A 288,358-nucleotide genomic window follows, 5' to 3' on the forward strand; every position below is an offset into this window, starting at 1 on the left:
CCCCAGGGCCAGATTTAAATGTGTGTGGGTCTTCAAGGATTTCTCTGCAGAAAAGCCGTTTGGATTGCAGCCTCTTCGCCATACAAGTGCGACCGAATTGTGTCATTTCAGGTTTTTGAGCCATCGTTGGAACCAAAGGAAAGTCCAAAAGAGAAGCAAAAAACACAAGACAAAAGCTGATGAAAATGGACCAGATTGGATTATGTCAGACTTGGCATGTGCCTCGTTATGAGGGAAGTCTTCGTTCTGTCTTATCACACTCTGCCTTACAGCTAAATGAATTAAAAAAAAAAAAAAAAAAAAAAGGCATAGCACAGCTCGGCTCCTTGGAAAACAACAGCCAGATCGTAACTGTAAATACTGGCTTAAAGTGGTGTGGGCTCTGCACAATTTTCAGTCACAAAACAGGAAGTGAGAGGAGGAAAAAAAAAACATACTCGTATGACTCCACTAACTTTAGGGACATGTTTTTTGTATTTATAAACCTACACTCATGATATTTCATCTTGATCCAGATAAAAATATTTGACCAATACAAGCCAGAGATATTTCATCAGAAGCATGCTACTACCTAAACATCTGGGTTGTAAGTGCTCTATTTTCATGGACAAATTATTCTTATTGCTTCTGCCATGAGAGAAATCCTTAAAGAAAGACTTTAAACTCAACCATGTACTAAATAAACAAAATATATCCAATCATGTCCCTGTATGTCTAAGAGAAATTCAACAATTTCTGCAATTTCATAACCATGTATTTTGTGTAGCTTTTTTGTCTCTCATTTATACATCACTTTTAATTAGAGCATCTCAACCTTCATCTCTCTGAGTGCTGAGAGGCTGCCTATTCGCGATGTTCAACAGGTAATCAAGACTGATTAAGCACCAAACATAGCCTAATTGCATTAGTTCTCAGAAGCACACTGTTACTATCACAAGTGCTAACATAAATCTTAAAAAAAGGGAAGTATTTACCTCCATACCTGCAAGAAAACGCAACATTTAATATAAAAAATCCAAATCTAGTGCAGTCACATCTCCACAGAGAGTGTGTAAGCATGTATTATAATTATTGATATTATTCTAAATGATTTTTTTTGCAAGTTGCATTAATGATTTTCCATTTAAGACACTCCAGGTTATAATTGTGCATGATGTTTTAGCACATTTTAGCAAAAGTCAAAACAAAAAGACATTGTATGCAGTATGCCGTTGGTCCATGTTGTTCTGACTGACTGGGCTTTGTTTACTCTGCCTTGTCTGAACTCCTCCTGTATCACACTGAAGCCCTTTAAGTGTGCTGTGACATGTCCCGAAGTCCTTGTTTAGCACCTCTCTCTGTGTGTTCATGGTGTGAACTGATACCTAGTGTCACTTAGCGTCAGGGACAGGATGGCGAGAGAGAGATAGTTGAGGTCTACATAAACCAAAAAAGGCTGCACGAATTAGCCCTGAGAGAGCAGGAGGCATGCAGGGGAGACAGAAATGGGAAGAAATAAAGAAAGCAGAACGAGGGGAGTGGAAAAGAGAGAGGGCTTTAATGGGAGGTTGTCAATTTTCTCCAGTTTAGCTCAGGAGGAAGCTATTTTCTTGGAATTAAATGGTAAGATCAATACAGCTTTCCAGCCATTTATTAGCGCATAGTGACAACTGTTGCAGCGTTCATCACTAGGCAGAAAACCTAAAACCATGAGTATTTACACAAATTTCAACCTTATCATCACTTCTCAGATAATTATGCATTTAAAGCGGAGGGCAAAAGTTCAGTAATGAAACGCTTTGATTGAGCCCCTTGAACTCAAGCAGGAAAGAAATCAGTTCTCTTAATCCTGGCTCCGATGTGATCATCATAGCCAGAGGATACACTGAGCTGCCCGTCCGTCATCTACAGGTCAGCCAACTGCAGCGTCGTAGCTAATGCAATCACCCCCGCGATCTGAACTTCCGAACCTTGAACCAAAATAAATAGATAAGCATGTGAATAATATAGCACAAAAGAAGAAGAAAAAAAATGTGTGAATGAGTCACCCGAGTACGGTTCATCCCCAGTGGACCTATGGAGCTCCTCCAGCTGGTCTGGATGGCCTAAGGTGATATGAGCTGTGTGATACAAGATCGTTTTGATCATACAACTTGTTATGCTCCCCTCATTAGCTCAGGTCATGCCTTTGGCTTCGAGTTTTCATCATCTTACCCAAAGTAACTAGCATAAAAGAAGCTGACCCGGATTTACATTTTCAAGCATGCTCAGAAGAATTATTTATATCTCGATAGGTATTATGGAGTGTATTCCAAGTACATTATAGTGGGTGTATATGTGAATCTCAGGAGCTAAAATGCATCTTCTGTTCAGTACACAAAATCAACATCTGGAATGTAGCAGGTTGTGCAGAGATCCATGTTAGTATTCCCCAAACTCATAAACACTCCAGATCAAGGGCCAAACACACCTCTGTTTCTATCCCAGAAAATCTATTGCCACAATTTATCAAGTCTGATTGGTTAACACTTGGACACTCAAAATGGAACCCTTCATAATTTAGAAGCTCTTCTAAATGCAGTTGGCTGGGCTACATCTAAATGTTTAAAAGTCAAGTGAAGGAAGGAGGCGGTTGGACCTGAAGTTATGTCCTCCAAGGGAACTTTACAAAGATCCTCTCACAGATTTATAGCCACTTACCTAGGAGCCTGAGTCGATATTCATAAACATGGCTTCAAACAAAGCCCCCCATCCACTATCCCTGCTTGTAAATAAATACAGATATGCCTCTTTTACAGACAGCAGCAATCTAAAATATTACCACCAGCATAATTTTACCACACACATTAATATTTTACGGCACATTGTATTTTACCGCATTGAATCTTAAACTTTCATGGCCGGCCCCAAGGATTTTATTCCTTAGGACTCTGTATCATTATGTGTGGTAGGTGTAGCAGCCCAATGCTTTGCCCTCCCTTTTTCATATTTTCATAGATAATAATTTACCAAACAGTCAACAGAGTCAACAGCATTATCCTGTTTGCCTCACTTAGGTTATGACCTAAGGAGTTTTCATCCTGGAATATTTGCAAGACTGAAATCTTTATGAAATTGTAATTTTTTTTTTTTGCCTTGGACAGTAAATATAAAAACTAATGTATTGTAAATCTAAGGTTAGTCTAAGAAAAACAATTTTTTTTTGTGTGAACAAGTAAAAGCCAACCTGTACAGTATCTGCCTCATTATAGTGGCAATAAACGCTAACATCTGCATGTGTGTGTTTGCATCTGTGCCTGTGTAGTTCTGTGTGACTGTGATTTAAGTGGTTACAGTGTCAAAACAAGTCTAATGAGCTGGTGCAATAATTATCAGTCATTTTGCTCTCACTTAAGCTAATTGAGGCTTTATATTAGAGTTAATACCACTGCCTCTGTTCACTGTTTTACTATTACTAAAATGTTTGGCCAGAAATAATACTGCCAATAATTTAGATTTTTAATTTGTGCTTGTCAGTGTTTTAATATCTCCCTATCAACCATACTTATGAGGTTTATTAAGCCTCCACAGATGGAGGTCACCGATCAACTCCTGCTTTGTGTATTTTTCCTAATGCTACGATTTTATGAAAGTCAAAAAGGACAAGACGTTGCCTCAGAATGTACCCTGATAACATTTGCTAACGCATGCAAGTTCTGATCTGTATTTTTTTCTTTTATTTAGCTTTGATATTACTCCAGTTTACTATGTGTTACACAAAGACACGTCATATAAAGTAGAAGTAATATTAAAGAGTTTCCCTCCTTTGAGATTCTTCCTACACTTTTTTCCTTACTTGTCTATCATGTTTCCTCCTGTCTTCCTCCTTTCTCACTTTACTCCATGTATTTGAAGCGCTTTGTCAAAATTCCTGTCTTATCCAGGTGAGTAGGAGCTGATCCCCAGGCCCTTTGCTCTTGTCAGGAATCTCCCAGGCTATCGGGATCTCTCGGGGCCCTGTTTCACACACCAAATTGATGTCTCCGGCTGGAAATGACACTTTCAGCAGGATTTGGCATTCTAAACCACCTCAAACCCATGTGATCTCACCCATTCACTCTCAGAGGGATTGCCTTGAAATGTACCGTAGCTTCAAAAGACAGTGAGCATAGCAATGAAAAGCTGATACATACACTATCAGGAAAAAAAGGAAATGATATTCTAAAATGCTGGCAATGTAGAACAGTGTTTTTTCATTGAACAAAGACCAACAGTTCCATGAATAAGTAGATAGGTATTGTCAAGGGGGATGTATTGGAGGGTGAAAGGAAGAGAAAAAAAATCAATAATCACATGAATTTTCATGTGTAGGTGCTTGTCCACCATTTGCTTTATCTTGTTATTATGTGTCTCAGTACATCACTCTGTGAAAACACGCACGGCTCACACAATTAATACCATACATATCATGTCTTTGCATCGTTTTGCAACGCTTCATTTAAAGGAGGGCACAGTGACCATGTAGCTGTACTTAAGGACTAGTTATGATATAATTTAACACTGGAGTAGAGGGAAAAGGAAAAAAGGTGTGACCAAGAATCCCTCCCTTGACTTATTTTCATCCCCAAGTCTTTTTAGGGCTGCACGTTTCTCCTGGGGGGCTCTACACACTGGCATAATGGATAAGGGCAAGGGTGTGAAAGGAGCACCTTAAGGCTCCTCATTCAACTCTCCCAATCTCTCCTGTGCACACTCTTGAGCTGTGAAGGCCCTTTTTCTTTGCCCTGCTAGCATGGGAGCCCTGTAATAGGCTCTAATTGATAGGGAGGTGTTGGGGTCTTTCTGTATGGGCTGAAGCGATGAGAGAAAGAGGGAGAGAGAGAGAGGATTACATGTGGGCATGTGGGGTGGAGTGGGGGAGGAGAAGAGGCTGTGGAGCGGCCTAGGCCCCGTTCGTAATGAGTCATTAATTTCCTAGTGGTTTTGTGGCGGTTTGCTCATTACTGGTCTGCAGAGGAGAAGGAACAAAGCTCTGGGTAGGTAGGAGGTGAGCTTAAATAGTTGGGGCTCAACACTTCCCAGCAAAAGGAGGAAGAGAACATTGAATGGCACTTGGAACAGATGCAGTAAAAAGTGGCAGATGCAAATTGCCGGAGAGCAAGTCTTCCTTCAAGCACTTTTCTCTTTTTATTTTGTCAGACTGCAGCCTGAGAGTCTAATTAGTTAGTGAGGTGTTTCACTTCTGATAGGGCTGTGTCTCGTTATTGTCACAAAGAGGATTTGTAGAAATGGGTGGAAACGCATATGTTCCACAGTCCCCCAGTGGAACCTTGCTCACTGCAATAAATTAATTGATTTTATTATTTATTTTACCCTATAGAAACTGAAAGATGTGCAGTATTTTTCAGCCTTTGAAATGCAGTTGCATATAGTTTCAATTTGATGAAGCAGTATAAAGATGATGCCCATAGGTAATTAATTACATTTTTAATCATGTGTTTATTCTCTTTCCCCCACAGGCACAATGACTATGGACAAATTGGCAGTGGTTCTAATGAAAATGTGGCTGTTCCTCGCTTTGTAGAGCGTGTGGACCATGTGTCGAAGGTCACCTGTGGGGCAAACCACAATCTTGTGCTGACAGGTACAGTAGTGCCTTGTTGAGGCCCACTTTGCTACTCAAAATTCAGCCAACATATGTTCCTACATGCACTGAATAAGTCCCATTATGCCTTATGCTGTATATTTTTTTCAATAAAATTCACAATCCTATATTAGCAGGCCTGTTTTGTTAAGAGAGTTGACGTCACTACTCATGAGCTGTCACCGTGCTCTTCAAAGTTCACCTATTTTGCTCAGTTTTATGTGAATCTCAGAGCCCTGAAGCCCTCAATCGGCACATCACCTGAGAGGTAGACGGGGAGAAGGAGAGTGAGAGAGAATACGGCCCTGGCTCCTGATCCATAGCAGTCATTGCCTGTTACATACATTTCAGAATTCATTCAGGCTATGAAGATAATCGAGGTAGTCGACAGTTTCCCCTGCAGCCCAATGGATTTATGATAGCACTGTCAAGAAAATGAGGCGAAATGACACAGTAGCTGACTTTAGCTGCAAATAATGTGATAGGCCGTACAGTGGTGCAGCAGCAGCTGCTGTCATTGCAGGTAATAGGCTATAAAGAAGCCTGATAGCAATACCTGTCATTTCTTAATGGCTGACTTCACTGAAGAGCTTTTGTGGCCTTTAACATGAAGATAATAGAAGATACAACAAATTTTACAGCTTTTGCGTTGCATCCATAATTTATCACCAGAGGCCTCATGCAGCAGAAGCAGCACAACAAGGACAACATGCTCCTAGAGGTGTGCTGGAGAGAGATGCGAGATGATCTGCAGGGGGTTAGAGGCCTCCACTATACATTGGAAAGAATGGAGGAAAAGCTTTAGGTGTAGAAGATCTAATACAGGTTGACAGTGTGACATTCCAGTCTTCAGAAATGAGGGCTGAAAATGTTTCCACTTCAAATTAGAGCATTCCATCCTTTCAGCGTCTTCATCATGATCTGCACAGTATGCAGATGGCAAGATATTCAATGTCAAGTAAGACAGAGTAACACAAACATATCGTACACCATTTTTTGCTGCTTGACACAAAACAAACTCTTGTGGTTCTCACTTTCCACCTAATCCATAGGAGAAGTATGTTTGATAGAACACGATCTACTCTGATTTAAGGTTTTTTGGATACACAGTTTGTTGATAGTGAATGACATGCAAACTCTGTATGCACAGCGAGCCACATCTTGATCAGTTTATCAGATAATCAAAGCAAGCCCTGCCCCCGCTAGCGGTCTTTAGGAACGGGAGAGAAATACCAAAAAGTAAGGTTTAGTTTCAAAATGAAAAGCAGCATCAGGAATGATTTTGGCTTTGGAAAGGAAGATGTTGATGATAAACAGATACTTTGTTCACAGTGGCTTCACGATAAGACAACCGGTGTATTAAACAACCAAATTTCCCTTGAAATAACGGTAGAAAAGTAGTGACAGGCCTCACTGCGTTTGTTTGGTGCCTTAAAACCAATTATGTCGCATTGCTGTTCAAGAAAATGCCTTCAGAGTAAAGTGTAATTTGTATGAACATTTTTATTTTCTGTGCAGATACACTTCCCTGCAAAATAACAGTAATCATTCTGCAGTCATTATTACCAAATAGTGCAGTGCTAGTTATCTGGTGAAGATACCTCTATTTTTTCACTTTGCGTTGTAATTCACAGAGAGAGTAATTATGTGAGTTTTCCAAATATCATACAACAAAATGAATGCTTTTCAGAGCGCAAATACTGATTGCATATAAAATTATTTGCTTAAATTTACAGATGATGGGAGGTTGTTTCAATGGGGCTGTGGAAGGGCATGTGGAAAAAGAAAGGGGAACATCCTGCGCCCAGAGGAAATGATGCTCCCGAATTCTCCAGTGAAAGACATTGCCGGAGGATCTTGGCATAGCCTACTTCTCACTGGTAAGTCACTGGGTTTTTCTGATACCTGTTGGTAGAAAACTGGCTAATGAAGCTGGTTTTATAGTTACCCGTAGTATGGCCTCCATGCTGTTTTTTTCTTCATGCTATGCGTAGACATAAAGTACACGCTTGTATGCATACCCCGACATGTCCATGACCTCGACATTAAGTACGTGTAAATCCTTAGTGTGTCTTGGCCCTCACACAGATGTGAGAGTGTGTGCTTTTAGCTGTAGTGTCCATCTATCCACATCATTCATTAAGAGCTCTCTCAGGGCTAGTGCGGCTACATAAACACAGAGGTTGAGGCTACGGCTGCTCTTTCACCTCACTGTGGAGAACTTCAAAGTCACTTCTCCTCACACGGCAGATGAATGATCCTAGTCTGCCTGGCTGATGTATGGGCCCCAGTTGCTGCCTTCTTACTGTAGTATGGCTGCGACTGAGGCCCCATCATGGAGCCAGAGCTAGGCCATTTGTTAGTTTTAGCTGTATCTCTGCGACTTGGCTTTAATTCTGAAAGGAGGACATTAATCCTTTTAATACAACACTTTGTAGAGTCGTTTCCCTGTGTTGCTAATGCCGTCTATTATTAACCCCATTAAAAGTGTAATACAATTTAAGTAGAGTGCTAAAAGTGGATCATTTGTTGCTCCGTTCTGTTAGAATTAATTCTCAATTTATGATCTAAATGATTAAACTATAGGAGTCACGGCACCAAATGAGATTCTTAAACAGCCGGGCATACATTTACACACATTAATACAAACATTTATGGGTGCACATTTGCTCAGACATGTCCGAGTGTACAGACACACTTACAAAGCTGCTGTGTGTTGCGCTTGCTCTTGTAAATCCTGTAATGTCCCCGGTTTGATCCCTAGCTCCATTCTGTCATGAGGGAACAGAAATATCCATCTCCAATCAGGCCTTAATGAATAGTCTGATGAGTGTTGGGCAGAACTGAATTACCAGATAGATTTGAAGAGCTTGAGTGTGTATGTGTGTTTTGTATAACTGTGTGTGTGTGTGTGTGTGTGTGTGTGTGTGTGTTTGTGGGATCAGTGGGGGATAGTTATAGGGTCAGTAGAATAGGACACATATAGAAATTAATTCTCTTCAACTAAAAAGAAGGCTTTTTCAGTCATGTATGCCTCCTGAAATCACCTTATCTATTGGTATGAAGTTTCAGTTATTAGAGTTATTAGGGTCAAACTGCACAGAGATACACATGGGATAGAAAAGAGAGGAGGAGATAGGGAAAGTTGGATTGTTGGAATGTTAAAGAAATGGAGAGAAAAAGTAAGAGAGATGGGAAAGATAGAGTAAAAAGAGAGAGCATGAGAGTTGGTGGTATGAGAGACAGCTTGCCTGGGCCGGAGCATATTGAGGGCAGCAGGTGGAAGAGTGGCACAGTTAATTAAAACGCCTGTCTTAATGTCTCAGCCCGTCACTCCAGGGAGAGAGAGAGACACAGAGAGAAAGAGAAAGAGAGAGAGTTGCCAGGCTCGAGCTGGGCTGCACCCAACCAGCCATCTAGACAGCAAACCAAGCATCCAGCCAACCCACCAGGCCACATGTCAGACAAGCCCTGACACTATGCCCTTCACCCCCCTGCCCCGCCTTTTGAAACACACTCACACACAGACACACACTCCCACTCTACATGGACAGAACACACTATTTCCTACTTCTAACCCCTGAATGCCTATCCATGGCCACCTTCTGTAATCTGATTCAGACCTCCTCCTCCTCCTCTAAAAAAGAACAAAACACACTTCTGATGTTGCTGTTTTGCTCAGCAGCATCTGTAGCATGCCTCTAGACTTCCAGCCTTCCAGCGTAATCTGTCTGCTTTTAATAATTCATAGAAAGCACAGCCTGTGCACTATGTACTGAATGCTGAGGGTAATGGGGATGTTGTGATATTTCTATCATGGCCTGTCTGGAGCAGCGAGTGAATCAAACCAGCAAAGATCTGATAAGCAGTCTGTTTTGTGTCGTAACAGCATCGACTGTCATCACTGCCTTAGGTGGACATTGACAAATTCATTCTGCTCTGTCTGCTACAATCTAGTAAATGGTGTTGCAGAGTGGAGATTCTCTGTATTGTCACAAAGTTTTAAAGTCACACCAAATCATTCAATCGTGACGTTGTGCAAAAGCTGCAAGCACACACTTCACGGCACACAGTGTAATGATTGACAATCCGAAAATAAAACACACAGCACTGAACTTAGTTCAGAGTGTATTTAATGTGGTATTAGGGCAAAATGTATTTAAGGAGACAAAGTGCAAAAAAGGACACACTCATCCATGTGCGAGGCGGGTCTTGACTTGTACGTTGTGTTGTTTCACTAATGTTTTATCAGGCTGTGCTGTATCACTGCGGATTGCTTTGTCAATAACCAGCCTTGTGCCTGACTGAGTAAGAATCTGAGATTGTCAGGTTGAGTGACAGGCTGGAGATGGCAGATAATTCAAAGAAATTGGAAGTGTGAAATCTTTAAGGGCCACTTCTTAACACAGCAAATGCCAGGGTATCTTTCCATCAGCTGCTGCTCTCACAAGCCACCGCATTGTTAATGGTGGCTTGTCTGTCCATCAAGACCGCTTCAGGAGGGATTTAGACCTGTTTGGCGCCTTATCTCTCTGACTGCCTCCCACTAACCTGACCACTGCCTCGGCCTTGAGTAGTGTGTGGTGTGTTCCATGTGGTTCATGATGATCATGAATTGGTACTTCTCCAAAACATTACATGTATTTTTGTCTTTTTCTTTATTCATACAGATATTGATTTTTTTTTTTTTTTTTTTGTCTGACAGTGCATTGTTATCGTTACCCATTCAGTAGCCACATATATTGGAGTATGTAGTACTTGTTAATTTAGCTGTCAACACTACTCCTTAACCTTACATTGAAGCAGTGAAAGCATTACTTGTCCTTGAAAATGTGTCTGTTGTAGTCTGAATTAATGCAGGGAAGCCAGCATCTGCTCTCAGATTTATGTAAAATCATTGTCCTTAAGAGGAAGGCAAAATAAAAATAATAAAATGACTGTTTCCATATGAGTCGCATCTTTAGGTTTCCAGCTGTGAGCCTTGGTGATAAAAGATTAAAAATATATATGTTTAATGTGATTTTTTCCTTACTACTTATACCATTATATTAGTAGCATTTATTGTTTTATTCCAGGAAGAGGAATAAGAATGTCAACATGAATACAATTGAATTATATTTATGTATCAAGTGCAAAATATGCTGTGGTCCACTCAAATGCTATTATAAAAGTAAAGATTTTCCCAAAAGTGTGAGAGTAGGCGATGAATCATTGTCTTCTATGAATATACATTTCATTAATAAGTTGAGATCTGGGACATTTGAATACCCAAAATTAACCTAAAAGTAATTTGAAATCTAAGTTAATTATTAGTTTGATAATGAGGTTTATGATTAAGAAGTTAATAAAAGAAACAAAAAAATCTTTTTTGTGCTGGAAAATAAAACCAAGAATTCACAGAGGAGTAAAAAAGTGGTGTGTGTGTCTGTGTGTGTGTGTGCGACTACGTTCACTTATCTCACCAGAGCTGCCTCAGTCAAAATTAAGTATTACAGTTTCATCCTGACCTAACTTGCTCTCTCTCTTTCTGTTACTAAGTCCTTATACACTCTAAATAGTTAAGAAGTACAGAGAAAATGAAGAAGGAGAAACAAGGTAAAACTGGATCCTCACATCTGCTAATCTGAAAAAAAAAAAACCCTTTGAATCTGTCTTCTGTTTGTATGTACAGGGCAATAATGAGAGAAAATAGACAGAGAATGGAGGGGAGGGGGACTAGTGAAGGACCCAGAGAGAGGGGAAAAGAAATAAACAAAGAGGAAAAGAAAGAAATATGTCCCCTATTTTCCCCTTCTAATGGTTTCAATTCCCTACCATAGCTCCCTGTCACAGAGAGGTAGTTCCCAGGCTGACACATCTCAAGCTGTTCAAACATCCATTAGGATGTTTTGTTTCATACACACTACAAATACAGCAAGACGGGAGAGAAACGGGCAGATGACGAGGGGGAAATTGAGGAAAAAAGAAAAGAGATAGAAATTCGTGGAAGAAAAGAAAAGAAGAAGAGGGGAATGAGATGATGTGAACAGCAGAGAGGAGAAGAGGAAATTTATCAAGAAACTCGTGTGATATTTAATGATCCTTGTATGTGGAAAGGGAAGACCACACCAGCTCGTTCTCCTCCGCCAAATACCGATCCCCTAACTTAATTTCCTGCTCAATTGCTGTTCTATAGTGCATAGTACAGTGATACAGGCTGGTAATATAGAAAACAGATTGCCTGTGCGGCGAAGTGGATAAGGCTGAGGCTTGTGCTGCTGGAGACCTGCTGTCTCCAGGGGGGTCTTGTCGGTGGGCTTCACAAAACCAACAAAGCCCATCTTTCTCTGCGACTGGCAGCAGCTGGCAGGTAGATCTTCAAGCGCTGGAGGTGGGGAAGTGGATCTGTGGGTATGGTGTGTGTGCATGTAAGTGTGTCTTTTTCCTGCAGTGTGTGTATGTAGCGCAGAGTCTTGGTGTTCTTTGTAGTGAAGACTTCCACAGTTTTCCATCTTGTTTGCTCACGTGCTAGTACTCCAGTCTACTCAGAAATGTAGGCCTGCACGGACAGCAACCATCAATCAGTGAATGGATGTGTGTGCAGCTACTGCTACTATGTTTTCCCAGAGACACACTTGCAGATACACACTTTCTGTCAGGAATATACATATGTATAGAGTACACCTGTTTGTTAGTGTGCAAGAGTATTCGAGTGATTATATTTTGTGGATTCTTTCTTAATATTATTCTGTTTATTGCACTTGTTCTTGTCCTCATATTTTATGGGGTTGTGTGTTCAAACACATTTTGTATGTCTGGGTCAAACCAAATAGTAAATTATTAGTCACTTGTGCATTGTGAATACCTAGTTGTGTGCACATGAAGTCTCATTTCTCAAGTAGGCCAGTATATTCTTATCGCGCCTGCCTGTAAATCTGATTTTGGTTGTATCCCAGTTCTTTTAAAGTTATTTAATTCAGGAAGTGTCACTAACCTAGTTGCCACTGGGTTTGCTCTAATGTTAGCAGTGTGAACCTCCTCTGACCTCTCAAAGTGACATGGTTTTGTTGCGTAACAACCTTGTGTAATGAACTTCCTCCCAGGAGATGTCATTAAGGACGGGAATGTTTGTCTTCCGCTCGCATTAAAATGAATATTCAGCTATTATCGCTGTGCAGTATTCAGATCTGATAGGAGTATTGGGTTTCAGCTTGTACAGAAGAGAGACAGAATCCCTCTCCAGATGGGTTTTATTTACGGTGTGTGTCTGCCAGATCAACCACTGGTTCTCTCTGAATTAATCTCATCTTACCTGGTTTTGCAGTGTTAAGCTAGTTCAGGTCAGCCTTCAGTCTTTATAGATGTAGTTTTATCTGGCGTACATGATAAAGTCTCTTTTAATTTCTATGTTATCCAGATTTGCATATTTGTTTTCACTAATGTCCTGTTGTAGGCCACTAAAGATCTGTAATAACATGGCTAAGGTTTCTACAAGGTGACCACACCAAGAACCGCAGAGATGTGGATGGAATATAGTTGTCAGAAGGCTTTCCATCATACACAGGGATCACATTTGAGCAAAGGTTTTCCTTGATAAATGAGCCCAGTTGGTCAACTTATCGACTGGATCAAGCCTGTGTGCCCTCATTGCTCGTCTCCTTTTCCCATGTAGGAGGCGGTGTAGGGGGCGAAAGCTCTGTTTGTGTGTTTATGTATATATGAAAGACAAACACATGAAGAAAGTGAAATGATCATTATTAAAATTCCAAGGTTAATCTATTTTCCAAAAAGACTCAAAAAAAGAAAGAAAAACAAACGTTCTGCTCTGCCCATTCTCCCTGAGTATCATCACTGTAATAGTAAATATAACTACAGGAAGCAATGATTTCTGTGCCAAGTTATGTGGATGTTTATACTGCTGCTCGACAATATTTCTGATTAAAGATAAACTACAAAAATAAAATAGAAGCTGCATTAGTACAACAGTGGGAAAGAGGAAATGGCGGGGTGGGTCCCGGCAGACTGATGTACCTTGTAAAGCAACCCCCCCGCTCCTTGCTGCACCGGAGGAGTCAGTGCCAACATGGCTGCTCGAGCTCCAGGCCTGCAGGGCTTGACCCCGCTCATGCTGCCAGATACCATTTCTCTAAATCCAACCTCAAAATGAATCTTCAGACCCTGGCATAATTCCTCATCCTCTCCTCTGTCCTCCTCACAACATCGCTCTCTCTGTTTCACCGGGTCATAGGGAAGGAGCAGGGCCTCATCTTTTAAATTCCTTTGAGTCTAAAATATTAAGAGTTGTTTTTGAGGATGAGTATTTTTATGGAGCAGCCTGTCGGGGGTTCCTCCCTAAAGGTTTATCATCCTGGCAGCCATGGATGGGTTCTTTTTAGGGGTGTTTTGGGTTGTCCTCCCTTGAGTCTGGACCTCTGAAACATAGTGGCATGAATCCTTGGCAAACGCTGTGCAAATAGAGTCATTAACGCTGAACGTCAAGTTTAATTGAAGGCCTTATTGTGAGTGTTTTAATGTTCTGTTGAACTCATTCTAAACTGCACTGTATGAAATCACCTCATCTTTTATTTAATGGAAAGCTGTGATGAAATTTGGGCTCTCAGAAAACCCCCCAAACATGGTGTACGCTGCACTGTACAGAAAGAAAAATAATAGATTATGTTTTCAAGTGGATTGGCACATGTATCAAAAATGTAAAGCCATGTTTTATTCAGCTGAAGGAGTTTATTGTTTGCATATCTTAAAGCCAAATGTGGGATCACTTGTATCCAACTTTAATTGCTTGTGTTGAATATATGGCTTATGAGTTTAGAAAGTCATTTTAGCTGACAAGTCTCGATAATAACCACTGATTTATTGTCATGGAGAAGTGAAATAATAGGTTTTCTGTCTAAGGCCAATCACTGAGTGGTTTTATTGGATTTTCCACTCTTCTAATAACTTTGCATTATTTTGGTTTCACAGCACAGTATATACTAATAAGTCACCCTTATGCTTTCCATTCTCCAACGTTTAACAGCACAAACAAAAAAAAAAAGTATTTTCCATTCCTGCTAGTGACAGATCCTGGGACTAGGGCAGGCCAGTGTTAACTACAGCAGCGTGGACTTGGACAAAGTCAGAGAGGTATTGAGTTTTTCCTTTTCCTCTCAGCCTGCGTTAGGAATTGTGTTTTCTTTTTGTGTTTTCTTTAAAAACGTAGCTTTGCTTTGCTATTTTTTCTCTTCAGCGCAGTCAGAGGAAGAGGTTTAAAATTTAAGGCTCCACTAGAGGTTATGCTTCGAGCCCTCCCACCTCCGCCACCACCACCACCACTGAGTCAAACCACCCACTATGTCTAAGGTCACTAGCTAGCCAAGGCGAAGGCTGTTCAGCAGGGCTGCAGCAAACTTGGCAAAGGCTGTGGTTAGACTCCCTGCTGCTCCATGGGACATACCAGCTCCTTTGCCAAGTCAAATAACACATTTAGTGAATTGAAAGTAAGATTTAAGTGGGGCAGTACAATGCGGCCAACGCTCTCATCTCTGAGCCGGTCCTTCGCTTTGTGTGTTAGAGTGTGAAAACTGCTCTTGTTCTCAGGGACTTAATCTTCGTTCTTGCTGATTATTGAAAACAGGTCAGTTGGGTGTGGAGGCTCCACCCACCATTTCTTTCCCCTAAGTTTAGTCACTGCTTTTATTTCTCCTCACCTCTCTCTCTCTCTCCCTCTTGCTTTGTGTCTTTATCTCCATCCATTAGCAGCCCTCCTTTCTCCTCCCTGTGTGCAGAAGAACATTTTGTAAAAGAATTTAAAAGCTAGTTCAGTTCAGCCTCTTTTTATGAGATACTTTTTGTAGTCTAATACTGCTTAGAATGCTTATTCTTATTCAGTTCGGTCATTCTAACCACTGTTACAAACGCATCTTATCTTACTATTGGCATTCTGTAGTAAACTTCTGCAGCTTATGAGTCGGCGTGCAGCACATCACAGATGACCAGGCAATAGTGAACAGAATGTATTAATTTGTCATTAAGTTGCTAACAAGGTTGTTAAATGCTCTGATGTAAAATGTTGTTACATGTTACAACAGACACCTGTGGCTAGCTTTATAGCCCCAGTAGTAGTCGGTGTAAGTGTAATTTCTTATTTATTCTGTTGCTCAGCAGATGGTTGTGTGACTCTGTATCTGGCAATGTTGGTCTTTTCTAGTGTGATGTTTTTACCTGGTTAGTATTACCTAGTTGGTACTGATAAATGTTACAAGAATACTTGGGCTTTTCCATAACGTCATACAAGCCATTAACTCAGTGGTTCCCAACCTTTTTTTGGCTCGTGACCCCATTTTAACATCACAGATTTCTGGCAACCCCAGACATTCAAAATAGAGACACTTTTTTTTTTTGTTGCTAAAATTAATTTGTTTTTGATCATGTAATAGTTTGCTATACTATGTTGCAAATAATAAATAACATTTAGGCTATATAATGTATATTATTATGGACGGAGGCAGAAAAGCCAGGTTGAGATTACTGCACAAAGTGAGAATTTTATTTTCCTTAGTCAGGATATGTACAGTCACTCCAGCTTGGATTTACAAGGCTGCAAATTAATACTGAACAAACAAGAACTCAAACTATGAATTATGAAAGAGCTGCAGCGTCTGAAACCAACCACAATGAACATTTGAAAGATAAACAGTACCACAGTGCTTCAGTTTCAGCTTCACAGTTTGTCATGTCTTTTATGGATTGGTATTGTCTCTGTCAACTCACCATATATTTTTTATTTTTAAGTTTTTATTTTTTAATCAATTACTAGAAATTTCAGGCGACCCCATTTGAATTCCAGGTGACCCCACGTGGGGTCCCAACCCCAAGGTTGAAAAATACTGCATTAACTGCTTTTACTCAAGTATCTCAGTCAGAGAGTGATTACTGAAACGGCAAACAACAAGCATTTATTGGAATGGTGTTATATGTGACATAATGAAAGCCTGATGCAGGGATTGTGGAACTGTATAGGTAGTTTTCTGTATATTAAAATATCTAAATATTTGTTATATATATATATATATATATATATATATATATATTTCTTTACTTATCTAGTTCCAGCAATCAAATCCAGAGAAATCTATAATTGTTTATGTTTATGCATTTGGCAGACGCTTTTTTCCAAAGCGACTTACAGGGGATTGTATACTATGTGTATACTATTGTATACTATGTGACCACTGTCATTTTCTTTAGTTGCCTGTCAGTGGTAAATTTTTCATTTTTCTTGTGGTTATTACATTGGAATGAAATGATGTGAATACATGACATAAAACATAATGCAAATAAAACTTAAATACATGGCCTCTTCTGTAAACATGACTTCTGCTTTAGTCACATCAGATACATTTTCCCAAACAATGGCAGTGAAAACGACGCCCACACTACTTCTTGAAATCATCTACTAGTACATCACTTGTTTGGATTGAGACACTACAAGCAGCAGAAATTATACACAGTGAATTTAAAACTGTTACCTTGAAAGATTTGTTCAATAAATTTTTATAAGAGTGAAAGTGGTGGAAGATGAGACTGACTTCCTATTGAGTGTTATTTTTTATTTTTTCCATTCACTCTTTTCTCCCTTTCTCTATGTATTTTTCAGTAGCAGTAGGCTATTTAAGTAAAGATAGATTGATGGATAGAAACCACAACGGCAGAAATTGTACTCTACATGGCCTGTGAGGCATGCTTCTCAAAACAGTTATGATTTGATTACACCCAGCTTACTGTGGGTGGACAAGACTAGTTTGTAAACATGCCATTTATCTGTCATCATTCATTATGCAATTACATTGATCACTTCTGTTGTATCTATCAAAATCATTTAGCCATAGAGGATCCCTGTCTTTGTGACTGAGTCCTGTCATGCCCACAGCTAAGCAAAATCTTACTGTGTATCATGTTTGTGGTGGTGTCAGCTCAAATGATGAGCCTTAACGAGGACTGAGAGTGTGTTATTTTTCTTTGCTGTTGTGTAGCGCTGTGTGCACAAACTCTATGCTGTATGGGAAAAGTACAGCAGTTATGAGCCAGTGTGGTCAGGCATAACAAATTGGGGCCAGAGGACTGTTGTAACACATTAGCTGCTGCCACAAAGAGGTCAAACTCAGCTCTGTTAGTTAGAAGTGTTAGCAGGATTTAGGCAGAGACGGAGCCTTGCTGTTTGTGTCTGTGGAGAATAAACAGTGGGACAGAGACTAGTGACAGTTCTTGACCTTCCCACAGCCACGGATCAGCATTCACCTGGTCATCTGCGCCAAATCTAAAGAAACCAGGATTTTACGTAATACATTATGCCTTTTTTTTTATATATAGGTTGCAATAGTGTCCCTAGCCTTTTCACTCATGTGCAGCAGCACATATTTTGAGAATATCCCAGTTTTTTACTGCACCCATTGGTGTATGTTAGTGTTTTATTAATATGATATATAGTAAGGCTGGGAATCTCAGAGTACCTCATGATACGATACGATGCAATACGATACGTGATACATGGCCCACGATAACGATAATATCCCGATATGGTGATACTGTTATCGATATATTGCTCCTAATAACCTAATATAATAATAAAACGTAATAATAATCCATGTGTTTTATAGGGGTGAAACAAAAAGAAACAAACCCAAACCAAAGGTCATAGTTTATATTTTGCAGCATAATTTAACCAGAGTACAAACAGCAATAGTGCAAAAACAATGACACTGTTGTAGCGCAACATAACTGTAAACAGTGACACTATTTTTAGACAGCATCGTTGTTAGCCCCCTGTATAACCAGAATCAATGCGTTAAATACTGAGTTCTGAGGGTTAGGGTTACGGTTAGGGGTTATGGTTATGTGAACCGGAGATCTTGGTATACATTGACACGGCATCGAACGGCATTGAGTAACATGCGAAAGGTTGAGAATGCGTACGTATAGCACGCCACATGCCATAAGAACTGGTGTGACAGAAAACATGACTGATGTCTCTCAAGTGTGCATGTTTGTCGTGCTGCCTGTGTATCATATTTTTGTGAGATAGTTCTTACTTCTTACACACTGCAAAGTCCTTATCCAGCTTTGTCCCATCCACACTATAAAAGCCAACGTGAGTCTACACTTTGGATTTAAACGATGCCGGTGCATCTTTCAGTTTAACTTCACTGCTAGAGCTTGCCACATTAGTGCTGTTGTTTTTTTTTTTCTTCTTCTGTGACTTCAACCCAATTTTTAGCCATTCGCACAAGGAGCGCCCCCTGGATGACATGTAAAACAGTGACTTGACTCACTATGGAGGAAGTGAAGTGAAAGTGAAATAAGTTTATAGCGACTATATTTTAATAACAATTTTAAAAAAACAGTACGTGGTGAGAGCACATCGGTAATCCATTGTAAGATTAAATATTCTGATAGTTCGCACATATCGATATTTTGTCACACTCCTGTTATATTGGGCACATGCTTATGTTTTATGATTATTATGAAAATCCATCCAATCCTTTGAGGTTCATGGGGATGCTCTGGAGCTTATCCTGGCCACCTAGAGGCAAAGGTGAGGCACACCCTGGACTTGTCTCCAGTTCCTCACAGGGCTGACATACTCAGACGAACAACCATCCACACTCACACTGAGACCTACGGGCAGTTTAGATTGAGCACTTGATCAGTCTTTGAATGGTTGGCACCCAGAGAGCATCCACACAGACATGAGGAGAACATGACTCTGGAATCATACCCAGGACCTTTTTGCTGTGAGGTGATAATACTAACCATTACACCAATATGCTATTCTTATGAATTAATCAATATAGATAACTAGAAGCACTCGGAGAGCGCAGACCTCCGCCAAGGCTGATCAGTGGCCCCCCCCACCCCCGATCACCACCAAAATTTAATCATTTCTTCCTTATCCCATTTCCAACAAACCCTGAACATTTCATCCAGATCTATCCATAACTTTTTGAGTTATGTTGCACACTAACGGACAGACAAACAAACAAACAAACAGACAAACAAACCCTGGCAAAAACATAACCTCCTTGGCGGAGGTAATTATAGTTAGCAATTATACGTTTTTGTTTTGCGTTTTTTTTTTTTTGTTTGTTTGTTTTTTTTTACCAAGAAAAAGGTAGATACAGTGTGGCCTTGGCTTGTCAGGGCTAGATCTATCAGGAATTGTAACATTTTTCTTGACAAAAAAACCAAACAATAGTTTTAATTTTTACTTACTGGTATGCTTTCTAATTGTGATGTGTCTACTGGAGAGGTACACAACATGGTTTGACAAATACCTTAATTTTTTTCTCTAAATACATTCAGCGAAAAAGAGCATTGGTGTCCAAGCTACTCTCAGACGGTATGGGTGGGTCTAAGCAGAATGCAAGTAGGGAAAAAAATAATTCTACACATATGCACATACAGAAGCATTCCTGCTAAATGTCAGGTGCACTGGTGCGACCAGTCAAAATGGTCAGTTGCACTTGACAGATTTAGGTTGCATGTTCAACCAAAATGGTTGCACTTGAGAGCTCTGCAAAGTCCAGCTGGTCCCTGGCTCCCGGGGTCTACTTCAAGGACCCCACTCTCTCTCTGTTCAACACACACACTCACACATACACTCACACAGCTACTATACCCACCCACAAAGTAACACTCTCCACCATTGCTCATTGTCTGGCTCCAATCTTTCTGTATCCTCTCTCCCCACATCTCCACCCACCTTCCCCTTCTTTACTTTTGCTGTATCTGTCATTTTCATCCCCTCTCCATTTTTGATCCAGTGGCTGATAATGATGAATTTCCCTCAGCTGTACAGGAGTTGGCAGAAAAAGTTTGCTCAGCAAAGTTTTGAAAGTAAAGCGAAAAGAGTGCTGCTTATTATATTAATGCAAGTTCAACATGATACTCCGTAAGACAAAGCCATTTTTCCTCATTTAGCATCTCTTGTGTGTCTTTTGCAAAATAAGCTTTTTAAGACAAGTTACTTTTTTCACTTTAGTAATTTTTTCATCATGCTGCTACTTTAGATAATCCATACGCCACTGCACGTTGTCTGCCTTTGTGATGGTGATTTTAGCCAAGGTCTTTTAAATGGAAAGATCACCTGCTGATGGCATAAAGTCAGCAAAAGCTAAAAATAAAAGCAGCTTGGAGTCCAGTGCATTGGCTAAAGTAATGTGACATTCTCATAAAAGAGAGTCATGTTGTTTAATAGGTTTGATTTTACCATTCATTAAAAACACATAGGAAATTCACTGTTTGATGTGAAATTTAAATGCCACATTTTTAAAAAAACATTTTAACAAAAGTCCTATGGCCTGAATGACAGAATAGGTAGTTTGTCCCTGTTATTAACACTGTTATTGAGGTTGTGATACTGTTATGGTTGAGGTTTAATTAAGTTTAGGCACAAAAACAACTTAGGTTAGAGTTAGGGAAGCATAATTTAATGCAATCCCTCAAAAAGAGGACCAAAAAAAAAAATCTACCATAATGTAATTCCAATGCAAAGCTACGTGTTGGTAGCTCTGTCAGCTAACTTATTTGAAAAGGCTTTGTAATGTGGATATGGTTAATAATTAACATTTACTGGATGCTTTCACTTCATCTGTTACTGGAAGAATAAACTGATCTCAGAACAGATCGGGTTGAGGAACAACAAGATTCAGTGCTGAAAATGCAATCCAGGCCTTGTATTAGCTGTTATGTGAAACCTACTGTCATGTGCTAACTGGGAATGATCTACATTAAGGTCATTTCACCATAAGACGACTTGAGTACAATGTCTCAACCATAATGGGTACCTGTAAATCACAGTCTCTACCAAATGTTGCTCAGACTTTCCTCAGCACTGCTCAAATATTTTCCCAGTCAACTGTCATATGCGCTGTGCTTCATTAAACTGCCTACATCACTGAGCCTTATACCGAGGATGCAAAACACCATCACCCTTTCATGTAGCTACATTGGGTAGAGATTTGCAATACCTGGTTAATTGGCCTAAAGCTTGTATATACAGTAATTCAATTCCAAGGTCTCTGTTGGTCTTCCTCTTCCTTTTTTTTTTTCCCCTTCTCTCTTCCTCTCAAGCCTTCTCTCTCTCTCTCTCTCTCTAGGATTATGTGCAGGTTACAGAGCGAGCATAGTGTGGATTAGTAGGGTCGTTCCTCCATGCTTGGTGCCTTTCTTAATGTGATTATGCATCATCAGGCTTGTTTACTGTTAGCTACTTCATTGTTGAGACCTGACAAAAGTTCAGCCCCCTTCAACCCACTTTCTGGTGCACACGCCCACACACTCATAGAGTACTTAAGCTGTCAAAACGCCCTGCTCATCTTCTGACAAATAAACAAATTACACATACTCATTTTCATTTCGTAGGAGTTTTTTCCTCTTTCAGTGTTACACGTATTGGAAAATGATATGATATTAGTGATGGAAAATCTTGGGGGGAAAAGGACCTGATTTTCCTCTGGGGGATTAGACAGTGCACCGGAGATCAGGTGTCTATATGTTCCCTTTAGCTAGAGTCCACTATTACCATCTTTAACCGTCACATTCCGCCTTTCATTAGCCTAATGAAGCCATCAAGACAGCCTGTTTGTACAGAGCATTGGCCTAGCTCTGTCAGACTTCCCAGCTACGCACTCCATCAGTGGTGAATGAGCCTCTGTGTGGCCTGAGGGGGGTGTGACTTAGACTTGGTGTGTCATTAGCCATTGATGTTATTGGCTCATTATCTCCCAATTAGGCTGCTATCAGAGCTAGCTGGCGTTTTCATTACAACGTAGACCTCCATGATCTAACAAAGACCAATGCTGCTGATTAAAGATGGTTTCAGCAATAACATGTAGTGTGAGGTCTTTGAACTCTCTGTGATATAGTTAGAGCGGAGGTGATATAACACAATGAAGCTGATTAGAGAGGGCATGTCTCTTATTGTGCCACTTACTGAGGTTAAGGTAGAGTAATACTGATTAATGTGCTCTTGGTAGCACGTTTTGTTAATAATGTACAGTCAATTATGAAACAGAATAATTGAGGATGGTAACAGTTAGGCTTTCAAAAATACAATGGACATCAATTTTGATTTCCTATTAAGACTCTTCATCTTTAAGTGTAAGCACCCACTGGTCCTCTATTCATATTCAGGATATGAACATGTATGTCTGCACACACTGTACCGATGGAGTGTATGACCGCTGAAGGACAAATAAAAGTCTAAGTGTGTGTGTGTTGAAAGACTAATCAGGTCTGTTAATCACCCAGGGTTGGTCAGCCTGTAAGGCAGGGACAAAATTCGTCTCTCCTCAGGTAAATCAGAATTAGGAAATAAAGTCCTGCAAATGAGAGGCCTAGAAAAAGATTATAGTCACCATGTTTGTCCTTCACTTTGACCATGGAATCAGTGCCAGCTGGGCAATAGTTCTCCCTCATGTTGTATTACTTTTTTTTATTTAATCTCCTACTGACTCCTCAGAGGGATGAGATACATTAGAGTTGTCTGTTCAATGCAATCAATTTTTTTTAGATGTGTCGCTACAGAATATGGGGGATAATTGACATGTCTTTCTCATAACTGCAAGTGCATTTTGATTTAGATTTTTTTTTTTAATCCAATAAAACCTTCTTCAATAGACTGTGATTTAATGGAGGAAAGAGGAAGCGGAACTGCTTCCAGTAACTGCTAGCATGAGTGTTGGTATGTAAGCATTTGAGCTTGTGGCTTTACCGGAGTGCTGCATTTCTGCCTGTTTACCCATTAGAGGGGTTAGATCCCTGATCCGTGTGAACTCAGTAAGTGTCTGCCTGGTGATTAACTCCACATCGCAGCACAACGTCTTCCCCCTCACTGCATAAATGGGCTTTAATTGAGGGAGCTGGCTCCTTAGCAGGGAACCTCTTTTCACTCTGTGTCGATTAAAACGTCATTTTACAGCCAAAAAAGAAACACGTTCCCAATCACTGCCCTTGAATTATTGTTCTGTAGCTCGAGGCTTGTATTTTAAAGTCACTGAATAATTGCAATCAGATTATTCTAATCAAGTGCTGGAACAGTAATTACAGGTTGCAGTCATTTAAGCTGCCCTGGTAGTCCCATACACACTGCTGGTGTGCATATTAAAAGTTTATGTCGCAGGAGATAAATTTAATGAAGAGGATTGTAATCTTTCAGAGCTACTTTTAGATAGGTTTCACACGTGTATGAGGAGAGTACAAGCTCAATCTCAGCAACCAGACTAGCTACGCTAAAGGCATTTAGGCTGGATATTTTTTCCATCCCCTACACCATTCTCCTCCTGCCCCCTCAGTTCTCTCTGTAAACCAAGCCCAAGCATTAGCACCGAACAGTTCTCCCAACAGGACTAGACGCGTTTCCTCCCACTCATCTCCCCCCACTGATAACCTCATCTGTGCCCAGGTCTGCATTTCATGTCAAGGCAAACGTTAGGTGACTTAGTGCTGTGCCAAGCTGTCAGAGAGGCATGAGAATTACAATCTGGAGGTCTGTGTGACAGTGGAACCGTCTCCCCTAATCCTGTTTACGCACATCCGCATCACCCCGTTTCCAAACAGAAACCTAAATGTGTGTGTGTGTGTGTGTGTGAGAGAGAGAGAGAGAGAGAGAGAGAGCTTTTTTTGGTGTGTATGCGTGTGTGCATGCTTATATGTGTGCCTGTTTTCATCACTGTTTGAGTTTGTGTATGTCTTTGTGACTATAGTTATGTCTGTGCCTCTCTATGCGTGTGAGACTGTCTCTGTATTGTGTTGATGTGGAAGGTGTCTTACATGCTCTGAATGTATAATTCAATATGACTAATCATGGTGGTGGCTGCCAACCCAGCAGCACTGGCTGACAGACTGGGCCCAAAGCTAATTTGATAAGGTTACAATGCTCTTGAGCTGAGATTCAGATTCAGCAGCAGTAGCAGTAGCAGCACAGCAACGATAGTACAGCATCTTGCGCAGCTACCTGAGATACAGTCCCAATTGACTATTTGGGGTTCTGTCCACACCTAGCTTTTCTACACCTAATCCCTATTCATTTAATTTGGTTGCTCAGAAAACATCTCCCTCTGTTTTATACCCTCATCACTAAAAATGTAGCAGAGAAGTGTGAAGAGGGGTATAAATTGAGTTTAACATGATAGTAATCATCAATAAAAGAAAGTATCTGTCATTTGAAAGACACAATGGCTCTTGGAAATTGACAAGAAAAGAATTGATCACCACAGCACATTACTTCCACATATTTTGATAAAACTAGTCAGATTTTAATCTCAGTATCTGTAATATATTAATTTGTCCAATTACAGTTAAAAAGCTAGTTATTGTTTAGTTCATTCATACTATGGATGTTGTGAAGGGATTTCATAATAATTGACAATGTAGTAATGCAAAAACTTGCCTGAAGCACAGTGAATATGAATGTATTATTATTATTTACCGGTGCCATGCAGTCATACTCAACATGTAAACATCTGACCAACCAGATGGAGCCTTGGTTGCGTAGGGTATGCATTGAAACCATTTGACCAATCATATAAAGCCCTTGCCAAGTCATAGAGTCATCGCCATAATGAATAATGTCATAATACAGTGCATTGTCCTCATGTCATCCGCTATGTAAGATGACAAGTTTGAAACCATTATTAACTGTGATGTGTGTATTAGCAAATAACTCAATGCAATATAACCATAACCACTATTTACTTTACACAGTAGTTTTCTGTACTTCCTCTTGAGCTGCAAAGGATGTACGCACACAGTATTTTAATTCATTGGCATCTGTAAAATCAGAATCAGAGAGACGAGCAGGAAATGGAGAAGGTTTGTGGAGAGAATGTAAGGGATTGAGGGATCAGGAGGGCATGCAGAATCAGCAGGCAGTACTCAAAGTCCAGCTGGTCCCCGGCTCCCAGGGTCTACTTCAAGGACCTCTTTCTCAACGTTACACACACATACACCTATTACACATAGCTACGCTCTCCTCCATTGCTCATTGTCTTACTTCAACTTTTCTCTACCCTCTCTACTTCTACTTTCGCCAAGTACCAAGCAATTCAGAAGTGAAGTTTTATGAAGTCGGGAACTAAGATTCAACCTGCTACTATTCCTTCTCCCTCATCAATTTTTTTCTGATTATGCTGTAATGATGTGTGTCGTAGTTTTCAGTGATTGACGACAGTGTGTTGTCCCACCAGGGTGGGTAACGTTGGCCACATGGGCAGATCAAACCACTTCAGTCATATTGGATATGAGGACTGGCATGGTGTCCTCGAGGGGCAGCTATTCTTGTTAAAATGTTAATCAAATTGACTGACAGATATTTAGGAGCTGAGCAATGCATTAGTTAACTGGAAATTGGAGTAATTGTAATTAGTATTGAAGATGATCAACTTTTTCCCATTTGATTTATTTCAGCACTGTTATATTTTGTGCTTAAGGTCCACAAACTCCTACTCTTATGTTTAAAGGAGCCGTCATATTTTGTTAAACCCACTTCTATTAGTCTTTGATACATTTATTTGTGTATTATTGGACCCTAATAGTTGAAAAAGTTTGAATTTGAATCCTCCAGGTGCTGCAGAGCTATCTTTATATTCCTTTTGGCAAAAATCAAGTGGATTTCTACAACACATTTTAATTCCTGCTTAATTTGTTATGTCTATAACTAGTTATGTCACGAGATTTGCACATATAAGGTCAAGACTTTCAACAAACATTTCTCAGAGTACGCCATAATTGTTTGTCAGCAGCAGTGGTTGTAGTCCATACTGAAAATATGTCCAAACTTTGAGTCAATCACCTAAAATGTTCAGTTGTTGGTTGAATGGGACAGAGCAGCACAGCCAACATCCTGGAGGGAGTGGGGCGTGAAGTGGCTCATGTGCATTTGAAGGGCCAGTGCTTAAAGTGGCCTTTCTGGTGTCATTACTCAGAAATAGGGTTGAAGATGGACCTGTGGAGTTGAATTAATGAAGAATTCAGACCCAAGCAGAGCATTTACAGTTTATGTAAACCACAGGGAAATGTTTTAAAATGCTTAACTCCATTTAAAAAAAAAAGCAAAATATCACTCCTTTAAGCTGCTGGTTCCCTCCACCTTCCTTGCTACTCCCTCCTCCCTGTTGTTTTAATGCTGGTAGTAGTCAGCCCTATTTGTTTCACTCACCCACTTTCCGTCAGTCATCAGCCCAGCACTTCTGCTTCCAACACTCTCCTGTTGCCCACTTGTTTTGTACCCTCCAGCCTTTTTATCTTCCACCAGATCCTTTACTTGAACCCATCCTGTCTCAGGATGTGCATCTCCAATGCTGCTCCTGTGGTGGTCTGTCTGTCCATTTATTTACATGGCTGTGGTGTCTGAGTGTCATGTGCCTCACCTATCTTCTGCCTCCTCCTGGTCTAATCACCTCACTATATGTTCCTCCTAGTTGGCATCTCCCTGTCTGCTCTATTTACTCCCAGCTTTGTTCATATCTGACTTGGCCTCCACTTTCTTGTTCCCAATCCAGGCTCCACCTGATCAGCCCCCTGCCAACTCCCTAGCTAGTTTGTCTGCTTCGATCTCCAGCCTTACGTGCCCTAGATCTGCTATCCAAGCCACCAGCCCATTCCCTACCTGCAGTCCTCCGTGGCTACCGACTTGGATATTTTTCTCTACGTTTGGGCCACTTGCCCATACATACACAGTGTTTTAGCTCACAAAAATGGAAAGTCTTAGAAATGTTCTCCATAGTGAAGAAATTTCAGTTTGTGTTTATCCATGTGGACATGACAGTGATCCCATTTTGCTTATGTCTGTTATTGTGCTGAACATACACATAAAACATGAAGTACAGATGTATAAATCAGAGAACGACCTGCAGTAGATCATGGTCAACACAGATACCTTTTGGAAATAGACCGGACAGGTGTTATGGCCAAATTCACATAATGTAAAGAATATACAATTTGAGCCAACACTTAAGATAACTTAAGTTTATAAATTCACTTGTCATTGCCTCTTGTCTTCATGACAAATTAAAGCCTCTGCATCTGTTACATCCAGCATTATCCACAATAGTCCTTTTTACAATATATAAAATAAAATTGAAGTCCAAATGTTCTAATTCAAATTTACCACCAAAACATTTTCTTTTTTGGGTGATAAACATAATCATGACTCATTTGTGATGAAAGCAACACTGTTGGTAATAATGAGTTTTTGAGCCTTCACACCTCCATGATAATGTGGAGTCTGTACCTCCGCCAGGAGGTATTGTGATCGCTTTTGGGGGGGGCAGGTCTGTCTTTGCGGAGGTCTGCACTCTCTGAGTGCTTTTCTTGTTTTAGTATTGTTGTTATACGACTCTGCATCATGAAATTTGTATACAATAAAACTGAATGTTATTCCTTCTAATCAAAAGTGGGAATTTTTTGGAGGCTCACATGTTTCTGCATAAGTGTTTTGTGATTCTCTGTCATATGGATGTCCCTGAACTACTCACACTCAGACACTCCTCACCTCCATCTCAGACTGTTTCTGATTTTGCATCTGTTTTTAGAATCCTCAAAACGGAGGTTAAGTCACACTTAAGCAGTAAATGTTAAAGCTGCGTATGACTTTTGTCACCAATTTTTCATCAAATCTTTAAAACCTGACTGATAGCCTAAGTATCGCGAATTTGTTAGTCTTTCTGTGATTATGCACCTGTATCACTTGGCTCACGGTGAACAATTTCGAAGATGACTCCATCACAAGCCATCTGTTTGTTTACATACCAAACCGAAACCAAACTGTCACTCTAGCCTTTTCGGATTTCCACACAGCAGCAAGAAACAATTAAGCCATTTCTGTGTTTGTTGCTGCTGCGGCCATACTGCGGCTACAATGCACTTTGCAAACAAAATTTCCCAAAAGGCCAGAATGACGCATCAGTTTGGTATATAAACAAACAGACTGCTTGTGATGGAGTCAACTTCGAAGTTGTTCACCATGAGGAATGTGATTCAGGTGCGTAATCATGGAAAGACTAATGGATTTGTGATACTTAGGTGATCACTCGGGTTTTACAGATTTGATGAAAAATTGGTGACGAAAGTCATGCGCAGCTTTAAGCATGGTTTCCTTATATATTGTATGAACTTGTACGTGTTGAACAGTCACTGGGCAGCTATGTATTTTTAGTTGCGAGTTTTCAGTACTGGTGTATGATAAAGGAAATCTCTACCTGTCCAGCAGATTCAACTGTAATCTCAACTTTTGTCAGACATCATTGTCTTTGCACAAGGGATTTGATCATTTCTTAGAGATATTGGTGCAGGAAACCCTCTGTCAGAGCATTTGAACATACAAATCAGTCAGCTGCTAACATCAAATAAAAGGTAGAAGAAATGGCGAGAGAGCAAGAGGCAAAGGGTGTCAGCAAATGGTTAAGATAAAACTGGCAGGTTATTACACTTTTTTCCATTTCGAAGTCCAATATAAAATTTCTATTATAAGGCCAATTAATTACCCCTGCAAAATGGCAAATGTGCATCCTTGTCAGGTGGAGTGTACTCTGATGGCCTTTCCTCAAACAGAGAATGTGAAGATTTGATCTCTTCTAATGGTTCTGCAGGAAAGGGTAATTACGGCATGGTCAAAGCTAATTTGCTTTCTGCCAGATGAACTGTTGTATTTTATTGCAGGCTGACATTTTAAAGTAATTATGGCACTGTTGACCCCAGACAATTTCAGTTGTAGCGTGGTCTTGGGTGATCCTCGCTCTCTCTTTCGCTCCCTTTCTATTCCTCTCTCCCTCTTCCTCTCTCTCTCTCTCTCTCTGAATGGAAGTTAGAGGCGTAACAAGGTAATGACACGGACGGAGAGAGCCATATGGGGCTCCTTCATCCAGCTCACAGCCTCAAACCTTCACATCATCATTACCCGCCATGCATTTCACATTGACTTTGCATCCAGATAGGAATCTATGCCACTTCCACGATGATGTGTGTGTGGGCATGTGTTTTCTTGCAAGTGTGTGCATGTAGGTCAGAGTCCATTCTTGTGTGTGTGGGTAATGTGTATTGTCCTTTCATCCCTGGGTTGCATTCATTGCCCATCCCATAGATCCATGTATCGATGAGGGTGTAATTATGTGCCTCAGTGATCATCTCTCTGTTTCTTTACTGCACAGGAATTAAGTAGGCAAAGGTCAGTGTGTGCTCCCTGAAAATTGCCTGCAGAAAATCATATGGCGATGAGAGCAATTATGGATTTTTCTCCCCCTCTCAGGATCCCTCTCTCTCCCTCGTACTCTTTTTCTCAGTATTTCTCCTTTTGTCGATGAACATTTGAGCAGATGTCAATCGATGTGTGCTTCTAGCAACCTCCATATTTGTACTGCAGCTGCCCCCTAAATTATCTCTTCTGTATTCTCTAGTTATTTTTGGAAATGCATGCAGACAAGGGCATGCACGTACAGACACATGCAGTGAGTGTTGCAAATCAGTAAGAGGGTATGCTAATGAAAACAATGGTAAAGAAATGCTTCATTACCTCAGAAGATTATGCGATGAATTGTACTGGCAGCAGCATACAATAAATATACCACTGTACCCTTTCACCTGTTTTAATATTCACTGATGTTGATTTAGGGGAAAATACTGCCTCAATCTGAATAATTGCTGCAACATGTTGCTAATACTAGGAGCGAACAAATCTGCAAGACTTTTACCTACATTATTATTATTACCCCCTCAGTGGTACTGCAGGAATGTCTCTCTGCACCTGTAGCTCAAAATCTACAACTTACTTCAAAATTTCTACCCAAGACTGGGCTGTACCATATTTCGATCTTAAAGGTGGGGAGAGATCCTGAAAAAGCGGTTTGAGCATGCTACCTTTTGAAAATACACACCCCCCCCCCCCCCCCCCCGCAGATTTGTGCTTACCTCTGAATTCAGGTCTGTATATCAGTATATTAGATTAGAAGTTGGACTTTTCACTTGTTTTGATACGTGTCCTAAGTAATCTCAGGCTAGTAAGAACAGCTGATTGCAGTAAGACTGATGTCAGGCTAGCAGCCCACTAAAGTTTACTTGAATGCTGTAATCTGTGCATTTCACCATTATGTTTGTCGGCAGAACAGCCCCAATTCATACCTATCTGGCTAACATTACATTCCTTACTGATTTATGTTAGTGATAAAACAGCTTGCCGGTGAACTTTACATCCTAATATAGCTAATATAGCTAGCCAAGCTCTGGGTCTGGTTTTGTTTCCTGTACAAGTGCTCCAAGCTTCTGAGAAAGCGTGATTTGTGCACAAAGAGGGGTTTGCGCAGAGGAGGAGGAAGGTGGGGTGTGTGTGTGGGGGGGGCAAATGGCAGTTGAGTTTGATAGACATATCACCATTCAATCGTTTTGATGGGTCAGTTAAAATGATTGGATGGTGTTTGTTCAGTCCTGTCCTTTCCACAGGTGACTACAAATTTTTATTTTTGTGTTAGAGCATTTAATTAATTGGCTGGAATTGGGGTGTGAAGGGGATTTTAAGCAATACAGGCAAAAACGCTCCAGGAAAACACCTACTACCCCACCTTTAATGACGGTCTGGATCAGGATGCACATGTAGACTTTTTACAGTATCTGATAGTGTATTTCCACTGAATGGTACAGTTTGGGTCAGTGCAGTTCATTATTTTGTGTGTTTCTTTTGTAAAAGGGGCCCAAACAACTCATCTATAGCGTACCATTTCTTGGTATGGATAGGGCGGCACTAGACCAGCATCACCCACTCTGTTGAATGGGTGACAGACAAACATCACTTCTTGTTGCTGGATGTCCTCCATTGTTGTTGTTATTTGTGTTGCGTTCGTTTTTGTTTTCTTCCTGGAGCTGTTTTCCATCTATGAAGTCTGTGATGTCTTTTTTTTCATGCATGAGACAAAGGAATAATTTAGTCTCCTCATTGGTCCACGCAGCCTTTTGTACCAGACATGTTTTCAGACTTGGGCAAGCTGATCAGTCACTTATATTAAATGTTCACTAAGATGTTTTTATTTCTTGTGGATTTACAAAAAAAGCAAAAATCACCTTCAAGTGAGTCACTGAGTGCAAAAAAAAAGAACTTTTTTGCTCAAGTTTTTTTTTTTTTTTTTTAAATTCAGCACTTAAAATTGATGTATAAATGTACCTAGAGCATTGTTTCCAAAGAAATAACTCTATAATTGCCTGCATCTCTGACTTTTCTTGTTGCTGGATGTAATATGTAACATCTTAAAATATGAATGATAATAATGTGATAGAGTTTCTTACTACAGCTGAATTTTCCCATTATCTAATAGCACATTCCCACTGGGTGGTATGGTTCGGGTCGGAACAGTACAATATTTTATATGTTTCAATTGAAAAGGGGCCCATACAGCCAACCTGTACCGTACCATTTCTTGGTATCCATCCATTGAAGTCCACCCATCCATCATCTGAACCCGCTTTATCCTCACTAGGGTCGTGGGTGTCGGTGGAGCCTATCCCAGCTACTTATGGGTGAAGGTGGGGTACACCCTGGACAAGTTACCAGTTCATTGCAGGGCTGACACAGAGACAAACAACCTGTCATTCTCACATTCTCACCTATGGGTAATTTAGACCATCCATTGAAGTCTATAGGAAAATAATTTGGTTCACATAGGGTGGAACTAGACCAGCATCATCCATTCCACTGATTTGGTCTTCCATTGTTGGTGTTAATTGTGTTGCGTTTGTTCTTGCTGCATCGGTGTGATGTCATGCCAGGCATTTCACCTAAATCCGGCCTATCTAGTGAGGGTATGGCTGACAGTGGAAACCCTCATCTTGCCGGGCCTTACCATTCCAAACTGTATTGTACTGTACCGATCTGAACTGTACCACTCAGTGGAAATGCACTATTATTTTCCTCACTTGCTTGCTCAATTCAGCCCCCCCCATGGAAATTCAGCAAAGTGGAATTATTCCAGGGATTAAAGTTCTCTGTCACCACGACGGATTTCCGTCAAATGGAAAAACTGAGGGGGGAAAAAAGTCATATTGAAGTAACTTCCCCACGTGTTTCGCGGAGTCCAGTCGGCACCGCGATCCTGTCCTGGGGCTGCTGTCCTGGGTCTGCAGGTGTTTAACACAGGCACACCACGCACAGGGGGCTGATAGGTTTAACAGTGATGATAATAAGATGACTTCTTTATTTTTATGTCGGGAGGAGAGATTGATGACTATTTATCTTTGGAAGGAAACGCTGCTCATTCTGTGCCTCAGAAACACATGGACAAGTTCAGCTTTACCGAAGTTCAGCCTCCAGCCTAACTTTAGTTTAGTGCTAACAAGTAGCTTTCATTATGAAAGAACCACAGCGAAAAGGTAAGAAGACAACTGATCTACATGGACCTTCATGTCTGGGTTCATATCTTATCTCCTCTTGCCGGTATATGACAAGTGTTTGTGTTTGTGTGTATGTGCCCTTCCCGTGCGTGCGGCTGTGCGCGCCGCGGCCTTACGCGGTTACGCGCCCGACTGCATAAGTGCTTTATTTGGACCCGTTTAGCATCTTATTTCTATCTGTGTGGTACAGTACGAAGATAAAATTGAATGAATGAGTAACACCCTTGGTATTTGCAAAGCCACTGTATTTTAAATATACCCTCAGAGAGTATCTGTAACGGAGTATAATTTCTGTTTCAGTTGACGTAATTTCTTCCAATCAAAAGAGAACATGATATTGGTGGGAGGGGGTTGTGGACGCAGGTTTGACGACGTACAGATTATTTTGGCTAGCATATACGACATCATGGACACGTTTGTAGTGGAAGGTGCTGAAGTGGGAACTATTGAGAGATGCGTGAAAAATAGATGGAGGTGGGCGTGGCTTCATGTGAAGGGAGACGATGGAACTCCATTTAGTAATTATTATTTTCACTTGCTTCAAAGGTTATCATACCCTTTAAAATTAACCAGAGAGCAGTAAAATTGACCTGATGCTTTAAAAATTTTCTGGGGGAGGACCCCCAGACCCCCCACCAATACCACTCATGACATTTTTTCTATCCATGTTACTAATCTTCTACACCTGTACACTCTCCCATTCAGTGTGTTTTACAGTATTGCCAAATTTGACTATATAAACTTGTACGCTATAGTAGTATTGTATTGCATCATTTTTAATAGTGGCCAATGATTTTGACCAGAAGAAAATTTTCAGTCAGATGAAAAATTTTTGCTTTAATCCCTGAATTATTCAGTACAGTATGGATGAAGGTCTGTAATCTGTGGTCATCTAATTATTTCTGTTTTGAGTAGACTGCAGAAAAATCAACAATGAAGAGAGGTGATCCAGAGAATGAAAGGTCTGCAGGATCCCAAAAAATTAGTTGAAAAAATAAAATAAGGTCCGTACAACCTGTGAGCTCCCAAAAAATGTATTTACCACAGAGAGTAGAAGTAGTGGAGAGTAGAATCTCAGGTAGCCTCACCAAGTTTTTCATCCTTTTCCTCATTACTCCATTTTTCGGCTAAAACTGCATTTGATGGATTTTTTTTTCTGTTTCTCAATCTGTCTTCCCTTTCCTTGATTAACTGTACTCCTCCGTCGGCTAATATCTTTTTGAATCTAATAAAGACTGACACTTGTGACACTTCAAACACGTCGCCACCAACAGCTCCTGCCTAACAAAAGAGCCCCCAGCGCTACATGTTTTAATGGCAGTGCAGAGCAGGCCGGTGCAGTCCAACCCAGCAGGTGTCTCCCACACATCCTGGTACTGAGAAACACTCCCTCTCATTCAGACTGTCACCGAACACAATGGCACAAAAAGCCTTCGCCTGACGTGCACACAATGGTCACTGTGCACAGACGGAGCCAATAGCTTTGTGATGCCCAGTATCTTAGAGAAAATGGATGTGTAAACATGGAACAGAGGTACTTTACAATTTGCTATATTGACAATACTGAGAGAAGATGATAAAAAATAAAGAGTCATTCCTTATCAGGGCTTCTTCATCTTGTGTGGTTTGTAAGATTTATTTTTATGATTATATGCTTTTCTAATTCTAATTCCAATATACACTAATTTAATACAATCAATTATTCAGTTTGCTTTTTATTGTTGCATTTTTGCTGTTTAATATACTAAATATTGGACTAACATTAATCAGGTATAATCAACCATTATGACCCTATTAAATACAGTGTTTGCAAACTAATTAAATACATATTGCTGCTGCAAAACATAAGTAAGTTAATCAAGATTTAGCCCTACATTACAGTGATTGCAGTACAGGAATACTACTGTATATACTGTATGTTGGAATATATTCTAATTCCCTGTGACAGGTAAAGTAGGTGTTGAAATGTCATGACATGTCCCAAACACTTAGTGTACAGCTCATAATTTTCACAAAAATATGTTTTTCAGAGACTCACGGATGCTGCATATTAGTCTGTCGCATTCTCTCTCTAACATTTCAGCTTTGCAATTGCAGTTATGCGTAATACAAAAGGGTTGGGAGACCTCTACAACCTCTACAAACAATTGGGGCGAAGGATCAAAGCAGTCAGGCTGTTCTCTGTTGCCTGTAGGGGTTGTAAGTGAATATATAGCCTGCTGTGCATTGTGTGGCTGAGATTTCTTCTTCGTTGCTCAAAGAACAGCATGCCTAATTATAAAAGCCTTGTCAATTGCCTGATACAACTTTGATAATGTGAGCCTCCAGCTTAATGCGTAGTACAATTATGTTTTCAAGAAGCAAAGCTATAGTTCTTGCTAATCACATTCACCTTAGTAATCTAATAATAATTCCTTCCCTCTCATTAGTATGTATTGAAGTCTATGCCAGGTGATGGCCTTGTTACAATGTAAGAAAAGTACTGTAACTGTAAAATTGTCACATAGTCGGGGATATACTCAGAAGATTTAATTTCTGTTGAGCTCAGCAATGTTTTAATCACATTAAGAATGGCCTTTTCATCCTGAAACTTTAATATTCTGGATTACCAGACCAATTGATGGTCCTTGCTCATGTGTATGTTTGAGTATTTGGAGCGTATAGTTTTCATCTCTTTATCTTTCTCTTATCCTAATGGTGTTATCTGGCAGAATCCTTTGCATTCATACATAGAGTAAATACTTTTAAGTATTGTTTGAGACACCCAGGTTAAGTGAGGTTGATATGAATCATTTTATTGTGTGGATTAATGCCTTGGCTCACTGTAGAACAGTACTTCAGGCTAAGTGTAGTTGGCTACTATAAGACTCAAATGGGTTACTTCGTGTTGCTTTTTGTGTGTTACTAAATAAGGGAAGTGGATGGGGGTAGCCTAAGTGCACTGGAAACGTATATTTATGAAAAGCTTGTGATGGAAATCATCGGGAATTTTTTAGACATTTTTATAATCTCTGCGTAACTCATAGATCCATGAAGGTATGCAAGAAAGAAAAGAAATGCAGATATAGGGCTGTGGTCACATTAAGGTTGATATTCCTGTAGTTATTCTTAAATAAAAGAAAGATGCATGCAGTGTATCTCAGCACCAAGGCACAAGTTTGATTGTTCATGTGACCAGAGTTGTCATACATGGTTTTATATTTCAACCACTGACAGACTCTTTTCTCTGTACAGAATTGGATTGTTTTTGCTCTTAAAAGTGTTTTTTAATTATTCATTCATGTAATACCAATCCTGATCAGGTGTACTTATAACCCCTCATTGGTAAATACACAAAATGTTCCCTGATGACTAATTCCTAAAACACTGCAGAACGTTTCATGGTGTCAGAGAATTATTTTTATTGTTATTCACGTGAAATTGTGAAATGAAGTCAGTATTATATCTTCTTTGTTTTTAGTGCTCAGTCCATTGTCAGATTTTCAAGTTTTGACACATGCAATAATGACTAGGAATCTGCCGTCACAGTATATTAGTGTGATAACATCACATCAGCCAAACTGCAGTGATAGGCCAGTAGGAAGATTTTGGGGAATGGTCCACAGATCAGTCACAGTCTGCATTTGCTTGTAATTACTTGTTTTATGGCTCCAAATAAAGTGTGGAAATAGTGAAAATCAAAATGTAAAATATAGTAACTATAGGATAATGAAGACGCATAAAATTTGATTTATAGATGATTACTAAATTGAAGGAAAATCCATGAGTGGAGAAATATAACAAATGCCACACAGGTGCACTGTGTTGTAGAGTTGATCAGTTAACATCCGGTCATGCCCTGTGGCATGTATAGAAAGCCTCAGGCCCAACTATTTCTTATTTTGGATCAAGATTGTAAGAGGAAAAAATCTAATTGGTTTGGAAAGATGGTTGTTGGAGCATGGATGACAGTGGGTTCTGTCACAAAGACTGTCATCCCTCATATTCTCGACCAGTGGGAAGGAGGATATGTGAAGCCAAACAAAAGAAGTGAACAGGCCTGAATGTGAGACCCCTACAGTGAGGGGATCTAGTGGATCTGTTATACTGTGGTGGGCATTTTCATGGGATGGATTTGGATGGTTGAAGGGTCACTGCTGATCATTACAAAGTCGTTCTGAGTGATCGCCTTTATCCTATGATGAAACACTTCTAACTTGATGGGGGTGGTCTCATCCAGAAGGACAGTGCCCCCATCCATAGGGTCCAAGTGGTCACTAATGGTTCAGTGAGTACAAAAGTAATGTGAATCATATGCTGTGGTCTCAATATTACAATCTAGTTGAACATAATGGGGGATTTTGGACTGTCGTGTTAGACTGAATAAGGGGATGTTTTTGGAATAATAGTGTTCATCCCTCCAGAATGGAATGAAGGCCATGGAGCTCTAAAACTGTTGGCCCAACACCTGTCTATGAACTCAGTTTGCTTCTGACCAGGATAAATAGCCATGGTAAGCTGCCTTGCAACCCTATCTATAGCATATTATGTACAGCATTTATGCTAATGGTTCATAATGTGTAAAAGCAGTGCCCACCGACTGGTACATTTTCCGAAAATATCTTGAAGATTTCAGTAGGTGGATTAAAAGCATCTGTTTTTAAAACACAACCCATGATTTTTCCTTTGTGTAGTGATATAAATAATAAAACAAGTTTTTTGAAACACTAAAGCCTGGAGTCTTACTTGATAAAGAGTGACAGTAAACCTATGCCATGATTCCACTAGGTGGTAGTGGCTCCACTGGACTCGACTCAGGTACCAGGTACTATTCCTGGAGACCGTTTCCATTACAAGATACTACCGACTTTAGAGTACTTGGTTCGTCATAGTGACGCTGTGCATAACTTTTGTCCGTTGCATATTGCCTTGTCAATCTTTTCATTGGCCACCAAGGACAGAAATGTCTGAACCTCCGCCATCCATGGTGTCGTTTTGCGGGCTGTCATCATGGATTAGCCTACCGGTATATTTACTGCAAACTTCTGAATTTTTGTTTTGTTTTGTTTTGTTTTAATGGCAGGTCGCGCGTTGATGACGCAGTGTCCCAGTGACAAATCTCTGACAAATCAGTGGTCTGCAGTGTTTACATGTCATATTTTAGTATCTCTTCACCCGTTTTAAAACCTCGGCTGAGTAAGTACTAAAACAATAGTACTGGGTACCAGATTCCAAGTTCTTTTATGTAATGGAAATACAAAAAGGCCGAGTTGAGCTGGTACCACATAGTGGAAATGCAGCAGTAGTCATCAGTTTGAACTCTGTTATAGACCTCTGTGATAGGGTTGAACTGAAAGAATAAAACTTTCCGTATATAAGAATATATCTAAGCAACCCATTGGTTTAGATTTAATGTCAGCTCCACTTGTACCACTTTCTGATATTGATTGATTATTTACTATATATTTATGTATTTATTTAATTATTTTTGGGGCTTTTTTATGACAGTATGGCATATGGTTTGTTATTCTGAGAAATATGCAGCTCCAGACTTGACCATGTTGACTGGCCACCTGGTACTAACTTCACCCCTCGTATATGAACACACTCTTAACCACAGACAGAAACCTTGGGTTGACCATGGAATAACCACCTTCAAGATAACACTTAGGTTAGGGCTGAAAGTCAATATTCGGATTATGATGCTTGTTTTTATAATTTAATTTTGTTTATGTAGCACAATTCACAAATCAGAGATTCATCTCAAAGGGCTTTACAGTCTATACAGCACCCTCTGTCCTCAGGCCCTGGGTTTGAGTGAGGAAAAAACTATTAAAAAAAAAACAAAAAAAACAAGAAAATGGTAGAAACATCAGGAAGAGCCACATTGCAGCATCCGTATGGGCAGAAGGATAGGTTTTACATGCACAAACATTTAGACTCTAGATTAAATGAATGCAGTTGATTTCCAAATATCACAGATTGCAGAATTAGTGCCCTTAAATATTTTTATAGTTGGTTTGTTATGAAGGAAAATGCACAGATTAGTCATTTAGAAGTATCAAACCAAGCACACAAACTTAAACAAACATAAACAAATACAAACAATTACAAAATCTTACAAAAATACAAGAACTGGAAATTTTACATAGTTTATACACTACCTTTCCCCATACAACAGAGGTTGTGGTGAGTTTATTTTCCATTTTTGTAATTAGATCACCCTAAATCCCCTGAGTCTCACATTTTCAATTGCAGCCTTTTTTGTGATTGTATAATTGGAAGAGGCTGATAAATTGGGCATTTATACCTTAGCGTGTGACTGCAATTGTTAGGTTTTGTTAAGCTGGGTAAAGGAAAAATCTGGAGTATGGTGAATTGGCTTCATGATACAGGTCCCCTGTCTTTGCTTTCTTTATTTTTTGTAAATTCATGAGCTCAAACTGTCATTTTTCCACTGACTTAATTAAAACAACTTAGACATTTCCAGAAAATCAAGTATAAGATCAAGTGCTAAGGTCTTGTTGCTTTATTATGATATTAGCATGATGATATCTTACTTAAGGATTTGTGGATCAGACTGAGCCTACAGGTTGGAGGAAGTCCCTGGAGGTGCTGATAATACTAATAGGACGACTATATTAGGTTACACTTTCTCCAGCCTGTCTGGTCATGACTGTGCCTTAGACCCCCATCCTGATCACTGTTGGATGAGATTTCCAGTAAAAAAAATTGCTCTTTAATTCATCATGCAATCAACCAACCATATAATTTAAATACTTCTATGGGAATTAGTGTAATGTTATGATAATTGCTATGCAATTCAGTGTAATAATTTTTCCCCTGGTTGAAATTACTCAATTTCTCCACAGTAAAGGTGAAAATCTGGGGATTTTAATTGGTTTATAAATTATTTGAAAATACTATTAGTCAAAGTGAGATTGTTGTTGTATTATGTTGGAAATGCTACAAATCTATCTGTTCCACATTAACTCAATAAACCTCATATGAAGAAAAACATGTTTTTCTTCTTTTAAATGGGTGATGTGCAAAAATCGGCAAATATGTATATTTAATAATCTGCAATACAGTAGATGATTCAACAGTGCAGACAAACACATGTTGGGGCCAGAGTTCGTATTTAAGACTTCCATTTCTTCCCTCCTTTTCTGTGTGTGTTTTACATCCAGGTCATCACCCTTTTTACAACACACCCTATTGCATTGTCTCGGGGCAGGGCACAGCCGCTAAAAGTATGAAATTGCGTACACACACGTATCCATGTATTTGTGTGTCTTGGTGCCTTCGTGTGTACGTCCACACTGTGTATAGTGGGGGCAGGGGCATTACTTTCACAGCCCATCACCTTCACTTCCACACCCAATTTGTCATGAGTGTCACGCGTCAGGGTGAAAGCTGAGGAAGTCGCCACAAGAAAATGGCTGCTTCCACATCACAAATGGGGGAGAAAAGGGGCAATGGTTCGGGAAAAGGTGGCAGCGGTGTTGCAATGTGTCCACAGTGAGACAGTGACACTAAAAACCAATAAATACATAAACACACAGCTGCCCCCTTCTCTGATTGTGTAGAAGCATATGGCCACCATTTAACATCCTCCATCACTTACCTGAAAGGAACTGCTGCTCCTGAGTTTTTCCCAGTGCTGTGTGGTGGCAATGCTAAGTGAGTGGGTGTGGTAGGTGACATGACTGCCAAGGCTTTGCCTTTGACTGATGAGCTGTGCGGTTGGTAGTGGGCATCTGTAAACATCTGCACTGCACTTGAGTGACAGGTCATTAGCAGTTTAATCAGAATCTAGCGTCAGTGCTGGTTGTGATTATTGGTTCATACCAGCCCCTCCCTGACTCTGCATGTAATTATTGCTTTTGATGGCCTCTCCTGTGTTTAAGCATTTTCTTTGAGTTCAGCCAGGCAGCATATTCCGTTAACATAAATGCAAGCTGTGAAACATACATTTTGAGCATGATTGCTATTTCTAGCAGACACAAATATGAAAATAAAACACAGCAAATAAACACAAACTAATGGGTTTTTCTACGTGTTTTACAGGTTGGTACACATTTCCATAACTTTTGGTAGTCTAACCCAGTGATCAGATAAACTATTACAAGGGTAAGGCTTGTAGGCAGGGGATTACTGACTATTGAAGTGTGTGTTCATCTCATACTGGTCTGGAAACTAGTGACATCATCACCCGGCCAAATTCCATAGTATTTGTCCCTCAGCAGACCAATCTACCTGGATAATAAGGACACCAAATGAGACACAGAGCAATAAAGCTAGAGATTACAACAGTATAATTATTAGAATTATGTGTGTGCTGTTGTTGTTGTTTGGTTCACAAGGAATGTGTGGACCACATAGGCTTCCATTGGACTAGAACAATCCACGTCCTCCATTATTTGTCTTTCATGTTCTTGACTGACATGTTTTATTTTGGTTGAAAGTTCTCTGTGAAGCAGGGCAAGAAGGTTGGACAGCAGGGGGTCCAGCCTGATTAAATGGACCCTCTCTGAGAAGTGACTTCACAAAGGCAAGTACAGACAAACCCCAACAGCTACTAAAACTATTCATACAGTAGGTAAATACTGCTTTTGGGGCATACAACATCATATAGGAATACATACTTCAAAAAGCGATGGATTGAACTTCTTCAATCAGACTAATCTATACAAATGCCCGGTATGTCGAAATCAAATGGTTGAATAACACTTGACTGTGATGGAATGAAAGCCACAAGTGTTTTTTACCTACTTTTTTAGCAGATGACTTAATTTGCTGAGGAAAAGCTGGGCTCCCTCTGAAGAACTACCACCCTCTTTCTCCTGCCTGTTCTCTTATCTTCCTCCCTCCCTCCTTTGCTCTCTGGCTCTTCTCCTCTCTGGACTGTACCGTGACCTTCATTGGCGTTCCACCTGCAGGAAGCCATGTTTGATTCTCTCCGCCGAGATGCCTGCTTGACAGCAGAATGGTGTCATAGAACCGAGTGGAGGAATTTCTCTTTCTCTGTCATCATTAAGGGGCTTCCCCCTATGGTGAGGGGGATGAAAAGTACGATTTAATGTTCTCTGGAGAGTGGCAGCAGAAGAAAAGCTCAAAGCCCTGCATGCTGGTTTCTGAGTGGGTCACTCTAGCCCTTGCAGCGAATGGGATGTCCCTGAGGAATTTGCCATAGACCAGCCTGAAAGGGTGGGGATTAAGACCCTTTTAAGGATGGAAATGTAACAAAAGGAGCACTTTTATGATGTAGCAGCATAAAATGAGGGGGTCCATTGTGTAACCGATTGCAAAAGATCTTTGAAACAGGCGGCCTTGCACTGCATGCTCGCCTAGCCCAGTGGGCTTTAACGGCTTGTACAAAATGACTTGTCTACATTAGGGACAGAGTGGCTCTCGTTTAGGAGGTAGTGGAGAAGATTATCGGTTTGTTTCTATTTTCACTCTTTGCTCCTCCCTCCTTTTCCTCCGTATCTCTCACTCACTCCCTCCTCTCCGTCTGCTATCAACGTTGAATTGAAAGTGGTGACAGAGTCCCACTGAAAGTTGGTTAATTTAGAGCAAGAGAGAAGGTAATTAGCATGCCCTCAGGCGTGGCTAAGCTAGAATAGGAGGCACCGAGTATAGCTTAGATGTGAATGTGAAACACTGCGCTGGTCTTGAGGCTATAGTGACCAGATGCTATGACTGTGTTCACTGCATAAGCCAATCCTGTGTGGTGTAGTTCCTGCCAAGGCAGCGTCACCACACGGTACATATATATTAATGTAACTGTATTTCGATTCTAATTATTTGGAAGTGTTATCATTGTCAGAAATTAAGTTATCAGTTACAACTTTTAGACGTTACATAATTGTACCTTATCACTAAATACACATAAATAATATTGCCTGTTGTTGTGGAAAAGTATCACTTGTACATCACTAGAGGTAAGGATTTATAAGATAGTGTCAAGCAATGTAATTTTATTTTGAATGGTATTGTTTTATTAGGAATACGTATTTGCTATTAATTTTATACAGGCTGTGTCATGCTCAAGATTTTATTTTAAAAGAGTTCATGGCCCAAACACCAATTTAACTGATGCATTGCTTTTAAACAGAACCCAACTGAACTGTGTACATCATAAAATGCTTTGAGCTTATGTTTTGAAGTCGGACCTAGTAATATTTTACGGTCTACTCGGAGTGTACAGGAGCAGACCTTGAAGTCTCTTGCAGCACACGACAGTCATATAAAAGCAGAGTAGCAGGTATCTGTATGTAGTAACTATGATGTAGTATGAGATAACTGTATTTACATTTACAGTGCACAGGGGCAGTAAATGATAGTTTGTCTTTCAGTGGGAATAGAAAAAAAAGAAATCATACATACACGAGAAAGACCAGTGAACACTAGAGGGGGAGCTTACCCATGATGCAGCCTGAGCTGGTCTGACAGAGGGAGCTGTTCTCAGGGCCCCACCACATCCACGCCTTTTAGCACCCCTCCATCCCTCTGTCTGTCCCTCCTCCACCTCCAGTACAGGCAGTGGGAGACCTCCAGGGATCAAAGGTCAAGGGTCGAGAAGAGCGGCAGGCCTTTTTATTGTCATTCTCCCAGAAACGAAAAGGGAAGTGTTTGCGTGTGTTTGCGCATGTGCGTGGATTAGAGAAAGAAAAAGACACATCAATACCACTGTGTCCATAGACTATTGGATCTCTTTAAACATGAGCTTAAAAGTAGAGTAATATTTCTAACGTATATGCATGCACTATGTTATGTTTTAATTACCATGCATGAGGGTGCAGCTAAAGATGTTTGTACAGTAAATGTAAGGCGAATCGGTTGTGAACAGAAGTGTTTGGAGAGGGGGGGGTTGACTGGCTGCTGAGTTGGTAAGTGGGGGAGAGAAGTTTAGGAGGCCTCACACTGTGATATGGAGCCCTTAAAAGGCCTCTGGAGGGAGTGTAATATCAAGAGCAGGATTATTCCCCAATCCCTCTTCTCCTCCCCCTCCTTCACTCCCCCTCTTCTTCTTCTCTTCTCTCTTCAGCTGACCCTCATCACCTCCTCCCTCACTCCCCACATCATTTAAATGTCTAAAGAGTAATTGAATGAATTATCATAAATTTTTGACAAATTCATTGACTTGAAAGTAGGAGTGAGCCAAACGTTTCCTTCCATTTGCGTCTAATATGACATGACATTTGAGATTAGTTTATGTGCTAGTTAGACCTTTTGCCTTTTCCCTTGGTTCCAGAAACAAAAGGCCAATAAGTGTATGAAGAAAAAGCCTTAAATGCAATACAGACTGTAGACTTTTAAGGGGAATGCGGTGACTACAGCCTGAGACATGGCACTTATCCATCCTACACTCCTACATATTCAAACTGTGCTGAAATCTTTTTTTCTTACTTGTTTTGAAGATAGGCTTCACAAACTGAAGCCAGTAGCAAAGTGAAAAAGGAACTGTTATGGGGGATGGAATTTAGCGCTGCACAGACTGTTCTCTCTGACCTCGGTGTTCCCACATCAAAGGGCCTCCCCAGCCCACTTCCCTCGACGCAAGCTGAAAAGAAGTCTTTAGTGTGGAGGTTTGTGCTTGTGTGTGTACGTGTGCATCAGTATGTTGCGCTGAACCCTTCAGGCTTCCTTATACGCTGCCAATATGCAGTGCTAGATGGCAATACCAGGTTCTTGGACTTGAACTGAAGCCCTCTTTTGAAAATAAAAAAAGAGGGTGCATAGGGTAATAATATTTTGTGCAATTTCCCTTAGATTTTTTTTTATTATACTTTAAGATTCATTTATTTGCTTTTTTTTTAGGTTGTACTGCTAATTAAAATACAAGATATTTGCATGTAAACGATTTTTAAAAGCTTCACCACCTCACTGAAGTTCATTAAACACATCAGAGGTTAATTGAAGTGAGAGGTTGGGGGTTAGAAAGCAATATGGCATATCTGGAAAGGTTCCATGTTTTTTTTCCTCTCGCTGGTCACAGCTGTGCATCCTCTGTCTTTTGATGAGCGAGAACCAAGTTAAATCTGCTGAGTGTGTGGGTCACATGCACAGAGCCTGAACCCCGGAACTTAAGAAATTCAGGATTCACTTTGAAGCTCACATAAGTGTATCCATCAGCGTATGATAACTGTACGGAGTCAAGCAGAGTGTAATGATTCTTGTTAGAAGCTCTTGTTTCTCATGTGGAATTGTTTGTTAGAGACAGAAGCTTGGGTTCTTGCCGTGACAAGATGAAATGAACTGTTTCCTTGCCTCTATGTGCTGCAACAGCTGTGGCTGCAACGGGCCGCTTAGACACCGTAGAATGCCAACTACACACACACACATACACACACTATGAATAGTGGAATATAGCTAAGTACATTTACTCAAGTACAGTTTTGAGGTACTTAACACTTGAGTATTTACATTTTCTGGTACTTCTACTCCACTTCATTGGTCCTTCAGCTTTAATTGCTAGTTACTTTTCAAGCTCGTGCAATATTTAATTTATTTAATATTAAATAAAAATCACTTAATGAATAATTATGATCATTATACTGAAGTTTATGGATGATAGATCATTAATCCACATTAAAGATGAATAATATATACAGGTACTTTAAATGCCAAGATGTTAATACTTATACTACCCTGTTATCTCAAAAAATATTAGATCACCCCTTGTTTTCTTCAGTTTCTTGGTCATTTTAATACCTGGTACAACTAAAGGTACATTTGTTTGGACAAATATAGTGATAACAACAAAAATAGTTCATAAGAGTGTAATTTCAGAGCTGATATCTAGCCATTTTTCATGTTTTCTTGATAATAACCAAAATCACTTCAGTTCTTACATCAGTAGCTATGGCATTGTACTGGCAAAAACAGTGCTTTCAGGCGTTCCATGTTTTCTTCTCTGTTTTAGTCACATGATACACACAGGAGTTAGTACTTGATTGCATAACCATTGTTTTTGATGACTTTTGATGGTCTAATAATTTTTTCCGTGATTCATTCTTCATAAATAAAGTGGAACTGGGACTCTGTAATCATTGCATCTGGTCAAAGGTATTTTCAAATGTGTATGAATAGGAAAAAAAAGAGGACTGTGTCTGATTACAAAATTATCCCAACTTTATGTGCAACAGTGTATTATTAGTACTTTTACATAACCACCGTTTTGAATACAAGACTTTTGCTTATAATTTGACACTATGTTATTGCTACTGTGAAAATAAAACCCTGAGAAGTTCCTCCACCACTTCATACTATATGCCTTAACATTTATAAAATGCAGTCAAACCAAGTGCAAGGAATCATCACTAATACGTCTTACAGTAAAGTGCTTCTCTTCTCTTTGAAAACCATGTGCACTTCCCCTCCTCACACACAGACATACACAGGAATCCCACTGCTCTTGCTGTGTGAAAAACGTGTATTTGCTGACAGGCAGAGAGAGGGCCGCCACTGTGTGCCCCATCCGGCTGGCAAACGCCTCGATACATCATGGTGCTCTGCTGTCCTCCTGCCCCGTCTCCTCTCTCTGGCCAAATCGAGCATGTTATTCTCTGCTCACATCTGATTTCCCCCAGCCACACAGTGACGGAGGATTCTCTCCTACAATAGGAAAGAGAGAAAAAGGGAGGGAGGGAGAGCAAATCTGGACACAGGTTTCTACACACATGCACATCCAGACAGCGAAACTGACAAAGAAAAACCATGCACACTTCATGCAGGCATGGACACACACACACGCATACACTCGCTGACCTCTGTGCTTGCCACCACAAGGCTGCCACTGATCTTCAAATACAGCAGAGCATCAATCAGTTCGTGGCTGCCTTTTAGTGTCATTTTTCTTCCTTCCCCTGGCTTTTTGTCCTCATCCTCTCAACCTTTCCTCTGCTCCTTGAGTATTCTTACAGGCGTCTGCTCTTTCTGGCTGAGCCTGCAGAGCATAGGTCATATTCAGTTTATCTCTCAGCTCTGCTCGCATATCAGGACTGTAAAATATCCAGAGATAGAGCTGGATAATATATGTAAATCCAAATTGTTGTATCTCAGGCACTTATTTATTCCACTTTTTTATGGAAATCTTCTTGATTTGCTCTTTCTCATCCTAAACCTCCCTCGTCCTGCCTCAAAGTCTGTCTACATCATGAACTTGAATCACGCACAAATGTTTCATCCCAGGACTGTAACAGTGATTGACTACTTTCAAGACAGAGTGTGTGCATCAGAGAGTGACGTTTGTATTAGCTTAACTAAAACTGCATTTTAGGTTTTTCTCATTGTGAAAACCCAGTATATTACTACATTTAACTGCATGTCTCCATGAAAATAAAAAATCAAGTTAATGTACTAAAGTTCCTCTCTATGATAAGCTGTTAACTTATATATTTTTTAATCATTAATATATTACAAATTAATTAGAGTGCTTAAATGTTGCAATATTATTTATGTGCAATATTTTTGGCTCCATGTCCTGTTTTTTAATAAATAGTAATACACTTCCAAAAATTGAAATCCATGTGCTTAACACAGTGTTTTGCCTGTTAAATGTGGAGTCCTTGCTTATAATTTGTGGTCTTGCTTTTTTTCAACAACTCAATAATGCTCACATTCAGAGCCCAATTAAGTGTGACTGTGTTTATTTTTAGCTTTATGGCAAATGAATTAAACTTCTCAGTGGAAGACTATTAGACATTCCCTGGCAGCAGCAGCCTGCCAGCCAGCCAGCTCGCTGCTTTGGGAACGTCAGCGCACTGAACATTCACCCCGCAGAGCACATAATCGTGTTTACTTGGTTGAGGTCCCAAAATAAGTGTTATCTTAATTAATAAACAAATTACAAAATAATATAAAAAAAATCGTCAGCATAGAAGTTCATCAATTACCAGGATTAGCCGGGCAAGAAGCATGTAATCTACACAGAGACATTTATAGGGCAACGATTATGCCACCTTCCCCATAAGCCTTTATTGTGATGAAATTTGGAGCAATAAAGCACCTTCCCATTTCCCCTGACAAATCCTGTACTCCTCCTCAAAATCAAAAGGTGAAGCATTTAGCAGTCCGCCTCTAATGGGTAAAGCCGTGTGACGAATGAATTGCCCTACACAGATCCAGTGGTGTGCTAAAGAGGCTGGAAAGTCAAGAAAACAGAGTGGTAAAGTAAGTGAAATGAAGCTATTAAACGTGATTGTGTAGTTTCAATTAAAATTCATGGAGTTATTGCATAATTGCGCGTTTAAGTCTCTTAGTCTTTATGTTGCATTCTGGGTACAAGAGACGTTTATGACATATTGTAACACAAGTGATATGTCACTATATCCCACTGGGAAGATTTAAACTGCTCCCCTCCACATATTTTGTCTTCGCTTTAGCCGAACACAAGCTGTTAATTATGTACAGTGGAGTGAAGCGCAGACTGAAACCAGCATTGTCTCATCTGGCATACTGAGTCCTGCTTTACGTCTTTCCCAACACTTTATTTCTAGTAATCTGCTGATAGAACCTATGGATTATGAACAGCAGAGTCTCATAAGTAGGTTTCTGGCTCTCTTACCTGAGAATTTGCAACAGACCCCTCTCCGCTCACTCAGGGAGTGTGTGTGTGTGTGTGTGGGGGGGATACATGGATAGGATGCACAGGCAAAGGAAATCTCCATGTCTTTCCTTTGATATGTATATTTCCAACCACTTTCTAAATCGGATATTTTTCCCCTCCCCTCACCAAATGCCACTCTCTTTTACCCGCTACAGTACTCCTTTTTATTGAGGATCAGTTTGTGTTTTCACATCTTCCGTCTACACAAGTGTAGACACTTCTAATACAGCTTTGATATGCTGTAGACTGGCATTTTCATCTCTACTGGTGGCTGTGTAAGTCTTTCAAGTCTTTCATATTATAAATATATAGTGTACTAAGAACACGCACTACCTTATGTTTTTAAAGCAAGGATGATGGTTGTATCCATGGCTGCATCCATCAGAAAGCATTTATTTATTTATTTATTTATTTATTTATTTATTTATTTATCTATCTATCACCAATGACTGAATGTACAGGCCTGCTGTACTTAATACAATGTTCACTGTACTTGTCTTCATGTCAATGTCCAGATGTCAGCAGGTCTGAATGTATCTTCTTTATATCACTTGCTTGCTATTGTGTTCTCAATTACCTGGCATTAATATTTCCATCCCTGCTGGGGTTGATTAACTGTGTAGTCTGCCTACCATCCATCACTGCCTCCCGGGCAGCTCAGAGTCACCGCAGAGTGATGGGCAAACCTTTTGAGGGACTCCTTGTAAATGTCAGCAAAACATCTCCATGGGTGTCCAGGTTTGTCTTTGTTTTGACTTCAGTTTTCTTTATGAAGAGATTTATGTTTTAGCTCTTCACATATAAAATGATTTACATGAGCTGATGGCGGCAGAGGTTGTTGTTTTTAGTTGACTAAGGGTTGTTATTTGATCTGATACGCATTAGACGTATTTACGCCAGCGGATAACCATGTGACCTGTCACATGCCTACATAGTGTGTACACAGTTGACGGTTTTGCACTATTAAATATTCACTCACTCACTTACATATTGAGCAACTAATACAAGCAACACTCCCCATCCATTCAAAGAAATTAATATTCAAAGGTTAAGATATCTCTTCACAAGGTGTAATGAGCACCTCTGCTCAATTGTTACCATAGGTGTTCCAATCCTGCGACTGCATTTGGGACTACACTGAGATAATTTATGAATCCCATAGTCCCCCTCAGCGGGGATTAATTTTGAATTATTTATGCTCTTATACGCACATAGAGCTGAAACATTTTAGTAGGTGTCAGACGCTCACTCACAGACGAGGCTAATGTGCGGACTAGCAGGGGAACTGATGGCAGTCTCTTGTTATTTAAAGTCTAGCTTTTTATATTCCACTCATTCCCCAAGGGAGCAGGGGGGCAAAAGATGAAAACAATATGTCTCTTTAAATAGAAATATACAATTCAGATGGTGGTTGGGGTGATTCAGAACGAAGCACTGTAAGGGAAACAGAACAAGAAGAAAGTTTGGAGTTGGGTGGGTGGGGGGTGAGTGGGTGGGGTGGGGGTATATGTGGAGGCTTTAGGTTGATTGTTTGTTGGGGTAAACTTCTTTCTGGATCACATGGAAGTGACTGTTCTGTAGGGCGACTTTGACTTATTGCTGACAACATCGGGTGTATGACCCTCTTTTATTAAGCAAAGCAGGAGTGGAGTGTTTTATTTGTGGAATCCATGTCAGGAGTCAAATCTTTAATCATGTTTTTGTTTTTGCACAAATGAAAATGGATGGACGTTTTGAACCCCTGAAATGAAAGGTGCTCCAGGTTAATAGTAGCTTATATTTTGCACAATTTGTACAGTTAGTCATTTCTAATATCATTAGGGAAATTAGGTGTGAGGTGATTTATTTGTTTATTCATTTAATAAATCATTTAAACCCATTCTGAATCTTAAGCATGCTAGGCGGAAGACGAATAGCCAGCTCACTGTGCCCTTATAAACAGGAAGCCACATAAATCAGGTAATAAACTTACAACATGTTTTGCATAGTGCTAATTACTAGTGTTTTTAATTTGTCCAGTTCAGGCAGGGTTCTGTTGCCATGTGTCACATCTCATTGCTCTCTGGTGAGTAATGAATGATGTGATTCAGCCTAATTCGTGTTATGGATATTCCCCTGCTTTGTTCTCTTCATGTGTACTAATTAAATTCCCAGCACCGGAATAAGGTTGCTTTAAAAATGCACATTTATGTAAATTTTTTTTGTATTAATTTTAGCATGCATTTCAAGAAACTGGTAAACATAAATGTAGTGTTACTGCATGACGAGTGCACAGGTTGTTTTTATTATCATACTGTATTTGAACATAAGAAGACACACACACACACACACACACACACACACACACTTCTATGTCAGTCCTACAACCCTTATAACTCAAGCCCAGGCTCTGTAATTGTGTTGGCAGCAGTATTGTCCTTGCCATAGGATCACTGCTACTATTGTACAGAAAAGGTCCCCTTTCTCGCTGCTCAACAATGTCTAATAAATCCTGGGGTGGGGAACATTGATGCTGGGCACTGACTGTGACACAAAAGAGGGGAATTTGGGAAGAGGCTGCAGAGGATAATGAACAGTATTTTAACTCGGCAGTTTAACCTCCGAGCCTGTCAGGACTGACCTTTCGCCAACCCCGGCGAGAGTCTGATTTCTCCTGTTTCTGTTTTTTTTTCCCTCCTCCCTCCTTCTTCACTCCCTTCTCACTCTCTCTCCTCCTGCCCCTTCCCTCGCCTTTCCCTCTCTTTTATTCTTCTGCTGACAGAGAGTATGCTGGAGTAAAAGAGAAGGAGAGAAGGGAGTGTGTGTGTGTCTGTGTGTGTGTGTGTGTGTGTGTGTTAGGGGGTGGGGGGGGACTAGGGGCTGGGATGTGTAAGAAGTGTCAGTCCAAGACATTTACATGAAAAGCAGTTAGTAGTTGAAAGGCGAGCTGTTTCACAATCTGCCTGTACATTTTCTTTTTTCTCACCCTTTCTCTCTGGCTAAGTCTCTCTCCATCTCTTTTATTGCAGTGGTCCATGCCTAGCGAATTGATGTGAGAGCAGGGGCGACCCCCACACGTCTACAGCAGACTGGGAGGTGTTATTGACTCTCATTGAGGCCTACATGACCCTCATCCAGTATGACCTTTATACAACCTTTTGCTTCACCTGAGGTTGACCTTGAAGGAATGTGGCGTTCCGCATTTATATGTCTGATGTTATTAGCGTCCTGTTTTCTTTTTTCATTCAATTCCTCTCTTTCGCCACTTGTCCTTTTTAGTTCCTTTTTCCATGCATATTCTGCTTCTTTATTTTTTTTGTCTCTTTCGGTCTTTCTTTCTGTTACACAGCAGAGGGTAGCAAGTGTAAATCAAGCCCGGCCATTTTCTTTCGCAGGACCCTGATTAGTGCCGATGATGTTTCCAAAGAGGTGAAGGGGACAACTCAGAGGCCACCGCAGCTGCTCTCCCCTATTCACAGCCTCTAGATTTATGTCTCCCTCTCTCTTTTTCTCTCTTTGTGCCCCACTCTCGCTCTCTTTCCTACCACATTTTCAACATTATCAATATCGATCGGGCCATGCACTTAGAACCTCTCTTTAACAATTGGCTCCTGCGGTTGATATAGGCATTAATGGTGAGTGCTTGCGGATAGAAAAGGAGGGAGGGTGAGAGTGATTTAAAACAGTGTGAAAGATTTATGCAATTCCACATGAATAACCCACTCGTGTCACAGATGAGGATTCTCTCTTAGCTTCATCAATGTAATATTTAACCACATATGTCCGTGTTCACGTCATCATATTATCTTATCTTTGGCTAAATGTTTGCTTTTTATGGATATTTCATAGGGAGTTGAGATGAGGTCATAGTTGCGATGCTCTAGCTTTTGCTGCTGGACCCGTTGTGATGTCCTGACCCTCCCTGTTTGATTAATGATCATAGGAGTCCGCCAAGGGTCGATGGGCTTCAATCCATTCAGCTCAATCACTTAATGAACTTGACAGTGGTCAGAACAAGTTGTGACATACAGCCTTTTCCTGTGAATACGCAGTCGACTTAATTAATCTTTATTTCTGATTAAAATCATTTACAACAGCATCTAAAGGGCTATTACATGGTTAACAAAATATAAAGAGGCCAATTTCCTGTATGGTCATGTATTTCTAATGATAAGTGCATGGCCAATCTCATTACCAGTTAATGTTAATCCAGTTGGAATACTGATTCTGTGTCACCCTATAGCCCTTTTTTGCCCTGAGAAAACAGTCAGAGAGCACTTTTTTTGCCATAGCGATGCATTATTCCAAACAAATAAAGCAAGGTGTGAAAACAAGAGGCTGATCTGATTGGAATATAATAGATTTTAATTTTCACAGGGTGCAAGTAGATTTAGTTGTTCCACTGCACCCCCCCTGCACAGCATAAATAATTATGCATGAATGACTAATTTGAAGACACTGCATGCTAAGTATACAAATCCCCCTTTCTTCCCCTGCTTCAGGGTTCAGGAGGAAAAACACATGGCCGCGAAACAAAGGCAACATCAAGCTCATAAAATTAACATAGCAAATGACCTGAAGAAGAGGCTCGATAAATATTCTGATCTTATCACCTCTAAGTACTGCAAGACGACTAGAGAGCAGCCAATGAAAACACCCTCGTTAATCTTCCATACCCTCGGATAAACTTTTTACAGGAAACCATCTTTCCAGCAACTCTGCAGGGGTCGGGACAAGGGCGCCTTCTTCTGAGGTTGATAGATATTTTTTGGGAGATCTCCGACTTTTGTTCAGACAGCTACACACTGACCTTGGACTCAAACTCAATTTAGCTTTTCCTTTCTTTTTTGTGGTGCCTCCCTGTTTCTGATGTAGAAAGTACTGTCTGAGAGACACCATTTTTAAGAACTGTCTTGTTTTGATTCTGTATTCAATCAGATCTACAAAGGCGAGTGCGGGGGTACGGGCTTTGTTTTTTTTTCCCAGTCTGTGTGCATGTGCGCTCGCATACATCGCTTGTGTCACATTTCTAACACCTTTTCTAGTCCCTTCTTTGCTCCTAAAGCTGTTTATGCAAGGTGAGGAGATGGAGCTTTGTACAGAGTTTGAATGTTGTCTCCTCCGAATGTTGTCAGAGGTAAACAGTCGTTTTAGAGATGAAGAGGGAATCAATCAGCCTTACCCTCCTCACCTGCCACATGTGTCACGTGTCTTTTGGCCTGTCATTCTTACAGTATATGCTGCAAGTAGATAAAGTGCATAATCCTCCTCATTTGATTCAAATGCATGTTTTGTCATGCTAGCATGTGGATAAAAGTCATGGTTCTCAGCATCTTAGAGTTTTTCTAGCATATACATCGATCTGAATGAAATCTGGACATGTTCTCTGTAGTAACGCTTAAATATAGAAGGTTTAGCACTTTCTGAATGTATGTGTTTTTCACAGTATTTCTACAAGTGTCTTGCTGAACAGATTATCTGATATTAGATATTGTACAGCCCCCATATGAACGTAATGCATATTATTGCATTATTGCTCTATGGCTGTTTTTTTGTTTTTTTTTTTTCTTTCAATTTCACTTCACTATTACATCTCAGGTTTTCGTCCCGCAGTAGTGGAAGGAAGCATGTTTTTGTAGTAACCACAGTCTATAATCTGCAAAGACGAATACCCTCACTGATGACACCATAGCAAGGTTTTTATTATAATGCTGCTAGATGACAAGAATTAAGGAGGCTTTATAAAAAATATTTTGCTTAGAAAAGTTACTGTGTACAGATTTGGGGATTTGATAGTAATTGGTTGAGAAGTCATGAATAAATAAGGGGATATATTATACAAACACTAATATTCTCCTAACTGTTTAGGACTTCATTTGAAGTTTGTTCCAATATACCAAATTGCTTTTAGATTAAATGATTTAAAAATGATTTTATTGCTCTCCATTAAGGAACTGTTTTGATATAAACCACACAAATTAGATTTATTGTAACCTAATTTACCATTGGGCTCGTTCTCAGTAAAGTCACAGTCGCATATTGTTGCCCTTCCTTGAAATTTTAAGCATCGTATCCACACTAAACAAATCACATGGGTTTTGAAAATGGCATTTATATTCGACTATTTGTCCAGGTCGCTCCCCTATTTTCCTCCTCCTGGTCATTAAACTCATTGTTCCACTTGAGGCCCAAAGGTTTAGTCTAGCTAAAATTGTCATCCTCTGAGAATACAGCACTCGTATCCCAAGCATCCTGCAGCAAGGACAAAATCAACACACAGAAAAAAAGTTAGTGTCACCACTGCCTGTGCCAAAGAACAGGGGCATCGGATGCCCTAGTTTCTCCGCTGTGGTGTACTTTTTTTTTTTTTTTTTTTTGTTAATATGATCTTCTGTGTGTTTGATATCTTACTTTGCCTTTGTTGAGTTTCTATATGTGTGAGACAGCTGCAGATGAATGGAGAGGGAGCAGGGTGTCAGTGTGGCACGGACAGGTCATTTCAGTCAAAGCACACAAAATACATGTCACTCATTGATGTGGTTCAAGGACTCAGCAACACACACACTACCGAAGGCTGGGATATAAATCACAATTAATAAAGACACTGACTGGTCTGACCGCACAGCCCAACACAGCACAGGCAACTCTCCGAATAAGCGCCTCTCCCCTTTCTACCCTTGCTGAATGACACTCCCAGAATAGAGATTTGTGTGGGTCCCCAGTAGCCAAACAAGACAGGACAGGAACACAGTGTTAGTGTATTTTCAGGGCACAACTAGGAGCCTCAGTGTCAGTGCAGAGAAGAGGAAAAGGCAGGCTGGTGTTCGTTCTAGCACTGAGCCAGTGACCTGGGTAATTAGGAGAATGTGTGTGTGGGGGCGTACATGTGTGTGCAACCATGTGTTAGACTAGCGGCTCCAGCAACCTGTCTACCTTTTCCACCCCCTCCCTGTTGTGTGACAGGGACAGGTATTTGCCATTACTATTAATGAGCGATTAGGATGCCATTTCCTCCGGTGTTTTTTTCACACCCTGAGCTGCCGGATTAAAGAATTAACATGTGGCCGTCAAAGTAGAGTGATGGCCAAATACAGACAGACAAGTACAAGTACAATATTAGAACTAAAAGAGTTACAGTGCAAGCAGCTACTCAAAAATACCTACTGTACAAACAATTACACACAGGGCTGTGGGCACACAAGTACACACACAGTTTCTTTCCTGTCTGTGTCTAGAAGATATGATTCGGGCTGACATTGGCTCCAGACTTCCTTACAAAACTCTGATGAGTAGGCTGACCTTGTCTTAGTCTGACCTCATGTGACCTCTCGTCCTCCAAGCCCCCGCAAAGACAAAGCCTCATTAAGGAGGAAAATGGCCAGAGAGAGGTGGCTGTGTGCACATGTACACATTTGTGTATCACCGCTGTCTGCTTGTGTTTAACTGTTGACTATTTTTTTTAGCTGAAAAACACTCCTAGTGGTGTAAGTATGGTGGTGTTTTCCATTCAAATGCAATGCAGTGCAATTAAATGAACCTTCTTGAGACGAAGGTGTAGCTCATTAGATCAGAATTTCATGTCTGTATTAATTTTCTGTATAAATACGGACTTAAATATTCCATGTAGAATGACTCCTGTGAAAGCATACAGTTGATACTGAAATCATATCCTGAAAGTATTCGATGAGTAGGAATGCTAATAATTTAACTTCTTTCATTGTGCCTCCCACGCTGAACTTGGAACTCATCCCAGAAATCAAAAGAAAATCAGACGTTACGAGATTTGAGGTTCATATTTTATTTTACTTTGTTCATATATTCCCAGATACTCACTTTGAAGCAGCTTCAGTATTCAAAGAGCTACATATGCATTGTAAAATGCAAGGATTGTCAACTGGCACTATTGTCCCCTAAAGCTTTGGCTAATAGGCTGTAAAATGTTGATTTAAGGACAAGAAGGGAATATTAGCAGTGTAATAATGTTAGTGCCCCACTTGGAATGTGGAATAAAAGAAGACATGTTACCTGGATTTGCATTTCTTATGTTGATAACTGAGCTTAGCAGAAATCGGTGGTACTTCTTAAGGGGCTGTGGGGTTGCAGAACATGCACACATTGCATTTATTATTATAGTCTCCTATGAATTATTCTGCACTGTATGAGTACACAGTTCTTACCTTTACCCTTCCACCTTTCACTTTTCAGGACTGTGCAGGTGCAATAGTTTTGTCCTCAAGTGAATTTTTTATTTACATGGCAACACTATAGACAATGCTAGAACATGAGTCCTGTACACATACAAACCTGAATACATACAAACACTGTAACTGCTTTAAAAATAAAATAATATGAAATTTCACATTTAGGTTAGCCATTCTTTCTGGTTATTATCTAGAAGCACTTCAGTTTCTAGTATTTTAGAAGCACTTAAACTGCTAGTCTGTGCTGGACGAATCTTCAACTGTGTTTTTTTTATCAACAGGTTTCACAACAGCAGAAATCTAAAGTTGGAATTTGATGGAAAAAATTGTCTTCTTTAAAGAGAGAGGAGTTTCATTGACTAAGTGCTCATTTCTGATAGAGAAACAGTGGGTGAAATCCAAATTCTATTGTATTTTATTATTTTTCAGAAAGTGTTTCAGAACCCCACAGATATAATAATCTACTCACTTTTGTGCAAATATCTCACATGTAATTTTGCAGTGTTGAAAATTAAATTCAGTCCACACCAAATGTCAAACCAGTATTCCACATTCACGTGTTGCTTCAGCAGTTTTATAACAATAATGATTTCTTGCCTTCTTTTCTTATATTGACACCTGCCTCAGAGATCAATGCCAGACAGTCCAACAGGTAGACAGAATGCAGGAAACATTGTGCTGTTAGTTCTCTCGACATAATAAGTTCCCCCGGGTGCATCCCAAGACTTTATTACTGCTGCTTCCCTCCCAGTAAGAAACTTTGAGGAGATAAGGGAAGGAAAGAACAGAGAAGGCAAAAAGAGAAGATGATGAGAGGAGAGGAAAATTGTGACACGCTGCACATCAGCATTAATGATGAGAACTCAAAAGATGGGGAATTTAAAGTTAATGAAGTAAAAGGGGCTTTTGTACAGTAAGCTGTCATTAAATGTAAGGTGTTTGGCTTATCTCTCTAGGGCAGTTGTTGGAGCCTTGCAAAGCAGATTCCAAACAATAACATAATCCAATCTGTGGTGAAAATATTGTTCAACATCAGATTCATACACTGTCTGTCATCTCATCTGCTCTCAAACAATAGAATAAAACCCAACAGGAACTTAAATGTCAGTTTCATGAACTTCTGGTATGATATGAAGAAGACAGCATGGATATTTCTGATTCTAAGCACCTGTTTGTGCAATTTTTAATCTTATAGTTATTCTTTTTGATTACTGACGAAGGGTGGATGTACATTTTCCAGAAAAACAAACAGTAAAATAGGTCATAATCTGTACAGTATATTGGCTTTTTTGTGCATGGCCTTTAATTTAAAAAAAGAAAAAAATATTTACACATCTATATTTCTCATTAATAATACAGTTTCACAGTTATAGTGACCTACTTATGTTAATATCCATGCAGGGGTTGTAGTTACTAAACATTTTATGCGACTGTATTCACTAGTCACTCATTTTTCAAAAATCTAATGCAAAAAAATCTATTAATAGTAGCTTTTATATAACTGTTGAATCCATGCATTACTGTACTCACACCTAACATGTCCATTATGATCAGCTATGGTGAGATTTTCATCATGTGCATTACTGCCGTGAGTCATGAAAGAAAGGAGGATCTACTTGACAAAAGGAGGAATGATATTTGGAGTAATGGGACGCACCGCAGGTGTAGCCTACCTTCTGTTTGTAATAAATGACGTCCGGCCCCTTAAAGACAATTCTATTACCTCCCCAGTCATGTGCAATCAGTCTCTGTCAGGGAAATGGATATGCACACGTGTTACCAAATCGTAGCCAAGGCCCTATCAATACAGGCTGATCTCAAGATTTATGCCATTGCTTTGGTAGCTAGTGGTTTGTACACATTTCTAACTGAATCACAGCCAAGTCTTTTACTCTGATCTCAGTATAACCAGCCAAGTGTAATGCATATGAATGATTTCCGAGGGGTATAATATTGGTGTGTAATTTTCATTGTAAATACCCCTTTATGCAGCACTGTTTCCTTCATGACTTTTTAAAGTGTCTCTTTATCAAAAAACAAGAAGAAAGTTTGCCACAATATTTTTAGCACTGAGGACCTGTGATGGGCCATTGGGACTCATTATTTTCTCTTGGAGTCAGCATAACTTCCCCTTAAATGCTCTAGTCTCCAGCTCCTCACAGAGGTAGCAACATTTACAGACACACATCACTTGCAGGATTAAATCCATGGGATGCCTCTTTTTTCCATCCAGGGCCGCTCGTTGTTTACTGGCAAGAGAACCACATGGCTTGAATATTCTGTATTATCCTCTGTTTTATGTTTATTTTCTTTTTCTCTGTTTTCCCCCCTTTTCTTCTTTTTTTTTCTATTGCCATTTTGTGTTTGCCCCGCGAGCATGAAACCAAAGTCAATGAGAACCAGGGTTATATGGGTCCCAGCAGGGGTGAGGGGATCAGACCCTGTGAGTGCTGAGTGTCACATGTGGGGCTGGTTAAATCAGGGGCAGACCTAAACGTGCACAGATACATGAATCCATGCACATAAAGAGGCGTTCTGACTAGTGGTGTCATTTTGTAACCTCATATCAACCATTCAGTATTTTCATTATTGAGACATTACGGTCAAAATGAGAGATATACTTTGGAAGCACTCGACAATATAACAATGATGTCATGATGCTATTAGTTTACAGCAGAGATGAGGGAATCAGTTGTTGTCGGTCTAATATATGTTGTATGATTGTCTGTGTATGTGTGTGGATTTACTAAAACACAAGCATGTCTTAAAGTTTCCTAAAATCTGGCAAGCCTGTCCACAACCAGCATTTTTTTTCTTAAGTTGCACCTGATACATTTCTCTCCTCTTGTGACTGTCCAAATATTTGAGTGGGAGAGACATTTAAGAGAGACCTTGAGAGGAGCACAATAACCCTCCACTCATGTCTCTGTTGGAGGGGAAGAAATAAAAGTAAAAAAAGACTTTCTCAAGCAGGACCCAGAACATCTGGAGCACAGGCAAACACCTAAAGCTACCCTGATTAAAATCACACTCTCCCTCCCGAGCCGTGACAAAATGACACTTAAAAACAGCCAACCTTAGAATAACACACTTATGTAGAAGAATAATACAACTTAAGTCTCTTTTTTATTAGATAAGGCTAAGCACAGATATGACACGGCTCATGTTCACCTTAGGCTGTGATGTCTGTTTAGCCTTCGAGTTACACGCCGCCTCAGTATCTACGCGAGAGTTGTTTTCTTCTCCCCTCTTTAGCTAATTTGTTTGTGGACTTTTTCAATTCTCATAATTTCATCTTAAACTTTCCTCTTAAACCTTGACCTCCAGAGTTATTGTCAAATCCTGTGTGTTGGGATTGCTGGCTGGGTGGCCAGGCCAGAGAAGCAGGAAAGAGGAAAGGCTACGCAGACTCTTTGGGATCTGTTTACACAAACGGGAAGCTTTTTGGTGGGAGATAAAAGTTCGTAACAGCATTGAAGTGCTTTTCCCATCGTCTCTGGAAACCTCCTCACATCAGCCCTTCTCCTGTCACTTTAACAGATGTTTAGTTTAGGAAACTAAACAATGTCTGCATTTCCATTTCTGTTATCTTCTTATTACTATAACTCTCCAAGTGTCATATTAAAGACTTGGCATGGACTCTATCTACTGACAAAAACAAAAACTTTGTAGTATGTGTGACAAGCAATGCAGAACACACTGACCTCAGAGGCCACATTATGATGTAGGAGGGTTTTTTCCCCCCCAAAGCATGTTAAATAAGACAGACGGCTGCTGAATATTGACAGATATGGTTAACACAAACTATGTGGTTGTCAACCTGATTTCAAAAAGGCATGTAAAAATCAAGCCCTCTATCTATGACCCGCTGTCTGTTCGCTTAAACCTCTACTCTGTAATCCCTTTAGTGTTCAATTAATCCACTCACTGCTGTTCCAACTTTGTATTACACAGTGATTTGTATAACCCCTCTCCCATAAGCTGTCTGTATCTGTGTTAGCTCAGCCATTGCTTTTTGCAGCCTTTACCATCACCTCCAACACCAAGCAGCAGACAGGCAGAGGGAGAGAGGAAAGCAGAGAGGGTGGGTGGGAGGGAGGGTCAACATCAAATGTGATGAATGCCTTTCTACGGAAAAGCTGTATGGAATGTCCTTGACTTTAATCAAAACTATTTGTTTTTGGGGCGGCTCGTCTGTTGTCTCATGCGCTCATGTCCACTGATAGCCTGACATTAATGACACCATAAATCAGGGCAAGTGACGCTGGGGTTTTTGCTAATGTTTCAGGGCCGCAACAGAGATGGCGGTCATTGAGGAGGATGAGGAGGAAAGTGAAGAGTCTGTTGGAATGCCAGATTATGTGGGGGTTAACTAGCCCCTTGAGAAAAAAATGAGTCTGAGCTGTGCCAGAGCCAAGAGAATCAAAGCAAGGCGATTTTTAATATGCATAAAATGACATGTTAACGATGAGAGCCACATGGTTGTATTTTATGCAGAATGTTTTATACATTGTGTATAAAAATATTTGCTGTACATGATTCTTTTACTTCTGTAAACTCCACAGCCACATGCTAACATTTGTACTTCACAAGCATCAAATGCTCGAGCCAAACATGGCTGATAAGCTGCTCTCTGTGGATATGTGAATGCCATGATTCTTTGCTACACATCCCTCATCCCTCCCTATGATAGTTCTCTCACATAAACACACAAGCCTTCTCTGGGCCAGGATCTAAACAAATCTGACATGATTGATTTGAAAGAGGCTATGAGATAACTGTTCATCAGCCAATACACTAGGAATAAAAAGACCCTGAAACCTTCAGACAGACGGGATGGTCTAGGAAAACACTCTTTGTAAGGAGAAAGGGCTGAACAGATGTATTTCTAAGGGCCAGTTCATGTAATTTTATCTCAATTAGCTTGAATTTCAGGCATCATGCTGTTCTGTTTAGCCTCAGTGTGGCTTTCACACACAGAAACTGTGGAGATGACATTACACAACATTACTTTAGAACTGAAACAGGCTGCAGGGAGGTTGTAGGAACTACTTTTATAGCTGTGGTGAATTATCTATATTATTTATATTGTCACAGGGAAAATACTTAAATGTACAGAGATCGGTATAGTTGTCATATAATGTAGTAATTCATGTAAGTGAAATTTTAATTATTGCTCATTAAAAACAAAATGAGGAAAAATAAAACATATATCTTTCTAATTTGAAATCTGTGCAGCTTTGAAGAGCAGCATTTTATGTGGTGTGTGGCTTTTTTCCTGTCACAGTCAATGCAAAACTAAGGAGCAGTACATAGATCACAATCACAAGAGCTGTTTGGTTGAATCTCACATTGCCAAGAGAAAGCTATCTAGACAGTGCCTGCCAAAAGGAGTGTGCATTTCTAATCCCTAGATGGCTCATAGGCGCAACAAATCTTATCTATCTACATGCTGTCAAAAAATGTCACTGCCATATCAAATAGGGAAGACGATACCTGAAGGAGAGGTGCTGTAGGGAGGAAAAAGAAGAGGAAATATACAACAATGTGCATTTTCACCAGTGCACACCAGCACACACATAAACCTGCACAAATATACCAGAGAGACATGGAGCTGTCGTCAGTTGACAAACAAATGACAGACAAATGACATGTTGGAACACCTCCACCAGGCCTGATAGTAATCGCCCTGTGAGATTGTGCCAATAGCATCTCTTATGGAGAGATGGGGGTGCGGGTGGGGTGGGAGGAGTAGAGAGAGCAAGGCCTGTGTGTCATTTTACACAAACAAAACCTCTGCCAAACACCGGATCTGATTGCTTCCACCACCGTCAACTGTGTCCAATCTAATCTGTCTGTCAATCTGGGTTGCAGGGAGTGAGGACATGGTTAAAGGAAGAATGATGGAGAGGTGAAATGGAAAAGAGGTACAAAAAGATGGATTTGGAAACTAAAGCTGTAACACTATGAACACATGCATGCTCCTGATTTAACTGATTTTTTTCCCCCTTTTTTTTGTTGAGTAGCATTAACCTACTGGATAGCACAAATATAAGTTTTAAGTGACTCATCAATTTATCCTCGTATTAGATATGTACCCTTTGTTTAGGATGTTAAAGATGTTCTGTGTTTTTTTCTGCCCCCAGTGTCACTTTGTTACATGCACATTTGTATATATTCGCATGTGTTTGTGGAGTGCCTGCATGTGTGTGCACACATTTGTGTAGAAGCCTTATTGCACTGTGCAGGGTAGGTGTCATGTATCCAGCAGTGAAACTGGTAGATAATTGGCATCATGGTCAGACTCTCAGCAGTCTGAGCTGACCTGAGAGCTGTACCAAAGTGAGAGAGAGAGAGAGAGACAGAGGGACTGAGTATAATATAATGACAGAAAGACTGAGTACATATATAATACAAAAACATGGAGGTTATTTATTTATGATTCTATGAGTGGGTGTATGAATATGGTGATGTGTGTGTAGGTGTGTGTGGGCATGTGTGTTATTGTGTGTGTCTGTGAGCGAATGTGCCTATGTGTTTGTATTGGGGTACATGTTGCTCTTCATTTATGCCTATCATTCATAGTACCACTTATTTGAACTGTGATTACATTACATTTTTCTGACCACAAAACCCTATGGAAAATGAAAAGGATAGACTGATAATTAATTCTCTATGGTTCACTTTGATTCCATAAAATATCCCCTGTGCTCAGAATCACCAAACCTAATGAAATCAGATGATAACGCTCATGTATGGCACTTATGACTCATCAAAGTGTCGCAGTAGGCCATGCTCTGCGACCTCTGTGTTGGTGGTAACATACACACTCTCAGGACCCTGCTGGCAGATACAGTATAATGTGTGCTTTTTACCCAGCCTTAATTCAATCAAGACCCTCCCATTGCTGTGGCCTCTTTATTCCAATTCGATTAGTGGGCTAAAGCCATCAAGATTTCCTGGACAAAATGAATGCTTGTATTAATCCCCGCAATTTCCATTTAAAACATAAGGGCATCGACTTGATTAATAAGGGCTGATGCTGAATAATTACACAGCAAACACAGAGAGGGTTATAGGAAAAGCACAGCTGGGCCTGCCCCCAAACGCCCTCTGGGAAACCAAAGAAGTGGGGGGGTCAAAGTAAAGCATTGGCAATGACTGAGGTGATGAATCTCTTAGCTGGCCCCTTATGCAATTAACAAGCAACGCTTCTATTAATTTTGTTCCCCCAGAGTGGTGACTGGTCAGATGTCTCAGGGTCAAGGGTCAGGGGTCGAGAGCAGAGGTCAAGCCAACAACAGCGCAGAATAAGAGCAAAAGACAGAAGTGAGGGGAACAGAATGGAGAGAGAAGAGGTAGAATTTACACTTTAATCATATCCAAAATTAAGCTGGAACGCTGGGTTTGCTTTCTATCACAGGCGCATTTTTGTGCAGGGATCTATTCATTATTCTGTCAAAAAAACATCCACACACATAATGTATGCAAGGAAGCATCTAGTGCACATTTAATTGGAAGGGATCAATCGTTGCATGCAGTGTTTGAGCATTGAATAAAGACCAAATCAATTGCAGGGTTGAGCTGGAGGGAGAGAAGACAAACAATGGCAGTCTTCTTTAAAGAACAGATTACAGGTTAACATTTATTCGTTGGGGATATCGTGAGGTCAGCGCTGCCATCGGTGTAATTTTAAACTAGTGATTCATTGTCATTACAAATGTTGCATTGATCTCACCCACATTGACTTTTTCCTCTGGTTCTGGGCGGTGGAAAAGGTTTATCTTTCTGTATGTACTGGTGGCATGTCCCAACTTCTGCTCAAATAGCATGTAAAGGTGTGGTATTTACAATGTATATTTTCAGTTATTTTACATTTGATATCAAAAGCCTCAGTAACAGTTTTTTCACAGATATGTTTCTTGTAAAACGTTTCTGCAGTTCCCATTGAAAGTGAAGTATTGTGCAGCGTTGGCTGCCTCACAGACTGACTTAAAGCCAGGCAAAAATTAGATGTTGGTCATTTTTTTCCTGCACTGCAACAGTCTGTCTTTGCTTGTATTTTAATGTCCTTAAATTTCAATTGCTTTTCACTCCGTTCCAGTTTTTTTTTTATTGGTTCTCAGTCATGGTTGCCATTATATACATAATATGAAGTGAACTGAACTGCAAAAAACAACCCATAGAGGTCATAACTCAAAGGCAGAGCCCACTATTCATTAATAACTCTTAATAACGGACTTACTAACCTCAATCTGGATACTTTCATACCAGGCAGTGAGCACTTCAAAAGAGGTCCAGCGGCCTCAAGGTTAATGCCGTACCAAATAAAGGACGAAGTTGTTAAAATTAACACTGTGCCGAGGCAGCTCTGTTTCCCTTTAGAATATAGTCTTGATCCTTTTATGTTTGAGAGAAAGCATTCCCACATGTTTTCAAATACGGAGAAAATGCTCCAGGGATGGACTGTCATGGCTGCCTCCTGTACAGCTTCAAAATAGCCCTTTGTTAAGTGGCAGTGCAGGAGGAAATGAAGCCTGACACTATTTTGATTTGGAAAACACCGTCCGGACTCGGCGTGCCCTAACTATTATCATAATTCTTAAAAGTGTTACATCCATATGCGGAAATTCTGAATTGTGACAGATGATAGTTGATACTCAAGGTTCATTCTTACCACCACCCTTCATTTTTTCCCCTAACATCTTCTGTTTCTGCATGTACTTCATGTCTTTCTCTCTTACTTGCTGGCTCTCATTTAATTTTTGTGTTGAGATTCAAGCCAAAATGATTGGTTAATAACCTAGACTAAGCAGTGTAAAAAAAAAAAAAAATATTGCTTTCGAGTGTTTGTGATTTCTCTGCTTAATGCCTCAAGTAGATAATTGCATGAGCAGATTTGTGTCTCTTAACATGCTGTTTTACTCGTATGGTGTTTAATTTGTAGATACTGTATTTCATTTTACACGTCTTTATATTTACTTGCAGATAAGAACCACAAAGTGATGTGCCCTTAGCTAATTTATCCATCTGTTGACAGAAAAGCTCCCCCTCAGAGTCTCACAGCAGTTGAAGTAGAGCAACACAGCGAAAGAAGACTAACCCTAATCAAAGAGACAAAACAACATATGCTTATACTCTTACAATTTGAGCAGAAGTTCCACTCTAATATGTGGTGCCACAGTTGACTGACATTGTTTTGTTTCAGCTGCACTTTCACCATCTGCCAGAAAATAGATGGGATTCATTACATTAGGACAAGAGGATCCAGTCAGTGTGTGTCTGATTGAATGTGTGAGTGTTTATGTTTGCATGGGTGTTGAACATGTGGGTGTGTTTGTCGTGCTTTTGGGATATGGTTACAGTATCGATCTCTTCAGAGTTGACTCCGCTCTTAGGATGCAGAAGGAAGTCGACGAACAACAATGAAGGCCCTCATCTTGCCCTCCCTACTTCCACATGCATCTCTTAGTATTGTTCAGAGACACAGATCAAGTGGAAGTGCTGAGCCAGGGGACTTGGATGGGAGGGAACCTTTAAAGAGAAAAGAGGTTCCTTGCGTGTATGTGTGTGAAAGAGAGAGAGTGAGAGAAAAATGGAAGGAAAGAGGGTTAGACAAGCTAGCCTCTCTATCTGCCTCCATCCTCTTGAAGGCCGACAGGGTCCTAAGCCTGGCTCAAGGGGCTTATGCAGATTCAATGACCTTTTTCCCAGGGACCAGATTTTACACTTAAATTACCATTAGAGCGATAGTCTCCCTTTGGGGGTGTGTGGGGAGGGGGTGGAGGGCTCCTGTAGACCAACCCAGCCCCCTAGCAGGGGTTAAAAGCCATGGTGGCACTGCGCCTGGGCTGCATGCTAAACGATGTGGAACACATGTAAACTACAGAGAGGCCTTGCCTTGAGCAGGGAGTCACAAACTGAAGGTGAGGTCACAGGGATGGATGGGCCATGTATTACACTTGGAGTGGAAATACCAGAGGAATGGGGTGATTTTAAGTTTGGCATGATGAAGAAACAGGTCTTGAATTGTTACAGTCTAATTGTGGCTGTATTGTACTAAATTGAAGAAACCATTTATTAGTTGACCATGAACTGAGGTGGTTTATTTATTCAGAGATTTATTCAGTCTACTTGTATTTAGATAAATAGTGCTTCATTATCTCAATAAAACCTATTAGACTGGTGCAGACATTTTGTTCCACTGTTAAACTGCACTTTTTTTTACGTGCCCATCCAATTTCTTTTAAATCATACATAGACAAAAGGCACTTGAGACTTCATGGGAGTAGCTTTACAGCATCATGCTAGCAGGGAAGGACATGAGAAGAGATGGAAAAACAGCTGAATTGTACCCTTATTACTCCCTTCAAACATAACAGAATGATGACACTCCTCCCAGCCCACCTCCCACCCAACACTTCAGCTCCACTACAGGGACACAAGGACATACACAGTGAATACACACATGGGTACACATACACACACAATTTCACCTCCTCTTCCAATGGCCGCAGGTTTGTTTGTCTTTAATTCCCTGCTGCGTGGGTGTAATAGGGACTCTGTGACAGCTGTCATTCTGCCGTGACCTCAACGGACTGCAGATCAGTAGTGGCACAATGATTGTCAGGATCAGGTGTGTGCACAAGTCGATGTGTGTGAAGGTGTGCACATCTGTGTATGCATTTACACATGATGGGGTGTGTGCGTCAAAGAGACAGGGGACGGGGGTGCATTTGATGTGAAAATAGTGGTTAAATACTGAAAGGGACTTCCTCCACTCCAAGACCCCCCAGGCTCAACAATATGCCACTACGAATATGTCTATTCAGCGGGAGACTCGTTCTGACAGCAGGCCAAAACAAGACTCACACACTCATAGGCTAATGTGACACAGGGTATTAGGAACTGGAAAAGCAAAATCTAAGGAGAGAGGGGAAGGAGTTTGAAACATTTCCTCCATGTATTACAAGCTTTGAAGTGTTGAAATATTTAATTAGAGATGAAGTATTACATTTCAGGTCACAACAGTTTAAGACCGTCCACTGTACGTTCCTTTTATTTATTTTTTTTTCTTTTCACATACATTGTTACTCTGTATGCCAGATTCAACTGTTCCCCTGTCTTTCCCCTTTCCTCTGCACATTCTCTTCAGTTTATGTTACCTACTGTAGAGGAGCTGTCAGAGAATGTGGAAATGGAAGGAAAAGATACACATGATAGTGGGAGCAGAGCACGGTCGACTGCTGCTCTAGGGGTGTTTGGGGTGCTGAGACAAGGTGGGCGGGAGGCTGCGGGGGGGCAAAGAGACACAGAGCGAAAAGGTTCATAGTTAGTGGTGATTCTGCTTACTGACACATCAGACCAGGCTGTGAGGTTGGTGCTCAGTTCAGCAGTCCCACTGGGAGTGGGTGTCTGCGGTCGAAGCCTTGTGTTAGACCACAGAAACAGCCACGTGCTAAAATAAAGGTGATGGGGAAAAAAAGCAGAGGGTGGGGGGAGTATGTGGAGCATCTCCCATCATTCTCCAACTAACCCTCTCTCTCCCCTCAAACACCCTCCTCTTATCATCACACTCCGAGCTGCCCGGGCTATGCTCACCTCTGATAGGACAGGCTGTCTCCCAGAGTGAGGGCCACAGTGTGTATGTGTGTGTATAGGACCCTACCATTGTGCATGACTCATCCTAATTGGGAAGGTCTCTGCTCGGCAGCAGATCCTTCTCCTGCTGTTTCAGCCTGTTTAAAGTGATGAACCCGGGATGAGATCAACAGTCGGACACCACAGCTTTTATTGCCTCTGTGTTTGACCTCGTTCTGTCTTCCTCACCTCTGTGTATGTGTGAGTGTATGTGTTGAAAAAGTAGTCATGAGTGCTATGAGTCATTATGAGTGCCTACGTGTATGCAATACATGTTTTGTGTGTGTGGGAATTCGAAGGGAAGCACAATCTGTATTGAGGCTGTCTCCCCTCTCTCTTAACACACATACATGCACACACTCACACCCCTCTAAAACGATTATATGTCAGCAATCCCCACAATTTGGTTCCTGCTAAAGCTGCTGTGAACTCATCGCACCCATCTGGGGAATTATGCAAGCTGTAATGCAGGTCTCACCTGCCAACACACAGCGCAAGGCCAGTCGGGGGACTGGCCGTCATGTGATAAGTCTACCCTGACCAGTTCAAAGCTGATTTGGCCAGGGGCTGATTGCTGGCAGCTAATCATTTTAGCAGTACCTAGCAGCACGGAAGTTCAGGGGAGGTGGAAAAAGAGAATGAGAGGAGGGGAGAACTAGTGTAGAAAGAGAGGAGAAAGAAGTGGATCTTTATTTTTATCCCCCATCTTTCTCCACCTATTTGTCCATCGAACTTAGGGTGAACTCTAAGTTCTTTATTATTTATTTACTCCAAGAGAGTTTTCACTCAATATATGGTGCAATTTGTTATTCGGAAAATGACACAATTTTTGTTATTTTGGCTCAGTAATTCAGCATACTGGATTTAATACAAAACAATGATGACAATTCCAACCTATCATTAAATAATAGGTGTTTACATCCACATCTGATGTACAGTGTTGGAAAGATGATGTCTATGGGTCATAGGCTTCAGACAGTCATTGATTCCCACATAGCTCATCTGATGTTGATGTAAACGCCCTCAAATTAAAGCTGAAAGGCAGCACTTTAACCTCAGAGTCATTGTTTTATGCAAGAGCACAGAGCTTAAACAACAACAAAAATGTGTCACTCTCCGGTGCAGTGCACTTAAAATCTGTACTGTATTTTCATGCTCTGTATTTTATTGTTCTCATCTGTTTTGTTCTGTTATGCTATTCTCTCCAGCAGAGGCTATGTCTGCCAAACTTTTAAAACAACCTTGGAGAATATGGTTTGACCAATTTTATGACCAACTGAATTTGATGCTTCACAAAAGATATTCATGGAAAAAGATTATAATATACTTTTGTTTCCTTAAAAAAAAAAAATCAGAAGGCCATACTGCCAGAAGGGACAGGGTTTGGCAAAGAAAGTTGTTAAAAATACATTAACTCAACATTTTTACCTGAAAAATACCCCAAGTCGTGAATAAATTGTTATGTTCATTTTGACCAAGTTGGGCCATATGAGCCACATATCTTGCTTTGACAAAGCATGTATTTGTATGTGTGTGGAGGCCTGTGTGCTAGCTTCTCTCTGATTGAGACATCTATGTGTGCACAGGCTTTCTGGGTCGATGTAAGCAGTGGTCTTGGCAGAAGCCCTCCATCTTCTTATCCCAGTGGGGAGCGGTCTGCAGCCAAACCCAACCTGGGCTTCACAGCCTTCGATAAGCCCTCAAATGGCACAGGCCAAAGGGCCAGAGAGAGAGAAACACAGATACACAGAGGGAGTAAAGAGAGAAAGAGAGAAACAGTAAAGATAAAAATATCACATTGGTATGGCATAACAGGGTGGTCTGCTTGTGCCTGTGTGTTTTGTTGTTGCCTCAGGATTCAAGAGTGGGATTTAGATCATTCAGGGGTTCTTTTGTGCTAATGTATATGTGCTAAAGAGCTCCTCTTTTTCCTGTCAATACTTTATTTCAGGCTCCCTCATATATCATACACAAGGCCTTGTCTTCCCATGTTGATTTTTTTTCTTTGTCCCCCATCATCAGTCGACATAAATACTCGGTATGTCACAGCAGGCTATGCTCCTAACGCCCCCTCAGTGCTTATCTCTACAAAATGTGAATCTGTTATTCCACTGTAATGGAAACCATGTTGGTAACATCTTAACATATTACATTCACTCAAACACACTGTGAAACTCTATCTTACCGCTGTGTCAAAGCTCTTTTTATACTGCGGGAATGTGGGGGGGATGTGGTGAAACACAACGTTTTGCCCAAAGCGCAAACTCTACGTGAATACACACACAGACTACAAGGTTTCTTTTTTATTCTTTATTTATTTCTTTTTTTAAGCGGACAATTCAAAAAAAGCTGAAAACACAGGAGTATTGTGTGCTTTAATGTTTTGAAGCTCTTGTATGTCTCTCTCTTTACGTTTGCAGACTAGCAGCGGTTCAGATTTCTTGAGGCAATTTGTTTCAGGTAACTGGAGCTTTCAACTGCAGTTGAGTGTATCCTGGGAACTATTAGGGAAAAAAGAGAGTGTTCAAGCTTTTCAAAATGTTGATGGATCCAACATAATGAGCATGTAACTGATCACAAAGATAGACAGATAAGATTTTTTTTTCTTCTTATGAACAGTTTTTTGCAGCACAGGAGAGCAGACAACCAAACGCAATGCTAGCCAACAGTATAGATATGATGCTAAAGAGGCTCTCAGTAGCACATTGTTATTCACTTACTGCTCCTGTTGGGATAGCTACAGGCTGTATAAGTCTTTTTTTTCTGCCAGAAATCTTTGAATTGAATCAGTGCACAGTCAGCATACTGTAAGCTCCGAGCAAGAACAGCTAAACATTCAGTTTTGTAAGGACCGTCTGTAAACTGTGTCGACAAGTTTCTGTCTGTGCATACATGTATGCTCATTGTCTGCCTTCTGAATCTGTTGAGTTTCGCTGTTGTAAATTGGACTTGTTTTTGTCATCGGTAAAGTAATCACCCCCTCACCTAGGTATTTTAAACACTTTCTGTTTCCTATTGGGATAGCGGTACAGTGTTAGGAAAGGGAGGAGGAGGAGGAGGAGGAGGAGGAGGAGGAGGAGGCCCCAGGTAAAACATCACTATTTAGGGCATGGATTCCACGGAGGGCATCAGAGAGACAAGGGGTTGAAACAGGTTTTACTAATGCAGACAGCTTTCATTTAGCCTCCAGTCTTCTGGTCGATTGAGACAGTCATCACACACCGATGTCTCAGGTTTAGAGGACATATGATAATGAGTTTAGACTGACTGACATGTGACTAAAACCATTGGGGGACCTACAGCCTGGACAAGAGAGCAGGTTTAAAACAGACTTTGCCAGCAGTCATGGTAGGAATAGATCAGGATAGTGGTCCCAAGAGCAAATCTGAGGCTAGGTCTGTCATTGAGGTAATTACGGCCACGGTTATGGTATCTGTAGGAAAGGCTGATCTCAGACCTGTGGCTCTGTCAGCAGCCTCATGTCACTAGTACGTCCTTGAAATTATACACTGGAAATAATAATAAAGTTATAAAGGAGTTCATCATGAACAGTTGAGACAAATTATTCACAATTTGTGCATAGTAATTTGACACAAAAAAGATGAATGTGTGTTCGTGCAATAAAGGAAATGCATTTGCTAATGTCACTTCAATAACAACCAGCTTATCTGTGATATATTTGACTCAGAATACTATTTGGACAGTATTTTTGAATATATGACTTATTTCAGTTTCTTTATATGATTATTGGCATCTTCTTGGAATAACAAGTCATTTTTGACAATATATTGTTTTCTACTTTGTTCCAAAATCGATGACCAAACCCAGGATTGATGCCTTATTATCAGCCTTCATCATGTCCATAGTGCTAATTGGATAAATACCTTCCTTTAAACCCTGAGACCACACAGAACTTTCTCTGACCCCTCAGTTTTAGATGTGTATGTCATTTGCACTTTGCCACACACAGGTTTCCCTGAGTGTGCTCTCAAAACAGACAGATCTCCCTCAATCTATACTGTTCTTTTTCCCCTCTGATGTCAAGGGCATGCTTTGAACTCAAACACATTCACTTTTTTCTGCTTGTCCTTTTTTTTTTTCTCATTCATTTTTTTACTCCTCACTGGCCTCTCTACATCATTTATAGCCTCATCTCTGTATCCTGCTAATGACACAGATTTCACAGGATGTCAAAGGCATGTCAGAATTAGGCATCCTCACTAATAGTATGACCACTGTCTTGCTTACTTTCCTCTGCACTTGGGCAGGTAGATACAGCCGTTGTATCCACCATTATAGAACGAGACAGGGAGATGTCCAGACATGGGTGAGATGAAACTGACACAGCTGACACGCCAAATCTCCACATTGAGGACTAAAATTGAAATGGTGTGACTGAGTGGCGCTTGTTGTAGACAGCCTCACCCCCCCGACACCCCCACACATACACACACACAGACACCCCCCCCCCCCCACCATACACTATGTGCCAAATCACCCCACCTCACTCTGTTATGATTTATTCTCCATCCAAGGGCTGTAATCCCTGAACCCTACTCCTCTCTTGGACCCTGCCCCCCCCCCCCCCCCCCCCCACACCCACACACACACACACACACACACACACACACACCTCTTCCTCTCCCTCTTCTCCAAACCTTCCCCCAGCAGCTGCCAGTTTTCCCACTTTCTGGATGGCATCATCAGCTATGACAAGAGAATAAATCTGTGAGCACCAGGCCATCGCCTACTGTCTGAGGGACGCCCATGACAGCTCTCAATAAACTCCTGTAGATTGTTTTTTTTTTTCCCCCCTCCTTCCTTTTTTTTTTTTAATCTCTAACGGCAGACGTTGGAATCCTGCTGTCAGCATATCAGGAGCATATTAGCAGGGCTGGCCCCACCTGGCCCCACCGCTCCCCGACCTGTCCCCTCCCTATAATTATCCCCTAGCCCCTTTCCCATTAACCTACTCCCTTTGATCCCCATACATGCTGATATTATGCAAAACTGCTGAATAGAGAGACTATAGTGCAAAACAGCATGCAGTTACCCATAATTCTCATTTTCTCACTTATTCACCTCTTCTTTTACTCTCTATCTCTCCCTATTTATCTGCCTCTTTATCATGGATTAAATTAATTTCAGAGGAGTCTGTATGGATAGAAAAGGAGGAGAACGAGTGGAAGGATAGAGTTGTCGGGTAAGAGAAAATACTAGTATTAGACATTTTTACAAGCCATCTAGGATGAATAGGGGAACTTGGGTGAAAAAAAAGATGCCACAAAAGAACTATTTCTTTTAGTCCCCCTTGCATGTATCAAGTAAAATGTCTTCATTAGGTCTGGGGCCTAAAAGCAAATATCAGGGTCTGCACAATGCTGAAGGTCTGTGACTGACCTTTCTTTGGTTTTAATCATTGCAACTCTTGACAGCTTAATAAGTTGAAGGTGCTGGGTTGCAGCCTAACTTAATAAGGCCCACACCAGAGCCTTGGCCACCTATGATTGCTCCCATAAGTCTTAGCACATCTGGCGCTGTGTCCTTGGGTGAGAGATATTTTCCATAACTTTCCTTATACTCAGAAGGCGCTATCGCCTTTTATTAAGAACGGGGATGATACAGTGCGCAGTGTCTTCTCATGGCAGAGTGTGTTCACGAGACATCACACAGTAATAATGCTGTACTGTTGTCACTATTACCCTTTCAAGTGACAACCACAATGCACTACAGCTTTAGTGCATCACGCCATGCAATGTTTAACTTATTAAACACTCCAATAATTTATGGGTGTACTTTGTAAATCACACTACCATATTTACTTCCTTCCAGCTGAAGTATATTGTTAGGTAGAATATATGCCATCCATATTCCATGGTTTATTACTTCTATGGATGAATTACCCACCATTTATGATGCACATAAGGTGTATAATTCTATATGCAGTAAAGCTGGATTTTTATGGAGCTGTAGCTTTTCACCCTCCACTATTTGTCTCCTTCCCTGGTCCACAGAGGAAGAAATTAATCTGTGGCTTTATGACAACTATTGTTTTAAAGGGAGCTTCTGATCCTTCATCATTTTGGTTTTCTTCTTCCTCAGTATTTACATTAACAAAAACACATTGTGGCAGGATATGATGATAGTTAAAAATGACTACATTGTTTATTTTACATGTACAGTGGGTTAATGTGTCTGACAGGGCACTAAACCATGTAATAAAACAACATTTAAATAAAAATATGTCTATTATTTGACCTTTGGATGAACTCATTAATAAAAATCCAGTATTAGATGAGCTAGTTAGCCACTCTGTCATCTGCCGCAACTATTTTTGATGCTTTGACATCTCATCATGCTATATCCCTATGATGACAGATTTTTCATACAGCTGACAGCCTTACCTTTTTGTGCACTGGCCTTTCAACATGGTACTGAGCTTTACCGCCGTGTTCATTTGAAAGGATACAGACTGAGATGTGCGGCTTTCATTAGCAGTCATATTAATACAGGAGCCTGGGAATTGTTTGATTAGACTGTAACACAGACAAACATCAAAGTCTGAAGCTCACCACCCACTCATTTTTCAGAACAGGTGCTCATCCATCCACTTAACCTAACATCTTCATTAGTGTTCTGACCCAAAAGACCAGTCGGTCTGGCTTCTGAACACACAGGCCCTGCATGTCTTGACAGTTTCCTTGCTGGATTCCTCGGGTTTGTAGGATAAGGCACCTGCTTCTCTCTGTTGTGTACCTGTGGTTTGATCTCTGCCATGTGTTAGCAGAGAGGCTAATGTAGTCGTTTGAACCCTTGAGCTTTCTGCTGGAGATATTTTAATGAAAGGCCTTTGTTTAGGGTTCAAGTTGCAACTGTGAAGTCACCATAGAGGCTATTCCGAGTCAATGGCTGATTGGGTCCCTTAAAGGTGAGGATGAAAGCCATCGTTGGAGACACAGGGGGTTGAAACGGGGTGATCTAGAATAGGAGCAGATGAAGAGATGGTGTGGAGACAGCATGAAGGCATTAAAAGCAAGCCTTTGCTCTTTTTAAATCCAGCAGAAGAGACAGTAGAAATTTAAATGTAAATTGCCTATTAGATTTTTCACGTAAAGCATTTCTATCCTTCTTGGTAACTATGAAAGGCAGAGGTCTAGTCCCTTTAGGAGAATCTAATGAAAATCTAAAGTAAATACAGAAAATTGACATATGTATATATATATTTCATATTGTACCATAGATTGATCTCAGAAAATATTTCTAAGTAAAATCACAAATTCCCTCTACAGAGTTACATATATTTGCAGAAATATTTATTTCAATCCATTTCTTTATTAGGCTACATATTTTTCATGTGGTTAAATTAACATGAAATAGCAGCTGTACTTTTACTCACATTTTTAAAAATTATTTTAAAAGTTTTTTTTTTTTTCAGTGCAGAACATTATTTTGAAGCTATTATATGTATTGCATAGCTATTTCTATAAAGTGTAGGTTTATAAATTATGTAGCTATTGTGCAGCAGAAGCATTCATAGTTAACACTGAATTAACATAGCACACATAAATTATATGAAATGGGATTTTCATAATGTATCTTTTAAACAAAGTTTTTGCTCATTTCACCCTTTGATCCTCATTTATCTTGACAACTCAACTTAGGGATACATTTTTGTATTTATTCTATAGTCCCTCTTGTTCTTTGTATCTTACTTTTTTTCCCCTCTTTGTGGCGAGGACAAAATTGAAAGAGTGAGGCGCCAGTTTAAAGGGCAGACCCAGGTCCCTGCCTCCAGGGCTTTTACATCAGCGCTGACAGAAAGCCGTGTGAACCATTGGGAAATGTTTCATTGGTCACGTCACATTATGCAGCCAAGTGAGAGCCACATTAAACTTTTCACTTACTCCATCATTGCTTCACTTTTATTGTCCAGCACGCCTGCTGACAAATCTGCAACCCAGGGTCCACTGGAGAGTTTAACAACTCAGAGTGTTTCCTTCAATTAATGTAATTCCTTGAGTCTTTGAAATATAAAAATAAACGTTGCTGTGTTCCTGTAATTCAGACACGAACATGGATAGTTGATGCGCCCGCTGGGACTGTTACCACTCATTGCATTTGATGAGAAAAAAACAAACACTTGATTGATTTTGATACGTTTTCTTACAAACTAAACATTGTGTCAGTAGTTATACAATGTACACATTCACTAACCTGTTATACTGATTTAGTGACTGTTATGTTTTCAGCTGTAGTTTGCACATTTTAATGCAATGTGCACAGAAGGGCACCTATTTAAAAATGACTTAGGGACACAAAGTTTACACAGAATCCAAAGTTTTACTGTATGTGATTCTTTGTGGTTATTTTTACATCCCTTCTCATGTTGTTTATTTTTGTACTGGATGCTTGTTAAAGAGGTGTCCAAGGAGTGGTGAGGTCTCTGTCTGGGTGTTCTGTATTCACGATTCTGTATATCTGATGTTTTTGTTTGGTCACATTTGTTTTCATGTGCCATAAACTTTTAGAAGGATTTCAATCTTATTTCTTCCAGACTAGCTTTGGAAGAATTTGAAGCATTTCAGAAGTAATTGTACTTAACCTCATTAGCTCTGGCAAGATATGGCACTTTGTCAGCATGCAGTACAGTAGAAGGACACTTCATTTACCAGTAAAGATGGCTGAGTTGGTCAGTCAGCCTCAACCACCTCTTGATCATACCATCAACTACCTTGTTATGTGTGAAACTCACAACGGGCATTATATTTGGTATCAATCTGAATTTCTCTCAGCCTTCCAAGGGGAAAATGTTCACAGGGGTCAGCCAAGGGACATAGAGAGAGATCCTGAGAGTGAGAAAGAGAGAGAGCAGAGGAAAATGGAAGAGAAGGAGATTAGGGGGAAAATAAATGTAACACGGACAAGAGAGCTTTATTAATAGGATTATGGGCTCATAGATTTCGATATATTATCGGTTCGAGAAAGGGAGTGAAAATGTCAGGAAATACAAAAAAGAAGGGGAGATGAGAACAAGAATTTGCTAACGATAATTTATTGAAAGTGTATCGCTAGGAGGTGAGAATGTGACTTGGCCAAAAAGATAAAATTTTGTGTGGACAGAATTGGGTTGTGTTAAGGCACTAAAGTTTTCTGAAAAGGCAGTAGGAAAGGATGGTAACCACAACACACCATTAAACTTGGCATTTCACCCTTGTAAATACAACCCAAGGCAGTTTTTTTTTTTTTTTTTTTCAATTTATTACTTATTTTATCATAGGTCTAAAAACAAATTCACTTTAATCGCTTATCCTGCAATCACTTATATGCTACTTCATAAAATTATGTTTATTGATGCTATATAGCCAGTGCCAAGCTGTGACGATTCACTAAACCTAGACAATAAAAGAGGCCGCCACCTTTAATGGGAGGAGCAGCGTTTGCTTGTTACTAAACACCACTGTTAACCTCTTTTGCACACATTAGCAGGACCTAGTGTTAAATCTTATTTCTATTACTTTCCAACTCACTTTATGGTCATTATATCGCTTTCAAAAAAAAAAAAATGTTCTTAGCTCCTATGTAATAACCCTCTTCTTGGTTCATTAAGCACAAACATAGCCTCTGTGCTGACAATCTCAGCCGATACTCCATGACAGACTAGTTTCTATAAAATAATGCAAAGGCAGCAAATATCTTTGTCTTGTTTGTTATATTTAAACCCTTTCCCACCACTGACATGTTTACAGTAGAATCTTGATAGATAAAGACGTCGAAAGTCTTCTACGATAAAATAATGATAAAGTCTACACAAAACAGACAAAATGAGATTTTCAAATACTACATATGGCATATATTATGATTGTAAACACATTTCTTATCATTTCCACATGTATTAGATGAAACAGAAAATCAGAAGTATTGAAGAAAAAAAAATATGGTCCAAACAAACCAGGGTGATGTGTCTTCTGCTGGAGGTTGACTGGAACATAAATGGATGCCTGTTTCAGTTTTACTTGCTGAATTCTGTCATGTCTAACTTTAATATTAGTAATCCCACTGTGTTTATCACCACTACATGTTGTAATTTTTATTCTCCTGCTCACATGGCAAAGCCTTTATATTCTTCCACATAAGAATTTATAGTTGTCTGCTGTCACTTATTATCCCAGTGTCATATTATATTCCTCACAGTAGAGACCAGTGGTGATGTGTTCAACAGTTTTTTCTGCCATTTCTTGTGTCATCTGGAAGAGTTCCAAAGACTCTGAACATAGCAAAGCACAACTTTCTAAGACTGCTCTTAAGACGGATTGCTTTCTAAATCATTTCAAACATGAGAAATCACTCCGAAATGTTTTACTGTATCCGACTTGTGTTCAAATAGCAGAGCAAAATCTATTTTAAGCACAAAGACGGGAAATCGGCTATCGTTTAGTGCACATCTTTTCCAGCGGGTGAGGGGGTGGAGAAAGGTTGAGATTTTAAATGCTTCATTTTGATGAGCTTTGACAGTAATGCAGCCACATTGGCATATGTAGCAGATTTCTATGACACCCATGTCATGTGGCTGTGGTTATGCTTCTGCTCGATCATTAGAGGAGACTTTTAAGACAGACAAGTGAGAATGAGTAATAGTGCTGAAGCTAGCTTGTATAAACATGTCAAGGAACAGAAAAGTTCTCATGTCATGTAGGTATTTTACTCTCGAAGAGTGACAAACTAAATAGCTAAAATCCCCTGGGCTAAAATCTCCATGCGCTACTACATTACAGTATTGGCTTATAATGCCTTAAGAATGTGACAATCGCATTCATAAGCATTTTACATATCCTTTTTCAAACAGCCACCTTGTTAGTGAACTATGTTTGTTTTTCCTTCTTCTTCCCCCTCTGTATTTCTCTGCAGGCATGGCTTTGGAAGTGGTGATGAATGAGTGGAAGTTGACTCATTATTAAAGGTGGGAGATGATTAATAAGGACCATGTGTGTTTTCCTCTATAGTGTAAATAAAATATATCATTCACGTAATGCAGGGCTGGTCCGGGAGAGTGATTTATGGTGTGTTAAAATGCACAGAGAGCCAAAGGCTGAAGCCCTCTCAGACACACAGCCATGACAGTGCCCTACCCCGCCGCTTTAACATGGCTTAAAGATCTCACACTCCTGCTCTTACTATCGCTCTCTGTTTCCTTATCTTGATTCCCGCCATGCTAGATTTATTTGTCTCAGACTTTCAGGAGAGTTCCCAAGATTGGTCTGAGGTCATTCAGAACTAATATAAACATACAAAACCTTATATTTCAATTTTGGCCAACTAAAATTTTCATCATGGATAAAAAAGTCAGATTGTTATTTAATCTGTAAGCGAATAGATACTGGTTTTCATTTCTATATAGCAGACTAAAGGACAAAGCATTACTGTGTAGAACAGGGCATGCACTGTGAGGATTCTCTGCTTTAAAGGACACTCCACTCTTTCTTGATGTCCAGAGGAAGACACATTGGAAATGCCAGTCTCTTTGGCAGGTAGCCACAACTCTACAGCCCAGGATATTGATTCACTTTTTACTTCACCTTATTTCTCAACTTCAAATCCTGATGGAGTGTCTCTGTTTAAGTGTTCGAGGGTAGACTTCCAACAAGACACATCTTACATGGATTATCGCCTCATCAATCTTAGTGTCCGGTTGTGAAGTGCTCAATTAGGAAGAATAGGTTTGGACTCCTTTCTGTTTGGCTGTTAGAGTATATACTGTAATATTCATGCATAGAGTTGAACCCGTGAGACTCCTCTGGTCAGCATGCTGCAATTTCACAGCCTTTGTGTGACCAATATATCACTATGATGTACAAAGACATATGAACAAAGCGGTCACGGTTTTTCCCCTTTTTCAGACAAAACTCATAAAAATTACTGTGTACTCTTTTTCACTCATTCTGATAATTCTGGTTTCACTTCACAGAATTTTTGGTATTTCTGGTTTATAATGTTTCCCCAGCTTTCAGGCAGAAACACTGTCCTCTTCCTCAACCGTGATACAGAGCAGCACTCATCGTTTTGCCTGTAACAACACAGAAAAGCAGATGGCTATATGCTAGTTTTACAGCTGTGAATAATCCACCCACAGAGCATTGGAGAGAAAAGGAACTTGTAGAGATGCGTTGGTTTTCACATGGGCATTTTATTGAAACCTTCTGAACTTTGTTTCCCCTAGTGGAGATTACCTCATGTCTATTTCCTCAGTATATTCCATCTATATTTCTTCAGAGGATATGTTTTGTTTTTTTTTTTATCTTTCACGTTTTGATTTTAACTGTATATGTTGACAGTGCAAAGCAAATGTGCATATTTGATTAAAAATTGGATACTTCTGATTTGAAGCAGTAAGCTTTACCCAGCTTAATGTCAGTTTACTGCAATGCAAGTTATCTGGAAATTCTATTTTCTAAATGTGTGTGTGTGTGTGTGTCTGTGTCTGAGGGAACAAAAACACAGAACATGTGTATGAAAATGTGTGTTTTTGACATCAAAAAAGACTGACAATGGAACCTTGAATCGCCCCATGGTTCAGTATCCTGCCCGTTCCCCATGTTCCTGACCTGGGGGGAGGATCTGTCTGTCTTTTGGCAGGCTCTGTAACCACTGCCCTCCCTCACTGCAGTTATCATCACTTCATCTCAAATAGGAAAATAGGGGCACCAATGGAGGCTTGCAGCTCACTGAGGCTGTTTTTGGGTTACAGCTATTTCTCCAAATTTCTTTTTAAGTCAGGGCCTTCCAGGCCCACTGGTGGCAGCTGCCTATTCCGCTGTTCACTGGGGGCATGCCCTGGTTTCATGTGTGCTGTTGGGGTGGGAGTGATGGAGAGAGGGAGAGTGAAAGAGAGAGAGAGGAAGAGGGAGAGGGAGATGGAGGAGGGGGAAAGCAACACTCCCGTTGTGTCGCTGTGCCCCAACCTCAGCCAGGGTGACACACTTACCAGCCAACATTCTGCCACCTTGCCCTGACGCCGCAGGAAAGTCGCGCTCTGCCTCTGAATGGGGTCACTGGGTGCAGAGGGAACCTGTTGGAGAAGACTCCTAAATCAAGCTGCTGGGGAGACAAATGTTAATGTGCTGTCTCAAGGTCTTAAAGTACAGAGTTGGAGCTGTAGAATCTTGCTGAGTGAGGCTACAAGGCAGTGGCTCCCTCATATCCTTTGTTTATGCAGCCAGTGGAGGGTGACTACTTTACCTGGACCCACTGAGTTTGCTCGCACAAATCCTCCAATATGTACAAGTGAACATAAGGAGCTTAGCCCAGAGAAGGCAATTCAGTCTGCTCTCCCAGCCGTTCCTTGGAAATGACAAATTAGAGATGTTAAACAGCCGGGTGTGGGTATTACAACTAAAGAAGCATTTTGGGCAGAGTTATGTACAAAGACTTATTACCTCAAGCAGCCATGCTAGAAGCTCAGGCTTAAGCTTAAGTTCAAGCAGTAACTACTTCTAATATACTCAACTTGAATTGATAACCAAAAAACATGCATTGGTTACTAGTCTTTGAAATACATTATATATAACATATAGCTTCTAAACCTGATTTTGTCATGTATGAGATAAGCAAAAGTCTTACGTTCGGGCTTTGCGTGCCTGCCATAAATACAGTTTAGGTGAAACAGCCTGATATTTGCCCATTCAAGGTGAGCCCCGCAAACATCCCATACCACAAAGCTACTCCCTTCTTCCTAAAACTGGTACCCAAACCATGTAGAGGCTTATGAGAGCCATGGTTGAGCTAATGGGAGCCATTTCCATAGAGTGGGTGTAACTGACACCAATCCCGGTGGGGCAATTACAGGAAATTAATTACCAGCCATTCCTGTATTAATGGTTTATTCCAAAATAAAGCAAGCTAATTTATTCATTTTGACACAGAAAATTGATTCAATGAGGATTATAAAAAGCTATTTGCTAAACAAAATGGAATGGAGGAAAGGGAAATGAAGTAGGGGTTAAAAAAAGAAAACATGACAAATCCTTCAAAATGCTGTAATTAGTGGATTATAATGTCAGCATAGGCAATGTGCCTCCCCAACTCTCACTGCAGGTATTTGACTGGGATTTTACAGCCATTTCTCATCATCTGCTCAGGTTCCCTTTCCTGTTTACCCTATACTGGGATCTCATACCACCAGAAAAGGAGTGGAATCTCTTCTGAGGGAGAGAGACGGTGATGAGGAGGGGTAAGGCCTTGTGGGCCTGGTCCTAAGGGTGAGAGAATGGGTGGAGAGGGAAAGTAAAAGAAAGGGGGAGTGAGTTGAGTTAGAGTGTAAAGTAGGATGGTGGGAAGTGGAAGGAGAGAGGGAAAGTGCACTCAAACAGCCTGAGAAACCTTGAGGTGCCATCTGGCGTGAGGGGGCCAAAGGACAGGGCTCAGTGACCTTTGACCCAGATCCCTCTTTTAGTAAACATCTCAGTGCTGCAGATTTATAGGTTGCTGAGGAACAATAACTGTCAGAGACCAGAAGTGAAGCCAGGCGGTGTTCCACTAACTCCAGGTGACTAGAGACCGGAAATGAGTCCAAACACGGATGTCCAGGATGTGGTGTCTCACTTGTGAGTTTAACCTCACAGCAGCTCAGAAAGCACAGAGTGTGAGAGGAGGAAATAATTTTTCAATCCACCTACCTACTCATATGGCTTGTTGGTGTTTGTTCTGGCTTGCATTGTTGTTAAGTGAGGGTCCGTTTAGTTTAACTCAAGTGATGGATTCTGAAAATCAGTAGTTTGCTGTTTGGCTCTTCTCTCATTGAGTCAGATCCATTACTAGGAGACAGGGTGAGGGTTATGTCAAAGGCCATTAGTTAGGGGGCACAGTTGAGCCTAGTTTGTTTGTAGAGAGAGGATAAGAAGATGTGATGTGGAGAGTGAGCAGCTGTGATTGACAGGGTTTGCTCCTGAGAAAAAAAGTGTGTTTGTTATTAGTGAAACCAGTCTGTTTTCAAGTGATTACTTTGTCTGTTTGAACATTCAAAGCTGTTTTCAATCTTTGAAACTTTTCTGCTTTCACTCATCTCATTAACACCAAAATTATCACAACGAAAATGGCAACTTCTCAGTGATTACTGTGACTGGGATCAATACTGCCAGAAGAACCTATCAGGACACTCTGTATCAAAGCAACCCCAAACTAATGCCTCAACCCTGTAATCACACATCCATCACAAACAAACATGTGTCTTTACTCAGTTAGAGGAGAAAAACTACTTGAGAACAAAAGCTGAAGATGAAGAACACATGACAGCCAGCTGTCACTCACTGTCCTATTAGATGAATGCAATGGAAACCAATAAATCCTTGCTCTCTTTTCTTCCATTCATTTCATTACTCCCTCAATTTCATTCCCTTTCTTTTTCCCTTTTTTTTTTTTTTTTTTTGCATCTTCAGTGGGGGATGGGCAAGTCTATGCATGGGCCCAGGCCTGAATAGACTTTTGTCTTGCTCATTTTTTCTGGTTCTGACTGTGTCAGTTGCAGGGTGCCCCCGGTAACGGCCCTCTCAGCTTCAGATGCAAGCAGGCTGTCTAGCAGCTAGTTAGCATTCTGAGGAGCCATGCAAGAACCCAGCAGACAAGTCTGCCATGGGGGCCGATACACCACAGGCTTTCTTAAACAAGCTCTCTTACTGTAGCCTAACAAGCTAAAGCTAATCTATGCAATAACAGTAGAAGTAAAGAATAAGAATTCATTAATACATCAGTCTAAGGGTGTGAAGTGTAGAATGATTTTCCATACTTTATTTTTGGGATAATTTATTATTTGATAATCTAACTTTGTGGCATATGTGACTTTTGGCACACTGTAAGATGTGCAGGATTTTTATGGATCACCCAAATAATTCTGTCTTTTTCACCCTTTTTCTGCCTCTCTTTGGTAATGTAATGACATCACAGATGCTAATGTATGCTGGCTAGCGTGGCATCTCTTTGTAGGCGGCCTGGAATTTCAGACATTTACTCCTATCGGGAAGCGGCAAGATCAGTAATGCTAACTATGTGGATCATTCTGAGAAGATTGGACCACAGCCGGCATGCCCCCTCATAATAATGCTGTGCATTTCAGCAGTACGTCTCAATTGAGGGCTGCAACAACCCAATGCCCCCATTGTTCCTTCCTTCCTTTGTGATGAAGTCAGGAAAAAAGTAGCTAGCTGGCCTTCAGATTTATTTATTTTTTTCTAATGGCATGAGAAGATCTCATTGAAGTGCAGAATGAGTGTGTGCCACTGCGGGTTTATGGAGGGAAGCCAAAAACAGAGTGTCCACTAAAATGCCCTGACTTACTAGCATCAATTCCTGATCTTCCTCATGAGGCTGATATGCCAAAAACGTGGCAGTAGAGACATTGCTTTGATATGCTCTTCCACAACAAGACACACAATGAGCTGGTTTCAACCTCTTTGTGGTCAAATGACGCTGCTCTATCCAAATGATGGACTATGCTATGCTTTTTGTCAGAACACTGTAATTAGATATCATGTGTCAGAAGACAGGATCGCATTTATGTGAATTATAACATACATTCTGATTCTCCTCCTGTATTCATAAATGCATGCATTGTGGAGCAGTGGTGCTGTGGGTTCACTTAATTGCTCTCTACTCTGTACATACAAACATGCAAGAAGAAGAGATCTGTAGCTCTGTAGCGGTAATTGTTGTAGGGAAGCATATGCTTATGTGAAGAACAGACAATTCCCTGCCGGTCTGTCATTTCATACAATATGTCTATTTGACCGCAAGACACTTTTTGCTATGAATTTTATGCAGAGAGAGACAGACTTCTATTCAACCTTCCTACCCTGTTAAGCATTTCTCTCCAGTTCTTCCAGCTGAGTCATATCTTTTCACATGGTTTCATCTTTGCATGTGAACTCCAAAGCAATGGAGTTAGACAGTGGATAGACTGGTTTTCTTTTCAAGTAAAATTTTGTATTGTGATTAAAACCAAATGCATATTTCTTTGGAGTTTCTGCTTCTTCTCTGCTTTGTCTCTCCTCTTCCTTCCATTGGACTTTAACCTCTACCATGTAGAAAAAGTCAGACATGAATGTTGTGAAATAAATGTAGACAAAAAGGGGTACAGATGTGTGTGAAGGTTTTTTTTTAACAGGAAAATGTGTTTACAGTATGTAAGTGTGTATCAGTGTGAGACGACAATCCGGCAAGAATTGGATCTGTGAAAGAAAAAGCAATATTGTCCTGTAGGGCTCAGACACTCATGAAATTAATCTATTATCTTCCTGTGCAGCTGCCATGTACGATACAAGGTGCTTGACAATTCCCTGCGCCGCTGTGACTCCGTGACATTTGCCCATTCACCAAGCTCGCTGACACCAACAGGATCTGGCCTTGCCGCCAAATTAAGGCAATGAGTGGGGAAATGAGAGCAGTAGCATCAGCCAAGTAGAGCCCAAGAGGAGGGATGGATTTCCCCTTGTGTTTAAAGACCTGACCTAAGCACCTTGCCCAGGGGCTTTTTATCAGCTGGAGCTGAAAAACACCTTCAGGAGAGAGACAGCGATATAGCCACAGCCAGTTGTAATGGTGTGACAAGGCTGAGTTGTCCTTGCACACCTCTTGACTGCCCTCCCTCCCCTTTTTCTACTATCCCTACTCTTCCTGGCCTTTCTCTCTCTCTCTCGCTCTACCAGACTGGGTGCTCTATCTAAAGCTTCGTCCAGTTGGGAACGGGCAGCCTTTAAATGCCTGTCGCCCGGTGTCATAGAAGCGGCTACACATGGGGTGTCTAGTGTCACAACACAGGCTGGGCCCTGTCAAGGGCAAAATGAATTTGTTGGGGAGAGAATGGTAGAGGGGGAGAGGGAGAGGTAGGGAGTAGAGAAGGGATATATTACAGCGAATGATGAATAACCTGAAGGTGCACAGATACTCTACACAAACGATGAAGAGAGAAGAAAGGTGTGGTGATGGGAGGAAGCGAAAGAAGAGGAGTAGAGGGGGGTCTGGCCTGGCTGTTGCTGGCTCGGGCTTACGGATAGCGGCTGTCAAAGGAGCAAGGTTTTATTTATTTATTGTTGCTCTGCTTAAGAGATGGTGAAGGTCAGGCTGTGTGTCTGCTCCACAGCTTTGTTATGTGAGCTGGATCAATTTATGAAATATGTCTGTTAACAATGCTGCAGATATAATCTTTCTCTCTCTCCCTCTTTCTCACTCTATTCTCTTTTTTTTTTACTCTATGTATTTCTCCTGTTGCCACTATTCCTGCTGTGACCATGGTAACCTCATTTCTACAGTTGCTGCTGTTGCAACAGTGTTGTAGGATGAAGAGGTCACTATATTATTTCCTTGAAGAAGTAAACGTAACAAATGTAATTCTCCTCAAGTGAAGCTCTGTCAGTTGTGATTTCAGTATCACGGTGTTTAAGGGTTTATGTCTTTACAGCTGAATGTAATTTATTGTTTAACAGCACAAAGAGGGGTGAGAGCTTTTGTAACTCAGTCGAAAGTGGTGTATTATATGTCAATTCAACATCACAGGCTTATCCATTATATTCAGTCTATATCGCTGTTCTGCAGCATGTACTGTGATTGACTACCACCTTTTAAACTAATGCGTCACTGCACATACGCTCCTGCACATTGTGTTTATGCAATATGCATATTGTGTAATTTATATAATGTATGTGCCACCTGTTATGTGTTTGCTTTTCATACGACAGGTCATTGTTTAAATTTCAATTCCACGTAACATGATGAACCAAATGTCAGTTTGTGCAGGCTACAGGGTCTAATGATTTGACAGATCAGTTAGCCAGTCTGCAGTCTGATACAGTGTGTATATTTACACTGCCTGTAATGCAAATTGTCAGCATTTTCTTTTATTTTTAAAGCTTCAACTGTCTTGACATTTCCTTCCTCGATTGTCTCTGGCAGGTCCTCAGGCAACCCTGCACCATAACCACACCATCCTGTCACACTGTCAATTTGAGTGTGTTAAATCTGGCCAGAGCCGGAGACTAAGTCATGCTTAAATATGCTCTTAAGTTTATAAATATACTCTATAATGTTTGATCTCTAGTGTATATTACATGCTTCCCATACACAGTGCTTGTGGCATTATGTTTCTTGCGTAGTCTCATCTCATTTTGACTGTCTGGCAGTCCAGACAGACTGTGGCCTGGATCATTGCTGCGCCACCAGGCCCTGCAGCCCTTTCCTTGGTCAGCAAACCAGAGCAGGATCAATGGGCCATCTATCTGTCTATCCATCTCTCCATCCTTATGTTGGAAAGCTCAGTATTCGCACAGCTCAGGTCAAACCCCAAAGCATGTCTGATCAGTCTGAAGATACCATAGTGTTTGAGTGGATCTTTTTTTTTTTCACCCAGTGGTTCAACCAAAGCAAAAGAGGATAAGAGCATGTTGTTTGGAAAGTGGTTGCACATCTGAGTTTAATAAGGCGTTTTGGTGGAGATGGGTCACATTGTGTGTCTTCCCTTAAATGAACTGAAGGTAATCTGGGACAACCAGGGCTCAGGGGCAGCTGCTTTGTGTACGTGTTTGTGTGAGTGTGTATTTTGTGCTTCAAATGTGGTGTTGTGATGGGGTTTTAGGGGGAGTGGGAGGTTGACAGGGGGTGAGTAAACATTTTGCGAAAGAGCAACCAGGGGAAATGCAGGGCGGCCGGTTTGTTTTGGATTGCTTGGGGCCCAACAATTTATAGACATAAATATAAACAGAGAGCGGGAACAACTAATCCCCCCAAATGCAAGATTAAGAAATGAAATGATTCCAAGATGACCCTTGATTACAGAGTGAGGGTGAGTTTGATGGAAAGGGCATATGACATGGGTACTTAGCAGTGGGCAAGAGAAACCAAAGTAGGAAAGGAAAAACTGGGCCAACGAAGGCCCAACTGTTAATTTGCATTTTGAGTGACGTAAATAAGGGCTTTGGAGATTTCTAGCTTGAGAGCTCTGACCATGTAATTATCACAACTTACGGATCAATATCCACTCATTTACAGAACAAAGCTACAATCTAACCATCAGTCCTTCTCGTTTCCGTTACTGAGTGACTTTGACAACTAAACTGTATGTGTGCCCAGTTTTTAAAATAGCATGTCTTTCTTTTTCATAGTAGTACCATATTAAGCTCTCCCACACAGACATTATTTTTATGAAATACTTAAGCGTCGCACAAGTGCTCCTTAGCCCTGAATATCAAGAAACTGACACTGATAGAGAATTTATTTGATCCATACAGTCATATCCCTTCACCCTTATTCAAACTGTGGATTCATCTAAATTCTATGGAATCTACAGCAACACATTTCTCGTTTTCTCTTTCTCTCTTTTTTCGCCCTCAGAGTTCAGAAGCTTGTAGGTCTTTAATTATGTATAATATTCTTTTGCCCTGTTTTATGGAAACTCCAGACTGGATTCGCTCAAGTCATCGACTTGAAAGTTTGAAAACCTCCAGTGACAAGAATATTAATGTGCCAGCAGTGTCATATCTGTTTCAGCTCATGCATATTCAATGTCCCCCCAGCTCTCCAAGATTTATGTCAGACTTTGCCGGAGTGTAGTTTTCCACCATTGGAGATAATAGCATGCTAAATTGATGTTATCGGGGGCAGGTTTTTTCCTCTCTACTCCTCTCCAGGTCGGGGGGTTGGGAAAGTGGAGAGAGGAGCAACCCATTCGCCTGGCTGCTATTCAGGCTGTTGGCGGCTTTAGTGCTCACCTCCACCCACCGGCCTGTTCTGTAGTAGCAGCGGACTGAAAACCACCGTCATGGGGGGAGAAGAGAGCATATTTTGGAAGGAGATTAGGGGGCGATTCCTGTGGATTATCTTTTAATTAAGGATGGTTGAGTTGTGCCCACTCTGGTGGAGCAAACGCCCAGCTGCTAATGAAGTTTAAACAGACATACTTTATTTAATTACCGCTAATCGCTGGGGCCCAAAGTCCGGCCCTCTTTGATCTGCCTGTCGCACTGTAATCTTCCTGGCAGATACCATCTCCCGTTCTACCCGGATCCCTTTTAGAAGTTGCTACGGGAGGTCCAAGATTAACCATGGGTTAATTGAGACAGCCGGGGTGGAAGTGTGTGTGTGTGTGTGTGTGTGTGTGTGTGTGTGTGTGTTTGTGTCTGTCTGTGTGTGTGAATGTGTGTATGTGTGACAAAGAGATAGAGGGCCAGAGAGGGAGAGAAGGCGGGAGGATGGGCAGTAGGTTGATTGATGTGTTTGTGGCCTTAGAAGTCATTCTGTTTTCTCTGCTCTCTCTCTCTCCCTCTCCCTCTCCCTCTCTCTCCCTCTTTCCCAAAATGTATTGGTCACGCATTGCCTGGCTGTTTGACTTCAGAAACACTAGGGGGCTGTAATTATACCTGACCTATGTTTACAACAATATTTAAGGGCTCTTTTTCCTCTCAAGCTCATGGTGAGACTATTTGGACTCTAGCCACAAAAGCCCCTCTAAGTACAATATAACAGATTTTTACATTATACGCTCAAATATGAGGATTTTTTTTTTGCTTTCACTCAAACAATCCTGGTTTTTAAATCAACACTTATGCTGCGAGATGCATTTAAGCAGGTCATAATATGTACCTGCGCATACCTTTATCACCTCTGCTATCATATATTATTGTCTGAGTGAAACCACTGTCGTCATTGTTCATATCAATGTAAGTAGATGGTAAGCAACTGTTATCTTTGTAAGGTTGGGAGAGGTCAGAAGGGGCAGCAGAGAGCACTGTGAGGCAGTTTCTGGGTCTGTGTTTGTGTGCGTTGTGTGTGAAGGGGAGGGGAGCTGTCTTTATCTGACCTAGGGGAGCCATGGGCATCCTGTTAATTGGGTTAGTGCAGGGACCAGGGGCAAACCGTGTGACTGGAGAAAAATACTGTGAGAAAAACCCTAAGAGGCACTTTTGTCTCAGCTGAGACATATGGCAGAGGAGCTGTGAGCACACGGAGTGTTCATCTGGAGGGAGCGAATGAAGAGGGTGTGAGAAAGAGAGAGAGAGAGAGATGCATGTTTCCCCAAATTAATGCGGTATCCCCAAATCGAGTGAAAAAGAGCCAGAGGACACACTTGCTGTGGTAAACTGATCTCCCTATCCATATCTCTATCTAACATGCGTGCAAACACACACACACACACACACACACACTTACACACCCAACATCCTTTGTCTTTCCAACTCTCTCACACCCACCCACTCCAGAATCTCTCCACAACGCTCACCCTTTCAATATGTTTCTATTTCTTTTGCTTCTCCCCCGTATCCTCACCCGCCCATTCCCATCCTCTGCGGCTGAAGCATTGTCAATAAATTAGTGATTTTTATTCTGATAAAAGATGTTAACTAAACCACTGCATGCATATTCATACCTGGAGCTGTTGATTAATACTGGCTTCACCATAACAGAAAATGTGTATTGTTTTCTTTTTAATTGTAACATGAACCATAGACTCTGTAACGTGCCTCACACAGAGATTTACTGCTTTAATTATCGAAAGTAAAATGGCAAAAATTATTCATAGCCCTGCTTAAAACATGGTTGATGGAATTATGCATTGCAATTTGTGAATAATTGAATCTTTCCTTCAGATTGTGACAGAATAGTTAATTTATTAATAGACATACACAAAGTCGAGCCTCGGTCGGTCCTGCGGGTAGAACTGCTTTCAAGAGAATGAACCCTTGTTAAATAAGTTACAGAACACAGTCCTGCGCAGACGTCTGAGTTGCAAACACACCCAAAAGACATAACGGAGAGAAGAGGGGGAGACAGAAGGAGGCAGAGTATGAGCCTCACAGAACCGGATGTTAAACACAGTGACGTCTCTGAGGTCCCTTGGTAGGGAGGATGAAATATTAAATGCTTTAGTGTTTATTAACGGGATGAAACAAAGGGTTGCTTCCCCTTGACTTGTGCACATTGACACTTGGCACAGAACAAACAAAATCAAATATGGTATTGATCCATAATGGATGAAAAGGCCAAGTTTGAATAAGAAGCATTATTAAAGAATTAGGAAAGGGAGAAAACTGAGAACAGGGAGGTACTGTTAGTAAACACCAACATTTTGTCAGCTGCCTCACAGATACTGAAGTCAAGTTTCATCACCATATGTATGTCATATACAATATCTCTTAAATAGAAATACAGGGTGGGGAAGCAAAATTTACAATATTTTGAGGCAGGGATTGAAAGACAGTGTATGACCAATTAGTTTATTGAAAGTCATGAGAATTTATTTGCCACAAGAAAATTTATATAATAGAAAATGTTTTTATTCTATGTGTCCTCCTCCTTTCTCAATAACTGCCTTCACACGCTTCCTGAAACTTGCGCAAGTGTTCCTCAAATATTCGGGTGACAACTTCTCCCATTCTTCTTTAATAGTATCTTCCAGACTTTCTCGTAATAGTTTTGTTCGTAGTCATTCTCTTCTTTACATTATAAACAGTCTTTATGGACACTCCAACTATTTTTGAAATCTCCTTTGGTGTGACGAGTGCATTCAGCAAATCTCACACTCTTTGACGTTTGCTTTCCTGATTACTCATATGGGCAAAAGTTTCTGAAAAGGTATGGATAATAGTGTTAGGTATGATTATGACATCAATATATGTTTGGTTTCAAAACAATTGACGTAGTGCCTGCTGAGAAAAAACAACTAAATGTTCATTGTAAATTTTGCTTCCCCATCCTGTATACATATTCACATTTTTAGTTATGTGTCAGTCCTGAAGTTTGAAAACATCTTTTTACATAAGGCAAATTATTTATTTATTTAGTTATTCATTCATTCATCCTACTGTATATATGGAAACAACCCATCAGTCCCATTTCAACAGCAAACTGCCTTAGTTGAGTACAAACACACAGGTCATACAATAAAAGCCAGTAATAATGAATAAATGAATGAATGTATCCTGTAGTTTCTGTGGATTTGTGTAATATATCATGTATTCTTACTGACAGTGCTTGATGTAAGCCACTTTGCATGTCTTTCATAGTGAAGCAAGGTCGGGGTGACATTTAATGTTGTTAGCAGTTTAACCCTTCGCCCCTGTCCTTGAGGCCCTGTCATGTCCGAGTGGCACCCCAAATAAGCACTTTTGACACGGGGGCTCCAGGCTTGCGGCCCCTGCCTTCGTTGACAGTTTCTAACAAAGGGCCCCTCTTCCATTGATTGCCCTTTGCTGTTATGCAAATTTGCTGCTCCATGACCCATAGAGGAAGGTATGGGGGTCACAGAGTATAGCTAAGTTTGTTTATTTTGTCAGAGGTCTCTGTTATGTGTCACCGAACTTCAGATTCCCATCCCTGCACTTTAAAATTCCCTTTCTTGATTTTGTCTGCTTTTTTTCTTCTTTTCCTTCTGTCTTTTCCCAGAGCTGTATTTCCCCTCCTGCTAATGCTTCCCATGGCAGAATAAAGCAAGCCAACAAACGATACATAAATTTAACAAATGAGTACATTAAGAAGCACAAACTAGTGCACACACATATCCATAAATACGCATACACAACTGGTGAAAACTTCACTATTTATGTTCTCTCCATCACCCACATATTTAGTCTCACCCGCACACACTTGACACTCAGGGAGAAAATCCCCTGTAGCCTTTTCCTTCTGGTTGTGGTTCATATTCTGTGTCCTAATGCCTTCCCCAGCTGCGTGTTTGTGTGTCCCTAGAGAGTCCAGGCATAGCTGCTGTAGTGACCTGATAACATCTGGGAGTAACTGATGGTTTTGCCCACATGCTCCAGAGCCTCAGGACCCCACGGGCGTCCTTGCAAAGGCCACTCTCCCTTGTACCCTTTCAACACCTCCTCGACACCCGCTTAATACAAATTCCACCGGTGAAAATCCAAACATACTCTGTGTTTTATTAAAAACTGTGCCTCCAGGACTATTTTTCATGATCTTTGAAGTGGAAGTTCTTGTCACTGTGTACTACAGGCAGAGAGGCCAGTGTAAAAAAAAAAAAAAAAAAAAATAGACAATTCAATGAATTTTAACAGCAGACTCATTTAGGTCAAAACTTGCTTCGATCAAGTCATTAAATGTGACTTACTTGATGAGCTCTTGCTGTCATTCTGTTGTCTAAATTGTATAAAAGTTACAATCTTGAACATGAGAGAAGGGGGTGACATTGTGTTAAAACACAACAAGAACACTGTCGCTCTTGAGATATTGTTTGACTGCCTTGATCTTCAGATGAGTCAAGGTTATCAAGACATCAGAGCAGCCTGTCCTGGGATTCCAAAAGATGGCACATTAAATGTGAGACTGTGTTCATTCAAGCCTGAAGTGGTGATGAAGTTTTCTCTTTCTCCCAAGTTCACAGGATCTTACTTTGCTGAACATTTGCATATTGTTGAATAAACTGCTGGGAGAGTTGCAGTGAGTACAAACAGAACAAGAGAGCACATTTAAAGTTTTATTCCATGCAGCTGTGGCGGTAGCTTGCAGATCACACCATTCCAATTGAAGATGAATACATGTAGCTGTTTCAATAGCATGATTATATGTTCTATACGTCTTTGTATTATCTGCCTTGAATTCACATGGATTGTATGCAAGTGTGTGATCGCATATGTTTGTCTTCATGTCAACATCTAAAGGACAACAGAGGCATAAAAGGGAGTGAAAAGACCTCGATGGCCGATGAGGGGATGTATATGACCCAATTCGTAGGAGGAAAAATAAACAAAAACGGAATGGAGAGGAGGAGGAAGGACAGACGAGGCGGAGGAATAATAAAAACAGAAAGGAAGTGTTTCCATGCTTTCTCCAGCTGTTTTCCCATGGAAAGGCACCAGTTATCCTACAGCTTGTTACAAAAGACTGAACGAGCCTGGTGGGATCTGGAATTGACAACTTGTGCCTGCTTAGTTACACTAGTTAATGACCCTAATTATCTTTCTTCTTGCTGTGAACAGTCAATAAACAATTAGTGTGGCATATGGACCCCCTAAACTCTGTTTTCTATCTCCAAGACAATGGGGTGTCCTCTGGCAGTGGTTGAGTGTCAGTACAGGCTGATTAAAGTACGTGGGAAACAGTAATCAATGGCTTATCCTTAGACCCTTGAACACTATCCTTTCCTTGTACCTTTTGCCTCATGGCCTCATAAGCACTGACAAATGTTAAGACTGCATACATAAAGTCCATCCATGTTACTTTTATCTCCTGTCCTCTTAGATCAGTAGTTAAGAACACGAGGAGACAAGGTGCTGATTAATTTGATTTCACCATGGCAGCAGAGCCTTTGGGTCTTTGGCCGGCTTGTCCAGTTTAAGCTCCCTTTACTACCCATCTTCCAGGCAGTCAGGACCTTGAACAGCTCTGTCATGTGTTTATGACTTCTACCTTTGAATACAGCTTTCCATCCTTAGTACCAACAGCTAGACAGGAAAAACTTGCTGGAGGGAGAAAGAGGAGAAGCAAAATCCTTTGAATATGGATGGAGTTCAGGTGAACTACACCTGAACCCTGCCTGTGATGTCTTTATAGAGAGGTGTTTCTGACTTTCTCTTGCTTTTCAGCCACCATCAAAAGTTCAAGAGGCAGTAGTGTTTTGTATTCAGTGAGAAGAGAACCTTTGAAACCTTTGGGATAAAAGAGCTGCACAGTGTCAGTCGGGAAGGTAAAGGAGATGGAGGGAGGAGGGCTAAGAGGGTGCAGGAGAGGGGAAGAAAAGGGTGCACTTTGTTGTGCAGTTTTACAAAGGTAATCTGAAGTAAGCACTAACCTCCATGGGGAGGAATTATTGATAAATGTTAACAAGGATAGGCAAAGGTTTACAGCTGCTGATGACCTTTTCAGAAATCACTTGAAAATGAAGATGTATCCAGATCCGTTTGAGCTGTGGTTTAGATTTCAAAGCTATAAATGTTTTTATGCTAATAGTTTATGTTAATGTGTCATTTCTCAAGAAGACAACTTACAGTACATTTTTTATCTACCTTCCAACATTTGGTGCATCTTTGTGTTTTTAGCAGGAAACTAAAGAGTGAAAGAAGCTAGCAGTCACACAACTAAGACTCCTGTGTTTTTTCTTAATTTCTTCCTTTTCCCATTTTGGCATTATTTGGTTTGCAGTTTGAAGTGGGAACTGACAGGAATGTGGAAATAAAAAAATAAAAAAAACACTTAAGAAATGTGACAGGAGGATGTGCAAGAATAGCAAGTTACATTTTTTTTTTTTTTCATTGTGATCATTTCCTTGCAGAATAAGTTCAGACCACACTTGTGTTTTTAGGACATTTCTGCAGTAATTTTAGGCTTCTTTAAAATTGAAAAAAAGCCCAGTAGCACTGTTTTGAATATTTCCCTTTGGCGAGAGAAGAAGAGTTCTGATCTCCTGGTACGAACTATATCCCTGCTGGCAGAGGTTCTGACGCCTCATAATGGCCCTCGATGGATTTGATAAGATTATTGCTTTTCTAGCTGTAATGTTTTTCTCCTTACTTTTCTCTTTCTATGGATAGTGTCTCTATATTCATGATAAGGCTCTGTGGTTTCTAAAGGAAAATATTGTAACTTTTAAGGTCTTTGTGTCTCCCGTTATTTCTTAACCTATAAGCAGAAAAAGTACCAAACTGAAATATGACCTATTTAGTCTTCAAAAAATATGAATATTAGTAAGTTACATGTAGGAAAAATGGTTGAGACAGGATTACATGATTATATTTTCATTACTCTCTGTTTTTCAATTTAATGTTGCTGATCATTGTTGTTAAAATCAGTGTTTACTAAGAAGTCTCGTAGTTGTAGACCTTCACCTCTTGGAGTCAATTTATTCGGATGGGTTTTCTTAAAGACCTGTAGTTTTATTTGATAGTAAAGAATAGGTCTCATTTGAAAGTGGTTTGCATGTTGTTCCCATGAGGACATGGGCAACTTTGTGATTACAAATCACTGCAGTAACAACATTGTACTTAAGCATCGCTCCAGTACTGGTTGGCTGCTACTTGAAACATGCCTTTTTCTTTGTACCTAATTAGGATAACTCAGTGCTTCAGAACTAATAGTAAGACTGTCGGCTCAGGGGATTAACTTAGTCGTGTTGGAGGGTTAGTGGAGCGATCTGCTCGTGAGAGGGCCCATTGTCCCACCAGGTCACTGATCTAGGGGTTCATGCCCACTCAAGGCCAGGACTTTACCCTCCTTCTCTCTCCACTTCAGCAAGCAACAGAATTGGCTGCATTGTGTGATATGAGCTGGAAAAGAGTCCACTGCCCCACCCATCCACTTGGGTCTTGGAGTGTGTTTTGAACAGTGCTCATCACAACACTGGTTGTGCACATGTACACACACACGCACCCTCGCACACACAACTTGCAGTAGCTCCCTGACCACACTCAATAACCAAAGGAAACTCCAGCTGGGAAAGCCATTGATGCCTTCGTAACAGGCTGATTGTTTCCTTTAACAGAGGGAGGAGCAGGGAGGAGAGAGTAGGCAGGTCACAAACTCCACCCCCAGGCTTTGAGTGGGGCCTAGCAGGTGTAAACATCCAGTCTTTCTCTCTTTATGAGTGGGCCAGGGGGAGAAGGACCCCCAGGTAGTCACAGAGCACTGCCCTGGAGGAATTGAGAAATTAAAAGAGAAAAGGGACGGAGATGCAAGAACAGTCACAGCCGGGGCGGGATACAAGACTCAGGCCAGGTGTACTGCTGTTATGATATGAGTTACTTTAACCCTGCTGTGAGAGCCTGATAACCTCTGTGTTGACCACTGAGTCTGAGATCACTTTCTTATGCTTGGATAGATGTAACACAACACAACTTAAAGCAGCAGCTGAAATGGGGATAAATAATGGCATTTTCTGGCACTGGTAACTCTTGCCAGGATACGAAAGCTCCTGTGGTGATACCAAGGCCCATTCAGATGATGGAAATTCAGCCCTCAATGATTCATCTCCATTTTCTTAGCTATGAGTATCCTATCCCTGCCAGTTTGGAAAGCGATACAGTACAGAAGCTTAGCTTTTCCCTGAATGGGGCTCTGTGTGAGAAGTTAGTATATATGTTTGAGACGCTTCTGATGTTTATAATGCATACTCTTTTGGTAACGCTGTTAGGATTATAGAGTAGAAGGAGGCAAATATATCGACCAGCATGCTGTTTATCCGCTGGCTCCACACCCTCCAAACAGAACCCCATTACACAGGCCAGTTTGGAGAGGCTTAACACCTGTTTTTTTTCCTAGCCCATATAAACTCAATCTCTCCCTCCTTCTTGCTTACTTTTTGTCTTCCAATGCAAAGAGGATGAAGTCAGGGGAATGAGAAGAGCTCCATTATTGCTGTATTTTCTTTCCAGAGAAACGTTATTTACTAGAAAGATATCATCCTAGCTTTTAATCCTCTTAGCGGTGGATTGCGGTTGTACTTACAGCGCCATGCACCTGCTAAACTGCCTTCTCTTAAAGCTGTATAAACACAGCCGCAGGAGCCATTGCCTTCCCAAGCTGAACCCATCAGCTTTTTTTTTTTTTTTTTTTTTTTTTTATGAGAGTGAGGGAGACAGAGAGAGCTCAGAAGAAGTTTAGAGGACACCACACTGATGGGATGATGCTCCAGGGCCCATGTTGGATGTGGTCAGGCCCTACCTGGCGTCTGTGGTTCTTGGGAGGCTGCATGGAGAAGCGCCTTAAGTCCACCAGACAGAGGAAGGTCTGTGTGTAGGAGGTTTACATAAGAGTAGTGATGTCCACACATCCCTCACAGCGCAAGTTCACATCTTTCTTTTTCCCTACACAATTATCTAGATATCTTACACTAAGAACTCCAGTTGCAGCCTCTTATCCATACTGTTTTTAAAAAAATAAAATAACTTACTATGTACTTCTGTGTGAATGTACACACAACTTGTCCAAAACAATAAGCCCCCAAATTTTTGCCTTTAGCTTTGATTACACCTCACATTTGCCATGGCATCTTTTCAATGACCTTATGCAATGTTGCAATAGTGATTACCATCATTTTCTTTTCATTTTCTTTTTTAGCATTTCTGAACCGAGACTTGACAAGCTGTGGCACCCCCAGATTGTATAACACTGCCCCCACAGGCCTCTACTGTAGGCACTAGGCATGATGGGTAATCACTTCAACTGCATCTCTTCTCACCCTGCTGCACCCATCAATCCTGACTCTTCAGACAGCATGATCTTTTTTAATTTAAACTGTCCAATTTTTTGTTCCCTCTAACAAACTGTTGGTTGTTTTTTATATTAAAAGGTACTCACTGCAGGGTTAAAGAATTTGTTACAGTGGAAACATATTACTCACTACAGTAATTATCCAATGGAAAGCTCTAATCCATATGCTCTGTTAAATCCAGGTTAGAACTTTTGTTGGGCAGGTTGTGCATGTGTTAAAGTTGCACTTGAACTCAGCTATTTTTTTCTGTATTGTATAATCTATCTTCTTCCTCTTTAGTGATTATGTATAGCTGGCATGACAGCGGCACTGCACCATGTTAACATTACCTCCTCCATTCTAACCGAGTTACAGATACCACTCATCCTCACACTCCCTGGTGGGAGAGCGAGAACGAGACACAGACAGAGAAAAAGTGTCTTGTGTGTGTATGTATGTGTGTGTATGTGTGTGAGTAAGTGTGCATAGGCTGAAAGGAGGGAACTTCGACCGCAGGCAAACAATATGGAATTTGAAATATTAGCTGGCGTGGTGATTGAACATGGCTCCCTTATCACTGGGTTGCCAGGTTGGCCAGCTATAACGATGACTTATCACAGGGCTGAGGAACATGGAGTATATAACAAGATTCTCTGACATGACAAACACTGCCCTGAGGAGACACACACCACACTCTGTATACTGCCCCAAACCAGGCCATCTAGGACTGGAAGAGGAGGATTCTCAGAGGACTGTAGCACAGGTGGAAAAGCATTGGAGAAGGAAGACACTGCATGTTTTGTACTTGTTAACTAAGATGCCAGGTAGTGCACCTGCTTTTAAATGTATATTTAATTATATTTATCAGCATGGTACAGTAAGTTGTCCATAATATATCATAAAACTTCAAAGGCTGTGAGTGTCACCTCACAGTAACAATTACTCTTCCAGATACTGGTAGTTTTGGCTTTCAGAGTGTTTTTGTGACCTATACTCTCATTTTTGGTGCAACCCCCAAGTGGCTTTGTAGCTTGTTGTAACACAAACTAGAGTCTAATGTTGATTTTGTGGATTCCTTTACATGTCAGAGACACACTAAAGATGTCAATTGTTCTTCTTGTGTTATTTTGTTATATTTGACCTCAACTTTCTAATGTAGTGGCGTGTGTTTGAGTTCTCGGTTAGAGACTGAAAAAGGCAAGGTCAGTAACATCGGTACACAAGTTTAACTCTGGTGCAGACTAAAAGAATGAGAAAGTCATTTTCAAAACATTACGTCTTTGTCAGTGTATTCTTCGTTGACTTCGCTTGGCTTGAATCTGATAATTGGTAGTTTTTTCCTTACTTGCAACATTGTTCAGCAGGTCAGAGATGAGCTGTGGGCAGCATTCTGTGCCTTATGACCCTTCTGTTAGATGCTGACTCTCCTTTCTGCAGGCCTCAAAAGGGGATCAAGGAGAAGCGTCAGGGTCAAGCCCAAAGAAATGACTGTAGACTTGATGGCACAGAAGGGCACTGCTCAGTAACTGTTAATTTTTTATCTTCTTGATAAAATGAGTTCTAATAAATATTGACATTCATTGTGTCTGTGTAATTGTGCTTTAACTAATACATAGGGGTTCAATAAAGTGTTCTAAATTGAGGCCACGTAAGGTTTTAGCAATGACTCACAATGATACCCAAAGTTGTACCGTATGAGCTTAAGCTGATTTGATTCCTCGCTGTGCTGGGTGAAAATGTGGCTCTTCACAACCTTAGAGCCATGAACTCTGGCCTTTGGACTTAAACAAAAACAGATGCCAGGTGAAGTGACTCACATCCGGCTTTAAATACACTGGTGAGGAATTTTTCACCCTGTTCCCAGTATTATTGCTTCATCTCATCCTCCTCCTCCTCCTGTGCTATAGCCATACTCCTTAGCCACGAGGAGACTTATCTCTTTATTTTTCCACTGTCTCTAGCTCTCACTTATTTTCTTTCACATTTTTCATTAATTATGTTTCTTTGCCAGAAACTTGTTTGCTTTCTCTCTGTGTCTATGTATTGCTGGCATTGGAATGAATTTGTTTATAGTTGTGACCCTTGCTGCTTGAAGTCTTAAAGCAGCTCTGCTGTCATGAGCCAAAACTCTGGCAAGGTCAGCTCATTTCTGTTTACTTTTCGAGCACTATTTACCCTCTGGGGCTTTTAAAAGCACTTCTGCAAAACATCACATCCAGAAGAGAGCAAGGGAGCGAGAGGAAGGAGAAGGAGGATACAGAGGGAAAGAAAGAAAAGAAAAAACTTAGAGGATAGTGATAGGATTCTAGTGTACCTATAGTGGCAGTTTCACATTATTCTGAACCAGAAAATGTGTTAATCCCTCTCATATTGTGTTGAAAATTGCAGATTCGCAGATTGCTACAGGTAACTGCACTAATATATTAATATGAATACGGTGCATTAACCATAATGGGCCTAATTTTCCCACAGCAGCATTACTACTCTGCATATTACCAACATATCCTAATACCTTAATACGAAAGCGATTAAAAAAATTTAGCATGATAGACCCTGAGGCTGTTGCCTGAATGCAAAGCCATGGAGTTGGGATTAACCCATCAATAATCACTATCTGCCGTGCCATGCATTTGCCCCTGCAGAGCTAATGATTAATCTCCCCTATATGGGACTGATCACTATCAGATTGATGAATGCACCGACCAATCATGTTCCGGCAAACCCCCGGCATGTACATACACCAATAAGTGATGATGAACAGCCTGTGTTGTTGGTTTTTTATGCTTGGGTCTGCGGGGGAGTCCCTGTGCTTTCTTATAACTATGTAGTGGTGTGGATGGTTCATGTCTATGTTTGTGAATGTGTAGATTGTTTGTATTTTTAGTTTTTGACTGTATGGGTTTTGTTGAGTGCATGAAATGTACTGCCCTGTCCCCTATACACCAGCGAGAAGTAATGTCTGGTTAACCTCTTATTATACCTCAGATTGCAGGAACATGCAGTAGGATCCGGATAAATCATGCTTTAAAATCCCAGTGCAAACCTCTTTTTTTCCCATGTGTGAAGCTGAGTAAGGGAAAGTTATTAGTGCTACAGTGTATATGTGTGTGCCTGAAATGTGTGTGAATGTAAACCTATACGGACAAATTGTGTTCCTCTGTGTAAGACGTACAGTATCTGCCCTTGAATGATGGATGTAGATTTTGTCCTTGTTGCTTGTTGTTGTTACTCTGACTGGGCCTCCGTGTGTTCCATGCTGATGTCCTTGTATAGTCAGGCTTGGGTTTATTTTCTCTGGATCGACAGAGACACCTCCTCTTGAACTTTTATAGCTCCTCTTAGTGATGTGTATCTGAGAGAGTTGACCCCGGTCACCAGGCTTTACGGGCTTCCGCCTGCTTCTCATCCCCACTGTTTGTTTTTCCTTGGCTTTGCTTTTTCATATCATTGCTTTTCACACGTTTACACATGAGCAGAATTACAATGACAGAACAAGAATCTAAATCTGGCAACAGAAACAAGTCCAAAAAAAATTTACATAGAAATTCAATGTACAGCATGTACTACACGTTGTGTCCCTGCAGATAATGATATTATCTCCATGTAGTGAGTAGTCCAAAATGTAAATATTTATTTCACAATTCAGACTTTTAATTGTGCTAATGTATTATTATGCTCTATATGCATGTATTCATTTTACAAAATAAACCGTAGAAAAATTGTTGGCAGTGGTAAAAGTGCAAGAGAAAGCACTTGTTTTCCCAAAGCTAATATTCAGTGTGGGTCAGTTCATAGTGTAAATCCCAGTAAAGATTAAGTGCACAGCAGAAAGCCTAATAAATGCCAAAACCAGTAAAGAGAGCTGGAAAGAGCAGAGGGACATGAAACCCCACAAACCTAACCCACCCCTTAACCTGGCTGAGCAGCTCTTAAGACACCTCATACTCCTAACCTCCTACACTGCTTACCTCTCCCTCACACTCTCACAGGTGCCTCTCAGAGACCCAAGGCAGTGATCTAAAGTGACCCGTTCACACTCCAGAGTCCTGGATCAAGTCTGGGAAGATTATATTCATATTACAAAATGGCGTTTTAATGCAGCAGTATCCCTCTGACCAGACACTGGGAGCCAAGAGCATGAGGGCCTAAACTGAAGTGACAGTTATTGGCCCCTGTAGCCCAGAAGTAAAATCTGTTAAGCTATTTCCTGTTGTGTCACATTTCTTGGTGGGGAATGTATTCCCATGCATTTGATATGGCCACATTTAACCATGCACTCATGAGTCAAGTCCATAACTTTTCTCTGGTAGGAATTTATAGCATAGTGCTGCATTATGAGATACTGGTGTATACAAACCACAGAATACTCCCATCCCTGTTTTTGACACACCATAAACTGTGTCACCATCCCCAAAGGAGTTTTTCCTTGTTTATGTCATTGCCTTCTTTTCACCTTGAGAAGAATAAAAGAGACAAATGACTTCTTTTTCTTTTTGTGACCAATGTAGTATGGAAGCCCTTCAATGTTAAAATTATCATGACAAATCACATGTGATCCAAACAGCAGGATTTGAAAGATTGTAGATCTCAGCAGAGTCTGTGCAGTATTTGTGTGTGCTGTTTTTGTTTTTTGTTTTTTTTTTTCCTGTGTGCTTTTTCATTTCTAGTGCCTCTTGAGTCTCAGGAGGGACATGCAACATCTTGGCCTTTGCTCTGTCTAGTCACAGCCTGCAACTTTTCTTGTTGGCGCTCAGTCTTTTGTTACAGCACCTTCAACGTCACATGTTCAGTCAGACAGCTTCACATCAGTATTCGCCATACATGTATAGATCCCAGTACTCAATATGACAAATTATTTCTTATCTTATCTTTCATGTCAAATCCTGGGTTCATAGTCTGTTCAGGCACCGTCTATTTTAGTCCAAATTAGATCTCATTAAAAGAAGGGACAGAGAGTCTGAAAACTTAATGAGCAAGTTGTTTGTTGAGGTAATACTTTACTTGTGTTCTTGTCTTCAATTTTCCTTTTTCCTTTTGAGCATTTTTGTGATTTTCAAACAAAATCTTGATGAGAAACATTTTCATTCAGTGTGCAAACATATGATACTCAAACACAGACACAGCACATTGATGCTAAAGCAGGCATGCTTTTACCAAACAAATACAGAAAGACCCTGCAGTAGCACGTCAAATCTGTAATGTAAAACACATGATTTAAAAATATTCCATAACTTCCACCAAACACTCTCAAGTATTGTTTACCCTGTTTAATATTTAGTCTGTTTGGTCCATTTTGTCATAGTTTACTGTTTACCTTACAAGGGATTTATTTGTCCCTTTGGTTTAGTGTTTAGGCTTTAATGCATTGCAGCTTCACTGGCACCACGATGTGTAAACTTATTATAGATCCAACTAATCTCATGCAGCAGTTCCAACAAAAACAGCTAATTGTGTTTAGATTCTCTTTGAGTGAGCGTTATTTGTCTTATTAATTATGCTTGTGTGGAAAAGGGGAGACATGTTTGGGTCACTTTAGAAGAGGGGGAGTTGTAATGATGGTGGGAAGTTAGATAGTGCGAGAACTGTGAGAGAAACATTAACAGGAAAAGAAGAAAACAACACAATACAAACAAGCTTATGCAAGCCATGCCAGTTATTTTCTTTTATGGAGTGAGCTGGTGAAGTTGTGGTATGTGTAACCACTGAGACACAGAGGGCTGCATGTTGTTACATTATCACAGTGAAGTGGTGACCTTATGGATTGTTAAGAGCTGATAATGCTCACTTTGTATTACTGTATGAGATATAAGTTTTTTTTGTAAGGTAACAACATATTTTTTCTATTATTTTTTTATTTTTAAAACTCAGAAAATAAGTCTTTGGACTTGGCTTTCACCAGTTGCTCTGACTCTCCTGGTGTGTTTGTGAGCACAGGAGTGGGTGTACTTCATGCCATACAGCTTTTCATTAGATTTATGCAAGAATTTTATGCTTAATGAGAGTATGTTTGCACAAACCACAGCTTATCTAATGGCCAGTTAGAGAAAATTATTATTGTGATTAAACTTTTTTGCAACATTCCATACAATTGGGGCATTTAGAGCATTTTTGTAATGTAATTACCCTCTTTCTCCTTATTGTCTCTGTTCTGATTCCACCAAAGTCATTAAAATGTCCCAAATAATGATTAAAATAAAACTAAATGTACATGAGATCATTAGAATGTTTAAAACTGGAATTTTTTTTTTTTTTTCCCATTTCCTATTGACACTGTGTATGCATTGCAGTGTGTGACCTTCTTCACCTCTGCGCTGGTTTGTACACATTAGCACCTGTCGGTGCACAACCCACAATTTGCCAAACAAGGAACACACACACACACACACACACACACACGCACACACACACACACACGCACACACACACACATACATACATACATAACCACACAGACTGCAATTAGACCACATCTGAGGCGCATTACCCATTGCTCCAGTGTTTACACAAGGTCATTCCTGACGAGGGAAAGTGGGAGGTACAGATATTATTCTGACACTCACTGTAATGCCTTTCTCTACTCATTGGCCAACCATGTGTTTTCCCTGGGGTTAAGTGTGGTATTACTTTATGTTTAGTGCTGACAGCTCATGCAAATCATGTATGGATGGTACTCTAAGTTCGAACTGGTTTACACTTCAACATAATTTATTTAGTTATACTAATTTAATCCAACCTTAGTAAAAGTTTGTGAAATTATAAGGGACAAATATTTGGTATATGGTATTTTAAAAAGTGCTTGTCAGTGGAAGTGTGGTGTGATTTCATGTGTCCCTATGCTCATTAACACACTACCACTCTTGACATATGGAATTCCTGCCAATGTCGATTGTAGCTACTTTAAGCATGCCGTTTATTGGCTAAATGCTATGAGTGTATCCATAGACACAGGTGTTGTCATTGCTGTCACCCGTCTGTCTCTGGTCTCATTATATCACACAACTGGTAGATGACTGTTTTTCAAAGACAAGTTCAATGTCTATAGATAAAAATAATGCTTGGAATACATGGCCTGTTGTAGTAATAATAAGGTGGGGAGGAACGTGGAGAGGGAAGAAAACATAAAAGTAAATCGACTCCAGTGATTGAAAGGCTGTAAAAGGAGACACAAAAGTTTTTTACCCTTTAAGAAACATTATTTTGCACGATTTGGATTCAATGTGTGAAGATATCAATATTGTGACTGATTGTTTTGCTTCCCCCTTATGTGTCTACATGTTGTCTCTTTCCTCTGTTTGGTTCATTATTATTTTAGAAATCATGTGTTAAACATATTTGAGTGTTGGTATGATCTATGATTATGCTAATTGCAAGGCAGAAAGCCATATAGTGTGAGACCTGTATTATACTTGGAGATTAGCGAACTGTAATTGTTGTGTAGGGGCTTCCCACTCAGGCTGTATGACTTTACATCCCCCATCCATTTTCCCTTTTCTCTGTCGCCAACTCCACATCTTTCTCTCTCCTTATGTCTCCACCCCTCCACCTATCCACGACCTGGTTCTTGATCCTTACACTCAGAGCAGATACTTCTGTAGGATTAATATTTCTGCCACTTTGATGTCAGAACTGTGTTTCACAAAGACAGAGTTAGGATGAGGGGGCGATGGGCAGAGAAAGAATAAGACAGAGGGAATGAAAGAAAGAAAGGGATAAGAGCATAGAGAAAAGGAAACTGAAAAGGTGGCAGAGATGTGACGGATCCGCACTTGGCAGCCAGATGTATAATCTCATAGTGTGTCTGTGTGTGAGTATGTGAGCAATTGTGTGTGATTTTGCATGTGACTGGTTGTACATCAGTGTGTGTGGGGAGGTGGGGATGGAGGTGGAGATGGGGGGGTGTTGGCAGCTACCTGGTGCTTTACTCTGGGCTGTGTTTGCAGAGGCGTGTCGCTGTTGCTGTGGGCTAGTTGAGGTCAACAAGGGGGTACAGGCCAAGCTGCTGTTCCTCATTGGCTGCCAGGCAGAGGCTCTGGCCTTGCCCATTAAGCCAATCACTCACAGCCAGCTGACCCCAGACAGCCTATCAGCTTACTTGGCCTGAAGGCTGAGAGCAAATAGACAAAGGCAGAGGCGTTGGGGAGGGTTATGTTATTGGAAGAGAGCTTGGAAAGAGATGGAGTGCGAGAGAGAGGGAGAATGAGTAAGACTGTTTAGCATGGTTTCAGCTGAAAAGCCAAAGGTGAGAGCAAGTGGTGGGCGAGAGCACCCTTAATCTGTGGCTGACGAGGGCACCAGGAGCCTCCGTACAATAATTACATTAGAGTCAAATGGATCCCTGTATCTGAAAGCAACACATTTATGCCCTGCAGGAGAATCCCTGGCTAATTGTAATCCACCAAGACGGAGCAAGCACAAGAAGTGCCTACCTTTAAAGTGGAAAATGCTATTGTGTGAATTATTGTGTGTATTAAGTACATGTGTGGGGATCTAGGGATCTTATTTTATTGCTTCTATATGTCTAAAGGCTGCACAAATAAAAAGCTGCATCCCAAAGGTAAATAAAAGAATTGTCTCCATGTGAATAAAGTCGTCTTGTGTGTGGATATCTGCTCACAACATTACTCTTTTTATTCTTGTTGTGTGTATTTACATGTGTTATGGCTCTTGGCTGCAGAGTATGTTGGCAGCATTGCTTTTAGCAGTGCTTGAGGGAAAGGTGGATGGTGGAATGGTAGGATGGAAAGATATGCTACAGGAGGAATAGATGGGCAGAATGAGAGGGGGGGGGGTTAGTATATCTAGTGAGCAGAGCCAGGCATAGCCGAAGGGGAGGAGAGGTTGATCTGTTTAGTGTCCGTCTCCTGCCAGCTTTCACTGGTCATTAAAAGTAGGCTGTTATCAGACAGTGCAGGGAGGACTACCCAACCAGCCAGCACACTGCTGCATTTTCAGGTAACAGCTCCTTATCTGTTCACTGATTGCCTTCACGCTCCCAATCCGTCTGACGTTGGCGTCTCAATCAGTCTTTAAATAATCTGCCTCCTCATGGAGCAGCAGCGCAAGGAGGTCCGCCTCCATACCTCCATCTCTCTCTCTCTCTTTTTCTTTCTCTCTATCTTTTCCTCTCCTTGTTGTGTATGAGTTGATGCTGAATATTAATGCAGGAAAGCATTCTGTCTCACACACTTAGAGGAAATAAACAAACAAGTCTCTAAATCTGCCTGGGTGTGCTGTGCTCCCTCAGAGCATGTGTACTGTGCACAGCCCAATCCCACAGATCTGAACACTTGGCTTTGAGTTAAAGAACCAGCAGCTCACACAGCAATGCTGACATTACATTCTGGGCCTTGCCTTCTGAGAGGTTACTAACAAATACAGAATAACAATTTGAATAAAAAGAATTATTTGGAACTATTTGTTTAACAAGGCATCTTACTTGTTCTTACTTTTTTTTTTTTTAAATATTGTGTTATTCTTTGTTTCCAATTCACTTTAAATTAATCATTTACATTACTTTCCTTCCACTATTCTGAATATTATGGATATTCAAAAAAATCAATGAGCCAGAAAAGAAGTAAATTGCATCTCGCCGTTCTTGGCTGGAAGCCATTATATGACTGAGAATCAACTTTTACCTCGAAGTTGTTGGAGTTGTTTAGCGCAACTCTAGGGCCGTGCTAAGTTGAGCTGGCAAGTCCCGCTGCCAACAGCTGGCTGACATGTTACACCAAACCTCCCACTCACCTCCCACCCCAGGCCCACAGTACAGGACCACTACCGCTGTCAACTCCACAGTAGTTATCTCTCCTACACTCATAGAGGGAGGAGAAGTAAGAGAGGTAGAGATACAGCGAGGGATAAGTTATTCTCTCAGTAAACCAACAAGAAAGAGGGAATGAAGGAAAGAGAGAGATAATGAGGGGAGCGAGTGAATGTGTGGGTGAGTGAGAAACGAGCAAGAAATCACATTTGACTCTTCTTTATTTTGACTTTATGAATGGAAATTGCTCTCCTGACTTAATACAGCGTTTTTTACATTATCCTTTTTTGACACCAGCCGCCGTAACTCACATTACTTCTTTTATTCTTAGTGTGTTTATTATAGAAACTGGTCTGCTACAGGCTGTGGAGTAAAAGTAACATGAAAGCTGACTGGGTGAGAGTGACTGTAAGGAAGTGCTCCTTTGTTTTTGTTTTGTTTTTGTTTGTTTTTTTACCAGTACAGAGAAGTCCTTCTCTTCCTATGTAATTCTCCCATCATTATAAGCAGCATCTGTGAAATAAGGCTTAGTTTTGCCTTCAAAATATGGTATTATCATTTAATAATTTTCAAATCGCATCATTTATGAACGTAGAAGAATGTGATTTCCTATTACTTTTATTACCCTGCTTTTAAAAAATAATTAAAGCCTAAACCATGTTTTATTAGTAATCCTTCATTCTCTCTCTGTAAAATGAAACCATAATCCATGCCATTAGTTCCATATGTTTGAGCCATTATTAAGCAGAACATAATCAGAAAGATCTTTACCATGCTCCCATCTAGTACTTCTATTTTTTTATGCTTGGTATTTTAAGACTACATCACCTCTTTAGTGCAGTGTTACTCCTGCAAGAAGCAAAAGTGAGCTGAATTGCCCAGTAGTTTGTCCCTTGAGATGTACCAGAAGGACAAAGGTGTAAAATGTGGTATACTAGCATGTCACATGGGAGCAATCTCAGCTATTTCTGGGTTCCTGCACTGGCTGTGTAGTTAAATGGAAAAAACTAAAGGCTAAAAAAACACTGTGATTTGTTGTTTGGCGTGTGGAGTTTAAGCTCCCTTTTTTTGTGATTTTCATATTCATTCCGTTTTTCTGCCCATCACATCTCCTCTTGATCAATGGACACTGACGAAAGCTTTTTCGTTCAGCTCCTGGTAGCAGCTCCAGTAGATGGTGTAATAGCGACTGTACTTGTTGACTGTACTCATACTTCAGAGTGAGTCAGATAAATGAACATCCCACCTCCGTCACCACTTCACTGCTGATGTCATATGGGATTTTAGACTGTAGGTGACAACCAAGTAATAACTTCTCTATCTCTCCACCTCAGTCGCTCTTTTTTCTTTAGCTCGAATGCTCCCTCCCCTCCACCTCTACCTAGAAAGCATACTTTCATTCCTCAGTTATCTGTCTCTCTCTGTCTGCCTCTCCAGTCCCTCTCTGTCTCTCCTTCCTCGGCCCTGCTCTCATCCATGTGATGTGTGATATGTATCATTGGTTAAGACTACTCCAGGCCGGCATGTTGACATTCCCCCGTGCCTCTTCATCTCTCCCCGCAGAGCTGAGTGCTGTTGAGTTGTGTTGATTAATGATATTGATCGCTCCACACACTGCTTGACTTTCTGTGAACGAAGGAAGGAGAGAGAGAGAGAGAGAGAGAGAGAGAGAATACAAGAGCAAAAGAGAGGGAAGGAGAAAGAAATTGGAGAAAAAAAATAACTCACTCACTTTCGATATTGTGTATTTTTTTTTTTTTTTTTTTTACACATCTACAAGCTCTGTTTCCATGGAAACCATACTATAGGGAAAAATGGACAGTATAGATGCATAGAAAAGAAAAATAGAAAAATAACAGGCCTAACTTACAGGTGATGAGGGAGCATGTAAGTTCACGTATCTATGTCTGTTTTCTGCCAAGTTGAATATACGTTTCTGGTGAACAAGAGGGAAAATGTGTCTTGCTGTCAGCAGAAGTGACAAAGCATCAATGAGACTAAAAGAAGGATATCAATATCCTCTCAGGAAGTCTCCTTGACTGCTGATAAGTTGTGTCAATAGCAGTGAGGAAGTGTCAATACCTTTTTGAAAGTGGAGTATCTTGCTCTGATCGTGCTCTTGAGTTATTCACATAGATAGTTGATATAGATGCAAATGATTAGGTATCCTTCTGGGAGAAAAGTCCAGAGTCTGGCTCAATAGAAAGCAGCAACTGATCACTTTGTGGTATTGATATGAATATCTTTCAGTGTTTTTTAATCATCATTAGTGAGATCATTAATGCGGTCAGTTAATGGTTATTTGGGAATTATCTAAATGGCATGTAATGTTTGCGAGGGGAATTTCCCCTGTAATGTTAACTGGATGGAGCTTCCTCTCTCCCAGGCCTGACAGGACACATGGGGAGAGTCATACCACAACTATGGTGGGGGTTTGCAAGCTCCCATGAAAGCTTAAATCCCAAGGAAATGTATTAAATGCTGGTATGAAGTCTGTGTGTATGTGTGTGTGCGCAGTAGTGTGTTACTGCAGGACAGGATGCAGAGTGTGTGAACCAGGGTCTATCCCACTGAATCAGCTGGGGTACAGGAAAGAGGGGAAACATAATAAGTATGAGATGATATATGAGTATCTTAACATTTTGTCACTGTTCTGTGAGACTCACATGCGCCATTTGCATGAAAACCAAAGTAGGTAATCACTGCCATTCTTCAGAGTTCAGTGTAATGGAGCAGGGCATAACCTTCCTAAGGTGTGTCACTGAACCCACGATGCCTTCAACACCATTCAAAAACAGAAACAGGAAAAGGTGTCAGTTTTACACAAACTGCACCTTCACGTTCCTGTTAAAATGTGATTGGTCATTTATTTGAGCATGTGCTTCAAAATTTGTGTAAAAGGTTACATTTGCCACCACATGTTTAAGGTTCTGCAGGGGGTTTTTTTTTCCTTTTTTTTTTCCTGTGCAATTACATGTTTCGCATCTGTGGGTTTTTCTTTGTGGATGTGCAGCCCAGCCTATATGCTCTCATGCTCTCCACTGTCTGGCCTTCTCTTGTTCACCCAGCTGTCCTAACACTGGTCTGTGTTGACAGTAAACACAGCTGCAGGTCACAGAGGCCCCGCTCTGGTCAGACACGGGCTCTGAAGGCCAACGCAAGAGCGGATAGACAACATACAGTGGAAAAGAGTGTCAGAAATAGATGGAAATACTCCTCTATGGTCAGACACAAAGCACTGAGGAGAAATATGTAGTTAGGAATGAAAGCAGGGCGTTCTTTAGTTCAGCATGTGTCCTTCTGCTCTTGCTGGGGATCACAGTATGAGGTAACCTGAAGATAAACACGGAAGCAATGGAGGGGAGGGGAGCTGAAGTAATGGGAAATCTACTGTGGCCAAGCATGTTACTTCAAAAGCCACAAAAAAGATGAATAACAATAACAGACATATAGTGACCTGTACTCATGTGTCTCTTTTAATGCCACTGCCATCAGACATCTGTATTTCAGATACATTTTCCATAATTGTGGAATGGGTGGATTTTTGCCAATCAATATTTTGTGATAAATCATCTATGACGTTATGTTTTTAACAGATGACATTAGCATTGCTTACAGACACACAGCCATTAAGGGTCTATGACCTTTGTATGCATGATTGATAGAGTCTGACCCTGTCTCCATGTCATGGCCCTTGCTGTAAGAGACACGTTGTTTGGGTAACCCACCTATCTCTATGTATACACTCCCCTGTGAGGGTCCTTGCAGAGGGAAGAGACAAAGATATGGGAGAATATACACCAACATAGACACACACATATCACACACCCGTTGCACACATCAGTATACACAAGAACATGCATACACACACACGCACACCTACACACACTAACACCAAAAAACCCCATTTGACGTGTTCTTTTCCGGCCCCTAAGGACAGATCAGGCACAGCTGTGACTTGGGAGGTCATGAGGCTCTGAGGGGTCAGACTGAGCAGACTCTGAGAGAGCCCGATGCAGGGTCACAGGTCACTCCCAGCAGCCCTAGTGGTGTGAAAGGTCATGGGTCAGAGTCTCACCATGATGCGTTGGCTGGGTAGGGTTTCAAAAGGCGGCTGGGGCCAGTGAGAGGCACAGATTTATAGATACTGAGCCAAGCCCCGGTCCTCAGCCCGAGGTAATTACACAGAATATGAGCATGCCCGTTGAGGCTTGGCCGCCATATTTCATTTCCACCCTTAGCCCCTGTAGACTGAAATAATACATGAGATAGCCAGGGAGAGACGAGAGGCGAGACCAGGGGGCAGAAAGGCAGAGAAAGGAAGATCCATTGATGCAAGGGAAGAAGAGATAGAAAGTGACAAATAGAGAAAGAGAGAGAGAAAAGGGATAGGGGGATAAAATACGAGGGAAAGAGTAAGAGAGGGAATAAGCAAGTTATAAAGTCACAGCAAGTGAAAGAGTGAACGCAAGACTGAGTACAGGCAAAGGCAAAGGGTCATATTTGTTACTAAACAAAACTCCATTCTTAGCAACAAGACCTTTGACGTCAAATTCCAGTAAGACAGGGAGAAGGTCACGGGGATCATCCCCGGGGAACGCCAGGAGCCGGAATGACACGAAGCATGGACAGCAGGGAGTGACAGCCTCGCGAGAGGAGAGGAGCACAAGAACAGATGGAGCGAGGGAGGGGAGTGAAAGAAAAGAAGAGCCCAGAAATTAGATTAGTTTAGAAAGTGAAGTTGTGATGCAGCAGACTTGATATCCTGCTTGGAGCAGTTTCCCGTGAGAACCTGATCGGGCCACCGTGGGCTCAGTGAGACAGTTCAAACATATTTACCCCTCGTTGGAAGGTACAAATTAAATTAGGCTCGTCCACAAAGAGGAGATGTTTTCCCCTTCTGTTCTGATGTCATGGTAGTGGGGCGGTATAGAGTGGGGGTCGGACCGCTCTGGCCTATGTGCATTTATCTTAGAGACCATTCATCTTCCAATAACCCCCCACCCCTTTCTCCTTTTCTAGATCCTTCTGTCCTATTTTGCTCAACACTGTATCCAAGTCCCACACACAAACAGGCTACAACAGATGAATTCAAGAGCGGGTCATGACTATGTCCTCTTCTTGCTCACAGCCCCCCCCCCCCCCCCCCCCCCCGCCCTTTTTTAATCCGGTGTTGTTTGTAAAGTGTACATTCTTTCAAACAATTGGAAGTGCCCATCCTTTTGTTCCTGCCCTGACAATGCCATAGCAGGTTTCATTGGAGATCATTACAGTAATTGCTTCATAATTGCATTGACTTTATCCTTGGCTGCAACCCATTCTCTGAGTACATCCATGCCCCGTCTGTCACACACTCTGTGCTGCACAGCAGTGTGTGACCTTAGACCAGGAACCGGGAGGGTCGCTGTCACTTAGCCTTTGGCCAGCCTGGCAGCATTACAGCATTCCTGTACTGGAATGTTCCCCCTTTTTCTTTGCCTCTGTTTCTGTACGTACAGCTTGATATACTCTTCTGTGTTAACTCACTTGAGTTTCCTGTCCATTACTTTTTTTCAGTTTTTATTTTCATGTCTTCCTCACTTGCACTTTTTTTTTACCTTGTGTTGGCGGTCCATAAATGTTTCCAGATAGTACTATGAAGGACAGTGCAAGGGGGCCTTCACCCTCCACCCCTTTTCATCCTGTGTCTATATAAAGCAGCATCTGCTTCCAGTGATGCTGGGTTTTTTTTGTTTGTTTTTTTTTTTTTTGAGAAAGTGAGAGTTTGATGACTCAACCAAGCATTACAGTGAAGGTTCATACAGAATGCTTCAGGAGTTAGAAAAACTTGTTGAATTCATCAAACAACTCTCACTTTTTGTGGTGTGCTCTCTGTACACAAGTCTGCACACAGTCTTTCACAGACATCTTTCTTTCAAGTCCTTTTTCTGTGCTCTAATCTAGCCCTACCTTAACGCTCCCTCTGAGACAAACTAAAGCACCACTGTGACACTCCAACAGGAAAAAAAAATCCTTGAGAGTCATACAAACACACAATAAATCAATCCATTATTTACGAGTGAACTCATTCAGAAAGGAAGCATATGTAATCTACTCATCCATGCTGAGAGGATGCTGAGAGGGAGAGGAGGAGAGGAAGAGAAGGAGAAGTGGGGTGTGTTCAGGGACAAGGCAGGCGGCCAGCTGAGAACGAATTCTGTTTCTGTTCCTAACTCCCCAAAGAGAGGTGGGAACCAGTAAACAAACAAACTGAGTGAGAAAGTGTTTCCTTCTTTAATGACAAAAGGAGAGGGAAGGAGGGAAGCATGAGCTGGCTCAGTGTGTCAGCTGTCAACCTTTCTGTGTGTGTGTGTGTGTGTGTGTGTGTGTGTGTGTGTGCGCGTGTGCGCGTGTGTGTGTGTGGCCTCTGCCCTGTTCGTATGCAGGCCAGCAGACTACACAAAGGCACAGAGGGGTATACACACAGATGGGTAAACAAAGCCATTGTTTACTATTTTGTTTTTTATTATGTTCAGAGAGATTAGTCGTTATTGATTTCTCTCAGCCAGGGCCAGGAAGAGTGGTCGCAAGTGGTAAATGTTCCCGTCACTCGCCATATCTACTCCCACATACACATGGAGAAACCCCTCCACCGAACCCCTTTACTATTGAGTCTGTCACACCCCTGTCAGTTTCTATCACAGTGTGTTTACCTGAAGTATGCAGATGAGGCCTTTGTGGTCCTCTGTCCTGGGCTAGATGCCCATTCTTTTGGGCTCAGGTCTATTATGGCCTGAGCCCGGGGCGGGTCTCCTGCAGTCCACGCATACACATACACAAACACACACACAGCACTCCTGGGGTCATAGCCTTTCAACCTCAGGGCTCGACTTCTGCCACCACAGCTTGACAAATCACCCCGCAACACACAAAAAAAGCGCCAGGGCCCCAGCGTGAGAGGGGCCCGATTCCAAGCAGCTCCTCCAATCTCCGTTCTGTTACAAGCAACGCCAGCGAGCTGCTATTACCCTACTCCCACTGGATTTGGACAAAGGAGAGGAAAGAAGATGAGGGGAAGGGGAGTGGAAAAAAAAAAGAATACGGAAAGGGAGAGATGGGGAAAGAGATGGGAGGAAGAAAGAGACATTTGGTTTCTTTCATTTGGTGGACTATGATAAATGGCCTGGCCTTTAGCTGGTCTGTGCTCCCCTAGAGCTCTCTCTGGGCCTCCCCTGACAAGAGGGTCTTTGAGGGAGAACGGACCCCACAAATATTGCTCTTTGTCCCAGACAGAGCATAGCCAAGACCCCAATGCTCCGACTTTAATCAAGTAAAACCAGCAAAGCAAGGGTTGGCTTTTATGTGCAAGAGTCAATCACTTTGTGTGTGTGCGTATGTAGGAGGTAATGTGTGTGTGAAAAGACCGACATAGAGAGAAGAAAGACACAGGGGGAAGAAGTCTAGGAGGACTGAAGACAAGTGAGCGCACTACATTACACTGGCACGTCTCCCCATTACTTCTTTAAAGACATTCAGCACTTTGCCTTAGGGGTACGTGGGTAGATTCGGGGGAAGGCTGAATTCATACACACCCTAAAGGCACATTACAAACTGACTCAGCGATCAAAACAACTTGTGAAGTTCACCTCTAACAAGGGGAGGTCTTAGTGAGACAAAAGTGACTAAAAAAAAACATTTTCCATGCTTAATGTTAAAAATATTAAGTGTGCATTTGTCTTAGCTGCATTCTTGTTAATTCAATTTTTTGGAGCTTACAAAATTAAATTCATTATACATAACAGTGGTGTTAAAAATCTGTTTAGATGTATTTCCATGCTTATATTTACTGTGACTATATGGCCAACTAATAATTACAGTGTATCAGGTGCATCGCTCGAAGCACACAAAAGAATTATTCAATGCAAAGCGTTACAATTGAGTTAATGGATTGCAAAAGCTGATTAGCAAGGTTGACAAAAAGTGTCTCAAAAAGGGGAGAGAGAATACCCTTAGTGTCATAGATGGAAATTTACGGTAGATTAATTGTTTATGAGGAAAGTCTACTGGCAGAGAGTGTGTAAAGGGTAGGATTACACAGTGGGTAAAATTAATGCTCAGGACTGTTAGTAGAGGAATGAACAACTGAGTAACACTGTTCTGAAGATTCACTGTTTTCTTATCTATACTCTCACAGCAGAAGCGATGGCTGAATGGCTGATTCTGTAATGATGTGTATGGATGAAAAACTTTGTGTGGTAAATGAGGTGTTTTTGGGGCTGTATTGAGTGGTGCAGACTCGTGGGTAGAGAGGGGAGGTTATGGAGCTTTTTGCCTTTTGTCAGTCCTTCACATTCATTTCTAAGCCCTCCTTCGCCTTTTACTCTTCCTTCAATGTCGCCTAGTGTATTCATTTTGCCTGTGGCTATTCTCAAGAACAGATTGGGGTTTAAACATAGATCACCTTCTTGGGTTTTAAATTGGTGTAGCATATACAATATCTCCATATCCCTCTGTGTATGCGTTCTAGTGTCTAGTACACACCTGCATATTGACTTTCACGTAAAAAGGCAAATTTTCATGCACATATTCACGTGTATATGGTGAGGGCAAGCCTCAGTGCCACACAGTGCCACAGTGCCATAATCCCCGCCCTTGCCCAGTGGCCCAGATTAAATCCATGCTTTGATCCACCCCCTAATCTGAGTTTACAGGCTCTGGGTTGAGGGTGGGTGCTGTACTCTGCCTGCCAGCTAGATTCTGCTTGCTTCTTTCCTTCCTCCCTTGTCTGTCTGCTTCCTTGCTGCCCCCCCACTGAGGAGCTGGCAATTGAAATCAGCTTTAGAGTTGCTTAATACAGAAGCGGGCAGAATTAGGCCCTTTAATGCCTGTCATGGTCGAAGATTATATCAATGGCTCTTTTTGTCACCGCTACATTGGTGTCAATGGAAAAGCAGCGAGACTGCCAGAACGAGACAAAAGATACATTTTTAGATTCAGCTGTAGTTTATCCTGTCTCTCACTACACTCAAACATGCACGCACATACACACACATCCATCTAGCAGGGCACACACATAGACATACAACACACAAACATTTACACAAATAAAAAATCCAAAACATATGCTGTTTATTTGCATTGAACTGAAGTTTTGCCAGGGTACTGGGTGATGTGCATTTTGTGATTGTAAAATCAACTTCAGTGGCAGCCTCTTTTGAAGTGGAGTGCGGTTCATTCGTTCAGGGTCAAGCGTAGACATAGTCTCAATTGGAAACAAAAGCTGGAGTCTTGGCTGTGCTTTAATGCTACAGTGAGTTTGATTTACTGCCCATCTGCAACTCTGCAAACACTATGACTAGGCCTGAATAAGAGAGCAGGAGACTTACTGTCATTAACCAATTTACAAGTTTATATAAACAAGCCCATGGGTGATTAGAATGGGGTCTTCCTAAAGTAATGGTTTACAACACAGCACATTAAAAATAATTAGGCCTAACACAATAAAGTAGGAGGGATTTCGGAGCCACAAGACTGGGCTGAGTTAGTGTGTTAGGCCTCATGCTTGATATGCTGCTTTGTGTTAGCTGCTAACACTTGAGGTTAACCGAGCTCAGAAAATGTCCACACTTACAGAGATAATTGACAGTATGACAGCATCTCATGCATAGGAACACAGTGCGGTGCAGTTAGCTGTTGTTGTGGCATCTGAAGGAGCGAATAAAAATGTGGGAATATGCTATATATTTACTGATGATGTATTTTAAATTTGCCATGGTATACTTACACACACACAAACGTGTCAGCTCATGCACTGCAGTTCATTTCTGCAGTGTGAAGAAGGTCACATCCTCTCACCTGGTGTGAAATTAGTTCGTCTTGTTTTTGTTGAATGTAATCAAATTTATACAGCAGAAAGAAATGGAAAACAACAAGCAGGAACAGGGTTTATTACAGAAAATCTCCTTTGCACTTGTGTAAACCAAAATAAGTCAACTGCTTGCTGTAGAGTACACTGTGGTGTCACTCTGACACATTCATTCTGTCACAGCTGAGCTTTAAACACCGTTCCTGTGTTTCTTTCTGTCACTGAGAATACAATCACATCCCACACATGTACACGCCAGCAACACAGACAGGTACAGGAACAAGCAGACTGACCAGCACACACACTCTCAGAGGCTGCTCTACTCTTGTACATGTCTAAATCAGGCTCAGGGAACAGGAGTGTAATACCTATAATATTCTGCTTCTTTTTTTGTTCTTTGTAGTGTACATATCCCACACCTGCCAGTGCAAGAGCATTCACTCGCAAGCATTCAACGTATCATCTACAGTACCTCTGGACGGCCCCGGCAGTCATAAGTTATTCGTCTTGATTATTGGCAGAGGTTGACCAATTAACACCCCAGTGTTAGGTCTAGATCACTGGCTCTCTGCATGGCAGTGAGGTGTGAAATGTGCCATAAATCCAGGGCATGGTCCACAGCCCATAAGGGTGGCAGAAAGGCCTGGCAGAGGGTTGTTCTCACTTGGGTGAATGGCAAAGCAGAGACCACAGGGCCTGGAGGGTTGATCTACTCAAGTCCTGTCTCCCTGCATTCATTGGTTTGTGATTTACTCTTTATATTAGTATTACTTAAACTTACTCTGTGTTATATGACAGAAGTCATTTCAAGCTGAATCAACATTTTGAAGAAGTGTAACCCGCAAAACCTTGAGATTTTGAGATCAGAGGAGTCTTGAGAGCAGCTTTGTGTCACTTATAACCTTCTGTCACGTCTTGTGAATGACAAGCCTTAGATCTTTCAATGTATTCTCAGACAACAGTCCTCAAACAATCACTTACTAGGTATCTGAAATAGGTCAGAGGTCACTGCCCCCTCTTGTTGCTTCTTGATAAGGAAATCATTAGTTAAGGATTATCTACAGGTAGGTGTAGAATGGAGAGTTCAAAAGGTTAAAGAGGAGTGAAAGGTCACAAAGAAAATCCAGAGTGAATTTTTTTTCTCAATATCTGTCTTGTGTCACCTCTTTAATGCCTCATTTGTTGGATTTTTAGATTTTGGTACGCATTATAAGAATCTTGCTCTTGAAAGAAAGTGACTTTTATGTCTTCACTATTTATGATATACCATATCACTGTGGTCACCGATTGACATGTCAGCTGCTCACCCCTGACCTAGATCACAAAACATCTATGACCTCCAAGCCGATTTAAGAGCAGATAGATCGTTGTCTAATAAGCGGGGCATCTCCCAACTTACATGGTAGTAAAAATAGGGGGCCTAGACGCTGCTCACTAACACCTCTAAGCATCCCATCTTTGACACTTAGTAATATGACTCTGAATGTGAATGTGTCAGTCTGCCCAAAAGGACTTTGAAGGGTGTGAAGGTTGTCTATAATGCCAACAGCACCTCATTTAAAGCCACGCCCAAAAGCTTTTCTGACTGGTGGAGGTCTTTTAGGAAGCACTGACCTCAGGTTCCCTTCGCTTCCTCCTTCTTTTCACTGGAATGAGAATTGTGTCTAAATAACTTGGCATGGAAAGGATGTAAATGAACGCTGGGGGTTGTTGTGTTCACATCCAGCCAAGGTCAGGCATCCAGCTGTCAGCTCATGTTTGGGACTAATCGTTTATATGCCTTCACCACTCTGCACCCGTTCCCTCATTCTCTCAGTGTCTGTCACACACCTCTCCCCCTCTCTTTAACTCAATGTCCTGCCTTTTATCACTCCACTCTTTTTTGCATCTGTCCTTTGCATCCTTCATCTATTTCATCTTTCACATTTCATGTCCATTGACTCGGTCCTTTCACCGCAGACAAAGACCTAGTGTCACTACTCTGTTATCTTATGGCTAATGACTTGTGCTGCTATCAGGAGGTGTTTCAAAGTATTATATTGTGGTCACCTTGAAATAACTCAGACATGTTAACATGCTACAGGCAAAAGATTCTAACTCTGGCTTTTGTTAGTTTTAAAATCAGCAAAGAAATGCGTTTATGCTTCATCATTGCCACTGTTCTGTGTTAAGTCTGGAATTTTGACGTAGGTGTATGTAGTGCATCATTTTATAAAGAATGTAACCCCACAAAATAAAAAAAAGAGTGCATATTTGTGTTTGTGTGTAGGAAATGTTAAATGATATTAAATGAAACCATCTGACTCAATTTGATGGATGCGCAGCTTGTTCGTTCCCTCTTACATGTTCATGGCCTTAATCTACACTTCCACGGCCATGGCCACCACACTTCTCCCTGGTGTGTCCGAGCCCAGTCAGCCACGTAAAAATGTGGCAGGTTGCGGAGTTCAAGTCCTTCGAAATGTGAATCGAAACAGCTGCCCTTAATCACTAGCACAAGCTGGGCTTAAGGGCCTCTCAGTTTCACCCCTCATCTGCCTGGAATTTTGAATTTCCTGAGCGGAGATCAAATGGCAACCCGAGTCAGTGAGACCTTTGATATATGGACACCCATCTCGCTAGGGCCTTCTGCATCGGGATTTACGCTTGACAACACACTTGGTGTCACCTCCGCTCCCGGCGGACGCACTACGACCCCTGGAAACATAGGGCCTCTTTGACAGGACGGCAGTGCCCCCCCTTCCTAAACCCCCCTGGAGTGCCCAGCAGTTATTTATTAAATTTGTTGTGCCCACCGTGGTATGGTTTCAGAAGGCCACTTAGGTTTGGATTGCACTCTGGATTTTTCAATTATGTGGTTCATTTCACCTGCTTGTGTTCCTTTACCCCCCAGGATCAAGGGCACAAGAGATCACATTTAATTATTTCAAAACAAGAAGTCTTAACCAGACTCCAAAGATCTATAACATCGTGCTCCCCTATCTAATGCTCCATCACCACTACTTCAAATAAGCAATATTTGGTCTGTGAGAAAAAGGAACTCAGAATCTCCTTCCTGCTGCCGATCACCACATTACTCATGTCAATAAGGAAATTTGTCTAACTATCAGGAGGGTAAATAAAAGGGCAGAATATGGGATTTCCAGAATTCCCTGCTTGTTGGGTCTCATATGGAGCGCATTAGTGGCCACTTTGATTGACAGGTGCTCCTGTGTGTAGCCAGGGGGAGAGGCAAAGAGAGATGGGAGATGATTATATCCCAGGTAATAAGTGTGGGCTGTCCACAGCAGGCATGAAGATGCTATCTAGAGTGGATGTGGCCTATGGATTAGAGAGTGTTAGTGGGTCAGCCACTCCACTTCACAATGCACACATTCACACTATTTGTGAGGGGATGAATGCCTGCTTGTTTGATCATCTTCCTATATATAATTTGACATGAAATAGCACCATATATTCCACCCCCTTTCCAACATCCAGTTTGTAGCCATTGCAATTGGAAATAATGTGTAAACTATGTTACATGACACCTGTTACATGACAATATCTTGTATTAACGACTGTCTTGCTGTTTTTTTTAAATCTTCTTTCAGTGGTAAAACAAACCAATCCAACTACCTGCATGACTGATGGCTGGGAATTATTTATCATCTTACCTACAAAGAAATATCAGGTCCCATCTTTGTAGAGGCTCTAATGCTTCTTTTTTGTTGAGTGTGTCAAAGTGTTGATACTCCTCGGCTGGTTTTGGCATGTACTTTGTGGAGGTGGACTACATTTAATGGAAATAGGGTGTTTTTTCACCCTGTTTAGAGTGAATTTCAGTCTTTTTTAAATCAGAGGATTGCAGACTTTTTTCACTTATGTGCAAATAATATTATATTGTGTAAATATATTGTTGAATACTCAATATGGCAAGTGTTTTGCCAGAAAAATGATCTAGAATGCAGTTTTATATATTCAATGAGTTACAAAACAATCTCCATGCATTTCTGTATTTTAATAGTGGTTATATATTGTTTTGTTGCTGTAACAAAAGCTTTTGCTTTTATGTTGCGTCTGTCTTTGGTTCATGGTTTGGTTCATGGGAGCCAAATGGTGCATTGGACAGGATGAAAATGGCCCTTCACAATTTCTTGAGTAGCTTTGTGATTTAAGAGCTTTGTTTTTTAGGAGTCTCCCGTCATTAAAATAATTCATTACCAATGAACGTTACAGGCTCCACAATGAATCAGCTGGCTTTTTTGCATTCTTCTAAAGACCAAAAGACTTGTGGGGTTCAGTGTGAAAATGAGTGCATGTGTGGGAGAGAGGCAGAGCACTAAAAGCTAAATGACTCTAGGGCTGAAACTGCAGGGGAGGCAGGACCCCCTTGGACAATCAGAATTTATTCTCCGCAGCATACTGGGATTATGTTTGTCATCATGGGGCGTGGCAGAAGTGATAGAGATGCCATATAGAAAGCACTTAGGAGAGAGACAGGCTGTGTTTTGCTGTCAGAGGTCCTTTTTAAACTCAAGTTTCCTTCAACCTGCTAATTACATAAATCAGGATAATAAAGAGACAAAACTGTTCGGTGGGTGAACAGTGACCACTCCCTGACCCTGGAGTGTGGGACCCCACCTGACCTTAAGACTTGAGTTCAAACGGTCAATTGCAGGTCACTGGCAGAGTGGGAGTGGGGCGGGGGGGGGGGGGACTTTGGATGAAGGGTGGGAGTGCAAGAGGGTGTAGACAGTGAAGCTTATGTGTGTGCATGTGTGATGGCTGGAGGGAATATAGTTTTTGATCCATAATTGTTGCTCAAATTGGATGTCCTGTGGGTTACTCACGGCAGGTTACCCACTGGCACTCTCTCACGCAGGTGCACAGAAACACACCATAAAGTTTCCCCTTTTGTACATGATAATCAACTGTAGGTTTACTCCATTCATTGCCTGCCTCTTCTACTGTATGCTTATATGTTTGTCTCTCCTCTTCCCTCTTTCATCTTTCTTATCATCCTATCTTTCTTGCCATTCATCCGTCTCTCCTGTCCTAGCCAGCAGGCTGGTTATCTATCCTTCTAATGAGCTCCACACACTCCTCTAAACAGTTGTCAAACAATCCTCACACAGCCATCACTTTTACTGGGCTAAAGCTAAGATATAAACAACATCCCCCTTGCTACAGGGCTAACAGAAACACTGAACACTAAAATGCATCTTGGGTCACCAAAGTGAGATAGAATTAAGACTGAATGCACTGTCTCTCTCTCTCTCCCCCCCTCTATCCCTAACTGCCTTAATAGACACATGTTTTGGGTCTATATGAAGTTTTTGTAAGAGTGGAGCTGACCATTTGGTGACCTTTGCCCAATCTGTCTCTAAGCTAACAATAGCCTATGTTGTCCTCTACTTAGATATTGGTGCATTGGCCATTAATATGGATGAATAGAATAGATGAATTGAATTGAATTGAATTGAATTGAATTGATGAATAGGCAGCCAAGATGGATACTGGCTTTGAAATGGGGTTTGGTAATGACACATATTACATGCAAATATTACATGTTGAACTCTAACTTCAATCAAGGGTATTTACTGCAATGAACTGAAACATAAATAGACATATATTTAATGGCTGCAGTAGTGTTTATGTGCTTGTCTGAAATGAGTAAAATTCCCAGAAACAAAATTAAGTGTGAACATGAAAAGTAAATTAAATCAAATCAAATCATGCATGTCCATCCAGATCCTTTTGAGATGCTGATTCCAGATATGAATTTGTATCTGTAAATTTGCAGGTGTAAAAAATGAAGGTAGGAATGACAGATGTAAAGAATCACCAGTCAACGAGACAAAAGAGGGGCTAACAGATTTTAACTCCAAGCAGCGGGTGAGAGACTAGCCAGCGCTTTTCCCTGTGCTATCACCCCCAACTAATCCTCCCAACCCCGTCCTTCTTGGAGCCAACATATGAACACCACTCAGAGTGTCTGTACAAGCCAAGCACCTAGTTCATCAGAAACACCTTCTCTGGCCTCAAACCTGACCCATTCTCTCCTGGGGTCAGGATAACAGGCTGCAGGTCTAACGCAGTGGATGAGAAATGGGCCGGAGACAGTGGCATATGTGTGTATGTGTGGAGGGGTGCCTGCTCAGCTGCATTTGGAATATATGTTTCAGTCTGTATAATGTGTATGACTAGCCTGTCAGAGGGGGCATGTGGAGGTTACACAAACACAGAGGGGGTTATTTATACTTGGAGGAAATGATGGTGGTTTCTGTCAGATCTGGCCCACTCTAGCTTGATCTGGCTAGGTCTAGGTCTCATCCTAACCTGTTCCCAGCCCACACAGAGCCAGTGATACACCACAAAGCAGAATTGTGCTAATATGGCTGTCAGTGTCAGCCCAAGTGGCCAAACTCTGTCAATCTACAGCTCTGAGCCCACCTCCACAGATGGTCCAGCAGTACTTAAGAATTCACCCCCAGGGTTTTACTGCTCTGTTATATGGAGGACTGTCACTGCACAGGGAGCATGTGGTTTAGATATGGGAACAGCATCCTCCAAGAGCTCTCATGGCCTGGCACAATAAGATGTCTCCACCCCCAGAGAAAGACAAGACAACTGGGCATGCCCTCTTTTATGACAGTACACAACCCTTCAACTGAGGTGTCCGATGCTGATAAGTTAAACATTATTTTTGCGTAATACTATTAAATATTGCCCATCGACACTTTTAATTTTTTTTAAAGTCAGAACTTTAATTCAGTTTGTCTGGCTGCTTCAGTGGTTGTATAACATGCTAATGAGACTTCAGTTTTCATGTATTTAGTCAGTCAGCTAGTCAACCTGTCAGGCAACCAGCCAGACACAGGATGGAGATTTACTGTCCTTCATCCAGAGAAAGGAAACCTGCTGTTACCTCTCATTCAAACTGCCACACAACCACCCCTCTACTCTAAATGAGGCAAAAAAGGGCACAAATCAACATTTACTAATTTGTTTATTACCCTCGTTCTGGCTGCTGCTCCTCCTCTCTCACCCACCCCTCCATACGGTCTCTCTCCCTCTCTTACTCTTATTGATCTTCCTGCTAAAAAGTAAAAGTGTTACAGGGTGTGTTAGGTCTTTAGAACAGGGCTGTCATGTGCATTAATGCATATATAAGGAGTGGGTGTAATAATTCCCTGAGGCATGGCGTCCTTTCTGAGAAAATTAAACACAAGCAGTGACAGTCTCGTTTTACCATGGTGACTCAGAGGCAACAACGCTTGAGTTGTCTTAGTCCCTGAGGTCAAAGCACATGCATGTAGAGTATCATGCCTCGCACTAGCCATGTGTGTGTGTGTGTACTTTGCATGTGTAACAATGTATAATGGTTAGGTAAGTAATGAACTGAGTAAGGGATGAGGCTGATGGCATCTGGATAAGTGCCACTGTGAGTCATAAACAAGCAGGGGGTTGCGTTTAGGGGTGAGGGGGCGAGTGGAGGGAAAGGAGGGGTGCACCACTGACTGTGTCTGTCCTGGCAGGTCCCCTGCTCAAATTCCACTGATACGACTTTAATCAGGCCTAATCTGCTTATCGGCCTCCTGGGGCAATGATCAGCCTAAAGTACTTAACGGAATGGAGGGACCCATAAGATGCTGCCACTTGAAAGCACAAGGTGGGCTGTTACTGAGGTTTTTTTTTTTTTTTTTTTTTTTTTTTAAATCTACTTAATTAAAACAAACTAAACTAAAATGAGTTCCTTTACATCTGTACCTTTTTTTTACTGGTCCTCCTGCAGTTCTCTTTCCTGTCATGTTTGCTTGTGACCGGTACCTAACTAGCCACAGAAACCCTTGTCCATACTTGTTAATACAAGTTTGCAGTCTGTAGTTATGCATTTTAGTTTGACTGAGCACTTACTGGAACCTGTAAATCCCATCTGAAATAGAGTTTGCAACCTAAAATTATCCTTTTGACCTTTTCTATGTTTATATTATTGTTCATTTGTCTGCATCATTCTGGTTTCCCGGAATGTATCGCACTGAAAATTATTACAGCTGCATAAAATAATAGTCATAAAAAAGATCAAAAGAGAAGGGTAGACAAATACAAGAATGGCCCATTGCGCCACGCTGTAGTTCACTCAGCAGAACATTTGAGAGACAAGCCAGGCCAATCGAGTTGTTTGCGGTGATTGTGAGGACTAATAGAATAATTGACTTGATCTTGTAATGGGGGTTAAGAGACATAACCCCACTTAATGAGAGACAGAGACAAATTTGTTCACGATAATGAATTTCATTCAAACAATGCATGTACAGGAGCATTGTCTGTGTCGTGAAAGAAAGGCGAGAGCTGTTTAAAGAAACTGTGTGTTCTTTCTGTTCTGTCTGTTATATTCCTTAATGCACCTGACACTTTGTGATGAGGTGAATGTGATTCTAGATGAGTTCACAGGCTGTGTCAGGGCACTTGTCACCTGTGCCACCTTGTGATCATAGATTATCAGATTAATGCTGATGCTTCACGTGGGCTATCCTCAATTTTATTTGATTCAAAAGATCAGTGAGGTCGCCGCTGAGGTGGAAGTGCTCTGACCTCTACAATGTTTGATTCATTTACACACAATAAAACTGAATTGGCCCTGCTGGCTGCCATTTCTCTTAGTTCATATTTTCCTGTACCTCTGCAGCCCTCTCAGTTTTTGTTGTCTCGCCTTGTCCCAATGTGTCCTCTGCCAATCTTTTCCTGCTCCCATTGACCTTTTATTCTCCTCATACATGTTTTCTCTCAGAGGACAGACCCTTGTATGGAAGTCCTCCTCATGTTCAATGTGATCAATACAAAGGGCAGGGACCTTGCACACAAACTCCCCCGCTGACTAAACGAGAAGGATTAAAGGCTGGAGAGACTGTGTGTTGGGTGCAAGTACGTGTTTGTGCATGTTTCTGAGTGTGTGTGCATGACCCTGTCCTTGTCTGCGTACAGTGTATGTGTGTTTCTGCATGCAAGTGCCTGAAAATGAGCATCCCATTTTCAGACTTGTAAAATAAATTCTGTACTGATCTGTGTCGGGTGGACAGAGTAAGAGAATCCGTGACCCCAGACTGTGTCACGGCTTAAGGTCCCTGCAGGTCACACAAACCCAGACGCACACACACAGGCAAAACACTCACTGCCATTTAACCTAAGGAGAGCAGAGGGAGTAACTGAGTGGAAATGGAGAAAGAGGGATTAACAAAGATAGGCAGCTCTAGCAGCTGGTTGGCCTTTTAGAGATTCCTATTATCCGCGTGGTGTGGTATTAATAGAAATTTGTACTCAACAAGCACTCTTGTTCAAAATAGTAGCCTATTTCCCTGACCCTGAATGACTCTGATGGCAAGGTCAGGGTGCTACAAGAGAGGGCAATGTGGGCGTCAAAGGTTAATAGGTGAGAATCAATGTTAAATGTGTGTTTCTTGTGTTGGTGAAGGGGAGATGACCAATGACACTTCAGAAATACAAGAACATGGATCTGCTCTTAGTTTACTTTAAGTGTGCTCAATTTTGCTCAAGGGTCCTATTAAGACAACATGGAAGCATATCTCATAATACACTCTGATTTCATTTGTCACAAACACATGAAACCTCATTAAAATAAGCAGTAATAGTCACTCAACCTATCCTTATTTTGAATTTCTACTGGTTCTTCCATTTGAATTGTTTGTGATTATCTTAGATAAGACTATTCAGAGTTAGGGAAAGTATGAATGGATTACTATTATGCAACCTTTGGTGTATTTAGTTGCATTTTTCATATTAGCAGATAAAATTACAGACTGGAAAAAAGGTTACATCCTTTGCTACAGTATGTAAAGTAGATATGGTACCTGCATGTCTAAGTTTTAATTTCCCTATTGTGTGAGTTTTGCAGATTCTCTACAGTTAAAAGTTTGTCATTATTTATACACAGGATGAATCTGCTAAGCATCTAAAAAGTATAAGCTGCTACAAATGGAATATAGTAAATTTATAGTGGACTGAGTGAATAAAATGTATACTTGGGTTATAATACTTGATAATAGGGAAGAAGAAGCAGGTGACAATGAGGGTTACCTTTGTATAATTCTGTTGTCAAATACCTACCATTCACATACTGTTTGTTCCTGACACACACAGACCAAAAAACACTGTAATACTTTAAACAATTCTCCTCCTCCTCCATCATCTCAAGCTCTCATCTAAAGGCCCATTAATGAGCAGTGAATGAGCCCCCTCTGCCCTCTTTGGTTGTCACCGTGTGGGGGTCCGGCCCTCTCCACTGGGCTTATCACAGGTCAGCATGCTGCAAGGGCACACACAACTGCAAGCCGGACACTTCTTAGCATAACTCTTCAGTGCTGTAGCGCAGCCCTTACCACAGGGGGTCTCGTGTGTCACCATGTGCATTTACAAACAGATAAAGCCCAAACACACTGAAACACATACACTGACAAACATTCTTTTCCTATCTCTCCACAACACAAATGCGTACGCTCGCTGCACATTTCCCCTTTCCCTTGCCCTCCGTAACCCAACATATACACTCCCAACTCCCACCTCTGTTGTCACCTCCCATCTCCCAGACCAAGGTCAGCTGTCCAGGCCTGCGGCTCTTGATGTAGAGGCTTTGACCCAACATGGCCACCTCTGTCTCTCCAGAGAGATTAACACAAGGCAGGGACAGAGAAACTGAGCTCTGCATGGCTCCATGTTATCCCAGCCGCCCTCTGTCTCTACTCTCACTTCTCATTCTGTCTCAGATAACTCCTCACGTCTGCAGACTGGGGACCAGGAAGAGCTGCAAATTGAATATGTCTGGCAGTCAGATCTGTGAAGACTCATGGGGGATGTTAGCGAGAGAAAGCAGACTGTAAGTGTCCACGTTATGTCACTCAGGCAACATACATGCAGGAATGTGTAGAGGAAGATAAGAGGGGTTTATTACCCTGCTTGTGGCTTGTGTTCCCATCACACCTTTTTTTAAATTTAATTTTTCTACATTTGTTGTGAGATAGTACAGTACAGGAAATCCGCTGCATTTTTCAACAAAGCAAATATTCCATCCAGTGACATCACTCGGAAGGTGTTGGTTTCAGACTGAGCTTCTTAAACACTTCCATGTTGTCTTTGTTTTCCCGTTACCCATCCCATGCCTTCTCTCCATTCGCCTTCATTATTTCTCCCATTGGACGGGGCTGAGGGGTGGCTGCCCTGGCTGGCGAAAGGTTAAACAAAGTGCTGCAACTGTCAGGCTGAGTGAAACCAACTGGCGCTCGACTATCAGAAGATAATCAAGGCTAATAGGTACATAATGGCTAACAGTGGGGCCGCACTCGCTGGCAGATGCATCATGGGGGACGGAACGCAGACAGCGTGACCTCGCATTCCCACTGCAGCTCTCACCGCTTCAGAGTCATCAGGCGGAAAGAGCCAGACACCAGGAATTTTACCCCTCCTTCGCCGCAGTATTACTCACAGAAGAGTCGCCTTGATTGTACAGTAATATGCCTGTATTACGGTGTTTGGCCAGATTTTCTTCATTCTATTAATCGTTATTCATTTGTTCATTTGAAGTTTTAATTCAACAGTCTATTAATTAATGGACTGTGAAGTGAACTGCCATTGGGAATGATGTCACCACAAAGGCTTGAAATAGTGAAAGCATTATTCAGCATTACTTAATTCAGATGGGATTTGTGTGGATGTTGGTGAGTTATAGTTTCTATAACATATGCTTTCACTTTTGTCTAAACCAACAAACAGAATGTTTGTGTAACTGATGGTCAGAGTGCCCAAGGTCCTGAAGGACACATTGTTCTGAACATTGAAGATTTATGAGCCTGTGAAGCAAAGAGGATGAGAGCAATATTGTGAGCCAGTATACTGTGGTAATGTCAAAAGGAGAAAAAAGTTATCCACTGTCTTCAGCTACAAATTAAAAACCACATCTAGAGACAGCATTTTAGAATCAGCTTGGATTTAGCAAATATAAATAACAATTCATCCCTCCAAACCTCAGCATGTTGACCGCACATTCTCCATGAATACATTACATAAAAAACATTCAGCACAGCTTTGACACTTTGACCTACCCAGCTAAGAGTTAACATGCTCTAAATTGATGCAATTGAGCAGGAAGGGTCACAGGATCATGTGTTAACGAATGTACACATGCTTGGTTCTCAGCGCTCTGCGAAGCATCCAGCCAACACTTCCACTCTGACAGCACTCAGTTGCCCTGGACTCCTCTCCAAAGACTCTCTCTGTAAACAAAGCCTGCTTTTGTTGAGGCCCAGTGCGTCAGAACCATCATTTCCAGAGGGCAAGAGGAATATGGAGGAGAGATGTAGGGGTGGGAGAGAAAGAGAGAGTTAGACACAGGGAAAGAGAAGGAAAGCGTTTAGGTGGGGGTGAAGGGCAGGGGAACTGAGACAGAGGTCTGGGTAATTGCAGCACAATGGAGATTGTGTTTGATCTCTGAGGTGTCCAGGCCTATTTAGTGGGGGTGAATGTGCCAGGCTGAGGAATGTTGTAGCTCTGAAAGGCTGAGTTTATCAGGAGTTCAGCAAGTGAGAACAAGAGGGGAGGGGGTTAGTTTGAGAGAGATACAGACAGAACAGAAAGAGAGAGAGAGAGGGACAGAGTTTAGCCAGGCTGCCTTTTCATTATTGGCTAATTATGCTTTTAAAACCTCTGAGAAACTCACTGTACGCACTGTCCACATGTGTTGTATGTATTCTATCATGTGTCTCTCTCTCTGTATTTGAACTGAAGTGAGAAAGGCCAGTCTGGTCTGTGGTGCAGTGCAGCAGCAGCCTCCTGATAGCAGGGCTAAACTGCTGGAGAGCAAAGAGTGCCCGCACAGAGCAGAAGGCTCTTTGAACTCTGTCTGTACTCTCTGCTGCAGAGCTTGAACTGGGTTAATCGCTATTAATATTTAACATGCTGCCAAAGTTCCAGCCCAGAAACTATATCAAAGCCAAGAGCTCAATCCAGCAGAGCCCTTTCAGTACTCCTCTGTAGCAAGCTGGCTGGCATAAACACACTGAGGCTGCCGACATGAGGCTTGATAAAGTTATTTAATTCTTTTTTTAAATAAAGGAGGGAATTCTTTACAAAAGCAATCCATTTGCCATTGAGCTTCATACTGTGTTTTTAAAACTGTTTTCTCAAGGTATGCAGTAAAAAATCAGAATCATGGCACAACATGATTCAATTCATGTTTCTCAGAATTTAATGATGTTGTTTTGTGGGGCTTCAAATAATCATGAAAACGCTTTCAGCTACAGGAACGTAAGATTATGAAGTACAATATGTTGATACATAAAATGTAGTATTATTGACAAAGATGAAAAATGAGCAGCTAGAGAGGTTTACTTTGTAATCAAATGTGTTGGGTGGATAGGGTCGGTTATGAAACAACTTCAGGTCGCCAGGGGGCTGCTGTTATGTTGCTGCTGCTCATCTCTCTGTCTGTCTGTTCTGTCAGCTCACAAACTGGATTATTTCATCAGAGTTCAAGCCTCTATTGCCTCTGCCACTGCAGTCTTTTTCACTCTCTGCCCTCCTCTTTACATCTATCTCTCTTTCTCTCTCTCTCTCACTCCTCTTCTCTTACCCATCCTTTCTCTCTTTCTGCTCCCAGCGCCAGGACCTCAAACAGCATGGTTAAATACCTAGGCCAATGTGTCGCTCTTCAAAGAGACTCAGGTAGTAGATATGCTGGCAATGGGCCAGGATCAAAATGAAGAGTTATTGTAGAGCATTGTGGCTGCACTTCATGTGGACCTCAGTCGAACTATATTAAGGGGCCCCACCTGGGCCAAAATCTTCCCACAAGGCAGCTGAAATATGGGCCCTAAGTCCCACTTCACCCCCTCTGAAAAACCCACTAATACCACGCAGGGACCCATTTTTATTTCACTTCATAAATCAGGCCAGCAGGACGAGGAAGTTCATTTGGCGTAGAGGAGCTTATATTAGCTTTAGCCCCCGTCGTAAAGTTTCTTCTCTGAATCTGCCTAGCTTGTTCACCTACAGGAAAAAATAACAGAATCAAGTGCACAGTTAAATGGCAAACATTAGATGTGATTACTCAAGATTTGCAAAATGAGTGGCTATTTGTTGCTGTAAGGTCTGCATGATAAAATATTAAAACAAAGAGCTGAAGAGGGAGCCTTGTAGAAGACAAAAGCTGGAAGCAATTTGTGTAGCTACCAAATTAAAGTTATTCAGCACCAAGGGTAATTTAATTACCATTCTTTAAATGTTTGAATGACTTTGACCTTTGGAGTACTCCAGGGTCATGCAGGTGTATTTACTTAAGCTAATTCAGAATCAGTAACATGAAACAAGTCCCCAAATCAAACAGGCCTCCTCCCAGAATATCTAGTTACCAAGTACAAGTTCTTTGTGTTTGGAAATTAAATTAATATCTATCCACCATGTCATTAGTCTTGTTTTCTCAAAACCTTGAAATCTCTCTTAGGCCTTACTTATCCCCCAGAGCAAACATCTCAGCAACGAGCTTGACAAGAGAAATATAAAAAAAAAAGGAAAAGGAGAAATCTAGACAATGAAAAGCAGTGAGAGAGACATAAACAACAGATGAAAAAAGCTGACAGCCCTTCCCAGGATGCACCTCTCCCAGCATGGCTCATGAATGGAAACAGGTGTGTGTGATTGTGCGGTGGGTCTTGAAGAATCGGGCCTATGTGGCATGTCTACTGCCTAGGTGATTTGGGTCAATGGAGCACATCTGGTACTAGTCACAACAGAGTGCACACGTCCACGGCCCTCAGACACCCCACCAGGCGAGTAGAGAGAGAGAGAGAGAGAGGCAAGGGCAAGGAAACATCTGGGTTCTCTCTCTCGCGCACACACACGCATTTGGGATTTTGTGCTTTTTGGGGTTGCTTGGATTACTTCAGGTGCATCTGGACTTGGAAAGAGAAGAACAGGAGTGTGTGAGACTTAGAGGGGGGTGGGGGGATTTGATTGACAGCCTTGAACCAGAATGTTCCCTGTGCCGGGTGACTAACTCTCCCATCATGCCCACTCTTTCTCTTCCCTCTTTTGTTTTTTGCAAAGGTTCTTCCCCCACTTTGTCTCTGCTCCAAAATTTCCTGGTGTTCTGCATCACATTCATTACTAGACTAGAAAAAAAGCAGTGTATTTTCTGTATTTTTTTTAAAAGTCTAAACAAGTCAGTGCATTTATTTTCTTTTTCTGTGCTGCATTTGAATTAAAATAACAACCCACGACTACATTTGTTGTGCTGTGTGCTGAAACCTCATGAGTCATGCAGTAACGCAGAGAAAAATCTATACGAATGGACAGAAAGGACATATGCGCTTAAACATGCTCACACACCAACGGCCACGTAAAGAGTCTGTTTTGACGCAGCTCTGAAACTGATGTGGACTTGATCCACTGCAGTAATGATAGGGTAAAACTGTATATGAGGCACCGTGTCGAATTCTGATGCTGAGATTTTTCAGCACTGACAGCGCTCACAGTCTCTAGCCCTCTCCCTCTTCCTAACCCACTTACCTCACTTCACCCGCGACAGCGCCACATGCCCAAGGCGAAAACAATAAACATGATTGGTCCTTCATACAAAAGTAGGCGGGCCATCATCTGGACAGGCATGACAAGGGGCAAGTAAAATTGATTTCAACTGTATCGGTCTGTGTGGGTATACATTTGGGTGTCTGTGTGTGCTTTTGTGTGTGTTAACATAGGGTTTGTATTTTTTCTCTAAGTTTGAGCAGTGTGACGAATATGGGAAGTGATGGCATGTAGAACAGAGCATTTCCTTCCTTCACTTGTAACAGGGGCTAAGGAAACAAATACAGGTTCCCCTCTTTTTGTCCAACAATCCAAACAAAGAGCCATGTGTCATAGATGTAAATGTGTTTACCAGTGACTGTAAGCGCTGTCATGATAGCCTCAGTATTTTCTAAAAAGCACAGAACATTACATTTGACACTTGGACAACACAATAATGGGGAAATGTCTGAAAAACCCCAACGGTATTATTCAAACATCTTGATACAGATAAAACACAAACTGATTTCAATTTTAATCTTGTCAAGAGCATGAGACTAGTAATCTGCATTTTTCTGTTTTTCTATTTCTAAGTGTTTTTTGCTTTGTGGTGACATTTAAATCACGAAACATATACATATGTTATAACCACATTTCTTTTTTACATGCTTAAAATTCATGGCATTTACTACTTGAAAGCTTTTAAAGCAACCCCTGACCCATTTTGGGGGAAGTGAAATATATCTGATGTCATTTTGACCATACTAATGGCAGAGGGTTGTGTGTGTGAATAAAAGTGTGAGATGACGAGACAGACAGAGGGAGAGAGATTATCAGTGTGTCCTCAGGTGTCCATCTGGCCTGTTTGTGTGTGTGACAATTTCATGCGGTGTAGTGTCATGGCTGTAATCCTCAAATCTAAAGCACAGAAACCAGACCAAACTTAAAACCAGTGCACTATTTTTAGTGCATTAAATGTACTGTTAACTCAACAGCCATCTGCACCAGTTAAGCCATAATTTAAAACCTTTATCCCCCCATTCAAGACTTAATCTTAATTTTGAAAACTATAACTGCAAGCCTACAGAAGAAGAAGGAGAAAAAAAAAAAAAAAAGCTGTAATTCCGTTAATGCCCTTAATGGTTTGGTTCTTGTTTTCTGTTTTTAGTCATCACACTGTGTTTCTAGGTTATGGTGATCTAACTGTGTGTGGGGTTGCAGTGTGTAGGGGTAGCCTTGTGACCAGAGTTACATTGTTCATCCATAGCTATGGACTCTGGCCCAGGAAAAAAGCCCACACACAGTCAACAAGCTATGATCCCACTTGGATACAAACCAAAAAATGTTACAGCAAGTCAGACTGATTTGTGCTGCAACGCCATCCACATTTGTGAATCCTTGCATCCTTCAGGGCCTTGTTTAAATGAGCCGCTGATATGAATAAGTGTCAAAAATTGGCAAAATAAAATATATCTGTGCTACCACAGCCTCTTTAAGTCAGTCTTAAAATTATTTTCTTTCACAATGTATACTTCAGCTAACTTCTTTTTGTCACTCGCTCATCCGAGGGGATTGTCTGCAGTCACAGATGAAGCTGCTGTTGTTGATTTCTCAAGGAAGCCATTAGTGTTGTTGTGAGCAGTGCTGGGTTACTGGACCCCTTCATCCTAACAGTTGGCTCATATTGGCAGCCCGTCAGGGCAATTAACTATGAACAGGAAAATTACTTGCCCTCCATGGATTCCATACAAATTACAGAACGTGTTTTAGTTTACTTTCTTAAGTTTTCAATTAAATTTTTCTTTAGAGACTTGCTTTTGTCATGCTTTTATGCTGTTCAGTCTTGTATCCCTGCGTTTACTCCCTTCATGATTTGGCCCTGCACAGTGGATTTTCTAGTTCTGTAAATGCCTCTTTAAAAAGTGTCAAGGTTAAGAAGCAGCATGGTATAAGTCGCCTCTCCCCGTTTGCACATGGCGAGGTTATTAAATATCACTGTTAATATTTCTTAGCAGGTGGAGTAGGATTTTCTTAAGAGCGATGACACTCTTGCTACAACGAACAAATAACACAGTCCATTTGGAATAAACAAAGAAGGTGGGGAGGAGTGTGAGGAATTCTTTGGTTTGTGGCTCCTGTGCCAACTGTAGAACAGTGAAAGCTTGGAAAAGGGTCTTACATAGGTGCTGTCCAAACACAACACTTTCTATAATCCCCAGGCACTTTTGTAGATCTCAAAGCAAGTCAACAGTTTACACATCAGGTACTGTTCTTAACTACAGGCCCTCTATGCTTTTGGCAAGTGCTTATACCTGACAATATATTATCCATCTGTACCCCCCCCAACACCACCACCACCACCTTCCACTACACATATGTTGTAGCTACAGCTACTTCCCTGACAAGTAACTTCTGTCAACCATAATCAGTATCTGGCTTTATTATAATGCTATCTTGAGTTCAGATTCTGACTCACATCCAGATTTGTTCTTTTTTTTGCTATTCTGTTCTTGTTATCCTTTTCTGGTTCTACATCTGGATAACTGTATGTTTATGTGCTTGTCCTTGTCCAAAAATTCTGAACAAACCCTGACCTCAAAGGGAAGGGCACTGATAGTTGCAGTATTTTTTGCCGAGCCAAGGTGCTCTGCATGCAAAAGTAATACTGCAGTCTCACAACACACTTACTTATATGAAAATACATACATAATAATGCACAATCCACACAACAGCCTGCATGTAATAAACAAACACATGGACACACTGATGTTTACACAGAAATTCATCCCCTCCCTTTGTCTGGGATTTACAAGTGATCTGACTCCAACGTGTTTACTGACTGTTGTCACTGTACAATATGGTTTTAACCAAAGGGACCTTTATGTGAACTTTTGAACCCCTCCCATAAAAACAGCAGTGCTGCTTTGCTTTAATGCTGTTCAATGTTACCTTTAAGCCCTCTGTAAGTGGGATTTAGAAAATAATGCCCTTATGCAGCCTGTTTACACAAGATCCCTGCCATACCAGCCACACTCTTGCCGCCTCAGCCCCCCCTCCTGCCTCAAATCACATTTAATAGGGCTAGTTTGATCCCACGCCAGCATAAGCATACACTTGCTATGACCTTGGTTGAATTTAATGGGGGTTAAAGAAGTTTTCGCATTGGCAGTGTGCACATTAATAGTTTGTCTGGAGGATTTGGTAAATTGGAGGAGACGGAAGTGGAGTCAAAGTGTCCGATTAATTGGGTCTACCACCACCGCCACCCCACCCCCCCACCCCCCTTCACTCCCACCACCACTCCTACCCGTAGCATCCTGTTCAGTTCACCTTGGGGTATCGGTGACATTCTCTCTGGGTCAGGACTTTTCCATGATTTTTACATGTGTGCGCAGGTGTATGTATAAGTGTATCTACCACACAGATGAGTGAAATAACTAAAAGTCCACTGAATCAATAAAAGTCACTAAAGTTATTGAACTGCAAAATATGTTTCTGTAAAAATGTGGGAAACATTATGTGGCTTGCTAATGTGCTGCATTTTCTGTGGAGAAAAAAAAATCTCTTAGGCTATAATTCCTGCATATGTTTCGTATTTCTACTTATTTTCATGTGACGTCTTTTTCTATATCATTTATTTATGAATTTATTGTTTTGCTCCACGTTTTACTGGATTTTGTTGGATTAGCATCATTCATAGACTATTAAACATTTTCCAGATATGGTATTGCCAGCCTCTATAATGTTATTTTTCATGAGTGTCTTTACAGCCACCAGACTGTAATATATGTGATAATAGCATGGGATGTAGCATCATAGTGTGAGCCAAACAAGTCTAGTAATCCACTATAATTGGTTGGATTTTTGCAGTGAGTCAACCTCTCTGTCTGCCTGCCTCTGTGCCTTTGATAATCCAATATACGTTTCTTTTAATCTTTACCCTCTGTGTTGAGCAAATTAATTAAATATTGACAAGGAATCCAGCGAAACCACAGAAAAACAGAATGTCACAGCTAAACTGATTACTTCCATGACAGAGGTAAGAGAGAGACAGAGAGACAGAGGGAGAGATGTATGATCCATCTCATGCACTATAAATGATTAAAGACCATAGACAATGACTGAATCCTGTAACCAGCTGAACATCCGCACAGATTGGATGTTGTCAAAGCTAAGGCTCTGTTTCATATGCAGTTTGTGGCCACTTGTCAATCTCTTCAACACTAACCCAACATAAAAATAACATTTAAAAAAAAAAGTGTGTTCCTCCAAGAGAGAATCCCATTTTTTGCACCATCTGTTGCCATGGTGTTGATAATGAAATACACACACACACACACACACACACATACACATGCACACACAAAAAGACCCATAGGAAAACATACTCGCACAGAAAAACCTAACATGTTGTTGTGGATTATTTGAGCAGAATCCATGCAAGCTGATGATGTTTCATCCCCCATGGTAACCTTTCTTTGACCCTTGTCCTTTTCTCCACAAGGGTAATTGGCCAATATGGAAGGCATGCACATACTACATTGTGGCAAAGAGCCAAAAGTATTTTGGATTGTGTGTTATTTGGAGATGCATGTATGTCCACTTGCGATACTGATATTTCTACAAACTGAAGCCTGAATAAAAACATGTCTTGGACTGTGTTACATGTGTCTGTTTGGAAGAATCAACAGACACTGATGATGGACTTGATTTTATTAGGGAAGAGATTAGGGTCATGTTGCAATACGCTTGCTGTGGTCTTATTATTCTGATCTGTCCATTGGAGTTTCCTACTGCAGAGAGACAGCTGGTCCAGTAACATGATCCAGACCACCAACTACCCCTTTACTACTTCACAGCCAAGTCAAAGCCCAGGCCAAGGACCATAGCTGATTTCGATTTTTCTAAGGACAAACACACATACACAGAGACTCACACAATGCATTTGTGTGTTCCTTGCTTGCCTTAAGTATATACAATAATAACATAAAACCTGAAATATCAGGCACAGGATTGTCTGCAGATCTTCTTTCAGAGGGGAGCAAAAGAATGATGTTTTTTTTTTTTTTTCCCAAAATGATGAAGAAAAAGGGGAAAGGATAGCTGAGAATGAGTGTGGAGGTGTTTGGAAAAGCCCTCTGGCTGGTAGAGGTAGGAGAGTTGTGAGTGGTGGGGAGGGAGGAGGCTGATTCTCTCTACCATCATGTGGCTCAACCAAATCCCTTCCCTTCTCCCCTCTCCTGCTCAGTGTGAGGAGTGAGTTTGGCCTGGGGCTCATGTTCAGATATGGGTGCTAGTGATTGGTTTGCTGCCAATGGTGGCAAAGGTCAAGCTGCTCTGTGCTCTTTGTTGTTGTTTCCTCAGAGTCACTGTTGTATTCTGTTCTCCACTGCAATCCCATGTTTCATTATTACAGTAGGAGGTGGGAAGGGTGGTGTGAGTTGTATCTGGAATGGATGGTTGTGTATTTCCATGTGTTGTTTGTTTGTTTAGCTTGTATAACAGTCCCCCTTTTTTTTTTTTTTTTTACTGTTTTCACATTGTGATTTGTTTGAATTTTGTCTTCACATCTATATTCAGAAACGGCTTCGTCGTACAGAGCCTTCAGCAGGTGTTCAGATAAAAGCTTTATCAGTTTGCTGCCAAAAAGAGCAAAACATGGCTTTGCTGATTAAAAACTGGGGGAACTAATTAGTCTTAAGAAAAGTCCCAAGTGAAACAATGAGCAGTGAAAAGATATTATTAGGCATATGTCATCAATTATTAACTTTATGGAAAAAGAAGACAAAGAAAGATTTACCCAAAGTTGCTTTCTTCAGAAAGATGCCATGTTCATATCAGTAGATCATAGGCAGAAGCTTGACCTATTTCACTCATTAATGTCATATAACTGTATTATATAGCCTATTTAGGTAGGTTGTTTTTACATAAATTAGTGCTGTCAAACGATTTAAATTTTTAATCATTAATCACAGGGTTGCTGTGGATTAATTTCAATCATCACGATTAAATATCATTCATTTTAATCTATATTAATCACGTTTCATTTTGCACAAGCAGACTCAAGAAAGAAGGGAATATATATGCACTTAACGTGTTTATTAAACACCTTCAACAGTTTCACCAAAACAACTTGAAGCAACTGTTCTGTCTTGGGGTTTTTGTCCTCATATTTCCATCCAGAGAGCCAATGTTAAGTTTAGCATCTTCCATCTTCGTGGGTTGGTTCTCCTGCTTGTCACTACCAGATCAACTGCCCATTTGCACATGTGCGATGCTAACTCTACTTGGTCAAACTGCCCGAAATGCATTGGCAGAGACGTTCAGAGTCATTCTATGCTGCAGATGGGTTAATTGTGTTAAAATTTTTAATCAGATTAATGATGATGATGGATTAACCTGCATTAATGTGTTAATTTTGACAACCCTAATATAAACTGGTTGCATTAATGATAATATCTCATCTAATCTTGTAACTGGAACTCTTGCTTATTTATTCAGGTTGTACTTATATTATCTAAACAGCATGGTTCAGAACCAAGACGCAAGGACTGGAGCTCCGGAAGAAAATCCAATGTAGAAGTATCTGTAGAAGTGATGTTGACTCCAAAACGCTCAGGCTCCTATAGACTTACATTTCTCTCTAAAAATATACCAAGTCAATGCATTTTTTTTTTCCCATAAGTCATTCTGGTTATTCAGTTTATTCAGTTTATGTTCAGTCATTCAGTTTATTTGGACCCTGTAATAAGTGTTCACCATGATCCATCCTTAAATTATTGCTTTGTTGTGTATGAATGCACACTAGACTGGCTGAACTGGGTTTTAAGAGCTTCTCTTTATGGAATAACTATTGTTTTTTTTTTTCTTATAGACAGCTTGACTGTAGTTGTTAATGAGTTACTCTAACAAGACTGTCAAATGATGGGGCAAATATATATATATATATATATATATATATATATATATATATATATATATATATATATATATATATATATATATATATATATTTTTTTTTTTTTATATTTATGTAATAATGTCAATAATATACAGTAGGTTTGGACACTTAGTGTGTCAATAAGACAGTGTTTAGCGTTAGTTCCCCCATTAATCCTTGCATTCCTGCAACTCCACCCTTTTATCCAAATATGGTCACTTTTGGTTCCAAAGCACCAACATGGCAAAACACACTCTCTTGTCTTCACAACATTAAGTAATGTAATAGTAACTTTGTCCACTTCTTGATAGTGTCTAAGAGTAGAATTCGTGTGGATTTCCTCGCTTCTGGTCCGAAAGAATTTTCTTTAACTTTCACTGCTTTTCTACATTGCACACAAGTTCAAGAGCTTTCCACTGTTATAGACTTCGGTTACATACTGTATGACCTGTTAGTTTGCCTGTGTGTAGCTGGTTGTCTCATTCTAACTTTGTCCAAGTTTATAGTTTCTGTCACTATTTGTGCAACAGCTTTGCAGTCTGCAGTGAGCATGTCCTCAGGCATGTTATTTTAACCCCTGAGGTGCCTGCGTTTCATCAGCTGCCCTCGTACTCCTGAGAGGTGAACTGTGCATTCATAAGACTGATGTGTGTCAACAGTATAGACAGAGAAGCTGTAGCCTGCAGGACTTCTCATTTTCCACCATATCTTCTGTGCGTGTTTGTGCACGTGTGTGTGGCCATAAGATAGTGGTTAAAATGATAGAGATCATAGAGTTCAGAAAATAACCATGACAACCATTGTCCACTAATGTAAGAGTTATACAAGTTGCTTTAGAAAAGCAGATCATTAGACCAATTTAAATTCAGGTATAAGACTTGCCATTCAAATGTGCATGAAATATAATTTCACCATGGCATCAAAGGGTGGTATTAAGGCTGTTCCTGAACCAGATTTCATGTAGGGAACTTCATAGCTCTTTCTCTCATCTTCATCAGTGTGATATTTTGTCTGCTCAGCTGAAATTAAGTTTTCCTAAAATCCCCATTTCCTTCTCTTCTGCCATTCCTCAATACTGCTATATTTTCCCATTCCTTCACTCCTCCCCACTTTCCATCCCATTCTATTATCATCTTCCTATCCTCCCCGTTTTCCATATTGGCCTTTTTGGGTCTCACAGCCCAGTCGCTTTTCTTCATAGAGGCAGGAAAGGCGCTTGAGCAGTGAATAATTCTGAACATGATAAATCCTACCTTAAATCCAGCCATGAGACTCCAACAGGGTTCCACATGTAATTCTAAGCCCTATTATAGGGCCACTAATGCCGGTTGAGGATGGCGAATCACGGCACTGCCTGCAGCCATGTAAGAATTAGAAATAAATATGCATCGGTACCAGATAAATATAGCAAGCGGCAAATCTGCCGTGAGACTGTGTGTGTGTATGTATGAGAGAGAAGCCACAATTTGCAGGCGATGAGAAGAATTCGCAACAGCTCTCTGGGTAATTGATGGATTAAATTCAGTGGCTAAGGGGTTGGAGTTAATGTGTGCCATCATTTAGGAAAAAAGAAAGCTCAATAAAATGTTTTGGTCCATATTTAAAGAAATGTGTTTCCCCATCATGTTTGAACACCTCATTTCAGGGCCTGTATTGGGTGTCTCGAGGGTGGCAGTTGAGGTCTGTGTCATTGGTGTTTATCTATCTGTTTATTGACTGCAGAATTACTTGAGGTCTAAATGAGGAGGGGAGTAAGCTAGGCAGGATAGAGCTGTGGCTCTGGTGGTGGATAAGATTTTTTGTGCGTATGGCCCATTTAAAGTCACAGGTATAAGTGTAATATTATTTTACTGAGCCACAGCCAGACACATTCTTTATGCCTGTTTCATTGAGCTCTAATAGTCCCTAAGCTGAAAAGTTGTTACTCCAATTCACTCACAACATTCTAGCTAAAAAAGAAGCAGGTAGTCCTCCTCATCACATGTTGCATTTTTAGTCCCAACATCTAGTCACAACATCAGCTGCATTACAAAGAGCTGTAGTAGATTTCTGACTGAATTATTTCAAGTTATTTTAAGTAGCTAATAAAACAGATGAAAGGTGAAAATTAACTCTGATTGCAAATATCCCTTACTGGTCACAAAGACTCTTCAAGTTTCGCAGCAAGAAATCAAGCAAGTCAGACATTTAAAATCACGTTTTTGCATCCCTCCTCCATCTAAAATGTGTCCGAAATGTGTTTTTTTTATAGCATCATAAGCTATGTATTCACTTATTGTAAGGCCTTAATAAATTGCATCAACGAGCCTTTAGGATACTTTGAAACCATACTGTAACTTCTAAAGCGAAAAACATTAATATGAAGCTCTTTATTGATAACCTGTTACTTTCATAGCAGAGATCAGACCTTTCCAGTTTGTCGTATAATTCACCACTTGTTGCTTTTAACCTGCTGGTGCTTATTACCCTCTGCTGAATGCCATCTCTGCCTCAGAAGTTACATTTTAATTAGGACAATTTTACTGTATTAGGAATCTCTATTTAAACTTCACGTCTTATTAGAGCATCCATCCATGAACGGTGAAGCCTATGTTGCTTTTTTCCTGACGGCATATGCGAGTTTTTGCTTTCTTATTGTGTTTGGCACATGATGTTTGAAATGCCCTGGTTTTGTTGACTTATTAATTGCTTGCATCTTTCTAAATGAGTAGTGTGGAGATGACATGGCATGCTGGGATATTCTCTTTAGCTGGTGATTGTGGTTGCAGTAGGGGATAGAGGATTGGTTCTTCATTGCCTGCCTCTCTCTCTTTCTCTCTCTCTCTCTCTCTCTCTCTCTCTCTCTTTCTCGCTCTATCTTTCTCTTTTCCTTCACACTCCTCCCTCAACTCATCAGTTCATCAGACTTCTCCGTGAAACACTTAGCCCTGAGGAGAAGCTGTGGGTGGGGGTCTGTAACTTTTGATGAATGAATACATCTCTGACTCACTCCTCTTTTATCTGCCTGTTTAATCTCGACTCTCTCTTTCTGTTTCCCTCTCCTTCTCTCGTTTGCTCCTTCTCTGAACCTTCCTCTCTCCCTTTCTGGCCTCTGCTCTTCGCTCAAGACAGCAGTTGCTGATTTAATTGGATTGTGGTGAACTCTGGCTCTCAGTTGCATCTCTTATGATCATCTCAGAGACTCTTTGACTCAGACTTCCTGTGAAGTTTGACTTTGTATCATTGTGTGAACTTTCTATCTGTCAGAGCAGCATCTCTGTTCCAGGTTTTTCCAGGTATACTCTGTAGATCGTATTATCAAATATCTATAAAGTTTACAGTTAAACAAATCAGAAGTTTGTAGCATGTAGTAGGTGCTCAGTTAAAGAGAATCAGAGAAGCTCGTATATGGGAAATGTTTTCGTAACACGACCAGACTTTACCTCACTTTCAGTCTCCAGAACCAGCTGAGACCTACTCATCCAGAGACACTCAGGCTTCTTTTGGATCTTCGACCCACACAGGGCTCGCATCCTTGGGCTTGCCCTGATGCTCTCCTCTCCTCTACCCTCCCATGTGCTCTCCATTCCCCAACATCCCTTAGCTCGATTGAGGGAGATGATTAAGACATCAAAAGCTGTGCCTCACTGTAGATCAAAACTCAGGGCTGACGGGCGAGAGCCTGATCCCACATAGACTTCCGCTGCATCCCCACAGCCGGAGATTTGCCATTCCCAGCAGCTCTCCTGCTCCACTCCATTAGTATCTCCATGCCAATCGGAGACTCCCCGGGGTTCGACATGTAGCCAAGGATGAGTCAGGGCTGTGCAATCAAGCCCATCCATGGAGAGGCAGGTGCTTTAGTGGTGAAACCCATGGTGTGTGTGTGTGTGTGTGTGTGTGTGTGTGTGTGTGTGTGTGTGTCTGTATGCGAGTGTGGGGGGACATCTGTGTGTGTGTTTGTGTGTGCATGTGTTTATCATAGCTCAAGGCCCTTTTTCACCCCCACTGTTTTATCATCCCCAACACTGAACAGCAGCAGCCCATCACACTGCCTCTATCTCCTTTTCTCTCCTTTCTCTTTCTCTTTCACTCTCACTCTCTCCCTTGAGGGGCTTTAGTTCATGTGATTCCACGCTCCAGCTTTAGCTCAACTTTGCCACTTGGCAGTCTTGGAAGATTTTTTCTGCTTGTCTCTCGTTTTACTCCTGCTGTTAAAGTGGTGATAAAGAGAACAGAAAATACATACAGGATCATGCGGAGAGACTTTTCTGCTTGTAAAATGAAGTGCTTCGTGTTCCAATTGAGCAACGTCAGTGGAAAAGGGTAAGAGCCAGTCACAGTCGGTGAGGACAAATTGTGGGAAAAAAAAAAAAAATTAATAAATGTGGTTCCCGTTCAGGCATGGAAATAATAAGAGGAAATAATTGGAGTCTTTCTGGCTGAGGGGGGTTAATAATAATCCAAATACAAAAAAAAGGAGGTTTTTGAAATGATTGGGTATTTGTTGTCAGTAAAAGAGAGATAAAACTGGGCTGAGAACACTTTGCAAATAGTGTTACTATCTCCCCATAACCTGGCTATTCTAAGACAGCTTTTCCATGTTCACTGTAATTTGCTGCTGATGTCATGGTTAGTTCAGGCAGCCGCACAATCATTAATGTTGCTGGAAACACAGTCTATGAATAGTCTTTATATCCCTGGGAGACATAGAAGAACACACACACACACACACACAAGACATGAAAACACAAGCAGGCAAGACATACATTTACAAATGACAATGTTAGAATCATCCTTAATTAATCTCCACTTATAAGCTCATGGAGTTCTTTACATCAGCAGTGGAGTTACAGTCATCCGAGCAGCCAATTGGTCATTCAGTTTTAGCCAGTCAACCAGTGAGTCAGGCCCTGGGGCTAAGCTCATTAAGGCAGGAGAGTCCCCTACTATCCATCCCTCCCGCTATGCACCTAAGGGCCAACCCCCTCCCTGTCAACTCCGTGCCTTTAATTGAGTTCTCACTTCTCTTTATTTTACTGTCAGCATTATACCCCTCTCATTGTTATCCCCCTCTCCATCCCCTTTCTTGAGCCCATCGCCTCCCTTTTCTTTACTGCTGCTACCACCAACACTTTTTTGGTATTTCAGAGAGTAAGCACTTTCTCCATATTAAGATGTGAAATTCATTTTGACACTGGGCTGGAAATAGAGTGGAACCGGCAATATGCCCCTATCTGTTCCTCCCTCCCTCCCTCCCTCTCTCTCTCTCTCTCTCTCTCTCTCTCTCTCTCTCTCTCTCTCTCTCTCTCTCTCTCTCTCATCTCTCTCTCCTCTCTCTCTCTCTCTCTCTCTCTCTCTCTCTCCTCTCTCTCTCTCTCTCTCTCTCTCTCTCTCTCTCTCTCTCTCTCTCTCTCTCTCTCCCCCTGCTCCTTCTCTCCCCCTGTCTTTCTCTCTTTACTTGCTGCCCCCCACCACCACCACCCCCCTTCAATCCATGGATCCACTTTCCCACCTCACTTTTTAAAATCACCTGGAGACTATCCCACGAGGTAAGGGTCTGCATTCCCCCAAATTATATTTTCATAAAGACAGCACAGATGGAAGAAAGTAAATCCTTTGCACCTCTTTTTCAGGATTTTGATCCAAGAGAAAGAAAATAAGTGGCGCAATGGGAGGGAAGGACAGACTGAGAAAAGATGTTTTCCAAAAAGAAAAAAAAAAAAGCTTACAGTAAGAGCAGTTTCACAGTGTAAAAGGTAGTAGCAATGTCAAGTTATATGTGATGTGAATGTGCTAATAATGAATATATTTATTCTTAATGAAGGAAAATATCCCATGTTATTGTAGATATTCTATAGGAAAATATTTGTATGAACAACCACCTGAGCTAGGAAGTGTCCTCAAATACAGAGCTTAAAATATAACAAGGGTAGCAAAGACATAAAGATGATTAGAATGACTGTTACATCTGGCCACTAGCCCAGAGATAATTCATATAGTTGAATAAATGTGTGACCGCATGGCTGCATTGCCTGGACTGCCACACTGTTCCTGAGATGATATGATGCAACTGGATAAAGAGCAGAGCAAGGCTGTGTGAATACGCATAAATGCACTTTAGCCAAATAGTGCCTTCTCTTACATGATTTTTCATCATGGCTAAATGTTTGTTTTCCCCTCAGGGACATTAGTGTTATGGGATCATGACTATAGCTGTGTTATCGAAGTGAATTTGAGCCTTTAGGGGTGCCTTAACCTTAAAATCACCCCCCTATACACTCCAATAGATACAGTATATAGTGAAGGCAAGTACATATGCTGGCATGCACTGTGTACCATACATGCAATGACAAATAGTGATGCAAGCTCACACAACTGGATGACTAGAGACAGAGCACACATATAGCTTTGATCCTGCATAAACCTATTTTATTACTTCATATATGTAAGTATCACTTTACAAAAACACACAAATGAAAATTGAAATGCTTGTTCAGTTATGTGTTCATGGGTATACATGCATCCATGTGATAGGGTTATGTAGGCTATCGGTACACAGGCATGTATTTGTGGTTGTAATTTTTTAAGTATTTATTTTGGTTTGTGCTTGTATACATATGTTTGGGTTATTTTCTCTGTCAGTAATAATGTGCAAAAGCAAGATTTGTATTTGTCATTCTCTGCATTGCCCATTAGACTATGTGGGTTATAGCAACTGCCATTAAGGCTCCAGAGACAAATACACACTGTTAAGGTCCACTGAGAAACTCTGTTTCCCATAGTGTAGCTAAATCAGGGCAATTCATCCATAATACAATGAAATACTTTTGCCCAAACTTCTTGTGCAGGAAAAAGGAACAAATAAACACAAAATCTTCCTTTCCAAATAGACAGACAGAAAGGGACTTGTTCTTAAATACACTGATAAATAATACTTAAGCCTGTGTGGGGTGAACCACCACTATTTAACTGACATACTTTGTAAACATTCATAAGTGAATTGTTTATTCAGCTCCAAAGCTTTACATGGTGACAGCGGCCATACAAACATTTTGGAATATTAATGTTAACTTGTTAATAGCAGGGTTAAAAATCTCATATCACTATCTCAGTTTAGCATGTGATCAAGTTTTCAAAGGAGCTGTATAAACTTTTCTACTCTACTAGTGGTGTGTTTAAGTGAAGTTGATGGTCATTTTTAGTGTTCCTCAGCACTGTTTGGTTAGCCCTCTTTAACCTGCTGAAGTTTGTGTAGTGTCTGTTGCTGCTACTAAAGGCTCCCACACACTGTGCAAATTTTAACAATCTTATAAGTTCACAGCAAGCCACACTGTACGACATGAATTTGGGTACAACATGAAGTTGCTGTGTGCACAGTGCACGATGATGTGTGTAGACTGCATGATGAAAATGCAAGCTGAATCACAGCCTACTACGTATGTGAGTCAACGTGAATACACAAGAATAAAACTTCATCAACGTGCGCAGTCCATCCATTAAAAACAAAAATGCGAAGAAGTAATGGAACACTCCCCCTTGTGGCACTTATATGTGTGGACAAGAAGTCAAAAAGGAGGAGGAGAATATGGATGTGATCATGGCTCGGAAAGAGAGGCCAACATGGGATGCCAATTTTGCAAAGACAGCTTGAAGTAAGTATGTGTTAGCATCTGCTAGAATTTAACATTAGCATTTACTGTTATGGTCTGTCATTTTCAATGTCCTGCTGATCAGTACGTCATTTCATACTGCATTTCTATTGGTCAGTTAGTGGACGTAGGTCGCAGAAGCAGTCACAGTGAGATGATCACCCCAAATTTCTGACAGTCAGAATTTTATGGCAGGCTGTCTATGGCCATCCTTGAACCTGTCTCACAGTGCAAAGTACGACCACGGATTTAGGGCCAATACCAAAGATATCGCTACGATTCTCTCATGATTGCTGTCTTTCGTCTCAGATGGCGGAAAATCACAGAGTGTGTGGGAACCAAGGTTATAATAGTTTTGGATTTTTAATTATAGTTTAATTTTGACTTTTTTTCTCTAATTCAGTTAGTTTTAATTAGTTTTTAGAGCAGGTTTGCTAGTTTTCATTAGTTATCGTTTTTTTCTGAATGCTTAGTTTTAGTTTAGTTTTAGTTTTAGTTATTTCATATATTTTATCTTCCTCACCATCCTATTCAAAGAAATAAGTGAGGCGCGGATATGGGTTACCCTGGACACTTTATTTGGGGGTCGGGTTAGGGGGGCTCATTGACTGAGCAGAGAAACACACACATGTAAAGTACAATGTATAAATTCCCTATAGCAGGTTGGGGGGGGGGGTGCGATCCATACACAACATCACTTATGTGAAAACACTGCGAAGATGTGCAAAGTGTGAGAGGAGATGCACAAAGCAGCCAGCAGTAAACCAGATAGACGCATATATAAACCAGCCAACCAGCAGTAAACCGCATACAAACATATAAACCAGCTAACCAGCAGTAAACTGCATACAAATATATATAAACCATATAGAAACATATATAAACCACTTATAAACATATATAACCCAGTTCATCAGGAGTAAACACACACCTTAGCAGATATCTCATATCTTAATCATCTACAGTTCCATTATTAGCCAACTTTGCTTCATTTTAGTTCAGCTAGCTGTAGCTAGTAACATCAAACGTTTTTATAACATTATAACAGGTTACATACCTCTGTAATTGGATTAGTTTTCATCCTCCTCTTTTCTCCTCTTCTAAACTGTGCAGTTAAGGGCTTGGAGGGCCTTTTCATGGTGAAAGACTCTCCAGTCTTTACCTGGATGCTAGTTCAAATACCTGTCTGATGCTGTCATTCAGCTCCGCTCTGTCTGTCACTCACGCACACACACAGTGAGCAAAAAACAACAAAAAACGACCCCACACATTACTAAAGTAAATCCCATACAAGACTCTGCTGCTTTGTCCCAGCTTTAGTCTGCATGTTCCAGGTAGAGTGGGGACAAGAAGATGACTGTAAACCAGAAGTGACCACAAATGACGGACCGTGAAGTGCCGTATGGTGCCGCCAGCTCAAATTGCTGGAGCGAAATAAATCAATTTCATATCAATCTGACATTGACAAAGACGAAAATGAAGGGAATTTTATCCATAATTTTTATACGTTTTAGTTTGTTTTGTAAGCTCACAATACAGTTTCAGTTAGTTATCATTTTTTTCTTTTAATTAGAGGTTTTATTTATTTCGGTTAACGAAAATGTTTTTTCAATTTTAGTTTTCGTCATTTCGTTTATTTTCGTTAACAATTATAACCTTGGTGGGAACCATAAGAAAGTAAAGTCACAATAGTTGAAAATGATCAGATCTCCTGACATCTATACTGCAGAGATGAATAAAGAGGAAATCTTTTAGACTATCAAAAAGAACAGCTGTCACAGATGATGAACATAGAAATGATTCTGAGAGGATTAAGAACGAAAGAAAACGACTCAAATAGCTGTTGGCAGATGCGGCCATGCCCTAATCCTGGTTTTACATAGATACGTTACAAAAGCAATTCTGCAGAGCGCAACACTAAACATCTTTTATGTTATTATGAGATGTGAAAAAAAATATTTTCGATTATGAAACTGTAGCAGGACAAATTAGACTGTGGCAGACTTCAGTAATTAATGGGGAAGTCGACAGAGACACAAGACATTCTGATACATAGAAAGTCTCCTGACTTCAAGCACCACTTCAAGCACCAGTTTAATTTGTAATCTAATAAATCTAAAAAAGCAATCAGCGACAGCCGATGGCTATTCAACTTAACCCCTTGCTCTGTCTGACTAGACTAAGATAATTGTCCTGTAATGTGGTCGAGAGGGCAAGGGGGAGTGGAGAGCAGAGGGTCAGGGCCCATTTCTTCACTGAAAATAGCCTCTAAATGTGCAAGGCAAGGCTCCCATTATTAGGCCTTCCAAGTTGACAGGGAGGTGGCCAAGGCCTGTTTACATTTGCCGGCGATATTTGGAATGAGGGACTGTAGAGAGAATGGGGAGAGGAAATAAATTACCAGGATGGTCCAGGAAGTGCGAGGCAGGTAATTGCAGTTGACAGTCCAGTCTGCCACACAGTTAATTTGAGCCTGAGCCCAGGTCCCTTCCACTATAGTGCACCATACTTATACACAGCACAATCTGTCTACATAGGTACATGCCCAGACTCTCTCGCTCGCTCTCTCTGTGGCAGTAGAATTATGTCGTCAGCAAGATATGAGCTACCATGTCTTTCCTGTAGATGCACACTCCATGTCCTTATTTTCCCTATAGTTTAATTTTCCACTGAGAAATATTGAATTTCGGGCAGGGTGATAGTGTACCTGTCAGTGATAGGGCGTCATCTCTAACTCCCTCTGACAGGTGGACCATTATATCTGCAAGGAAAAATAATCCCTCTCTACTTTAAGACCAGAAAATTTCAACCCTCTGGTTGGTGATTGCAGAAGAGCAGAAAAGAAAGGCCTCTTACCTAAATCTGCTCTGATCGGTTAATGAAAGACATTATTTGGAAAGCTGATTGCTTTTTCAAAGCAAATATATTGGCATTTACCTTGAGTTATTTTGAGACTTTGGTGAACCAGACTGTGGGTGTACGATACTTGGCAATAAACGCACACACGTAAAACTGGATCCGATTTATTCATTATGGAGATGCTGATTAAGCTTGATGAGGTTGAAAGTTATATTTGACATGGTATGTAGTCTTATTTTTTGTGTGAATATCAAATAAATGAATCATGTCTATGGCTTTCATACTTTATTAAAATTACCATAATATTGCAGAATGCCTTTGCTTTTATATATGAAACATTGTAAGATATGAGGATATCAAAATCCTTGTCATGATGCCTATGAAATTTGATAAATTGCAAATGTTGACAATTTCTTAATATGCGTAGTAGTTAAGGATCAGTCTTAAGCCCGTGTGACTTCATTCAGCTGTCCTTAGTGTTAAGGTTGGGAATGCCCAGTGGCCCCTTAGTCTACTGCACCATGGATGACATCAACCCCTCTGGTCCCACATCCCTGCAACCACTTGACATTTCTATCGACATTTCCCACAGTGCTCTCACATTAAAGGGCGTGACATTTCATTTGCACATGATGTTGATTAAAATATACCCTTATGGTCTGAAGAAAAAAGGGGTACAGGCCATTTTTTGTACCCTCTACTATAGGAAATGGAATGAGGGAATAAATATAAGATTGGTAGATGAAGAGTATTATTAAAAGGCAGCCTTGTGCTTGTTTTCTTATAAAGAAATGAAGATTAAAGTTTAAAAAAAAATGCATATGACTAGTTTTTTAATAGGTGATCAGTTTAAATCCAACATTTCTTTATTTCATTGATACACTGATTTCAGCAGTTTCTTTATCTGTTCATGAGCTTTTGACAACAGTGTAATGTAAATAAAACCTGATTTAAATCAAGCCAAATTCAGCAAGAGTCCATCAGTGGCAGGTTACATTTACATCTGTGTCAGGCCACCTGCACGGTGCTGCTGTCTACTGGTGTGTTAGCCTCAGCTGGGCTTGTATGATCTGACCCCAGGCCAGGTCTCACCTGCCAGCTCCTATCGGGTCCTCCATTTGTACACTGGCCCAGGGCCTGTCACTGATGGGCAGCCTGCCGTCCAGTCTAAACGGCCGGCTTCCAAAGACATTCACTTGTGTCGGTTTTCCTCTGCCTGAAACTGCTTGTGACAAGACGTTGAGATGTTTATTTTCCTACTCGGTTCATGTCTCTTCTTTGTCATACAGCTTGGCATTGAGGCAAATATTAATAATTTATTTCATGAATTGGAATTTCATCTGCAAATGGAAATATGTCAAGAGAATAAGTGTAATGGGGAGAGTTAGTAAAAAAAAAAAATAATAACCACATTCTCTGCAGCTGAGTTAAGCTGTGCTGACCTGGGTTAAAGCATTGTGACATCTGTAACTCCATTATATGAAATTAGCTCCAAGTGAAATGTATAGCCATAAAATCGGCATTTATGGTATACCTTTATCCCCAGGCACCCAATAGGAATCCAGAAAACGTAACATAGTAACCTAATTAAATGCATTTGAAATAATACCCAATGACCGTTTAGTTGTTAAACTAGGAGAGGTGCATAGGTTAATCATAGCCTGTGAGCAGCTTCATGTAATAGAACCATAATACGATAATTAGTTCACTTTACTCAAACTTATCTGTGTCAATAAAAATATAGCCCAGCATACACACACACACACACAGCATTCCTTGGCATGATCCAATATATCACATTAGACAAAACACTCTCTATTCGCGTTCCAGGCTGCCCTGGTTAGGAACATGTAAAGACATTGGAATAATGAGTGTCTAGTGCTACAAGCTGTTTGATCACTAAAATGCTTTACAGATAAGCTAATTTAGAAACCATTATAAGCAGGTTGCCCTTCCACCTTGGTAGTATTTCTGTAATTACTGTAGTGACAGCATTGCTTCACGTAGTTATGCCATAATAGCCCAAGAGGTTGTGTTTCAAGAGTGATGCAGCTATTAGCATGCCTTTTGTCATAAGCAAATTCAGGAACATATAAAACGGCTTTATTCCTTCCCACTTAAACTAATGATCTGACTGAAAAGAATAGGACTTATTATTCTGAAATTACTAGAATATATCATTCCACAAATAACCTTTTTCATACTCTCTTTTTTAGGCTGGCGCTGTAGAGAAGTTGATCCCAATTTCTTATTTTCAACCCCTCTAATGAACTGCCCCATTTTGCAGCACACTATTGCATCATTTTCAGAAAAATATGTGCTCCAGCAGCAATTGTACCAGCAGCTGGCTACAGTTACAGTGCAGATATCATAGACTGCCATCAAGTTATGGAGATGACAGTTATATCATCAACTCCATCAGCCCTCCTCAGTGAAACAATTTGCAGTGTCTACAGGGGCAGACACAAACAAACCGTTTTCCTGATATTCCTTTCCCAAGCAGTCAGAGTACTTGGGTCTCTCCCAGCTAGAGGGGAGGACAGCAGGCCTGCAGAGAAATGGTTAGAGAGAGAGAGAGAGAGAATAGAAATAAAGGGAAGGAGGAGAGGTAAAAAACAGAGAGCCACAAAAACAAGGGGGAAGAGAAAGCAGAAGTAAGCCTAAATTGGGAATCTATTACTGAGGCATGGGTACAGCAGCCCTTCTCTGTCTCCCGTAAACACACAGAAATGTGTTCAAGTGAAGGGGCTTTATAAGTTTCCCCTTCTCCAGAGTAATGTGCTTTGAATGGCTGGTAAAATGGGACTGGGAGAATTTCATTCCCGCTGCCTCCCCAGGCGACTCACCTTTGGCCCACCAATGATATGAGCCCTTTTCTATTTTTTCCACTTTTACTCTCCCTCGTTCCCTCTTTCCATCTACCCGACTGATGGAGAGGAGGAGAAATAAATGGAGAGCTGTGGCACAGCAGGGGATGGAGGGATGGGGGTGTTGAAGAAGAGGCACAGACGGAGGAGGATTGGGGTACAGGGCTTATTTATTTAGTGGAATGAGGCAGGTGTGTTATCCACAGTTCAGATTAGCTCATCTGTTTATGCTAAATGTCACACCATGGGAAGCGAAGTCGTGTCAGAGGAAGTACAGAAGCCCATTTTTCTCACTGCCTGATGCTTCGAGCGATGGAGGGATCACTTTATACACCTGTTAGACCTTTACCGTGATTCACACATGACTAATACAATCAGCAGATTATTTGCCGATCTTTAATTTACTGTTGTAGGTGACTGACTTATTGTTGAACAACCCATTTATTTCTCTCTCTCTTTTTTTTCTTCTTTTGGCTGAGGCACTGATTTGTTTTAGTCACTCTCAACCCCTGGGCCCCTGTATACTCAAATGAGTTAAGTCAGAGATGAAAGCATGTTAAGTCCTGTTTTGGCCCCTATACTAACATGAAGTCATGAAGGCCTGGGTCTTGGGTCTCTCAGCACCCACTTACATGTGACTGATGGACTTTAAAACATGGTAACACTAGATGCTTAAAACATTGTAGCAACAGAAAAATATTGGCCCATTTCCTGATTTTATGTTATGTGTGTGTTCATGTATGTGTTGACAGTCCTAGCATAGGGATATACTATCCTCTGTATGTGTGTGCTAGATGGTACATACACTCTACTATGAGAAAACAGCAGTTTACTTAAAGCTGTGTATGACTTTCATCACCAATTTTTCAACAAATCTGTGAAACCAGAGTCATAGCCTAAGTATCACGAATCCGTAAGTCTTTCCCTGATTACGCACCTGAATGTCTTCCCTTATGGTGAACAATTTTGAAGTGTACTCTACCATAAACAGTCCATTTGTTTACAAACAGAGCCGGTAGGTCACTCGAGAATTTTCAGAAATTTGTCGTGATGTGGATTGTAGGAAGTGGAGCTCCACACAGTTGCAGTAGCAAGAGGCAATAAAGCTGTTTCTGTGTTTGTTGCCGCTGAAGCCATAATGCGGCTGCGTGGAGCTCCGCTTAACACAATGTACATCGTGACAAATTTCTTAAAATTCCCGAGTGACGTACTGGCTCTGTTTGTAAACAAATAGATTGTTTCTAGTGGAGTACACTTTGAAATTGTACACCGTGAGGGAAGAGATTTAGGTGCGTAATCACGGAAAGACTTATGGATTCGTGATTCTTAGGCTATGACTTGGGTTTTACAGATCTGATGAAAAATTGATGATGAAACTCATACGCAGCTTTAAGTAAAATGATGCAAGTTGGGATCTAGGTCATCTTAGAATGATCTAACTCAGCATTAGAGGCTGATATTTTTTCAGACATTCAGTGCAAGTTGCACAGGTTAGCAGGAAATTTTACTATTCATCAGGTGGCAAGAAATAAAGTCAAAAGCTTCATGCAGTTTAATAATAACAATAGTTCAGTTTTTAAATATAGACATGCAGAACAAGAGGAATAAATGCTAGTTTCTTGAAATAGACATAATACTAGCCACTCAGATGTCTTTTTAATTGTCCTATATGCTTTAGTGGTTTATTGGTTGTATGTAGGAATCTGACCCATGAATGATGTGTGTGGTTTAATGATAGTTCAAGTCAGATTGAGAAAAGACATTGGAACGTAGAGTACAGGACACCAATCAGTGCATCACTCTGACAGAGCTTTTGAGAAATGCAATTTTTTTCAAATACACCATTGACTGTCAGAGGTGAATGTTCTTCAACACAACATGGGAAAAAATGGCACAGGGGCAGTTTTTCTATTGTTCTTAGACTGAGGCAATACAGAGGTGAAATACTAAGTGAATTACTAGAAAGCCAAAGTTAGATGTAGATTTTTTCTGTCACTGGTATAGTTTGCAGTGTCTATGTTAAACATTACTTACAGTTTATAGTTCACCAGGACTCTACAGCAGCAGAAGCATTATGCAACACTACTTTAAATAATATAAAATATTAAACATCAGCAAAGTAAATACCAGACCTACATTACATGGAGGAAAACACTGGGACCCAGGACACTTACAACTTGTAGGATTCCTGCTGGTTGACTTACTGTGGTAAAAATACTCATTTCACTTGTTGTCAATAATTATTATGAAGGCTGATTTATCTTCCTGAGTCAGAGCTTGAAGAAGTCAGATGGTTACTTGGGGTTTAAAGTGGTTATTTATGGTTAGAACATGACAAATGTTTCATAAGTCTAGAAGCAGAACATTCAAATAATTTATAATGGTATAAAAAATTAAACGCTGAACAAAGTGAAGTTGAAATAAACTGTGAAGCATTTTGTAATCATTTTGCATGACAGAGTGAACAAAATTAGCCCTTAAAATTAAATAATTAATGATTATTGGTTAATGTTTATTGCAATGATATTTTTCTCAATATAAAATCCTATTATAATTTTTTCTTATCATTTTGGAGTTGTTTGTCTGGAGTTGCATAGGAACACATTCAACATATATACATACATTTGTCCATACAGTGTAGGTTTAACTTCTTTTAATAGTACAAGGGAGGTCATCATTTTCTCTAATAACTGAACCTACATAATTCCTGCTCCTTGATAAGACATATAACAGATATCTGTGTGTCTTTTTATGTCCACTTTGTGCTCAGCATGTACAAGGGTTGCAGCTTCAATGCGAGTGTGGTACCCACCTACTACTTCTCTCCCTTACCTTTTCCGATTCAGTGAGCTGTGAGAGTGGTGCTGGGTGTGGTGTTTTTCAGCCGTTAGAAGATGCTAGGTAATGCCTCTGTGATGGCACCACTCACTTCTCCAGTGGCGAGAGTAAATGGAGCAGCCTTTCACAAACAATAAATCCCTGAGGGTCCCTTTCTTTCCCTTCTCCCCCTCACCTCTGAGCACTGGCTTTTCATTTGTTTTATTTACATAGCCACCTTTATGAGCTTTCATCAGCAGGTCTGCTTATATAGGAAACTAATGGCTTCTCAGAGCTGTAATTCGAAAGTGTGTGTGCACATGCTTGTATGTGCACATGTGTGCATTCATCCATATATTTTATGGTGGTATTTTCACCCATGAATTTATGTGTGTATGTGTGTGTGTGTGTGTGCTGTCCTCTATCTTGACAGAGAATTGAGAAAGAAAATCAACATTTTCATGAAGGCATATGTTTTTTTCCAATATAGCATTCTGCTTCCCTTTTTAGTTTATGCCCCTACTGCCCCCCTTTATTATCGGCCTTTTGTTTCTGTCTTTCTCTATGCCTCTATTTATCATACCTCCATTGCTCATTGATTATCCATCATCACCACAGTACCACTAAAAGAGATGCTGGATAGTTTATTTACACAGTATCTTTTTTTTACAGTTGCCTTTAGCTTAATGCTAAGCAGCACCTCTTTGTGTATGCATGTCCTTTTGACTGTACTTAAAGAAAAGTGTGCATTAATTTGTTTTAACATCACAATTTATTGCTATTATGTGACAATAATGTGGCCAGTTTCTTTACATTTCCTGGAATGTGAGGATTTTTAATGCTTTGTTACTTTATAGTTAGTAGTAAACTCAGCAAGCAACACAGAAATAAACAGAAACATTTATGTTGTGGGAAAAATAACACTTCCAGCACCTCTGCTCCCCTCCTCGTGCTGTTTAACACCCCATGTGCCCCCCTTGGGCTAAACAGAAATAGGTCCAGCTTAGGGCCATAATTGGTCTTGATCCTTAGGCTGCAGGCATATTCCAGCGGTGGGTCTGGATGGGGCGCTTGTTATGTGTGAAAAGGTGGCAGGGGAATGCCTGGCCAGTAATTAACAGTGTGCAGGGGACTGTGGAGTAGGAAATTTAAAAGTGAATGGGGGAGGCTAGTTCATTCTGTGGCTCTGCTCTGCCTCTGTCTCCGCCTCCTCTGTTTCTCATCTATTCAGTCTTGCCTGTTATTGGAGCTGATGGGTTTATAGAGATTTTCACACTTTTGGACGTTGAGCTGGTATTGTGAATTTGTTTTTCGCTTGCTCCCCGTTTCGCGCTCCTTTGCCCTGGCCCGCCACACACAAACAGACTCCCCTCCCCTTTGTTGTCTAGTTTTTATTCATCTAAACACTCACTTAATTCCACTTTTTAATATAAGGTTATTCATTGACACAAATACTTTAGCCTAGTAAACGATATGTAAAAGAGCTAAATATAAAAAATATGAGGTAGTATTTTGGGATGAATTATAAAAAACCTTTAAAACTAGGTACAGATTATTTGTTAATGTGAGAATAATATCCCCAATGTAAAAAGTATAACAGCAACCTAAAGCTTCTATTGATCTAAAATGTTTCATAACTTTTGAACTGCTAATACCTGTCGATATGTGTAAATAATTCAGGTAAAAGGCTTTTTTTTTTTTCGGGTTTTGAGCACCATCCAATATGACCCATTTGCACGCTTAGAGGCTCTGTAGTAAGCATAGAAATACCATCATCTTCTGCACCAATAAAACGCATGTAGTTTGACAGGCGCCTGTTTTGGCATTCAGTTAATGATATATTTTCCTGAAAAAGTCACTTTTTCTTCACTTCTCTGTTTTGATATAATAATCTTTGAATATACTCTGAGCTATTATGAACATCTACGTGGTCAGTAAAGTGAATATAGGAAAATACTTGTTGCTTTACTGGAAAAAAGGCAAAATGCAGAGTATAATATTAAAATGAATGGTGATAAATCACTTAGGAAAGGTTAAATGAAGGAAATATTTCATTTGGAAGTCAACACAAAAGTTGCTCAATGTCTTTAAGTTTTAAAAATTGTGAACATCTAGCTCTATGATCACACTACAACCATGAATATCTTGACATCATTCAGTATATTAGTATAGAAGTTCTTCAGTGTGTATAAAGAAAATCCAGTGTTACTTCCATGTTCATCAGTGTAGGGTTTTCTACTCAAATAGGTTCTATCTCCTTTTATATCTGACATCTTTACTCATCTTGTTTTTTCCTTTTTTGTCTTTTTTTGTCCTCCTCCTCTCTGTTGGTGATTAGTACAGTCTCACTCACTCACTCCTCATTCACTTGTAAGGAGTCCAGTCTCCATTTTGTATAGATTTAGTCTATACAGTGTTTCCCAAGGCTGAGCTGTCTAAACAAAGAAAAGATCTGAATATACTGTTACAAGGAACATGTAAATATAATAACATTGAAGAATGATTAATGGAATAAGGTTACATTACAAGCAAGTGTTAGCATTCGCCCTCTCATGATAGAGTGAGCTTATTTTTGTTTTTTAAAAGTTGCTGAGTTATAGCGTGAGAGAACTCAGATGGTAACGTGTGTTGTTGTCTGCACTTAGTTCAGCTTAAGTCAAACATTACATTACTGGGATATCTGCGACTGACGTGTTTACAAAATAGCATGCATATTAGTGCGTGTGTTTAACAGAATGAAACGCTTAATCAATCGGTCATAAAAAAAATTTTGAACAACTATTTTGATGATTGATTAATTGTTTTTGTCATTTTTCAAGCAAGCGTGTCAACTTTGAGGTGAAGGATTGAGGCTTTTCTTTGTCACATTTAATATTACTGGATAAATACATGGCAGACAGGAATCGTTTTGTGCTTTTTCTATCATTTTATGGACTAAATAATTCATCAGAGAATAATTAAAAGTTTAATTCATGATGAATATTATCATTAGTTGCAACAAGTGTCTAATACTATTCTAACAGAGCAGTGATGTGTCTGCTGTGTGTGTGTTTCTGTGTGCACTATCCTGTCGTCTGCAGCTAGAGCAGGTCCAGACTAAACATTTTCGTTGGAGAAGCCCGTTTACAGTGTTTGGGCAGACAGACAGACAGGAAGTGGCCTAAGTGATGAGAACCTCCCTGACAGCACCAGAGATAAATGGATGCGCTGCTAAATGAAGGAAGGAGGCCACAAATGAGCCATCGCAAGGAAGCACCTAATATGGGGTTTGAAACACTTTCCCAAGGTGTTTGTACAAAAAAAGGGTATGAGCAAGTGTTTTTCAAAGTATTCCTGTTCATGTGCAAGCATGTGTCTGTCTGTGTGTGGTTCAGGGGGTAACAGGTGGGAGGTATGCCATGTCCTGGTTAACAAGAGTGTTATTGTGTTGTTCTGTCCTGCATGACTGACCGTCAGCTGTGCAGGGTCATCCTCCTTCCCCCTTAACCCCGAAACACTAACACGGCAGCTACGCATGCCCGCACACACATAACACACACGCTTAGAAACACACACATACAGACTCAAAGACACACCCAATCACGCGCATACAAACAGATTCTGTTATGCATCAGTTGGTGGGCTGTAATTGAATTGGGACATGATCAGTGATATTTCCGATTTGGTGGCCCGATGCACCCCAGTGAAGAGGCATCTGCTCTCTTTTTCCCTGCCACGCTGTTCTGCAGCCTGCGTGAGACATGGCTTTAGAGGTTCACAGACACACACACATATGCACACACATATATGCACACACACTCCCCTCTCTGTTGCAAACGTACACATAGCTTTGCTAAGTCAGTCACACAATGCCCCGAGGCACTCTTGCAGTTCTGTAACACTACCCTACGACAATACTCCCTCAACTGCTTGGCTGTTTACTTTCTGAAAGAGTTAAAGTCTCCCACTTAAAGGATTACCTTACGCTTCCCTGAACCCCCTGCCCTCCCTGCCCTATGCTCTTACTCTAGCATTACATACACACAGACTTTTACACATGGATGCTGTCAGTCCTGCACATATATGCAAGACACACACACTGGCACATCTACACATGAATGAACACACTCATGCGCACAGGTCCAATGCAGAGCTGACAACCACACAAAGACAAGGATGAAAAACACAAGAGTCTAATGATGGAGGTAGCCTTGGTCCAACCTCTACCCTAATCTCTTGTTCTACCTGCCACAGACTTTTCACCAAGCCAATAAAGAACCGTCAGAAATCATATGACACTTTGCTCATTTCCTCAATTATTTAACCAAGTAGCTGATTTTTTCCCCCCATCTGACTCTTGTAGGAGTGCCACTTTACATTAACTCTCTCTTCTTTTATCAGTATAGATGTTTTACATATCCTTTATAAGTGATTTTATTATGAGTGTATTTTCTCAGATTTTCTTTTGTCTTGCAGTAAAACCCCCACACTCGTGATCCCGTAACTCATAAGTCAGTGTGTGTCTCACTAATCTTTCCCTGTCCCCCTCTCCATGCACTCTGAAGTGGAACTCAAGTGGTCTGACAATCTCCACCTTCCCTCACAAATACCCCCTCCTGGGAAAGGCGGGGCAATCTAAGCACCGTGGCAGGGACTCGGGGTCGTAACTGACGGACTTATTTACTAACAGACTAATTGTTGCCCTCCCCGTGTACTGCCCCTTGTAAGCCACTGCATGGCTCCCCGTATGAATCATTGTGTTCAATGTAAAGGGTAAAGAGCGGAGACCCAGGGTATGAGAGGGTCAGAGGCGTGTCAGTAAGCCCATGCTCTCAGCATTGATGTGTGTGTGTGGATTTGTACTGGCAGGTGTGTGCTCTAAGCCATGTCCTGCCACATTCTCCCAGAGCTTGTTGCGTGCTAGAATGCCCTCTTATTTGAAGAACCTCTATAATTTATGAGCTACGTGCACTTCTCTGTTAGCTTTTCTATTTGTCAGGGAGTTGTTACTGTTATCTCTTCGTATAGCCTCTTGTCTCTAGGCTGAACAAAAGCCACATATAAAGGTCTAGGGGATTCAGGCTTTGAGGCTGCACAGCACCCTCTTAATTATGTCTCTCATAAGGCAGGAAATGCCAGGCTTATGGGGGTATCAGGCCCAGCTCTGTGGCCAGGAGATGTCAGTTTTGCTTTAATCCACCTCCCTGGATAAACATTCAACAGGGATTGAACCACTTTGCACATCTATTTGTGGTCACTCAGTGAGCAGGTTGATACAGATGTCAGGAGAAAAAATGAAATGGAATGGGTATTAAATTATGAGACGCTTTAGTTTTTCCAGCATAATTCATAAAAGTACTATGGATTTTATTTCATATTTCCCATGCTTTTCTTTTAACATTCAGCAGCATACTTCATTACCTTTAAAACACACTTGAATCTTGGGACAAACACACACTTACACAATGTCACAAAGTCACTCACACACACCTAGGAGGCCCCCTAAATTAACATAATGTTATGCCTGCCCCTTGGAGAATGCGGTAGACAGCTGACTACTGGAGCTTATGAGAATGCTCAGTTGTCAAGAGAAAAGAATTTACATGAAGGTGCCGCTTCCAGTTTATGTGCTATGCATGACCCCCACATGCCAGCTAGTGCACATGGTATGAGCATGTGTGTGTGATGCTGGGTTATGTGTGTGTGTTTGTGTGTCTGCGTGCGTGCGTGCGTGTGTGTATGTTGGAAGGGCAGAATGTGTACATGTGTCACTTTTTAACATTCAGTTGTATACAAGGGTGTTTATGAGTTCTGTTTTTGTGTATTTGTCTTTGTGTTATATTTGTGCATCTGTTGCATATCTGAGGACTTTCATTGTGGCTTTTCATGTGAAGACAAAAGACATCCTAAGAAAGCCTGATCCCAGAAGGACTCAACAATCTGTTTGATGTTGCTTCTCTGACCTTGCGAGGTGTGTGAACACACATCCTGCTCATAGACAAGCTCCAGCCGCATGAGGAAATATGGAGCTGAAACATACTTTTCACATGATGGCATTTGTCGAGTAGGTTAGCAATTTCACTGTCATCTTTAGAGGTCACTGTGTGGGCTGTGGGAGACACCTCCACCACCTCTGCCTTTCTTCTCTTCTGTAACACACTGGCCACAGTGTGTCATCAGGGATGTAACTAGAGCCTTTTAAAATGATAACATCAGAGAAAGGCTAAAAAAGTGAAATTTTTGCTTTTATCATTTACTTAATTCACTGCATTCCTTGATCCATCAACGCTTGCACCTTATTCAACTGGTTCAAAGAGTCAGTAACTGCCATAGTACTTGGAAAATTAGTTTGCAAACCAGCTTCATAAAAAGCAAGTCTTCAGTATTTGGATTTTTAAAACCTAATCCTTCGACACACAAAATATGCCTAAAGGCCATACTGTCATAGGCAGTATGTTTTGTTCCAGGGTCATTCATTTTCCAGGAGCTGTGTGAAATAGCACTGACCCTACAAAACCCCTGACACTGGAGTATGGCATGTCACAGGTCAGCCTTATAACATAGAACACACACATGCATACACACACACACACACACGCAGTCGAACAAACAGCATATCAACAGGTGGCTACTGTGGATGGTACGCATGCCGTGTGAATCAGTCACAGACACAGTTTTACTATTTTCAGAAGCCTTAAACATTAAACATTCCCACAAATATATGAAGTGTTGACATATACCTGCTGAAATGGTAGTAAATACATTTAAATACACAACATTTGAATGTAAATGCCTTGTAAAGCTATTGCATTTTTATGAGACATTCAGGATGTTTTTTGTTTTGTCGTTATGAGACAGGAAAATGGAATGAATTGCAGGCCTTGGCAGAGGCATACACTTTCAGAGTGTCCTTATAGTTGATGTTAGCATAATTAATGTTAAGAATACCCATTCATAAGATTTTTAATCAGATATTTATTAGTGGTATTGTAAATGCATATTATAGCTGAATAGGAAGGATTTTCTTTAGTACATATGCACATCAAATAGTGTAATCCTACATGGGGATCTGAACTTATTGCAGCATTTTTTTTTTCTTTCTCCAAAGACAATATGACAGACATTATAGATGCATTGAAAATCTACATTCTCAAAATGATGAGTCAGTCCTTACATAACAACAACCCTTTCATTCCACTATCTTCTATTAGTTTCTCTTGGTGACTCAACTTCCCACCTCGGTGTCGTTCACCGTTGCTTCACCCAACTTTCTGTGCTGTGCCTCCCTTCAAACACCAGGCCATTTCCGCTCTCTTCCCCACTCAACAAATATGTTCTTTGGAGCCCTTCCCAGAATACTTTGGCACGCACCCATGCCCACTCCCAATCTGCTCTCTCACTTGACACAGATCCAGAGGACAGCAAGGGGGCAGTGAAGGTGGCAGGGGGTACACCCATGCAGTTACATTACTGTGCAGTCATGGTTCACCTACCCCCGGAGAAAGGAAGAAAAATATGAGAGATGAGACAGAAGAGGTGGGAGGCAGAGACAGACTTACCTCATGTCCTGTTCTGTGTACGATGGCATTAATGTTTGGACATGGGCTATTCTCAGTGGAAAGCTCAAGGCAAGCCCCTGCCTAAAAATACCCATTCTTGGTCTCTTTGATGGAAACTGTGACTCTGCCTAACGACTCATGAGAACTTATGAACAAGTGATGAGAGGCTGGACAAGAGGGAGAGATGGACGAAAGATAGAAAGTAGCTGAGAGAAGGATGAGAGATACATGGGTGGGGGGGTGACAGTGGAAAGAAGGTCATTAAGAGATGAAGATAGGACATCATGGGTCAAAGTGTGACTCATGTGGTCAGTTAAGCATGCATTCGGGTTTTCAGTCTTCGGCTCTGTAATGCCACAGTCTCATAGGAGACACCTTTGGACTGAGGGGATTTGTTTAACACTAAAAAATATGACTTAAACAATTTGAAAAACTGTGTGTGTGTTCCAGTGGCTACCAAATAATTTCAATGTAATTTACTTGAGACTCTTACAAACTATAGTGGCATATTTGTATATTTTGGAGCTGTACAATTATTAAATCACACTGCAGTTGGAATGTGACCCTGTGTGTAATCATATACTCACAAAAGGCTGCATTTTAAAGAACTATTGTGTGTGTGTTTTGGTGCTATTTTAGATTTGATGACACAGCAGAATGGTGAACTGTGTAACACAGTCTGCATTAACATTTTCTTAAAAATGTACTTTTCAAAATAAAATGTGCTTTTACTGTGATAACCAGTCAAGTAGAGCCAAACTGCAATATTGTCCATAATAATAGTGCAGCCCTAGTACATTTTGAGTTATTATTACACAATTCAGTGCATTTTTGTGTAATTAGTGTTATTTATAGTACTCTTTCGGGGTTATCAGTACCTTCTTCAGACAACCTCTCCTTTTGTAGCCCCCTTACTCTATTTTTTCACCCCTCTCTCATTTCATCAAACTCGTTTGTCCTCTCATCCTCTCACACATACCACTTCAGAACTGCTTACTAAGGCTTGAGCAATCTCGCAGTAATGGTGTTTTTAAGTGGCCTGTTTGCATAGAGGGTCTATGGAGAGAGAGCTCATGATAGAGCCAGTGACTAAGTGGGGCTTGTTACAGTGACTGAGCTCATATTCAGAGCCCAGTCATCCACTGGGGGACTGGCTGCTACTGTAGTCTGGCTGTGGTCTCTGAGCTATCATGAGCCAACACAGTTTTAGCAGTCTACTGTAATGCGACACTTGGGGATTTTTCAAAGCGTGACGGTTATGTTGCGTACTTGTTCAATGTGTACTGTATACAATGGTTAATGCCTCTATATGTAGGTCTGTGGTTCTGTGTGTGTGTGCAATGATATGTGTCTCTCTGGATGTGTGTCTGCCTGTGTGTACACAAATAATAAACATCTTTTTCTTGATTTCATTGGTACCACAATAAGTCCACCTAAGTGCCCCAAAAGAATTACTAGTCCTATCCCTTCATCTCTGCTTTAGGTTTCTTTTTATGGTTACTTTCAGATATTCAGTGAAGTTATTTGCTTTTACTTGGCTATTGATAAAAGCTACATTAAAGCAGAGTGACTTTGATGCAGGGGAGAGGAACCTTTGGCAATGGGCCTTGATGAGACAGCCAGCCGGCCAGCCAGCCAGGTTTTCATTAGATGAATGCTGCGTGGGACTCGAGCCAGATAAGATGGGCGCCAACATACTGGAGCCAACCAATATAGTTATAGCAAGGTGCTCTCTATTTCACTTCCTCTACGTCACTGACTGTCTTTGTCGAACTCTGTGTCCGTCTCTCTATCTCCATCTCTCTCTTTATAACCTGAGAGGGGGGTAAGGCTAGCCTGAGCAGCTTCCGTGCCCTTTGCAAATCAACACACCCAGAACGGTGATTTCCATAAAGATGTCTTGGCCCGGCTTTGCTTAAGAATAGGTCGAATGAAATAGGTAGCTCAGCAGTAAATGCCAAAGAGAGGCAGAGAAACATGGAGTGAAACAAAATGAGAGAGAGGAGAGAGGTGTGAAGAAGCAGGATGTAGAACATTTCATTGGTTAATCACTAAATTGCTGCTGTTGACCTGACAATGTCATGCATACATACAATCAGAGGCTTGTATGGATCTGTCTGAATGATTGCTTCTTACTAACCAGCATGAAATAACAGGTTTTGTAAGTGTCACTATATGTTCCTTATCAAGACAACAAGATGCAGATTAAAACATATGTGAGGCTTATAAAACAGCAAATTAAAGATATCAATGTAAACACAAGAAGAACTCCAAGAATGTCTGAAGTGTGTGCTTTGAGACCACTGAAGGTCAACAGACACGACTGGGTGAAGGGCAGCTGTGTTATTCCAAGGCTAGTCTTTAACTGGTGGTCACTGTTTTGCCCCCAGACCATGTAGGATGCTCTGGATTCCCACAGATAATAATAGCAGCAAAGAGATGTGTTGAAGTGTACAGATGGGGCACAACTCCTTCTCTCTGCCTAGTGACCACACGCCATTTGAGGCAGCACGCTGACCATTTGCACAAGGCTCGTTCTTCACAGACGCCTCATTTCTCAGAGATCAGATTAGAACGCTAATATATGAAACTAGTACGCTGTTAATACCAATATCTAGGGACTGAAGTTAGTAAGTATGTCGTTCCTGTTTTTAACTTCTTTTCGCATCATGCATCCCATCAACTGTTATGGGCATAGCAATCTGATTATAAAGCTACTGTATTCCAAAATTACTAATGGTCCTATCAACTTGCTGAGATATTTAATGTGGAGAAGGAACTATTCCTAATAACTGTAGGTACCAAACTGGCCAGTTAAAAACTCAATCTCAATTTCTCAGCACTGTGCAGATACACACACACACACACACACACAGACGCTCTGAGACCTTCCAGTATTATGATATAGATTATGATATAGATGCTCTGTTTGCTATTAGCACTTGTGTGTCAAGGTGAAATCAGATAAAAAGTAAAATCATTTTGTAGGACAGATGAAAATTCCACAAGATATATCATGTTATTTACTGGCCAGGTTGATTGACAGCGCTGAAAGAATAATAAAATAAAGTGTCACTTACAGGTCACTTCAGACTGCCTGTTGGGTTCTTGTCAGACATTGTCCTATTACTTTCTGCTACTTTGGATTCTTGCATTCCTTTGCTGGGGCCCCCCGGTCCTTAGCAAGTGTACATCGCTTGTCAAAGACATGACCCTGAAGAACCACAGCGCCTTCTCCACAGCTTTTCTTCTACGCTTATGTATTATGTGTGTGTTGTATAAATTCACAGTGATGGTGTAAGCTGGCATATATACGTACTGTCATACTCTTACAGGTGTGACCAGTCTGATTCGTAGTTGTTCTTGTGTTCTACGTGAAAGTGGGCCTATCTCTGTGCATATGTGTATTTTTATATAGCATGGCAAATCCTTTCACTGATTGTTTTAAGTTCTGGGATCGTGTGCATTACATCTGTGTGTCTACAAGTGTGTGTGTGTGTGTGTGTGTGTGTGTGTGTGTGTGTGTGTGTGTGCGTACGATGCGACAGATAGCTGATATCTATCGGGGCGTTAAGCTGATTAGTGTGAACTGTGGCCAGGTTCATTTGCATACGTTTCTTATCTCATTAGATTTGTATCAGCCTCTGTCACCATGCAAGGCCTCGACCAGGATGTCTTCGTACCTCACTTTTTAAGCACGCACACACACAATCACCCTTGATCCCCCTGGCTAACAGCAATACTAATGTGTAACACCAGCCAAGAACTGCAAGCTCCTCGCTTCTCTTGTCTTCAGCACTGCTACGTTGCTGTCAAGGCAACGGACCACGTCTTCTCCTCGGGCTCTCCGTGTCCCTGGTCTTATCAAGGTCATTAACTCACATCTCTTATTCCCATTGCTACACTGTCATCTTCGCTCATCTCAGTTTTCTGTCTTTTTTTTTTTTTTACCCAGTTTGTTTTTTTATAGTTTTTTCTTTTTCTTGGCGTCAAAAGTAATGCATTTTTGCAATCTCAGAAGACTTCCTCAAGATTCATTAAGTAGTTCTGCTGTAAAAAGCAAAGAATGTCAACTATATTGAAGCAGTTTGTTGTTTGCTGTTAGAATTTTTCATAATTGAAGTGCTCACTATATATTAATGTGCATCTTTGCAAGGTACAGTTAGTATTAGTGTGTTAGTATTGTGTGCATTTTATCCTTATTTTACTTCCATGTGAAACTTAATGAGGGGATATTTGATAGTTGTTTGTTTTGTGTTTAAGACACAGACTATCACACATTATATTATGTTACACTTGGAATAGGTTGACCTGTCATTTATTACCCCCAGAGACCTCAACAATCACCTGCCATCTACTATATTTATTAACTAATTTACCACTGATCCTCACAAACGATATTTTAGATACTTAAATATCATATATCGTATATAGGAGGGAATTATTGAAACCTGTTAAAACTAAGTGTATGCATGAAATCTCCAGGTTACTTGTTGATGTGAGAATAATGTTCCCAATATAAAAAGTATGAACAGCAAAGAAAGAGATTTACTGATCTAAATAAACTTATAACTTTTGAATCACTAAACCTATTATAACAGGTATAATAGTTTGTCAGGTTTTCAGCGCCATCACTTATGACCAACTTGGACATTCCGAGACATTATAGTGAATATGGAAATACTGTTATGTTATACATTACCGATTCACAAATACAACATATAGTTCAACAAACAGATGCCTGTTTTTTATTCAGTTAATGTTATATTTTTGCTTTTCTTCCCTTTTCACTGTTCTGATATGATAACCTTTGAATTTACACTAAACATTTATGAACAAGTATGCGGTCACTTAACTAAATATAGAAAAATGGCTGCTTTGTTTAAGCTGAATTGTAGAGGATAATATTATTACATCTGTGGATAAATCACTTAAAAAAGGTTAAATGTGGAGAAAAATGAATTTGAAAGTAGCCACAAAAATAGCGCCAGGTCTCTGAGTGTTAGTATATTGAACTTGACAAATAATTGTATCACTTTGTTATCATTAAGTAGAGGAAATCTGTAATTTTCCTTCCTCAGACATACTGAAGAATAACACAACTACTGTGTAAAATTTTGCATTACACCTTTAAAAAAAAAAAAAAATCTATCTATCTATCTATCTATCTATCTATCTATCTATCTATCTATCTATCTATCTATCTATCTATCTATCTATCTATCTATCTATCTATCTATCTATCTATCTATCTATCTATCTATCTATCTATCTATTTTTTTTTTTTTTTTTTTTTTTTGTTACACTGCCAGCCTTGAAGAATCCACTCTGACTGGTTACTTATATAATCTGTTAAGGCAACGATGACATTTAAAGATGCATCTAATACAGTTACTACATAACATTTTATTTACTATCATCCTCTTCTTACCAAGGACAGTATTTACACTTTGTTTTATGAGTTCTGTCAACACCAGCATGCCTATAGACAAACCAATGCATTCTTCTCATTTATCTATCAAGCACTTGCCTGCTTTGACTGAGTGGACCTGCTTTAAGTACTTGTTTCAACGCTGCTCAGTCATCTCATGTGTGTATTTCCATTGTCAGACTATACCACTGATACTGATGGAGACATACTGTGTATCACTGCCTCGACAGCTGGTGGAGACACACAGAGGTCATGCTAATTTTTAGCTGGAGTCAATAGTGCAGGTTACAGTGTGCTATGGTTAGCTTATGTCTGGCTAAAGCTGTGTTTTGTACAGTCATGACAGTAATTAAACTCCCACAAGCAGAAAGAAATCTTAATTACGCTATCGTGGTAGTATTAGAAACTGATACACAATACGGAATTACCCTCGTCAATGGATACACAGCTGTGTGGCAAAAGGATAGTGACAGGTTTAGGCACATACACCTTGAGAATGGGAAAAGAATATGAGATAAGCGTATTAGTAGGGGAGCAGAATAGTTAATTGGCTTAGAGCATTTTTCATAATATCCTCAGTATTGCCATATTCTCTCCAAAGTGTTGCTAATCAGTTTCACGTCATTGTTTGTGCCAAGATTTGTGTGAACAATAAACTGAGCATATCTTCCTACCTATGCAATAAAATTGAATATAAATTGCATTTTCTGATTGTTGGAACTACATTTTGTTATTTTTACAGTAAACATCCTAATATAAATTTATATTCTTAAGCAAATTCATTTGTTACACGAGTCAAGTTCTAATGTACTCTCAATAATACAGTATGACACTAGAAAAAACAAAAAACAAAAACCTGCCCTTAACTGGGTAATAGTTGTTGTGCTCTTAAGGTTTGTGTCTTTTGCCAGATTAGAACCAAATGCACCGAAGAAGAGCATACTATATGAAAGGGCATTTCTAGGGTGAACTTATTGCTGAAAAATGGAACACAGTTTGCAATTAATTTCTTAAATCTGGCATTAAAACATGTTTTATTGACAATAAAACATGTAATCTGCTCATTATCTATGGCTCTGAGAATATGATGTGTCATGTTATCACAAGAAAATTAGGAGGGAAAGAGAAATAATTAGGTTTACAGCAACCTTAGAGATGGTTATGTTTTTCGCTGTACTTTATTTCAGTCTGTGATAATTAGTGACATGTGGCGACATATTGCAACCAACAAAATACCCTCCTTCCCTTACCTGTGACGGCTGCCAAATATGTGGTATTCCCTCATTACAGTGAGTGTTTGCCCCTTCTAGGGGTTTAGTTATACCTCTAATCCACACTCACTAGTAGGTAATAGTAGTGTACCTACCTAATGCCACCCTTCCTAAAACTGAAAAAAGAAGAGGAAGTCCATTATTTTGAGGAGACCCTTACCCTCCCTTAACACAGCAATACTCATTTTTATGTGATTGTACACATAAAATGTAACAACTGTAATGTAATAATTTACTTTCTGCAAATAGACCCAAAATACCACACTGGTCATTTTAGTTATACATTGGCTGATAATATTTAGATTTTAAGATTCAAGTTCAATAGTAATGAGTAGAATCACAATTTTGGTGTTTAAATATTATTGTTTTGTGGTACTCATTAATAATTATACTGTATTTTCTACTTGTAATATCATCATAGATTTATTAATCAGTCATGTCTGTCACCTCCAATATAACTTGCATTGACCTCCCCAATATAAAGTGGATTATCCAGAGTTTGAGACAGAAGAGTCCCACAGTTAACCTCTCAGTGATTTTTTTTTGTACTCCATGTACTTCCTTAACGATGAAAGCATTACATGTACATGCCTGCGGGTTAACTGTTAGTTAGAGTTAGTGGGGTAAAGAGAGCTGCGGAGACAGCCCTCACATCTCAGTTTCCTTCAAGAGGCTAATGCTTTATTTATAACGCTACACCCCCCAGGTGCACACCTCAGGTCCCTGCACAGCCCCTTCTCTTCCCCACAGGTATACTCTGTGCTTCTGCCTCGTACTGCGCTACCTAGCGCACCTTCACATGCCTTTCCTTTCAACATCCCACTCCTGCGGTTGCATTAGAGGAAGAAGTTGTGCAGAGAGATACAAAGACTCTGTGTGACGCACATACAATCTGCAGACTGAAGCGGTTTCGCAGCCGTGGTCTCCGATGTCTCACTGCAGCTCTCTCGAGTGTTGGATAGAAAGAACTGAATCCCCTATCCTCTAGCCCTGCTCAGTCCCACCGAGCCCAGGAAGCGCCACGGAGGAGAAAGAGAAAGGGAGAAACAGAAAAAAGAAATGTGAGGGAACACTGAAGGAATGAAGAAGTGGAATCAGAGGGAAGAGAATGGAGAAGACAAAGAAGTGGGAGGGGGTGATGGGAGAAAATAGAGATTGAAGAAAGCATGATAAAGAGGGAAAGAAATCGTGTCTCACTCTTTTTAAACTTGGAGATGCTCAATCCCTTCTTCTCACTCCAACCTGCATTTCTGGGTCACTAGAGACATTTAAACTGCACTTATAATTAACAGCTATTTTTAAACAGGGAGGGAGAAGTGGAGCGGTGGCGAGGTACAAAAGCATTAAAATTGCCCCAGATTCGCTATTGAATAGGACACATCAAGGCAATATGCTGGCAGATCAAAGTGAGCGAGGAGAAAGGAGACAGGGCCGATCAGTGGGGATAAATTGTTCCCTTTATAATGGCATAAGAATAGACCTCTTTGCAGCTGAAACAATTTAATAACTGCATTCATTACCTCTGTCCAGCCTGTCTCTCTTTCTGTCTGCTGCACAATGTGCAACTGCCTTTGCCATGCGCTACCTCTCTTTGTCTCTCCTCCTCACTTTCACTTTCAAGCTTATCACCTATTTCCTTTTTTCTTTACATGTTTCAGTCTGCATTGTGTCATCCATTGCCCCTAGCTTCCCCCAACCAAATCTAGCATCCTTCACCTTTCCCCTTCCCTGTTGTCCATGCTGTCTGTACTTTCCTCCTGTTTGCTTCAGCTGTACTGTATCTACAGCAGCAGCAGAGCTTCTACTGAGCCTGATGTGCTGCAGGCCCCACAATGAAGATGTGCAATGTCTGACACTCTTGGAATGAGAGCCCTAATAGAAGGGGAAGCGGTTATCACAGCGCTCCCCCAGGACCAGCCTCTGTGAGCCTGACGCTAATTATGGCGCATGCAAATGAATGTGCAGCATTAGGCAGGGGGAAACTGTCTGCCTGACTCTGTGTGTGGAGGAGTTGTGTGTTAGTGTTTTTGTGCATGTGGTTGCATTTTGTGTAAGTGTTGTGTTTACGGTGCTTTTGTGAGCATGTTGAGACACTCTAAGGTGTGCATGTATGTGTGCGCACGCATGCATGAATGCTGAGGAGCAAACCACCAGGCCAATATACTTCACATCTGCCCTGGTTGGGATATTTAAATAGTAATTCTCTTCTTTTTTTATTCATTTGTATAGACCCTGCGCAGAGCATGAGAATGAAAGAAACAAGTAATAACGCAGTCTCTCTCTCTTTCTCTCTAACTCTCTCTCTCTCTTTCTCCCCATACGTAAATGTGAAGCTGAATAGAGTGGATCTCACAGGATTCCTATAAATACATCTCCCTCACGTTCACGAGCAACCTCTCCAAGAGGGTGTCTTTATTAAAACCATTTTGTCTTCCTTTTGTGCCCTTTGTAAGCTTGTGTTCGCCCATGTGATTTTGTATTTGTGTGTGCATCATGTGCCTGATTCTATATGAACGTATCAGCATATGTTTACACACGTGTTTGTGTGTATGTGAATGTCCATTGCTCTTTGTGTGCTCCTTATATTTGTTTATCTGTGAGAGGCTGAACACATTTAATTGGATTTTCCTATTTCAGATTGTATTTGTGTCGGCACTTTTATGTGACATCCCTTGTCTGTTTTTCCATCGTTCTGTTTGTGCACATTTCTCAGTGTGTGTGTGTGTGTGTCTGTGTGTGTAGCCTATATGTTGGCCATCTTATCTCCCCATTAGCCTCTTGTGCCCTGACCAGTATTCCCTCTCTCCCCTTCCTGCTTTCTCTAATGGGTAATTTAGCCATGCTCGCCTGACATCTAGCCTATTCCTTGTTTAGTTGCCATGGATACGCAGGCCTATGGATTGCTCCCTTGCTCCCTTGGCCTTGCTGTGGATGCTATAGATGTCTCAACTATTAGTGGGCAGAACTGCTAAACACAGTACTGTCTCTCACACACTCCCTCTGTCACACACACAAACATATGCTCCCAGGCATAGTGTAGAATAAATAGATAAACAATCAAGCCGTCTGGCACTAATCAGGAGGGTGATAGCGATGGTGTTTTGATGACAGCTTAACAACATAATAAATATAATTCTAAGGAGTAGTTTTATCATTTCTTTTAAAACACCAGTGAGTTAGAATATGCTTCTAAGTTAGAAATGTAAGGTATAATGACTCATTTCATGCTTCAAGTAATCAGACACTCTTGGATCACATGTAAACAGCGGCTCACATCAGGCACCTCAGGCATCTTCTAAACTCATTCAACTGATTCAGTCACTATTTTTCTGGAACAGGAGGTCAGAATGCTATAAATTCAAGTGGTATGGTTTGATTTTTCTCCATTGTTGTTAGATAAACTATTAGCGGTGGTGTGGTTTTCAGCCTTCATTCCCCTATTATGAAAGATCTGGGCCTGACTGGAGGCAACAAACTGCTGACAGATGAGGCCCACAACTCAGACACCTCAGAGGCCGGGCTAGATGAGTCAGTGTAGAAGCATAAATGTTAAATGTGTTCATTTGTTCAGCGTGTGTGCACGCATATGTGGTATTGATTTTTTTTTTTTTTTTTTTCGTTTTCGTTTTCGCACCAGAATGTACAAAATGGATTTGAAAAGTATTATGCGTGATTCTTTATCATTGGTTTTGTAAAGATAATTGTAATCTAAGAATGGCATGTTATATGTGTGTTTGTGTGTGTACATACAGAGATATATACATACATGTATGTGTATGTATCTGTGTGTGTGTGTGTGTGTATATATATATATATATATATATATATATATATATATATATATACACATGGAAGTTTAAGGGTTGTAGGCAGGCAAGAAAAAAACAGTTGTGGATTTGGTCTTTCTCCCTCATGTATTTTGCAAGACTTGCAAGTCAGAGTTGGAGGTTTATAGCAAGGGGCTTCGGGGTCAAAACAAACAAACGTGCTTGAAGTTTTCATGCTTTTACAGAAGAACTTGTTGTCTTTGAAGTTTTCACTATTGAGAGTAAAGGAGAGAGGGAAAGGCAAACGAATATAGAGAAAGTTAGGATAGGAAAAGCAGCAAGGGAAGGCGAAGAAGTTATAGAAGTACGAAACCCTTGAGTTGAAACTGTGCTTGGCTGGGCCTACAGAGAGCAGATGACAGTCGCTTTGGTTTCTTTTGCAGTGCTCACAGTACTTTTGTCTTACATAACCCCTCCCATTGTGCTTTTTCAATTATTTGGGGACAAATCTTAAGTATGCACTTTAAAAGTTAATGCTTTTATGTGTTTGGAAGTAGAGGGAAGAGAGGGGGCGCAACACATATCACACATGAAGAAGACAGCTCTGACAAGTTTTCAGAATATCGACAATTATTATATCCTATAAGGTATATCAGTGGAGTTTAACAGCGTGCTGAAATGTTTTGAGGGAGCAAGCAGGAGCGAGAAAAGATAGATACTGAGAGAGACGTATGGCATTGTAAGAGCAGATGCAAGCAGTGCAAACTCAGACATTTTTACCCCTCCCCCTCCCCTAGATTCCCCTTAAGGTGCCCCTTACTCCCCTTTTCCCTCCTCCTGCTTCTCTGTGAGGTTAAAGCGCACCTTCCCACTAAAGGGCTCTGGGGTCACGCATCTGCATGTGAAATGTGAACCCGCTGACATTCCAGGGCAGCCCTAAGCCGTGCAGTCCTTTTGTTCACTAAGGTGCCAGTGTCAAGCCTAACAAGCCCAGCTAAGGCCTCTGAGAGAAGAGGGAGAAAGACAGGAGGAAAACATGGTGGGTTATTGATGCCCGCTACATCCATCCTATTTTAAAAGAGCAGAACTGGAACAAATTAAAAGTTATGTTACTCAAAATGATCACATAAATAGTTTTTTAAAGGACAACGTCCCAGAGGCATTGGTGTTGTGGGTTGGTTGTGAAACCCTATTGCTTTGTGTTGGATACATATAAATGCTAAAGAGATGATGCATGCAGACATCTGTTATTCCAAACCTCAGAACTGGACCAAACCCCATAGTCTTAATGTGACTGAGGAGTTGTAAGCATATCTTCAGTGGACATGCAAGCTCTTTTAAATCAGGCAGCACACAGAGGTGCTATGGCAGGGTTGGGGTCCTTTCAGTCTATGAATTAAGTTCTAAGGCACAAAGAGCTGCTATTCAGCAGGCAGTGATGGACTTCACACTAGCCTTTATGTCCTCACTGGCAGGCACAGAGAGAAAGAAAAGGGAGAAAGAAAGTAAAGTTGTGCAAAGTAGATGAAATAGAGAACAGAGAGACTGCCCAGGCAGCAGTCATATGGATAAACAAATATTTTAGAGTTTAAAGTGTTTGTACACTTGCTGATTATAGGCAGGAAAGTGTATGTTTCCTTGTTCTTTTGATTATTTAAACCAATTACAATATTGTGTTGAAAATGTATGAGCAGAAAACTGATTTTTTTTTATTTCAGACAAGTCGATCCAGGTCAGTTTGACAAATCTCTGATCAGCAGGTGTTAAAGGCATTACAGTAAAATCAGTAAACGCAAGGGATGTTTACGTGCATTCGTAGAAATGATGCACATAAAAAATTTTAAATCTGAGAGGTAGCACAAATACAACAAAGCAAGTGTTCATTAATATTAAATGTTTTTCAGGTCAAATATTGTTTGTATTCATTATCTGTTTATTTACAAATGATTGTATTAATTGTTTTGTTTATTGTTAGTGCTAATGCACATGTGCACTTCTGCTGCAGGTTTTTAATGCTGCTAAGGTGTTACTGACATGATTAGAGGGCGTGGATATGTAAAAAAAAAAACCTGGACAGGAGGGCGATTAGCAATATTTATCATGGGCTCTCCTATTTTTTCACTTGTTTTCCAGTAGTGTTTGGTATCTTTCAGTTCCAAGTGCTCTGACATTCTTAGTCTCATTGTGTCATTTATTGAATACACATTTCACTAGTCATATTCTCAGAAATAAAACAACTCTAAAGTTTATTTTAATTGTACAAAATTTTGCCTCAGGCAAATAGCTATATCTTTCACATTAATTCATACTTGGTGTGGAAACACATTTAGACAAGACCACATGCATATTTTAACAAACTGCCAACCTGCCTTACTATGGGTTACACACATGTCCATGGATATTCATAATCACATCAGTTTCTGTACACACTGCTTAAATGTACATTTGACAACATTTTGCTTTTATTGTGTTGTATTACAGAGTCCAAATGGATCTACGTGCTACTGCAGGCCATGTTTCACTATCTTTGTGAGGACAAAAGTGACATAATGTGCTCTCTAGCCCCCATTACTATCCTTAACCATCATAACTAAACGCCTAACCTAATTCTAACCACAGCCTTCAGTTATTTAAAGTTCTGAGAGCAGACCAAAATATCCTCATAACACCAAAACGTCCTCACAGTCATGGTCAAATAACAACAACACACATCTCACACCACACAAACATGCAAAGGCCTTTTCACTGTACACTTTTACTTACTCTAAAATATTGTAAGTGGGGCCTTACACTCCTATCCCACATTCTTTCCCCTGGGGAGCTCGGTGCAGTGTGAGTGATTCAGTTAGCATTACTGCATTAGAGCTGTCCATCCATCCGGTCTGCTTTTGCAAACACATCCATCCCAGTCCTAGTTAAAACACTAGGGGATCTCCTCCACTCCACCTCCACCCCCCAAAGTCTTTTATGATGTCCATAAAATGGAAGAGTGCAGCTTTACTTGAACTAATAATATCTGAGCTTACAGGGCTGTGATTGATGATCTTTAAAGCCAGCCCGATCGGTCTCATCTTTCTTCAGATTTTTATCACTGACTTGTTTGCAGTCATGTGCAATCACAAGCACCGGGAGAGGTAACAAGTGCTTGATGTATGATGCTTGAGCCACTTTTGTCAGCTGTGCATTTCCCTTTTCTGCCTTTGCTTTTTTTTTCTTTTCTATTTTAACCTAAGGCTTCTGTTTGATGCGTCTTTTGAATTGTTTGCGGACCGTTGGTTCACTATGTGTTCTCTCTCTGCCCCCCCCCCCCCCCGTTGCTCTCGTTCTTTTTACAGATGGTGGGAATGTCTTCTCCTGGGGGATGGGGCAAGAGGTGAGCCAAACATTTTTCTACTTTTGGCCCTGCCAGTAGAAGCAGACTTAGGGTATACTCGCACTAGACACAAATGCCATTTTGCTCTACCCAAGTACAACCCCCACTCCCCCCCCACACACACACACACACACACTCTCCCACTGCCCTGTGCTCACACTGTGCTTAATGTTCTGAGCCCAAGTTATGTCATACTTTGTGAAATACTCCAGTCCCAAACCTCCTCTTCAAACAAACCAGGGCACAGTAGAATGAAGTATATTATGCACCAATCACAACTATCTGGACTTTAGGGGGTCAAGTATACTTAGGTACTGTACAGATACACCCTGAAAAACCACAGAATTACAGGATATTTTCATTTATGCATTTTTTTCATCGCTCACACACCTATTTGCACAAAATCAAAAAAGGTCCTCCAATGTTTAACCATTTTGTGACTGTCTTTTTATTTTTCCATACTGAGGATGAAAGGGGTCTGAAGGGGTGATCTGTGTCCGAGCCCTCCCTTTGAGCACTTAATATCCTTCATGGTGTGCCAAGAACACACATCTTTTTAAATTCTATAAATCATTTTTATGGGATCTGCTGTTTGTCCATTTCGACTCCCCTGCTTCACATGGACAGAGCAGGAAATCCTCTTTGTGGAATCTACTGTAGCTGCGTTTGCCCCCTTTGAATGTGTATATAGCAAAAAGTATGTGTGCATGTGTGTGTTGGCCCTGTGTCTCTCCTCTTCTGTAAGATAAGAAATCCCACCTGTCACTGAGGATTGTTCTGGCCTTTCATTTAAGGCGTTCTTTAAAGAGCCGCATCATTACACAGCCCTCAGACAGAGCCCAGAGAGTGTAAAACCTAGGCCCACCTCAATCCCTCTGTTCCCCTCACTCTGTGATTCTTTTTCCTCCTGGCTTTGGTGTTTATCTGTGAGGTCGTTTGAAACTGCAGCCAAAATGTGATCACTTTTACAACGTGACAGGGACGATGACGCTTTGCCAGGACAGTGAAACAAACATGTAGGGGAAGGTTAAAGAGACAGGGGGAGCAATGAAAATGTTAGACATCACTTATTATGAGGTTTGACATCCCCTTGGCTTCAACACAGCAGCGTTACATTGCACTGTTGCTTGTAGTCTACCATCCTCACATCTATATACTGTATGTCTTTGTTAGTTTCAGAGCAAGGGCACTGTCTCTTTCCCTGCCTTCATCTGCTGCTCTTTCTTTTCCCTTCTCCTATATCATCTTCCCTCCTTCTCTCTCTTTCTACCTGGGATCCTTCTCCATCGCTGCCTCTCTTTCACACCAGTTTTTTCTTGCTCTTCCTCCATCGCTCCTATCTTCCTGCCCTCTCTCTCTCCTCTGTCTTGGAGCCGTTCTGATGATTGATTGTTTCTCTGTGCAGTCTGACAGGATGTAGCACACTCTCGGCCCCTGGGGCCCCAAGCAGACTGCACCACCTGATTAAGACTCCCCCTGTAATCAGCTGCACGGTGCCACACTGAAACCACTCCCGTCAACATGTAAGAAAATAACAAAGGTTCCTCTCTTGAAAGATAACACTTTGTTTGTCGCTAGAATAGAAGTGAGAAGAGGGGGCATCTTGAACTTTTTTTTTTTTAACTTCGCTGATACCTTTCCCTCTCTAGGGCTTACGGGCTCTTATGTATCAGTAGCAGCAGAAACGAAGAAAAGCAAAAGGTCTTAAACCTAATAAAGTTCTCCGCTGTCTTACCAAGGTAAACCCAGGCAGCTCTAACCCTATTACGCCTGGTAATAGTATTACAGATAGAAATCTCATTGTTTTCCTCCTATTGAGACAAAAAGACGGACGGCCTGCGCTGTATCACATGATTGAGGTGAGAAGGAATTTGAATGATGTCAGAGTGCGAATGCTACAGCCAGAATCAGTATGGTAATAACATAATGCGTGTAAAAGAAGCAAAACAACACCAAACTGGAACATCAAAAGTTTTGTAAAGTTAGCAAACACTTACTCTTTCAAGTAAATCACATTAAAATGATCACATCTACAGTATAATCATAGTTAATCACTATCATTATGGGTTATTGAATTAACTAGTAAGCTAGTCTAACTGAAGCTGTAAACACAGCACAGATAAATACATGCTCAGTCTGGAGTCATGTCTGGATTCTTAATGTCAGCTGCGTGACATCAGGGTCAACTGTCCGCTAAAGTCATGTCAGGGAGTTCAACTAACCAGAGACATTAAATTGACCTAACATCCATTAGTCCTCTAATGTAAGTTCAAAGCAGTCTGAATAATGAGGTAGGCAGCAGTGAAAGGTATAGTAATGCTGGGATGAGCTTCAAAACACAGTATAATGTGTCTGTATCAACAATGAAATGTAAAACTATTAAAAGTATGAAGAATTCATTTAATATGGTGGGTAAAAGTCACTGTCATGACAGTGCAGCAAGCCAAGCTCATTGAGAATCTGCTTTTATTACTGTGATTGTGTTATGATAAGTGATTGTCATTCAGATGTATATGTGAAAACACACACACACCATCAGTAATGCACACACACTAAAATGAGCCACAAGGTTAACCCTCAAAGAACAGCCACCAGTGACCAAAAGCATCTACTGAAGTAAAATAATAAATAACTCTTGAACCACTAATTCTAAAATAATACACCACTAATGATAACGACAAATACATTTAAATGAATGTGGTTTAATACAGTTTCTCAGCTTTTCATCGTCATCAGATGTGATCTGTTTGGATATTCAGCGGCTTCATAGTGAATATGGAAACACTGTCATTTTCTGCAACATTGATTCACCAGTTAAACCCATGTCGTTTGACAAATGACAGTGGTGGTAGACGCTTGTTTTTATGTTCACTTAATGATATATTTTGTTGAAAAAGTCAGATTTTCTTCAGTTTTCTCTGTTCTGATAAAACCACCTCTGAATTTACACTTTTATGAACATCTACAGTGCTGTTAAATCATACATAGGAAAATACCTGCTCCTCTCTGAAAAATACAGAGGACAAAATAATGAATGATAAATCATTTCGTAAAGAAAAAAACGATAATTTGGCCGCCACAATAGTACTTCTAGTCTTTAAGGATTAAGTGGGTATGGTAAAAAAAATTTCGACATTTTTGGTTACAAATGCCTCTTTTTTTGTTTCCAGGATTGTTCCTTTTACAATAAGAGAGAATAAATGTATTTCTCTCCATAAAACTTAACTAGCTCTTTACAGCATGTGTTTATGTGCACTACAGTATGTCCAAGGTGTGGCTTCAGATCAGTGTGGCTATTCAACCTGTCAATTGCAATCCTGTCTGTAACATAATGATTTGGGTGATTCAATGGACATTTTAAATAATAAAGGAGCCGGTCTGGTGCTGGTGTTGGAAACCCCGGGCCTTGTTCCAATTCAGTTCAGGCTTCATCGAACCTTGGGCCAGTTCCAAATTGATGCTAATATGGCCTGGCCTGCTGTAGTGGAATAAAACAAGCATTATTGATATCATACTCCTAAAGGTCTTCTGTGTGTATTATTCCCGTGCATGAAAGAGATGTGGAAAAAAGAGAGAAAAAAGGGGGTCTATTGTTGTGCTCATCAGTGTGTGTCTATGCATCCAAATGCTTTCAAATGCATGTGTACACAGTGTACACAAATTTAGCCTGTGGGTGTGTTTGGTATTTTACCATGCTCACATTTATATCTTTCTTATGTTCTCCCTTTCACCTTCTGCTGATGCTATCAGTACACACATTGTGACTGATGACAGTCATTGCCACAGTCTAATGCTCTGCTGCTTAATGTCCTTTTTGTTTATTAATTAACTGCAGGACATATATGCTGAGAGACACCTATTGATTCTACTGCTGCATTAATTGATTTTGTGCTTCACTAATCATATTGTTGCTGCAAGATTATTACTAGGCCTGTGTGTGTGTTGCCTTTGTGGTCGCCAGTGTGTTGATTGTTGAAGTTTTGTGGGTTTGTGTGTTCATTGCAGTTGTCATTTAAAATAGGTTTATTTACTTTTAATTGTCCAACATAGTTCACTGAAGGCAAGAGGGTCATTTTCTCAAGGTCCATGTCAATAAAAAGAGATTCAAGTATAACCTAGTTTTGTTTTTTTAACAGAATTTGAGGTTGTTGTTTTTTTCATCAAATCTAATTATATAGCATTTTTTTTTATTTACCAGAGTAGCAAATTAGATTAGATTAATATTAATTATTAGATTAGATCAGTAGACAAATTATTAACTATATCTTGGTTACAACAAGATCTGTTGTAATCAAAGCTCAGAAATCAAATTGTAAGTCATCTGATCGCAATACATCTGGAAATTGTTAAAGCTAAGTCTGGTGTTCAAGTAATGTAACTTTGGAGTTTGTACACTGTGTTAGGTTGTGCATAAACATACATGCAGTTTGTAGAATACATATAAAATCATTTTATCATAGAAACAAAGATTCATGTGTTTGTGTGTAATTGACTGTCAGAGGTTCCCTAGTGAGTCTGACCGGGGGTTACAGTGTAACCAAAGCGTCTGTCTCCTGCTCACCATCCTGATCAGCCGGTTCAGCTTGGCTGGGCCCAGTTGTCTTGGTTTCATACTGACGACTGTCTGGTAAAGGTCTGTCTGGAGTTCAAGTACATTAAAGTCATCCGCTCCCCTCCCACTGAGCCCCAACACAGATGGCTCCAGATGCAGCTGGCACAGCATGGAGCAGCACCTGACAGCGCTCATTCACTCAGACACACAAAAATACACATATACAAGTACAAACACGTCCAAATACACAAGCACATGCACAAGCTCAGGTATGGACACATCTGTTCACCTACTGTACATAAATGCTCTTAAACTTAGACACACAGAGAAGGGAGCACATACACTCACACCTATAAATACACAGACACACACACTCACAGCAGGAACATATGTTGCCACACATCTACAAATCCTCACAGTAGCACTCATATGAATAAGCAATTAAAGACCCAGATTAGTGCATTGCATTCACACACACTCAAATCTAAACCAACGCATATTGTGCTCACTTTTAAACATATGCCAGGGCATGCCGATGTGCACATGAGCGCAGTGCAGAAAACCCTTTATCTCTGCAGGCATGTAGCAAAGACCAGGGCACCTGAGAGAAGTCAAATTGAACTCCCTTACTACTTGAAACACAAAGAAATTGAGAACAATGCATTGTATTGCAGTACATTAGATGCTATTGTTACTAAGCTTTTGTGTTTGAATAGACTTTACACTAATGGAGGATTACATTGCCAGGCAGTTGTACTCGATGGCAAATGTATTTCTAACTCTGTGACAATCACTTCAACCAGAAGCGAACTCCTGTCTTATACATGATCATACAAGATCTCATAAATGTGCACTTACATTATGACACTCCGGAGGTTATCATCAAGTCCTGTTTAACAAAATAAGCAGCCATTTAGAGGAACATGAATGGCAGATGAACAGTAGATATGCTTTGAATCACTATCTCTATTTAATTATTCTGTCTGCAAACAATAAATTCATGAGTATCAATGGTAATTTCATTTTCATGTGATTATACTCACAGGGACAGCTTGGACTTGGAGAGAAAACAGTTCATGTCTCTACTCCATGTCTCCTTAGTTATTCTCAACTCGTCGAGGTCACACATCTACAAGCAGGAGACAGCTACAGTGCAGCTGTGACAGGTGAGCCAACCTGCTATGGTACAGAAAAATAACACAGTTTAACTCGAACCTTCAAACAGCTTGTTGTCACTACAGACAGCTGACGTGATATTAAAATGAGAATATTCCTAAGCTGTATTCACTCAACACAACACACAGTATAAAACAACTAACCAACTTAAAAACCTCATTTTCCCAGCAGTATCCCTCACTGTGGCTTTGAGCCATGCTAATTTTTCATCTACATCATTTCATTGAGTTTTAATTAACACAACAAGGATTCAGTGTCCTCAAATGACATCACTCGGAGCACAAATTCAACCTCATTATATCTCCGTATCTCTTAACCCAAACTAAACTGTGCAATACTACACACAGATTTAGTGTAAAGTTTGAGATTACGTCCATAATGAATTGATTTGTTGTTCAACCAGCTATCCCCTAAACTACCCTGCTAAAACTATCCCTCTAGCTACTTTGATATTATTAGGGCTAAGAGATAAGAAGTCGCAGTATCTTTTATGTCGGTTATTCTGTTAGTTGGGCTGTCTTTCCTGCACTGTGAAATGCCTCTTTGCTTCTTTTGATTAGATTTTACAAACAGATAGTCTCAGGTAGTCGCTTTTTACTCTGCCCTCTCTTTATTCCTATAACTTGTATGATTTTCAGCAACCTGATTCATCTCCCTTTTGCTCACAACGCTACCCCTAATATATTTTCACCATTACAAAGTGTCAGACAGCTACTTCTCCCTCAATTGCTGCCTGCCCTCTGCCAGACAGATGGAATTAAAGTGGTAAAACTACAAATGTAACATCAGCTACTTAAAGAGAAAAGTCATTGTGCTTGTTTCAGGACTAGGGCACATTTATAGGCTACTGTTGTAGCGCAATATTCTGTTAAAAGAATTGCCTATTGTTGAACAGAGACGTCTGCTGGAACTGTGTGTGGTTTCACTGGAAATGCCACCGCTTCATTAAATGAACTGCAGTCAACATATTAAGTTTGGTCCCATTTGAATTCATAGCACATTGAAGACTGTTTGGAAAATGGAGCCTTACCTGCCAGAGGTACAGTTATGTCTTTAGGTGATCTATAAAATGTTATTATTTAAAACAAGCTCTTTATGGATTGCTTACGAGGCATGCTTAGCACATGATTGATCTGACCTTTCGCAGACCGTCGTTCTTTGGGAAAACATCAGCCTTAACCTTTTTTAGCTGGATTACCCTGCCAGCGTCTGTGTACACGAGTGTGCATGTGCGTGTCTCAGTCTGTCAGTCCGTGTTGCTGTGTACATGCGTGCATTGGGAAGTGTGTGTAGTACACCGAACATGTATGTGTGTGATGTAAATCAGCAGCTAGCAACGCCTGCTTTATATGCTTTTATAAGGTTTGCTTCGCTGAGATGAAAATAATACATTACTGATTGATTGATCAATCATGTCTGAAAGGTTATCTGCATCTACGTGTTTGTGTGTGTGTGTATGCATGCGCGGCAGGGCTATGTGCAGCTTGATGCAGAATAGAGATTGATGGAGGCTTGCCGTGAGGAGGATACTCAGTTATCTCCTTGTAATTAAAATCCACCTCATAAAGATTATTGACTCCCCCACCACATAAACCAGCATGCTCCTTCGCTTGGCAGGGTTTGCAAAGCGCTTCTTAAAAAATGAAAAATAGCATATTAAGCAGCACATATTTCCCATTTATGCAGAACATTTAGATGTGGTTAAGTTATCGTAATGTGCAATAAAACCTGGATGTGAAATTTGTAATCCACTTTGGAAAATTGCTTACTATATTGCTTTAACATCCCCTGAAAGAGCTTTTGAGATGTGTGTGCCAGGTTTATTGTACGCCATAATTTAAAAGTCCTCAATGCAGGCAGTAAATATAAATTTATTAGTGGCAGGTTTAAATACGTAGACTGAGGTAGCATGAGTGAGTGGATGCTTGAGTTTTTTGCTGTATGAGAGCACATGAAGTGTGTGTGTGACGGTGGGTGCTAACTGAGAATGTCGGGTGGGTGGGGGGTGTTTATGTGGAATGTTAGGGTTACAATTTCAATACAGTGCAGTACATCAACTCACAGTTCTAAACTAAACCACGCTGACAGGATGTAATTCACAGTTCCCTCTAACTGTTTCTAATTGGGGTCAGGGTTTTCTTTTTGAATTCGGGGGAAATCAGAGTTGTAAGGTTCAGAAGCAAGTTAATCTGAGGTACACTGGGGTCTGGTTTCATCCAGGCCCTGGGGCCACTGAATGAAAAGAACCACTTCTGGCACTTAGGTCTGTTATTCCAGCATGACCGCAAAATGTGCCTGTTGTTTTAAGTGTCTCATGTAAATAGAATCAGAAACCAGGATCGCAACCTAGTTTTTGTACATTTCAGAGAGGCAGAAACAGAAGTGAAGGGCAACCTACATAATATCCAGACATATAACTTTAAATCACTTTTCATGGTACATATAAAAGTTTTGAGACATAATATATGTGCCAAGGTGACACGAGATTTCTGAAGTGTCTGTCTCAACAGTGGGTCCTTTCTTTCACATTTTCAGCAGGTGGAGAGCTGCTGCTTTGGGGTCAAATCCCTTGCGTGTCTTGGGTCAGTGATCATCCAGGCCTCAAAAGGCTCTGGACCCCCCAGTCTGTTCCACTGGCAAGTAGAAAGGTGTGTATGAGAAAGACTAACACAATTTAGGTTTCCAGGCTACCCGGGTCTCAAGAAGATGAAAGACCCAGTTTTTTTTTTTTTTTTCTCTTTTTTTTTAAGTATCTAAGTTATAGTGCAATATACATAAATAGTTAAAGGCAAGTCCACTCTGCATAGCATAAAGATTAAAGCTGATTCTGCACTACTTTTATTTCATTTAGCACTTCTGACCATAACCCGATCAATGATGTCACTGCAGGTGTACTACCCTTCACAGCTAATGGAAACATTACAGATTGGGGTCTGATCAGGGGTTCAACATTTCATTAAAGACATCAACTTGCGAGTTTCTTGCAGAATTGTCATTTCTGAAAGTCAAGTGAATCTTTAGTACTGTCTTTGTCTTGTATGGGCATAAACAAAAATTACAACCCATCATAGATTCATAAGAAAACTGTCATTTTCTCCTCCATTAAATCAAGCAGGATCTGTCCTCCTGTGAATTTACAATCTAGAGTAATTCTTTTATTACTTTTTCTTGCTGAATTACATTTTATCCATCATACTGTTATTTTTCTCAGGCAGTTTAAGGACAAGATATTAGTCGATATCTTTCAGAGATCTTTGAAACCCCAAAGAATGTCATCTACAATATTTGGAGCAATTCCACAGAATACACACCTCAACAAGAATTTTAAGACCATCGTTGCCTTCACAACTTTAATAGCTCATCGGCTCATTCTGCTTAAATCGAAAGACAGAAATCCACCGACACTCAACCTTTGGATTAAAGACCTTATGAACTATCTGATATTAGAGAAAATAAGATATACCACAAGAGGAAATGCAGCCAAATTCTATGCAATGTGGCAACCTGTCTTATATATTAAAAAGATGGACACAAACAATTTCTCATAGTAACTAAGGACATGTGTATATGTATGTATATATATATATATATATATATATATATATATATAATCTTTATTAATTTTATGTATTAATTTTGGATATGTGTTTATATATTTTTGTATGTATTTTTTTTTGTGTTTTATTTTTTTAGTATGAGGTGTATCAGAGTTGGGACTGTTAGAGTGGGGGCACATAAGTATGTTGTTATATTTTATGTACATTCAATTGTACAGTTATGATTGTTACAATATAAAAATTCAATTAAAAAACTTTGGAGAAGAAAAAAAAAGATATTAGTTGATATCACCTACATACGTACTTTAAAAGTGCTTGTTATATGAAACACTGTTGAACTGTTCTCATGTTGCAGGTGTGTGATGTGGCCTGCGGTACCTGGCATATAATGGCAATAACCACAGGTAAGTAATTATCATCCATTTCTGTGTGTTCTTATATGATTGCACTGTTGTTTAGAGATTTAAGGAGAAGTAACTGAATATAATATTCAGGTTGTGAATTGTATTCGTCTCTCCTTTCCATTCTGTTGACGGTTAGTCTTCCCCTTATCCAAATGTGTTGCTCCTCCTCAAAGCCCCTCCTCACTCACTTTCTCACTCATCAAACCATAATTCACTTCAGAGGAAAGCATCATTAATGCACAGTAGGACCCAGCAGCTTGATGTGTGCTAATTATATTGTGTGTTTTACACGCTGGATGACTTTTGCTTAGTCAGTGATGAGCTCAGTCTCTGGTAATTGTTTTGTGGATGTGATGAGTTTATAAAAGCCTGTGTGTGTGTGTGTGTGTGTGTGTGTGTGTGTGTGTGTGTGTGTGTGTGTGTGTGTGTGTAAGGAATGGGAATATTCGGATGTGGATGGAAAGACTTGGCAATCTTGCATGAGGTTGTGTGCATACATTTGTGCAACATACACTGCTTTTATAAGTAACCAGGAAGACACGATTATTTCAGAGCTTCAGCCAAAATCTTAAGATCATTCTGACACCTTAAAACTGCATGCAACTTCTAACTCCATCAATCACATACAAATCTTTGACATACACAGTCAACCATGGCATTGCATACCATGACTTGCTCATATTCTTCACTATCCATGTGATCCTTTTAGTACTGTACATCAGTCAGTGCTATAGCTGCAAATGCTCCTTAGCCTTTGGCTAATCATGCTGATTGGAGGTGTCCTTTGGCTCACCTGGGGGCTTCCAATCCTATTAGGCCAACCGTCCTGAGCCTAGCACACCCAGCAGCCGCTCCTGTTTGATCACTGGTGCTTAGAGCCCACACTTGTCCTCTTATGTTGGTGTTAAGGCATGGAGGAGAGGAGCAGTAGTGTGGGGTTTTGTGATGGGGGGGTTAAAATGTGATCTGCTTAACTCTCCAGGGGGGCAGAGGGGAGTTTGGGGCCCCACCTCCAGAAATGACACTCCCCTGCTCCTCCAACAGGAGTTGGTCGTTTAACTTCTGATGTCAGCTGAAAGCAGAACACAGTTAGCTATTCCCAAGCAACAGGGAAAAGAAGAAGAAGCGTAAACTGAGTGACTGGAAGAGTAGAAAAGTAAGCTTTTTTTACTTGAGAGGCTGCTTGTTTCTGCTGTGTTCTCGCCTCTTTTTATAGTGTTTAGTGGTAAAGTAAACAAATAAATCACTTGAATTTTTTCGCACTTCACCTGTTGCAGTGTACGTTTTTCCCCTACAACACAAAAGTGTTCTTTTTTGTGTGTTTGTATTCGTGTATGTGAGAGAGAGCGAAGACAAACTAACCAACAGATACATCAGTCTTTATCAAACTTAGCATGCATATAACTGAGTGAATATATGGAACATTTAGATTTTGCAGCATCTATCTTAAGAATTAACAAACAGTGTCTTAAAATCCACTACTCTCAATAAATCTGCACCAATGAAGCAAAACTATCCAATCACAGGTATTTTTAGATAGGTAGTGGATAAAAAACATGACTGATAGTTGTGGATACCAGTTGCTGATTCGATTCTGTCTAATGTATCCTACATGTGATTCTACTACTCTACTCCATTTCCAATATTAAGCTTAGAAAATTGGTTTCACATCTCCATGGACATCTACATGTAGTCATTTATATTGGACTCAGAGGAGAGAGCTGCAGAAGGAAGGTTTGTATTTTCTAATTCTGGCATTTTTCTTCTTGATTTCAACTTCTGCAGTTTTAATACAACTGTTTCAAAGTAAGGGTTCTAGCGCTTCAGTGGACAGAATATATTCTCTTCTAAATGCAGATTTATCGTGAAACATATTATAGAAACATGTTATGGAAAAATAAAACATTGCGAACTTCATTAATATAATAATTCTTGGTATTCAAGCATTTTCTCACTGAAAATCTAAAATACATTCAGACTTCCATGTCCTTGAGGTCTTTGAAGCTCATCTACAGATTGACATTAATCTTGCACTTCATAGGCCTGAATTTCCAGACATTTGAGTTGTTAGTTGTTAATCAGGGTTCGTCTTTATTGCTGATCATCATTGTTCTCTCACAGTAAGTCTCTATGTTCCCCCGTCATACAGATCAGCCTAAAATTTTAAAAGTGTGTTTATTGGGGAGGTCTCTTTTGTCTGTATTTGTGACTGTAACACTGATTTGAGATGAGCCTTCCGTCTATGCACATAGTTTCCATGAGGCATTTTTGGGTTCCTTAGTCTTAATGTTTTCTCTGGTTGTCGTTTTGGAAGTTCTGTCGTTTGGATAGAGGTACTGCAAATCCAATCTCACCTGGCCTGTCACCCATTTCTACCTTCTTCCCATCAGCACCTTCTCTCCATCACTGACTGCTATTCTTTCCCACTGCACACCCATCACTATGTCTCTCCTGTGGCACACTTCTTCCCCCTCCTCCCTATCCCCTTCCCCCTCCTTCCCTGGGCCCAGAGCACCCAGGAAGAGCCATGTGTTTCCAAAGTGGACTGGATAGGAAATCGAAGCAGGGCTTCTGTGTTTATCAAGCCACAGCTCCGTCACCTTGCTCTTGCTCCCGTCTGGAGGCCCCGGCAAATTGGTGACAGCAGCAACAACCCTGCAGCACACATGCCCCTTTTTCTGTGTGCACATCCACACACACACTTACACACACAGCATAGCACCTTGGCCTGTTTAGTTTTATTGCTGGTGTCAGGTGAGGAGGTGGAAGTAGGAGTGCTGTCTAATGTTCACCTCACACACATATATACACCTACAGAAAGACTCACACACATTCATTTCCACCCCTGCCGACACCTTGGCTAACAAGACCTGTGAACTACAGTGACAGAACTCCTAGACTTGTCAGAGTCCCAGTCATTTAATGCCAAGCCCTGGCCCCAGCTCCATCCCAAAAAGGTTTCTGCATGCACACCAAGCGACAATATGCTATGGAGTGTTTTACTGAACATAAGAAGACGCTGAATGTATTCTTCCACCTTACTATTCTTTAAATGATATATTAATGTTTGCTCATTTACATTGTTTTTTTTTTATTTTGTTATAAATAGAACAGAAATTATGAAGATGAAATATGTACCTGCTGTGACACGGTTCTAAAGTGTAACCTTCTTTGTCACTTATTATGTGGATCTACATTATCTCACATGGCTCCTTATCTGTTCACTCTGTGTAACCATAGACTGGCTGTGAATCTACTCTATCCACCGGCATCTTAATCTAAAGAATTTAATAGTCCTGGTTCATTACAAGTAGTTTTACATGGACCACTGCCTCTTTTGTTGCATGTGTACAGGATGCTTGCTGCTCAATACCCTTTTCAGTGTCTCCTCTTTTTTTCCCTTTGCTGTGATCATGTAAGTGGAGGAGAAAAGAGAGTTGACTCGGGTTAGAGCCCTGCACAGCCTTTCTACCTTGAAAATGAACTGCACAGACAATGCCTGGCCATTGTGCCTAAGCATTTACAATGATGCCATTTAAGAGCGTATTGATCCGCCCAGTGTTAGGTCAATCATTGGATCAATTGTGTGAAGGTTCGTTGGCAAGAGGCCTGGTTGACTGTATGAATGAATGGACAGTTGGATAATGGATGAATGGATGGTGGGATCATGGTCTGATGGATGCAATGGATGGACGATGCACGGATACGGGAATGGCAGTGTCATGTCAGGACGTAAATGGTTGTGCGGCTGAAGACTTCAGTTGTACGACACCTCTTTTTAGCTCACCGGCCAAAAGACCACGACCTATTGTGAGAGCGTCGTGTCCAGTTGCATCTTCCTCATCGTCATCATCTTCGTTAGGAATTTCACTGGAAACAGCTTCTTTGATGAAACTACTGTTAAGATTCATTTCTAATATTATATGTAGCTTTCCTGGGACAATGTTCACAGATTATGCTAACAGTTTTGAAATATGTAGGTTTTTGAATTTGTGACAATTTTTTTGAAATATTAAAAATGTGCCTTTACTTATAATGGTCCATATTTTGATGGTGTATAACACATAAATAGTTACAAATATCAATATACTTTCTATTGAGGACTGATTGGAAGGCATAAGGACTTTCATTTGGGCCCATGAGTTTTGACCTTCAATAACCTTGAAGGGTAAAACTCAAGGTCACCAATGTCTACATTTCAACAATCTTCTTCTCCAAAACTACAGGTCAGGTTCATTTAAAATTTTGTATGTGGCTTCCTTGGTCAAAGTTTTGAGAAATTTAGATTTTTTACATTTTTGAACAATTTTTGAAATGTTACAAATTTAGCTTTTACTTATAAAGGGCCATATTTTGATGGCTTATAACATGGAAGTGGTTAGAGATATCAATATAGTTACTATTGAGCACGGATAGGAAGTCATATATAGACTTTCATTTAATTAGCTGAGTTATGCTCCAGTGAAAGCACCACCCACTTCTGTTGGGAGATTGTTCTCCTGCATCAAAACCACAGAACTCGAACATAGCGGCAGAACCTGACAACCTCACAAATTCAACTTGTTATTCCATTCCAATCCAATCCAATCCAACTTCATTTGTAAAGCACTTTAAAACAACCACAGTGGACCAAAGTGCTGTACAGAAAAATAAATAAAAACCAAAATAACAGCGTAAAATACAAGAATAGATTAAAAGACATAGAACTGTAAAAAAAAAAAATATCTGTATATATCTATCTATCTCTCTCTATATATATGTGTGTGTGTGTGTGTGTGTGTGTGTGTGTGTGTGTGTGTGTGTGTGTGTGTGTGTGTGTTATTGATGCATGATAGAACATGCCGGTGACCTACAGGGCCATTGGGCCTATTTTGTGGTTGTATTCTCTGTCTGTGTCATATATCCCCTCCTTTCAACACCCACAGATTTAATAATTGATACTTAACATATTCATAACGAATCTTAACACAAGGACGATTTACTTGAATAAAAACGTGGAAAGAGTGGACACCTTCTGATCCCATCAGTGCCGGAATCGGAAACTGCACCAAGCAGGACTTCCCCGCCCTTAAAAGGGTGGCCCATCGGTGGAACGGACCATCAGAACCTCCCTTCCCAACCTGCTGAACATTTATGCAAAATATTACAGGTTAAGGGTTAAGAAAATTCCGAAACACCCCAGTGACCCTGGACACTCTCTCTTCTCCCCTCAGTCATCAAGCTGGTGTTTCTCCTGTCTGAGGACAAAAACTGAGAGACCGAGGAGGAGTTTATACCCCAATTTTAACCTGTTTTTACCTCAATCTGCTAAGGAAGAAAAAAATATTGTACCTTGTACCTTATCCGCACCTCTGCAATATTGTAAATTGTATGTATAGACTAGACCTACCATCATAAGTTTATATTTTTAGCTATAATTCATATTTATATATTTATCTTGGTTCTGCATATGTAATTTCTGTTTTTCTATTGGCTGCAGCTATAAAAAAATATATTTCACTGGGCATTGTACTATGTATAACTGTGCATGTGATGAATAAAAACCTATCTTAAATATCAGCAAAAAGCTTTGTTTTATTTAGTTATTAGTGCATATATCATGACTTTTTACAGTTTTTTGTAATAAAGGCAGACATATAGGTCTTGTACAAGCTAAGTATGGTAGTTATATTCCATCTACTTACTAAGGTTTTTCAAAGATATATTGTTGACATCCCTCAAGGAGTTATATATAAATCTTTATTGTGCCATAGAGAGATATAAATTTACAAAGATTCATTGTCATTAGCATGTTCTTGGTGGATTCTTGTGATGCGTTTACACCAGGGTTGATTGACCTAGTTACCCAGCGCCTGGCAGCACAACATGGAGAAATGTAACAAAATGTCACACAGGGGAGATGGGTAGAGCCCTTTTATTATTCTTACATGTGAAGAACATGTATGTGAACGTGCACATACCCAAGCACTCCTACAAACACAAAGCAGTGATCATCTGGGGCTCGCAGAGGTCGCGCCTTGTGACGATGTGAAAAAAAAGAGAGCGAGAGCGCCTAATTAAAATTCTGTAAGAGATGTCAATTGTGCCCTCTGCACATTTCTATGGAAAATTTGTAAATAGATCCTTTGTAAATAGCTTCTCTCTTGCCAATCACCCTGTCTGCTCTCTGCACAGCAGCATTAAAAATTGATCCTTAGCCGCACTAGGGTGAAATGCTAACATCGCTGCCAAATGACTGATTAAAAAGAAAAACCTTTAATCTTTGCTTAAAAGTGTCTACTGCCTTGGCATGCCTTTCCCCTATGCTCCACTATCTTCCAAGGCTGTGGAGGGAAGGAGGGGGTCGCCGAGGGGGAAACGGGGTCACGCTTCATGTAGAGTCAGCGCTGTACAGTGATATACAGTAGCTCTAGAGGTGAGGGATTTCACTAAGAGCAGATCTAGGAATCGGCATGCAATGCTGTCTTCTAAATTTAACCTTAAGCCAAAGGTTAAACACACGTTTGGGCATTTCACAAGAGGGGGGAGAATGTCTTTGGCACTCCTGCTAATGGTTTACCAAAAAAAAGTAGCTTTTAATCCATCTTAACGTTCTTATGAACAGAATAAGCAAGGGTTTATAGTCAGGTACATACAATAATAATTCTGTATTCTAATACCACTGTTATACAAACCAATCAACATCTTAGCTTAAAAAGTAATGAAAAGAAAGGCCATGAGCTAAAGTATAAATTACAGGAGAAATAAAAAGGAACAATCGGGTGCTGATTAGAGGCTCTGAGTTGTGTTTGTTTTTTCAGGGAGCACAGAGAAGAACAGAGAATGTGCTCACCCAGAAACTGAGGCATGTTCCAGACACCTTGTCAGCAATCCCCTACCGACGGAACACGTAGAGAAAGAAAGCACAGTGCAAGTAAGACAAACAGACAAACCTCCTCTTTCTGTCTCTATGCGCTTGTTATTGACTTACTTCTATACTGTACAGCCCAATCTGTAACTCACTAACTCAACAGCTCTACAACTCTTGCAGTGGATCACTCCTGATTGATATCTTCCTCTTCCACGCTCCCTGCTTGCCTTATTGACATCCTTATTCCCATGTATGCATTGTTGGTTTCTCACATCCTCCTCCCATTCATTGTTTCAGTTTCTTTACACATGCCGCAATTTAACATATGAGTAATGAAGATAAAACAAAATAACATGCCGCACTTGAGTAAACAGCACCTTCTTGAAAATACAAAGTGGCAAATATATTCATTCACTTCTCAGGATATATGTGAAGACCACTAAACTGTCACCCAGAGCCACACACACACAAACCCAAGCTCTCACCTCTCCCCGTCTCTCTGTCATTCAGGTGTTTACTGTCATTCATACTCAGGGTTTTGTATAATCCTCTCACCACACCTGAGTGCTCCCCACTCAGTGTCACTGGATTTACTCTTTCCCTCTCCCCCCCTTCTTTCCCTCTTCTCATGCGCGCAGCCTTTTTCATTTTGCATCACAGCCATTCTTTTACACACGTTGTCATTTCTTATGTAAATAACCACAGATAAAAAGACAGTAACAGACATTTTAAGATTTACACACACCGCTTGGCGCGTATGTTTTCAGTCATCCCCTCTCATCAGCCAGTTTGTTTGTAGAAGTGTCTTTGCCTGTAGCCATAAATTAGGGGTTGTGATTTAACTCATTGAGACAAAAGAGAAAGACAACGAAACATGAATAAAACAAATGATGAGAAGAAGGTGAAGGAGAGAGAGCGAAGAGAGGAGGGTGAACTGAAGGCAGAAATGGGCCAGTATGTATTTCTGCTCTACTTTCACTTGGGGAAGGCTTCATTAAGAAGTCTGTTTCCAGAGTGCGGTGAAGTCTGTGTTTGTGCATGTGCGTGTGCATGTTTGCATAGTTGTGTGCATGGACTGTGGATGTTCACAGGTTAATGTGGGACAGTGGGGCTGCACATGCACGTTCATGCACAGATGTGCGCGAGACAGTAAAATTATTTGTGTGTGTTCAGTAAGAGAGCTCCTCTAAATTATTTATCCTCTGAACCATCTAATTGGTATCAAGTTTTTAAATGGGGTCAAATGATGCCACGCTGTTTCATGCAGCTTTTCTTTTGCCTTAAGTCAGTATCATTACATCTTGTGCTTCTGTGCTGCTGCTTTATTGGACTTGAGCTTCTAAACGCTGTATTTGCCTATCGACTGAAGCTGCTCACTTCAGCTGGAGTAACACACTGCAGAAGGCTGATGGAAGAAATGTAGGATTATATTGTAGCAATGACAGTGCTGCTATGTTATTCTCTTTACTCAGGTTTGTTACGTAGAAAGCATTCTGTGAGATCTGATGAGTTGTAAACATCAAACAGAGCAAGCATGCACACACAAGCACACAGAGCCAGAGGCAGAGCTTGAATTAAATTTAAGCCCCTAATAAAACCAATTTCAATTACACTGTGCACTGATGAAGGCACGGGGCAGCTCTCTTACCTGTATTCAAATAGATGCTAACATGTCTACATGCCCATGCACAGAGTTTAGCTTCAGCTAAATGAGTAAATGCTTCACATTTTTTTGTAAATTAGTTTAAGTACACGATATGTGATGTTTGCTGCTAGGGGTCTCTCAATTGGATCAATAATAAGTGGCTAAGTAGATGTCAGAGTGAAGTTGCATGGGGTTATGGGTATTGTTGTTTTTACCCCCACTGCCAATGAGTTCTGATAGTATCTGGTGTTTACAGATGGGGTTCTTCTTATGATCTATATTCATGATATGCCATTTTGTTGTAATGAAACTGAGATTTAATACAAATCCAAATCGAGTTTACAATTTTTGTAATCGAATTAAATTAATATTGTCAGAATCTGACTGTGCATTGTGCGTACAGTGGTTACATTAGGAACACTAGTGCAGGATATTGTGTTTCCTGTTGACAGAACCCCCGGCAGGTTCAACACAAGTCTCTCAGAGGTCAGGGGAGACCAGCACACTTTCAGGAGAAAAAGAAAGAAAAGAAAACTGAGGCAAAGGAGGAAGGAGAAACAGCAAACAAAGATGAAGGAGATGGGGCATCGAATGTCTCAGCATTTGCCCTGGCCAGTTCTGGAGTGGCAAACGACGGGGCAGAAAATGTCCGATCATCAGTCAGAACCCTCCTGCGAGATGAGATTGAGGGTTTTAGGACACGGGGGCAACGGGAGCTGAGGAAAGAGCAGTGCAAAAGAAGGGAAAGCACAGAGGTCATCTTCACCACTTTGCATCTTTTACCCAAGTCAAGAGGGGAGCAATGCAGACCTGGTACCAGCTCACTGCCCAGACTAATAACAGGACATCAAGCTCAGAGCAGAGTATCAGCAGAGGCTCAACAGGTGAGTGTTTACTGTGATTATTGCATAGAATAAATCAGTACAGAGACCCAAAGTCTCAGCACTTCCCATGAGCCCAAGGGGAAAAAATAGAAATGATGGGATGAATAATTGTTTGATCCTCTTTGAATTGTGCTTCCATTTGCGCATATGGTGTTTGTCAAACTATAAGATAATTTAAGTCCAGAGAGTCATGGTGTGTGGCAAAGATAGAAAAGAAAAAAAGAAATATGTTGTTTTGTGTGAAGTGGTCCAGTGGACTGCATCTCTCATCATAATACATGTCACTGACACCTTGGTACATTTTACCTCAGTCTTCTAGAGTAAGAAGTATTAAAAAGAGAAAACCAGTACAGGCCCAGTGGTGTTGAAGCTGCAGAAACACGTTGACAATCTGATAGTTTAACAGATTTACTACAAACTACAACTTTCTTGACTTCTATGTGACCTGTGTAAATGATAGAATAATTCAAACGGGATCAAATAAATAAAAGTTGTTCATTGCCACTGACTTTAATGCAACTTTTTTTCTAAAATAACCAGAAGGGGTTGGACTCTGGCTCTCCATGTATTAGCTTATCATTACTTTTACATCCTATAAGGTTGAATAACATTCATAATTCACCTGTATTCTTTCTTAAATGGGTACTTCTATGAAACTGGTCCCTAAAAACAAGACATGGGGGCTAAAACTTATCAATGTTATCGAGCAAGTTTGGAAGCACTTTAGGTCTATTTCAAAATAAACATTTACTGAGATAAAAGAGAATCTATTTTTCAGATAAAACACATTTTATATTATTCTTGTATAAGAATCTGTATGTAACATGGTAAAAAGGACACAAAAATTATGTGCTACTGTTTTTTCGAATATGTTTTTATTCTCTCACAGGTACATTTTGGGAATCAAACTAATTATGCAAGGCAGAGTGCTTCACAAAAATGACCGCTGTTGCAAAATCACTCACAATTTGTGTTTAAATTTGACGATCCTAGTGATTTTTCTAATCCAGATATGCAGGTTTTTCATGAACCGGCAGTCTCATTCCAGGTTCAGCATGTAACTCAAGTGGACATGGTGGGTTACACGCAAAACCTGGAATGAGACTGCCGATTCATGAAAAACCTGCATATCTGGATTAGAAAAATCACTAGGATCGTCAAATTTAACACAGTGTCTTTATTTATAGCGCTATATAAGACCATTTCAAGCCACGTTTTCCAGATAAAATGCACTGACACCAAGGTAGGTTTTCATGTCCCAATTTTGGTCCTATTTTTGGCTTCAGTATTTTATCAAAAATTCATTAATTTTGGGATGGCTCAGACCAAGAGTTTATTTTTTTTGCTTTTATCTGAGGTCATCACTAGGTACATCCTGGGGGGAAATATGTCTAAAATTCTCTTTTAATATTGGGTCTAAAAAATATAGATACCAAAATGAACCCAGTTTGATAGAAGTACCCAAATCTCTCTCTCTCTCTCTCTCTCTCTCTCTCTCTCTCTCTCTCTCTATATATATATATATATATATATATATATATATATATATATGTATATATATATATGTGTATATATATGTGTGTGTGTGTGTGTGTGTATGTTTACATAAAAAAAAAATGCAGGAATCTTTAAGACAAGGTAGTTTACACCTTATATTGCTGAGTCTTAAAACTTCATACTGTAGATGATACTTTCTGTGAATGCCCAATTTGTAGTAAGACTGAGAAAACTAATTGGATTTGGATTTGTTCAATCACTTTGGCTTAGACAGAGGAATAAACATTAGCTCTTTGGGAGGTATTGCAATAAGTGTTTGGTAGTTATTAATTTAAAGGGATATTAAAAACCTTCAATATTCCAGCACTGATAAATGGTAGTAAAAGTAATTTTCTTTAAAAATGAGACTGAAATTCAAAGTAATAGTGAAAATGAGGTCTGTTTGTTCAAATTTCACACTGAGTTTTAAGTATTTGCAAAGTTCAAGCCCAGTTGCTGGACTGTCCAACAAGTTGAAGGCAGATTCTTGCATAACAGTTACATGTATTTTTCTTTTTTCTCTGTCTTTTCTTCACTAGAATAGAGTCACACAGCTTTCTGATTTGGTCCAAAAATCTGGAAATGATACCAGTGTATTGTGCAGTCCCAGGCTAAGACCCAAACCCAAACCTCCTGGGAGATGTCCAGGTCCTGGTGTGCAAACTGTGGCCTCCTGTCACCATTCAGGCATTTACAGCCCCTCTTCTTCTTCTTCTGTGAGCCCTGGACAGCAAGCTCAGACGTCCTCCCTCCGTCATCCCAGAGAACAAGTTAAAGCCCCATTTTCTCCGACTCTTTCCTCTTCTGTACAGTTCAAATATTGTCCTTCGCACAGAAAAGTCGCTTCTGCTCCTTCCACTTTTCAGAAGAATCTGTAAGTGTAAACAAATCATTTTTTTTACCGTGAGTTGATCCTAAAAAATTTGCAAAGGCGTTTAGCTTTAATGTCAAGTTCCAATGAGATTATTTCAAGATGTTTGCACTATTTTCAACCTAGAATATTTACCTACATTCATGTACATTTTTATCTGCTATCCAAAAAATAAATTGCAACGTGAACAATGTAGTACAAAGTGAAATATTTCAAGCAGCTTCTTTTCTATGTGATTTCTATTACACCTATGCCCACAAACCACCTCAGTCAACAGCATCCATGAACCCTGACCTTATTTGAAAGCATTAGACTTTTAAGTTGTAGTGAAAGCCATGTGTAGGAGCTGCAGAGTGCTTGAATCACCACATTTCAGCTGAACTTTGGAGTTTTTTTTTTTCCCTCCTTGTATATACCGAGCTGCATTCATTTTAATACTTACAGTATGTTGTTTATTAAAGACATAACGCCCTCTCAGATCTTGGCCTCTTGTAAGACATTTCACGGTGGAGTGTTTTCGGGGCTGCCCGTCTCTGCAGTATGAGTCACATATGCATGCTACTATGGCTCTTTTCAGTGTGAGAAAATTGATTTGTTGCAGAGATAATACTATATGATGAGGTTTCTCAAAGTAAAATAGGATCATTACAGGAAACAGGGCTTCTTTTGAGTCTGCTTTGCTCTTTTTTCTCTTTTGCATTTCACAGAGAGGCCCTTCATTAGCCTTGTTCTGTATTCTAACTGATTCTTTGCCACAACCACATAGTAGGTCCTCTTGTCAGGATTTCATTATGTGTTTTTTATTATCTACAACAAAAAGGGCCTTTTTTAAAAAATACATTGCATTACGTAGCATGTTTGTAGATTAGACACATCAATCATCAATGAAATCCATTATTTCTCTTTGTAAGATACTGTATTAAATAATATTAAATAAATAATCCAATGATACTGGAAAGGCTGGAATTCTTAATATGTAGTCATAGAGGAATTTATTGTGAAGTATCCAGTAGATAACATTCCTTGCTCGCTTGCACTGTAACCACATAAAGGAATGCAAACTGATGTCATTGAGACATCCAGCCTCATCCCACCCCATCATCTCTTCCACTCCCTATGGTTTGTTTTGGTGTGTGTGAGTAAGTGTTGGTTGTGTGTATCACGTCCGTGCCCTGCGAGACTCCTGCCAATCGATTCAAGGTGAGACCTGTCGATTAAACACCCTGAGCCGTGCTCTCTACCTAACCCCTGGGTGATTCAATCCCACCCCTTATACACACATACACACAGCAGTCCACAAACAAGCACACATACACTCGCACTTCACCTGTCATCCATCAATACCTCTATCTGGGCTCCTATTGATCCCCTCCATCCAGCCTCTTCACCCCATGCAGTACAACATCAGGGCCAAGACAACGCCTGTGCAGGTTTAATTTCTGACAGATTTACAATAAAGCTCAAGTTATTATTTAACTCTTCCGGCTGCAGTGTGCTCTTTGATTTAGCACCCTGGGAGAGGATGAGTTACAGCTGACATGGAGAATCTGCCGGGGCTGGAATGGTAGGCACACGGTTCATAACTCAGCCGCCGAATGTGTAGTTAGTCAATCACTTGATCTGTAATCACAAATGCTGCCAGAAATTACATGAGTGATGAGCTGTAATAAAAGCACTTACTTTTCCTGCTCTGTCTCTTAAGTGTTATTGGCAGACCCCTCTCTCCCAGGAGGCCGTGGCTGTGAAACCAAATCCCGATATAAACTGCCTCATTGGTCCTTGCCTCACGCTCTCTCTGGTGTACTGTAAGTGTGTGTCTGTGACTGTGTGTGTATGTGTTAATGGAGAGTGATCCCACTACTGTGCAATACAAAGCTCTTTTTGACAGTCTTTCTTCCATTCTTGGATTGCTTTGCTTTGGGACAAATGATCCTCACTCCTGTAAAGACAGTCATCCGTGTCTCAATCATTTATAATCTCTAATGTCGGCAGAAGTGTAAGGAAACAGGATTCACTGATAACATTTTTAAACAGACCTGGCAGGAATAATGGGTCAGTAAAATGCATCATATATGTATAGGTTTAACAGTGTTGCAATGCTGTACTTTCTTGCTGCTGTTAAAACTATTCTTGCCTGAATCTCTTTTCAGCTAAACGTGTTCCGATTAAAGTTAAAGTGCATCAAAGACACGACCTTATGTACAGGTAATCAAACATCTCAGGGCCATGACACACACCTTTCTTCAGCTGTCTGTGACTCCCAGCTCCATAGCCTTTGGCAGGTCATGCATGACAGGTTTATTGATACGGACCTCTGTAATAATTACACAGCGTCTTGCATGCACTATTGATCAGGCCTATTGATAAAATCATATTTTACTGTAAAGGTCTGTTGATTTGATGCATTACAGCATAAATCTCTCCCCACAAGCAGCTGAGTTGGAACTCCTTCTGCTGAGTGATGGATGCTCCCTCAGATAAACAAACACACACACACAGACGCACACATATATGCAACGTATAGGACTATTTATATCTATTGTTTGAAGGGGGGTAGTATCAGACGCAGGTTAAAGACAGACAGAGATGTAATGATATCTCTATCGTACATACAAATAGATGATCACATAGGAACATCAAGTGGGATCTCCTTTCCAGCCCAGCTCATATGATGTGATATATAAGTGAGGGTGTTTATAGAGTCACTGCTCCATCTTATCATGATTTGTATTGTCAGCAGGGACTGAATCTGCATGGTGGTAATAGATTCTGATGTGGTTCAAATGCCCTGTGGTGAATGGGAAATAGAGATGAATGTGACAGATCGTACAGAACTTGTCCTGTATATAAATAGCCTTTAGAACTTTTGTTCTCACAGGGAGAGAAGGATAGATGGTGTAACAGCTGGTGTGCAGGGAAATGTCATTGCTGGTATTAAAATTGTAAGAATCTGATCCTCAGAGCTGACCTCTATGGTCCATGCAATGAAATTGATATGATTTCCTGAGGAGAAATGTCTTATTCTATGTCCTGTACTGTGCTACCTGTTATCCTGCTGTTAAAAAGGGTTTTGACATTTTGAAGTTACGTGCAAGCTGAAATACATAAAAGGAGTAAAAAAAAAAGAAAATGAAATTGCTTGGTAATGTATACTGGTGCCTATGGTGTTGCGCATTATCACTCTTGATGTTAGCATGGAAAAACATAATGTGTATAATAAAGAAAACGGGTAAATTTATTACTATTGGAGAAAAGGAAAATAGGCTTTTATGGTTCAGGTTAAAAAGCAGCTTACTAGACCATATTTCCGCCTTGGCCAGCAGTTCAAAAGCGTGTTTTCTTTTTGGACTTTTCTCTGGCTGGATTCTGAACCACTTGGGGGTAGTTTGAAAAGGCTGTGGTGCACCAGTGACGGGCTGGTTTTCACATTTAAGAAGCCAAGGGGACATGGGGAACATGTTCATGTTCTTAAGGCCTACAAAACTCTGAAAGCCGGGATACAGAGTTAATCGCTGGCCCAGTCAAGGCCCCCCCAGTGCGGCTGCTCCTGCAAAATGCTGAACAGCCTGTTTGGCTGCAGCACAGGAATGTGGTCCTGCAGAGGACAGATGAGGGGAAATTGATCTTAATCAGCAGTGATTTGTTTTATAAGCATATAACCTGTTCCAACCTGAAATCTTTTAAATGCCCTGGAATTCTGATGAAAGAAACAGCAGAGAGCGTTTTATTTTCTCTGAGTTCGTGAACACATTTGAAGTCTGGTTAAAATAAAATAACAGCCGTCTTTACAATGCCTAGGAAAAAAGAAGTGAGGAATATTATGTTTAAAAAGCAGTTTGTTACATTACTGAATTGGATTTTTTTTTTTTTTTTTTTAAATCTACTCAGTATTCTCACGATCCACTGATTGATACAGTGTGGAAGACGGAGGTGGAAGATGGAACATAGCTAAGCATACTGCTGACTTTGAACATACTCACTACTTTTGTAGCACAGCTGTTTGAAATGCTAATATAATGCCTGTGAAACAGCAACAATAATGCTAGTGTGTTCCCCAGAGCTGGAGGGAGAAGGCAGAGCAAGACAAAGGCAGTTTTTAATCTGAGCAGGAAGCATACAGTGGCGATTCACTGTGACATGGTGATTGATATGAGTGAGTAGTCTATTTACCGAGGCTGACGGGATAGGAGAAAGAGAGTGTTTTCTTCCCATCCGTACGCTTATCTTCCTCCATAAATCACTGCCAATGGGGATGCATAAATGTGGATGAGCAAATGTTGTATGGTTCCGACTCAGGCAAATCCACTTTGACCTTTACATTTGGCATTGGTCACTGGTGCTAAATGCATGCCATGACCTCCCCTGACCTTGGCTATTCATATTTAATAGGCACGAAGCCTTGTGGTTCCTTAGACAACATACAGTATAGGAACACACACTCACTACACAGATACTCTTAGCAAATTGTGACACCCGAGCCTCTGTACTGAAGCCAAACACCATTCAATAATGTAATTTGGAATTCCGATCATGAGCTTTAATGTCAGAGCTTTCTCTGTCTATGAATCCAATAAATTAAGAGAAAATGCAGCCCTTTTTCTGTCTCATCAGTCTGTGTCTTTATAGCTCTGATTCCATTAACCTGTTCCCAGTGGCACTGCATGATGTCCTATGTCCATCCTAACCTTTGACTCCGGCCAGTGCTTTAAAGGTTCTGCACTTTGCCCTCTCCCATTTGACCTGTCTGAAGTATACCTTTATAATTGCCCCTGTCGCTATCAAATGCACATATGAGGGGCTGCAGGGGCAGGGGGCTGAGGTCTGTCCAGTAACCTTTTGGCCTCTTGTTCATCCATTCTGCTCAAAGCCAGCACAGCAGGCTTCCACCCCCTACACACAATCCCATACTGTATTAGTCTGCATGTCTGAGTTATTGATGGTGCTCTGGAAATATTTTATTGGTCAGTCATGACCTTTGACTGGGGCAATGCAAACACTAACCCCCCTAAAGCTTCCTATCGACGTGGATATATATATATGATCAGATGGCTAATAGAAGTATAGATTTAGAGTGGCTGAAGACATAGTCATTTGGGTTTTAATACCATGGGGTCAGCATTGCTTTTTCCACAATATATGTGTAGGATCAATAATCAAAACACACACAGACTTCCTTGTAATGGGAAGTATCAAGTAAAGCCCAGACAATACATTCAAGAAAAAATGTATATATAGAAGATTTTTTTTTTTACTGTTTTCACATTTTAATTAAATTACATTCCCTTTACCTTTTTCATTACATATTTAAAATGTATCTACGTATATAATTTGTTCACCAACATATTGTTAATAAAAGATACCCAAGAGAGAAGTTATATTTCTTCTTCCATCTTCTCTCTTTATTCCACATAAGTCTCTTCATCAAAGGAAGTGTAGCTTGCACTGAAGTACTCACAATTAAGATAAGCCCGACCACAACTGGACAATTACCTGCCAACTAACCTTTTCTGGAGGCACTTAAGAATGTAAGGACCCCTGAGGATAGATGTGCCCTGAGTAGAACAAGCACTTCAACAAGCCAGAGAGAGAGAGGGAGATGGAGGGCGCATGTTAGGTATCAGAGTAGCAAGAGAGAGGCTGAAAGAGCGACAAAGAGTGGGGGAAAATGATAGAAATAGAGAAAAAGACAGTATCATGGTGAGATTACCTAATCCTCTGTCTGAGAGCAGTATTTGAAGGACCTGGTGGTGTCAGACATGAGGGGGCTTTGTGAAGGTTTACCCAGGAGAGGCCAGCTTAGCAGGGGGATCTAGTGGAACACCAGGTGACCAGTTGCCTGTCCCCAAGCACTAACCTCTGCCTGTGGCTTTGTAAACAATGTTAAATTGATTGCAGAGAGCTGACGAGATTTCCCTGCAGCCTGGGTCATTATCACATTGCGTACCAGCTCTAATTCACTCATACTCAGCCTATGGATTGGCAATCTGTTTAATGCTGCCATTTTTAATGTAAGTGTCAGTGTTTTCTGTCAGAAGTTCATATATCTGTCAGACTGCTTGTGAATAAGACTAGTCATCGATATGCAGGAATTTCAAATGTGCCAACACTGACTTGTATTTAGTTACCAAAAGCTCAGTGCAGCATTTTACCCCTGGTCAGGGTGTTAGAGTCTACCCCGCTGCGCAACAGGGTGAGTTTCAGCGCTATATGATATCTGATCCCTAAAACCCCGCAGGGCAGCCACAGCAAATCAACAATGGATTAATGGATCTGGTTCTGCTCATAAATCTCTTTGGGATTGGAAAGCATTCTAGGACAGTCAGTCTGTAGTAGTGTGCTTAATGTTACAGGCAGTTTGGGTTTCCCATCGTTCAAAGCAGTGACAGGGTAGTAAAGATGTGGCAGCATCTTATGTCTGTGTTAAATCAGTGAATGTCAGGAATGCTGGATTGTCAGTCTGTAGTGCTGAGAGCTGAGCCAACTCTGATTCATTGGTACAGATTTGTTTAGGAGAAGCTTCAGTGCATTTCTATAGCCGTCTATGTACACTATAATAACTTAAAGCGCGTTAGGAAAGACAGGAAAAAGATGTGTTGTACAGACATGCCTTAATTCACTGGTGTCAATACATCCCTTCAACCTTAGCCAAGTGCGGTAAGGCCTTGCCATAGATCACAGTGGTTAACAGTTAGCTATTCCTGCAGGTGTGTAGGGAATGGCAGTAACTGCTTCCATTACTGGAGAGAATGGCCCAACTCCCACAGCCCCCTCCAGACAGTACTGTCATTACCCATCCATTGTGAGGCCTGAGAGGGAGCTGTAAGTACGGCAGACTTATGGCTTTGTTAGAGTTACTGGATGGTCTCCTCTGGCTCAGCACAGGATGAGGAGGGATTCTGGTATGGAAGGATAGCCAGATAGAGTGATATAGATGCAGGGTGAGGAGGAATTGAACACCCCTGATACCCCACCACCGCACCACCCCCTGATGTGCTTGTGAGTAGAGTGCAGGCTGCAGGTTGGGAGCGTTATTTGGTGCTATTTTTACAAGAAACGGGTTGATTTGTCTTAGACCATTACCGTCTATTACAGCTGCGAGTCTTGGGGAAAAGGTGGGAAGCGGCAGACGCTGGCATTCTGCCTAAAGAGAAATCAATGAAACAAATTAATCCTTCGCAGGCTGCGGTGACACAGTAATCCATCATTCAGGGGGCGCTTTTACACACTGAATCAGGAAGCAAGGAAGGGAGGTGGAGGGATAGGGGGTCGGGGTGTGTGTGCGTGTGTGTGTGTGGGGGGGGGGGGGTTGCATGTTGGTTGAGGAAGGATGGGGGAGAGTAAGGCCCTGGGGGACAGGGGCAGGCATCCACACTCTGGTGACACTGGGGTAACGGTGGGTGGTGGCAGGGAATCAAGTTGCTCTGAGCCCTTCCTTTACATCCTTGAGCTGCCTGTGGACATAAAGAACAGGGGAACACGGAAAAGGACGTACACACAATCAGCTGACTGCAACATGGACACGACCATGATTACATACATGCGGTGATGCATATTTTTCCTTGTTGTGTGTCACCTGCTGCATGCTTTTACATTGTCGAACTAATGGTTGATGGTGAGAATGATAGAAGAGCCTTATCACTTATTCACACTTTATATACATGCAGCTGACTCATCATTAATCTGTGGACATAAATGGGATATGGAAAATGAAAAGAAGAAACTAGCATCTTACGGTGTAGAGAAAAACAGAGAAGAGGAATAAACCTAACAGTGTACTAGTGTGTTTATTAAAACCACAGACGTGTCTTTTAATAAAATAAAACCCACACAGCTTAACTATGTAGCATAGTATCATTTCAGTTCTGTTCCATCATCATAGCAACAGCCCAGGATCCAGGTGTCACCACCCACAGCTGTAAAGGGAACTCACTGCCCTCTGCCTGGAGAGGCATAACTACACTAAATCATAACACACCATTTTATTATTCAAAGCAGTGAGCTGTGTGCATGCACCCAGATTCGCCATGGTGATGCACCAGCGCATGGCCAATTAGAGCTCAGATCTATCCGTGTGATTGAGTCATGTGATCAGCTACCCTATGAGGAAACAGTCCTGTCCAGGCCAAGATCCATGTGAAGCAGCTGTACCCTCCGATGAATCACTTAACAGTCAACATCAAATGATATCACAATTCAACTGAGAGCAAAGAAAAAGGCACATGTGCGTATATCAGGATTGATGGGTTTTATTAAGATCTTGCATTGCCTTTTAGTAATGTTACATCATTATAATTATGAAAGCAAGTTCAAGAACATGATTCACTCAGTGTGTTACTGTATCAGCCGGCATTGTTGGTCTCCTGACTCCACTGGGACTTTGCGGCTGCTCTGCTGACATTCATCGATGGTGACTGTGTGTGTTTTTACAGCAGTGACTTTTAGCCGGAGCTTTGATGCAGTATGGCGATACTTAGAAAGCCAGGATTCTTCCGTGGAAAAAAAGAGTTAATACAAAAACTGTACAACCAGAGTCATTATTTGTTGTGTCACTGTAATAGGGGAGGCCACTTACCTTAACCAGCTTCCTGAAGAGAAATACCACTAGCCCCCCTTTTCTCCCTAAAGACACAGGTGGTAGCATTCTGTGGAATGGCATGTTAGAAAATCAGAGAAAATAGTGGGTGGAGGAGAAGGGGAGGGGAGGGCGAGTGAGTGAGTGTGCTGGGAGGGGAGTGAGGGAAGGGAGAGGTTGAGATTAGGGTGGGGCAGTAGAGAGGAAGGGTAAAAGGAGCAGTAGTGGTCAGAGAGGAGGCGAGTGAAGAGGAGGGAGGGGAAGAAGTGAAAAGATGGAAAAATGTGGGGATATTGCAGCAGAGCGGATGGTGTGAGGGAGGCAGAGTGAGAAATGTTGCCGGAAATGCTAGAGCCAGCAGCGTGTGTAAAAAACCACACTGCAACATTTCTCATCCTTGACATCACTGACAAGCTTTCCAAACACACAGTGTGCTTTCAAAGTGCTGGGCTGTAATATCCAAATCTTAAACACGGCTTCCACTTTAAGATCATGTTCTTTTGTTTTCTTTTCTTCTGCAAACAAGGCAGACGTCGACTATAATAAATTCAACCACTGTTGGAATTCTTTATTTGAGATATGTGTACTTTAAAATTCCCAAAGCAAGTACAATAAAACATGTTTGTGTGTAATGAGAACTTTGTCTGACTTTGTCATGGACTGAACTGAGAGGAGTGAAGGGGTGAGGAATGACGGATATGAGGAGAGGGGAGGAGGAGGACAGAAGATTGTTGTGGAATGTTTGCAGTTCTGGCCAGAAATCGGCCATCTCATTTGTCAGGGCTTGACCCCAACTCTCAGGTCAAAGGTCAAAGGGAATATCTGAGGGAGACAGATTTGGCTATCGCACACACACAGACAAGTAAACACACAAACGTGTGTATGTGGGTATGTGAGAGTGTCTCCCCTCTGCTCTCTTTCAGCACTTTCTCACACATATTTCAAGCTCATGTGCAGTACATCTGTATATATCATCATTAATACCCATCCCACTTTTATTTGTTTTATTAATACACAGTGTTATGTTGACCTCTAGCTATGAAAAGATCTGCTGCCAGTTTCCCAAACAGCATATTATGATCTTTTTTTCCCCAAAACAAATAAAGATAAAAAATGATTTCCTGGTTGCTTGATAACATTTCAGAGTAGTGCATAGGAGAATGAATGTTAGTAGAAGCTAGAATATGCTCATGAAAACAAAATTCAGGAGGATCCTCAGAGTTGTGCATCACAGATCAAGTCCTAGTTTATCTTTAATGTTATATTTAGCACAAGTAACCTGTAGTAAATCTAACATTTAGGACAGTTTATCTGATTCCGACATGCTCTTAAACACATACAGACTCATACTGAGCGGTGGCGTTCCTGTCACTGCCTTATAATCAAATAACACACGCTATAAATTACATCTCATCCTGGTGTCAGTCCTTGCACCACATCAACACATCCCACAGTGTTTCTGATGCCATGGTCGCCATGTCGTTTTCTCTCTGGAAGGAGACACACAACACAAATGCGAGTTTTAAAAAAAGGCAAGGTTAGTTCAGCAGAAATAAACCAAGACTAACTCTGTACTTCAGGTTTTACATGAAGGTGAAGATAAAGCAGACTGTCACAGTGTGGGTGGCCCATTTCAGTGACCGACATAATCACTGGCCACCTGTGAGTCACATGACATTAGGAGAACGCTTGACAACAACCACACCTTGCACACTAAAATTGGGAGCTCATGTTTAATTTTTTTTTTTTTTTTGCAAATCCAAATAAGCATTTTCTTCTGTACATCTGCACCCTTTCCTTTTTGCTCCCTGTGTTCACTGCTGATCTTTAAAATGCAGCTTCACTCCCTGTTTTTTTTTTTTTTTTTCTGCTTTAAAGAGGGCAGGTACAGTGTCTGATATCTACGGCTTTGAGGTGCATCTTAAATTTTACACCTTTGTCATTCTTTGGCCAGAGACATCAAACAGGTGCTATGAATAATTTATCTTAAGAGTTTCGCATTGATAAGGTCACAATCTGCCAGGTCTGGGCACTAAACGCAGGCCACCTTCACTTCACTGTCTTTCCCACACAAGTGTCCACACACACACACACACACACAAAACACCAGACACACACCTCTCAAAACAAAATCTCCTGAGGCCTGTGTCCATGTGTGTGTGGTTAACACATGAAAGCATCATTTATAATACGTTTGCAATATTTTATTATGATATCTGATCAAAAATTACAAATATTACACTTTTTTTGTATTGCACCTTTGCATAAGTTGATATAATTTTAAAGTTTCTAAAAGGGATATTTTAAAGCCAAATATTTTCAGGTTTGTTAAAAGTAAATAACTATTCTTCAATTTAACCACCCAGAGAGTTTTTACGGAGCTCACTATCTCCACATACTTTAGTCTGTACTGATGTAAACTAGACTGCATCAGTATACTCAGTCATTCTCAGCTCATGCTGATGGTTCAGCTACACTACATTTCTAATTAAGCCCCTGCTGTGTGTTGGTTTTTGGTGGAAAAAAAATGGGGGGGAAATGTAGTGCTGATGTGATGCCACTCATTTAGCTGCAACCCAAAGTTAAACATCCAAACAAGTTAAACAAGGGGCGCGTGCGTGTTTATGACCGTGTGTGTGTGTGTGTGTGTGTGTGTGTGTGTGTGTGTGTGACCCTGTCGTCTGGAAGGCGTCGCACCCATAATATATCATCCATCAGTTGAACTCACCAATTTGACTCAATTCCTCCTGGTTAAAATGTGGGTAAACTTTATTTAAGGGTCGACTATCATCGTCTACAACAGCCAGGACATTTTTCAAAAGTAAACTCTAGATATATATATATTTTCTTGTTTTTTTATGTTTGTGTGTGTGTGACCTCTGTTAAAAGCACACCAGGAATCTGTGCCTCTCTGTGTTGACCCCCTCTTCCTCTGTCGGTTCCTCTCTCAGCACAGCCCATAATAATCGCAATACTTCTTAAAAATTGTTTTGCACTCCTCTGTGTCGGAGGGTAATCTCGCTCTTTTGTCGCTGAGCTATATTTCTGCTGTGTGTTGTCGGATAATGCGAGGATGGGATGAAAGGTAATCTGCGTGCAGAATTCCTAAAGCTCCCTTATCCTTGTTGAATTTCTCAAGAATTCCACCTTTGCCCTCGGGTTTCCCTGAAATAAATTACTTCAAGGGTGAGGTACCTTCACGCACCACCATTTGGGTCACGTTTTTTTTTTTTTTTTTTTTAATGCAGTTAAGGTTTATTTTCATATCTTAAGGCTGCATCTCTCCCTGTGTATTTCACATGCACTTGAAGAGTATAAATACTTTTGAGTCCAAACTTTCCTGTAATATTTGACATGGTCTAGTGTTGTTCATTAGGAGTACACCGCTGACATAAGGTGACACAGCAGAATAAGCTGCTACCGACTGCCAGTCAAAAGTCCTTCTAATGAAACATCCCCCTTGTTTTCTTTTTTTCTGCTTAGTTTACTCTGTGTTTCGGCTCAGCTGTTGATTCCTCTACATTGGGCTTCCTTTCATAGTGGTTCCTGAAAAAAATACACATGTAGCTGAAAATCTGTTTCCCTTGATCCCGCTTCTGGTACTTAAAGTTTGGTTTTTTGGTGTACTACAAAATTACAGTGTTTGCACTGTGGAACCACGAGGGTTTGAGTGCTAATGGATTTATAATCTCCGTCTCTGGGACCATCCAAAGTAATTAGCACATAGGCTCTAAAGAAATGATGGTTAGTGAGCAATAAAGCCATTGCCCATAGCATAAACTGACAGTCTTTCTAACTTAACTCCAACCTCAAGCCTAATTGGGAAAGTCATTGCAGTTATTGTCCTCAATTATAGTCTGGGATGCAAAAAAAAAAAAAAAAAAAAAAAAAAACCTGGAAAGAGGCTTTCATTTATCACGTCTGAAACTGAAGGATCTCAAATCTCTGGAGACGCTTGGCCATATTAAAAGCAAGGAGAATATAAACAATAACATGTGCATGCTAATTTACACTGTAGGGCAAAGGCATTTTATACTTAAAACTAAAGCACGTTCAGGGCAAAAAGGAAACCATAAAATCATTCACTATAATGAACAGCTAACATAAACATGATCAGACTAAATAAATAATACATAGAATGTAAAGTTAGAGGCTAGTAAGAATGCAGTCTGTTATCTGCATGTGGATTTGTGCTGATATGTAAACTTCTCCTGTTTTTTTTTTTTTTGTTTTTTGTTTTTTTTTGTTTTTTTTCAGATACTTGGAAGTTTCCAGTAATAATTAATAGCCATGCTATTTTTTTTTTGACTAGTGTTGTCTGTTTAATGCCTCGGTCTTAAATGCCGTAGCCTATGAGCTCAACGATATTTCTACTATTTCTCACGAATGGGCTTTCCATTAAGAGCGATTAGATTATGTCTATTGAAAGTTGCTGATCCATAGAAAAAAAGCCAGCGGATAAAAGGCGATTTCAAGTGACCTTCTCGTCCCTTTCACACCAATCTGAGCCCCCAGAATAATTTGGGGATCAGATTTGGACAAAAAAAAAGAAGCACCCCCACACACCCCTCACCCCTCCTTTCTCCCCAACACGCAACCACTCAAGGCAACAAAACCTCCAATTCAACCACGAGAATGAGTTAGATTTTTTTTGTAAATTAGGACTAACATAATTATGATAGTGTTAGTATTTGTTTTCCAAAATAGTCTTTTTTTTCTCTATTTCTTATTTTTCCAAAGTGCCATTTTTTGTTAAGTAGAGATGTTCTGAAAAGTTGATCTAACTAATCTGTAAGTCCTGCTTTATCACTTGGAACCACGTCCAAATTCTGTGAGGTTTTTTTTAATTTGTTTTGAGCTCTTTTTTTTTTTTTTTTTTTTTTAAAGAACCATCACCAACTTTTCTGCACTGCATTTCATACATCTTTACGTAGAAGAGATGAACACTATGTCTACAGTCGGTCAAGGTTGTGTGCATCTGCATCTAGTTTGTATTTTAACTCTCATAAGAAACAGTAAAAGTGACTAAAATTATGACAGAAACCACAGATCACTATCTAGTTCTGCAAAGTGCGTGCATGCGCATTGTCGGCGGCGCACTAACATAACCCCATTTATTATTTATGACGATAACTTTGGTGACAAACTTCCCCGTGTAACACATCAGTGCAGTCACACACGCAGGAACTTATTTAGGATGATTTGAGATGCGTTTTATTCCATGTCTGATCTCAGTGCTTATCTCTGTGTGTGTGTGTGTGTGTGTGTGTGTGTGTGTGTGTGTGTGTGTGTGTGTGTGTGTGTGTGTGTGTGTTGCTCAAACAGTCACAACGGGGAAACGTGTAATGATGCTCACAGTTCAGTGCTTGTGAACACGTAAATCACTTTATTAGTTTATGTTGCTGAGTGATTTTAATTTTGCTGACAGATGTTTTTAGAGCATCAGCTGCATGTGGCTGTCCAACCCGACGTCCACAAACGTAACACTCATGTGCACACCAGAGGCGTCTCAAGCCATAGATGGCCCCCTGGAAAAACGAATGAGCCCTTTAAGCCCATACAGAGCCGTATTGACTAAGTAGTGGAGTTATAACCTTGATGTGATTACGCACAATCAATAATAAAACAGGACCATTACCATTTGTGAATTTCTGCATAGTTTGCATGGTTGTGAACGCTCCAAGACGCGTCCTTCTAGTCATCTGCAGTTTTGTTGGGGGGCCTTGCACTCATGACCTCAGTGTTTTCCCAAATGATTGTGCTGCTTGTTGGTTTCAGCTGCATTAAAGCTGCGTTTCGTGCGCCTCGTAAGCTCTTACTGTTGCATCATAATAGATTTAGCAAATGCCTTATGTGTTTTAGGTGTATCTCTATAAATACTTCATCAAATTGTATTATTATGACAAAATTAGAAATTCACACAATAGTAGGAGATACAGACATGCAGTGTATTTGTGGATAATTCATTTATGATTAAAAGAAACCAAAATGAATCTTAAATTTACAAAACAGGGAATCATCAGTTGCAAAGAAAAGAGAATCCCAGGATTATGTGGGATATAAAACGACAATAGATGTATTTACGCATTTTATATAAGCTATAACGCGTAAATACATCCAATATGTTCAAGACATGTTTAGAATTATGCGATTAAGCAATTCTCTGCGCGTTTACGATAGGTTATTGATCATAAAGATGTCTATCGTTTCTTGTTTAAATAAGAAAAGATGGAAAACAGATGTAAAGGGGGGAATAATAACACTTAGTAGGGCGCGCTTACATGTAAAATCCAAACTTAGCCAAACATGTGAAGTTAAATGTCATAATACGGTTGTATTTTACAAAGGCGTAAATGAGCACTTTGTCCTGGAGTGTCCTGGCCTACATTGTTACATCATTTATTTAATATCACTTTACGTTACAATCCCCTAGCGTTACTATTGATTATGCTTTGATACATTTTACACTTTGTCATCTTATATTTGCAAATGTTTGGAAAAGTTAGAGCAATTTCCTGAAAGTATCCCCGTGTTAAGTACAATGCATCCTCCGAGTTTATGAAATTTGCGCGAATCTTTGATATTTGCATGTGACAGAGGAGCCTCGTGGCTAAAATGGCACTTAGAAAACAGAGGAAAAGATGGGCTACGGCTGCTCTCCTTGATCAGCCTTTTAATCCGGTGACACTATCGCTGAAACAAACAGCCTGCTATCGATCTTTTCATTATGTGTTCAAACAACAAATAGCCTTGCAGGTGAGGTGAACGGGACGTGCAAAAAAAAAAAAAAAATCAGAAAGAAAGAAAAAAAAAAATCCCATGCCCAGCGGAACAAGCAGCCTGTAATAACATTACTACTATCTGATGTGCAAAAGCACTGAGGACAGACGCAAAGCGCACACACGCCTCTCCACTATCGGCGATAATTTGGAGAAAAGACGCGAATGTGCATGAGTTAAAAAGTTGTGAGTGTGCCACGGGTCGGCTGCGTGGTTAGAAGTTAACGGTCATGTGGCGTGTCACAGAGATTTAAGCTTTGCGTCTGGAGCCAGGCGTGTTTTAGCGCACTATAAGTTATTTAAAAAAAAAAAAAAAAAAAAAAAAGGTGCACTTGCCTGATCGGTTGCCTGTTTTCTCCAGGTGGAAAGCCGCTCCTCTACTAGTAACCGCCGCCGCTGGTGCTTCTTCTTTTAATGTCCTGCTGTCCACTTTCTCCTTTTTCTCTCGCCGTTTCCCAGCTTTCTATTAGAGCCTCTACTCTGCTCCCATTCGCTGTCCCTCTCACTCTCCTCTTCTCTTCTCCCGTGGAGCCCCTTTCCAATCTGTGGAGTTAAATCTTAATGATACACTTACAGAAAAAATTCTTTGTCCGATTTAATCTTATTGGTTTCACCTTTTCAAAGAGCTGGAGACATGGCCGTGGAGTTTCAGTGGAGTGTCCGAGACAGGGACGCGAGAGAGAGCTCTCTTGTTGAATACTTAAAAACAACCCATCCCTCCTATGCGTTTCCAAAGGGGGCACTTGCATATTTACGCTCCATTATATCTGATAATGTCTGTGTGTGCTTAAAAGCTTTGAACAACTACTTACATTTATTTTTATTAAATCCTAATCTTATGTATCAGGAGTTGTTATTCATTTTCAACACGGTCTATTATCATGTTTTTGGAAAAGATTTACACACATTGTTTTTACCTTGAGTTTCCATCTTAATCCAGGAACAAAAAAACACTATCATACGTCTGATATTATTTTTATTTTCTTGCTTAACTTCTAGTTATTTATTGTTTCAAAGTACTTTTTTCCCCATAGAACATAATATTAACACCAAAAAATGGTGTTTTCATAAAGAAATCCAGGACAAGAGAAAACTTAACAACACACCGAGGCTTTTTTGAGTGTAAATGTGCCAACTTTGTTAAGTTTTAAAATGGTACGTTTGATGACTTGTACATTCATTATTATGAGGTTGTAATTGTACAATGTACGCTAGATGGCAGCGCGATCCAGACATTTTTGAGTTGGAGATGTGGTAAGCCTGCAGACACACAGATACAAAAAGCCGGAATCCCCATGCAAATTCCCAGCAACTTCACATGATTTTGAATTACTGTCATTATTAAGACATAATGTGACACCAGCTCAGTGATTGTGGAGACTGTAGGACCTCGGTAATTATTGAATATTGGTGATTGCTCCGGCTAATTTTAGAGATTTTCGGCCGCTGGCACGATATCTCGCTCGTTGAACACACTGTACATTATTCGTCGCTCTCCCCATTGACATTTTACTGTGTTTTATAAGCTTGTGTGAAATAATTGTAAGTTTTTATCACTGAGTCTATCGATAACAGACATGGATGTACCGCAATGCGCATGGCAAAGACACAACAACGTGTGAAAATATGAACCCGCTCCAGACCAGCAATGACATGTGTTAATTTTATGTCAAAAATGCCAGTCCGAGACGCACCATTTTAAAACTTTGGGGAATTTCTGAGCAAGCGTCTCTTTTTCGCCGCTGCGCTCAGCTTTTGGTTTATTTGTCGTGCGTAAAAGCTTTGTTCCCCCCTTGCTTTTACCCCGCTTTTTCTCCTATTCTATCCAGGGTTTCTTCCTCTTTTTGGTGACAATAGACGGCCCATACTAATCAGGTTTCAAAGTAAATAGCAGCGCGGGGCGAGCTCAATGTAAATTGTGCCTGTCAGAGCCCCCCAACCCTCCAGTCGCGGATGGCAACACTGCAAAAAATATCCACGCTCGAGCATCAGTCAGTCCGGTGCCGAGTCCTGAAGTCTTGGATTTACCAAAACACTGGACTGAATCGTCTATTAGAGCGAGATGCTACCACTCGTACTCGATACAAATCGACCCATCAATGTAAATTTTATTACATCGGCTGTGCATTTGGAGGGAATCTCCCGACGCGCGTAGCTCAGCGTTCGCATCGCGTAAAAAAAAAAAACCGGTGAAACTGGTCGGAATTTGATTAGACGTAAGTTGAAATCTGCAAAGCGCGTCGGGGGTTTTTCTCAGTGTTTTCTACGGGAAAAATATATAACATTTTAAGATTGGAACACGAGACCAAGTGACTTATTGAGATGGACATTTTTTGCAGTGAATGAACGGAGGGGGACTCTAACCAATGGAGAGAAAGAGAGGGCTTGGCTATAACCTTAGCCTCCCATTTTCTCTCTCTCCCTATCCCCCCTCTCCTCCTCTCCTCCTCCTCTATGCAGGGCTCTGGCCAGTCAGTCGCCTTTGATTATCAGTCTCCAGCAGCCCCTCTCTTGGCTCCTTGACATGAGCACCATATAAGGCGCAGCGATCTCCATAGAAACGTGTCAGTTTCAATAGTAGTGTCAAAGTTCACTATATACAGACATTCGCGCAGATCCCCCGTTTCGGAAACATTGCTCTGCTGGTCCTCTCGTTTAAGCGCATTCATTTTTGGGTCTCTCCTTCTTCTTGCATATTCTATTAGTTGTTGGTGTTTTTCCTCTTCTTTTTTAATCTTTTCTCATCGTATCTCCATTCCTCCTGCTGGAGAGAGGTGAAACTATACATGGGCACTTCATTCGGCGACGTGGTTTTCTTTCGCTGCTGGGCGAGATGATGAGGTTTATTTAAGAATATAGATGTAAAAATCCAGCTCTTCAGTTTTTCCTCCCCTCCTATACGGCGAAGACGGGAGTGTAAAGGAGCAAGGGGAAGAAAAGAGAAAGGAATTTATCTCCGCAGCACTTTGGATCGCGTCTTTCCAGCTAAAGGTTTTTATACTCGTTCCTGCGTCCATGTGAATCGCTCCTTTTTTTCCTTTGTGGCTATTTTATATCAAACTGCAATTTGTCACGTTTGGACTCGGGTTTTCCTACAAGATTAGGGATTCCTGAATGGCTGACTGCAATTTACCTTGGAACTGGCCTCCCGATACTTGCATATCCTGATCGGGTGCCTATTCAATCGCCTTCCTATTTTGAATGTATTGATCGCATTGTACTCCCCTTCTTACCCCATATGAGATTGCGTGCTCCGATTTGACTTTGCACTGTCCCGTCTTTTGAGATCTCATTTTTTTTCCTCCTCTACGCTTCATTCACACCGGCGATCATTTCGCTTTATAGCACTTTCCGGGGCCGAGATATGGCAATGGTAGTTAGCGTCTGGCGAGATCCGCAGGAAGACGTGGCCGGAGGACCTCCGAGCGGCCCCAACCCAGCAGCGCAGCCGGCGAGGGAGCAGCAGCAGGCGGCGTCGGCGGCGCCGCACACTCCGCAGACCCCCAGCCAGCCGGGACCCCCGTCCACACCGGGGACCGCCGGGGACAAGGGGAGTCAAAATTCAGGACAGAGTCAGCAGCATATTGAATGTGTCGTTTGCGGAGACAAATCGAGCGGCAAACACTATGGTCAGTTCACCTGCGAGGGATGCAAAAGTTTCTTCAAGAGGAGTGTACGGAGGAACTTAACATACTCATGTCGTGCCAATAGGAACTGTCCCATTGACCAGCACCACCGAAACCAGTGCCAATACTGTCGGCTGAAGAAGTGTTTAAAAGTGGGAATGCGGCGGGAAGGTGAATATATATTTTTAAAGCCCACTCATGATAACGCATCCTAGTAGCAGGCGAATAGGGCTGCCATGTTGCATTAAGGTCACAGACTATATGGCTGGGCATACTGCAGTCTCCATCCATGTTTTTGAGGGATGTTTGCATGAATGATTAGTCTTTCTGCCTATGTGAGAAAGGGGTAAAAGGCCAGTGCAGCCACAGCAGCTAAGCCTCTGAATGCAGGTCGCCTCAACAAAGCGACTAGTCTGGCTCAAGCCTTTATTTTGTTTTTGTAGCGGTGTAAAATCAACCATGATCAAGCAGAGGCAGTGGGTACAGCAGGCCTGTTTTACGCATATGTTTTAGAGCAGAAGAAGGGTAGTTTGTGTGACTGTGTGCCCCAGTGTCTGAGTATGTGTGTGTGTGTGTGTGTGTATGTGTGTGTGTGACTGTGTGTGTGTGTGTGTGTGTGTGTGTGTGTATGTATGTATGTATGTACATTGTGCAGGTCTAATAGTCTAGTCCATAAGTATGTGCAGCTTGCTTATTTGTAGTTCTTCAGTGTGGTTTGGAAGCTGTGTTTTTGAGTGTAAAACGAACACACTACAAACCCACGTCTCCCTCTAGCTCCATATGCTGACTAGACAGCTCAAACACACTGACTAATGCCGCTCAAGTTGTTCATGGCTCATTGTTTTGCATGCTGCCTCACAGGCCGTAAAACTTTCCTTTCTATTTCAAGTTTTTTTATTCTAATTTGTGCAAACATCCCTCATTTAATATCTACTATTTCCAGTCCTCATGACAAGCCCATGTGTAAAATACACCGAGGTGCATTAATATTTTACTCTCAATATTTAACACCACTCAAAATCATTTTATTTCCAGCTGACCCTTTGCTGTGGCCAAAATGTGTTAATGTGGTTGAATATATTTGTAATTATCAATTATATTTGTAATATACTTGACCACAATGCATTTGTATTAATATAAACAAAAATCCACACAAATAGTGTATTATAAGGAGGCAGTAGGCTATAAGGAAGCAGTTGCGCCTTTAAATACTCGTAATAATAAATTTAGTAATTTAGATTTGAGAAAATATTAAGAGAATATGTGCGTGTTTGCTGCATGAAAGTGACTGTCTTTTTTATTTTGCGTGCAGTCAGTGTAGCTTCCATCCCTAAATACAAATGCAAGCAGTGTTAAAGATGGGGGGCAGTGCACATCTGTTTTGAATTGATGATAGGATAATTTGCTCTGGAATATTAGACTATAGTGCTACAAACATCATACATTGAATATGTAGTGAAAAGGGACATGGATTTTAATTTAATTGCATGCCGTTTCACTAAGCAGGATTATACTAGCTGCAGCGTGCTTGACAGTTGTTCTACTCATGAACAATGTTTATCAGTCCTGGATGCACATTTCCTCTTTTTCTCTTTCTTTTTGTCAGCGGTTCAGCGAGGACGAATGCCTCCAACCCAGCCCAACCCAGGCCAGTACGCGCTGACGAACGGGGACCCTCTGAACGGCCATTGCTATCTGTCCGGATACATCTCGTTATTGCTGCGGGCCGAGCCTTACCCGACTTCCCGGTACGGGAGCCAGTGCATGCAGCCCAACAATATCATGGGCATCGAGAACATCTGCGAGTTGGCTGCTCGTTTGCTCTTCAGCGCCGTGGAGTGGGCGAGAAACATCCCTTTCTTTCCCGACCTGCAGATCACCGACCAGGTGTCCCTTCTCAGGCTGACGTGGAGCGAGTTGTTTGTGCTTAACGCGGCCCAGTGCTCCATGCCTCTGCATGTGGCCCCTCTGCTCGCCGCGGCGGGCCTCCACGCCTCCCCGATGTCCGCGGACCGCGTCGTGGCTTTCATGGATCACATCCGGATCTTCCAGGAGCAAGTGGAGAAGCTTAAGACCCTGCACGTAGACTCGGCAGAGTACAGCTGCCTCAAGGCCATCGTACTTTTTACATCAGGTGGGTGTTGAACATGTCACATAGGAACATGTCTGTGATCAGACCAGGCCTCAGTGCAATACTGGTACTACTGGTACTAATGGTACTATGGTACTGGCGAACCGCTATGGCATCAGTGATATTGCTGTCATGTAAAGACTGGTCACAAATCTGAGTTTACGAGAGGTTTGTGTTGCCGATTGAAAAGCTATTTTGTCAACAGCTTGCTACATATCCACTTACATGCATTCCCATGTCAGCTGGAGCCGCAGCATTAGACGTGTAAACAAATCCAGATTGAGAGAGCGCATCAAGTTTTGAAGAGTAACACTCAGTTGTGTACTTTCTAAAATCACAACTAGTTTACAATTCTATATCTGTTGATATTTTCTGAGTGTTGATTTTAAACTTTTCTGAATTGTTTGAGCCGAGGATGATATTGTAGTTTCGCGTACATAAATTTTGGAACAGGTGTCAAATAATTGAGCGTAAAGATGAAATAGTCTATCACATGGTGATATATGACAGCTGATGCATTTATGGATGTTGGTGCAGGCTTTTATCCTTGTTTTGCGTGCACAAACACATGTCTTGGGGGGCAGGAAATAATCCTTAGCAGACTGAGATCAAAAAACTGATGAAAGTTGAGTCATATGTCAGTGCAACGCGTCTGTATCACAGAGCACTGCTGTATAGACTGTAGAGTTTTATTAGCTGACCTATTAATTTTCTTATTTAGAGTCGTTTTTTTGGCGCATGCTATGCTTTGAAAAGTCATCAGCAGCCATTTAAAAAGTAACCTACATTGTTGATAGCTTAACTGATGACTGACTGGGACAAGGTCCTAAAGGTCCTCATTTACTCTCTGTGCGTAATTTAGATGCTATTTTGGAGAAGACTGTGTATTTAGTGCCATTCGGCTATTACGTCAAGGGAATCTAGTAATGATGAAAAAGAAGGGAAGGGAAAGTTGAAAGTGACGTTCAGGCCCCCAAACTAGTTCTTAACTCACCTCAAAGTTTTGACCTCATTGTTTTCAGATTTGGACCGTGTTATATTTCTATAATATGGTTGTAAATTTTCTATAATTCAACACGTTCGTGATAAAATAGTCACTTTTGCTTTAGTTTTGAGATTTAGATTTATATTAAATTAATTGTCACTTCCAATATTCCTAGAAAGCGTTAGGACATCAGTTTATACATAGATGGTGTACACACATCCTGTTGGACATTTGAATAATTATTTATATTATTTATTCAACATCGCCTACACCAATAAACATATTATATTATATTATATTATATTATATTATATTATATTATATTATATTATATTATATTATATTATATTATATTTGTTGGTAAATTATGTTACAGAGTGTGTATGCTGTCACAATATGCAGTAGTAAATAAGGATTGAAATGTAGTTGTAAGTGTTCACCAGACTTGTAAGACTGTCCTCTAAACTAAGTCACCCTCAGTACTCAGTTTTACTTACCTGGCGAGTATGACATTAGACTTAATTTCATTCTACAGGATTTGCTAGTTTATTTATATTTTTCTTTCAGGTGACATTATAGTAACTTTTCAATTTGGGGATTTGGCAAAATTTTGCAACACACTGAAAACTGTTAGGTTTGAGTACAAATAAATGTTAGCTCATTTATCCTAAAGTGATATAGCAGCCTGTTAGATTCACTTTATTTACAATTACACACCACGTAAAACACTGTAATCGTGTTTTTCTACTAAACGGCGCTTTGTTAATTCACCTTAGATTAAACCCCAAAACTTCCTACACACACTGCCATCCTCCGTGCTTTCGAACAGATTATTTAGTTAGGTTAAAAGGATACAACTGGGGCTGGCTATAACATGTCATGTGGCATTTTGCCAGGACCAGCGTGGATTGTTAATACCGTCAGTTTTGTAAGTATAAGATTCGTAAATAATGATGACCAGGGTAAACTATTGGACTAAAATCCGACATCAGTGTTTTCTGATAGTCCTCGTCCACAGTGTGTGCGTTCACCCCACTAACCACCCACAGGAATAGTAGTTTGTGAATCTGGAAGCCATCTCCTTCCATGTCCCACTTCACTGAGGGGAGGCAGTGGGGTGCAGGGTTGGAGGCTGGCCTGTGGAGAACTGTGGGGTGTCGTGGACCAGTTTTATCCTGACGCACAGATCCAAACACAGACCGGCCTCCATGAAGTCCCCACATAGCACTTGGACAACATTTACGCCTCGTATTTTCCATTGAGAGACATTTCTAAATGTAATGAATTTCAGCCTCAGTGATTGCTTTAAAATTCTAAAGGGACACTCAGCGTTAATCCAGACAGATTTGCATACATGGAGCTCTGACCGGCCGGACTAAGGTCACAGTAAATCACCCCGAGATCTCAGGGTTGCCCCCGGGTTCATAAGGTTATTGTGTCTGGTCATAGTGAGTTATAGCTCTGAGAATCACGAATAGGCTTAAAAGCCTCCCAGATACCCCAGTGCGGTGTTTAATGTATTAGTGCCTGAAAACTGAGGCTGCCTATCCTGTGTAGTTTCCACAAAAGCACAGCTGAAAACAGGATCTTTTGAGGATAGCGCAGACTCCATGTGGGACCGGATCGTACATGTCAGCGGTTATGCAGTTTGCGTTTACAGCTGTACAACACGTATGCTCAGTGTGTGTGTGTGTGTGTGTGTGTGTGTTTTAAACAGCCTAAAACACTAGGACACTCGAACAATGCTTTTGTCTCCAATAGAATATGGTCTGCACAAGGCTGCATAACACACACACACACACACACACACACACACACACACACACACACACACACACACACTCATACACACATTTACGCCTGTGTCGTTGCACTGGCTCTTTTTCTGACATTTTCTATCTTTTCTGCGTGACTATTGACTTCAGCTCCTGTAATAAATTTGATTGGTTCCAGCGTCCTGTCCTATAGGCTCCATCGAAAACAGGCCAAGAGTGGTCTATGGAGAGAAGAGCAGCGAAATGACTTAACAGCTTACTGCAGAGTAATTAGGTCACATTACATCCAGTGTAATTTCAGATTCATCAGTGCCGTTTATGTTTCCTTATACATGAATCCCCAGAGTTTAGACATGAGGAGCATCGGCCTTTGGGCCCATACCCTACCTTTCGCCTTTGCCCCATCACTTACGCACTACACACGCCTTTAGCACCGTTCTCTTGACATTTAGCTCTGTATTATTTGCTGTATGAACTGGCAGAGCTATCCTCCACAGGATTGTGCATCTCGTACTCCAGCAGTAAGCCCCTTGTTTATTCTGTATGACAGTCCCACTCGCTCAGTGTGATGTAGCATGTTTGGGCAGTGTGTTTGTTCATTCCACTTTGTCAATAACACGTAAAGGCTGATGTTGAATGATAACCGCAGTGCTTTTGCACAACGTAAATTGGGGATGGCAAAGTGTGTGCACTTGCCAAAGTAAGCCCAAGTGAGGTTAAATTTGTTATTTTGTGTCCGCATAGAAAATGTTAAGCAAACTGAAAAGAAATGCAATCATATATTTACCTATGAAATATTTAGAATGAAAAAAAAAAAAAAAAACAGATGTGGATTTAATATTACTGTATCTCTGGGGTGTTTTTAGTTGCTGAATGCTTAGTGACTTGTTGGTGTGATTTATTTATTATTTTAATCATATTTGGAGTGAGCGTTATTGTTTCACTTGTGTTTTATGTATACGTTTATCAGCCAAATCCTATCGGGAATGGGGACTTTTTTGGAAAAGACATATTGTACCTTAGGGTTTAAAGAAGTGTGGAGTCTAACCCAAGTGTTTTGCTGTGTGTTTTATAGACGCTTGCGGCCTGTCAGACGCAGCTCACATCGAGAGCTTACAGGAGAAATCCCAGTGCGCCCTGGAGGAGTACGTGAGGAGCCAGTACCCGAACCAGCCCAGCCGATTTGGGAAGCTCCTGCTGCGGCTGCCCTCCCTGCGCACCGTCTCTTCCTCGGTAATCGAGCAGCTGTTCTTCGTCCGCTTGGTAGGTAAAACTCCTATTGAAACCCTCATCAGGGATATGCTATTATCCGGGAGCAGCTTCAACTGGCCTTACATGTCCATTCAATGATCCTTAAATGAAAGTGGAAAAAAGAGGGGGGAAAAAGGACCAAAATTCAACACCCCTCACCATATCCTCCTTCAAGAAGACTATATATAGGACCTTTTCTGAGAAACTTGGAAGACATTACTTTTTTTCTGTCTTCTGGGACTGAGATGGAATACATTATGTACAGAAAAATATTGGAACTGGACTTTACACCTGTGTAAATCCACCCTCATCTTCAAGAACAATACTCTTCATTTTGTAAAATACTAGTCTTTATTTTCCTTTTTTGTAAAAAACAAAAAAATACAAATAAAATGAAAAACATCATATGCGCAGTAAGAAAAAAAGAATCAAGACTTAGCGGGAAAATAATGTTTCCAAGCAATTATAAGAATTGTCCTGTGTCTATGTACCTCTCTGTTTTGTATTTTTTCTGGTTCTAAACCAGGCTTTCTGTGATTCTATACTAATAATTTTTTGATATAACCTTTTGCTTCTTATAATGAGTGCGATATATGTTGTCGAAGCTATGTTCTCCAAGAATTAAAATTGAAGTGAGAATTTAAAAACAGAAAAATAAAGAAATTTAGACAAATAAGAAACAGTCTAATCGCTATGACAATATCACCACTGATGGTTGAACTTTTTTCCCAATTGATACGATGGACCTGCAACAGCAGCAAACTGACCTCCAGGACATTTTTACTGAAAGGACGTCTGGGGCGCCTTTCCCCGGGCCATGAGTGCGTGTGGAGTCGATCATCAGTCAAAGAGGAGAGACATGAAAATCAAAAGCACTTTTAATATATCATTTCAAATACATTTTGTTTGTTTCGTCTTGAAAATTTTCATTGTTTCTTGAATTTTATTGGTTGTTGCCTTCAATTTGCTTACTTCATGATGCAGCTTTTTGCAGAAGGGTCGGTTGATGAAGTTGTGTGATGGTGACTGTACTATTAAAAAAAGAAATAGGCAACGATGTCTCATTCTCAAGCATTTTCCTGGAAGCAATGTCAAGACACTCAGGCTGATTTGGAGCCATCTGAAGGAGTCTGTACACTTCTTGGTTTTACATGAAAAGCGAAAACGCAGCCTACACTAAATGAGTCAGTATTCTTGTGCTTTTCCTCATAAAAAACAGAATTTTGGGTGGAAAAAAAGAAAAAAAAATGTTACACCTACCAATGAAAACGATGTGATACACGGGATTAAGTGTGGTAATTACACAATTTGTTCATAATATACACTTTAACAGACCCACTGGCATTATATGTGAACACAAAGGAGGGGGATGCTAAACGTGAGGAGCTACAGCACTGAGCCCTCTGTCAGCCTGTGAGCATATTAATGTTTAATATTTTTCCCAGACAGCAAGGAAAACCTGCGCACCTCACAGAGCCACCTCTGTCCCACCTCCCGTGGCTTAATCAAGGTGATTCTCCGCAAACCAAACAATATTCCCCTCTCCCCAGTTCTAAAAACTCTGCCTTGATAGTGCATGCCTCAATATTGATGTGGGCGTCATTTGGCAAAAGGGTTAGGTCCCGCTGCAAAGCTGCTGTGATATGCGTGATCAATCTGGAAAATGTATTTTACAGCATGTAAGCCAGTCGATAGGAACACCGAGTGTGATGCATTGTGTGGGAATAGAGAGGAGGAAGAAGAGAGAGAGAGAAAGAGGGAGGGAGGGAAGACTGAAGGCAGTGCGGAAACAAATGAGAGGGAAAAGCGTGCGAGAGGGAAGGAAGGCAGTGTGCGTGCGAGGCTAGAAAGAGACAGAAAGAGATGTGGCCTTGGTTTGCCTGATGCATTCAGAATGTAATGAGTACATCGATAAGTCCTCAATGTGTTAGATGGGTTACATGGAGTTTCTGTCCTTGCACTGGTCTGTCAGCATGTGCGCTCCCTGTTTTTGTCTCCATATATACTTCACAAATGACACAGGAAGAACAGTTATGGACCTGGAGATGTACCCTCACTGTCATTACTGCATTACACTCACACCTCCAGTGATAAAATGTGATAAAATGGAAGGCGTTATGAAGAAGAAAATGGGGTTTTGGTGTGACAATTATTAAATTTTCCTGTTAGTCCCCCCATCTTCATCATCAGATGTGTTGCTTGTGTGCCATATTTCCCACATCTTCATCTGCTGACTGGCAGTGATGAGGTGGACAGGCGGACAGGAGCTGAACTGCATGCAGCACGTTGCAATGTCTGAATTTAATATCGCCATATTTGTTATCTGCCTTATAGGACTGGGGGATGGGTATTTGTGCCTGTGGTTTATTTGTTCACATTGCATGTCTCGTTCAAAGGCTATGATATTAAAGTATTAATTAGTTCGCGCCTTTCCGTGCTGGAATGCTATAGGTCGTGCTTTAGGTTGTCCTCAGATGCTCTCTCACAGGAATACACTTTTTATTCTTATGATTAATGTCTGTTCAGACATATTGTATCTATTAGCTTCAAATCGACCTGTGTGTAGAACTGGGTCAGTTGTCAGCCTCCTTATTGTTTCCTAAACTAATGCCCAGACATCTAAATGTGATCTTTTTTTTTTTTCAGATGAGGTCGTTGTCTCCTTATTGGCGGTCTGATTTTACACCAGCTGTAGGTCAGGTTATGTAGAAGATGCAGAAACACCAACTGATGATGCTATTCCTTTCTGCTTTACATTACATTCAGACTATGGCGAATTTAAGCAAGAAATAACAACAGACCCAGATAAACAACCATCCCTAAAGCGCAGATATTTACTGACTCACTGCTTATTTTGCATGTTTGTCTATAACCTGTGTTTTTGACATAATCCTGAAGATCGCTTCCTGGACGGCGACAAAGACTGTGAGAAAAGAACGTGTTTGTTGTTTAAAAAGGAATGAATATGGCTTCACTATGGCCATCACAACAGCTCAGGTCGTTTTTGTTTTGTGTAGCTCTAGACTAAATTGTTTGCTGTGTTATTAAACGCAGCTTTGAGCTGGTTGTCTCCACATAATGTATTCTAAATCCCTCCAGAGTAACTATCTTTTATCCTCTCGCTGAGAGCATTCTGTTATACAATTGTTACACTACAGGCTATATAAAGCAATAGTTCAAAAACAGATGAAATGGTGGCATGTGTTCCTAATTAACGTTTCTGTAAAAGAAATACAAGCAAAACTCTAGGACTCCAGGAAAAGTGATATTTAGTGTTGAAGCTGTAGATCATTTTTGACTCTGCTGCTTTGATAGGATCTAAAATTGGAATATTATGCAACACTTTAAATATTACATTAATAACATCTCACTATCAGTTATATTTTCATTATAATTCAGTCAGACATTCATCATCATATTTCTTGTCACCTTATGCGATGACAATAATATCACTGCTTCTGTGTAATTAAATAAAAAAATAAAAAAAAATTAAAAAAAATGTAGTAATTTTTCTACCAAAAAAGTAAATGTACTGTCACACTGGGCTATAACTGCGGTGGGTAAGGGAGATTGATATGTGGCACGCTATAGGCCCCATTTGTGTCTCTGTAATTTCGGAAACTCCGGTTACCAAAGTGTTACTACGAAATGAGTTAAATAACCATTTACCTTTGTCTGGTTTCATTCATCAAACCACAAGTGGAGGACTCCTAACACGGGGGGCTATTTGTTTGCTTTACACAAGCAGCTGGGTGCGATTTCACGTTTGAGATATCTGTCTGAAAGCGAAACATTTATTATCCTAAGTTGTCAGGGAACCTATTTCTCCAAAACCCTCAGTGCAAGCCAATGGTTTTATGCAGCGATGGAAATGTCCTATTGGCGTTACACGTCACTTCATTTCACTTATAGTAGCCTGGTTTTCTCCGTCACATTTGACAAATACCGTTGTTTGAGACAATAACAATTTTCAAATAGCGGCTCCGTGTGTGAACGGGGGGCCCTGTGAAGGATGACATGGCTTATTTCTCATATTGTCTTGTGCGTAAAGATGATGACAACACAGGACAACAAGTGCTTTGCCGTGTCTACCTCATGTGCCTCGTCCAGCAGCTTGGAACACGGCACAGTGAGGACAAATGTCCAAAATTAAATAGAATCCCAGGAGATAGTTGCGCTGTATCTGCAGACCACAGACTTTCTTGTTGTATTGACTGTACACACTCAGTTAAGAGGCATCTTGTGATTTCTGTGTGTTGTCCCGAGATCTGTCCGCGGAGCTCATAGGCAACCTTAAAGCCAATGGATCCAGTCCAGCCCTACGGGGCATAAAATATCCCTGGTTGTGAATGTAACATAAGGGGACGCCTCCCTGCGCCCGTGCGCGTCTGTGTGTGTGTGCCTGCGCACACGCAACTTTGTCATCATTATCATAATTGTGTGTAGGCAGCGGTCGGATTTAATATATGTGTGAGGTCTTTCAGTGTATATGTGTGCGTCTGCGGGCTCGTTCCTTGGAAGCCCGTGCGTAAGCGTGTATTTACGTACGCGTGTGTGTGCGCGCGCTACTGGTCGAAAGAGAGAGAGAGGGAGAGAGAGGCGGTTGTGGGAAAGCCCGGATCGCTGTGTAAGCGGATCCCTTTGTGTTGATTTAGGAAGACGTTTGCTGTATATAACGTTCAAGGCTGATAATATCATTGCCTGGCCAGATAAATAAAGCATTGGCCAAAACCATCGGGTCAGCTATCGATCCGCTTTCTACCCGAGAGAGAGAGGGAGAGGGGGAGAGAGAGGGAGGGGGAGGAGGGAGGGAGGAGGGGGGGAACAGGAGGAGGAGAGGGGGACTGAGAAAGAGAGGGGAGAAAGGGAGAGAGACCTCACTCATTAGCATTCCACAGCCATGGACTAAACGCTGACAACTAACAGAGATATCCAGCTCTACACCACTGCATGCATTTTCCCCCTTTGTCTTCTTCCCCTGGCCCTTCATTTCCAGCGGACAGATCTCTCTCGTCACAGCCAACACATTTTTATTTATGCCTTCTCCACTCTTTGCACGAATGGACCCGTGCACAAGAGAGAAAACCTTCCAGTAAAGCAGAGAAAAAAGGGGGAGTGATGTTGTAAAAGCTGTGCAGAAGTGACAGCGCTAAGCACACTGGCTTTTCTGGGGAAAGACGCAATTGTGGGTGACTTGACAAAATAGAAGTGAGAGATGTTTCAAATTGCAGCTTTAACGGCTATTATTTAGATATTAGGAAAGAAAAGATATTTACACCACATGTGCCTTATTATAACAAGATAAACGATAATAATCTTTGTATTTCTAATCCAGCACTAGGTCGGAATTTGTCATTTCTAATCACATTCGCAGACATTATCTTATTCCGCAAAACGTGCAGAATAAGATAAACGGGCACACTTTACTTAATGCTACTGAGGGAGGACAAATGAGTAAATAAAAATGTAATTCAATCCGCCTTAAAAAGTTATTTTTTATTGTTAAATGTGAGCAAACAATTGAATATAAATCTGCACTGGAAGCTAAAGTGCAGTGAGTGTTAATATTCTTAAACCTGTGTGGACTGGGGTGAATGGCAGAGGGTCTACCAGTGACATTATTTGGACAAGCTCCTTTTTCAGATGACTATATCTTAATATGGGTTAAAGTCTTGTCCGACAATGACAGCTGTTCATCTGATAGTAACTTCTTTCCAAGTTTTCTCCCCTCCCACCCCGGGGCCCCCAGTCTCTGTCTTGCTTTGTTGTTTTAAAATATGCATGTCTCTCCGGAATGCCAGTCACGGGTCCAAACTTTGTGTGTCCCAACCTCCCACATGATGAAATGATCCTTTTAAAGCGGGCTCAATATGTCTCAATCTGCACTCCTCTTCCCTCTCTAAAGCTTCTGGGTTCGGGACACATCCCAGAAATACATTAATTAAAACGCACCACAGACTTTTTTAGCACTGGAAAAGAAGTGGTTGGATCAAGTCAAGCTCTGTCAACGATGGATGGATGAAGATTCACGACAGGAAAAAGAAGAAAGTAAGACTCATTTTGACGCTCTCTCTCTCCTCTTTCCCTCTCTCTCTTTCTTCAATGTGTGTGTGAGTGTGTGTGTATCCTTTTCCTTTTACACAGTGTTCTTGTGTGTTCCTCGAACTGAAACGGATAAAGCCAGGGGGAGTGAGAGAGAAAGAGAGAAGTGTGAGAGAAAGGGGAGGAGGGCTATACGTAAAAAGTGAAAGAGGCCGGACGTGTGTCTATGTTTGTGTGTGAGTATCCGTATATACGCTCGTGTGTGTGTGTATGTGTGTGTATGTCATCATCAGAAAATTAACCAGCACGTGTTACTAAACTAAAACAAAATGCAAGTTTTCTTGGACAGGTATTCTGTGCGTAATGCAGCGCATCTGTGTGCGTATGTGTGTTTATTATCTAAATGTTGTGTGAAATAAATCACAGTATGTACCAGGGGAAAAAAAGAAAGAAAGAAAAAAAACCCGGATGTTTGGAAAGGAAATGCTTGGTTTTAAAGAGGAAAACCGTGAATCGGATGTAACAAGAGGAACTCCTAATTCCATCTGTCAAGTTTGAAGGGATGCGTGTACAGTTTCTCAGCCGCAAACTAATGCCATTACGCAAGATTACGCGACGTAAAAATAACAGATACGATCGCGTGTAATAATGATTTGTAAAGTTAATGTAATTCATGGGAAGGAAGGACTTGAAATCATTTAACCTGTTGCTTACGGTCCAAACAATCTTAATATGCGATAACATCCCATGAGCCGAGTATTTCATTCCATAATAATCCACTCTTACTAAAATGTAAACAGACCGACATTGGGACTCAATGGGAGATCTACACAAACAAATTAAATGTAATTACAATGTTCATTTATTAGATTCAGATACGCATTAATAGACACACCAACAGTCTGATTATGTCAACATATGGGAGGCCATGCAGCAAGAACCGGGCTTACATACCTGATAACGCCTGGGCTTTTCAGCAATATTTACGGCTTCTCTTTCTAATACACTCCAGATGGTGTGTGACTGTGCCACCGCAGTCAGATCCTCAATTTTTACTCAGCAGCTTTTTGTTGCAATTACATCAATACTGAGACAGGATTTATTGCTGACCCAATTTTGTTGTATTGTATACAAAAATAAATAAAAGGGGAATAAAAAGATGTAAAGTATATTATTTGGATGTAAATGTTTTGTTTTTTCTTTCCTAACTGAATTTTCTTCTCAGTCAAAAAAAAGAATAAATAAATAAAATAAAAAGATCTAATTAAAGCATAAGACTTATTGAGTCTTCACTTCATAGTTTGATGGATTAACATGTTATGAAGACAAAACACACAAGCTGCATTCATGCCTGACCAATCTTTGTTGTAGTATGTGCGTTTTTTGTTTTTTTTTTCCCAACCAGTCACTCAGGCAGAATAATGCTTTGTAAAGATCTATACCCTCTGTAGACCCTTCCACTGGCGAGAAATTGGGAAATATTTTGGGAAGTATCCTACTTCTCTTAGGAAAACGCATGGTCTTCCATTTTCTATGGATTTAGTCATCAGGCTAATTCCGTTTTTATTTTATTACAACTAGTAACATGATTCAAAAAAACAAAAAAAAAACCCAAAAAAACAAAACAAAACGGTGTGTCTGCTGGAAAATAATTCTCTTTTCCTCTCTGTACTTGAACGGGTAGTTAAATTGTCATCTCGATATGGAAAAAACAAATTTTGAGTCATAAACAAATGTGGTTAGTTTACATCTGTTTGCATGAATTTAATATTTTTTTCGAGGCTGCTGCAAGATAAAAGACTATCAAAGATGATCAAGACAATGAAAGTCTATCTATCTATCTATCTATCTATCTATCTATCTATCTATCTATCTATCTATCTATCTATCTATCTATCTATCTATCTATCTATCTATCTATCTATCTATCTATCTATCTATCTATCTATCTATCTATCTATCTATCTATCTATCTATCTGTGTTATAGGTTGTTTTAGTGTCTTCTGAGTTGCAGCTCATTTTGTTGCTATCTGTGTTTACCTGGTTTGCTCAGATAGGCTGCTGTAGGTCTATTATGATTGACTGAAACGATGCACTGAAGGGTATTTTTCATCTTTGCCACAGGGAACCGTTCCTGACAGTGGTAAGGTTTCCCATTGACTCCCTTTAGTGTCCATGCTTGGTGCTCTCTCTCTCTCTCTCTCTCTCTCTCTCTCTCTCTCTCTCTAGAAGACATGTTGATAAATACATGTCCTTTTTCCATCTTACTCAGCACCATCCATCAAATTTGTATGTCCATGTTCCACTGCTGTGCTTAAGGGAGGGAGGGGATGCCAGTAGTCGTGAAGAAACACACTCTAAATCGTCAACCAGGGGGATGCATGGCTCTCTTGTAACATACTAAATAATTACTTGATCATTCGCAGTTCGTTCTGGTCATGTTAACATTGTGAATTGTCTTGAGTCAGAATATGCCAGGGTTATTTTGTTAGGGGATTTAGAAGTGGTCTTTTGCTGTGCTCTGTGGGTTAATAACCTCTTCACGCACTATAACCACCGTGTTTTGATCCTAGTAATACGTTGGATAGAGTATTTCTCTGGCTTGCCCAAGGCTTGGACCACTCTACAGAAGACCAGTCGCCCTGTGGTTGCAAACTCTTTGTGGCCCCACATACCGCCGCTGTGATTATAGAAGTGCCTCCTCTCCCTTGTTAAAGGAGCAAAGCTCTAATCTAGCCTCTGTGTCGCTCCCAAAGCCAGCGTGCTATAGTGGAAATGTGTGTGCGTATGTGCGCGCGGGGGAAGAGTGAGTGGGGGTCGGTTGGAGCAAGAGAAGAAGGGAAGGGGTGAGCGAGAGGGAGAGGGAGGGAGGGGTGGGGTGGGGGTTATAACGGAGTGGCCCTTTCCTTCTTTTGAGTGACACGACCCCTCTCTTCTCTTCAAAGGCCACGCAGAAATAAACGCATCTCATTTGAATGGCGATTTTTCTTGGTGGTATTTTCACCGCCAAGATTTCTGGAATAGGAATGTGTATTTTTCTGCACTATTGAAATCGGGGACGGTTCTGGAGGTGGCGGGGTATTCAATATTCCCATCTCTCCACACGCAGCATTCTCTGCAGCCGGTGTGGTATTTTGTCCATGACTACACCATCAACACCACCACCACCCTCCACTCCAGCACCCCCCCACCCCCCACCCCGTCCAAATTCATTTGCATCCACTGATGATATCAGTAAAGAATTGCTGGCACCATATGAGGCAGAGTGGGGGAAGAAGGCTTATTTGGATAAAACTGGACCGCAGAGTGGACACGGCCCTAAAGGTCAGTCGCCCATTCATGTTAAGGTGGCAGGGGGTGTGTGTGCTGGGGGTGGGGGGCGGCATGAGATTGCCAAAGAGGCTTATTTGAAAGCGGGCGTATATTTGAGGCAAGGGATTGAAAAGAAGAGGACCACAAAGCTCGTCATACTTCAAATACGCCGCGTCACATCTTCACTCTCCCCTCTCCATCCAGACTGGTGTATGTGAGGAAGGTGGGCTCAGTGTTCTGCTGGGGCCTACAGGAGCTTACATACAGCAGATCATAAAACATGTGGACCACAAAGTGGATCATAGAGGTTTAGGTGTAAAAGCAGGGCTTCCAAGACTCTCCTTAGTGGTTCCCTTTAATTTGCACAAATAAAACCCAAACAAGGAGGCCAGTGTGGTTGTCAGAAAGTTTCTTTAATGTTGATGATGTGGAGCATTTCATGTAATCTCACTGGGCTGTTTACAACACCGTAATGCTGACAGAGATTGAAATGGAATCTAAAATCATCCTGGATAGGGCTTTCCTATACATCAAACCTGTAATTTTCTGATTACAAAGCTATATGTTCCCATTTTGGCAATAGTGTAGAATGTCAAGGAATTACTTCTAAGGAAAAAAAAAAAAAGCAAAAACGCTCCAGGCCTGTATTGGGAAACCCAGTGTAACGTTCAAGGAATGCAGGAAATACAGTTTATGTTATATGTATCAGACTTATCTTTTTTCCACACAATTAATGCTACATTTACTGTGTATTTATATTTGTAATACATCACCAATGTCCAGATATTGATTACATTTAGCAGCACACAGGTACACTATGTAAACAGTATCACTTAAATGACTAACACAAAAGGAAACTGCAAATGTATTTTTCCCATTAATTAATAAATCAATTAATGCACTCTCCTGCCGTGCTATATCCTAATTTACTTTGAGGGCACAGTAGCTATCCATCCTGCGCGTCCACACACACACACACACACACACACACACACACACACACACACACACACACACACACACACACACACACACACATACACACACACACACACACACACAACAATTTATCACTCTAATCATTATGTGGCTACTGTACATAAAATAGAATTAGGTACACTGCTGTGAAAAAAATCCTCGTAATTGTTTTTGAAACCTATATTAGTAATCTAAGTGTGCACACAAAGCCTAAACTTTCTTTTCATTCTGGAGGCTGTGGAGGGTTATTGGATGCCTTAACTGAGCGAAAATTGTTGCAAATTGCTGGTTGTCGAGGGACGAATGACAAGATAACGAATATGAGAAATTTTGCCCCTGACACCCCGGTTCATATATCACTGCAAAACCCCGACTAATCACTCACAAGTTGTCTTTAGTAATATTATACTTTAATATCACGCTTAAATAACATGTCAGAACTGTGTATTTTAATTTATTTATCCCCCAAAGCATATAGAAAAACAAACAAAATGCATTTGTTTCTAATATATCCTGGATATATTTCTTTTAAAAATAAAAATAAAAATGCGCAATTACGCATGGCTTGGAGATGTAAAAGATTAATTTACTATTTGAGTTTTTCTAACCTGTTCGACTGGGATGTGGTCTATAAGATGTATAATACGACTAAGAATCTGCCCGCTGAATGAGGCAGAGTGAAGCTTAATCATTTGTGATATGTAGCTCTACATTGATTGCTCCACTAATAGTACTTATGCCCCTATACTTGCGATCAGGCTTTTACCACTGCTATCATTATTACTCATCATTATTACTCAAACACTGCTCATACTGTATGTGGCTGTAACTGCTATTGCTGTTATTGCACCATCATTACCAGCAATGATGTTACAGGGAAGAGAGTTAGATCTGTCTTTGTATATGAAATAATGGCTGCGGTGAGAATGAGCAGGGAGGATTATTGCGAGTGGGTGAGAATGGAAGTGTTGAAGGCATATTACTGACCATACTGACCATTTTCCACACATCACTCCACTTTTTCTTTTTTCTTTTTTTCGTTTTTTTTTTTTTTTTTTGGTCAGAGCTTGCCTTTTAACACCTCTCAACAGCAGCGGAGCATCAGACGTACTGTATATAAAATTGATTCGCAACTATGCACTCGACAGAAGATGTATTGTTTGCTTGTGGTATACAAACACATCCCCAGTAAAACGCTGTGATGGAGCTTGAGAGTGATAGTATCGATTGATTTTGTCAAGTGGGGAGTCACCAGCCGGCCTCCCCCCCCCTCCTCCCCTTCGCCCACTTTGACATTAAAAGTTCTCCCATTTTCAGCTTGACCACCGGTCAGATGGTTTGCCACCCTGATCCCTTTTGGACGCGTATTAATAATATCTGAACCGACGGCGAAAGGGAAAACACAGACATTACACTTCCACTAATGAATACATTCGACCGGGATCAGCATGTTTTAATCTTTGCGTAAATGGCAAATAGGCACAAGCAGGAGTCTGGGATCACTTTATGGTTTGTGTGATATAAGTTTGAGTGTTGGAAAGCGCTAAAACCGCGGCGCTTGGTTGCGGCGTCCCTCTGCGCCCCTGTGTGCGGTGTGCGTAAAGTGAGCCTCTGAGCCTCAGACCCTCCGTGCTGTTATTGTTTCTACCTTTGTTTGCTAGATGGCGCTCTGCGTTGTGGGACCCTCTGACACAAGAACCGCCTCGTACCCTCTCTCTCTTTCTCTCTCTCTCTCTCTCTCTCTCTCTCTCCTCAGCGCTCAGTCCACCGGCGCAGCGCTGCTCCTCCATGGCCATTTTCAACCAACAATTTCAGCTGCTTCCAAAACGCCTCTCACGCAAACCCCACGGCCGTGGACAGTGGGGCAGCTTTAAAAATGCATTCTCCCACGTCCACTGACATTTTTGTTTGTTTTGCTAAGCTGTGAAATCACATCGATTAAAACCAGCGATCAGTAATGCGTTTAATTTGAATGTGAAGCCATAATAATAGATTGTCGCACAATATTTAAGCTTTGGATAATTGTTTGATTTAGCCGTGACATAATGTTGAGAAATATATCCACCTATTTTTTATCCGAATTGCGGAAATTAATAAAATAAATGAATTCTATTATCTGTTGTCAAAGAAACAATGTCTTATTTATTTAAGTAAATAACACACAACAACAGAAGGAAACAATCAACAACAATATAAATGCATCGAAAAATATTTAAATACATGAAAAGTTGACTATGAAAACAAAAGAAATACTTAAAGGTGATTAAAAAAATACATAAATAAAAAATATTTTCAGTGATTAAAAATAAACTTAGTGTAATTTTACTATTACAGTAGTAGGGGTATGATTTTATAACCACATGTCGTAACTTCTAATCTGTTTTAGATTGGTTACAACCACTAAAAAAAAAAAAAGTCCATGTTATTGTTTGCTGAGTGGCCCACTCTGCTCTAAGATATACTGCTGCAGTTACACTTTCACTAAATAGCGGCTTGTCGGTGTCTGACGTTGATGAATGTGTTGGAGACTTGGAGAGCCTTTTACAGCTGTCTTAAAAAGCGCCGTGGCCCCAGACCAGCCACAAACAGATCAGGTGCAGGGGCCTTAATACGGCAGTCACTGACAAAGAAACACGCACTTTACACACAGTTGGAAAGCACCACTGATGCAATGAAATGTAAGCTCTATAAACGTTTTATTTACACCTAGAGTTTACACACATTATTCTTTCAAGCTCAGTCTTTATTTTTTGTTGTTGTTACTTTTTTTTTTTTAACAGAATTGATTTACAGAAATTAAACTCTACTTTCGTTTATTTTTTTATTTATTTTTTAATATATATTGATTGCTGTTTTGTTTAATGATGATATTTTTATGTACTAGTGCGTCACTGGACAGATCTAGAAAATACATTTCTATGATGTAGCTGAAAGTGAGCATCTTGCAAGTGCAGTCCATGTTATTTTATTTATTTATTTATTGGTTTTGTTTTTTGTTTTTTGTTTTTTTCTTTTCCCCCTGCCCACTTTAACTTCATGTTTTCCCATCTATCACACAAATGTAAAACTCCACTCTCACTATTAATAAAAAACTTGATTATTTGATTTGGGCATCTTAGAAATACTTGATAAATGTTGTACTTACGTCAAACCCAATTACACAGTGATGGATCTGTAATTTTATCACAAATGACAAACTTATAAACGCACGCAAGTTTCATACATGGAATTTGTGTGACCTTTAGTTTACAGAACAGAACAGTCTCTGCAACCGCGTGAAATGTCCCCGTCGCAGATTGAGCTGTATCCACATGCATCCACACATGCACTGTCACACTTCATCCCCCGTTGGATCCTGGGTGGTGTTGCACAGCAGGTCCGCTTGTACTTTGTACGGGGCCTCTCCACCTGCAGCTCCCCAGAAGAAACAAACCCAGTCATCCTTCACCTCATACCCTCACAAAAAAAAAAAAAAAAAAAAAGTCCTCTCTTACTGCTATTTACATGGTCTGGCCTGCGCTTGGATAACACATTATTAGTGAGCAGGGAGAGGGGGAAGCAGCATTTCAATTATTTTGTGAACAATGGGTATGGGCCCGTCATACATTTTGAGTGTTTGAGTAAGGCTCTCTTGGTATTTGTTTTCCTCGACTTAACAAGCCATCATCTCACACATGCATATAGAATTGAAACAGCTCAGAGATCCCGCAGGCAAAGGGCGGGTTGCGGGTTCAATTAAGGTAGAATAATACATGGGGACAAAGCGTATGATGACCTCGATTGAAACTGATCAGAAAACGCATTCACCAAAAATGCACAGTAGCTTCTTTGTTTTGACTTAATGTTGCCTCTTTGGATCTGAACTGAGGCCTGTCTGCCTCTCTGGAAAAAAAAAAAAAAAAACTACTTTGATTTTGGGAGGAGAAAAAAAACCAACGTCTGAATATAAAGCTATTAAGAATTTAATACCACCCCAACCTATGTCTAGACTAATTCACTCATTTTTTGACATTCCTTTCTTTTCTTCTTTAATCGAATTTGCCACATTTAAGCTGGTGTATGGATTTTGACGCATAAGCAGCCATTTGGGCAATATCCCTGGAATGACAGAGAATACGGAGGTTTGTCATAATTTCTTAAGTAGAAAACAAGATATTTCAGCGCCACATTGGGATTTTAACGAATTAAAATATCTTACTGCTTGCCTGTGATAAAAAGGTATGGGATTGAGGCGCTCGCTTGTTAAGTAACTTGCTGTCAGTATAGTTAGCAGTGCTCTGATATGGACGGTGGCTGCAGAGCCTCATCTCTTGGGGTTTTAATTAACAAGCTGTCTCAAAGCTGTAGAGCTCCATCAAACAGCCCCTCTCTCCCTCTCTCTTTCTGTGTGTCTTCAAGTAAATCCTCCTCCCGTCACTGCCTTGGGCTCTCTCTCAAACTTTAGACATTCTGGTTCCCAAATCAACTTGTTACCACAGTATGTGCACCAGCTGATAGGGTGTAACTACGATGAGAAGATTTGCAAAATATAAATTGGTTGGTTTTTTTTTTTTTTTTTTTTTTGTTCTCCATCTATTTACACTCACTGAGGCGCACACTCCCATCCCACCAGACTTCCACATACTGTACCTACACGGTTTGGTTTTGGCTTCATGCCTGACTAGAGCATGAACCAGTCTCTGTAAACCTCATCTGATGAAGTAATGGCTTGTACAGTCCCGTGTGAACTTGGTGAAATCTTGATCCGTGTAAAGATGATGGACCTTGAACCTGCAAAAGACTTGAATTGTGATGGGGGGAAAAAAAAAAGTTTATTTTAAAGCACTGTTCTGTAGTTTTCATAAGCTGACAGGGTCGGTTTGGACTAAGGTGAGAAGACGGGTGGATCCTGTAAGGGTAAGAGGATAAAATAAAGTTTCTGTGTTAATACAAGTGACTGATGTTGACATAGGCGGTTGGCGCAACAGCCAATGTAAACCGCCAGCCTCCTCTTGATTTACCACAGTATTAGTAAGCACTGGCTTCAAAGATTTTTCTTTGCTGAAAGCAGAAAATGTGCCCCCCTTCTCTCTCTCTTCCTATCCATCTATCCTCCTCCCTCTCAGCCAATAGTAAACTTGTACCGGGCTCCCACCGTGGCCCAGACGGGGGTAATTTGATAGCAAGGCAAGGTCAAGACAGTGCGCTGTCCATGGTGCTGCGTCGGGGCAGGCTGGATGTTATCATCAAATTAGACAGGACAAGTTTCAAATCGATGCCACCCCCGGATGTCTGGAGACCGCCAGCAGCCGGAGTTAAAGTCCTAACAAGTCCCCCCTGACAGGTCAACACCTCAACACAAACACACACCTCTGATGCTGCAGCCTACAGGTCAGCAGCACTGTGTTGGCGAGATAAGCACCAATCCCACTGAAGGCTCTAAGTGAAATATAGCTTTAGGTCCACTGTTCCACTGCGGGCCCTGCATGAGGTTCTGGCAGTTGAGCTGGAATGATCTGCTTTTATAAAGATTTTTTTCCCTTCCTTTTTTGATGTTATGCTGCCTACCGATTTATTTGACAATCTTGATATATAATATATATGTGAGGGATATTACCCCCCCCCCCCCCCTTCCCAAGGAGACTCACTCACCCAAACAAACAGTAAGCGCGCACACTCTCACTTTCTCCCTTTGATAGAAGGTCGAAGGTTTATTTAAAATAATAACTTACAGGATAATTTGTTGGATTCTTATTATAATGCCATTAATATTTATATCAAATAGGCTGGAGTTGTAGACGAAAAGGTTGAAATCACGACCAGTATAGCCCAGAAATAAACAATGTGCTTTTCATCTTACAGAGATCAAAGAAAATAATGTTTTTATGGATGAAAATGTCTTTTTCACCCTTAAAACGCATTTTCTTTGTAATATTCAAGATCAAACGTAATGTATTGATGATTTTTTTTTTTTTTGGCTAAATTATATTTAAATTGCAACAGTCTCTCCACAATATGGAAATATATATTTTTTCTTTAATTGGAAAGTTAGTTTCTTCTTTATAAACTGAAACTTTGGCGTGATATCTCCTTACAGATGCAATGCTGAGATTTTCCAGTGAGTTCATGATATGAAAATATTTCAAAAGCTTAATTTGACTTCATATTTTTATTTTCAAGTTGAATTTTTTTTTTTTTTTTTTTTTTAGTTAATTCCTCATGTGATAATTAAAATAAAACCACAAATGTCCAGATAATTTTGCAGATAATTGTTTATAGACTAGAATAACTAGACAGAGATGGTTATTATTTATGACTCAAATATTTTATCCAAAGTAAAAATGCCATCACTTACAATCCATGTGTAAAAGATCATGAAGTGAGTGAGTGGAGAGTGGATCTGAGTGAAGAGAAGAAGAGGGCACTGATTAGAGTTGCTGCCAATCTGTCACCGCCTGACAGCTTTTGCTGCAGGGATAAACAGCAATAAAGTAGAGTTGGCCGCTGTGCTGTTAACTTCACACACACTATCACACACACAGTTCGCCACCAGAGGAGCAGGTAAATTCACTCAGCTTCTCACAGCCCCCCCCCCCCCCCCCTCGCCTATCATCGCCTCTGTCTCTCACCCTGCATGTCAAACCACCCCTTCCTCCCGTCCTTCTTCCGTCAAAATCTCCTCTTTTCATCCTTCCCTGCTGACTCAGGTAGCAAACACAATGAGGACCTTAGCGACAAGAAAGAAAGCTTTTCAAGCGGATGGAGAGATTGTGGACGGCAAAGAGAGAGAAACGTTATATTTGAATGGCTGATAAAGAGAGAAAAAAGATGGGAACAAAGTCTAAGCCGTCGGGGAGGGAGGGGGGGAGGGGAGGGAGGGGTTGGGCATCATAGAGCAGACTGCAAGGTGACTGCAGGCCCTTTAATAACACAAGTATATTAACTCGCTTAACCACGGAGATTCAGAATGAAGCCAACTTCACTTAAGGGGCCTTGCAAACCATGAAATGCACATCAAAACATACACCTGCCAATCTCAGCACCTATATCCCTGCAGCGTGCCCCCCCAACTCCCCTCTCTATCCGAGCTGTCTGTCATGGTGTGGCCTGGCTAATTTGAGTTCATTGGATGGCAATAACTTCATTTAGACCTTCATCTCTTTTTGGGCTGGATGTAATGAGGATGCAGGGTGCTGCCAGTGAAAGGCCGTTCCCTCTGCAATAATAACTTGGATCTTATTCTTACCCCACGCACCACCGTGTTTATCCTCGGAGGGCTGCGTCCACATGATGAAACTCATCTATAATGTGTGATTTAATATCGCGTTGCACTTTTATTTCCCAGAGATTTTACACCCAAAAGAGAGGAGGAGATGGTGGGCTTTACAGAGGCTTAGTTTTGTATTACACTGCAAAAATAACCACTTTAACGAAGTTTTTACTCTACACCCAGCTGTTTTTGTTAATGTTTGGTTTATTGATAACTCGATACACAATCATGACTTCGACATAATTTTATTTCCTTTGCAAAACTTAACTTGGCTATATTTATGTTGTTAAAGATAGGAGATACCTGACTTTTTTTGCATTGTTTTAAAGACATTCATGTTCTTATTTGTTCTAGTGAAACTGAGCAGAAACACCAGACATGCTTTATTTGATATAACTTTACACCTTTTTTTTTTTTTTTTTGTAATAACACTTAGACTAAGAGGACAAATGTGACTGATGTCTGTTAAAAATGTTGCATTTTTTTCAGTGTGAGCCAAGGCCTTTTCTCCAACAGCCAGCTAATCGATATCTCACCAACTGCAGAGCTATATTGACTCACGGAGTATTATACACCGAATGTCTGCAACTATTATTCATTATTTCGTTGTTTTAAGTGAAAGAAAATAATGTTTTCTCTACAGCCGACCTCATTGATTTAAAATGATAGGATAAATAAGACTGTGAACTGCTTTTTTGTAATGAAATTATTATTACTTTTCTTGCAATGAAAACAACATATTTAAGAAAAAATCGAAATATAAAGACAACGCTTTATGAGAAAAAAGGTTTTTTCCTTTTCCTTCTTTTTCCTTTTTTACAGAAAGAATAACTCGAACCTCAGACACTTACCGACTGAAACCCTACGTCTCTTTTTAGATAAACTGAAATAAAACTTTGACAAAACTATGAATACAATTTCACAAAAATAGCAATATTCGTTCAGGAAAATTTATATTTAGCATCTGCTACTGTATTGTTTAATTTTTAATACAGATATATATGCATTTTCCCCATTATTGTGCACTGAAAAAGTGTCTCTGATGAAAACGTTTTGTTTTAGTGTTTTAGAATATTTTTATATCGCGAAATATAAATTTATTATTTTAAATTAGGCGTTTGATTTTTTTAAGCATTATTTAGTTTGTCAGTATAATAGCATATAGAATAAATATCATTTTTTTATCGAGTTCAAGTTATAAATAAAGAATTCGATGTATGTTTCCGAATATGATCATGGATCATTTTGTTATTAATTAGGTCGGTTTTATTTAGTGTAAATTTCCCATAAAAACCAACTAAAGGTTATGTAGAAATTGTAAAAGTCAAAACAGTCCTGTGCATTTTATATTTCACAAACATTTGTTGCTCCTCTATGAAAACGCCAAACATACCAGTATTTAAAACGATTTTCTTTTTTCTTTCTTTTCTTTTTTTTTCCAAATGCCACAAAGTTATTTGGTGGGAAAAAAATAATTAAAAATCTTTTTGGAGTTAATTTAAGCGAAATGGCTGAGATCTGAATGAAACTTATTGACGCTACCTTTACCTTATATAATAAATATTAGAATGTGTATTAAACCCGACTATCAGAGTATTTTTTCCAGGTGTCTGTGTGCACCTATTTTAGAAAAACACGCACAAGCACGTGCCACATTAGCGCAATTATAGCCGGCCTTTGTCAATTGACGGTATTTAAAAATTACAGAGTGCTAAATGGTGCACGTTAGTTTTCTGAAGTTTTCACATATCCATTCTCATTTTACAACCTGAGAAAGGCCCCGATCACAGGCCTACCTAGAGCCCCTTCATCTCCACTGCCATTCATCAGGACAAAATGACTCAGTAAGTCGTCGGTGGCCTGTTAAACCAGGCCAATGAGCTGTGTTATACTTCCTTTCCTCCCTCCTTCATCACTACTCGCCCAGCATTGCTTCCCTGAAATCATCAGAGAGTATAGCCCCGAATCTTAAAAGTCAGAGCCCATTCTTCAAATGTATTGCATTTCAGAGGCTGTTTTTACTGCAGGAGTCTTAGGCCAGCAGAGTATCAGAGGAGGTGTAATTGAGGGGGCGGTGAGGGGATAGAGTAGCGGTCCGCCTGAAAGCTGCTATTAAAGCCAAATGGACTGAACACCGTAAAACGGCTCTGCCAACAGCTGTCCCACAATCGAAGTATTATATGCCAGGATCTCCAAGAACGCACCGCACGCACACACATTAGGCCATGTTGCTGATGTAGTGGCTACATAAAAGTATTAGACAGCAAAGGCGAGAAAAGAAAAGAAAAAAAACCCACCTAAACCACTTGAATATTCCGGTAATAGTCGTATAATATTCCTATGGGGACTTCTGTCTGTGGTTCTGGGTGATTTTAGTCCCTAAAGACATTTTTCACGTGGCTACCAACCTCTCCCTTCTTATTATAACGTCGGGAATTGCAGTTATGCTGGGATAGCCGCTTTCTTTCCACAGTATGGTGACAGTAGCTCCTTCTAGACAGGTGAGACCAAAGCACAAGAATAGCGGATCACGGAGAGGAGAACTTTACTTCAAGCAAAACTCGGGATATCGCCTTAAATTTGCTTAAATTTGCTCAGATTCATGGTGACCCCCCCCCCCCACACACACACACACACACACCCATCCCTACCCCTTCATGTGATGTGTCGTGAATTAAAAATCAAACATAGCTCATATCATTTAAAGTTATCTGTGCGTATTTCTGTGCGTAATCCTTGCGCGATCCATCACCCACCATGGCGCAACACCTGTGTCCATTCCTGCACCTTTTTCCTTAAAGCCAAGTGACACTCTTTCTTAAATGTGATATCTGTGGCCCCGAGTGTTGCCTCAGTTTGTGGATCCTTATTAGAATAGAGAGAGAAAGAGGGGACGAGAGAGAGGCGATTGAAGAGGAGTTGTTTCCATTGGATTAAACGGTTTCTCTGCAAGTCAATGAATATGTAATGATGTCTAACGAAACCGGCCAGTGAGTTATGCTGTGGTGTACAGGCCCCTATATTAAAGACCTGTGCCTTGGAAAACACAGAACAGAGCAGGGAAAGAAAAGAGAGGGGCAGAATAGGGGAAGGAAAGAAGGGATACAATCTTGAATACACCTCCGAGCTTAAGCCAGACATTCTCCCTCAGTCAATAGATGAAAAAGTATTTGCTCACTGAGGGAGAGAGGGAGAAAGAAAGAGAGAGAGAGAGAAGGAGGGAGAGATGTTGGGTCTATTTGGAGGCAGCGGTGGGGGTAGGGAGGACGAATTTACATTTCTTTTTTTTTCTTTTTTTTAAACTTTGGAAATATTGTTTCTGATAAGCAGTCATGCCAATAAAGTAAATGAATTGAACTGATAGAGAGAAGGAGCGAAAGGGAGCTCCTCTGCCGGGATCGTTGAAGATATTTTCCCCTTAGTATACCCGATAAAACATTGATTGTTGCAGTTAGGTGACCCGTAAAATTTGGGGGTTAGTTTTCTCTTCTGAGCTGAGCATATAATTATGCAAATAGTGATCTGACAGTGATCCGCTGGAGGAGTGCTGAAGGAGAGAGTGTGTGAGGGGGCTGTCAGAGGGGTGACATTCCAACTTTGCCTAGTGCACTGTTCCTTTGGAAAGAGTTCATCTTTTGCAGGGACGGCGTGCATATCAGAGTGGGCCGGAGCAAGCAAGCGTGACAACAACTCTCTTAAAAGTAAAAATTGAAATATCAGCCCGTGTGTTGGGCTACATAGCGATGGGGCTCCCCCAACTTTGTCATGTCAAACATTCTACCCACCCCACCCCAGCCCAGCCTAAAATCTGACATTACAGCACAGACCCCCCAGTTTGGCAGGATTTCACCCTAAAGCTCCGCAGCTGTCTTTATTTTCTGTAGTAGATATGATTTAGTGCGGGGCTGCCTGTAACTGTCTGAACCGTGAGATGACGACAAAAGCCGCAAGAGTGAAATCTCTAATCAAATCAGTCATCCTTATTATACACTCACATGCTGGGCTAACTTCCACAGAGAGGAACTTTGTGAAGCACTGAAACGGGTCTAAACTTACACTCAGTGGACTGGAAGAGCCGGGACAGACAAAGCAGATGACACCATTTTTTTTTTTTTTTTAGCTGACCGTCCAAAAACCTTTTACGCACAAGAAAACCGAGTCACACTCAATTATAAACTTTTAATTTTACCTCATACTACGAAGTTTTCAACTCCTACGGCATGGAATAATTACAGAAAAATATTTTATTTGCCTCTGATGATGGTGTCATAATTTCTTTCTTTGGGTTGGAGGGTTCATTTACCAAAGAGAGAAAAGTACTAATGCGTAAAAGTTCTACATTACAAGATCTGTCCCAATAATTTGAGGGACATCCCGATTGCGTTTTTTTTTTTGTTTTTTTTTTTTAAAGTCAGATCGTTGAGTCTAATCGCTTCTCTGTGTGTGTCTGTGTGATTGAATGCCTCTCTTTAATCAGCGGCCTGACACGGTGTGAGGGGGACTCGCCTGGTTCCACTTGTTGTTCGGGGGTTAATGGAAAAGATTTCTAAAGATTTATTGAGGGGGCGTTTAATGACCTGATCGGTTTCACCATGTGAAAACAAATGATGCTGTAAAACCTCTCTGTGATGGAGGGGTGCTCACTTTGCCAAAATTAATGACCAAAAAAAGGGGGGGAAAGCTGCTGTTTATAGTTTGTTTTCATTTTGACACACTTTTCACCGCCGATATGACATGTTTAAAATGTAGATCAGCGACAGAACTTCTAAAATTCCAACACTTTTAAAGTTTTATCCAGAACCGACCGGTGAAATTGTGTACGTTGTTGGGGGAAACATGACAAAACGCACTTAACACCGGTCGATTGTGTTACAGCAAATGAATGTTAGGTGGTCTACCTCCTCGGTTGGATTTCATGCCACATGAGATGATTCTCCGACTCAGGTCAATTTTCACTTGGTGCTCGACTTTCCCGTCCCTCTGCACTCACTTTACATCTTCGAGCACATCTCTGACTTTAATAATCTATTTATTGATTTATTTATGGACGTATTCACACGTGCGCCTTGCAGTAAAATGCGTAAAGTGACCTGAACGCACGGAAACACTCATAATAAAATACAAACACGATAATTATGATCGGAAATATGTGCAGATTAACACAATAATAACACGTAATAGTCGTTTTTATTGAGCTTTTTCCAGTCTTTGTAAGTTGCTTAACCTACAAAAATAACCACCATGTCAAATAAAGAGGAATCACTGTTACAAAAACTTCACAATTAATTTCAGAGACAGCCCTTTAAACCAAAACTGAACACAGGAGAATTAAGTAGACATTTCAGAGCATAAAGAAAAAAAAGAAAGAAAGAAAGAAAGAAAGAAAGAAAGAAAAACATTCCGTGACCTGGCAGGACACACTTGCAGTTTCATAAAATCCAAACGCTTGTGATAAAACTAAAGCGACACGTTTCTTAAATCAATACAACATATAAACCATCTGCAAAAAATAATGTCTTCAAGAGCAATTGGCAAAATTAGTCCCCTTTTATTTGCAGACTGTGCTTTGGATTTAGGCTGCTCTTACATCTTTAGTTCCATTCACATATGGCTTGCTGGATATTATTAAAAACAGTGAACACAGTCTTGGTTTATTCCTAAGGCAACAATATACAAATTATGGAGTGAAAAATGAACTGATTGTAGCTGAAAAGCAGAAAGATGAGCAATGGTATCTTGAAACGAAACTCATCAAATCAAATAATAAGCCAACTTCTTTGCTGAAACCTGGAGAGATCTGAATCAAATTAAAAGGAAATTAGGCCTGCAACCATCAGCCACAGTTGTCTCATTACAGTGGAAAGATAATCCACAAAAGCCTTAAACCATACACACAGTGGGCAGGAGAGACAGAATTTCACAGTGTAAAAGTTAAACAATGGTTTAACTATTTGGAGGACAAAATCTATATATTGGAGAATGCATCTTAGGTATCACAAGATTTAGTATCCACTTTGAGTTTTTACAAATGTCATGACACATAAGAAATGTATTCCATTAAGCCTTGAGTGGTTTATAAAACAAGCTCGTCTTATGGAGAAAAAAAAAAAAAAGATCATGTTTGTGTCACATAGTCAGATTATGTGCAGCTGAGCAGGGAGCTGACTTTGTCACTTCTAAGTGAGTACTTTGGTGAAAGAAAAAAAAAGGGGGGGAAAGAATAGATATGTTACATTTCTTCAACATCTAAGGAAATATCATTCAGGCTTAGAATAATATTGAAATGTTGGATTTCCTGACATGTGTAAGGCGATATATTGAGGCTTTATGAGTGTTGTGAGCTGACTTCTGGCTCCTGTTAAAATGAGATATCCCTCAAACCCATTTTGATGCTTGACTTTAAGTGATTTTAAATATGCTCAGCGTCTGATTTTTCCATATTCAGCACAGGTTGTGTTTGTTTTATTTGTTTCATCATATTCAATCACCCAGAGACATCAATATCCAGGAGAGCAAATTGAAAAAAAAAAACAAAAACAAACAAACATAATAAACAGAGAGAGAGATGGACTTTCACAGTTTTGTAAATCTAACACAGAGTTATTTTAAGGTAAATATAAGTCAGAGATATATTGGCTTCATATGAAAAATCAGATGGAGGGCATGAGTGAGAAGCACATTAACATTTTCAGTTTAGAAATAAAAAAAAAAAGATCTGCCTTATTACAATGTAAGCAAAACTAGATGTTCAGAAGCAGATTTCACTGAAAGGTAAATGCAAAAAAATGTGTTTTAAAAGATAATTATGTGGAATTAACAAGATAAGAAATAAATTGTAAAACATCACCTTTAAGAAATTGCAACAAGTTACAGTTGCGCTAAAATGACTGGTAGTTTCTATAAGCTGGGGGAAAAAAAAACAAAAAAACAGTGTGTGAGGTTGATTCATATCAAACCGTCATGCACCATACATTTCGGGGTAGTAGTCCAGGCATTAGGACCAGGAGGATGGAAGGGGAGGCTGAGCAGTGCAGACTGGAGTGCAGGCAGGGCATTAGCTCAGTTCAGACTGATGTCAGGACAATTAGAGGTGCACCCCAGCGCACTGTGCACAGCGGCTGTCAGCCTTAATCTCTGCTGCTGTGGCCCGTACCCGCAGCCGGGCCACAGCCCACGGGAAGCGCTAACACTCAGGCCCATATTGCTTTGACAGTTGCACTCATCTAGAAGTAATGCAAAACGTTATTGTGATGTATACATGGCGACCCTGTACTGTTTCCTCTTTCAACAACAAGAATATGGGTGTGCAGAGCCAAAGAGGGCCGAAGGGGAGAAATGACACTCATGGAGTAGAGAGAGGAAGGAAAGACAGAGGGAAGTGACAGAGGGACAGGGGCAAAAAAAAAAAAAAAAAAAAAAAAAAAGAGAAAAAAAGCAGGTCTAAAAACGTATCTTTGCTTTCTGTGGTTGTCACTACTAATCCTTTGCCACCCCCCTCCTCCCTGCCCTGTTGCTCCTAGTTATTGTTGCAGGACCTCTACAAATCTTGATGTTTGTTTTTGAGGGAGCTGCTGCGCGTGGTGACGGTATTGGCGGTCTCTTCTGCCTCTTCATCCTCTTTTGCCTCCAGGACCTCACTGAAGAACCTGAAGATGGAGTTGAAACTCATCCAGGAGGTCAGCTCATGCCTTTCTGTTCCTGTACAAAGTTATACACAGAAACATAGGATTAGTTGGGTTTAAAAAACGCTTCAATAAAACCATCAGATTAGGCAGAAAAAATGAAGAATGCTTCTGGAAATATAATTTAACATGCAGCCCTGCATCTTATAAGGACGAGTAAGGATGAACATGAATGAAAGCCATTTGATAAGATGCTTCATCTCTCAGGCCGCTCCCCTTCCACAATTCTTTGCGCCTCTCTGTGCAAACATAAGGCCTCACGCATGAGAGCCATGTGAGCCTATGACCTATTAGTCCAATGGGACAGCTTTAATATGTTATCCAAGCGGATACCTGATAATCAACACCACTTCACGTCTGTCTTTCCATCTCAGGCCTTCCAACAAAACCAGAGTTATGCACAATGGGCTCACTAAGCGAAACCAGTGGAGCGGTAGTCATTCATTCTAAAGGGCTGATTGAGGAAAGTCAAGACAGAAGCTGGGGAGAGGCAACTAGCGAACATATCAGGTGGTCTGGCTGATGTAGGAGGGAGGCAGGAGTGCTTGGTTTCCCTCTGACCTCCTCCAGGTTAGCCAGTTCCCAAGTTGGGGTCATACAGGAGCTTGAAATCTGGTACATTCGCCTCAGGTTCCTGTCTGCATCAGGGGTTAGGGTATCACCAGGCAGCTTTTTGGTTGGATAGCTTGCGCACTCAATGGCTGTTTCTATGTTTCCCCTGTGCCAGCCAGTCTACGGAACACCTTGGCCCGTCATCGGAGCATCGACGATAAGGACAACTCGTGGCTGCAGCTGCTGCCTGACTTGTCTCTATTCCTGCTCATTAACCATGCAGTGAAAATGCTAACAGATAATGTCTTATTTTTGCTGCCGCTGGCTAACGGCTCAGCTGCTTAACAACGCAGCCCTAACTGGACTTGAGAGGCCATACTGAGGTGCCCTCGTGTTTCCCAGAGGGAGAGGCTTGCTCCGAGATGTGCATTTTATCCATACACAGATTTATATGTTTACAGACAGAGGGATTAGTAAACCACAAGCCGGTCAGTAATGATTTTTCAATTTTGAATGTATACATGTGTTTGTACACTCCTTTCATGAGGGTTGGGGGTGGGGTTGCCTTTGTTAAGATAAGAATATTAAAATATGTCACAACAATTTCCTTTGGGGGGATTAAAAAGGATAAGCTCAGCATCGAAATCAGTTCGGATTCGGTGAAAACAACTGGTCCCTGACAAAAATGTGACCCTTCTGGATGAGTCGAATCAGTAGTAGCATTAAAAATACCTCTAGACCTTTCTCCAGCGCCTTTCTCCTTCCTTCCTCACTTCCTCCCCTTCTCCTCTGTGTACATGGGATTGGCTATAAAAAGCTAGACTACAGGGCCGCAGGGATACAATTAGGAAGCACCTTAAAGGCTCTCTCACCACAGTCAGGCCTCTGTTGACCACTGCACTGACCCTATGTTTATTAGATTGACCCCTGCCTGGACGCATTAATGGAGACGGTGTGCATGCACATGTGTGTATCATTGTAAGATTGGGGGTAAGTGTAAGGTTGTTGGTTCATGGTGGATACGGGTTCAGCTGTTTGTTTGTCTTCGTATTTCTGTGTGTGTGTGTGTGTGTGCGCATGTGCGTGTAATTTGTGTGTACATGTATGTAGGTTCCTCGATCACTCTGAGATAAGGGACTTCTCTGCAGTTAGTGCCTTGGGTCAAATTTACTGGCCTGGCAATCACGAGAGTCAATAACCGAGCGCTCTCAGTGACTGTGCTACCTGTGTAGAGCTCAACATAACACCCATCCCTGGAAAACAAAGACACAGCCCTCTCATACCTCTAATCTATCATTTATATCCAATTTGAGGCACTGTGATCTTTTTCCACCTCCTCCTCCTCTATTTTCCCCGTCTCATCAGTCTCTCTCTCCCTCACTTGTGTTTTTACTTCTGTTTTGTCCTGTTTTTCTCTTGCAGAAGCGATCAATGCCGCAGTGCTCTCTCGTTCACCCTGAACTGGCGGTGAACTCCTCCGGAACGCCGCCAGCCTCTCCACCCTATCCCATCGCAGTTCGGGGTCACCAGGGGGGCGTCTCTGTGCCAATATGCAGATGAGCCTGTGCCCCTCCAATGACTCTAATGTTAAGCTCCACCCCTCTTTATGGCGGACGATTTGGGAGGAAGTACACCCACCCACCCACCCCCCTATCCTCCCAGACAACACTCACGCTCGCACAGACATAAACCCACTCTCACTCAAGCTTAAATAGGCCTTTAACAGCTTTCGTCGTCCCTTCCTTTAATAGCCAAAGTGTGTTGAACCTAATGGCTGTTGTCAAAGCTGAGCTGTGACCACTGATTTAGAGAAGAAGACCCAGTGACCAGGCTTCACTCGCCGCTAGAGAGGGAGAGGGCGAGCGAGAGAGAATCCCCTCAGCTATGCCACAAATCAACAGTAATATCTTTAAAAGATGTGGGAATCGATGAGGTGACTTCTGGGAATCTGGGTGTGTCTTGCGTGTAAAGTGAAACCATGAACGGCCAATGAGTGCTACTTTATCTTTAATTTTAGTCGGTGCTAAAAAAAAAAAAAAAAAGACTAATAAGCAGATTTTATATGAGCCATTGATTTCATGTTTGTTAAAGCAGATACAGCCGACTTAAACTAACTCATAACGCATGTATATTTTATGGATGAAACTTGAATAAAGCACAATTATTATAACATTTATGTGTCCTCTCTTGCATTAACTGTAAATTAACTTCCTTGTGCTGTATTTAACAAGATCATTGTAATTTCATTAATCTAATAAACTCTTTTGTAAATGCAATAATGTCCTCATTTATTCTAAAGCAGTAATGATGTTACTGTTAGCTCCATAACAGTGAGTATAGTCATGGGAAATACTGAGAAAAAAAAAAAAAATCCAAAATGTGTTTAGAATTAACATTGGGCATAAGTACGATTAACACAGAACGATGATGGTTGGACGCCAGCGGACACACATGCATGCATGCTCCATGGTGATGTTGGACTGTAACACAAGAAACAGTAGGAACAGAAACAGACTGTGCAGTGAAAGCTCCCCTTCTGTGATCTCTGCTCAGGTCATGCAGAGTTTCAGTCCTGCACCTAACCCGTGGCCTGTGTTTGACCATTCTGTGTGTTGTCTGAGCCGGCTGAGACTCCCTCATTATGTGACAGGCAGAGGAGACTATTTGATCCTGGATATTTAGCCTTCTCCTCTCTGTCACAGCCACTGGAGCCCTTTCAAGGTAATTGACTGACTGTTTGATCTCACTCTGACTCTACACCGGTACAAGACGCCGACACACATACGAACACATTTGTCACTTGCGAGTGTCTCCTCACCGATGGCACGCACGTGGTACAGTATAGACCCACTATATCCTAGAAGAAAAAAAAAAAAAATCCAAAACACACCCCACAACACCCACATCCACACACAGTTGTTATCATCTGTGTGCAGGGAGGTAAAGGAACAGAGGAGAGTTTTTAGCCGTTAAAAAGGAAACAAGGAAACTCCTCCATAGCTATGGGCCATGCTTTCTTCCCTCCGCACCAAACACGGCATGCTGTTACAAATGGTAATCGCCTCTGATTGTCACAAATTTCAAAACAAACGCTAGGTGACTGTAAAGCCAAAGTGACGCCCGGAGTGATACTCTGACAGAAAGCCTGAATCAAAGCATGCCGACTATAATTAGGTTCCATCTGGGCTACATTATTTAAAGCCTCACCAGTTAATTGCTTGTGTACAAATGGCCTATTTTATTTGAATCAAACTCTTTTTTTGTGATTCGTAATTACATTGATGTGAAGGGGGGCATATCTCTTTACTTCATTCATAATATAAATACATATTCAACTTATTAAGAGGACTCTGAGGCAAGGGGAATGTACAGTGATGATACTTTTTGTGTGAATTGAATTTCTTTAAACAATTATGAGTGCTTAATCAAATATAGTGACATTTGGGTTAAACATTTAATGAGCTTCAATTAAAAAAAGGAGATGAACAACGATATAATCAGAAAGTGAAAATTACAAAAACAGAATACCTAACAGGACTAATACTGATGATATTATTGCATCCACAAGCAAACATTTTCTCATTTCCCCTTGTCAAAGTTTTCATCAAAAATCTAACGCAGTGTGTTTTCTTATCGATATGCTATCGACAGTAACCTAAGCTGTTGTTTTATCTCGATGTGAGGCAGTGTAGCATGTTGTGGTGCGGGTCCTGGCTGGCTGTAACCTTAGCCATGGTGCTGTTTGTGGAAACTATCTGTTGAATGGATCTGCAGTGGGGAATCGCTATCTGTATCCTGGTTGTCAGACGATCGGATTTCCGCCCCTGACGTTCTCTGATATTAGATGATCTTCAGTGGTGTGTGTGAGACTATGTGCACGTGTGTGTCGATACTCTGTGCATGTGTGTAAGAGTTCCCGGTGTGCGGTTGTCCACGTGAAAGGCACAGGCGCATAAAGTCAGTTATGCGCGTTGTCATCTTGTTTGCAGACATGCGTAAAGGTTAAGGATGTCACTTTGTCCCTTGTGGCTGTCTGTTGAAGGGCCAGGACATGTTGCCACTGGAGAAGAGGTCGAGAGGAGCCTGGGCAGGTGACAGCCGGTCAGCCAAACTGCCAGAGCAACTCTGTCCTTTGTAACAAAACATGGAGATGTTGTCCTCAGTCAAAAAGTTAATTAAATCTAAATTTACCCATCCCTGACCACCATCCTCCACAAAAACAAAGCCCTTCAAATTTCACTGAAGGTTAGGACATCCATGTCAAACCAACAGGCAGTGTAACACAGGTATAATCCTTCTTTGTTTACGCGACACTACAGAAAGTGCCTTCTTTTTTTAATAAAATCAACATGGGACTAAGGCTTCACACGTCTACAGGAGCAGGAGAGACACACATTACACAAACACAAAATGACTCAAAACACAGCTCATTTCATCAAACTCGTGCTACCACTGCAGCTTCTCGAATGCAATTCATTTTTAATGTAAGTGCCCCCCCCGCCCCTCCCTCGTACTGCTTTTAATTACTTTGCTTATTATTGTATGTTGTTGTTAGACAAAAACAAGGCAGAACTCATTACACATCCAGAGATGAGGAACCTGAATCACTAGCTACAGGGGCCGCTAAGGGGACTCTGTATTTACTTAGAATAAAATGCAAACAGAAAAGAGACACAGAGAAACAAAATCAAGTGAAGCCCAGAGAGAGGAGAATATCACATTAACTTGTTGAAACCATCATTGAAAGTAGGCTATTTTTCATTCCATATTGTAATTCTAGGAAGAGTAAAACTTGTGACAAGGATTCAACACAAAGGACGGTGTACTGTACTTCTACTTTCTACAGCAACTCCCTCCCTTCATCTATCCTTCTCATTTGCAGCCTGCCTACCTAGACACTGAGACTGCACTGAGTGCTTTTTTATTTTAATGTGAATGAGTGGCCTTGGCCATCATAAAGGACCCTCGCCTTTATAGACTTGGAGCAGAGTATTTACAAGATAACCCTGGTCCAAGGACAGTGTAGGCTATTTGATACCAGTGTCAGACTCTCTCCTCTGTTCTTCAGTAAAAATCGAAAGCCCAAACATGCTGTCGCTTATGACTGCACCTTTCAATGTCAGTTGTTTAACTCGGTTTTACACAAATGTGATGAAACTCTGGAATAAGAGGAGAAGCATCTGTGTGTATGGTATTAAACAAAGATATGAACTACAGCTTTTTTTCCCTTTTTAAAATGAGTTAAAAGGTTAAAAACTACACTGTACAGTTGCTATGAAATTTGTTTGTTTTGTGTATCACAAAGCAGATCATCACGTACAAATCACCTTCACCAGCTAAAAACACAGCTGAGAAGTACAATATTAGGGAGTAAAATTCTTATACGAAAAATTTAATAGAATGTTTTCCTTTCACCAAACAGATAAGACGTTAGATAAAATAGTGACCAATAATACATTTATTTTAAACTCAAATAAAGGGTGAGTTTCCTCTAAAATGGCAACATCAAAAAATAATGTGAATACCAAATACAAATTGTGTATACATGTATATTAGTAAATTACTGTTTGACAGAAAATAAGTCAGTTGCAATAAGAGGAATTTTTTGATTTTCAATGAAAAAATAATAGCAAATATATTTTCATTTGTTACAGTCATGTACCAGCAAACATGACACTTCTGCATATGTTGATTCGGTGTGTATATGTGACAGCGAGAGACATACTAGAAAGAGAGATTGAGTGACCAAGGGTGCGTACACATGTATGTGTATGGAGGGGCCTTGTTGGGAGTGCCACCCAGACATTAGCACTGTAAACAGTGCGGGCCTCCTTCCCTGTCCGGGCCCTTTGTTCCAGCTGCATTACCATTGGTCAGGGCTTAAATGGCAAACACTCGGGGGCTGCTAGCTCGCCTGACACGGTTTTGTTTTTGGCCTATTGAGGGGCAATGGAGAGCTTCTGTTTCTATGCCCAGGCACAATGTGTCTCAAAAGCAGCATGGCTGAAAAGAGAGGCCCCCACAAAGACTGTCCATTAGTGGAGGCACTGCATGCATGCATATACGTGCACTCACATAGGCACAAGCATACACACATAAAGTGGCACACACACAGATGCACACACAATCATGCCTGGGCAAGGGTCAGACAGAGACAACCTTGCCAAAGACACTGGTGGAGATGGAGCATGCGCACATGAGGGTATGTCCATGCACACTCACACACACACAAGAACAGTCTATATAACCAAATCCAAGCCAAACCTCACACTCAATACACCACTTCACTCCGCTCTCACATAAACACACAACGCCTGCTCCACTTCAACACAATGAGGTCTGAAACACACACTTACACACACACACGCACACCTTCCTAACACCTTCAAGACAATGCCAGCTATAGAAAAACACACACCCACACACAAACACACACTTCTACAATATCAGACATGCACACATCACTCAGTCACAAAGGAGGTGGAGGAGGAGCGGGGTAAGAGAGGCCCCCTTGCACCTGTAAGAAAGACTGGGCGGCATTCACAATCAGTGGTCACACAATAGGCAGCCTTGAGTGTGAGAATCCCCCTACACACAAGGCCACGGTGATCACACACACCTTATTTGTAGCCCTTCTTCACTAACCAGGTTGTGTAAGCTCTATAGAAGAATGGATCTCATCCATAAACACCACTGGCACATGCTTTGTACTGCACAAGGTTTAACAGCCTAAAGTACCTGACCGTATTATATACTGGAAGCAGGGTAAATTATTTATAAATTATCTTGTGTTTACAAATTATCACACAGCCCTTGTATGGCTGCTTTCATACCTATACCATTACCTATAAATGGAAATTCCACTGTTGCATGTAGTTGACAATGCTAGAGTGTTTAACTGGTATGGTAACCCCTGTTGTAACCTACAACAACATGTGGTGCTTACATTCTTTAGGAGCTGATTGTGGTGTTACATAGACACCCTCCTTGATACTTTACCATTATATCCTCTGAGTTCCCCTATGTTCATTTTTTGTGCCAGCTACACCCACAAATGTTATTACCACTTCATGGACATCCTATACCTCTAACATTTACACCTCATATGCTTCATTTTCCTTTGTTACATACATATTTCAGTTACCTTTTACTTTGTAAAACATGTTCCGATGCATGTTTTGTCATGGTTCACCTACGTTATAACACTGGTAATAAATAACTATTAAACAGACTGACAACCTTATAGCACCAAATAATGATGACCAAAGGGACATCAGATTGTCTGTGCAGCATTATAAACACAAAACACTCAAATTGAGAGTACTTAACACAATGATGTGCCAATGCTAACAATCATCAACAACATTAAGAAAATATCCCCCTATGTAACAATTGTAACAATGAGAGATGTTAACGAATCTGAAAATGTTTAAATATTAAGACTATAATATGGTTATTTCTCAACAATGTAAGTTAAAGAACAACTGCAAAAAAAGCAATGAAAACTGCTTGAATTTTACATTTTGGTCCTAAATGGTACAATTGTGAAAGTAAATAAAAGAAGAAATACAACTTCATGAATATACAGGGTGGGGAAGCAAAATTTACAATGAACATTTAGTTGTTTTTTCTCAGCAGGCACTATGTCAATTGTTTTGAAACCAAACATATATTGATGTCATAATCATACCTAACACTATTATCCATACCTTTTCAGAAACTTTTGCCCATATGAGTAATCAGGAAAGCAAACGTCAAAGAGTGTGTGATTTGCTGATGCACTCGTCACACCAAAGGAGATTTCAAAAATAGTTGGAGTGTCCATAAAGACTGTTTAGAATGGAAAGAAGAGAATGACTATGAGCAAAACTATTACGAGAAAGTCTGGAAGATACTATTAAAGAAGAATGGGAGAAGTTGTCAGCCGAATATTTGAGGAACACTTGCGCAAGTTTCAGGAAGCGTGTGAAGGCAGTTATTGAGAAAGAAGGAGGACACATAGAATAAAAACATTTTCTATTATGTCAATTTTCTTGTGGCAAATAAATTCTCATGACTTTCAATAAACTAATTGGTCATACACTGTCTTTCAATCCCTGCCTCAAAATATTGTAAATTTTGCTTCCCCACCCTGTACATACAAAGGCTCAGGTTAAAGTGTTAAATTGTTGAGTTAGGTCACCACTTGAACCACCATTTCCACCAACAGCACCTGGCAAGGTGACACACACACATACAAACAATGCAAATACACACAATTATAAAACATGCATGCACAACTGCAAGACACACATATGTAGAATGGGCAATATTCACATGAGGTCAAGAATCATTCACAGGATTCATAATTGAGCACTCTCACACAGCAAGGTACAGTTTAAGAGAAAGTGACCAATATAGACAAGGAAAGAAATACGAACTGTAAAATGTACAGTAAGAAAACACCAGATTTATAAGTCTACCATGTAGGGAGGAGAGGAGGTCAGGTGGGGGAGGAACAGGCCAGAGGTGGCGATAGCAGAGTGGGTGCTGAGGGCGGGGCAGGTCTGAAATAGATCACTTAAGGGAACAAAGTGTAATTAATGGGTCGCCACAGATAAGAGGGCTCTGGCCCTATCTGGGAATGTGCTAATGGAGTTGACACACACTCAACAAGATCAGTGGACAACCTCTGTCTATGTGTGTACATGTGTGCATGTGTGTGCACGGCCGTGTGTATGTCCTAAGGATACAAAGTGGATAAATAGTAGGAGGAGGAGACTGTGAAAGTGACAGGTTAACATGTTTTCCTCCATGACGAAGTTCTGCCACCCCTGCAATCAGAGAAAACCCAAAACACACAAACATATCTATGTGAGTCAGCCTCCTTAACTCACGTAGACCTCCCGCTTCACATCAAAACATGACTGATGTTATTACACTTGGCGAGCCGGCACGCCTTCAGTCGCGGGGATGTGGTTGTTTACGGAGAGATGGAGGTGGAGGAAGCTGCCTGGTCAAGAGGGGGTCAGACCTGAGGTGTTCTAAGAGAAGCGAACTGACACAAACCTCTCCTCAAACTTCCTGTCTGCGTGTGTCCCTGCGTCAGGGGAACCCGGCTGGAGCCAAGGGGCCTGTGTATGTTGATGTGTGTGTGTGTATGTATGTTTGTTGGCGAACTTGTGTGGGCCTGGAGCCTGGCTGGGGAGGTCAGAGGAGGTTCTGAAAGGCGCCCACGTGTGCCTGGACAGTGAGATGGCCTGTGATGGACAAGGCAAGACAAAGAGGATTTCCGCTGTTTGTCCAACAGAGCGGAATAGGCATGTTTCTCTCTCTCACACACACACACACACACACACACACACACACACACACACACACACACACACACACACACACACACACAGAGGGAGAAGTCTGTCTCCAGCATAGATTTCATGTGTGTATGTGTGTGGCACGAGGGGAGTAGGTCAGGCATCTGGTTGGTTTTGTGTGTATATGAATGTGTATGTGAGAGTGTGTTCAGGGTCACAGACCCCGGGGCCATCTACTTCAGTCTGGTTTAGTCAGACAAGCCAAGGCCACATTAACACACTGCATGACTTAATAATATAGAGACCTCTGGCTTGGTGCTACAGATACACGGCTAAGACGACTGAATAATAAAAAAAAAACACATATCTTACAACTTTATGGAAATGGACTATTTAATAACATTACAGTCACCTTGACAAGTCAATAAATATCAAATGAAGTACATGTAACAGTCCTTAAACACAAGGGCACGACCTCGACAACAGCAAGCTGTGCACAGTGCTCTAGGTGAATCTTAAATCTTGCATTGTGTTGGTGTGTGTCCACAGCAGCCTGAAATGTGTGTTTTGTTTGTGTGAGCATAAGATGTAGCGTCAGGGGGTTAAATGGAGAGGGATGAGACTCCGATCTGTCAGGACAAGGGGAGAACAGCTTCAAAGAGTCAACATCACACACTGAGGCACGCACACAAACACACACTGACGGACAGTCCATTGCTCCCAGCATATCTCTACTTTGTCCTTGGACTGTCTGAATACCACTGGAGGCAAGCATGATTTGAGAGAGCAAGTGGGAACAAGAGAGAGGGAGACAGAGAGAGGAAGGAGAGAGAAAGAAAGACGAAAATGATAGAGGGAAGGGGAGGGGGAGAAAAGAGGCGCCCCTCAATGACATCTAAAGAGATAACTCACTCTCCAGAGCTTCTTTTCTCTTGCTATCACTTTCCCAGGCAGCAGTCCTTCTACATAAGGCCTCAAGTGTGAGTGTGTGTATTAACTTTGCGTGTATGAATGAGTGACAGTGGTGTATGTGGGAATACAGCGTATGTGAAGGTGAAAAACTAAAAGATTTTTGAATCTGAATGAAATGATCTAAATAGAATGACCTGCATACTGAATGCATCATAATGCAAATGTTACCGGAAAAAATGTCAACACTTAGCCACATAGTATGATTGTTTTAGAGATGATGCAGAAAACTATAATTACCAAAACTGAGATGAACAAAACTGTTGTGTATATGGTTTGTAACATGTAATGCTATTTAATTGTATAGATAAAGCTGAAAGCTCATAATATGAAATAACTGTATGCTGTATATTCATGTCAGAATAATGTTCTAGTGAATCTGTACTCAGATGGCTGCTTAAGAAATGATGTACAGAATACAACACAAACAACAGCTGCCTTGTTGCTTGATTGAAAGTTAACTTTGCAAAAACAAAGCATCAGGCCAGCAGCGGGTCACAGCGATGCTGAAAACACCCAAACAAAACAGCAGGAAAACACAAAGTGGTCTGCCGCTGCCACTGTTGTTGGAAATGCTCTCCTTTGTAGGCACAGTCAACTGTGGGGAAGAGTTAACCTTTTGATAAGCTGCTTCGAGCCCCAGCTGTATGCATTTTTTATCGAAATGTGTGAGTCAGAAAGAGAATAATTATCTCCTCGCACTCCATGGAGTGGCAAGGGGTTGTAGCACCCAGTCTGGGCTTCATAAGTGAACCAGCTTGAGAAATGAAGCAACGCTGATGAGCAAAAAGAGAAACTGAGCTATGCTAATTCATAACTCAAAAATAAAGGAGCAATACACAGTAAAAAGTTTCCTGGTGAAACACAATGGCACAGGCACTCTCAAACACGTGCATTACATGCATTTAAATTGCTAGATCACTTAATCATGGACACGAATCTTGACCCTATAACGTTTTAATTGGAATTAATTTGAACACTACTTTGATAAGAATCATAACCCCTAAACCTGTGTGACTGTGCTCAGGAAGATTATAGCACTGCCTCAAACAATGTAGCCTCTTCATTCATTTAAATTAGATCACAACATTTGTGCAGTGAAGGTGTTGCCTCAAAAGGCTCCAGTAGGATCAGCTGGCAAAAAATGTTGATCCTGGCAATACATCTACTACAACACAGTCCAGTGTCATCTGGCAGCATAATGCGTTGGCCAACCATGTGTGCAATTGCAAATTCTATGAAGCTTGTACAGCATTGTGATAATTCTGTAAGTGATGAGATAAAGGAACATGTAGTGACTGGACTCTAAATTCACTGCCTTAAATGAACAACTGCATTGACATTTCTTCTCCTCAGCTGTGCAGTACATACCAACCAGTGGAACTCCTGCTTACCTCTGTAGTAGGAATTGTTTTAAACACTTCTCATCAGCCATTGCTTTGGAAGAAATTAAAAGCTTTAAAAGAACAAACATTTATGTACAAGCACATCCTTGACCTTGCACTGTCCGCCAAACAGTGCAAGGTCACTGATCCTTGCTTCAGAGCAGCCATGATCACCTCTAGAGAAGCCCCAGTCTCGACCCACCATGACACGGACACGCATGCGCACAGACAAAAACACCCACATATAGCAAATACACACACACACACACACACACACACACCACCCCAACAGAGCTTAAGACCTTTATCTGACAGCATCAGCTAACACCAGATACACACACAGACCTGCCATGACCTTGCAGCACTTTGAGATTAATCAAAATTGTAGCTGGGATCAGAGGTGTGGGTACAACCGACAGAGAGAGTCGTTCATTTTGTGCATGCATGTGCGTTTCTCTGTATGTGTCTGTTTGTGTGGTGGGGTGTCCAAGGCAGAGTCAGAGATTGAAGGAGTGGAGGTCAGGGGAGACACTCACCCTCTCAATCCTTCGCTATTGACTTGGCAGCAGAGAGATGGTCCTGAGCGGTCAACGGCAAATAGAATAAACTGATCAATAACCGCACACTTGTCAGGGGCGACGGAGGCATTTAAAAAAAAAAAAAAAAAAACACGCACACACAGCGGACCAACTTGAACTATGCAGGACGGGAACAGAAATGTGTCACGTGAAGCTGCAAGCCTTGTCACCCACTCTGTCCATGACATGTGTGGAATGCCACCTATCAGTGACACTGTGGGTGCCTGTTTAGGCAGGCGTTGGCGAAAAAGGAGGAGGAGGAAGAGATGGAGAGAAGCAAGATGTAACAAAAGTCATCAAGATTCAGGGGACAAAGCAAAAGTTTGAGAGAGCAGTAGAAAAAGAAGTGTGGGAAGGAAGACAGCAGAGGAGAAAAACTACCCTCTGTCATAATTTAAACGAGCCGTAGTCTCCCAACGCTCTGTTTACAATGTATAATTTATGCCTCCCAGTTCAAACACAGCTTTATCTGCACTCAGCTGCTAAGTGATATGATTTCACTTTTTATAGCAGGCCCCCACCCGTCCAATTCAGCACCACCCCCAGCCCCTCTGAAATGCAGGCTGGTATGATTCTGCACGCCTCATGCACTGACTTTCAACTGTACAACCCCCCGAGGGCTAAAGGAGCATATTAAACCCCTCCCTAACCCCATCGTCTTCCCTCTCTTAAGCAAAACCATGGCCCTAAATACACACTTAAGCACATACACTTATAGACATGCACACCCTGTATGCTGTCAGAGGAGAGGACTGCCTCATATTTTACAGCAGTTAAAGATTCTCTTTGTATTTATTGCTATGTTGGTGAGTAGTCACATCCCATTTTACAGCAGCCTACTCTGACCTCTGATCAGAGCCTCTCTGATGACCCCACAGCTCTGCCCCAGGAGCACTAATGCAACATGTTCCAACAACTCCATTCTAATGAAACTTTTCATGGACCTCCTCCACCCTCAGACAGCGCTGTAGACAAACACACAACGCATATCGATATAATATTGAACAGCATGCTAGTGGGACAATTCTGGGAAATGTCTGTGCTGTTGTCAGTAAAATAAATGCCTGAAGAATTTAAGTAGTGTGAGCTTTGTGGTATGGAAAGAAGTTCAAAGACACTAAAAACTGAAGACATGAACTATGGTGTAAAGAAAAGATTTGGATAAATATTATTTAATAAAAGTTAAGGTAGATGAATATTAAGTTATCATAGACCAAGTCAAAGCAAAATAATAAAACATCTGTCTTTGGGCTCGTGTGATAGTATGATTTTTGTGCCTTGTATACTATGAAAAGGAAACATTCCTGCTGAATCACCATAAACTGTGGTTTAGCCTCATTACACAATTATGTTATAGATTAATGTATCTGACTGCAAAGTATTACCCATCAGCTTTTCTTCTCTCTGAACTCTTCTCCTCTACTTTCCCACCATTTCATCTATTCATCATACTGCCTTACTCTCTTTGCTTATTCTCTGCCATTTCCTCTCTCTTCTTCCCTCTTCTCTTCTTTCTCAGCTATCTGCCTACATAGTGTTTACGCTAGCAGAAAATTCCCTCTTCGTCTCTGGGGGGAACTGCGTTTTTCTCTGCTCCGCTTGTCTCTCGTTCTTCTCTTGTATGTTTTCCATGCTGGCAAAGCTTCCTCTTCCTGCATGCAGCAGAGAGTGTGCACCGTCTGCAGCTGTCCCATAAGGGACCCTACAGTGTGATGTTACAATATCCCCATCCAGAGGGATCCTCTATCCTTTTCTCTCTCTGGATGCTCTTTTAGTTCCTTCTCTCTCTGTCTCTCTCAACAAGACATTGATGACCTTATTTTTTCATTTTCTTTTATCCTCTTCCTCCTCACTTACTCTTTTTATCTGACTCTTAACCCTCACTTTATGTGCACTCTCTCACCCTCTTAGAATTTCCTTTTTCTTTCCTGTATTCTTTTCTAGTGTTGTCCATTCTTATCTTTGTACAAAGTGCAAACCCTAGCCTTTTTTTGGTGAAATACAGAAAGAGGCAAGAATTCAAATTCACAGGTAAAAGAAATCTTTAAAGACGTCCAATCTTTGAGTGTCTGATTTGAAGCTTCATTGTGCTCCCTCCAGTCTAGACTGGATTTTCTGGAAATATCTTTAAAAATATGATACACTGCACTTCTAACATACAAATCCCAGCCAGTGTTTCACTCAACTCTGTGGTGACTGTGGTGTGTATGCGGTGGTCCAAGTGTGACTGAGCATTCAACAGCCTTAGGGACTCCTGCCATATGGCTAGGGGTTGTCCTGCTTCTGTGCACCTGCAGGGGCATACCACAATGGGCCACCTCACAGATCCTGAGCTGGGCATCATGCCCTATGACACATGGTGGTGAAACAGGAAAACACACTAGAATGCACATGCTATTACAGATGTGCATTCACTGGACAACAAGGTTCATTCACAAGTCTCTCACAAACCCATGAGATTTGATCTCATTCATACTGAAGGGAGTAGTGTAAAATTGCAACTGGGTTTAGTACAATAAAAAGTTAGCACTGTTTAATTAAAATTCTTCTCCTTTGCAAAACCAACTAGTCTGTAAAGACTGCTCTTCACAGAAAATCTATCAGAGATATATATGAACAACTTTTATAAACTCAAGCTGAACTAAAATGAAAGAGAGATTTGATTACCAGTGTCCTTACGTCATCATTAGGTCTATGTAGAGAAAGCTCTGTTGCACATATACTGATGAAAGCAAACATATTATGAGTAGAAAAATGGTAAATGTGAAAAAAATATTTTTTTTCTCACTTAAAAGTGAATGTAGTAAATGGGAGCATGCTTTAACTGATTTATGAAATTATTCCTATAAATATAGGTAAGAAATACTTTGAACTTCAAAAGATATAAACAGTTTAAAAGTATGAGAAAGACTTTCAGTTTGTACAAATGCAGAGAAATGCCTTGACTAGTAAAGATAGAGTGGGTGAAATTCCCTTGACCTGCCATCTATGGACAAGGTCTCCAGTTAATTAAGTTTCTTGTACATCCAGCTGCACGACTATTATGAGTGCATTTCTCTTTGGAGATTACCATGGATGCCTCTAAACCCACCTTACAATTACATTTCATTCAACTGGATTTCTTTTCTCTTTTCTAAAGGTTCATATCAGCAATGTGATATGGGGTAGAGAACTGTGTGTTTGCACATCCATGTGTGCATGTGTTCATGTGTATTGGCCCTTTTCAGTGCGTATTTTATGCCTTGCTGTTTTAAAGGTACAGATAAAGAAGAAAAAGAGAGAGAACAAGGTCTTTTCAGTGTGCGTTCTGGAATGTCTGTGTGAAAGATAGTTCACAACTGAAACATGGAGAACAGGATTTGGGTTAAAGTTAATTCACCTCTTTAAATACTGCTCTTGGCTGAAGATGACACATTTGTCCATGGTGTTCTCATGTGGCCATGGATGAGCGGGGACACATAATGTCAGAACCTGATGCCAGAGTGATCAAGAGCAATCACAAGGTGAAGAGCAACCTGACTGTCTGTCAGCACAAAAGCAGACTTTGACACGTCTAGGTAACACAACTCCTCAGTGTAAATGATGAGAGCAGGCAGCATACAGTACAAGCATACACTCACATACACACACATACTGTGTGCACACAGACACATGCACACACATGTCTAATAAGCGATTGGTACAGGATGTTTGTTTGGGTGGAACTTGAACCTGTCCGTGCCCTAGGGCCACAGCAAGCAGGTGTTAGTGTGCAATCACATGCAGAAAGCAGAAACACCTGGACACCTGGGCTCGGATGTATAACACTGACAGACTCTCAGGAGCTGTCACATAGTCAGGATGAAATTGACCCTAGAGCTGAGGGGGGCACACCTGTGCCATGGGGGGCCCCCTTTCTTTTGAGGACCCTCTCATAAAAACACTCTGTCATGGTGACAAAGTTGTAGGCGTTTAATTGGCCCTTCAGCCTGCTTACTGCTAATATGGGTAATAAAAACCCTCAGAGCCACCTACACAAAGGAACAAAAGGAGCTGAAGAGGCAAATAGATTACAAAGGTACAAACACAGTAAATTCAGTTTCATGTTCTGAGTGAATATCGGTTAAATGTTACGTCTCTATACTAACCAGCTATCTGGCTAACTAGCTAGCTCCAGGCTGATGGTTACAGTGTTGCTAATACTGTCTGGGTCTGTGTGTCTTCGCAGGGCGGTACAGTGAGCAGCTTTGCACTTCACGCTGCTGTGAGCAATCACCAAAGCCAGTCAGTCTGATCCAGCCATTAAAGGAAAGTTTTGACCTGTGTGCTTGATGGACAATGATGAGAGAGCTGAGAACGATGGAAAAACATAGAAGCACAAACAAAATGAAGGATACACCAACTCACAGAGACAGTGATATGCTGAGGAGTAGTGACACACAATCACAACAAGAGACAACAATGCAACAGCAGAATGGTAAAGATACATCCCAATCTGTGCAGTTCAGATAGATGTGCTGGGGAAATGGAAAAGGGAGGGCAGTGGGCTTGTGGGTCCTGTCCTGCCCTCGACCTGCAAATGCTGGCACACCCTGTCCTGCTGCTGGCTAAATAAAGGACCCCAGGGTGGGCCGGGCTGGGCGGCAGGAGAAACAGACACAGAGTCGGCATTACCCAGCTAATCTCATTAGGGAGGCAGCCCTGCCAAGCTGCCAGGGGTCAGCCAGAGTGCCACGTCACTCAGCGCACCTTTGGCACTCCTTGTGACCCCCAGGCAGGTTTGGGCTGAGACTTCTAGCCAGCAAAGGTGAGGGGCAACAAAGGGTGGGGTTGGTGTAAAGGTGGGTGGCTAAGTAGTTGGGGCAAACCAGATCAGCGGACTTATGATCAGTGTAGCTTGGAGACACACATTGTTTGAAAGCAGATGTAGAGCATGGGAGGGAGACCAGAAAATTTAAAAAAAGAAGAAAAAAAAAGATATGAAAGCACAAAAAACAGATTAAAGCAACCATGAGAAATAAGGGAAGAAGAGAGAGGTAAAGAGCGAGTCAGAGAAAGGGAAAGTAAGATGAAGAGAGAAGTAGAGAGGATGGATAAGTAGCTTCCTCCTCTGCAGCTTGGTTTAATGTATTTACAGCAGATTGCATCAGGGTGCTGTAGTTAAAAGGGCCAATGCCATCCAACAGGGTCATCTGTAGTGTGATGTGCCTCCCATAAAGGCGATGTGTGTCACTGAGATGATCTCTTTGGCTTACACATCACAGAGGGAAAAGTCACATACAAATAGAAATACATGTGCAAACACATATACACAGTCAGGTCCCTTTTGAGGAAAATATGACAAACCAGTAAAAAGTCATGAACCTTGCCATCCCCTTCTCCTGTGGCAGATTTCACCTATTTTAACTTCCCATCCCTCCTCCTCTTCTTCACTGTCATATACTCCAGAGCATATATTAGGGCACTTTAGACTTTCAGAAACATGGTTAAAAATTCTGGTTTAAAGCAGGTAGTTAGTTAAACACCCTGACTGACCACTGTTCTCTGACAATGTCGGATGTATTGGGTAACATTACCTTCAGAGCATGTTCTACATCACCAACACAGTCTTTGGACAGAGACCTATGGTCATCATGCTTCAACTTGCATTACTATATAGGACAAATGTTTTTAACTCCAGGTAAAACAAATGCAATACATGATTCATTCATAAAACCACTGAAACATTCATTAGTCATACATCTACTACAATTTACAACCTGCACATTGTCATTAAACTCAGTATAACAAACTTAACCTATTTTAAATCATTATTTACAGTATGTGTCCAATTACATATACATATTACCATGTTTACTGGATCCCTAAATCAATGTCTAGTTTCAGTTTAGCATTTAATTCTATAAATATTATTTCATCACCCATTTTTAACTGTACATACTAGAACCTTTATTCTTGACCGTCTCATGATCCCTAAATATGAGCTGAAAATAAGCAGGTTAAGGGCCACAGAGGCCACAATAGCATGAACAGTGGCACACACTACTATGAGCTCAGCTGTGTAAAACCCAAATCTTATTATTGTAACTGCTAGTACTGAGGAAATACACTGTTGGAAGTGTGTAAGGGATAGTGGGAGAGGGTGAGTGGGAGCAGAGGGTAGCCTGGAAAGCAGAGGTCTTGTTGAGGCTGAAGGTACTATTTGTGTCTGTGATGACTAAAACAAACTCTTTAAGCTGGCCCTTAGCTGAGGCTTAGCTCAGCTGCATAGAGGCCACATTTTAAGAACTGTTAGTTAACACAGCTTTAAAATATTCACAAAGGCCTGGTGGTTAAATGACTAGGTGAACCATGATGGTTATTTGACTGACAGCATGGAGCAGTGAGATTCCCTGGCTAGCTTGATGGCTGGCTGGCTGCCTGGCTGGGTGGCTGGTTGGTGTGCTTGCTGCTGTCTGGATAATAGCACAGAGTTTATGTTATTGTTGAGTTCTACTCAACACCCTGAGTGTGTTTAGACATGCCCTGTAAACTGTGCATAAGAGCATCTACTGCATATCGAAGCCCTTATCCAAAACCCTCCTAAAATAGGCAGAGATGGAGTCTGGGTAAAGCGGGAGCCAGCTAACTAGAGAGGCAAGGGTGCTGAGGGAAAGGTTGAGAGTTCACAGCTGAGTTCAGGCGAGCCCTGCACTGCTTTGGGCCCCTGGCCAAGGCTGAGATTGGGATAAGCTCCTGATGGTTCCAGTGTGAAATGGGATCAGAGAAGGGACAGAGGGAGGGATGGAAGGATGGAGGGGGGGATTAGGGAGGGGGGTAACTGTATGAATAGGTTGGAGTTGGCGTTGAGATTTGAAATTGTTTAACAAGCTGGTCTTGGAATATGCTGCAGGGAGCAGGCCTGACTGAACTGCAGCTATATGGGGAGGGAACATGCTTGGAGTAATTTCTCTTCACTCTACAATATGAAGATTGCTGGAGCAGTGTGATTTAATTAGATTCCTAGAGAACCACATGACCTACACCAAAAATGTGACATTTTTTTCAGTTGTACATTTAATAAAAAAGAGGGCTTGCACACTCAGATATAAAAAGACTGGGCTACTGAGGTAAATACTAAAAGTAAAAGTTTAGGTTAAGTTTGCCACAGTGCTTGAGGGTCTCTTTTTGTGGCAGATGCCCAAGTTTCCTAACTAAAAGCTGATCAAGCTAACCTTACAGTTACCTCGGTGTAAATGCTCTACAGTTGACTAAGAAAGGGAGTGCCCTTATCCTCTCTGCAGGGGAGCGAAAGAAATGGTGAGAGGGAGAGGGGTGTGTGGAGATAAAGAGTCTTTAGTGTGTGTGGCTCTCCTGAATAATTTTGGAGGGGTGAACAGTACAGAGTTCGGATTTGTGCCAAAGCATGATTCATGTTAAAATGCCCATGCACTACTTAAGAAAATATTAACAGGAAGTGGAGTTGTTAGTGACATTATAGTTACCTATTCATAAATTTCCCCTTTTAGAAATGAATACAGCCTCACAGGTCAATTAGAACAGTCAAGTATTTTGATTGCAAAAATGTTCCAAAAAATCTGATACTTCTCAGTTTTCTTCTAAATATACATTTAATTACATATTTGAATGCAATGATGTACTTGTGATGTGCATGTATGTATATTTGTAAGCATATGTGCATTTCTATATTCTGAAAAGTCATTACCAGGAAAATCAATAAACAACATTGGTTTATAGTGGACATCTTCTCATCAACCTAAGACCTCATTCCATCCTCTCTCAATTCTGCCTGAGCACATCCACTAACACATAGAAACACAGAAAGACACAGAAATCAATACAATTCAGTGTATACAGAAGGTACAATCATCCTTACAAGCATGATCAAACACAACTGAAAATGTGTAAAGAGTTTATTAGTGTGTGTCTGTGAGCGTGCTTGTGTCAGAGTGATGCAGACTGCTTTGTATGTGGGTGAACTTGTACAAGACAGAATTTGCAGTGGCTTGTGCATAAGGATGGTTGTGTGACTGTGTATTTGCTTATGCATGCATATCCTGGATGCATTTTGTGCTTGTAAGAGTCAATGTTTTACATCTTCATGTCTGTGTAGTTAATCTATTTACCCAGTAAATTGTGGGGAGTCAGCTGCCTTATCAAGACAGAATTCATGTCTCCTTAATGTGAATCCTTAAATTAAAGGGGTAAGAGTTGTTTTATTGTTAGAGTTATGCTAGTGTTAGGAATAGGCAGGTATTGTTAAATTTAAGGAAATTAGGAAATATACTTTACTAGAAAATACACAGGACTTTTTTTTTTTATATGTACAGAGGATTCTCCATTTTGCACAGTACAATATTTGTTCTAAGCTGTTTACAAGGCTAAAGATGCCTTACATTCTCTGATCTCTGGATTAAGGTGTCCCATTTTTCCTTTATGTATCAACTCAATTATTAAAAACCTTTTGCTATTCAAGTATTAATAACATTAAAAAGGTAGGCGTGTTTCTCTTTCTGACCAGAAATGAGGGCTTTTCGTCTGTCCAAGCATATCTACCACAGACTTAATAACTGTTGGCTAGTTGTTTAGTGTGTATAAGAGGTTGTGTTTTGCAAACTGCAGTAAAAATTCCATGTGTGACTCATATTCCAAATGCACTGTATGCATGTCTAAGGGATGTTCCAAAAACCTGAATATTGTTTACATATCTCACATGTCTTAAAGCTGCAGGAATCAGAGGAAACAAACTTTTTAATAGACATTCCTTAAGCGGCTTTCTCTTGTCAGCCCAAACCTAAATGTAAATACTGTATAGGGGACCTGATGTATTTTCATGAGCTCCTGTATCAAGTCATCAGATTCGCAACTAATAGAATCAACAAAGCACTTGTTAATTAAAGCTGTTGATCTCATATTTCCTGTTGTTAACACCAATGAGGGGCCACAACCTCACATAATCTACACCTCCAAAACTGAGAAGGGGGTAGAATTATTTGTTCTTCTCAGAGAACTTGAATTACATTATGCTGAAAGTTGCCGAAAAACTAGACTACATCGACAATATACCGTGCACCGCAGATTTAATTCCAAAATCCCACATTTGCAATTTGGAATTTACATGATCTCTATCAAATTCGGGATACTGACATAGTCAAGAATAATACTGGCACATTAGTGTGCATACAAACGTAGTCAGTGTAATGTCCCCTCAAGTGAGTGATTGAGCAAGCAAGTGTGTTTGCAGGCAGACATGTCTGATGAAGATATCTGAGTTAGCAGAGCCAGGGCACGATCTGAATGTTGAAGAGGGATGGGGGGCTCAACAGGCAGAAAAGAAGATGCTCTCTGTCTGAAATACACACACATCCACACACACACAGATACAAACATCCTGACACACTCTATTCCTCTCACTGTCATGGCCTGTGCTCTTACTGTATGTGTGGCACGCAGCATGCTTTAAAGCCAGAACTATGAAGCACAACACCATCTGCCTAGGGAATTCTCTACCTCTACATCACTCTCTCCTCCTTTGCACATCCTTCTCTGCCTTGCTCCTGCGCTCCCTCAGTCTCTTCCCTAACTTTGACTCTACGGAAACCCTGAAAGAACTTGACTGCTTGCACAGTCTTCCCACAAAAGCCACTCTCTCTCTCTTTCTTTCCTTTTCTCTCATAGCCAATGAATAGAGGAGATGGCAACCCTGTGCTCAAAAGTGATCAATTTTTAATTTCTCACCACTTTTCATGTTGTTTCAGAGAGAGATGTCAGCAAACAGGAGCCCCGGGGAGGCAGGCAGAAAGAGTGGTTGGTAGCATATGGGAGGAAATGCAGGTGAGAAGATCGAAGAAGAGCAAAGGATATGAGGGAGAGGAATGACTGAGACATATGAAACAACAGACAAATATTCACTTTTTAAATTGCCTAAAATAATTCTCATGCATTATTGCAGTTTCCTAAACATAATCACTGTCGCACTCATTATTAGACACATGTTACACATACTTTTATGTACTTACAATATGTCAATATCTTTTGCTGGTCGATGCGACTGGTTTGTTTGGTTTTTCCTGATGACATGGGCAGTGACTATGAGCAGAAAATCTAACTGTTTCATATCAAGGAATATTTTTACTGCTGCTAATGTGACTTAAATACCTTGTTCCACAGCTGAGTGGGCTAGCACCTGCTGCAAGCGGCAGCTAGCCTATTACAGCTCAGTACAGAGCTGTCGCTAATTTTCTGATTCAATTAGCATGCCTCAGAGCTTTCCAGTCTAATTGCAAACTACTTCACAGTTACCTCTCCGATTAATCGCTGCCCATCTGCGAACCACTGCACACAGAACTTGGTGCAACAAATTTGTGTATTCTCAAATATCAGCAGGAGACCCCAGAGCTGTTAAACAGACTCAGAGGCACTGGTATCTGACCTGACCTTTATACACAGTATGTTTTTACACACTTATATATTTGGCTAAATGCATTCAAACCTTGATGGCAGTAATTTCCTCCACATCAAGAACATCCTCATTCACAGACTCAAGGCTTCAATGAATTAAAAATATAAAAATGATGTGAATCGTTAAAATCAGAGGAAACTAAGATGATCCCTTTGGCATGTTCTTTATATGATGTGGCACTCTGACTCTGATACTCTGAAATATCATCAATTAACTATAGTGTTTTGTTAGCTGACCTCAAGCTGCTAAAAGGATGGTAGCATGCAGTTAGAAATCATCTAGCCATTGTCATTGAGGTAATAACCCCCAATGTACTGAGATTGTACATTTACAAATTTCTATACACTGGAAAAAAATCTAAATCTTACCAAGTGTATTTTTCTCATTTCTAGTCAAAATATCTCATCACACTGAAAATAAGACATAATCAACTAAAGAGTAACTTTTCAGTGAGACATAAGAACTTATTTTAAGATGATAGATCTTGAAAATCTTATTTCAAGAAATCTCACCAAGATAATTTTCACTTGTTCCATTGGCAGATTTTTTTTTTTGCGTAATTCAAGATTTGTTTTGCTTAATTCAAGCAAAAAATCTGCCAATGGAACAAGTGAAAATTATCTTAGTAAGACTTCTTAAAATAAGATTTTCAAGACCTAGTGTCTAAAATAAGTTCTTATATTTCACTGAAAAGTTACTCTTTGGGTGATTATGTCTTATTTTAAGTGAGATGAGATATTTTGACCAGAAATGAGAAAAATATACTTGGTAAGATTATGATTTTTTTCAGTGAGAGTGGTCATACTGTACAAAACTGCAAAATATCAATTTAACTTGAACCAACTAAAGAAAATTAGCATCTGATAATTTTTTCCCCCTCCTCTTTTAGTGTTTGATTTTGTACTTTGTACCTGCTTTCATTTTTCTTGTCATATTATTACTTTGGTATACTTTGTTCTTGTGTAGATTAAATCATATTTGTCAAACCCAACCTTATGCCATAGAAGAATCCCACGATCTTAACATGTAAAAACCGGTGTTTTGATGTTTATAGATGGATCTCACTAATGGGTGAAACTGGTTTGGAGAGGTGCTTTTCTCATATTAAGATCAGAGGATTCCTCGGTGGCAGGAGGATGGGTTTGAGAGAAATGATTTTAGCTGATTTAACTAGGCCTATATTGTGTCTTGTGTATATTTGTATGGGTGCAAAGGTGATGGGGAACAAGGGAGGATGATATATGATATACAGCACAGACAAATATATGGTCAAAGAAGGGTACACTGAAACTGCTCTATGTTACTTGTCATCTTTCTGTACAGTCCCAACCACTTCAGTGTGATCAGGTGAAATTTCATAATAAATGTAGGTTGTAGATTAACATTAAATTCTGATCCATACAGAGTTGGAGAGTCAAATTTCTACATACACTTATTCATGGTAATATTAGGTTGCATTGCTTTTCAATTGTGTAACTTGGAATAAACATTTGCAAAAACCTTCCACAAGCTTGTATAAAATGTACTTGTTGGTCTTGAGCCATGTTGGTACCATTTTGCAGCTAGGAGCTTGTGTCCATGCTTTAGCTTCCGGGCTGATGTTTTCAGATGGAGTTTCAAAATATTTATGTGATTCTTCTCTTCTAGAATGCCGTCAGTTTTATGAAGTGCAACAGTACCTTCTATAGCAAAACAACACCACAACATGATTTTATACTTTGTTTCATGGTTGATATGCATTCTTTGGGTTACTCCAAAGAACGGCATCTCCTTTCTTCCTCCATATATTATGGCTAAAGAGTTCTTCTTTGTTGCATCTGACAAAATAATCTTCCTGCGAAACTTAAGATATCTATCACACAGGTAATTTATTAACTATAGCCAATTCATACTATGAGGTGTTCACACATATTTGCTTTAGCTGCTGGCATGCAATGTTGAAATGTTTAAAATTATTTGGAAAGCTACTTTCTGAATTACAGCTGCTGAAAAATAGGTCTTTGCAGGTCACCACTGTTGCAATATTGCAGCTCTTAATATGTTTGAGAGACTCATATTGCAATAATGACGAAATCATCACCTTTAAACACTGTTTTTTTTTTTTCTTAAAGAAATTAACAGAACCTCCAACAGAACAAGGGGATAAATATATTGCTCATTGCTCCTGGTAAAACTACCTGAAATACTCCATCTGACTGTTAACCTGCAGCCGTGGAGCCCTTGAGCATTCTCAACAGAACAATGCTGACAACCTACAGGTACTATGATATTCACTTCTTCCTAAAACCATGGTCAACTTAAGGACCAGGATCAGATCAGAGGGTCATAACCCTCATCACCTCTCCCCCCAGATCAGATCAATAGTCCAGTGTTGTTTGGTCTGTTGGACAGTGTTTACTTGTGTTGACCTGGGTAGCTCATGAAGAGCAGCATAAGACAGATGACAGCTGGTAAAAGGAAAAAAAAAGTACCATGGGTGAGAAGATGAGGGCAGAGAGTGGACACACTGTGGAAAGAAGGGCAGAGATACTACTATCAAAGGAGAAAAGAACAGGGTCAGCGAGGAGACACGAGAGGGGTAGAGAGAGCATGAGGAGACGGCAATAATAAGTGTTCAAGAGAAAGCGAACACACCAATATCAAAGAGAAAAGATTGGAGCAGAGGTGAGCACGGAGCTTTGACAATGAAAGAGTGGAGGAAAGACTGTGAGAGGAGTGTAGCTTGGGTCAGTGGTAACGCTGAGGTGACTGAGGTTACCATATCAGTCAGTCAGCTAGAGACTTCCAGCTATCATAGCCAGGGCTTGACGCTCTCAATCCCACACAATCCCCTTCTCTGTTCTCCAACTCAGCCCTATTGACAAATCTAAAACCAAGGTCACAGCAGTGTTTACACAGCCTTTAGCCCAAATTACATCATCCAAACGCTGGCCTGCTGGATGCATCACACTGTCAGTGAGAGAAAATTACCTGGCAAGCTGCCGTCCTGCTGAAAGAGTAAAAAGAGAGAGAATGAGAGATAACAAGAAGGAAACAGAACGAGAGACAATAAGGGGGTGGAGTCAAAATGAGAGGAAAAGGTCTGATATAAAAAAAGAAAAAGAAATAGGGCACGAGTCGGCATGTAGAAACTTATCATAATGTCCCACTGGTGCCCTCTACAAACAAATTCAATGCACCCAACACACACACACACACACACATTATTGTCCTACTGTCTATGGCAGTGCTTTCCCCTACTGTGTCTACACACAAAACAACAGCGGAGCATAATGCATATTGGTCCTGGCTCCCAATAATGATGCATAACCCAGTGGCTGCACAGGAATATAATACCAATATGTCAGGTCTCTGATTTGGCCACAATTTGCATGGTTATAATAGCTTATCGACTGGCTCAAGGTTGAGCAGGGCCAGGCGGCTTCACTGTAATGACTGGCCGTGTGCCTCCGACAGTTTATTTCAAGCTTCTCTGGCTCAGTCACCCGGCCCCCTATCTCGTCAATACCCAATCTTGATCCTGCTATCTGCCTTCTGACAAACTCTACACAAACACCTCTGCTCCCCTTACCCCCCTCCCCTGACCTTACCTCCACATACCCCAACCTCTCCAACTCAGTTGTTTTTTTTCCCCTTTAAATTATTCCTGTATCATACGAGTATTTCCCATGAAGATCAATACAGGTGCAATTCATTAGGCCTCCCAAAATCTGCTTGTCTGCAAGCATTTGCCTGTATAACATCTATCGACCCTCATTGAGTTGGCCTAGTGCCTGCCTTATTCAAAGTCTGTGCAGCAAGAGACCAGACAAGATACAGACATACTTTTAAAAATTAAAGTTATGGATTTAGTTTGAAACAATGAAGAGAGAGCTACAGTATGACTCCAAAAAAGCATGAATATGCCTTAAACAAAATGACGCATCACTTGTGTTCAACTGGAACTGGAACTGCTAAAACATTAGCTGTTTAATAAACTACTTAATTGCGACTACTGATGAGATAATTACAATGTAAATTACTGCATACACCTACCAGACATGAATATTTCTTCAGGATAGTCTTGTGTTAGTGAACCTTGATGCACTGTTTGGATCGGTTGTTGCTGTGTAAAACAATTAAAATCAATCGCTTCTGAAAATATTTCTTAGTTTAGCTGTTTAAAACATTTTTGCACAACTTTTTTTTTTTTTTAAAGAATCTTATTCTGTTAAAAAACAAACACGGAATAGGGTCTTTCAATCTGAAAAAGACCTTTCAGCTTGTAGTCATATTAAATAAAGCTCCTACCTAGCAAGGAAAACCCCTATCTGAAAGCCAAGAAGACAACACAAAACAAAATACCCTTTTGTTAAAAAGCATACCACCTGTAATTTGTCTGAACATCAAAAAAAGTAATAACGTTCTAAGATTCTTCTTTTGATCAAAAGGTAAATGATAGGTTGAACCCATTTTGTTAAAAAAGAAAAAAACAAAGCCTAAAAAGTATCATATCAGTTGTCTGATCAAAAACACACAGCCAATAGCTCTGACAAATCAATTCAGAAACGTCTCTATTTTGGCTGTTATGAAGCCATTTCCGAAATACAAAGAAGTGGAGGGGGGTTTAAAGGAGAAGAAAAGAATTAATCAAAAGGGGTGGTGGAAACAGGCAAGCAGTGGTCCTCGGTCGAGAGGTCAGAGTGAAGGCAGTGCGGCCATGCCTACTGTGGGCACTCAGCTGGAACTAAATGTGGACGCCGAGACGCCAACTATTGGAGCACTGCCAAGGAACTCTCACCCTGCTGGGCTTTCTCTCTTTTTCTCCTTGTGATTCAACAATGAGTGGGAACTCATCGCCACTAGCCCCACAGCCCCACCCTGTCCCAACCCACTGCATCCCCGACCCTATTTTGCACTCATTCAGTCATCCAGCTTAACATTTTCATTACAGCAAGTGCAGGGAGGGCAAGAAGGAGACAAACCGGTGAGTGAGGAAAAAAGGGGACGGCGGCGGGCTGAACTGTAAAATTCTGACCTTCAGGTTCCCTAAAAATACTTATATTTGAACACCCATATTAGGGTTATGTGCATTTGCAGGACCACCCTCTCTTGGATGTGTGGGAAAGACAATGGGGGCAGTCGGTGAATCCTAACAGCTGTGAGTGAGCTGGATGTCACACTGACTCAATGCGTGCACACACACACAACCACACACACACACCATCTGTGAACACCAACACATGACAGAGCAAATGGGATTACAGTATGGAGGAAGACGAGGAGGATGATCCAAACACCATAATATCATTTCCAAGAAGAGACGGAGACGGGGCAGGGCATGGGGCGGGCAGGTGTCGGGAGGGCTGTGGTGAAGGGTTTACCGGGGGGGCGGGGCAGGGGCTTAATTGGTCAGGGGTCAGACATACAGTGCAGCGATCTAATGGCTGCTTCGTTTGTGCACTACAGCTTAGCTCATGTTTTCCGAAAAAACAAGATACAGAAACTAGGCCAGGATTCAAAAGATGAAAAGCACCATAAATAGCACACAGGATAAATTAAATGCACCAAAGTCCACATAGTTCAAACCTTTTCATTTTTTATTTTTTCATCTATTTTATCTTATTTTATTTATGTATTTTGCAGTGGTACTTGTCTGTGTATTCATCTCAACTCCTCAGAGAGAGAAGATATTCGAAGGAAAATATGTGATGTATTAAAGAAATGCATTGGAGAGTGAATAAAATATTTAACTCCAATTAACAGCTGTTTGGACACAAGTTCCAATTATGTGTCATTTACATTTTCTCAGTTTAAAGCGTTAGCTGTTCATTTGCAGGTAACTCATAGCAGCGTGCAAGAAATTTCCCTTCATAACGACAATTTGTTTCCCAATGTCACCTACTTCTTGGGATTTTGCTCTTTCTTTGGTAGAGGCTGAATAGAAACCAACCTTTATTGCCAATAAGCAGATGAACGTGCATTAAAACAGAAAAACTCCCTATTGCACATGTTTTCTTCAAACTGCAAAACAGAGGTTCATAGAAAGTTGAAATTCTCAATGCATGCTGGGAAGTCATGATGTTTATTTACTCGAAACTATCCCAGTGAGTACACTTGACATTTCTTTTAAAGGCAAAGTTACACATGATTTGTTATTTATAGTAATTAAAGCTATTTGCATTTACAGCAAGTTGTAAATTTTTCGCTTATGTTTAAGTGAAAATTAAGTTACAAGTTTTTATGTTTTGTTAGGTGCTGACATTTTTTTTTGTGTGAGGGAAATGCATTAATGTGAGACCAAAAGCTTATGACCCAGTCAACAGAAAATGCACCAGGCTTTAACTGTGAGTAGCCCCTGAGGTTAAATCCTTACTATACCATATCCTTTGAAAGAAATGTTTTCTTATCACTTTATTATCATATGATTTGTTTACTAACATCTAGTGTATTAAGAGATTATGGTTGCTTTAGAGGATTAGGTATCGTTTAAGAAAACACAGTGACATAGAAAAATACTGAAAATTCAACCCAGCACAAGAAAAATACAAAACAGATTAACACGATTTACACAACTACGGGTAAAAACAACCCATTTGTCCCTCATTTATCCCTTCATCCATACATGCATTAACATTTCTGTTGATTGGATCTACAGTCAGTCTGTGTGACAGAAAAAGTTTGATCCTGGGGCCAGAGCTGCTAAAGAATCCCAAGCATGGGTTTAAGTTGTAAGGTAACATCTGCGTCAAAAGCCTCATCGTGTGTGAGGTTATATCTCTGACTTGGGCTGGGCTTCGTCTGCCTTGAGTATTCACTACTGAGACAATCTAATATGAACACATCCAAAGTAGTCCACAGGAGCCAGTCTGACATGTGACTGACTGTGACACCTTAAGGTCAAAGGTCAATACAGATTTCAGCAAATCTGAGCAGGCACGGCATGAGCTTATATTCAGGGAAGGGAGGGGGCATGGCTTGGCCTCCAACCCTTTCCTGCTAAGACCCTTGAAGTTTTTAACGCTGACCTAGACTTGACTCCTTCATCAGGGATGTTAGCTATACTAATTACTGCCTGATAGCTGCCTAGTGCCAAACGCAATTCACTTCCCCCCAATTCTCCTAGACTTTGCTCCAAAGGCTGGTGCCAACCTCACTTAGTGCTTATGAAGTGTTTTAGACACAAAGTGCGAGCCCCTACCTTTCCTTCTAGTCCTGGCAATCTATCTCTTTTGTTTAGGGTTTTGTTATCTGGCCACATGTTGTTCTGAGGGCAGGGTTAGGGGCAAAGGGGAGCTGCACTCTGAAACATCAGAAGGTCAGCTGGCATGCAGTCTGAAAGAATAAAGCATTTCATAAGCCAAACAAAAGGGGATTAAAATGGCGCCAAAGATGGATTTGGAATTTGTGCCTAAGAACACTGACCCCACCCTTTTGCATCTCAAGGGTAGATATAAGATAAACTGTCTCCTCTGTGGCGGAGGATTCTGCTCAGAAAAAAGTAGAGTGGACAGAATGGAGGCGTTGGCAGAGACAAAAAGACGCCAGGCGACTTGGATATGGAAGGAGACCGACACTAACTGTCACAAAGACAGACCAGGTGCATCCTCAGTCCCTAAACTACATGTCCACCACTTGACCCAGACCTTGTTCTCTGCCCTTCCAGGAACTCCCTCACCTCACCACACTCGAAATCAATACAAACATCTTTGTGATTATCAGCTCTATGTGTATTTAAGCATTGTGTGAGTCTTTGGCAGTGTCACTGTGTGTGTCTACATGTGTAGGACTATCTCTGAACATGGCTATATGCCTGCGAAACTGTGAACATAAATGCAGTTTGTGTGTGTATGTGTGTGTTTCTATGGATAAGTGGCCTGCCTATGTTGATTAGATAGGAGCGGAGGCCTGTAGCAGCGGACATACCAGCTGACCAGCACACAGATTCAGAGACGGGGGGTGGGTTGAAGTGGTGTTTTTCCGCTGGCTATGAAGTTTAACCCTGAGAGGCCAACAGAGGTGATAACCAGTTTGTCTCTGGGTCACCTGATAACATACCGCTACACACGGCATTCTTCTTCATGGGAGGATGGTCACAACTGTAGGTTACTGTGCATATGTGCAGGAATGCATAAATATGCTCATCCAAGTTTAAAGGCTCTTACTGTAACACCATATTTTCACCATCACCAGATGACACAAAACTGTCTGAAAAAATATATAAATTGACCTTAAAAGTTGTGTAAATGGGCTCTTGTTCTACTTGCAACACATCTTCTCTGACAGAAAATTAGGCAAATCCACACAGGAAACAATAGCAAGGCAAGTAAGACCATGTGGAAATTAAAGTATATATTAAAAAAAAATCTATATCACATGGAAATAGTAAAATATTAATACCCATATGAGCAAAACATAATACATATTATGGCATTTATCTCACTGTTGCTTTGGCATATTGCTAACTTTGTAGCATTATACTAGTCCGATGACACACAGGTTAAAGGTTTAGTGCTGCCCAGAGCAGTGACATGCCAGCCATGGTCACAAGATGTTGGTGGATGAACAAGAGAGGCAAGAAAAGAGGGTTGAGGATTAGGAGCCATAGCATCAGTGAGGGATCAGCACAGCCTATCTCATTACTCCCAGGCACAATAAGCACAACAACTCTCCGAGCACTTTATAATTGCTGCTTCCCAGTCCACAAACAAGCTGTGTTTATTACTCCTTTTTACTCCTTGGTGCTATCACTGTAAGAAAAAAAAAATCATCCTCTAATTGCCACATTTCTCTAATACTGGCATACATTGGTTTGTTTCACTGGTGGTTTGTCTCCTGTCGAAGGGATGGCTGGTTAATAAAGTTTTTATCTGTCAATGTGGAGCACAAGGGAGGATCCAAGGTCACCGCCGCATATTCCGAACCTGGCTGGTCATAGAATTTACTATCACGGTTGTTTACATAATTATATAAATAAGATGTAATTTTCTTCTCTCAGCAAAAAAGACAAATAAACATTACCATTTGAGGCTGATTATGGCTCAAGGACTTTCAAGGATGTTTTTTTTTTTTATATATTTTCTAATCATCTCTGGCAATTATGCACATTCAAAATATATTCTCACAGGTTCCATGTTTGTGCTTTTTTTATTTCATAACATTCATATAAACATTCTTATTAAATGTGCATTTAATTATAACTTTCTTGTGTCAAAGGGAAAAGAGTGGGCAAAACTGCTCACACAATAAAGCAAAAAAGGTTTAGCTACAGAGGAAAAGTGGATTTAAATTTAAAATTAAACAGCTAAATGTTTCACTCCCACACACATATAATACACATAAAATACACAACTATCATTTTATAACCAGTTTAGACTGTCCTATCCAGATACTGAAACTCTGCATGGGTTCTTTAGTTCAGCAGTTGGATGTGTGTTTATGCTCATGTGTATTAATTAGTAGTAATATCAGCCACAGCGCTGACAGCAAAGACACTGTCCATTCAAAACGAATGTATTACTACAAGTCCAAAAGAGCCATATAAAAGCTCAACATAATGAGGAAAAAAAAACAGTAAAAACATGATTTGGGCCACAATAAAAACTACACCTTTAGATAGAATCAGTCACAGGTTTGTACCTGAAGTTGCACACAATCTTTGTGGAGAAAAAAAAGCATAGAGAGATTTTTTTTAATGTTGACTCTCAGATTTTATCGATTGCTTTTGCCATATATGTATGTACGTATTTATTGTATATATTTGAAATGGATTACATATATTATTTGCTTGAAATATTAAAACATACAATAAACTACACCAATAAGAATCGCTCTAAGCAGTATTTTTGGAATGGGTACTCTCAAGGTCAGAGCCACTAATGTTGCTAAATATTATCTGAGTGCGGTTGCTGCATGGATAACGTCACTGTGACACTTGGTTGATTGGCAACTTCTGCCTTCTTAATGAGGGCAAACTGATAGGTAGAGACTATTGGATGAAGGTGATTGTAAAGAGTTATAATGCTAGCGGTGGTTAGGATTTGCAATGCCCCAGTGGAGCTTATGGGATTTATACCATACCTAAACTGCTCTACCGCCACAAGAATCTAGAATGTTATTATAGTATTTACTAGACTTTGAATACACTCCAACCAAAACCTCGATAGAATCATACAATCTCTGTTGATACATTCACTGATGATCAAAAATGCACTGGCCAACCACTCCTCAAGCTTATCTTTAAACTTGATCCTGTTGATGCCGCAGCCGTCAAATGTGTTATATGCACGTTTTGTGTGTTTCTTTTTCTAAGTAGTTTGCCACATGTCGAGGTCAGGGGTAAAGGCTGGGCGGATTAGAGCCTATATCAACTCAATGAGAAGAGGCCATATGGGCAAATGAGATCCATGTCCGTGAAGCACTAATCTGGGGATGCCCTCTGAGTGACCAGGGATGGACACTACCTACAGCAGCTAAGAGGCTTGGGAATTCAAGAGCAGCCTGTGGCCTGCTCTACTGTACCCTGTACGTTAGCTCCCCCATCTGACCCTCAGGACTCAGGAAAGAAAGAGGCTGTTTTTGAACCTGAAAGAAGATTAAAAACACCATCAGCATAAACAAATGCAACGCCCTGTACAACTGCATGGTTAGCATCGATGAAAAACATACAAGCGTTCATACTTCCACTACAGAAGACATAGAGATATATTAAAAGAATACATAGCTACAATAGTTTCCCAAATGTTTTAATAATAAATTTCCCTGTAATCTAAACCTCACTTTTTATTTAAGAGTGTAAAAGTATGTCCAACCCTCACATATTACTGGGGTTCAAACCAAAGCATATAAAAGATAATGTCTGGGATATTGTGTACTGTAATTCCAAATGTGATTAAAGCAAAATTACTTTTACAGGAAAAATATACACAGTTATTAACGGACTGTTGAGTAAAATGCTTTGTGTTTGCCCATTGGCAAAAAAACATAAAGCATTGGGAGGTATGGCAAGAAAAAAAAAAGAGGAAATAAAACAAGAAGGTGGGGGGTATTTATTAGAGATCCTGTTCCAGTGATTGGCTGCGAGGTGGGTAGCAGAAGGACAAATGGACAAATCTGAGGAGCTAATAAGAGTGAATACGGAACAGCCCTCATGGGCAAATCTGGCACTAAGATGATAATGAGATTATAAAACCCCACTATATTGCAGCAAATTGTATAAGTGTTTCATTGAACCTTGTTGAACTTTCATTTATGCATGCCAGGCTCTTTCCCTTTTTGTCTCTCCCCTTTTTTCTTTTCCCCGGGATGATGGGTAGAGCATAAAAAAAGACGATAGGATAAAATGCCTGCTGGATAGAGTTTACCTAGTGCAGGGGTGAACTGAAGACCACAGACTGAGCTTTCCAGACACGCTTCTAGTTAACATAATCACAATAGCCTAAAATGCAATGCAGTGGTGGCTGCAGATGTGATTATATATCACACTTCACATATTGTCACCATCTTGCACCATAGGCTCAATGATGGGCTTGGATTATTATTATTATTATTAGGGTGTTTTTTTTTTTACCATTACCTGACAGACAACAACATCCACTCTGAAAAATCTGTATTTTAGTTTATTTGCCTGAGCTTTGGTATTTTCTAGAGTAAATGAACTGATTAAGTTTCACCAGGAAGATGTAAAGTGTGTCTTGAATAACATCTCCAAAATGAGCAATTGTTTTACAAAATCTAATTGTCTTTCCACGCTCTACAGCAGTCAAGTTGAAAGGAGAGCAAGATTTGATTGAATAAAGATAATCCCACAAAACACTCTCTATTTTAGTCAAAACATTTTATACAAGATGAAATTAATTTCAAATGAAGACAAAGGATGATGTAGCTTTGTTTTGTAAAGGACTGCAGGTTTTTCCACTTTGACAAGGCTGATGTCTTCTTGCTCGTGTTATTAACTTGAAGGTAACTCATCACATGTCACTGTTGATCTGCAAGTAGCAAATGACAGTAATGAGGCAGTTTTAGATGTGAGTAACTTTTCTCATTGTATTACTTTTTTTGTTTCAGAATGATCACAAATGACTGAAAATTAGAGGCATTGGTTTCAAATACTGTAGATGTAGTACCTTAGGACCCCTAGAAACTTAAAAATGACTCTAAAGACTGTTAAGTGCAAGTGTAGCTGTTGAATGTCTTCTTTTTATGACTTTTCTGACACCTTTCTTATTTATTGGCCTCAATCAAAAATTACCCAAAATATCTGCTGTTGCTTTAAAGCTTAGTGCTGATTCAGAAAAAAGCCAAGTGCTCTTTCTACTACTGATGGTGTTTTAAATAACACTACAAATCAATTCAGTAAATGAATGAGTCAAATTACCTGTCAAAACACAACAATGATCCCAACCTCTCTGAACATCAGAACGTCAGATCACAGCTGGAGAAGTAAATGATGCATAACTTTGACAAGTTTGTGCAATTATTACCTTGACTCATTGATCACCTTCATTTCCTCCCATTTGTCACTTAAGGCAAACAAACAGCAAAACCTTTGTCTCAAACCTGTGGAAAGGGCTTGTCTATTGACTTTGCCGGCAATATCTTTGAGTCTGATCTGAGAGAAGATACGAGTCAGACAGAAAGCAACGCGCTGCAATAGATCAATAAACACGGACAGTCCCCTAGAACTGAAGCAGAGCATAGAATCAAAGTGGTGAAGTCTTTGAATCCTGAGAGAAGACAACCTACAAGATGAAACTGACTGCCATGTCACCATGGGACAATGCTGTAACCTGACAATTGCCCAGGGGCAGTGATGCATCTCGGACACAAAATAAAGATTCTGAGTAGGAATTCCTCAAGGTTGGTAAAGACAGTGAGAAACAATGGTTGCTGCAAAACACGATGTCAGCAAGCTACGCTTTTTGGAGTTCAAAGCCTTAAGATTCTTTCAAATATGGTCAAGGAAAAAAGAAACAATGGCATCTCTATCTGTAAAATATTTCTAGCAGGTACTTGAAAAGTTCATGTAACCACCTCATCAAGATACTAGTGACACTTGGTAACATAAATGACAATACAATAAATTTTATTTTCAAGAAGAGTCTGGGTTAAGTATCATTTATGCTCAAATGTCTCATAAAACAATATTTTTGTGCAATAATGAGGAATGATATTCAAGTTTGGCTAAAAAAAAAAAAAAACTTTCAAAAGGGTCAAATATTGTCTTTCTACTGTTTGACATTTCCCAAAACTTCATATACACTTAAAACCTCTCAATAACATATCAGAAAAAAACCAAAGAAAAGTAAAGTTAAGACGAAAGATATTCTGCAGTCTACATACTCCTTTGTTCACATCCTCTGTTTATCTCTTATACACCAGACTCTTGATAATGAGCCAAGGTACATCTCCAGCCAAGGCAGCTGGGACTTAAACACATTGAAATCCATACTTTTACAAAAGGGTCTGGAACATCTCGAGTTATAATTCACACTTATTCTGGCATCAATATATGTCAAGATATCAAACCTTAAATTAAGGGGCATTTACATCCTCATATTATTGACCATACTTTGGATATCTTGCTTGTTCATACATTATAAAACAATTACATACATTATACTTTTTACATGTATTAAACATCTTTTTTAATATGATTTGCTGTGTGTGGACAAGAGGAGGAGTAGCTGCTATGTTAGTAGCAGCTGTTGGAGACTTAAATAAAGTAATACACATTTAACAAAAATTCCTTTGATATAAACATGTACCCACACTGCTTCAAATAAAGTTTTTGAGACGCATAAACTGTCTTTTTTTTTTTTTTTTAGAAAGCATGCAAAGTTCAGGATGTATATACCCCTCCCATAAGCATTATTATTTATAAACACTGACCAAATAGTCATTGCTGTATCCATCCATTATCCCAGATGCAACAAATTTGTTAGTCCAATTTCAAATGTGATAAATGCATGGATTACCTGTTATTTTCATTTCTTAATCTGGGAAAAACTTTAATAGTTTGGCCTATAATCAAAGAACATATAATCTAATCATATACTCTGGATAGCATTGCAAAAAACATAACGTGCTGCACACTTTTAATACCCCTCGGCCAAATATGGTATAAGATTCTGTTGAAAGTTACTGCCTGTCTTTGTGTAAAACTTATTACATGCATATTTATATTTGAAAGTACTCAGATATTATAACTGCACAAGGCTGTTTAAAGCAAACATATCACCCCAACAAAGGGTGACGCTATTTGACCTTGGAAAAGTACGCCAAAGTCACCTATTTTCAATAGGCTTCTGCTCCATGCCAACATGTATATCCGGTATAAATTTGGTGCAGATATCTTGGTGCATTCTTCAAAAAATGCCATTTCGTCATTGAATGGACAGACAGACAGACGGCAAAATGATTACAATACCCCTTCAGCCAGACATTGGCTGAGGGGTAACTAGACTGTGCATTTGTTACTTCTACACTAGGATTGTATAATGCTCTATCAGTATATCCAATTAATTGCTCCAGTTAATCCAAAATGCTGCAGAGTACTGACAGCAGCTAGCAAGAGAGATCATATTTCTGCCATATTAGCTTCTATCCATTGGATCCCTGTAAAATCCAAAAGAGAATTAAAATCCTCCTCATTACATACAAAGCACTTAATAAGCCAACTCCATTAAGGCCTTGCGGTACCATATTATCCCAACAGAACACATCCCTCTCATAGTGCAGGTTTATTTGGTTCCTAAAGTTTCTGAAGTTAAATGAGAGGCAGAGCTGTTAGCTGTCAGACTTTGCTCCTGTGGAATCAGCTCCCAGTTTAGGTTTTAGAGACAGAAAACTTCTCTGCTTTTAAGATTAGACATAAATCTTTCTTTTATGGTAATATGTGCAGTTAAAGCTCACTCAGGTGACTCTGAACCATCTCAGAGTTATGCTGCTACAGGCCTAGTCTGGTGGGCGACCTCCTCTTTTTCAGCGTCCATACATTTATATGCCGCTGTTGCAAGTCATTAACTTGGAGTTTCCTCTTTGCCATAGCTTTAGATTTT

The 288,358-nt window shown here is 40.7% G+C and overlaps 4 protein-coding genes and 1 long non-coding RNA gene across 9 annotated transcripts in view; 3 read left to right on the top strand and 2 right to left on the bottom strand.

The window, feature by feature from the left end:
* The first annotated feature begins 7,398 nt into the window (after positions 1–7,398).
* Positions 7,399–187,965, top strand: LOC115425967 (E3 ISG15--protein ligase HERC5-like). The gene is made up of 5 exons (XM_030143860.1): positions 7,399–7,482; positions 178,207–178,244; positions 183,842–183,962; positions 186,508–186,620; positions 187,885–187,965. The coding sequence occupies exons 1-5, from the start codon at positions 7,416–7,418 to the stop codon at positions 187,939–187,941; spliced, it is 396 nt and encodes a 131-aa protein (XP_029999720.1). The 5' UTR covers positions 7,399–7,415; the 3' UTR covers positions 187,942–187,965.
* Positions 187,966–193,832: 5,867 nt separating this feature from the next.
* LOC115426210 (uncharacterized) lies at positions 193,833–200,081 on the top strand. The gene is made up of 4 exons (XM_030144218.1): positions 193,833–193,836; positions 194,734–194,846; positions 196,881–197,312; positions 199,388–200,081. The coding sequence occupies exons 1-4, from the start codon at positions 193,833–193,835 to the stop codon at positions 199,724–199,726; spliced, it is 888 nt and encodes a 295-aa protein (XP_030000078.1). The 3' UTR covers positions 199,727–200,081.
* A 7,868-nt stretch (positions 200,082–207,949) lies between these two features.
* On the bottom strand, positions 207,950–212,511 carry LOC115426381 (uncharacterized). Its single transcript, XR_003936332.1, has 2 exons — positions 208,292–212,511; positions 207,950–208,205 (listed from the first exon to the last, which is right to left on the bottom strand). It is a non-coding gene; the product is annotated as an uncharacterized LOC115426381 (long non-coding RNA).
* A 4,833-nt stretch (positions 212,512–217,344) lies between these two features.
* Positions 217,345–252,826, top strand: nr2f1a (nuclear receptor subfamily 2, group F, member 1a). Of its 4 annotated transcripts, none has more exons than XM_030144459.1 (4): positions 217,345–218,867; positions 220,306–220,830; positions 224,663–224,850; positions 252,077–252,826. In XM_030144459.1, the coding sequence occupies exons 1-4, from the start codon at positions 218,435–218,437 to the stop codon at positions 252,212–252,214; spliced, it is 1,284 nt and encodes a 427-aa protein (XP_030000319.1). In that variant the 5' UTR covers positions 217,345–218,434; the 3' UTR covers positions 252,215–252,826. The 4 variants fall into 4 exon arrangements, with proteins under 4 accessions (XP_030000319.1, XP_030000318.1, XP_030000321.1 ...); XM_030144458.1 differs by having other exon boundaries at positions 217,351–218,867; positions 220,303–220,830; XM_030144461.1 differs by lacking the exon at positions 252,077–252,826 and adding an exon at positions 249,941–250,048 and having other exon boundaries at positions 217,354–218,867; positions 220,303–220,830.
* arb2a (ARB2 cotranscriptional regulator A) overlaps positions 247,584–288,358 on the bottom strand; it is a 158,094-nt gene continuing 117,319 nt past the window's right edge. For both annotated transcript variants that reach the window (XM_030144462.1, XM_030144464.1), the window contains exon 11: positions 247,584–250,118. In XM_030144462.1, coding sequence (XP_030000322.1) covers positions 249,958–250,118 — 161 coding nt within the window. In that variant the 3' untranslated portion in view covers positions 247,584–249,957. The remainder of the gene's footprint in view (positions 250,119–288,358) is intronic.

The sequence above is a fragment of the Sphaeramia orbicularis genome, chromosome 9, assembly GCF_902148855.1.
Source record: "Sphaeramia orbicularis chromosome 9, fSphaOr1.1, whole genome shotgun sequence".
In the NCBI taxonomy this organism is placed as follows: Eukaryota; Metazoa; Chordata; class Actinopteri; order Kurtiformes; family Apogonidae; genus Sphaeramia; species Sphaeramia orbicularis.

Bases quoted from the DNA above. Each gene is read 5' to 3' on its own strand.
- LOC115425967 (XM_030143860.1), top strand. From the start codon at position 7,416: ATGATGCTCCCGAATTCTCCAGTGAAAGACATTGCCGGAGGATCTTGG. The intron at 183,963-186,507 runs GTGAGCCAACCT...TCACATTTTCAG, and splicing joins CTACAGTGCAGCTGTGACAG to CAGGTGGAGAGCTGCTGCTT. The intron at 186,621-187,884 runs GTGTGTATGAGA...CTCATGTTGCAG, and splicing joins TTCCACTGGCAAGTAGAAAG to GTGTGTGATGTGGCCTGCGG.
- LOC115426210 (XM_030144218.1), top strand. The intron at 194,847-196,880 runs GTAAGACAAACA...TCCTGTTGACAG, and splicing joins AGAAAGAAAGCACAGTGCAA to AACCCCCGGCAGGTTCAACA. The intron at 197,313-199,387 runs GTGAGTGTTTAC...TTTCTTCACTAG, and splicing joins TATCAGCAGAGGCTCAACAG to AATAGAGTCACACAGCTTTC.
- nr2f1a (XM_030144458.1), top strand. From the start codon at position 218,435: ATGGCAATGGTAGTTAGCGTCTGGCGAGATCCGCAGGAAGACGTGGCC. The intron at 218,868-220,302 runs GTGAATATATAT...TCTTTTTGTCAG, and splicing joins AGTGGGAATGCGGCGGGAAG to CGGTTCAGCGAGGACGAATG. The intron at 220,831-224,662 runs GTGGGTGTTGAA...TGTGTTTTATAG, and splicing joins CATCGTACTTTTTACATCAG to ACGCTTGCGGCCTGTCAGAC.